This window comes from Tympanuchus pallidicinctus, unplaced genomic scaffold, assembly GCF_026119805.1.
Source record: "Tympanuchus pallidicinctus isolate F22 unplaced genomic scaffold, pur_lepc_1.0 scaffold3, whole genome shotgun sequence".
NCBI classification, from domain to species: Eukaryota; Metazoa; Chordata; class Aves; order Galliformes; family Phasianidae; genus Tympanuchus; species Tympanuchus pallidicinctus.
This window is the reverse complement of record NW_026294747.1, coordinates 275705-509313: the sequence shown is the minus strand read 5'-3', so window position 1 is coordinate 509313 and position 233609 is coordinate 275705. Positions and strand designations below refer to the sequence as shown.

General features: G+C 42.5%; 5 protein-coding genes and 1 long non-coding RNA gene across 16 annotated transcripts; 4 read left to right on the top strand and 2 right to left on the bottom strand.

Moving 5' to 3' along the window:
- Positions 1–24622: 24622 nt before the first annotated feature.
- On the top strand, positions 24623–37414 carry LIN7C (lin-7 homolog C, crumbs cell polarity complex component). 4 transcript variants are annotated; one of them, XM_052692498.1, is made up of 6 exons: positions 24623–24860; positions 25512–25580; positions 29675–29793; positions 30780–30851; positions 31187–31396; positions 33941–37414. In XM_052692498.1, exons 2-6 carry the CDS (start codon positions 25559–25561, stop codon positions 34094–34096), a joined length of 579 nt encoding a protein of 192 aa, XP_052548458.1. In that variant the 5' UTR covers positions 24623–24860; positions 25512–25558; the 3' UTR covers positions 34097–37414. The 4 variants fall into 4 exon arrangements, with proteins under 4 accessions (XP_052548458.1, XP_052548456.1, XP_052548455.1 ...); XM_052692495.1 differs by lacking the exon at positions 24623–24860 and adding an exon at positions 24867–25047 and having other exon boundaries at positions 25521–25580; XM_052692496.1 differs by lacking the exon at positions 25512–25580 and having other exon boundaries at positions 24722–24856.
- Positions 37415–41157: 3743 nt separating this feature from the next.
- Positions 41158–99616, top strand: LGR4 (leucine rich repeat containing G protein-coupled receptor 4). The gene is made up of 18 exons (XM_052692451.1): positions 41158–41632; positions 62174–62245; positions 74024–74095; positions 75359–75430; positions 84392–84607; positions 85210–85281; positions 86342–86410; positions 87010–87081; positions 87168–87239; positions 87890–87958; positions 88218–88289; positions 88894–88959; positions 90150–90221; positions 91124–91195; positions 91481–91606; positions 92961–93082; positions 93689–93763; positions 96689–99616. The coding sequence occupies exons 1-18, from the start codon at positions 41448–41450 to the stop codon at positions 97966–97968; spliced, it is 2856 nt and encodes a 951-aa protein (XP_052548411.1). The 5' UTR covers positions 41158–41447; the 3' UTR covers positions 97969–99616.
- Positions 99617–104002: 4386 nt separating this feature from the next.
- CCDC34 (coiled-coil domain containing 34) lies at positions 104003–174134 on the top strand. 7 transcript variants are annotated; one of them, XR_008208884.1, is made up of 15 exons: positions 104003–104271; positions 106015–106147; positions 107988–108095; positions 117627–117785; positions 118964–119105; positions 120572–120682; positions 123564–123624; positions 124637–124726; positions 147091–147229; positions 149022–149168; positions 151680–151832; positions 157947–157995; positions 164807–164951; positions 168268–168384; positions 171525–174134. XR_008208884.1 is itself a non-coding variant. In XM_052692478.1 (9 exons), the coding sequence occupies exons 1-9, from the start codon at positions 104093–104095 to the stop codon at positions 125512–125514; spliced, it is 1050 nt and encodes a 349-aa protein (XP_052548438.1). In that variant the 5' UTR covers positions 104003–104092; the 3' UTR covers positions 125515–125545. The 7 variants fall into 7 exon arrangements, 2 of the variants coding, with proteins under 2 accessions (XP_052548438.1, XP_052548439.1); XR_008208881.1 differs by having other exon boundaries at positions 151677–151832; XR_008208883.1 differs by having other exon boundaries at positions 151677–151832; positions 173367–174118.
- Positions 174135–185147: 11013 nt separating this feature from the next.
- BBOX1 (gamma-butyrobetaine hydroxylase 1) lies at positions 185148–212394 on the bottom strand. Its single transcript, XM_052692455.1, has 8 exons — positions 212261–212394; positions 208176–208556; positions 207440–207554; positions 195505–195703; positions 191938–192043; positions 189706–189902; positions 188861–189027; positions 185148–187222 (listed from the first exon to the last, which is right to left on the bottom strand). The coding sequence occupies exons 2-8, from the start codon at positions 208524–208526 to the stop codon at positions 187062–187064; spliced, it is 1296 nt and encodes a 431-aa protein (XP_052548415.1). The 5' UTR covers positions 208527–208556; positions 212261–212394; the 3' UTR covers positions 185148–187061.
- Positions 187137–198080, top strand: LOC128085315 (uncharacterized). 2 transcript variants are annotated; one of them, XR_008208886.1, is made up of 5 exons: positions 187137–187254; positions 194462–194600; positions 194707–194913; positions 196028–196175; positions 197081–198080. It is a non-coding gene; the product is annotated as an uncharacterized LOC128085315 (long non-coding RNA). The 2 variants fall into 2 exon arrangements; XR_008208885.1 differs by having other exon boundaries at positions 194462–194913.
- Positions 212395–220949: 8555 nt separating the features above from the next.
- On the bottom strand, positions 220950–222679 carry FIBIN (fin bud initiation factor homolog). Its single transcript, XM_052692500.1, has one exon. The coding sequence runs from the start codon at positions 222586–222588 to the stop codon at positions 221968–221970; it is 621 nt and encodes a 206-aa protein (XP_052548460.1). The 5' UTR covers positions 222589–222679; the 3' UTR covers positions 220950–221967.
- Between the last annotated feature and the right edge of the window lie 10930 nt (positions 222680–233609).

Genomic DNA, 233609 nt, shown 5'->3' with positions numbered 1-233609 from the left:
CATAGCTCATTAGTGAGCTCACTAAAGAGAGATGCTGTATTTGTAAATCCTCTAGGCAAAGTAGCTGGAGCAAAGAGGGGAATGCTGGAAGACGTAACTATTGAGAAATCTGCATAGTGAAAATTAATTAAAAGCTGGGCACAGCTGATTTGAAATATCGTCCCCTGTGAAGAATGTATTTCACGCAGAATTGATACCGCTCCTAGTAGAAACCCTGTCTGCTAGCTTCTGTGAGCTGGCATAGACACCTTCAGAGTAAGTGGTTTCTTCTTAGGGTAAAAGGGCTCCCCTTTGCTAGGAATGTCAAAGTGGAGTCATCCTCACTGTAAAAATAATTTCATATTTTGTATTGGCTGCACGTTTGCTGGGCTGTGAACAAGAAGAGAACATTATGAGGCCGACTTGAGCTCCAAACTTGAGGCATTCCCACCTAAAAATCAGAAACTAAGGAAATCTTACTGAAATGTCCCAAACTTCAGCTGTTCCTTATGCAAACTGGACACTTGTGGTGAGGGAAAAAATTATTTTTTCTGTAGCTAGAATGTTTATGCATATTATAATCCATGGCATTTAGTAACCTGAACATCTCTTGGGTGCTGTTGTTCTCAGCCGTGTTTCTAAACTGCTGCAGGGAGATGGGGCAGCGGTAGCCCAACTCACAAGTGTGTTTGGTGGCAGTAATGAGTGAGCAACATCATCTAGAGCATGGAAAAAAAAAAGGTAGCTAGGACGTAATGGTAATCTAAGGTATCAAAACAAAATAATTCCCTGGTCAAACAAACTGAATTTCCAAAAGAAGTGTTAGCGCATAAACTACGCTAGAAATAAAGCTCCTCATCTCTCCCAGCTAATTATGGGTACAGCTTCAGTTCAGTCGTTCTGACCTGGGATGGTCACAGCTGCACTTGTCACAGTGAGAACGGTTGGATGGCAGGTCTGAGCAGTGCTGTTAGCTCCGAGTAATTGAAATGAGTAGGACTTCCCAGCTTTGTATTTAAAGCAACTCAAAAATGTAACCCCTGCGTTAATAGAAATGGAGAAAGCCCACTTTATATTACCTTTAGGAGCAGGGACTACAGCTGTTGTGTTACAGCACAGACAGGTGGCTTTTGCTCTTCAGCAGCTTTTCCAGCAGAGCCACCTGATGGGGTTTCTCCTCCCATCCCTTCTGCTCGCGTGCTGCTGAGCGCGGCCAAAGGAGCAGCCCTTGCTGTGGGGAGAACTAAGGGACAGCACTGAGAACGGAGGGAGGAACCGTGCCCTGCAGCTGCTCCAGAGCGGATTCCCATCATATGTATGTCAGCTGTCGCTTTCGACATGTGTATAACATGAAAACTGGTAGTTAAGCTGTGCTCCTGTGGCTCTCATTGCTTGACCCAATGCAGACGTGATGGCAGGCTCGGTTCAGTTCGCAGAGTTGGTGGCGGGGGCTTGGTTTTCCTTCATGTCACTTAATTGAAATCTTGCTGTGGTCTGTTTGTGACAGAGGTATATCATGCATGTCAGCAGGCCTAGTGCTGTGTTAAGTAAAGACTTGCAAATGTAAGTTCATGTCTGTGGCCTTGTTCTCTACTATTCACCTTGTGTAACATAAATATTTATTGTATATTTATATAATTTTATGTTTTTTGGAGGAAAAAAACAAACACTGAAATTGGCATTAAAATTTAAAAGCAACCGCGTCGTATTGTAAATATAATTAAGCTATATTTAAGTGTACTGATTAATATATGTTTAACTATAGAGTTTTTTATGTTTTTAAATATATTTTCAATATATATATATATATATATAAAACTTGGGGTTTTTTGGGGGACCATGTGACTCTTTTCTCTAACTGTAAAACAAACTTGAGTTTTACTATAAAGATGTGTGTTCTTTGTTTTAAAACAATTATTTTTACTTTATTTTAGCAATAAAATCTCCCTTGGAGGGCAGATAGCCACCTGTTTCATAGCTGGACAGTTAGCATCGGGAGGGGAGTGCTGGCAAGGATTTGCTTTTCATAAAACATAAGGATGCTCACAAGTGATGTATTTCCATATATTTCTGGCCCGTAGGTCCTCATGAGACTAAAAACCCACGAATGACAAACAGAACTGATTTTATTCAGCTGTAAAACGATGACTGTAATGGAAGTGTGCTGGGGAGTCACTAACATTAATAGCAATGGGTACGTGAGGCCCAAGTCCCGCAGCTACAGGCCAGTCCTAAGCTTGATTTTTAAGTGGTGTCATGTATATTTATATCCACTGCACTGAGCTTATTTATGACCCCCACACAGTACTGAGAGTGGAATGGCTCAGATTTAACATAGCATTTCTAAAAGAATATGCTCTGCTGCAGCTGCCAAGCCTTTGTATATTTAATTATCCCGTAAGCCTAGAAAAATCAATAAATCTTTGTGATGAATAGAAAACCTCCATATAACATAAAGAAGAAAAGAAAAGCAAAACAACTTCTCCTCAGAAATTTCCCAAGAGGTTGGTGCCAGTACCATCTCCACGAGAGCCCAGCAGACAGCGCTTCTGCAGATTATCATTTCTATTAAACACACGGGGACGTGTGCTCCCTGCCTTATTGTTATCCTAGCAGAAACCGACAGAAGCCGTAATAAATAGGCAAACTGCTGCTGGCTGGAATGATGGGGCCGTGTCCCTGGACTCACCGTCCCTGGAGGTGTTCAGAACTGTGGCACTGAGGGGTGGGTCAGGGTTGGGATCTCAGAGGTCTTTTCCAACCTTTGCGGTTGGATTCTGTGGTTCTATGCCATTGATGTGTCGTGCCTCACTGCGGGCCTTCCATGCTGCCAGCCTCTGCCCGAGACAGCAGTGGAGATGGGGGAATACACCGAGTTGTCTTGTTCTACATATATGGCACAGGTAACTAAAGAACAGATGGGCACCCCGAAACCTTTATTTCTACCCAGGAACAGTCTGGTGGGAAGGAAAGAGATAATTCCATAGCTGTTATCACTTGCAGCAAAACTCAAGGCTTTTAAATTACCCAGCCAGAGAAGAGTGGCAAACAGTTAACAGAATATCAAGGCAATATTCAAGTGCAGTGAGAAGGCAAGGATGTGTATTACAGCTTGTCCCAGGTGGATCCAATACACTTTCACAGGTCGCCTCCCCTAATTAAGATACCTTCTGGCAGGGCAATTAAAGCAAGAAAAGGAAGGAATGCACTTATTTGGATGGAGTAGAAGCAGCACTGAGGACTCACCTAAGTTGGTAGAGTTCTGATGCAGGTTGGGGAAGAGTAAGAGACTTATCTATTTAATTTTAAGCACTTGCTACCAAGTAGGGTAGCTAAAGACTGGGATTGACATAAACCAATGGGGTTGAACTGAAAAGTTTTGGGGTTGATTGGTGGGGCTTTTTTTTTTTTTTTTTTTGGTGATTGGTGCACGGTTGGTTTGGATGATCTTAGAGGTCTTTTCCAGCCTTGGTGATTCTATGATAGTCTTTTGAGCTAATCAGGCTCTGAGAGCTGAGGGTATTGCTGCACTAAATATTCCTTTAACTGGCATCTATGCTGAATATTTTAAATTATAATAATAAGGTTTCCAATTAGATTTTTTTTTTTCTGACCTTTAACTAAAGGCCACTCTGCTGGGAAACTCACTTTTGCTCTAACCCCAGCATGTTCCTTAATAGAAGCCTCACTATATTTGGACTCCAGCCTTGGGAATCTGTTATTTTAAAACAATGAGAAGTCAATGTGGCCATGTTTGTGAAACAAAAATAGTGCTGCCACCTTAGCCTTTCTGATTTAGGGAACAGCCCTGCGATGCTACGCTGCTTTCAGTTCTACATTCTGCTTTCAGTGGATGCACACATTTCATGTACAAACTGGTACAGCCCTGATAAAACTACCTCCTACTTTCTTTCCCAGGGCAGCTAGGCAAACACCCAAAAGGGACTACGGAAAGAAAAGCATTTCTTCTAAATGCTTATCGCCAGCAGCTTCCTAAGGAGCTGGCAGCCTTACTCTGTGCCAAGGCCCTGGTGGCAGCCAGATGGTGCAGCTGGAGCACAGGCAGATGGGCACAGCAAACAAGTCCATAGACCACCAGGTTTGTGGCTAGAGTTGGCAGCACGGCTGTGGTGTACACCTCCTCCAAATTAAAGCAGATTCCAGGCATAGCTCTGCATGTCCTTACGGCTTATAACCGTTGCCTGCATGGTGAGTCTAGGAATTAATGAGGGTAGAGTAGTGCAAGCAACTGCTATACATGTTAATCAGCCCTGCCTGCCACTGTAAAATAATACAGTGCATGGGCTGACAACCTGAAGCCTTGCTTGAACTTTCAAGGCAGGAAGTCAGTACGAGGAGATGCTAAAATAATCAGTTTATGGGGCAAGAAACTGTTTAGGGGTCTGCAAGCCATTGCCACGTCACAAATTCACTTTGAGGACCACAGCCTCCTCCGTTGCGTGCTTCCCAACACAGCCAATATCTGCGGTCTCTAAGAACTGGTGCAACACCCCAAACAAAGGCCGTGTCAGGCATTACACATGGCTGTAACTGCAGAACATTATGCTAAAGTATAATTTACAGTTGGGTGCCACCTACGCACCAATGTGTCGGAGCACTTTGGAACAAAGCTGCAAGCCTGGGTATCACTGAATCTTTCCCAGAGTTTACACTCTGCTCTCTTTTAGAGTCATGGAGTTATTAAGGTTGGAAGAGGCCTCTAAGATCAACTAGTCCAACCGTCAGCCCACCGCCACCGTGCCCGCTCACTGAGTCACTTGATGTCACATTAATTCAGTAATTTAGACGTGACAGTTTTTTGTCAGCTGCGGAGTCTGTCTTTGCCCCTGCGAAGGGCCAGGTCTGCAGAACTGAGGGGCTCGAGAACTAGGTAAAGCAGTAGGGAACGACAGCATTGCCACCGGGGCACGGGATGCTCCATTGCCTGTGTGGCTGCAGCTGGGACACGGAGCCTGGCTTGGCCCTGCGGCTGCTGCCACCCCGGGGGCCCTTTGCCAGCTCCTCGCAGGGCTGCATGTGGCCCTTGTGCCTCCCGGGTCGGCCTTTGCACTCCCACACGGAGCAAGTTCGGCTTTCTGGTAAATTAAAGCCAGCCCAGAAGTCTGGTTTGGATTTACATGAATGTACTTGAAATGCAGTTCGCCTCATGGATCCCGCAGGGATAAGAAACCCACAGTGCCTTGGTTTTGCCGCAGACTTGACGCGCAGCCTGGGGCGCATTTGAGCTCCCCGGCTCCGCTTTCCCATTCATTTTGTCTGGTTTGTGTTCTGCTCGCTGGGCGCTCCGATGGAGGCGGAGGTGGGCGGCATACGACGCCATAAAACGTTTTGAAGCTCTGCAGATCTCAGCACGTCACCCAACCCAGGGCTCCGTTCCTTCCACAAACGCGCGTTAACAAATATTTGTCCCTTGATATTAAAATATCTGTGTTATAAATATGTTGCGGTATAAATGGAACCATACGTTAAGGAACTGAACACAAAACGACAAGCTGCGTGAGTCACTGGCGCAGGCACATGCTGTATTGGTTGTCAATGCAAATGTTGGCTTTGCAGGCTGATTTTATTTACCCAAATACACGCACCATGCCCAAACTGGAAATACTCCCACCCACAGGGTATTTAAAGGATGTTCAGAATAACTCCCCTCCTGCAAAACTAGAACTCCCTCTAAGACCAGCGGACCGAGTGCACCGAGGATTGAAATGAAGGAAAATGTGGGTGCCAGACGCCAGTTTTGGCCGCACAAATCAACACTGCATCGTTTCCCCGTGAGGCCCCTCCACCTCGTCTTTCCTTGCACAGGGCTGGGCACATGGTGTGGATACGATCCTGCACGCTGTTGCGTAGGAGTCCTGCTCAGCCAGGGACCAGCACCTTCTGCCTGTTTTTGCTGGGGCCAGACGTAGGAATGCATGCAGGAGGCAGTTCAGAGCGGGTCAATGGGAGTCCAGCACAGGCTCTGCTGGAGGCCCCAGGGCGGTCAGACGTTTGGTTGTGAGTTTGACACGGGGATTTAGACAGGAGCAGCCTCCACTCAGGCTTGTTCGTGCTTGTGCAGTGCCTGGAATGGAGGCACTGTGGCGAGGAGCAGATGTCTCCCTGCACCGCTGTTACGACATCCCCTGAGCTCTGTGTGCAAGCTGCCCGTCCCCACCCTCACCCCCACGCTAGGTGCCATCCCCACTGCATGGTTGTGCAACGATGTTTGCATCGCACCGGTTCTGAAGGTCTGAGATATCTATAGAAACTGGAGTGAGGAAAGAAAGAAAAGAAAAAAGAAAAAGCTGGCTGCTGATAGAAGAGAATTGACATTTCTGGTTCTTCGAGTGCTTGGCAACACGCATCGCTCAAAAACCCAAAGGTGGAATTTCCAATGCGCTGATCACCTGCTGGCTGCTTTCTTCTAACCTGGCTGTGCATCTGCCTTGTGCCCGTGCTGAGCGCTGCGCCACGAGGAATGTGCCTGCATCCCCTCCCATTTTACCCCACCTTCAGCCCCCAGCTGCTCAGCAGCCAAAGACATCAGGATAGCAGTGGCACCAGGAACATTGTTCTCATAAGCCATGAGCACGTGTTGCTTTCACGAGCGCTGTGACCAGATAGGGAAACCTTTTTGGAGAACCTTGACACATGCACAAACAGGATCAATATATCAATATAACAATCAAATGAAATCAATGGTGGAGGCATTGTACAGAAGGTATTATTTATGCTACATCCAGCCACAAAGTGTAAAACCAAGCCTATGGGGTTTAGGTGGTGTGTGTTGTAATTGATGGCTCAATTACAGTGTACCTGAGGCATGACACTGATCTGTTCCATTTTTCTGGTGAGGTCTGTCTCAGTTTCTCACTGATCACCTGAGAATTAATGTCCTGCATAAGCACCGTGGAGCATGGTAGGGCATTGCTTCAGCACTAACAGCATTTTAAGGAAAACTGAGAAACGAAGTGCTTGTTTGTTTTTCCTAATGGATTAGCTGGCCTTCTTAAGAGATGATTTCTCTCTGCTTCTCTCATTTAACTGTGTGGTCGTGTGCGATTCACTGCAGTTTCTCTTTTTTTTTCACTTCCAGCATTTGAGTGTGGTTACTGACCCTTCCTAATTGCTGCCGTAAGGTGTTGAGCAAGGAAGGAGGAAAGCCCTGCTCCCATTTTGGCAACTGTTTGCATATTGCCTAGGTTACCGCTGACTGGAAAGGGAAGAGCTCCCAGCTGCGGCATCCTTGGTCTTCCCCAGCCACGCGATGGGCTGTGAAATGCACAAAATGCAGAGGAAAGCATCAATAAATAACAACACTCCTCTCCGTTTGAGCAGCTGACCCTCCACACTCCTGAATTAGTTGTTCCCAGGACACCAGTGTGGGATACTTGGGCACTGTACGGCTGGTTGGGGGAGCTCACATGGAGCATTAAGAGATTTGCTGAAGTCTCACTGTGAAGCAATGGTGGAATTGGCTACATCTCGTTTCTTTTTCAGCCTGGCCTATCATCTTTAATTTTAAATGAGAAAATTCTCACATCTCTCTTTCCCTGTGTTGCAATGAGGAAATATGGTGCCTGCAAGGAAAGTGTTGCAGGCAATCAGCACCATCCATGGTCTGGAGGCAGTGAAAGCAATGTGGGCTGCTCTGCTGAGTAGGTCAAAGCAATGTTAACCTCCTGGTGCTCATCAGAGGCATGCAGGATCCTCTCCCACCATGTTCAGCCTTGCTGGAAGTCCCCATTGCCAATAGGATGGGAGCCACCAGCCTGAGAGAGAGTTAGAGAACTGGTGGACCTGGTGCCATGGAACTTCTGCACCATGGAGGGCCATGTAACTCAGACTGCGTGTGCTGCCCTATGTGTACCTGCTCCACTTCCAGGGATGCTCTTGCAGTCATCTCTCTCCTGATGCTGAATTAGGGAACCCAAAATGTTCAGTGGGGTCACAGCCCAGGCAGTGTTCTCTCCCATGGTTTCTCACTAGTGGTTATAGGTGCCTGACTCATGGAGTTGACTCTCCTCTTTTTCATTTTGGTGCTCAAGTACTTCTCGTTTACTTCTGGAATTGGCATTTTCTCTGGAGCCATCAGAGCTGGAAACCTTTATTTCCCTAATAAAAGCTGAGATTTTCACATAATAACACAATTCTGGTAACTAGAGCTTTAAGAAAAAGGTCAGATAATGTGACACTTGCAATAAAAGCTCAAGATTTGACAAAGCTGTATTTAGCGCAGTTCCCAGCTGAACGTGGATTTGCTATTATGCGTTCAGTATAAAGCACATTTACATTTATTCCAGGAAAGCTCTAATGCAACCTGCTCCTATTAGCTAAATAAAAAATTAAGTTAATGCTGCCACTTGCTTTTAAATTTACTGAAAGTATCAGAAGAGAAAGAAGGCAGAGAAGATTTCTGTAGATGAGTCGCTATAGAAATATGCAATATTGGCCAAAATGCTGCTCAGTGTTATTCATAGTAGACTTCACTTAATTTGAAGCCACGCTTCCTTGTCTTTTTTTTTTTTTTTTGCTTTAGTCACAGAATTTCTCTTGCTTTATCAGTCAGCATGCATGCATCTTCTCTTCCTGAGAGCTGCTCAGCTGATGCACAGCATGAGCTTTGGGGTCTGGAGGGGAACATGAGCCCAAGGGCCAGCAGGAACTCGTCCTGATTTTGGGAGGCATCCTCTGTCCCTGGGTCCCTCGGCGTGTGCTGGGTGCCTTCCACAGGTGGGATGTCCCACGTCCCTGCTGGGCGTTTGGCGTCGATGCAGGGCTCTTGCGGGAACTCATCACGCTCCCATTTTCCCAGCTTGGTTCTGGCTGGATGTGAGATGCCCACCACCAGCTTCCATGGCCTGAGTGCCACCAGCAAAAGCTTGCAGAGCACGTGATGGCAAAGAAAAGGAACGCAAGTCCTGGCAAGGGACTGTCCTTGGCCCAGCTTGGATTAGGAGACTTTCTGTTCTTCATGATGGATGCTGGGCTTTGGTGTCCATGGCACAGAGTATTGGTGGACATGCGGATTAAAAAGGCTCAGGAATAATCCTTTTTTTTTAGCTAGACTGTAACTTTCACCTCAAAAGACTTTACAAGAGCGCCGATAACTCTTTATCCAGTGAAAGGGATTCTGCTACATGTTCCTTTTGAGAAAAGCAGAGAAATATCTCAAAAATAAGCTGTGCAAATCATATTAAATGTCATAAATGGGAGTGCGAAACCATTTTTGACCAAATTTGTGTGTACTGTATTCACAGAGTCTCTACTGGAAGGATGCTGTGTTCCATTTTCCTTTATTTCACTCCTGAATGAGATCTCATTACTTCTTAAACAGACATCCTTGCTTTTTATCAGCACTGCTGAAACATATGTGATTTCACATATTCTATGTTTACCAAAATGTCTTTAAATGACTGAATCCAGTCCCGCAATAGCCTTTCAGCGTGGGCTTCATTAGGCAGGAATATCACAGGATCTGGCTCGAGCCTCTGCTCCTTCCTTTTTGATTGCTAATTAAGAAGTTTCATGCCATTGATCAAATTGTGATGGTGAAAGGCTGTTTTCCTATATTCTGAGAATGCATGAAGAGGCATTGCTGGTCTGGTGTTCAGGGAAGGAGTGATTAGAGGCTATGCCTAGCATCCAGAGTAGAGTAGCATCTACTGGAAATGAAATGAAATGACAGCTCAGAAATGAGAAGCACAACCCGGTGTTGGAAGTACAGAGGTGTCCGCATCTTCTCCTCAGACGTGAGCTTTCTGCAGCCTGCAGGCAGAGTGACGAGCCGAAAAGCAATCTGAATCTGCTCACACAGCAAAACTCTTCGGCATATTCCTCGGTTGCTTCACAGAGGCACTCAAACGGTGGGACAAACCTGTGCCTGGTCTCGTAGCTAGGGGTACTCACTTCTCCAGCTTTCGCTGAGATCCTCCATGAGCAAGGAGGAGAGGGCTCTGCAGGGAGGTGATGCGCAGCCCGTTTCTGCTGGCATTGTTTCATGTTGTTTCATACAGGTAGCCTGAACCATGCAAAGGAGGGAAGGTACTTTCACTAAGTGGGCTGACATTGATTTTCATATTTTCATAGGTATTAGAGAGGAAAAAGAGCCATTCAATCATCTACTCAGTATAATCAGAGCAGAACTACTCCCTGCTGGACATTTACTGGTGGTTTGTCAACTCTGGTTCAGGAAATTGAGTTGTAGTGTTCAATATAATGGATTCTAAATTTCCATTTAATATCAGTTCTCTTTGGTTTCTGCTTTTACATTAATGCATTGATGCGCTTTATATTGATTGACTTCTCAGTGTAATGAGAACAAAATGCCACTTACCATTTAAGTCATTTAACTCAAACTAGCAAGCTATCAAGCTAGCTCCTCCCAGGAGAAAACCATAATGCCTACAGCACAGCCACCTCCATACAGGAGTGTTGGTAAGACGGATAATTCTACAAATGTTTTCATTTATTTCAAAACAAGGGTAGAGAGCTATACAGCTGAATACAACATCAAAAACTCCTCCGACAGTGAGTTAAATCATCGTGCATTAATTTGTCAGTCCTACTTGCCTTCTGCTTCCTAATGATTCCATGTATCCGATGTGCTTAACTGCTTTTTCGCGGGTAGAGAAACTGTTCAGAATCAGGTGTAGCAGTGCCAGCACAGAGTTAACCTGAGTCTAGGCACTGCTGGGTTGTATCTGCTGTACCACGAGGCTCTGCTGGAGATGGACCGAAGGAAGAACAGCCCCATTGCCCTCCCTCCCCTCATCCATTAAAGCAGATGCTGCTCACAGAGGGTTACTCAGAGATTTCAGTGTCGCAGCAGACATAGCATGAGAACGAATGACAGAAGTAGGTTTTGGCCCTCGTAAATGGGTTGCTGAAAAGATGCCGTGATTACTGCCGTGCTACATTAGCAAAGATATATACTGTTACTTAATATGAAAAATATTACACCCCTGTAGAACCAGGCTGTTACAACCACGTTCTGGATTTTAAACCCCCACCAATCTGTTCCGCAAATGCTGCCAAACTATTACTGCTGGAAGAAAGGCCTGCACTTCAACATCTGTACAGCACAGATGTGGAGCAGTGTGAAGTGTAATCCAAAACTGCCAGAAGGCAATTAAAGTGTTCCTGTTCTTAGTAACACATCACTGGACTTACTTAGAGCATTAATTCTGTATATCGGATAACAGCTTTCCCTGTGTGCTGTGGAAAAGCTGTATTCCTGTGATGCATTCCTTGCACTAGATTTTTATAAGCTGGGCGTAAAGAACTAAAGCAGATGCTGGAGCATTTTCACAGAATTATGCAGTCTTTTTTAATTATGAATCTGTGGGGGAGACAGGAGGAAGAAGCATCCAGATCCTCTCTTCCTCTCTTTTGTGTTCTGTCTGCCATCCTTTACTGTACGACATCTCACCCAGAGTGTGCAAATATTGGCAGAAGCTCAGCTCTTAGGCGATGTTTCTCTGAGGTGTTCTAATCCGGTCTGAACACAGAAAAGCCTCAAGACCACTTCTGAATGTTAACAGATCTGTTCTCATTCTTTGTGCCCCTCCTTTCCCCCCCAAACAAACAAATAAAAAAAATAACAAGGAAAAGTTAATTACAGATAGACTGCTGGAGAATCGAAAGTGCACTTGGAGAAAAAGCGCTGCTGTCAGTGATACTCTGCAGAAGATGGAGAATCGGAGAATTTCCCATGGCTTGAGGCTATTTCCCTGGAAAGGTGTCAAAGACTGAACATGAAGAAGGTGGCTGGGAGCACAGCTAAATCACTCTTCATTTCCAGAACTAATTATTCGAGTTACACATGGCTGCTCTCCAAGGAAAACAAATCTATCCATGCTTTCTCCATCTATTTTATGTCATTCAAGAAGTTGCTTTTGAATCATCCCCCGCAGTCTTATTATTGAACAGAACTGGAAGGGAACATCAGAGCAGTCAGGCAGAAGGGCTGACTCCAGCAACGCATGAGCAGGCGACAAGAAATAAGAACAGAGCAAGGAAATTTTGTATTTCCGCAGCAGCTTCCCTGCAACGACTTTTTGAAATTAGGGAGCTTCAGGAGCTGGTTTGGGCTGAGCCTCCCATTGGCCATGGATGGTGGTTTCGGTAGCATCCTTGGGCAGGCAGTGCCAGGTGTTCTGTGAGCTGCTGTTTGTTGTGCTTTGCTCACTTCTGCATCCTTCTTGCTTTCCCAGTCTTTCAATGGAAGATCAGTGGACATGAGGAAGTATTACTTTTCAGAAAGGGTGGTCAGGCACTGCAATGGATGCCCAGGGAGGTGGTGGAGTCACCGAGCCTGGGGATGTTCAAGGAAAGGCTGGATGTTGTGTTGAGGGACGTGGTTTAGTAGGAGCTATTGGGAATAGGTGAACGGTTGGACTGGGTGAGCTTTTAGGTCTTTTCCAACCTTGGTGATTCTATGATTCTATGATTCTATGAAATACTTGGCTCTGCTCTGCTCCTTGCTTCCAAGATTCGGGGCTCCTCCTTAACCATCCTGTCTCCAAGTGGAAGAGTCTTAGCCTACTGCATTGTCTCTTTCCCATATGCAATCATGCTTGTTGCCACATTTTGACTTCTTTTCCCCAGGAGTGCACGTGCAGTGAGAACATTTCATCATGCCAACAGAGTGACATGAGCAGGATAGCAGAGCAGCAGCGCTGAGAAGCAATCTCAGTGTGTAGTCCTGCCCATCCATCCCTGGGCTCCTTCTTAGATAATGAGGACTTTCTCCTCCCTTTTTTTCATCCCCAACGCCGTTATGAACCTTTTCCATAACCTTCTTTTTGGGTTAGAAACTTATTTTCTTCATTTTTGGTCTAACTTCATTTATACTCATCTTAATCTCAAGTTGCTTTTGATTAGAATGCTACATTGAACCGAGACTTGAATTTTGTTTTGCTTGCTGGTCAAATCCTAGAAAGAAAGGAAGAAAGAAAGAAAGAAGGAGAGAAAGAGAGCCTGCTGTCATGAAAGGACTTCCAAATGTTAATGTTAAATGTTAAGTCTGCAAACTGCTATATCTTTTCTGTTTGATAAGCCAAGTGCCATTTTTCCAATGGCAGGAACACCACTTTCAGCATCGGTGATCTCCTCAGATGACACAGAACTTTTTACATCCATGAGCAAAACTTGAAGCTGCCTTCTCTGAATCTGGTCTAGTATTAGATATGGAAGTTGGTGGCCTTGCCTGTGGTAGGAGAGTTGGAACTTGATGATCCTTGAGGTCCCTTCCAACCCAAGCCATTCTATGATTCTACGAATACACTCGCATTTAGTATTGGTTTTGTACACAAAATCTGCTGCATCGTGGCTTAGCTGTTGCTGTTGTTACTCCAAGGGGAGCCCTGGGGGATAAAAAGCATATTGTGAGAAATTCATTCTCAAGAGTGTTATGTGTGTGAACCGTCACTCTTACATGGGGGAAAACACCAGGAACAGTGCTGAAAATATGTTAGTCAGCTGTCCCCTTGACTTGTTCCCTGCTTCTGGATTGCTGCTTGGGTTTTGGACCTTGCCCCTTGGCTTGCCCACTCAAACACACTGACCGTATTTTTCCTTTAAAAGATAAATAGTTCAGAGAACACTTTGGTAGGCATGATTTTGGGGGCTAAATATAAATAGCTGATTAACCTTTCCATGTAAAAGAAAAATAAATTAATGCTTTATTGACTGTATTTGAAGTAGACAGCATAGAAAAGTCTTTACCACTAAGCTGCTAGGCTCAAGTGACAATTTCCAGTCAAAAGGAGGTATGAGAAAGAAGGAAAATGATCAAGCCATTCGAGACCAAGCAATATCCTGCTGCTTACGTTATGCACCTGGAAATAGGCCGCTTAGGATCCTAATTTGGAACTGGAACTGGTTGGGGGCTATAGATATTCATATGATTTATGTAACTGGTGGTACATTTACTTCTTTCTTTGAATGGAACTGTTTAATTTTGCATGGATGCATCAATATTAATTGAGCCAGAGAGTGCAAGTTACTCTATCCCAGTTAGTTATTTTCTCTCTCTCTCACACACACACCCCCAAAACAAACAAACAAAAAAATCTTGAAATTCTCATAGTTGGCCTCAGCCTGCACTGAAACTGAAGCAAGCATTTAAAGGGGAAAAAACTACAGAAAGACAAAAAGAAACAAACAAAAAAAAAAACAAAGTGTCTTTGGGGGTCTAACATTAAATTCCAGTTTTTCTGACAGAGCCTTGTCGTGTGCAGTCACTTCTAAGTGCACCAGGCTCTTGCTGGGGTGACAGGCAGGTTCTGGATTTACTGCTTTTTCCCTTTCACCCAGAACATCCTTCACACTTAAGCCCCACACAACCTTTTAATCCCTCTCCTTGGCATTTGAAAGATCTTACGTAACCCTGAATAAAAGGTGGTTATGGAACTCCACATAGCACTGCTGGTCTTGTGGGTCATAGCATGGGCTGAGACTTCCCGTGGTTCTGCTCTGCATCAGTTCTAAGGCAAGCATAAAGCAAGCTTTTGCCTTTATGTGATTCCTGTCGAGAAAATGGAGGAAAAATCAGCAAATAACTGCTGCTAATTTGGCAAGACAGTTCATTGGCCAGGTCAACCTCAGTGAGTAGGTTGCATTATAAAGCAAGGGAAACTGAATGAGTTTACATAGGTAGTGTGTCAGGCTGAACACTGCCATATAAAATAGACTGGCACTCTAAAATTGATGCTGCCCTTTAATAGCATGCATTAGTTTTATCAAGGCTGTTCTCTCAGCTGTGGGGGAAAGCAGGGGCAATTGAGCAAACCTAACTGCCCTCCCCCTTCAAATTCAGTGTTACAATTTTAGTTTTCTCGTGCAGCAGAGTACAGAATCCCATTTTATTTCTGGCAGCAGGATGTGGAGGAGAGGCAGTGCGTTTGCACTGCAGAGGACAGGAGCTGGCTGGACTCCTGAATCACAGCAAACTACTGGGAGCACAACAATGAAGGTTACTCACAGCCCTCCATGCATAGCTAATAGAGATGATTTTGTTCTCTCTTCTTTATTTTTTTTTATTGTGCCTTTGGGTCCCTAGATTTGTCATCGTGATACTCATGGCACCCGAGGAAGAGGGATAGAGCCTGGATCTCATCAAGGCTTTTATATGTACAAGTTCATTCAGTGTGTCTGCCAAGGTAATCCTAGGGATGGGATATCTTTAAGCTCCAGATCCATTCAAAGTTCCAGGTCAGATCATCTCCCGATTTGATTGCATTTTTCTTTTCTGCTATGTTTTAAACGAAAGCATTTTGCTATAATTTCTCTCCTGACTTTTAAGTGTGTTTACTCAGCGTACAGAGATTTTCTAGACTTTTCATACAGTTTAATTTCTGTCTTTGCAAGCCAAAAACAGACAACATGACAAGTTTGAAAGTCCACACAGGTCTTTCTGAAGAATAAAAAAGAAAAAAATTGTATTAATTTCAATATACTCCTATCTTCCAAGGTTACTGAAAGTTGTGGCAGCGTGAAAAGCTCTGATGTCATAAAAAGTAGAGTTAAAATGCAGATAGCAGTCCTGAGGATCAATCTCTTGGATGCTCTGGAGCAGGTAATCCCACCACTTGCTATTTTAGAAGCAATGTCAGAACTTCCTTCAGAAATGAGCTAGTCTTCCTTCTAAAGAAATGTTTCTGAGTGGTTTTGAGGTGGATTTTTTTTCTGTTTCATATGCAAAGCTTCTTCAGAATCAGATTTTGTTAACAGCGGAGAGCTCGTTCCTAATTCCTAATTTTACTGCTGTCTAAATTATATCTAATCATTGTCATAGGAAGGTTGCTCTCCATCAAAACCCAGCATGTATTATTCAAAGAAGGTAAATACCTTCTGCCAACTCCTTGTAAGACAGGCTCTCCCCTCCCCTAATCATCCAAGCAGTCTTTCTTCCCATCTGTTACAAATCACCGGTTTTAATGTTTGACAGGTCAAGGGACAGCAGAGGTTGGGTTGTTTTCTTTTTCTCCTAAGGCAGGAGGAATCTGGTTTCCTTGCTGTTACAGACACTCAAACCTCAACTTCTGGCATTAGAATTTGATTTGGCAGCTTGTTAATGCAGAAACTCTTCACGTAGGTGTACCTTAAAAGGTCAGTGTCATACAGAAATATTTTCACTGAATTGCAAGGCTAAAACCCATGGGACAAGCATCACTGAAAGCACAGAACAAACAGGACTTAGGGAACACAGTCCCAGCCTGTAAAAAGTTACCATTCTGGTGAAAGTATTGAAGTTCAAAGGTGCAGAGAAACATGAACATACTTCAGAAGTGCCTGAGTCACCAAATCTTGCTGTCTTGCATCATGACTGTCACGGTTTTATGATGTTTGGTTATCAGTATTCCACATCATAACACCATGGAGTGCGCTGGGAGTCAAAGAGTTAATTCTCCAGGTCTGGGTACCTGTCCCAGAAGAACTACTACATCCTCCAGGGGGCTGTGTGCTGTTCTGTTATCAGTTCTGCTCTGAGGGAAAAGATAAAAGGCCTTTGTAGGCCACCTGATGGCCCTTTTCGATCGTCTGACATAGCATTAGAGTAAGCCCTTCAGCTTGCGGACACTCATTTAATTTGATTTATTAGTTTCAATTCCAATTATATTGTATTATATTGTATTATAATGTGTTATCTTGCATTCTGACATCTTATTTAGTAAATTAGTTTGTTTCTCCTCAGATCGTTGCCACTGTTTTGTTAAGCCCATCTCTCTACCCTTTTCCCCTTTTTCCAGGGCATGGATCCATGGCTCCCTCTGTCCTGCTTGTCACAGAACTGGGCCAAACCAGCCCACAAACCACTGACATTCACCTCTCTTCCTCTGTCATTTATTTGCTTTTGGTTTTACCTGAAGCTCTACATTTCACGAATTTACAAGCTGCCATGGAAATTCACTTTCTCGTAGGCTGAAAATAAGTAGCAAGTCGAATGCACTCATAAACCCCTTTTATTGGCTTCCTACACATATTTAATTTCAGTCTTTGGGTTGAAATGTAGAACACAAGCAAGTGCACTTGAAGAAAGCTAAAACCCCTTGTTAATAAAATACACTCACACAAGCAAATAAATGTTTCAGATTTCATTCTGTACTTCACGCTGAAATACAGCTTGACAAATCAGTGCAAACTGCATTGCTTCTTCTGCTTTTCAGCCATAATAATAACAATAATAACGATAATAATAATGAAATGTCAAATCAGTTGTAATGCTTTATTTCTTGAGCATGGAGAGCGCTCTTATTACCAAATCACAAAATATTTTCCCACATGCATAATGCTCTACCCATACGTGTAACTACAGAGCAGATAGAAGGAAACAGGAAAAGATAGAATAAGACAAATAAGATGCTTCTCCCTTGAGAATGCGATTCTAAATGAAGAATCTGCAATAATTAGCAGGCTTTTATTCTAAGAAACAATTTCAATACAAGTTACGTTGTAAGTTGGGGCCCAAGCCTGCAAACATTAAAGAATATGAGGTTATTTTATGCATGTGAGTAATTCCTCTTGAGAACATTTGCAAGATTAGAAACCAGAGTAACATGATAAAAGTGTATGGGAGGAGATTGTATTACATCTGTACAGGCTGTACCAGTTTGATACTACAAACACAGTCTAGTTAATATTTGTCAAATTCACTTCCTTCTTTAAGATAACAAGCTATATGGATTTTGTTATGTTAAAATATCTGCCCATAGCACTATCAGGCTGGCACCATAGATGGGGGGTAGAAAGACCAGCTAAAGACTCTGTTTTGGGACATGATCAATATATGTCATAGAAGCATAGTCTTTAAGGTCGGAAAAGACCTTCAAGATCACCAAGTCCAACCCCAACCCACCCCCACCATGCCCCAAGTGCCATCTCCATGTTTCTTGAATACCTCCTGTTACAGTGTCTCCACCTCCACCAAGGTCCCTCCCTCTGTCTCCTTGATGTAGCACAACATTTCCAACCACATATCCTTCAGTATAGAGAAAATAACCTCCCAAATACTTTACTGACATGGAGAAAATATAGTAAGGATACAAATGACGCTGCGTACGTGAAGAGGCATCATGCTGTCCTGCCGTCTGGTCAGGTCGGTCCAGTCCTGCTACAATTGCAATTAACAACAAAACTCCTGGAATCAAAGGAACCAAACACTGCTGACACTGCTACTGCAGCAATGGGTAGCACTGAGCTAGAAGCCTGCAGAAAATAGGGTTGCACAGAGCTGCATCTGCAAGTCATCTGGTCCCATACAAGTCTAAAGGAAGATAATTGTAATGCTTTAACATTCAAATATTTTAAAAGGAAGTTTTACATATGTGCTCGAGATGTTTGCTTTTCTGAGTTTAAAAGTGCAGTGATGTGGTGAGGGTTAGAACGGTTCTCAGAGATCATTTCAATTCAGTGATGTTACTGAAAACGCAGTCAACCTCTTGGAACATGCAGTCCTTTCTGTACAGAAGGACTTGGAGCTAGAGAATCTGCTGAGGGCCTCAAATGCTAGATGCATTTCTGTAAGCATGAACAGTTGGACAGTGATTTCAGTGTAGCATTGTTGGCTGCTTGCTTTGTCACAATCAGACTTCTGAAAACGGTACTTACAAAACATGTTTGGTCAAAAGCATTTAATGACTTCAGCAGATGCATACAAGTTTGTACTATACTGGACGTAACGGAACAACTTCAGATCTTAGCAGTCAAACCAGTGTTTTCCAGGTCCCACTGAGATTTCCTCCAAGATGGCTGAGCTAACAGAAATCCTGCACAGGAACAGGACGAGCCAGGGAACATTGGAGTCACTGAGAGACTCAGCACAGAAGCACAACGCAGGGAAAGAGACAAAAGGTGAAATTACATTCCAGTCCAAACACTTAGAAGGGCCTGACCTGCACAGATGCCAATTTGGTGCTGTGACCCTTGCTGATGATAACAGTTCATCTGCTCAGAATAGATGGGAAATAGCAAACTTTGTATTGCCCGATGAAGACCTACAATGCAAGAGCTCATACAACTCCTACGAGCTTTGGATCTTGCTTTTTTTTCCTGTAAAGAAGAAAATCTTTCATACATTCTGTAGGGAAAACAAAAATACTGTAAGTCTGGCCAACTTAGAGTCTGTTCTGTTTTACAAAACATGAAATAATTACATATTACCAGTGACTGTCTAATACATAGTAAAAATATTTTGCTATGATTCCTTTGCAAGTATAATTTTATTATTTTTCATGGTAATTGGGATCTGGAAAGTTTTCCTTAAGTCTCTTTATTAAAGTCTTTGCAGACATTTTTATTACATTTTAGGGGGAAACTATGAACTACTCCCTTACATGTATTCAATAAAAACTGATTCTTGGAATGCACTGTTAATTCCTGCCTGTATGCATGCAGGACACACAGTGAATTTTCATCTTTCTCCCCTTTCCTACTCAGAATGCCTGCCAAGTTACAGTGAGAAGAGGAGCACGCTGCAGAGGCAGAGCTTCTCCTTTTGCCCACCCTCCCACGGGCGGAAGCACACGTTTCTGACAGTGATGAAAGCAGAAGGAGCCTCAGCGTGTTTATTTTCTTGTATCAAAAGGCTATTCTGACAAAGCTATTTTGGGTAGTTTTAGTTCTGGTCTTTTTTTAAAGTACGCTCAAACCTTTAAAGGCTTAAATAACTTTTTATAAAGTAAAATGAGATTTTTCTGTCACCATCTGTTTGCACATCCTTTTTTCTTGTACAATACTTTAAAAGGACATTAAGCGAAGCACTTGAGAGGCAGGTAAGTGTTGCTAACACAATCTTAACTCTAGGACTGCACAGAATAGCACAACTTGACAGCAGTCTCCTCAAAAACATCCCCATCCCATTCAAAGCGTTTCTTCTGAAATTCCCTGACTAGCACAATTTCATTCTCTGAATGACTTCAGTTGTGCACCGAGGAAAATGCAATTGTAGGTCAGCATTCTGCTAGCTTAATGATTATACCATTACCACTTGTGTAGAACTGCTAAATTCTGTCATATAAGTGTTTGAAAGGAACATTTTGTTTTGTATCAAACAACAGAGGGCTCAGAGAGCTGGAGCACCTCTCCTATTAAGAAAGATTGAGGGAGTTGGGCTTGTTCAGTTTATAGAGGAGAAGGGCGCTGATGGAGATGGCAGAGGTGACGGCCAAGCCACTTTCCATCATCTATCAGCGATCCTGGTCAACTGGAAAGGTCCCAGGATTGGAAGCTTGCTAATGTGACTCCCATCTACAAGAATAGTAGTAGTAATCCAGGGAACTACAGGCCTGTCAGCCTGACGTTGGTGCCACGTAAGGTTATGAAGAAGATCATCTTTGAGGGAGATCACACGGCATGTGCAGGACTGAGGGATCAGGTCTAATCAGGTCATGAAAGGCAGGTCCTGCTTAACCAACCTGATCTCCTTCTATGATCAAGTGACCCATCTGATGATGAGGGAGAGGCTGTTGATGTAGTCTACCTAGACTTCAGTAAAGACTTCAACTCTGTCCCCACAGTGTCCCCCTGCACAAGCTGGCAGCCTGTGGCTTGGACAGGCACACTCTTTGCTGGGCAAAGAACTGACTGGATGGTTGGGCCCAGAGAGCGGTGGTGGATGGAGTTAAATGCAGCTGGGGACAGGTCACAAGTGGTGTCCTCCAAGGGTCAGTATCGGGTCCTGTCCTCTCAGTATCATCATCGATCATGAGAGTGTTGAGGGCACCCTCAGTAAGTGGCACTGGCACAAGCTGCCCAAAGAGGGCTATGGATCCCTAGAGGTGTTCAAGGCTGGATGGGACCCTGGGCTGCCTGATGCAGTGGTTGGCAACCATGCCCATGGCAGGAAGTTGGACTTAGACAATCTTTAAGGTCCCTTCCAACCCAAGCCATTCTATGATTTTAAAGAAAAGGAAAAGTGGGAAGAAAAAAAAAAAGACTGTATTTGTTGTTTGTCTGACACAGGTAGACACAAGCCTGCTGTCCTTAAAAAGTAATGGTGCAGGGGTTCCATGCAATGTGAGTTTAAAACAAGATGACCCTTCTCTACCTGTGTGGAGCCTTTAGTAATTTATTTTGTAATGCATTTTAAATTTCAGTGAAAGGAACAATTGCAAGACCAGGGGAAAACAAAACAACGCAAAAACAGGTGTATTTAATTATTTTGGAGTATTAATTTTAATCAGCATTTAGACATGTTATTAAATTCCCAGTTTGACTCTTTCTCCTTTGTCAGCATTATTGTCAGTAAAAAGCGTTTTCATCTACAGAAAAGGCCAGGAGGGGAGAGGAGGATGATAATTACCATTTTTCCATAAATGCAAAATAACAGGCAGAACTTTCCCATACATCTGTTTTTTTCTCCTACATTTGTCAGGAGTGACCAGAAGAATTCTGAGACAGCTCACGTAGTCAAGCTTTATGCGGAAAAAATAATTGGCAGGATGGTTAGGCAGCACTTAGCAAAAAAGCTGGACTCTTTCTAAGTGTTCTTCAACCGATGCGTGAGATAATAATCAAAACGCATTGTCTGCAATAAGGAACAAAGGAAAAATCTCTTCTGTCACACGAAGACAGAAAAAATTGCAAGTATGTGCATGACTGAAAAGGTACCAGGTTCTTCAATATGGATAAGAACCTGAATTTTTGACAGGGAAAACAGCAATCAATCCCAGTGTGTGGCAAACAATGAAACTCACTCTGGACCAGCCAATGAATCAAAGTACAACTGAAATTGCAAATACCAATGCAACTGCCAAAGTTGTAAAGTGATTAAATTCTGTGGTATTAAAGCAATAAAGTTGCTTGAACATGGCAGTCCTGAGGCAAAAGGATGTCTTAAAAACATGAAAATTGAATTTGCACTCTCTTCACTGCCCTGAATCATAAATAGAAGTCATGGTTAATTCCACCTCTCTGGCTTCCAGGGCAGACGTTGTTCCTCGTGGATGACAGAGTGTCTTCAGCAATTTTTAAAGTGTATCCTGCATTCTGATGCAGGATTCTAACCATTTTTTTTTCACTCCACTTTACTATATCACATGATTAACATTTTCCCCTTAGAGGCAGCTGGACATATATACTTCCTACAGCAATTAGTTAGGTAGCTATGTAAGTAAAAACCAAACCAAACCTTTCAATTTGGGCTTGTCTAGAATGTTTGTCTAGAATGTTCAGTTTGGAATGCCTAGAACAGATGGGCTGGCTGTTGGATACAATCTCATAAAAATACTGAGACCTTACTAACTTATAAAGAAAGCTCATCTTCTTATTTGCTTACGGATCAACTTTTTATACACTAAAACCTCTGAACTGAAATAAACTGTACGTTCATTCCAAGTTAGCTCATGCTGGAGATTGATTTCCATTTTCTCTTGGACTGCTAATGCAACTGTTTTCAGTGAGGACTTAAGCTATATCACTTGATTATTGATAATCCCTCAACACTGGTGTCACTGTGTACATAAAAGACTGGCAGGAAGTGCTTGCTCCCAGAGGTTCTACTGACACATAGTATGGAGTACAGCACCATCTTTCATGTGGCATTAAAGTGCAGCTGCTGACACCTAGGCTAATTCATCAATGAAGACAGAAGTAAAGTAACTCTGATACAAGATTTCACAAGCTTGAGCAATGCAGACAGTGGGGTCTAAATTAATCATTTCATGATATTTAGCAAAATACACCGATTGAAGTTTAATGGTTAGATTTTCCATGCTCCTCAGCCACCACTGTGCACTGAGTCATTTGGGAGGTGTACACTCCACTTCTGCGACCTGCTTTTGTTCCAGACACTTAACAAAATAAGGATTTCCTGACTATGACGGCACAAACTGATTATCTTGTTCATATGGAATCTGTCAACATCCACCAATGCTTTTAATCTGTCTTGAGAAAACCATGACTTGCTACAGACTCAGAAGTTCTCTCCTTTTTGGGAGGGTGGGGACGGGAGATAACAAATGTATTTTCGACTCACACAGCAGCTGATTCTTTGATTCAAATACACTTTTCTATTTTCAAAGACAAAAATGCACTAAAATATCTCCATCACAGAAATGTCTAGCTTTGTAACGTAGACCTCACTGCAAAAATACAGCACTATATTAACAGTGCTACTTCAGAAAGGAAAAATTAAGTGGGTATGCATCCTTTTTCCGTATCATCTGTAGCTTTATTTTCCTTCTCTTCTCTGTGGTCCTGCATTGCAATTCCATTCCTTCCACTGGAATAACAAGCCTGTCATTTTTGGTTTCTCCTGAAGACAAAGAAAAGGTGCACATGTGAACTGGTAGCTTTTTTTCATCAGAAAGAATGATCAAATGTCAAATTTATACTGTTTCTCTGATATTTTTCAGTTGGTTGAGTACCATAGGTGTTAAGAGAAAGAAAATAGCAAAAAGAATAAGAGCGTGCTTTGACCCAATTCTTTTGCAAGATTATAACACTGCTATTTTTCCTAAAATAAAAACAGAATTCACGATGTTAAAAAAGATCAAGTTTTCTGGAATAAAAGATAATCAGAGAAAGTTCCATCCTCTCCAGTGTTCCCTGTCTTTCTTGAACTGAGGAGCCCACAAATGAACAAAGCATTCAAGATGCCTCACTGGGGCAGACAAGGATAAATCAGATCATATTCCTGGAGCACTAAGGTTTAAGTGTGACAGTGTTACGAAGCAGACAGTGGGAGTACTGCACAAAATCTGTTTTTCTGATTTTCTTAGACTCATAATGTCATATTTTAAATGGAGAGGTCTGAATGACTTTGTCCAGCTGATTAGTTCTAGAGGAAAGTTAAAGCAAGTGCTCCAATTTCTGAACGTCTGGACAGAAGTCAAGGTAAGATCACACTAAAGATATGTTCAAACCTGTGTTCCTACCAAGGCTATATTTTTGACATATTGCCTAATACTGTAACTTTTTTTTTCTTTTTTCTTTTTTCTTTTTTTTCCAACAGTCCCATCTGTCTGAAGTCAGGGCAGGCTATTTACAATTTCAGTCACTGGTAACAGAATGGCCGTTCCTGCTCCAGTGTGACAGAAACATCTGGGTTTTATTCCAGAAACATTCTGCACTCCCAGCTGCTCAAACACTTTTTCTTGCAGGAAACAAGCCTGTGAGAATTTAATTTTGTTCACCTGCAGAATTCCATTCGTGTGACCTTTCCATTGAAATGCACACACGACATCCTTCAAACTGAGAGGAGCTGGCATTAAAACGGATTGCAGAGGGGAGGGAGTACATCACCATCACATTAGCTGACATTTGGAGGCCTGTCGAGAACCCTTCTCTTGCAGAGCTGCAAGCACCAGGCACAGACTAAATCAAAGCCAAACGGGCCGAGCTAAGCCCGTAGAATAAATTAGTGTATAAATAAACGTGCCGAAGTGGTCTCCTACTCTCTTCCAGAAAAAGCCTGAGTACGTCACTCATCTCCAATGTAACACCGCCGTTCCACGCAGTGTTAGCCCCGCACGTAGACAAGCCCGGTGCCAAACAGACACGCAAACCACACGCTGCACGTTTCCCACGGGCAGAGATGGATTTATGCATCGTTCCGTCTCCAGGGGCACTCGTGGCGCATGAACAGATACGCGCTCCGTAGGCGGCACTTCTTGTGTGTTAACGGGGAGTAGGAGTGGTTGAGCGAGGAAGCACGACAAACATTTGCTATTTCAGTCAAGACTGCTTTATTTATCCCACACCGGCTCGGCCCGCCCGCGGCACTCCTCTCCTCACAGGACGTGGCAGGGGGCGCCACGGCAACGGCGGGGCCGCGCCTCGCTCCTCCTTCCGGCTGGGTCGCGTCACTTCCGGCGAGGCCGCGGCGAAGACAAGATGGCGGCGCTGGGTGAGCCGGTGCGTCTGGAACGAGGCGAGTACGAATTCTGCCGTGGGCTTCGCTTTTCCCTTTTCTCCGCGGATATTCGCTGCTCTCCGATTCCGGCTGCTTCTGCCGCTGCCCCGGTCCCAGGGCCGGACTTCAGCCCGTGGGCCTGAGCCGGCGGCGGGCAGAGGGAGCTCTTCCTCCTTGTGGGGCGGGCAGCGCCGTGCAGCAGATGCTTGGTGAACTTTGCCTCTGTTGTTTGTTGTTTTTTTTCTTTTCGCCCCGTGCGCTAGCTAGGTCTGCTTCTTTGTGGGTTTTATGTTATTTTATTTTACTTTATGTTTTAATCGCGCAGCTGGAGGCATTTTTCTCGGGTTCCAGCCGGTTTCCATGGACGCGCTCGCCCCTGATGCCAGCTCCTTGTTCCTGTCAGGACTGTCAAATTCGTGGCTTTGAGTTGAGTGTGTTAGACTCTGTCTTAGCAGTCGGTCCCGGTTCTGTTTTATAATCAACGAAGGACTTGTGCAGGAGCCTCTCTGTACTTGTTCGAGTTCTCACTGGCTCCGTTGTGCCCTCACAGCCTCGTTTGTGTCGTTAGCGGGGTGTGGCACGTAACTACAGCCACTAGAGAGACGGATAAGGCACAAAGCCTAGTTGTGTACTTTTTCTATAGTGTCTTTTATCTGTGCTGTCTTTTGTCGAGCACTTTTAGGAAACGGTGGTAAACCGCCTAGAGTGTGTTTGAGAAGGATGGCGATTATGTGGAGTGCAGGTAATTGCATGAGCTGAGTGTTTTCTCATTGCCGTCCCCTCTGGGTCTGCTTCTCAGAGTGCCTTGTAGATTTGTAATCATATCTACATCGTCAAGTGCGGCCTATCACAGAACTCAGCTGTTTGTGCCCAGCCCTCCTTCCTGCTCTGCAAGCAGATCACTTGTGATGTGTGAGAGAAGGTCTGTAAGCAGGGACTTACGTAAGAACTTTGCTTCCCACTTTGCTTCCCACTCGGCAGCTCATCAACCCACCCAGCTCCAGAGCTTTTTAATTAGGGCAGCTGCTTTGGCAGTTTAATTAGTTGCTTTTGCTTGGGCTGTAGAGTTAAACCTCAGGCTGCATCTTCCTCCACCTCATTACCCTTCCATTATGCTCTTGCTGTGAAAACAAACAAATGTGTGGAGTTACTTTGGGATCAGTGGAACAAAAGAGCTGTTAGTCTTAATGCTTTTTTTTTTTTTTTTTCTTTTTTAAGTAAAAGCACAGTGTAGTGGGCCTACAAAAGGAAGAGGTTTATTTACAGATTTAAACAACTGCTGGGTAATTGCATGGGGTTGACTGTAGGTAACCTTACATTGAATCATTTTCAGCTCAAAAATGAACACAACTAATGTTGTTGGTGTATAGCATATAAAAAGAGAGATTAGTGTAGAAAATGTGCTGATTTAAAATGGTTACCATATGCTTACCGTCAGGGCAATTGAAAAATTCACCCAGTCTGTTCCTTCTTCCAAGCTTCATCACACAAAACTACTACCCAAATTTGCTGGAGTACAGGGATATAGCAGTGTTGAACATTTACAAATTACTGTTTGTTGGTGATGTGTAGGAAGTCTATGGGTACCTGAGGCTACTTGAATGCAGGCAGCAGAAGTGGTTCCACAGGAGTGTTTGTGAGGATGCTGTTTTCTCTTGTGTTTTGTTCACACACCAAGCCAAGGAGTGGTGGCGTCTCACTGTTGCTGTACTATTATTTTTTTTCCACCATGTTGGACCTGCTCCAGCACCTCCGTGTCCTTTCTGTACTGAGGTGCCCAAAACTGAACACAGCACTCGAGTTGAGGCCTCACCAGTGCCAAGTACAGGGCAGGATGACTTTCCTAGTCCTGCTCACCACACCATTCCTGATACCAGCCAGGATGCCACTGGCCTTCTTGGCCACCTGGGCACACTGCTGGCTCATATTAGCTGGCCATCAGTACACCAAGGTCCCTTTCCCTCAGGCAGCATTGCAGCCACTCCTCCCCAAGCCTGTGGGTTGCGTGGGGTAGTTCTATCCACTCAGGTCTATATAGGCAGAGGGGATTCACCAGGGTGTTCAAATGCAGGCCTACATGACTGCGAGGCTATCTGAGGAATGTGCATTTAAATGCATTTTTCTTTCAAGACTTCAAATTATTATCCTGCAAACACACACACACACACACACACAAAAAAAAAAAAAAAAAAAAAAAAAAAAAAAAAAAAAAAAAAAAAAAAAAAGAAAAGAAAAAGCCCAAAACAAAAACTTGAAGAGCTGATCTAAAAACGCTGTAAAGATTATAAGAAAAATTTTCAATTATGCGGTGGTTAATGATGAGGGTTTTTTTCTATTTTTTTTTAATCTTTAATTGCTTACTTCTGGATTTATCTATATGTTTTTCCTTCTTGAACGTCATAGGAACAGAACTCGTGTCTGGTTTTGGTATGTTGGCTAAACTGTAATGGTAATTCTGTGAGGAGGACAGCTTTCAGCTGATGACGTTCTGAGTGCAGCTCACGAGGAGGCAGGCTGTGTCAACAGGATAATCAGCCATCTTCCTTTTCACAAACAGCTGTAGGAACTGCTTTGGGTTTTTACATCAATAGTTCAGTCCTTTGGTCTGTCAGCAGTTCTAAAAATAAGTAAATGCATATTCTGTGTTAGTTTCACCTAGCAGGAATCCTGTTCACGTCCAACCTGTGTGTATTCTCAGTACCTTCTTGACAAGCTGATTCTGTGCTCTTGGTCTGTGCTTTCTAAAAGACAGCTGATTCCCAAGCTAGCTAATTTTACCTTAGGCTATAAAAGGCTGCACAGTCAAAGAATTCAGCTCTTAGGAGACCCAGGTAGGAAGTACGTGCAGTTTATTGAGAAAACATTGAGGTTATAAAGAAATTGATGAGTGGAGTTCTTGAGTGCTGGTTACTGCAGCTTCTCTTTTCATTAGTAAACTTCGGTCACTTGAATTTCTTACAGTCTTCTAATCAAACTGTTAGATGACTTCATACACATTACAGCTTACCATGATTCGTAGAGCATGGGTTGTGAGAGCTGCTGTGTAGAATCGTGCTCTTCATATGCCTGAAACAGTCTGCAAACATCTGTGAGTATTTGATAGTTGTGTTGTAGTTTACATCCTTAGCAGACTTTTTGTGAATATATGGAGTGTTGTAGGATTGGAACTCCTGCTATTGCCAAAAGATGTGAGCAGCTTCTTCCTTCCATTTGTTTGTTATTCTCCTTCAAGCTGTTCAGTGCCGGACTTCACGAGATTAAAGAGAGTTTGTACTATTGATGCTGAACAGAGGGTTTACTGAGAATACTTATGGATTTACATGATTAAGATAGAAAAATCATCAATCACACCTGCGCTATCTTACAGAATGCTCTCATCTGAAGCGTTGTGTGCGATGGCAGCTGCAGTATTTGGGTGCTGTTCCATGAATGACTGATGTCCAGTGTGCGGTACAAACACTGCTAGTGGCTGAGCAGATCAAGAAGTTCCATCGTACCATCTCTGCCTGGCTGCCAGCTGCCATCAGTGTCTGTGAGATACCTGACTGACACCTCACAGAAGCGGGCAGCGTGAACTGTGGGTTGCCTTCTGTCAGCACACCTTAATTTCAGAGCATGACAGGCTGGATGTTGGTTGCTACAACTTCTCTCTTACATGTTTGTGATCGCGAAGTTTGCGGCTGTTGCTGGTCTGTTTAGTGGCACCGTGGCAGCACAGAAGATGTTCCACGTGAAAGATGATGCCCTGAGGTTAATTATGGAAAAAGGAAAGTTATGCATTTAGGACACGGTCATGTTCCAGACTTCATCATCTTCTGGAATGATCTGTGCCTTGTTGATGTAGTAGATTAATCTCTGCTTCTTTTGCCTTTGTGACAATGAAGGCCATAACATCTATCTGCTTTTCTGAGAGGCCATTCTACTTCTGGTCAAGGACTTCCATGGTTCAGAAGAATGGTCGCTCTAGAAATGCAAGTGAGGAATATTAATCCTTCCTGCTCTTGAAGAGCTGCCTGCAGAAGGTCACATAGCTTCGATGTCATGTTTGATGCCCATCTTGATTGGTACTGGTCTTGAAATCAAGTTCCTCAGATGAGATTTTGGTTTCAGTGACAGTGTGATCTACCAGGAAGTGTTAAAAAAAACCTGGGAAACAATGTTGGGTTTGGGATTCTGATACAGAGCACTCCATAGAGGTGATTGAGGAGATTGGGCTCTTTTTCCTAGCGCTGTGATGAATTAGACACACTGCAGGTGGAGGAAGTAAGAAAGTATTTTCAAACTGATACAAGGTTTAATCAAGTTTTTATGATTCCAGCTGCTGTTTGGCATCCAATTAGTATAATTACATGCCTGAGTTGGCCTTATTTGTAGGGAAAGCATTGGGTGTATTTCTAGTAAACTAGTTTCTGAATGTAAAAGGAGTGTTAGCGTGCTTGACAATACTATAGATGGCTTTAAAAATGTAATAGCCATGCATTACTTATGTCGTGAAGTTTTATGCATACAAAATGTTACTAGTATTTATTATGAAAGAAATATTGCAGCCTGATTTCAAGGAAAAATGAAATTACTTAAAATACAGATGTGGTTGTGGTGCTTCTAGGTATTTAGAGGGCTGCATTGCTGTCTTTGATCTAAACAGTTTGAAAATAAAGTGCTTTATTCTAATATTTTGTTGATACGTGGTGATGTGGAAGAAATGAAACTGTAAGGTGTACACAAGCACACACAGGCTACTGCATTAACTTAGTTTATAAAACAAAAGCCAACAAACCATCAGTAGGGTCTTTTCAGGCATTCCTTATTACAAGTGCTTTATTTTTTTTTCTGTAGATATCTGCAGAGCAATTGAGTTGCTGGAAAAATTACAGAGAAGTGGAGAAGTGCCACCACAGAAACTGCAGGCTTTGCAGAGGGTCCTTCAAAGTGAATTCTGTAATGCTGTGAGGGAGGTAAGTTAACCGTGCAAACAATGAGCTTGCACTAAAAGTGGTACTTTTAAAAAACGTTCAATGCAACAGCACTTTTTTTCTTCATAGAACTGAATTTGACTGAAGTCTTCTGTTAAGCTCCATATTTTTTACAAGTTGAGAAGAAAACAATTTAGGGTAGTGCAGGTGTGTTGTATTAAATAGTGGCTCAGAAACGAATCGTTCCTTGGAGGTTATGATGAGAGTTCTGCCTTGCTGGCAGCTGGTACCTTGTTATCCTGTTGGCTGGTAAGAATGGGCAAAGTATGAATTGCCTCTTCTTTTAAGCCACATTGGCATCATGGCTTTGCACACCTCGTCTTCATTCCGGATGCTCTTTCAGAGATTTGAGATGGTTGAATATGTTCTCCAATTGGTGGTGGTGACGGCGATAACTCCTGCAGAGATGTGCAAGGTCTGTTTGTAGACAGGAAGTCCTCTATGAAGGACTGCATTTGTTGGGTTAGCTATCAGTAACCCACTTAGCATATTAGCATTCTTTTGGCCTTTGTGCTTGCAATAGCCTTTCTTTTCTTTAGCTGTTCAGTCAGTTGTGTCAGGTGAAGGAAAATGCAGATTTTAAGGGGAGGGCTTGATTGTTGGGTGAGCTTTGGAGAGCCGCCCTTGTGTAATTTTTCATACATCCTTATGGAAAAGTCCCAGCTTGAATCAAAGAAGGTGGTCGCCCATACCTGCTGTCAAATGTCATGGTGAGGTCTGCATGTTTTCCACGGAAAAGGATTTGGGTTGAGATCTAGAATGTGTGCTGTTTGTCTGAGCAGTAAAGACACTGAGAGTTATTTCTTCATTGTACAGTAAATTCTTACTTGGCACCATGCATCAGGGATTCGTTTGTTAGAGGTGTTTGTTTGTTTCATTCATGCAATTTTAAGTTGCAACTGATTGTTATGTTACCTAAGCAGGAAAATAACTGTTTTCACCATGCTGAAGTTGTCTTGTCTTTCAAGGTGTATGAACATGTATATGAAACTGTGGATATCAGCAGTAGCCCAGAAGTGAGAGCTAATGCAACAGCCAAGGTAAATGCCAAACTTGAGTAAAATGCAGTAGTTTGTTTACTTTAGTAGCAGAGAAAAGGTGTTTAAACTTCAGAAGTGTACCATCTAGATGTTTGATCAAACAGATAAGCATATGAGGTCATTAAAAGGTATAACAAAACATTATTTTTAAGCTTCTTCCATTTATGCTTTATTCTTTGAGTTCTGAATTTCTTATACTAATGTTGTCTAGGAAATTAATCTGATTTGTCGTAATATTTTAGCACTTTGAGATTAAAAACAATTTTTCAGCCTGCTCACTGTGTCAAGCTAAGGAGTTTATATTCATGTAAATAGGAAGATCTTATTTCCTACAGGCCACTGTAGCTGCATTTGCTGCTAGTGAAGGTCATTCGCATCCCAGAGTGGTTGAACTGCCAAAAACTGAAGAAGGTCTTGGATTCAACATCATGGGAGGCAAAGAACAAAATTCTCCCATCTACATCTCCCGAATCATCCCTGGTGGTATAGCTGATAGGCACGGAGGCCTGAAACGTGGAGACCAGCTTCTTTCTGTGAATGGAGTGGTAGGAATTGATTTTCCGCTTTCTTTAGCAGTAACTACTTGTCTCCACTTGGGGGCATACGTAGAATATACATGGCACAGCTTCAGGGTGTCTTTTGATCCTAGCAAAGTTGCTTCTTTTTGTCCTCTCAAGAGCATCTTTAGGTTTCTGAACCTAATTCTGTGCAGTGACACTTGGTGGATTATGCTTTGGTTATATTTTTCCACTGAAAATGGCACTATTTATATCAAGGTTTCAGATACTGAGAAGCTGTATAAATCTGGTAGGTGTTGTGTTCTGAAATAGTATTAAAGTGCCATTATGGCTTCCTGTTTGATCAAGTTTGACGATGCAGATTTTAACTTAGTTTTCTGCAGCTTTTAAGGTAAGTAGTAAATTGTGATGCATTGTTGTAGACTGAGCAGGAGCTCTTTGACATGGTTATCCCAGTAAGAGCACTACTGCCTGATGAAAGCTGTAGTAAGATGGAAAAACAGGGTGATGTTATCTTTACTTAAGTGCTATAAGCTTCAAAACAAGTATTTATATTTTAAGGAGTACATGTCTGATGTGCCATTGTAGTTATTTATTTTTAAGAGGTATCCTCTTCTGCTGAGTTGCAATACGAGAAGAAAAACAGAACGCCTGGAAAGAGGAGGCTATGGGCAGGCTTTGATTTCCAAGAGCTGCTTGTCAAATGCATATTAATCTCTCAAAATTCTGGATTTATTTATAGAGGCTTCCATCACATGCTTAGAATGCGAATGTTCTCGTAATTACATCTACAAACTCAGCTTTATTTTAATACTGAGAGTTGAAGTAAGCCTTTATGCTCCTTAGCCTGAGTGGGTTTTTTGGCATATGAAAGGAATCGAGACTTGCTGGTTCTTGGTACTCTGGGAGGTGCCTGCTAGCAAAGAGCTCTGTCATGCTTGGCTCCTGACTGTTGCGTGGGAGATGTGAGAGTAATGGTGTCCTTAGTGGTGCAGCTATCCTTGGCCTAGCCTTCCTGTGTGTGAAGGCATCAAGGGACAGGTCAGCTGTCCATAAAGCAGCAGCTGTTTTCACATGAAGGCTTCCTCACCTACAGACTCTCGCAAAGCAGAAACAACACCCCAAAACTCTGATCATTTGACAGTAATCCCAGCTGAGAACGGCTGCTTCTGTGCACATACGCACATAAATATATGTAGCTATTGTAAAAATACAGTGAATGAATAAAACTCTGCAAGAAAACAGGCTCAGAGGAAGAAGCTTTTGATGTTTGCAGATTAATTACTGTCATCTTGGTATGTGATGGACATTCTTGTTAGCAATTATGATTACTTAATACTTAAGAAGTAATTTGCTGCTGCCAGGATGGCAGTGGATGCGTCTTAAAGCACTTCTGGTGGTGGTTTGGGTTGTTTTTTTATTTACTCTTTTCACACTGGGAGATTTTAAGTGTACTGAAGAATTTTCTATGCTTTGGCACGGTTGACACTAAGACTTCACAAACAATCAGTAGTTTTTTTTATTGGAACAACCACCACATCCACTTGAATAACAAACATGAAAACATTCAAATGTATGCGTTGTCTGAGTCTGATGGAAGAGAAATAACTTTGGGTTTGTTTTTTTTTTAACTGTTGTCTTTCTTTCTGTAAGTAACTTTGTAGTAACGGGGAAACCCTCCAATCAACAGGTACATCACCTGCCTTCTAGCTTCTAATAGCACCCGTGGGAGGTAGGCTTGGGGTAGTCCCATTGCTGTGTTTGATGAGTTTGGGAGAAATAGGTTGTGCTGATAAAACGTGTGCCATCTAGGAATGTGTATTTGGATGAAGTTGCTGAAATATTATAATCAGATGAATCTAGTAATAAATCCTGAGAGTCAGTTTAGTGAAGTGTTATTTGTTTTTTAATCTGTTCTGACTTGTTGGGGGAGAGAGCATGGGGCTAGGTGGTTCTTAATGAGTTTACAGGAAGTTAATTTGAGTACCTTGCACTGAAGATAAGACACGTATGGAGTGCTGAGATAAACAATACACTGCCTGTTACGTGTTCTCTTGCAGGTGTCCAGTAGACAGTGATTTGCTTTGTCATAGCTGCCTTTTTGATGTTATCCTATGCTATCTTGCAGTTATCTGTGAGCTCTTGTCCTCAGCTAAGTGCAAGATAATTTGAAGTAGCTTATTAGGCAAATTGAGGACGACAATAAAGTGCATGATTATAGAAGAAAAGCCATCTGGGACTAAAAGACAACGTGTGCTGAAGCTGTTGATTTTTGAGTGTTATTTCAAAGTTGCCTATTCTCCCTGCTTCACTTATCTGATGTAAATGTAGGTAAAGACTTAACATAAGCATAACCAGAAGTTTTGCACTACTCTTCTTACTACTGATTGGTGTATTTATCATCACTCTGTAGTGATTTGCCGGAGAATGAATCCCAAGGTTGGATGATGTTGTTGTGAAGTTTTGAAACTGGAGTATTTTAGTTGACTATATAGACACAGAAAAATGGAACAGGTGTGTTTTCAGTGTGTGTTTTCACTAATATGATCCTTAATGACTTACACTTTGCAGAGCGTCGAAGGTGAACACCATGAAAAAGCAGTAGAGCTACTGAAGGCAGCCCAAGGCAAGGTCAAATTGGTTGTACGATACACACCGAAGGTCCTGGAAGAAATGGAGTCAAGATTTGAAAAAATGAGATCGGCGAAACGCAGGCAGCAAAACTGATGTTGAATGCAATGACTTCAAGAAGATACACGCCCTTCACGTTGTGTGGTTTGGTCAGTGCAGTGCCCGGGGTACATAAGTTACTGTCATTTTCATAGAACTGTAGAGTGAGTGAGGTTGCAAAGGACTCTTGGGGATTACGTAGCCCTGCTTAGAGGATGGTCGGCCAGAGCAGGTTGTTTAGGGCTGTGACAAGTTGGGTCTTGAGCCATCTCCAAGGATGGAAGCTCCACAAAGTTGCTGGGCAGCCTGTTCTAGTGTTTTGATCTCCCTCGTGCTAGAAGATATATGTTTTTCTGTTTAAGTGGAGCTGCTTATATTATAGTTTACGGCTGTTGCCTCTTGTCCTGTCACTGGGTACTGCTGAGAAGAGTCTGCTTTTCCTCTTTTAATTCTTCCGTATCAGGCATTTACACATCTTGTTGAGAACACCCTTGAGCCTTCTCCAGACTAGACAGTCTCAGTTGTCTCAGCCTCTCTCCTTGTTTGTCAGATGCTCCAATCACTGAAATCAACTTTCTGCCCCTCCTCTGGACGTGATCTTGTCTGCCTATGCCTGTCTTGCACTGGGGAACCCAGAGGTGGTCACATCAGTTAGGTTGAGTGGAAGAGAAACATCACTTCCCTTGACTTGCTGCAGACCAGCAGGCCGTTGGCCTTTCTTGCTGCAGTGATACGTTAGTGACTTACAGTCAATTTGGTATGTTTGGCTGCAAGGCTGTTTTCCAGCTGGTCAGCCTTCAGCCATGCTGGTGTAGGTCGTTCCTGTCCAGGTGTAAGACTTGCACTTCCTTTTGCTTTTCAAGCTTCCTGATAGTTCATTTCTGCAGCCTTTCAAGGTTCATTGGAATGGCATGGAGGGAGCGTAGTCTGTTGCCCTGTTATTAATGCATCTGTTAAGCGCTGTGGAGCCCAGTGCTGACCTTGGCACTATGTCAGTAGAGACTTGCTGCCAGCAGGAGTTTTTGCCACCAGTTGCAGCCTTTGGCAGTTCACCCTTCTTTTGAAAGTTTTCCATTTCTTTGCATTTTTCACAGTTTAAAAAAAATGCATCCTTTCAAACTCAGCTAGGGTACCCGAAAAAAAGTGTGTGTGTTGCATCTGTATGCATCTTTTTCGTATTAGACCTCTAAGCATGCAAATAAATTCAAAGGTTTTTCAAATGCATTTAGTAAGACCTGTTTCTACAATTGACATGACTTCTTTCCTATTCTGCTTTTTCATTTAACGTCTTCAGTTTTCTCGCTGAATTATTTTGCAAAGAAAGATTTTTATGTAGCAGTATTTTGGCACTTTTCTTAAGAACATGTTATATATCAACTACAAAAAGTAATCGTGATCAACTGCACAGCTGATAACAGTTACCAGGTTTTATAAAGTGTTGGTGAGTACGTTATTTTTACACTTCTGCTAAATCATAATTTGTTACTCTGGAAATTTTATTACCTCACCTGTAAATAATGTACAATCGGTGTTCTCGTATAACGACTTTACAGATTTATAAGTGTGAGTTATCACAGCAGTCATTCCTGTAACTTACATTGTTTTGTACTGATTTTCAAGCAGTTAAGGGGGCTAACTGCGTTTGCAGTTCTGGGTTGACTATATGTATTTTTATATTCAGAGACTGAAGATATGTTAATGCTTTCAACAGAATTTCAGGCGTTTCCCTGACTTTCTGCTGTTTTAAAAAAAAAGTTCATTTTAATGGTCATAACTCTTGTGGTTTTAGTATGTCTTACTGTAATCATACACGCAGAGTAACTGTACGGGACTTGGAGTAGTTAGTACCAAAATCACGTATGGTTGCATCTGTAAGAGTAAAACATTCTGAGGCTTACATGCCCACTAACCCTGGGGTGAACTTGTTTGGGATTTATCACTGAACTGCTTCCCATTTGAAGAGCTCGCGGTCGTAGAAACGGTAGCATCAACATCACTCTAAAAGTTTATATGGAATGGGGCTGGGATAGTAACAAGAAGCCTCCAGTTTAAGTGCTGCGTGTCTTTGCTCAAGTCTGGTTGATGGTGGCATGCTTTTGGTGTGCCATTTTGTAAAACTTTATCTGGACAGAGGTACTCTTCTTGAAACTACCAGGTTTGATGCTGTACTTGCATACTTGATTTTAAAAGCTTCACTTGTTGGTATATATCTATAATTAACTTGATTGTCTACTGGAGTCTGTTCATTTGTATGGCAGCTATGAGTGCATCCTAATTGAGTATGAGCAGTTTGATTCTTAGAGGCTTAAACTGAAAAGCGCAGTTCTGACCATTTGACTGTTCCCTAGTTTGTTCACGTGGAGCAGTACAGTCTGTTGTGAAATAATCAACTATGTGGAAGAGAGTAAATGGTTAAGGATCTAAAAATGACAGCATGAAGTTTGTGCATTTTCAGTTGATTTGCTGGAGAAGGAAGAATTGTGATCACGACAGGGCGGTGTGAAACGTATTTCCTTTCTGCATGTTTGTAAGCATGGTAAGCCTGCAAATAGAAGCTGGGATTTTAAAGATACTGATAGTTTGAAAATGCAGTATAAATATTTAACAGTTAGATGATCTTGAGCACTGAGTTGCATGGTTTATTATCTGTCATAGGCCTCTATCCAAAGGCCTCATGTCGCTGATAGGACCGTGCTGTCGAATTGTATATTTTTATGGAACAACTAATGTTGAAAATACTGAGACCAAAATCGCTAGGTAGCGCGATCGTGGATGTGTTAATTTAAGTGTAAGATAGTAGATATTTGTTTTAGAGCTATATAAAAATATATATATATAAATATTAAAAGTATGGATACGAGGTAGAAATGTGTTTTTTAGAACCTGTATCTCTTGGCATTACTGAACAAAGCAGTGGTTTCTGTTACTCTGAGGTAACTTCCTTTAGTGTAGCTTGAGCTACTGAATGCAATAGCATTATCGTTCTGAAGTGTAGCATTTGGATACAGCTTGTCATCCACTACAAAATGTGGGCAAGGGTACCTGGGCATATAAATTGTAGCATTTGATAAAAAGCTTTTTAATGGCAATAATGACAAAAAAAAAAAAAAAAAGCAGAAAGCTCATTAACAGTCATGTTTAATACTATGGAAACCTGTAACAGTAAGGAAAGGGTGGATTCAGATTCACCAACAAGCTTAATTTCTTTTACTACTGAGCAGTGCCTGTACTGTGTTAATATGCAGTCCCTACACACTTGATATCTTTGGGTATGCAAACGGTTTAAGAAGAGATATCATTTCTGCAGATCTGCATCTATTGCTGCTGTGAGGAATCTTTGGGTTTTATCAACAGAAAAATAAAAGTTAAATTTCACATGCATTGTTTTTGTGTATTTTTTTTCCTGAGTTTCCATATTTGGTACTTTTTTCATGCAGCTGTAGTTGGGTGTTTATGATCTCTGGGGCGTAGTGTAAACTGTGCGTGTGTGGGCATGCAAAGAAAAACTTCAAATCCAGCTTTTTAGTTTTTCCTGGTTGCTTATGAACCTTCCCTTTTCTGCCCTACGTTTTGTGAATTGTTGGAGAGATGAGAATTAGAATGCTGTAAAGTATACGTAGTATCTTGGGCCTCCTGCATTTTTGAGACCTCCTTAGTTTCAACTGCATGAGCTTACGTGGTGCATATTATTCCGAGTCAGATATTATCTTTTAATTGTTTGAAGCAAGTATCTCTGGTAATGAGATGTTAAATAACTTAATTCCTTGCTTAAAGACCTTGTGAGGTCTTCAAGAAAAATGTGCCTGAAGTTATGAATCGAGATAAAGGTGGGAGAAATGCTTCAGTTTGGAATGCAAAAGGTTTTTTTAAATACAGGTAAGCCAGACTGCAAATTGACAGCGTGCAAGAATCATTTATGTAAGTACATAGAAGATGGGTAACAAAACTGGAAATACAACCACATTTTCAATTTGGTTTTAAAAACGATACATTCGTATTGGAGAAAAACTGAGAAAAGCCTAAAGTTGCTGAGTCTGAAAGGTATCCGAGTGTGTCTGTGTATAAACATAAACTGAGTCGCCTTTTTGTCCTCAACTGCATGCTTGCTTGTAGTGGCATTCACTGATATTTTTTTTTTTGACTCTGGACTGAGCAGATTCAATTTGGTATCTTAGCAGAGACCAATTATGACTCAGTTTTTTGAGTTTATTTCTGTTGCATGAACACAGGATGATGTCTGGTGTCAAAGGAATTGCGCTGGTGCAAGGAAAGGTGTGACCAACTGCTTGAAGTTGCATAGAAGCCAAAGGTGTGGAGCAGACCGAGTTTCTGTGATCCTTTATGTTGTAAAATCTTTATTGGAATCTACTTTAAGAGCTATGTTACTATGCAAGGCGTGTGGGACTTGCTTCAAACAAATCCTGTGTCTGTTTAATTCTGTACCTAGATGTAGTGATAATTGTTTTCCTGTCAGGAACGTCTCTAATTAATGGAGTAATATTGATATATTTTAATATTTGGTCTTGTGGCTTAATATTCAAATGATATGTCCCATTGAGAAAAGATGTTTAAACAGCCATTTGCTCCCTCAGTGGTTCATTTCCTTCAGCCTCTTCCATGGTTTTTGATACTATTCCACTTTCCTGACTAGTTAATGCGAGTTGTTAGCATAGGAGACAAATATGGTTACGTAAGTTACCCAATCTTTAAAAAGTTGGTGGAGTTTTGTCCATCATCTGCCTAAGGATTTAAAGAAGGTGAGTTACTCCATGTTTCTGGAGGCTAAATCCGTGGAACAAAGTGGCAGACTGAGGGGAAGGAACCCACCGACAATAAAACATCTGCCTGAATGCTGGCTTTGACTTTTGTACTTCCAAAGGTAAGTAAAGTCACCTGCACGTGGTTCTTATCACAGCTCTGCTTTTCTGCTGGAGCCGTGCAGTGACAGTGCCACTGTCTGAACAAAATCTGATCTGCGATGGAGACGGGCTGGCTGGCAGCAGTGCAGTCATCACAGCTCTCACCTTCCAGTGGCAGTGAGTAAAGTGCAGAATTTGGTGATTTATTGTGTCAGGTGTATTTCAATAGCATTTGGAAGTTCTATTGTATTTTGCAGTATACAGACGCAGAGCAAATAGTTTGGCTCCAGGGAGCCTCATTCTATTGCTAAGAAATTGTAGGGTTTGTGGCTGAAGAAAGCTGAAGTGAAAATACAGTAGATAAGGTCTCTTTTTTTTCTTCTGATTTCTCCTGTGCTTTCTGTGATTTACTTTGAAGCACTATTTATTTTTTTTTAAATACCTCCAAGAGGCACGAGAGTGAGCGTGCCTCTCACTTGTATTAAAATCCATTATTTTTTGGTGGGTTCATATCCGTCATCTAGTTGAATCAGAGCCTGGAGTAGCCATGCTTTTTTTAATGTGATCTCAAGGGTGCTCCAAGTGGAGTGACTAAGAAATTGGGGCTACACTTTAGCAAAGTACATGTGTAGAATGTATCTGAGCTGCTGCTGGCACTAGATGTGTCACGCTATTTGGCAACTGTGTGGGAACATAGTATCTTTCAGTAAATACAAGAGCATCGTCAGAAGAAATATTGGAGATCATTCAAATTAAAAGAGCAGTTCATCAGTGAGCGGTCCGCTTGTTCTACACCAAAAGTGTATTTGAAGTGTGCCCAGAGCCTTTGGAAAGCATCGGTGTTGGTGCGTGTCAAATGCTGTGTGTGCACCAGGCAGAAGCATCTTGTGATCTTCATTTGGCCTTCGTGATGATCTCAAAACCTGAAGAATTCGTTGCAGCTTTTACGTACCTTTCTATTTTCTAAGTAGAGAGAAGGGTAGAGAATGCATCAGATAAATGTCTCCAAGATTCCCAAGGTGGAGGAAGGTCTGGAGACTTTCTTGTCTGGGTTTGGTTCTGCAGCATACGTTCTACCTGTGCGTGCTGGAGCCAAGCCATGGGATCAGCTCTGCTTGGCAGGGGCTGCAGGTTGGCAGAGGAAACATGAACAACTGACAGGAAAGTGACTGTGTTCACTTGGAGAACAGATCTGTGTCACTTCCAGCTTTTTGGTTTGTTGTGCAAGCGCAGCTACTCTGGCATTAACTTCACACTGTAGAGCAAAATTTGAGTTTCTTTACATCACAAGGCAGAAGGAAACAGTGATGGCAGTGCACTGAATTGGGGTGTGTTTGATAAAGGGCTTCAAAGGGTTTTATTGCTGACTGGTGCCACCGCTGGATTCTGCTCGGCTCCAGGTGGTTCTGTCACTGGAACGTGCCCATGGGCCTCGGGCTTCATTTTGGAGGATGCTTGTTGGAACTGAGGGTTATTTGAGACCTGAGCTTTCAACTGTGATAATTCTGAAGTGCAATTTTTGGTGACGTCTGGTGTTGGATAAAATGTGCCCGTTATCTGCAGCTCCTGCAGCCTTTCTGTGCGGGCAGTGGAGTGAGACAGTGGGCACAGGGTAAGCGCTCAACTGTTCTTTTCCAGATGGAAAAACAATTGCTTTCATTTGTTTTGGTTTGGATGTTGTGTGGATCCGCGTGCAGGACGCGGCTCCTTTTAATGCCCCCCTCTCCAGCGCTGGGTACAAACACAGGGCACAACCAAGAGCTTGAGGACGCGCGTGCTCTTCTTTCCCTTCTTTCTCTCAGAAACGAGAGAGCGGGAAGCTGTGGGCGGGGCGGCGTCACTCCGTGTCGAGGCGTCGACCGCGCCTCCACAGCCCGCGTGGAGATGCGAGGGAGCGGCAGGGCGCGCTCTGACCGCCGGGCGGGCGGGCCGGCAGGTCGCCGGAGGTCCGCTCGGCTCGGCGCCGCCCTCACGGCGGTGTCCCCGGCTCCCGCGCCACCGCCTGAGGCGCCCGGCTCCCGCCGCACCGCGCCGCCGGGGCCGAGCCGTGGGAGGCCGAGTCCCCGCCCCGCTCCTCGCCCGCCTCCGCCCATTGGCCGCGCCCCCGCCTCTTTTTGCATATTCATCGGCCCCGCGCCCTCTTCCCACCAATAGCGGCGGGGGGGCGGCCGCCTCGTTAGCATACGCGCCTGGGCGCTGGGCGCAGAGCTGCTGCAGCCGCCGCCGCCGCTCGCAGCGACTGAGGCCGGGAGGGGTGGGGGGGGGAGCCGGGCTGCGCCGCGCTCCGCTCCGCGTCCGCCCCGCGGTCCGCTGGCCATGGCCGCCCCCGCGCCCTACCTGCGGCGCTGAGGAGCGGCGGGGCGGGGCGGCGACCGGGAGAGCTTTTTGTCCTCCTCCGCGGTGCTAGTTTTTTTTTTTTTAATCATTATTATTTTTTATAATCTTTTTTTAATTATTATTTTAAATCGTCGCTTTTATTTTTATTTTATTGTTATTATTATTTTTTTCTTGCGGCGGGGCCGTGCCGCGTTGCGGTACGGTGCCCGGCGATGCGGTGCCTCGCGTTGCTCGGCCTCGTCGCCTGGGGCCTGGGCAGCTCGGCCGGGCCCAGCGGCGGGGCCTCTCCACCACCGTGCCCGGCCTCCTGCAGCTGCGACGGGGATCGAGGAGTCGATTGCTCCGGCCGGGGGTTGGCCGCGGTGCCGCCGGGGCTCAGCGCCTTCACGCACGCACTGTAAGTGGGGGGCGGAGGGGGGCAGGTGGGAGCGGGGCGCGGCGCCGGCAGCGCAGCGCCTCCGGAGCTCCGCGGCTCCGCTTCACGGTGCGAGGCTCGTTCCGCTGCTGGAGGTGGGGAATCGGAGCTGCTGCTGGGAGAAGCGCTGGGCTGCGCCGGGTTTGGCGGCTTCCCGCGTTGTTGGGTTGTCTCGTGAAATGGAATCGGTGCGTCCGAAGAGCCGGCAGCCGTCGCGGATCGTGCTGACAAAGAGCTTTAACTTGGTGTTGCTGTGCAGGTCAGCTCCCACAGGGCTGCTTCTGAGTGACTGGAACCCGAGCAGGCGCTCCCCAGCTGTGCTGATCGTAAAGGATGCTGTTGGTCCCTGTTTGTTTTTCTTTTTCCCTTATTTACAGCGCAAAAACGGTGTGCCTTCGCGATAGCTGTGCGCTTCAATCAGACTCCTGTAGTAAGGCCGCTGGAAGTTCAGCATACAGAATGCTCAGTAGCAAGCTTCCTATTGCTTCCCATTCCGAACCTGCTCCGGCTGCGCCCAGGAGAGCTGTGCAAAGAAAGAAATAAAATCAAATCGCTCCCTCCAGCTGACACGTCTGTGTCATGGCAAAGCGTCTTAGCGGTGTGTAGAGAAGAAAGCTTTTTGTGCTCCGTGTCTGGCAGCACGGTGATGCTAGGAAATCCCCTTAGTGCTGCTACGGGGCTTGTTGTGATTACAGCCATGGCAGCAGGGTCTGAGCACAGCAGGCTCAGAACAGGTTGGCAAACAGTGCTCTGTGGTAGTGGTGCAAATATATGGCTGCGTTTTGGCACTGGTGATTGAGAGCTGTTGCTGCGAGGCAGCACGTCGGGGGTATTGTGGTATCAGAGCAGCAGCTCTGCTTCTAAATCAGGAGAGACAGGGCTTGAATCAGGAGAGCTGAAGGCAGGCATCTCAGTGTAGGGATTTTGGAAGATAGGTGTGGCAGCATTGGATCTGAGCTGTCTGAAGGTCTGGAGGGGATGGGTTGGATGGAGGAATGTGGAGGGAGTGGGGAGGACACGACCAGGGGTAATTAGTTGATGCTTCTGCTGTGGGCAGCCATTTGTTCCGTATAATTTAGGTAGGTGTTTATGTAGCTCTTAATAACCAGTTGCCCTGTTTTCTGCTTATGAAGGTTGGGATTCTGCTTGGTTGCAACGTAACTGTCACCCAGTGAGCTGATATGCCTGGACAATAATGCTGAGGTGGTGGTGGCTTGGCTTTTGTAGTCAGTGCAGCACATTGCTGAGCCTTGCTCTGACACTTCACACACGTATGCTGGAACGCATTCATCTTCATGGGAAGAAGTCACAGCGGGGCGTGCTCATGGTGCTGCTTTGAGAACTGGAATTTTCGTTTTGGGCTTAATAAGTAAAATAGTGTGAGTGGTCTGCAGGAGACAGAAAGCAGGTAGTTCTGGGTAATGGCTTCAGGGATATCTGAAATGGGCCTGGCTGCTTCCAGGGGCGTGCAGGACAGCCATCTGTCCCACAGTCCTTTTGTGAATTGACCCCACAGTTATCATTTTTGTTTTAAACACTCCGGTTTTACTGTCAGTGTTCCAGAGTTGCCTTCTTTCGTTGCCTCCCAGAACACTGGATCTCATTTACCCACTTTTGCCGCAGGGTTGGGTGTTCAGGATGAAGCAGCCCTCTTATCTGCTGGTCTCTATAACCCTGTGTACCCTACAGTCGGCTCTGAGTGATTCCAGAGCTTCATGGGATGAAGATGTCACACTGAGGAAGGGTCCTATTTGACCCCATTGTCATGCAGGTTGTTCTGGCTGCTGCAGAGAGCTGATTGCCTTCTTTTCAGTTCATAGGCAGTGCAGAAGTACCTCCCCTGTCTCACATTTGAGTTAATTTCCTGCTGTGTTTATGTATAAATGGCAAAATTATATGGTACTGTTTGGATTCAGCACAGTGAGTGTGTTTCTTTTTCTTTTTTTTTTTTTTTTTTGTTTTTTTTGTCCCCTGGCACTTTTATTTGCAGAATGGTACTGAAAGGCAGTGGGTAGACGTGAGCTGTCTTCCTGTAACACCAGGTACCCACCTGCTGTGCTCTGCATCCCCTGGCGTCCAGTCTGCACAGCAAGGACCTGGAGGAGGCTCAGGGGATGCTGTCTAGCAGAGCTGCCACGCGAGAAGAAAGGTTGTCCAGACACAGCCAGGGCTCTGGAAAATGTAGCTTAATTGCTGTCCTCCTGAGGTAGAAAGGCCTTATCTAATGAGAGGTTTGAAGGTTTTACAGTTACTCTGTTCAGTTTTTCACTTGCCTGTGCAACATAGCAGTGATGCGCTGGCAAGTGATAAAAAGCTTATTCTGTCTTCCAGAACCAGGGAATGGAGCTGACCTATTCCTCATTTCTGAAGGGCTGCAGACAGCCCTCTGTCTCTGCTCTGGGTATTCCTCTGGCCCTGGTGCTGTAGGCCCCTGGTTTGCTGGGAACCCTTCCGTGGAATTTGTTGCCGTTTCGAAGCTTGATGCATATTTTTATCCTTTGAATGTTTTCTGTTGGCAGCAAACTTGATGTTTGGCTGCTACCTCTCTTTTCCTTTTCTTCCTCCCAGAAAAAGGCCCGGCGCCCCACCGTAACAGATGATTTGTCAGGTATTTGGTGTTTGTTTTGCACGTTGAGGTCACGTATTTCAGCCATGTGTCATTTCTTCTTGGGTGCTCACTGGCAGGGGCTCGTAAATGTGACTCGGGGAACAGATATCGAGATAAGTCTGTAGCGTGGAAAAAAAAACAACCACCACAACTGGACTTCAGTGCAAGCAGGTTTGTGCTGGTAAATAATTAGCTCTACAGTTCTCGAGAGGAATTTGCTGGTGACTCTCCGCCTGAGATGGAAAATATGGAAGCTGTAGTAGAACGGCTCAAAAACAAAACAAAACCCAAAGAAACTTCCTCCGCAAGGATCTTTATTTGTTTTGTATTCTACATCTAAGCCAGCAATTTTGCAGGACACAAGCTCTTATTTACCCAGAGAAAATTACTGGCCTGGATTTCAGAAGGGTTGAGCACCCTTCCTCCTTTTCAGAGGGAGTGGGAGCTCGGTGAGGGTCTCCCCATGTCTGCTTGTGCTCTTTCCTCCTTTCTGCTGCCCTGGTGCTCATTCCTGAAGCTCATCCTCATGTTGGGAACGGGCATGAGCTCATGTGGTGTTTATGGTCTGGAGAATTTGCAAACAGCTCAGGTTTGCCTGCTGCTTGTTTTGCAAATAAGCGAGGCAGCAAGGTGGCTGCCGGCTGGTTAGCCTCAGCGTTGCTCAGTTAGGAGGACTGAGTTTTTGGGCTGCAGCTTAGTGGGTTTGGGGGTTTTTGGGGATGACAGGAGGTCTGAAATAGCCGGGGAAAGAACTGGAGAAATCTGCATCATCCTAGAAATAGGTGACAGAGGTGGGAGAGGATTGGCAGGATAGGGTAGGACAGAAGAAACCATCCCTACATGGCAAAAAGAAATCCGTCAGTTCAGGCGCTGAGGGTTTAGATGTTAGGAGACCCATGCAAACAGAGCCTTCAGCAGCATTTCCCACGTTAGAAGTCCTGGCTGTCCTCCCTACCTGGTTGGCTCACCATCTGCTGCGGCACTGACCCAGGATTTGGCTATAGGGAAATCCTCTAGGGTAGTATTTCATACCTGCCTTTCAAATACTGCTGCAGTTTTTTTGATAAGATATTTTCTAATTATTGTCTGAACAGAGATTTCAGGTTATGTGGTATTGGTTTTTTTGGCTTCCCTTGGGACCCCCTTTTGGAAACGTGGCTGCGGTTGTTAGCGTTCCCTTTGTGACTCAGAGGCAGCCAGCGGTGGTGGGCGCAGAACTGGGTGCAGTTGTGGACATCAAGGTAGTTTGGTCAGGGTTGGGGCTCTGAGCACCTGCTGGAGCTTTGGGTGTCTGTGCATTGTAGGGCAGTCCCACTAGGTGACCTGTAAAGGTCCCTTCCCACTCATTCAAATGGGATTCAAATGGGGAGCATCTACCATGTGTTGGTGCCCAGAAAGTGTAATTAAATCATGCAGAAATGGCATGTGATCTACCTGGCAAAAGAGCTGACCTTGTTTTTCAAAGTTCTGAGTTAGTGCTGCTGTCAGTGCCTTGTGCTGAAGTAGAAAGTTTGCAGTGCAATCAAGTTGTGCTGTTCATCATACGTATCTCTTACAACCATGATCTCAAAAATAATGGGCAAGACAACTGCAAAACATTTGTCCTATAGAAGGAGGTTTCTTTTGTTTCTCAGGTGATGCCAGTTGGAGGCAGAGCTGGATGTCTGCTGGTATGACACAAGATCATTCCTACGAGGCATTATCAGCTCTCTTGTTGAAATGGGATCCTCAGCGTACCAATAGGTTTTGTTGTTGTTCAAGTCTAATATCGATAATTACACATCTAATTAAACCTCTTGCTTTAAAGTATTGAAGGTGATTTTGTTCGGGATTAAAATAAAAAAAAGAGCCCAAGCTATTATGAGACATAAGAAACTCTTTAAAACTCAGCATCTTATTCCTGCAAGCCCTGGGTTAAGAATGCGGGAGGAGCCTCAAACCACCCATATGTGGTCTGCAGAAGCTGTACAGAAGGTGCTGCCTTCTGGTAAGGAAAGAAGTGCTAATTCTTTTCCTTGAGGAAAAAATGGAAAGAATTTGAGAAGTTGTGAAGGGTGCCCTGAAAAATCAGGTCCTTGCAGCGAACAGCTGTACTCGCAGCATTTTCTTATTCAAATATGAGGACTTTAGTAAGCACTGTACCTCCTCCTTTTCTCTCCCCCGACCAATCCTGGAGGAGTGCTGGGTCTCACATGGACTATCTTCACTCCGAAAGCTTGGAGAAAATGTGTTTGGACTTTTAAATGGTGCACAATTAACAATGAATCATAAATGGATGTGCAATTTCTGAAGTATGCAGGGGAGGCCTAAACCTGTTTAATTTGGCTTAATGATGCTGAAAACATGGTCATGCATTTTATAACCTTGTCCTGTGAAAATGTGTGTTGGGTTTGTTGTTTTTTTTTTTGGGGGGGGGGGGGGAGTTTTCCCATTACCTCCTTGACATGTGCACAGTTGCACATGAATAGCCTGACCCAGTGCCTCAGCGGGGAGAGCGGCATGGCCGTGCTTTCAATAGGGCTGTTACTACAAGGAAAACATATGGGATACTTCAGTCCTGTCTTTGCAGGCAGCACACAGGGTCTGCTCCTTGGCAGAGCTGCTGCGTCCAGCCTTCGCTTGGCTCTCTCTTGTTATAAAAGCTTGCAAGGAGCTATCTTCTTTTTTTATATATAGAATCATAGCGTGGCTTACAGTTGGAAAGGATCTTTAAGATCACGGAGCTTCAACCCCCCTAGCTCAGGGTGCCCAGGGCTCCATGTGCCTGGCATTGGGCACCTCCAAGGCTTGAGTGCCTACAGCTTCTGGGCAGCAGTGCCAGGACCTCAGCACCTTCCAAGTGAGGAATTTCTGCCCAAAGTCTAACCTCAGCCTCCCCACGTGTAGTTTAAAGCCATTCCTCCTTGTCCTGTCGCTATCGGATCATGTAAAAATAATTATTTGATTCTATGATTCTAATTGGAACGCTTAGGTTTAAGAAGGGGGAGGGAAAAAAAAAAAAGTAGTAAAATGGATTTGCTAATATTGACCAAACTGTTAATATTTTACAGAACTAGTGTGGCTCTTGCTAGGAGTAGAAAATCCATGTCTTTTCCAAGGGCAAATCTGCTGGCGCTGTGCTGAGTGTTCAGTGGAGACTAAATTTCTTGAATACCCAGCTTCAAGTGGTGACCTATTCAGAACTGACTTACTCTTGCTCGAAATCTCTTTTCCAGAAGTTTCAAGGAGTTTGTTGATCTGTTTGTTTGTTTTTTACCATCTTTCCCACAAAACCCTGGTCTCCGGGCCAGAAATGTGCAGTTAGGAATTTTAAGTAGGGTTTTGAGGATAATAAACAGCAGTCGTTCATGGCTTCAGCCTCTGCAATTGCGCTGCAAAGCCGACGTTTCCTTTTTAGAATCTCTCCTGAGCAGTCGTGCCAGTAAAATAAATCTGAAGTGTGTTTGGAAGAGAAGACTTTTGTTTAAACAACAGTGTGTCAGAATTCCTGCTTGAGAGTAGGACTGCCCGTACTGTTGCTGTCTCTTCATTCGCACAAGACAATTTTTTTGTGCCCTGGTAATGAATCGATCACATGGCTGGGAAGAATACCGTAATGCACGTTGGGTTGATGCATGTATCTAAATACTCTGGATTTTTGTCTAACTGACTTCATCCCACAGTTCTTTCAGGCAAAGCACATCACTGAGTCTCGGTTGATTTGGTGCCATCAGCAACAGAAAATGGAATGATAACAGGAACGTCAAAAATGTCCTCTTTAATGCCATTATTTGCAGCTCTGAGGGTTCGGTGTCCTGTTGATGTCTGAGGGATGCCATGTGCAAGTTGTGATTGCTTGGGCAGTGTGAAATCATCTTCCTCCGTGAGCTTCAGTTATGCTCGTGGAGAACACGCAGTTAGGAATGTCTACACACTGCTCTCCCCAGCATGAAGTTCCCTGTTTGGTGAGAGTGCAGCTGTACGTTGAGCTTTTTCCCACAACCTTGGAGCAGTAAATATTGCTCCTGACAAAACGTGGTATGTGCTTGCCTATGTGGATCTCTTGAATGGTAAACACCCAAAATTTACTTTCCAAACTCTAGCTGCCTTTTTAAATAAGGCAGCCTTTCTTATTTCTTTCCATCCTGTTAGTGTTGTGGTGTTGAGGGTTACGTGTGTTCTCCAGCTTGCCTGTCTTCAACAGGTATGAGCTGAATATGAATTTCCCTGTCGCTCCCTGAATTGTGAAGGAGTGCATGCTCCATGTGTGCTTTTTGTTTTAAAAGCACTTAGCACCCAGTTAATTTTCAGGGAATGTATGTAGGACATCCAAGAAGCTTCAGCAAATAATAACTGAGTGTTTGTGTAATTAAAAAGGCAAACAAATGCTCTTCTGGTGCTGCCTTGCCAGCAAAAAGGCATTGCTTGTGCCTTAGAAAGGCTCTCTGCCCCAGATATGCAACTCGTGTAGAAGGAGGAGATGCTGTTGCAGCTTCACCATCTTCTCAGGGTTGTGCAAATGACTTTCCTTGGGTTTCTGCACAACAGCCCAAGGCTTCTGAGGAAGGGCTAGGCAAGTAGCTCGTCTCACCTGTTCTCTTCTGTTAAAGCCATTTGAACAAGATGGTTTCCTCCATGTAATGGTGGAAGCACGGTGAGCACCTCCACTGCTGAAAATCTCAGGTGTATTTTAAGCATTTTTTAACTGTTGAAAAGATGCTATCTGTGGAGAGATTAATGAGCAATAAGTAAACTATGTTGGATCTGGGCTTGCAGAATGCAGTTTAGCTGCTCTGGGTTTCAGCACACTCATTTAATTACTGGGTTACTGCGTGCTTTCTCTGGGGGGTGAGAGTGTGTGTGTGTGTGTGTGTGTGTGTGTGTGTGTGTGTGTGTGTGTGTGTGTGTCTAGGGGAAGCGTATGCGTTTATACAGAGTATGAATGCAGTTTGGGGATGCCATGGTTGTGTTGCTGAAACAACCTTGCTGCATTAATTTCCCTTCAAGAGAATTGTGGATAGGCCTTACTGTCGTTTATACTTGATTACTTCATTGTTAACTTCCCCTATGTGATTTAACATGCACAAGCTTAATTATTCTTTTCTGGCCTAGGGAGAGATTTCCTTCCAATAATTACCCTCACTGCCCTTTACCCTTCTGCACGTTAGTCTGTTTGGAGAAACAGCATTGCTCAGTAAGCAATTCCAAACACAGCAGTGCCTGAAACTGTCCTGGAAACATAATTTATACCTTTTACATTTCATGTTAAGCTTCAGTGCGCTGCTAGGTGTATAGAACTACCAAATTTCTCACTTAAATAAAGGCAGTAGGTACTTAGAAGAAAAGCACTGCTCTGCACCTCATTCTCGTGCTGCATGTGAGGTGATTCAGGTAAAAGGAAATATAAATTAGTAAATAACTTCCATTAATTCAGCCATTTCTTTTTACAAGCAACTGCTGTTTAGTCATATACTATTTAAACGTCAAAAGAGCGTGACTCCATATGAGATGAATGTGATGCAGTATTGCCAGACTGATTGCTCCTGTGATAGCAAATAAGTACATATTTAATTTGGTGGAAATTTCTCAGGATTACATCTTTCTGATTTTTTTTTTTTATCATTGGATATTTCTTCCTTAAAATCTTTTTATTTTAAGGCAGTAATAGTTAGAGAAGAATCATTAAGGTAGGGGGGGAAGTGCAGAATTAATTCTAGCAGCTTTGTCTTCTGCAACTTATATTAATCTGTGTGCTAAACAAAATATATCATCTGATATATCAAAGGGATGGGAATGCTGCCTTCTATGCCGTGTAACTGTACACAACTATTTTGTGATAAAAAGTTCAGTTTGTGTTGGATCCCTGGGATAGATGGTGCCTGTATTAGGATAAGTTATTTAACTTTATTATTAATTACAGAGCAAATGCGTTTATAAAATGGACTATCTTCATATATGTGGGAAAGATCAAGTGCTTTGAATGTGACAGTGTTATGTATGACTTTCCATTAAGCTGCCGTTGTTATATCCTGATGGTTGTTTACAGGCAAAACGAGAGAGATGGTATTGGAAAAGTGTGTATAAAGTGTGCGTAGCCGTGTGTTTTTGTGTGGAGGTAGCTGAGGAAACAGAGGATCCCAAGTCCAGTTTTCTTGTTGGTAATCAAAATGCGTGCTGCCAGGAGGGCGCACAGCCAGGCAGGCTGGAAATGCAGGTAGATCACTTAGATTGCCTTCCGTGGGTCTCCTGCTTTTCCATCGCAAGTGCATTAGATGTGTTTATATAAAGAATTGATCTCGTGTACGTGATTAAACTTGACAAGCCTTAATCTCTGTTGCAAAGAGTGTGGGCTAGATAGTTCATGTGGTAGGTCTTTGGTTTTCATGTAAATACTTGTGATGTTGGATTTGCATTAAGTATGCTGTTTTTCTCTTGACGTCTGGTGATAAAAATCTACTTAGGTTTAAATAGTGTAGTCATGTGAGTGCTGAAGAGACTGAAGGAAGAACTTGACCTTTTCAATAAGATTGCTCATAACAAGTGCTTCTTTGGCCTCGTTTATCTATAATGGCAAGCAACAGCTATCAGATTCGATTTTGTCAGAGTTCCTGTGAAAGATTTCATTCAGATTTAAGAATTTTCTTTTGAGAAACTGGAAAACACACTAAGTGTTCTTAGATTCTTGTGTCAGCAATGTTAAGCATTATTCTCTTTCCTTCGTATCAGGGGAGAATCCAGAAGGCCCAGAGCTCTTCTGCTGAATTTGTTTAGCACAACTGTTCCATCTGGGATGTGACTCCTAACCAAGCAAGCTGGGCAGATGCTGTGCCAGCAGGACACCTTGTGTGCTGATGCAGCTCATTCTGCTGGGAACACGGGCACGGAGGAGCAGTCCTCCACCAGCCTGTGCAGCCACTGTGCTGGCAGAGCAGGCCGTGTTATTTTATGCTTTTAGGTCACAGTTGTGAGAGCCATCAGTATTGAGTGCTGGGCCGTGCACTAGTGAGAGACAGGTCTTCCCCTTTGAGTGGCTGGGCCTGGGGCTTTTTTGGGCATGGGAGGGAGGAGTTGAGTCTTGTTTTGCTTTTTTACACTATATTATAACAGTGGCATTTGTTGCTTCTAGTGTAACTTGGGTTCTGTTGTGATAGGACAAGGGGAAGCGGTTTCAAAATAAGAGGGGAGATTTAGGTTGGGCATAAAGAAGCAGTTTTTTTTACAGTAGGGGGTTGTGAGACACTGTCGCAGGTTTCCTAGAGGCAGCGGATGCTCTGTCCTTGGAGACGTGCAAGGTGCTGCAGGACGGAGCTCTGGGCACCTTATGGAGCTGTAGGTGTCCCTGTTTCTTGCAGTTGGGCCAGACAACCTTTAAGGGTTCCTTCTAACTCAAAACGATTGTGTGATTCTGTGTGGTTTGGGAGTTTGTTTTGAAGGGTCTTTTGTCAGGTGCTCTCGTTGGGATATTTGTATTGGCACAGTGTGAGTTTGGATTGTATCTAATAACACCAGACATACCTAGGATGATGCTTTATGTTCGTTTCTGAAATTTAAATTACTTCTTATATATCATCTTGAGAGCAAATTCCTGCTTGATCAACGTTGAAATTCCAGCAAGATCACTGCTGTAACAAGTCCTGGTGGACAGGCTTCCTGAAAATATACACTTGGAGTTCAATAATGCATATATTTCCAATCCCCTTTCTTTTTTTTCTTACCTTGTTGCAGACCTACATCCTATTTCTGTGTAGCAGGAGGAAGCAAGAAAGCTGTGTGACAGCCATTGGGTATTTGTTGGCCATTAATTCGGCCGTCTCGGTGAAGACTCAGAGGGATTTTGGTGCCTAACGTTGGAGGACGGTTCCTGAAAGGCAAGTTGCTTCCTGGGCTGTGTAAATACGGGCACAAGCAGCTGGCTCTTGGGTTAGTGTAAAACAAACAGCAGCCAAGAGGAAGCAGAGAGGCTGCCGTTGCTGAGGCGCAGCCAAAGCCCAGGAGCACCATGTGCTTTCAGGAGGTCCTGCTGGCCTTGTCACGCTGAAGACCTCCACGTGCATTGCAGGCTGACCATTGGAGAGGCCCCTCCAGCCAGCAGAGCCTACCTGAGTGTAGAGAAGTGCGATTTTCAGCCCGTGCTGGGACCGCCAGGGCTGTCTGGCCGTGTCCGTCCGTCTGTCCATCCGTTCCGTCTGTCTGCCCGCCGTGGGGCTGGATGAGCCCCGTGCCCTTCTGGCACATCAATGGCCGACTGCATGCTGTTGGTGTTTTTTACCTTAAAATAGCAAGGAACCTACAGCAAAGAGGGGACACAGCAAACTCCAACTTGTCTTTTATTGCCGATAATATTTAAAAGCTGAAATGTAACAGTATTTCGGTGGTGAATACGTGGAAATTGTGTATACTGCTTAATGTGTTTCAGAAATCCCTGTTACTTTTCTTCCTTAAATACAAGAAAACAGGCGTGTAATGCCTCATTGAAAGGAGCCTGTAGGGGTGCTTTGTGAGGGTCTTAATTAAGGGCTTTGAAAGACTAAACAAAAGGAAAAAGAAAATGCTGCAGGGTTATTGTTATTCCAGCCCATTGGCTCAGCTAGCTGCCCATCCATTGGTGCCTTCTGTCCATTTGGGAGCTGAATGACACTTTTGTTCGTGGTTAACAGAGGTGAAAGAAGCCAATTATTGGCTGTCTTTTCCACAGGGCAGCTGCAGACGGATTTAACTGCGGGCAAATATGGACTTTTCTGCCACAAGGATGGTTGTGATGACAGTTAGTTTTGTGGAATTGTATGAAAGAAAACAGATTTTTTTTATTTTTTTTTCCCCTCCAGTGACTTGTGTAGATGTTTATTGAAAACTACAGTGAATATGCTGGCTTGGAGTAGGACTGCCTAAATGGCTGGGTTCCCTGCGCTAGCAGTGTACTCAGGTTGTGTGACAGAGTAGGATCTTTTTAGTTTCTTTCTTTTTTTTTTTCTTTCCCTTTAAAACAAATTAACTGTAGGGTGTGTATTTTATTTTATTCATTGGTTTGCAGTGTGCGTTAACCCTGTTATGGTCGTCAGACCACGCTTAGCTGCTCTGTGATATAGCTGCAGAATGACATTTGCAGCTAGCAGACAGCCCACAACTGCAAGATTTAGGGACGTCAGGAAGCATCTTTGAGCTGGGAACTTGCAGCCTCCTCTCCCACATCGCCATCAGTTAGTCCAGAATGTTATAATGGCCTTTCCTACACCCTTGTTTTTACTTTCTCCTCCAATATCGTTGTTGGAACCTATGCTTTTAGGTGAATGTGAATGAAAAGGTTTGGCTGATGATGAACTGGGCTTGCAACTGTGTTGATCCTGGAGACCTTTGCTCCGGTTTGGGGCAGTTGTAGATAAAGAAGCCATGTCTCGTTCACAGTTCATCCACTGAGGTTTGTTATGCCAAAATCCATCTTAGTTGCTCAGCAGGCCTGCTGGTGATTGCAGTAGGGTGGCAGTGGGGGCCCCTTCTCTAGCCACCCAAAGTCTGCATTTAGCCATGGTTTATAATGATAGTGTGTGCATGTGTGTATGTATATATATATATTTGTCATCCGTCAGCTGCTTTCAGGGCAGGGCCCCAGCTCTGCCAAGCTGCTGAGAACATGAACTGTGTGTGAGCAGTGCTCTGAAGTTGTTCGTGCAGTGATGGCAGCACACGCAGATGTGCTGGCAGTGAAAGGGCTGACCAGCTGAACCTGTAGCTGATCTCTGAGAGTGTCCTGGCAGGCATTTCGTGTGGCTCTCCTTTAGGTTAGTGTCTAAGGCTCCTTGGGAGGTAAGGGTGGACGTGAATGACTGCTGTATTTTGCTGTGCGCAGTGGACTTGGCCATACGTCTCGGATCAAAAAGAGGAATGTAGCTGAAACCAGCATAACTCAGCATGGTGGAAAGCCTTTAACTCAAATTGGGAATTACTTTCCTGTTAAAATGCTATGCCGTAGCTGACGACTAAGAATTACCAAACCCTACGTTTTGCATCTTAGCAAAAACTGAGTAGCTTGTTTGTCATTAGCCAGCTCGAGATGCCTCAGAAAGTGCCATGTGAAAGCACATTTAGTTCTATAAAGGCAGTTCCAGGTGCTGCCATGAAATCTATTTTGACACTAGAAAGCAGCACTGTGTGCTTTTTGTTTTCCCACAGCATATAGATAATTATAGAGCTGCAGAAAAAGCTTGTTTTTGTTGTTGTTTTTTTTGCCAGAAATAATTTTTAGTTGCATCCAAGTTATGTGTGTTATGCAAGTGAAAAAAATCCCCAAAGGTTGGCACTGTTGTCTATAGGTTTGGTCTGGTTGAAATGTTTATATTTTCTGTTCTGACTTAATCCTATCAGTGACTGTGTTCATACGCTAATTTTGTTTTGCCTTTTTTTGCTTTGGTCTCCTAAAAATGTCGGGCTTACCCAGAGCTCTGAGGCTCGAGTTGCTTTCTAAACATTGGGTGGGACAGACGAGCAGACCAAAATAAACCAGCAGAAAACGAGTAAAATTCAAAATACTTGGAGTTACTGAAGTTGGCTTTTTTGTGCAGCTGAATTTGCAGCCGTTCACGTGCTCCTTAACAGAGCAAAACGATGAAGCGAAAGCAGAAGACTTCCATACGTGTATGCATGTAAAAGGATAGTGCTGCGTTTCTGGTGGTGATTTTAAGTGCTGGGCTCTGTCAGAAACATCCATAGCTGTATCCCCGTCTTCTTGAGAGTTGGTGGTGCCTGGTCGGGGCTGTGGCCAGAGGCTGCCAGCTCCTCCAGCAGCGCTGGGCTGGCACTGTTTGTTGTAGGGCCGTTGCTAGGAGGAGCGGGATGTGCTGCACTGGAGTCCAAAGGGTGAGCCTGGCTCTCTGGGTCCTCGGAGGCGTTGAAGCTGCTTGGAATTGCCCTTGGAGCTGTGCGTGGAGCTCAGCGTGTTGTGGGTGTTTGTGGCTGAGGAGCAGGGGCGTGAGAAGGGAGGTGGGGAGGAAAAAGAAAGCAAGATGGGCTTTACTAAGCTGGTTAGGTTACATAGATTGGTGCTGTCGTTAATACTTCAGCAGCGGTTGCTCACAAAAGCTTTTGATGAGGGGAAAAATGCTTGAGAGTTCCCTCAATAGCTGTGTACATAACATTGACCTTGTCACATGTGTGGAGTGTCTGTATTGGATTTAGCCTTAAATTAAAACTCTGACATGTCCCTAACCTGGGACTGACTTAACTCATGAATGAAAATAGAGATGCATGGGGTTGTAATGTTGATGGTTTACTGTGAAACTCAGATGCCAATACCACCCTGTTTGAGGTGGGCTGCAAGCATGGTGTTAAACTTCATTTACTTAAGGCACGACAAATGTCTTTTTGTCAAACTCTTTAGGGAATTTGGTGTTGATTTTGTTGATGATGTAGCTGTGTGTTGTGTCTTCTTTAGTTGTCAAGTCCTCATTGCCTTCTTTAGTACCTTCCCTCCTTCCTGTAGGGAGGACAGAAAGCAGAAGGGTTATTATTTATATCCAGATGATTGGTCTGATTTTTCTTAATGATCTGATTACAGCATGCTGCCTATAAGCAATTACACAGTGGAACACAAGTCAGCTTTCTTTGTCAGCAAATAGGGTGTAACTGCACCCTGGGGGTGCCATAGGTTGTAGCCTAAAGCATACAACCTGTTGCTGTCTTCTCTTCTCCCCCACGACAAGGCTGCACTGTCAGATTTGTGCGTGGAGGCTTATGGATTGAAAATTCCTTCTGGTCACCTCAGCTGGCTTCTACAGATCATCTCCAGTTTTGCCAGCAAGTGCTGGTTGTTAAGAATAGTTTGGATGCAAGTCTGCACTAAGGCGAGCGCAGAATCCCAGCTGCCTTGGATGTCAATGATGGTCTGTACTTCATGGCTTTTAAGAACTTGGAAGTCAGAGAGTGCTTTGATAGAATCACGTGGAAGCTTCCATGCCCAGAGCTGGGGTGGCAGCGTGACGCGCAAGATCCCGCATGGACCTGGATGTGGAAGGTGCCAGCTCCTGTTCTGCTCCACCAACACTTCTTCACAGCCTCCCGAGGGCCACTTGGTCCCATCCTGTAACAGATACCTGTGGGTGTGTGAAGAGTGTCTCAGCACAGATGTACCCTTAGGCTGTTTGTCTGCTGTGCCTGATGCAGTCACGGCCAGTTTTTGTGCTCGCTCCCCGGGTCAGAGAGTAAGCAAATACCAAAACCTGAATGATGTGTCATTTTACTCTGCTTTAAATAATTTCTACATCTGTAAGGGAAATACTCTTACACCGAAAGGCATTTTGTTTCTCTCTCCAGCTGAAAATAAGCTCTTCCTTCAGCCCCAATCCCACACCAAACCTGTGGCTCTTAAGAAGTGAATGGCGGAGCACAGGAACTCGAGCTGTATTTCAATTCCGGGCTGTGATCCCTTTAGCAATAACTCATTGGAGCTCTCTTGGTTAATTCCACACCATGTGTCAACAGAGACCATTAATCCTACGTGTGATTGCTTAATGGCTGGCCCACTGTGACTCAAATACCAGTCCAAAATAGGTCTTTGCATACAAGTATTGTTCCCTCCAGTATCTTGATGATGGCTTGACTGACACATGAATAGGGTACATTAGAGCTAGTTACTGTGTCTGAAAGAAAGCTAAGACATCATGTTGGAGGAAAAAAACAGGTTGATGTGACATGAGAAGAAGGAAGGACAAATATGGTGGGGAAAGAGGGGAATGTTGCTTCTGTTGCAGGAACAGACCTGTCTGGCATTTTTTAGCCTTTCTGTGGCTGTCAGTGAAAATGTTTTAGGTCCTGCTTCAGCAAAATGCCCAAGGCTGACTGGCATCAACAGAATGCATATGCATTTGAGGTATTTTTCCTGAAGCAGGGCTCCGTGTACCTCATTTCTTAAAGCTGCGGTGTGCCTTGGCCCCCTCTCGAGCCAGGATTTGTGGCTGTTCTGAATGGCAATGGCTCCCTGAGGAAGAATCTTACGTGCTTCATCCACAAGTGAGCATTGCCTAGGAAACTTCTCGAGTGGCTGAATGCTCAGGTGAGCAGCAAACCTTGCAGGCAAGGAGTGTCTGCAGCCAAGTGTTTGTCCAGAGCCAGTCAGGGTGACACGTTGAACCTGAACCGTGCTCCTGGCTTCGTGCTGCAGTGCAAACAAAAGGTGATAAGGTGCAGTGGGTCTGTAGGAAGCAGTGGTGTGTTTGCTGGGTGGGAATGCAGCAGCGTTAATGCCTTGGTCAGGGAAGAGGTTGACTAAGCCTTGAAGTATTTGGATATTTCCTTTCTTACAAGAATGTTTCTTAGAAGTGGAAAAGGAAACATTTGCATAAATTGCATGACTGATATGCTTATTGTGAGTGCAAAATTAAGTTATGCGTCCAGAAAATGTTTCTGGGCTTTTCAAGCACTGGAGGTCTGTGGCCATTTCATGGGCAATAAGACCATATTTAAGATTAATGAGGAATAACATCTATTGTAATTCAAAACACTTGTTCCAAACATTTTTTCTAATTAAAAGAAGTGGTAAATGAAGTCTGGAAGGAGAAAACTGTGCTGGGGCCTGGCAGTAAGAATGGGAGGATATGGGGTAGCTGCCCTGGCCCATTGGTAATTGGGCTGACCCCTACCTAGCCCTCATCAGAAGCTGGGGAATACAAGTTTTAAGCTCAGTGCCAAACACTGGGCCATCTGTGTGCCGTTACTTTATGCTTGTTAACTAATGGCACGGGTCGAGGTGAGCAAACCTTGCAGTGAGAAATGTGTGGTGTTGCCATCCTGGGAGGTGTTCAAGAACCATGAAGATGTGGCACCGAGGGACATGGTCAGCGGGCATGGTAGGGATGGGCTGATGGTTGGACTTGATGATCTTAGTGATCTTTTCCAACCTTAACGATTATATGATTCTATTCTGTTATGTCTAAAAGGTAAGAAATAAATTTTTTAACGTGTCACATCACCATTTTTGAAATTCAGACGCTGCTGCAAGGTCACTTTCCAAGTGTAGGCTTTTCTGTGGGCATCATCTTTCCTTTTCTTGATGTTTGTTTGCCTTGGCATTTGTGATTTTTTAGCTGCTGGGGCTGGCATGCCTGCATATAATAGATCCACATATTGTAGTTGCATTAATGGAATTCACAGTCTGGGCAATTAGTGTTCAGTGTGGTGTCTGTGAAGTAACGCTTCTGGAAAGTAATTGTTAGCTTCTTGTTATCAGGGATATACAGGAAAACAACAACAACAAAAAAAAGCCCGACGTTTTCTCTTTTTAATTGAATGAATTTAATTAAAATTTAACTGCTGACCCTCCAGGCTTTCTGCACTTTCATTACATACCAAATATGATTAAGATGTGGGACACTGTTAATGTAAACTGACTTGCTTTGTCCCCTGAGAGTTTTTATATCTATCCTGAAGGAATTGGCCGAATGGGAAAGTAACTCTGAAGCTGAGGTGGAGTTCAGCTGTTGGTCTCCGCTGCGACTGCCTGCTGGGATATGATTTGGTTGTGTATAAGTTGGTTTTCATCCTGTGAGCACGTTCCTGCAAGGGGTTCAACGCTGAGCCCCGCAGCGCTGCTTGAACCAGCCTGGTTCACTTGGCTCGGCTTCTGCTCCAGCCCGCTGTGTGTCTGTGGAGCTCCTGACCCATCACTGTGGATGCAGCAAGCACTGATGCTGTCCCGGAGGAAAGAATCCAGTACGGAGTGTGCACAGCTCTCCTGTGAGACCTTGTGCAGCCAGAACTGTTCTTCTGTTGTCATGTTTGAATTTTGCTGTTATTTGATTGCTGGTAGAGGTGCGTGACTGGCAGTAACGAGGTCGTAAGAGAAGCACTTTTGGGACTTGCACTGGCTTGTGCCCTCGGAGCATTAGTGTCCTTTTCTGAAGCTTTGTTGGCTGGACTTAACCTGGATTCTGTTCCAAGTGATGACCACTGCCATACAGCTGCGTATCGGACCAGCAGTTCTTTGACTGTCTAAAAAGGGGGACAGGAACCATTATTGTGATTTTCATGTTCCCTGTGGTAATGGACAACGCACTGTTGCTGAGTGTTTTCCAGCACTGTGTTGTATTACATTTTCAGTAATCTGGCTTATTTAATGTTTGAGTTTTTAAAAAATACTAACAACTGTAGCTTTTCCTATTACTACTGAAGCTAGATCAGTGTTACTACCTGGGGAATTTTACATAAGAGTAGGACCTTTTACCTAATTGTTTTTGTACAAGTAGGTGGGAGGGCTTTATTCAAATATAGATAACTCTACTTAAATCATTTTGTAAGTGTTATAATTAAATAGCTCAGTGGCAGAGGGCCCAGAACTTGGAAAAGACTGAATGGAGCCTGCAGTATTACATGCTATTATCTATCAGCAAACAGGTTAAGCTTGCTCAGAGGGAGTATTTTATAGGATTTTAAAGGTGCCTTGTTGAAACACGATCTTCTTTCCTTCAACAAACACTCCTCTCCCTCCTTCCCTTTCTCCTTCTAAGGCTCACAAAAGATAGGTGGAGGGACAAAAAAGTTAGCCACTCGTGAAGCATAGGGGAGCACAGAAGTATTTCAAGTTTATTTTTTAAGCGGCCCATTGTGGCTGGCTTTGGCCGAGGTTTTCCTTTTCAGTCGCTGGCTACTGCGGGTAGATGTCCCTTAGTTCAGGCACTCCAGCACTGTTCTCCTGCTCTGTGCTCATTAGTGGGAGTTGCTGTAGCTTTGCCAGGCGGGAGAAATCAGGCTGTGCTGTACCTGGGAGAATGAAACAATATTGCCCGGTAGGTTTCTGCAAGATGCTTGTGGTTCATCCTTCTTTCTGTTTGCCTTGTCCGGAAAGAAGACTGAAACTTGCAGGGTAGGCCGCAGCTGTTGTCCACGTGCGAGCCTGGTTGATGGCTCAGCCACCCAGCAGTAGTGCTGTCGGAGGGAGAAGCAGGCTGTTTACTGCTGTTAATCTCTTCTGCCTGAAATGGCGAAACTAATTGCAACGATAGGGCCGTGATTCATGCCATCCCCTCCGTGCAGCTTTATGTTGTGCAACGCATTGCCACCTTGGGCTGCTCATTGTTGCAGTTTCGGTGCCAGCTCCGTGCCTGATCACGCCCTGACCTGCCCCAGCCGAAGGTGGTAAGAGAGCAGGGATTTGCGCAGCTCCTCCGTACAGATAAGCCGAGTTAATGGCTAACTGCTGGGAGCTGCAGCTCTGCCTGGCCGCGCCGCCAGCGGCGTTGGGCCCGCAGTGTGGTGTGCTGGGGAGCTCCTATCCCAGCAGCAAGTCTGGGGTGCAAACCCACCGCCTTTAAGATGCGTAGTTGAGCTTCAAATGTACCACTAAGCGTCAGGGTAAGCAGGGTTTTTTAACAGTTGCTCTGCTATTACGTGCAGAGCAGTCCCCAAAGAACAAACCCTAGTGTGCCCCTGCTACCTGTCTGCTGCTGTCGCTTCTGTTTGAGGCAACTTGGTAATAAAACCAGCTTTGCATCAGAGCAGTGGGGTAGGTACACCCTGAACGTTCATATCGTAGTACTGAGTTTGGAATCACGATGCATCTTTTTGTTAGAAATGCAATTTTGCTGAAAATGAGATTAGAGTTTGTGAATATTGACGATGCTTCTCAAATCTTCATTGTTAAGGTGTTCTGATTAGTGCTTATGTCCAGAGAGTCTACTGTGCTGAAATGATAGGTGCTAACGCTTGGAGCTACAGACAAAGCATTCTTTGCTAATTTCGCATCCCAAAGAAAGCTGAAATTACGTAGAATTTGGACGCCAGCCATGCAAGATGTCTACGTGATTTCCATCAACTCTTTTGAGGATTGCCTGGGATGCTTCCGAAGATTGGACCTTTCTGGCTCTAGGAACTTCAGGGATGTTGCTTTCAGATGGATGGGATTGCGTGCTTCTGTCCTAAGAGGCACCGTGTGTTGCATGCAGAGTCCTTGACAAGCTGCAATGTGTCCATCTGTGAAGTGCTTTCCAGTGACAGCAGTACCAAGGAGCATCACTGACTCTCCTTAAACTCACTGAATTTATGCTTAAACAAAGAAGTAGCAAAGTATAAAGTAAGAACTAGTGTTGTTTCCTGAATTGTTATTAGGCAGTTATTAGTTTAATTATCGAGCTGAATTGGTTTTGTGCTACTTCTTATACTGAGTAATGGTTTGCTTTAGGAGGAGATTATCTGTGATGGTTGCATAGATGTGAACTGAGGTGACGGCACCAAGTTTGCCACTTATTCCTCATTTGGAAAGCAGAAAGCTGAACAGGTCTGCATACCTATCATGTAAGCACTTGCTGCTGGCCTGCCTCTGCTCATGGCCTGTGAGTGAAATCTGCTTAAAGCTATTACCTTGAGGACGCCTATAGGTTTAGTAGGAAGGAAAAGGAAAAAAAGGACAGTGGTGGAGCTGGGACATGTTTCTGTTCCAAAAGCTGTTTGTCAGGAGCTGTTTGAGTCCCAATGCATGTCCCAATTTATTTTTGTGTGTTGTTTTTTAAATGAAGGCATTGCGGGGTGAAAATCTGAATGCTGGGTGGCTATAATCTTTAAAGTTTTTTTCTCATATGCTGTGGTTTTAGAGCGGCCTTAACCATGTGTTGAAATTGTGTGCATGTGGAAGTTGGTGAAAATCAGTGCTGGGGATAACAGCACCATATTGACTCTACCATGCATGCGTACCCCGTAGGCTTCTGGTCTTTTTGTTAGCAGAAAACATTTTTATCAACACCTCATGATAAAGGTTTGGTTTGTTTTTTTTTTTTTGCTGGGACTGGAGTCTTAAGTTACTAGCCTTTGAAAATTTGGCTTGAATATTTCTAGAAAGTTATTGGAGTTTGATGCTTGAAAGCTTCTGTTTGTTATCAGACCACCTCCACCACTTTTTTTTCCTAGAGTGTGAAAATCTCTTACCGTTTGCTGACAAATCTCTGTTTCTTCTTCCACAGGGATGTCAGCATGAACAACATCACCAGGCTACCAGAGGATGCGTTCAAGAACTTTCCCTACTTGGAAGAGCTGTAAGTGTTTTTGCACGAGTTCGTTTTGCTACAACATCCTATGGCCGTGTAAAAGTGGAAGGTGGCTGGGGAAACAGCGCTGAGAAAAGTTGTGAACAGAGAAAGCAATTATGCCTCAAAAAGAAATAATAATCCTCTACGTGTTTGGAAACCGGAACAGTAAATGCTACTTACAAGGGACTTTTTACGGTAATTATTTTAATCACGGCTAGAGTGATGACACATCCTAATTACAGTGTTATCCGAAGATGATATGAGAGGTGTGTAATTACCATTGTTTCCGATGGAGCTACAGTATAGCTGTTGCATAACTTCCATAAAATACACGTTGTTTCATTTACTGAGCTGCTTGCTCCCTTTGCCCCTGCAGGCTGCAGAGGCAGTGCTCAGGAGCACATCCTGACCTGCTTCAGAATCTTGAGTTTTGTGGGTCAGGACTTTTTATCGCTCTCCAGCTCCCACAACCCACTTGTGACCTGTCCCTCTCTCACCTTTAGGTTTTATTTAGGTGGTACCTGCACTTCTGAACTTTAACCCCCGTGCTCACATGCCCAGTATTTTGCTGAACCGAAGCGTTCACTGGGTTGTCTTTGCAGCTGCATCACTCCTTAACAGCATAGCACTAAATGGGATTGGGTTTGAGAGCTGTTTTCAGAGTTGATAAATACGGGGAAGGCTTTGACTTAATATTTCAGTTAGTAGTGACAAGTGACTTCTGTCCGCCTCAGTTTCCTGATCTGTAAAGTAGAGTAATGGTTCAACCTCCAATAAAAAGCAGCAGGGAAGGCAAAACCACTTTTTGCTCTTGCATTTTCACTATGCCAAAGTAGTATTTCACATGTCAAAGACTATTTGAAATACAAAATAAGGCTGTCCCCGTTTGTGATTTTGCACAGACTGGAACTGTGAATTTCATGTTAAGAGATTCTGTTTTCGATAAATGCATCTCAGGGAAATAATAGTTCATTTCTCAAGAAGAGACAAACCCTTATGGAGTAGGGAAGCGTTGTTCCAGCTTCTTAAGAAAAGGAAACTGAAACAAAACAAAAAAAAGCCAGTTGTAGAGGGCAGCAGGTTAAACTGATACCGTCAGAAAATGACAGATAAAACCTGGAATCTTCTGACTCTAGTTATCTGTTATAACTGATACATCTGTTCCATCTCAGTGGACCAAAACTATGCAGAAGCTGATAGAGATGGCTGTAAAAAAGCTTGTCTTCCTGAAGGCTTCTCTGTGTGTGTTCCTTCTGCTGAAGCTGCACTGTTGGGTCTAATAAGGAGTTCTACCTTTGCTCGAATTTCGGTCTCTGGTCTGTGCTGACAGTGTAGCAGCTGCATTGGTAATACACTTAAATGTCTCTGTTTCCACTGTGCTTAAGTAGCTCTGGTTTGGTTTTCAGTGCAGTTGTGAATGTCAGCTGAACTGCATTTGTGGTACTTTTCTTCCTGCTTACCAGTTTTGTTTGCTTGCATCTTACTTTAAGCATAGCTTAAATTTATAGTAAATTCTAGTATACCTGGTGGAGAAAGATTTATTTACCAGGATTTCAAATGGTGCATTTGCATGATTGACATGATAAGAGAAAGGCTACTGCATGGCTTGAGTAATCAATTTAAAAAAAAAAAAAATTAGAGGCCTGGGGGAAGCTTGCCTGGCTCTTGTATTGGCCAACACTCCCTATGTGCTTTATAATATGTGCTACTGTATGTATGTATCTTGTTTTGTTAGCCTATATTTGTAGTGCTTTTCTTCCCCAAAACATTTAAGTCATATTTCACACCACATGTAGAAACGGCCAAAAATGCTGTTTTCTCAACTCCATCCCCAAGTTGAGATGAGTGTGGGAGCCTTCGTTTGTTCCCTAGAAGTAATTAAGCAATAAAACATAACTGGTGGGTGTGCATATTGCGTAACTTCCATAAAGCCAGGGGTGTGTCAGGAGGTAAAGAAAAAAGGCAGAGCCTTCAGCCACCATCTGTGTGCTTATAACCTAACTGCTCTGTGCTACACGCACCTCGTTGTCCCCCCGAATTCCGACGTGTCATTCCTCAGGAGGGGAAGAAAAAAGGCTGGCATTAAGCTCAGAGTTCTGCGTGAACACCCAAAAGCTTTGAAAGCTTACCTTCTTATCTGAAATAGCCAGCACCAAACAAGACACGCCTGGGTTTCATTCTGCTGATTCCATTTTCTCTGTGGGACGGGCTACAGAAGTACAGACATTCCTGGTCTTCGGTTTTCCTGGTTGTTTCTAGAACAAACAGTCATACTTCCCGCTGTACAACCACAATTTTCCCTCTGCACTCACAGATGATTTTCAAACTTTCTTCCTGGATTTTGTTTACACTTGAACAGATCCAAATTCTGACTGCCAGGCACTAATAAAACTGCTTTTTCAGCACACAGACCTGGGTGTGAGTCTCAATGCCAAAGAAAGAGAGACAGAGTTAAAGCACAGTGGTGTTGAAATCTGTGCTGAGAGCAACTTTTCCATCTAGAACTTTTCCCAAGAATTACATGCCTACAGCAAATGAGAATCCCACAAACTAATGGGAGCTCAGTGAGTACCACACCACCGAGAACAGCTGTAACTCCGTTCGTGCCGGGGATGAGCCCCAGACACCTTTCTCTTTGTATCATTCCTTAGCCCTGCTGTTTGTCAAATCCTCCAGCCTTGGAAGAATTAGTATTGCAAAACAGTATCACAAAGTTTCATTGAGTGTAAATGGAGCACAATTAAATGTATTATGTGGGAGGTCAAGTCTTGTGTGGTGCACATGTGGAGAAGATTGGATTAAAAATGCATTAGGAGTTCTTTAACATTGGGGCTGTCATTTCCTTTGTGCAGTTTGGTAGTCTCAACAGTCTTCAGAGCATCATTTTCCAAATCCTTTAGTAGCAACTAACAGTGAGGGGAATAGCATAGCAGATGTGTGAAAGCTGGCTGCTTCATTTAAAGATGCCACATCACCAAGGCACTGACTTGGGTGCCTTAAACTTATGCATCTGGTGCTGTTTCCAGGCACAATGGGTTGTCTGAGACATCTCCACAAGCCTGGTAGATCCAACACACCGATGATGGTGACCGATGGCCTTCTGCAGTGGCACTTGGAGGCCAAGTGGAAGGAGACTGCCTTGTGTGATGCTAACTGGCTGTGCTCAGGGCACTGGGTGCCCTACATAGTGTTGTATTTGCAGATACCATCTGAGTTTTTGTGCCATGATGATACCTGAGTACTACTAGCAGAAACAGGCATTCCAGCTAATCTGCAAGCAGCATCAGCCCCTTGGGTTGTGTGCTCCTTGTGCCCCTGCTCACCAGCTTGTGCATGTTGCAGCATAGTGCACTTACCATGTGTTTGTGGGATTCTTGCACTATTTATATATGTTATAAAAATTCTCCATCTCTGTGTAACTGATACCCATCTGGAAGTAATTTGGAAATGACTGAAACAGCAATGGTCAGAGCCAGTGAGGAGCGGACCACCAAGGGCTTTGCCACAGCAGTTAAAGAAGTGTGTTCTCCAAAAAATGTTAACATAAATGTGATACAGCCCTGAACTTGGTATGGAAACTAAAAATCCTTGAAGAATTTGGCTGCAGTTTTCTAACCACACCTTAAAATATTTATAGAAAGCTAGAGGAGGAAAATATAGTTAGATAATGTAGTGTTTTTAGAAAGCAGAAACCATTGCAAATGTGAATTTTTAAGTAGAAGAGCTGGGCTGCACAATGTTTTGGTGCTTTTCTAAACTGTTTTAGTTCCTTGTAACATATAAAATTATCTGAAGTAGCATAAGGGGTTTTGATTGCATGATTTCTATTCACTGCACGGGTGAAATATCAGCTGGATTAATTATAAATGGCTGTCTCTCAGGGAAGCAAGTTGCAGTGATTTTTATTCTTGGCCAGTTTTCTATTTTGACTTCAGAAACTTGCACCACTCAAACAAAGCGAATGTCTCCCTGACTTAATGACCTTTTTGCCTTGTTTTGGTTTCCACCCTTTCAACGTTTTAAAGCCCTCCCTTCTTCTTTGCCCTGGGTAGAGCTTAAACAGTAAGGCATCTGCCCCCTGAAGCTGTCAGCCTTGAAGCAGGGCACTGACCCCCTCTCTGTGAGGGTGAGGAAGATGCTCGCTGCCCTCTGACTCTTGTAGTTCCGAAAAGTGTGCTGCCAGAAAATCATCACTCCTGAAGGCACCGAGAGGCTGCGGTGCTCGATGACCTTGCAGATGTGTGCTGTGCCAAGGTCTGTTTTGTTTCTGCTTTTTTTCATATGACACAAAAGAGTCTGTCTTCTGTGATGGTGTCTTCAGATTGTTATTTTATTGAGGCTTTTATTAGCGGGTGAAAGTGGTTCCAGAGAATTAAAACGACAGAATGGAAGTCTTAATCAATAAAAGGTTTCTCCTTTCTGAAATGCTCATCTGCTTTTTGAGAGGTGAGTAAACAGCCAGAGAGAGAGTGAGCATGCAACTGTAGTTTTTCAGGAAAAGAAAAAGTCCAGCTGAGAACGGAATGACTGTTTATTATATCCGTGCTGATTACAGCACTAAGAGGTCTTTCTTAAACATCTCACTCACCCCCTCCCCCAGCCAGAGTCTCTGATTGTGGCTTTTAATTGACAAAATATATTTTGAGAGTGTAAGGATTAATTAAAATGCATGCTGGCAGTGGAAAACAGAATGTTTTTGCCATAAGGTTGTAATCAGGAAGTATCTGCAAGGGAAATGTCTTGGGTTATTTTTCCTCTTGACTGCAGCTGAAGATGACCACCTGGCTGAGACGTCACAGCTGCTTGCTTTTGTAGTATCTATTTCAGTATGTAATTTAGATGATCCCCTTCCTTCTAATTTCTGCCTCGGCACCGAGCTGCGTTATCCTGAAGGAGGGAGAGGGAGCGTCTGTCTCTTTTATTATGTTGGTTTTGTGAATAAGACACGTCTTGGAGTGAGGCCAAGGCCACCAAGGCTGAGCCGGTAGTTTGGGATGCAGCCTTTTCTCACCTGGCTGCAGAGCGTTGTGTGGAAGGAGGCTTGGTCTTTGGGAAGAGTGCTTTTTGGGATTGCCTGATGGTGTGATTCTTCGCTCTTTTGTAAATACAGCTAAGGGGAAGCTGGAGACATTGGGTCCATCTTGAGTAGGAAAGTAAGAACGAACAGTTTTCTTGATGCCTAGCTGCCATGTGGTCGCCAAGGCTGTGCTGAAGCATCCTCTCGTGACACTGGCTGATATGGCTGGAGTCAACAGGCCATGCTAGACTCCATCCAGCTCCCACTGAATGCACGTGGGACAGGCGGGGAGCTCCCTTCAGCTGCTCCTTTGGCAGGTCAGTCAGCTGGGCCATCCCTTGATGGGATGTCAGAAATAGCTGGCTGGCATGGGGCTGGGAGCTGATGGGCGCTCGGCATCCGTCTGCCAGCTCGGAATATTTGAACAGCTGGAGGAGGCAATTTCTTCAGTTGCTCCCTCCAGCCTGAATTCCAGGAGGTGAAGTTCTAATGAAGAAAATGCGAGGTGTAGGTTTCACATGTGTTAGCAAGTTGGGAGCCTAGGCTTTGACCACCTAGCATACATTAGGAACGTTTGCTGCTTTGTGTGTGCTGGAGCTTTAGAAAGCCTGTCGGCATGTTGTAGCTCGCACCATCAAATTCTAGTCAAGACAAACCTTTAGGCAAAGACTCCCAAGTAGAATTAACCGCAGTCAGTGAAGATGCTTTTAAACATCACCTACCCGGTCTGCGCGAGATGCTAAATGATGTTTAAAAACACGTTGGCCAACCAGTGTTTAATTAATGTTTTCTTATCTATGTGAGCCCTGAATCAGTTTTATTCTGGATTGGTTTCAGTCCTCCTGATGTGACTTAGAAAGTTCTCCTTGTACCAAACAGTTGCGCATCTTTGCTGTCTGAGGGGATGAATTGCAGTAATTCCATTATTTTTAGTAAAATTTCCATTATTTTTAGTGTGTATTTCCATGTAATAACTCTGAAATTCATCGTGGTGGTGTGTAATTATACCAAGACGTGTCAGCTTTAAGTACATTTGAGAGGGACTGAAGCTTTTTTGTTATCTGTCACCTATAGTTGGTGTTCAGCAGGACTTTCACATGCACCCACACAGGAGCTGGCTCAGCTCAGCTGCCCGGAGGCTGAACTTTGCAGGCCTGTCCTACACGTCTGGCTGTATTAAGCTGCCTGAGCACCAGTTTGGGGTTGTCTGAAGGCATAAACTAGGTGAGAAGTTTCTGCAGACCCACTGGCACCTCAGAGGCTCCTCAGGCTGGAGGCCTCCCTTCCCACAGAGACCCCAGAGAATGCCTGAGCTGTTCAGCCCAGCTTTTCCTTTCAGCTTCTGGAACTGAGCGTGAGGGAGAAGACAGGAGTGCAGGGAGCCCCAGGCTCCAGCCCAGGAAAGAATCACGTGTAGCTCTGGTGTTATGGCATGGTAAGAAGACACGATTGCATCACTCTTTCGCCTGCTTTCTTCCCTCCTTCTGAGCGGTTGTTGATTTTGGTATATTTCTGTGAGTGTTGTGAGTGCTGAGGTTCTTACCTAATTAGCATCAGCGGATTTTATCTTTGTGCTGACAGAGTAACCCGTGCTGATGTAAAGTTCTTCTGCACCTCCTTTATAGAGGTAAAATTGTAGATGTTTCTGATAAAATATTTTGGGTTTCTTCAGCTTTTGCAAGTCGTTGGATAACCTGAGTCTTAACCTTTACTCGAAGAACCATCGTGAAAATGACTCCTATTTCTCAAAAGTCTTCATTGTGGAGACGTCTGCAAAACCTGGCTGTTGTATTTACCTGTTACGTGTCTGAAGTGGTTAGAAAACTGGCAGCAGAATTAGTTGCCACACATATGCAAATGTAAGCCACTTCCACGTTTAGCAGCGTCACCCGCTGTGTGTGTGGTCATTCAGATGTCCATGCCTGAAAGTACAGTGAGTGTCAGGGCAGCAGACAGGCTGTGTGGACAGAATAAAGCAGCTTTGAGGATCTACTGTCGTTGGAGTGGATGCCAGTGACTCTAGCTGAAAACTTAGCAGTAGGACTGTGGGCAGGCATTAGACTTCTTTTTTCATCAGTTTAGTTTATCGTTTAAGTCTCTGATCAGGAATGCATTTGGAAAATAAGCCATTACCTTGGAGTACAGTGTGGTTTACAGAGAGCTGTACGTGTTCTCTGAAAGCTTTGGGATGAGAAGCGCCTACTCAGCTTGATGGAGTTGGTGAAGTTTCAGCACTGTTTCTAGTTAAAGACTTTTTAGGCTCCTGATGTGCCTTGGCTTACATGATTGCTATTTTATAAAAAATGGTTGAGATTGTGTAATAATGAAACTACTGCAAGAAAGGGAGAAGGGGATGAATGTGTTTTCTGTTACAGAATAAAGTGTCTGTTTAGTTAGGCTAAATTGGCATGGAGGAATTGGAGTAATCTGTAGGTTATTGATTTCCTTCGCAGCAGTGCAGCAGGCTGCAGCTGACAAAGTCCCAGAAGGGCCATTTGCTTTGCACAGATAACCAAAATGAAATTCAGCAGTGGGGCTCCCATTTACAAGTGTAATGGGCATTGCTCATTACAGTGTCTCCAGTGCTTTTCAGTTGTTGCAAGTTAGAAGGTGGATATAAGATGCTCATTTTCGTCTTTCTTTATCTTAACATTATCTCAGACATTTTATCTGTGTTGTGCTCTTAAGAATACTGAACTCTGTTTCAAAGTGGCCACTTATCTGGAAAAGGTGTGAATAGGTTTGTGTGCGAAGCCTGAAGAACCCTGAAAAATCTGATGGTTGGGACAAGTATATCAGGATGGCAGAACATTAGGAAGGTGGAAGATGGCAAGAAGTAAAGAACTGGCAGAAGTGCAAGAGGGGAAGCAATGGAATATTTCCCTTTAGGATGAAAATAGTTAGAAGTTGGAGAATTAAAAGGAGGTGTTGAGGGAGCAGTGGCAAATGGACTGTGATGTGATGTTGAGTGGGAAGCTTAGGTCTCACCAGAAAGCAGCTGCAGTGGAAATAAAGCATCACGTGATTTTTTTTATGACGTGTAAGGATTGCGTTCTGTGCGAGTCTTCGGGTTTTCTGTTGAGAAGGTAAAACTACAGTGTGTCCATGGAAGAAGAGCCCTCTGTTTTGTCACTGGAGACCAGATTGGCAGGTAGAGTTAGGAGCACGCCACAAAGCAAAACAAAAAAATCCCACACGAAAACAAAAAGCCCACAGCAAAACTTCTCTCTCTCCCCATGTGCAAGTGTGAGGCTTTCAGAAGGACAGAACAAGGCTATTCTTTATCAGTAACCTGAGGATCACCACCATCTGGGGCGAAAGACAAGCAGAGTTTTCCAAGATGTTCATATTGCATCCTACCAAAATGAGAGCGATGGTTTTAATTGTTACAGCCAAAAATGCATCTGTGGGACATCCTTCCTGATCTTGGAGTGACACGGGCAATGAACTTGGCCCTGTTAACATGCAGCAGGGTTGCCGGACTTACTGAAGAACATTTCACACATTTCTTATTTCCACAAAGATTTCACAGTTGTTAATTTCTCAGAAGAAAGAGAATAGTCTTTGTTGCTTTCGGAAGAATTTCAGTGTAAGAAGCTGTGCTTGCTTTGTATTCTGAGAGTGAGATACTGGGAAGATTATTCCCCAGCCAGATTGTGTCCTGACTTCTGTAATAACAACAAGGTGTCCTCTATATCTGAAGATCATTTACTGTGCCCTTAAAATAATGATTAGAGGGTACTGGTCTCCTACCAGAGATGACAGGATAGCAGAAGTATTTTGTCCTCCGTACATCCTCCTCTGATATCCTGCTACTCTGAAATAGATCTTGTCCATCTGAATTTGTCCAAATTTGCAGAAATTTGATCCTATAGAAATACCTTTTTTTTTTTTTCTTCCCCAGTAAGAATAGAAGAGTGCAGTTCTCAACATCACACAGCTCCAAAGAGATTGCCAACTTAGAATAAAGCTACCTAGTGTGCTTCATTAAACTGTGATTCAGTTGTAATGCTGCAACGCAGAACCTCTGAGGTAGCTTGGATGCACTAACGCAGCCCTGGACAGAGGGCTGTCTTTGTAGATTAATCTGTTGTATAGTCCTACACCTTTTGGAGCTAGAGTTCTAAGTGAAAATTGATGTCACTTGGCCAGCGAGCTGTAGATTGACATTCAGCCTTGGTCTCTTAAACTGTTTCTTCTCCAAAGGAAGGGAAGGATGGGTTCTCAGCTCAAAGGTAGGGCTGCCTCCAGGCGTCACTTCGTAGCAGTTTGGAGTTCTTGCTGTGGCGTGGAAGCTTCCAGGCTGGGCCCAAGCAGCATAGTGAGGCCCCACTGCGCTCACTGACCGCATCCCTCAGTGCTGCGTCTCCGCAGCTCTTGAACACCTTGTTATTTGCTCTTTTCTCTCTTGAAAATGCAGCTGGCTATGTGAAAAGCAGCCCAGCCCTGCTGCGCACGGCTGCAGCAGGCACAGGTACATTGCACAAACCAACCCATTGTCCCTGCCTGCTGGAAAGCTGCACCTCAAGCTGCTACGGAGCAGCCGCACTCCCCAAGGCCAGGACACGAATGATAAATGTGTATTTGGCAAACTGATCAGCAAAGCGTTTGCACACTTAGCTAGTTGTATCCTGTTTTCTGGAAGGCTGCCAGCTTTAGGAGAAACGGAAATGTAATGGATTGCAGTTTTTGTTTCTTTTTTTTTGTTTCTTTTTTTTTTTTTTTCTGTTGGTTGGTTGCAAAAGGCTGAATAAACAGGAGTTGCCTTGAGGAAGGCTAAGTCTTGCTGTTTGAAGTCATGCAAGCCTTGCTCAGGCTCCGCTATGTTTAGTTTCCAGTGCTCTGTAAATTGTGTTAGTGGAACTCGGCGAGCGATGCTCCGTAGGGCTGGGGGAGGTTATCCAACTGGCTTTAGTTTAGCTTTTTAAAACAAATCATAATCCTGGGTCTCTTTGGGGAGAGGAAGAAATTACAGCGTCTGCCTGATAAGTCGCACGCCAACTCCTTTTGCTGGGAAGCTCAGCTGAGCTGGAGCTGCTGGGCACAAGTTGGTCAGCACTGCCGCTTTTGGAAGTGGGTGCCAGGCAGTGGGAATTGATCGCTGCTTAAGGGCCAGAGTAGTTCGGTGCTGAAGCCTCAGGTTATTCTTGATTTAAGGATTTCTTTTTCAAGCCTTTAAATACCGTGTTCTGCAGATCACTGAGAAAACACTGGTGTAGAGAACCAGTTCTTCTGTTTCTTTCTGTTTGAGTGATGGGAACCGTTTTCTAAAACCCAACTTTTCTGTGGACAGGGAGCAATCCTCCTTCTAGAAATAAAATCTTCCACTTTTGACAAATGGATTTGATAAATAGAGCTATCATGTTCTCCATTAGGCAGCATTTTATTAAGTCATTAATTCTGCTACAGGCAGATCTGTGTTGGAATCAAATGCTTTGGGCGGTCCCTGATAAAAATGTGTTCACGTGCTTTGTGCTGGCAAGCTTGGCACTTCAGATGTTACTAGTTTGTTCTTTTCCTCTTAGAAATACTGTTTTCCCCTTAGTATAGCTGGCTCACTTCAGCTCCCTGTAACAACAGTGGTGTGTTTTGGTATCCTGTAAAGCACAAATGGGGTTTTTAAATTATCAACGCTGCATCATACGTAGTATTTCCACCAGATGATTTCATTTTACGACCTCTCCCAGTGCTGATTTTGCTTAGCTTGGATGTGAAACCAAGTCTGAAAGCAAATACTTTGGCCGAAATGATGGCATCGTTTGGCAGCTGTGGATTAGCAGGTGTTCTGCATTATTGTCTTCTACCCCTAAAAAAAGAAAAAAACCTCGTGTCACAGCGCTGAGAGCTCAGCAAAGGTTGGACCACACAGTGTCTGCTGCTCAGGATATGGGTGAAATGTTGAAGAGCAAGGAGTGGGGGCTGGGTGGAGCTGTTGGAAAGCAGCCATTGGGGCTGATGTTTCTGCTTTCCTGCTTTGTCTTTTGCAGTGCCTCCTGGATTTATTGCTTCCAATATCACAGTTGTTTTCACAGTTTAGTTTGTTCTGATGTCCAGCAGTCCGAGTTTGAAAGCAGCCACGTTTTGAGACAGCACAAGTATGGCTGAGGATTCTGTTTCCTTCCTCTCTCTTTCCCTCCCCTCAAAACAGGCTTCTTTCCTGAAAAATAAGTCCAAATAACTGGCAAAAAAGGTGATCAAGGTGATGTCTTGATAATGTTGGCAGGCTTCCTGTCAATTGTCAACACCATAAACATTCTGCCTCCATGCGAGTATTGTCTTTGTGCTTGAGACTTTATTACAAACTTTTCCCTGCCCCTCCTTAGCATCTAGCTGGTCTTCCTTCACTGCATAGTTTCTGAAGAAACTGCTGCATAGATTAAAAACACATGGATATCAGAGCATGCTTTTCACCAAAGCAGAGCCAAAAGCCTGAGGGTCACGTTGTTGGTGGGAAGTACGCTTTTCAGACCCAGTGTGCAATAAGAAGATTCTTCATCTTTCTGTAGTGCGTTGTGGTTTTCATGTTGTTTTTTTTTCCCTAGCATGTTTGCAGAAGTTTATCCCTGAGGTTTGAGTGAATTTTGGTTGTAAAAGATATGTAATGACTGAACTACCTGATACAAACTTGGAAGATCAAGCATAGGGCATACTTGGATTCGGAGTGCCTACTTGCTTGCAGGAGTTGTTGCATTGCTGATTTTTCATGTTAGAAGATTGTAGAAGTGCTGTATTTAATGATTGAAATTATTATTACAATTTTTTTCCAGGCGACTGGCTGGCAATGACCTTTCTTTTATCCATCCGAAGGCCTTGTCTGGATTGAAAGAACTCAAAGTTCTGTAAGTAATTGGGTTTTAGAGCTTCGTATGCCTTCTTACTGCACGGCCAGCCCATTTACTGATAGGTTGGATGGAGATTTCTTTTCTTTGCTAAAACAATATTGTTACCCCCCCCAAAAAACGTGCAGTGCTCCTGCTTTAACAGCCTGAACTGTAATTACTGCATCTAATGGGAGCACTTACTTTTCTTTCTGAAGTATAGCATGTAGCAGTAGAATCTTAAGAAGGAAGAAAGCTCATGAAGGGTTTGTAAAGCTTTCTTATTCTCAGCCCCTCGTTCTATTCTGTCAGATACTCAGATTTCTGCTACTTAGAGTCTTAATGATACTGGTTGACCTTTGCATTGTCCACTGAGGGTGATAGAAATCATTTTGATAGTTTGATGTTGCTTTAGGTGAAAAAGACTTATTATTAGGAAGGAAAGTTCTTCTTAAAAATATACAAAAGTTTGACTTGGATGCCCCGTTTCTCATATCGTGGTTTTCCTTCTAAGCTTAAAACATTTGCTTCAGTTTATTTTCCATTGCTAAGGATAAAAGGTTTTCTGCTGTAGCATTTAAGCCATTGGTAGTATTCCCAATTGCTGGCAGGGTAATAGATAGTTAATTAAATAGATATTTAAATAACCCGATGAAGAGGGACTGTGAGATTGTAAAGAAAAAGCATGAACAGACAGCATCAATGAGGATACTACTGATCTGCCACGATGTTTGGGAACAAAATGCCTAGTGTTAAGGCCTTTGAAAGTCTTTCCATTGGGATACTCGGCTCTGGAGGAGCCTGAAATTCTAGCAGCTCTTGAAAAATTAGTTATTAATTAGCAGTTAACTTCCATGTCCAACAGCAGTTACCCTAACAGGCATCCACACCTAATCATACCTAACGTGTGAGATGGCAGTTATTTGCATTCACTTTATATAAAGTACTCATAATGCAGTAGTGTGTTGTCTCACGAGAGGGCTTTTAAAAATACAGCGTAACATAATTCTGCTTGGCTCTAGTTTCATTCTGTACCTTCTTGCTGTTGAGCTCAGAGGTGCTTGGTGGTGAGTGTACTTTTGTAAATTAGATTCTTAATGCTTTGTGTATTGCTGCAGCTTTAAGAAAAAAAAGAGGTTTGTGTGTTTTGTAGCACATGTAGGATGATTTAATAGAAAAATGAATGCGATGATGCCACATTCTCTTGCACGGGTTAGGAATGGACTGTGGGGTATTCTATATAAATATTATTGTACTGCACTGACACACTGGGCATTTTTGCAGAACCCTGCAGAACAACCAGCTGAAGACTGTCCCTAACGAAGCCATCAGAGGATTGAGTGGTTTACAGTCCTTGTAAGTTTTCTCGCTTTGCTTTTATTCTCCAAATTCTACTTTCAGACACCATGCACAAGTTTGCTTTGTTGTTTAAAGTTCTGAAGTGTGATAGTTTGAGCAATAGTGGACCCAGAGTTTCTGATCCTGTGGTTTCAACTGGGGCAAAGCTTTTCTAGCAAAGCTGACAAGGAATTGTATTTGCTGTCTTTGGGGGTGACTTAAACTCTTTCAAAACCCAAACCCAGGTACACGGTTGCTTATATATGTAGAGGTGGTAAAGTATTTATCTTTCTTATACATGTCCTTAGGTGTTTAAGCCATTTTAAAGCATTGTGCAAAAATGAATCGTTCCCAAGTCTTTCGTATCTGGAGGAGGAAGAAGGGTTTCTGGGAAGGAGTGCTGCTTGAGACATGCGTAGTACTGGGTTTACTGGAAGGTGTTGAAATCACTTGGACAGTTAGAAGCACTCAGCCATTACTGCTAGTTGCTCATAAAGTATTTCAGATGTGCTGAAACTATCTCCTGGCTTATTGTATTTCAGGGAGCATCTTAATCAGACCTTAGTAGTTAGTTACAGCTCTCTAGGTGGTAGATGCTTGTCCTCGTGATGGAGGAGCAGAGGGATTTCCAACTTGTTCCTCCTTTCTGCTAACATACAGAGAGAGGGCAGGTTATCTGTTCCCTCTGTGCCAAAGCTCAAGTTTTTGATGAAGATCCTGTCTCTTTGCATTGCGGAGGATTACGGAATAACTTGCAAAGGTGCTTTCTGGAGACAGCAGAAGTTTGATGCAGTCAGATTTGGGGATTCAGGTGTAGGAACGTGGGCTTCCACTTGCAGTAATTCTGCAGATTTCTTTGATGTTCATCTTATTTTACTGCGTGTTCATCTGAGGGCTGCAGTCTGCTTGGGCAGAGGTTATGCATTGTAATAAAGCCCCTCCAGACTACATGGCATGAATAACCCTGTAGTCATTTTGCTAATAAGCAAGAGCTAGAGCACTCCTTCCTTTCTTCCAGCATTTCTGTGATGCCAAAGAAGAAACAACATTAGTAAATATGCAAGTTTCCTAGAAGTAATTCATTTCATTTTCTGAGTATGCTTTTGTCTCTACTTAACTGCAGTAATGTTTGTTCTCTGTTTAAAACTTCAAATCTTAAATGGCCTGTTGCTCATTTGTTAATTTTATTGGCAAATGAGAAATGGTAAAATTAAGGGAAAGACAGCAAGTGTAAAGGTTGAGCCAGCATCTCGTTCTTTCTCTTTCTTTGATAGAGGGGGAAGTTGCATTAATAAGTAGCAAGGTACTTGATTATTCTTTTTCTGAGCAAAACCAGATTGAATTTTCAGAAGTACTGTGAGAAATACAGTGGGCAAACCCAGCCTGGAGGTCATCAAATATCACTGTCAGAAGATCAGAGATTTTTCTTCTCTTGTGGATCCTGCCTTGGGTTGGCTCCCACTCTGTCCCTAAGAGGATAGCTGTCTGCACTACTGGGTCACCACTGTCTGTTAGAATTGGTAGCCATTTGAGGATAATTTGTCTTCTAGAGTGTCATGAGAAATGTAAAGCATATTTACTACACTATCGATAAACTTTGCTTGAATGCATTCCCATCGTTTTCGGAAGCTTCAGGAAAACTTCCAGTTTCTTACATCTCTTGTAAAAATTACAGTGTAGCTCTTCAGATCTCCCTGCTAATGCAGAGGGCAGCATCTGGCAAGGGAATGTTGGTCTGTCCTCTGAATTGGAGTAATCGTGGAAAAATAAATGCCAGCATGCTGCTTTATTGGTTTAAGGGGAAAAAAAAAAAGACAAAGAAAAACACAGTCTTTTTGAAAGAATGTGTCAGAATGGATTTAAGAATCCTGAGCTGCTCTGACTTCATAAAACAAATAACTCACTGCAGAATATATGCTGCTTCTATTTTGTTAATACATAATCCCAATCCAAAACTTGCAAGTTCCAACATTGTTGAACTGACTCTCTTTTGGCAGTTGCCCAGTTTGCTCTGAAGTAGGCTTCAGGGGGATTTTTTCTTGGTGAAGACACAAATTACTCGTTTGTAAAGCTTTAGAGCATATTGATGATGGCTTGGTTTGCAGCTCCTGTAGCACTGCCTCGTTTCTGTCTTGATGCACACAAGTCCTGGCTGCGTAGGAAGGCAGCTGCCTCCTTGTATGTGTGAGTGAGCCCAGTAAACATACCTGGGTCGGAAAGAAGAAGATGGTTACAGGAGCTTCGTGATTTCTGGTGTTTGTGTTACAGCTGGAGAGTAGCCAGCGTGGTTCAGAATACTAAATGACAGCTCTTTATTTTCTGTTTATGTTGGATATCTTCCCAGCTCTGGCCTCCTGAGGAGAGCTAGAATGGAGTTATTCGTTATGAAAGCGAAATTTACCGAAAGGAGGAGTTCTGGTGAGCGGAAATGCTCTTTTTATCATCATTATCATATACCAAATCGGGCAGGATTTGCAATGAAGTGGCATGCTACGTTCTTTAAATCTGGAGATGGTGTTGCTGAGGCGTACTGTCAGTCCAAGGCTGTATGGAGAGCCAGAAGTGGCAAGGCGGCGCGTTCCTGAGGTGATGTGTGCAAGTCCTGGAAGGAGCAGGAGGTGATGGCAGAGAGACCCTTGTTTCAGTGCTGTGGCATAAGGAGCTATTCCATTCTGATAGCTCTTTTTTGTAACGTTGCTTACTCTGGGGTTTAAATCAAGAGGTCTGCACAACAGCTCATTAAGCTACACCACTTCTGTGATTGCTCTCAGTCACTGGGTGACCCAATGGATTTTCAGGTCACAGCACAGAACATTCTGAATGTGATGGATACTGAAACTACCGCGTTAAAAACAAAACACAAGTTTCAGATCATTTAATGGAATCATAGAATCCTTACAGTTGGACTACACAGCCCTCAGAGGTCTCTTCCAACTCCCCTGCAGTGACCAGGGACACCACAGCTAGATCAGATTCCCCGGGGCCTGATCCAACCTCGCCTTGAAAGTCTCCAGGGATGGGGGGAAGTCTCCAGGGATGGAGGAATGCTTCTCCTTGGAAGGGTTCTTACTCATATGCCTGTGTATATAACAAACAACAATTAAAACACAGATCCCTTCTGGAAATATTGCACTAGTATGGTGATTAAAACACACAGCTTCATGTGGTAGTTCACATGGATGACAGCAGTTTTAGTAACGTGGAACACGAGTGCAGTGATGGGTGTCAGAATGGACAACCTGTGAGCGGACCATACCAACGCTTGTCACATAGCAAAAATGCACGGTTCTGTCAGTGTATTCCTTAAAAACAAAATCACAGAATCACCAAGGTTGGAAAAGGCATTCAAGGTCATCCAGTCCAACCATCCACTTGTCACCAATAGCACTCACTGAACCACATCCCTTAAACAAAATCCAACTGTTCCTTGAACACCTCCAGGGTTGGTGACTCCACCGCCTCCCTGGGCAGCCCATTCCAGTGCTTGACCTAAAATAAAGTGGTATGCCTTCTCTTGACAATTTGATATTTCTGGATTACCAAATTTTGAAGGACGGAGGGGCATCTGTAAGGTTAATCTTCGCTGAAAGACTGTAGATGGTACTGATTAACAACAATAAGTAGAAGGAGTCAAAAAGCACTGTTCTGTCTCAGGTGTAGTATTCTCCTTCATGTCTGTTTTCAGTTGATCCAACTTTTAGTGGACCTTCTCTGGAGACTTTCCAGGTTTCTGCTTTGCTGTTATTTAGGTGATAGAAGGAACCTACAAGCAAGATGGTTTTAAGCTGAAGAATGCAACTATCAGCACCAGAACAGGCAAGGGAGAAGCTTGCATGCTCTTTACATTGGTTTTGCAGGAAGAAAACAAAGTATTGCTGAATATGAATGCTTTTATTTTCCTTTACACAGCATTGTGAGTGAAGATCAACTGAATCTTCTGTGTTATTTGCAGCAAACTGTGTTCTCTCTCATTAGTCCCACCTTAAGCATTCCAGTGGGAGAAATGTAGGTGCTGGCAATCAGCACCAGTGATGGCAATAGCTTTGGCATGGATCATTTGTTTCTGAGAGCTGCTGTAAATTTGTCTGGGAATGAAGCAAATCCTTGCACTGCTGTTTGTAATAGGTAAGGTGCAGAGAGCAGCTGCTTTATGAAGTGAGCAAATGAGCCAAGTGTGGTAAAGTGCCCCTGTTAACATGGTAGGTGTATTGCCTTCATTGTAGCACAATTTCCTATAGATCAGGCTTATCAGTACTCAACTTCAAAACCTAAAAATCTACTTCAGGGTTATTTGAGTGATCTCTTTACGGTGTTTGAAGGAGCACTTTAAAGAGCAAAGTTCTTTAATAATTGCCATTGAGCAGAAGTGGTGCTGCACGAGAGTCAGGAGTGATTTCCTTTTTATTAACATCAATATTAGGCTCTTGCTAGTAGCACAAGGCAGTTATGATTTGAGTGGCTGAAATGTGGTGGTGCAAATGGGTGCTGGCGTGGCCAACAGCATCTGCTTGGGAATGGTTGTGGTCCACACATGCTGCCATGTCCCTGTCAGGCCTGGTCTGAATCATAGAATCACACAACAGTTTGGTTGGAAGGGATCCTTAAGATCATGGTGCTCCAGCCCCCTGCTGTAGGCAGGGACACCTCCCTCTAGCCCAGGTTGCTCACAGCCCCATCCAGCCTGGCCTTTCCTGCCCACATAAACACACATGTGTGTTGGTTAGGCTTCAGAGCTTGCATTCATTCCAGTTAAGGTAAGCTGTTAGTTTTACAGCTGCCTTAAAGCAAGGCAAATAGTTTGTAGATCTTTAATTTGTTCTGTTCTTTATCTGCTTAAACAATGCACCACACTTTTGTGGGAGAGCTCCTGCATGTGTCAGCTTCTGCTGTGTTCCTGCTTTTTCTTCTTGCGTAGTTTGAGTTTGTGTGAGGAGAGGACCCAGCAGGTAATAAAAGTAAAGATGACAGCTCAGCAAGTGAGCTCTGAGTTTATAGACTAAAATGGAAAGGTATTCTCACAAGCCGTTGCCTAGAGGGAAGCTGGAATTGGAGTCGCTTCTGAAAGATTAAGGAATTCAAGTATATGCTGCAAGCTCTAATTTAAAGAACGTGGTCTTATCTTTAACACTTTAATGGAAGAGGACAGACTTTGCTAAAGCTCAGTCCAAACAGCAAAAAATACTTATTATACGTAAACTATTAGTGCTAGTGAAGCCTTCCTTGTGCCGCCGGAGAGAAATGTGGCGGTGCTTAGCTGAGTGGTGCTGTTCTGCAGGAGTGGCCTAATGTTCCAGTTGTACTTTTCCCTTGTTCCCTGAAGTGCACCGTTCTGCACCTTTCATGTTAAATGGAAGCACTGCAGCTGTGATTTGCACAGTGAACGCAGTGTAGATAAAGCTTTACCTGGAAGAAAGAATCAATAATAATTATGGTGTGTCCTGTTTGCACTGAAAGGCGTGGAGGAATGCAAAAAAGAAAATGAATGAGACAAAAATGGCTGAATAAGTTAAAGATAAGTCTTGAGGTCTGATAACTGGTAACTGGTATCAAGCAGCAATAAATTATTGTTGTGTGTAATCCTGGTAGTACCCAGCATGGTTCTTCTGATGTTACTGTGTCTATAAATCACAGGGTTTCACTTCAAATCTGTACTCTAGCATTCTGCAAACCTCTGTTGTGATGTCTGCTGGCCTTGGGAAGGTGGGGGCCAGCACAGCCATGTACAGAGCCAGATCTCAGGCTCAATGAGGACTCAGCGATGCAAGCAATTGCAGCGTGCTTAGCTTTGGCTTTAGGGTTTGGCATCCCTAATTGCTTTCACCTCTGTTCAGACATTGTGCTTGTTTAGCTGCCAAGAAGTCATGGAGAGCAAGAAGAGTGCCCTTTTCAGGTTTCTTTTTCTGTTTGTTGGTTTATTTCTGTCTGCTCTTCTTTTTTCTCCCCTAAAATCTGCATGAATAAGTGGAGTTTAGGAAAGAGCACAACGAAAGTGCAACCATAGGCATAGGCAAGTAGTCACAAGGACTGAGAACGTTGCCTGCCTCTCAAGGTACGTTGCTTCTCTTGGAATGAAAAAGAGTTGAAGAGAAGACTCAGATATGTTTATTCCACTGGAAGATCATTCTTTTGATCTTCATGGAGGTGTGTGAATTCAGGAGGGAGAAGAAAGACAGGTAATTTCTAGTTGTTGTTGTTGTTTTTTACTGAAGCAGAGCCCCGAGCCTTTTCTCCTCTACCCCTTTCCTCCTCTTTTTTTTTATTATTATCACCAGACATTAAATTTCTCTGAAATATTGCAGCCTTGATGCAGGCTGAAAGCATTCAAGCACAGTAGTGTACACACCTGTCAGACCATGGGGCAACTGATAAAGGGATGCCAGTGTATGAGCCATAGGAATTAGCTCTTTGAAGTGTAGCTTGAGAGTTGATGGCACCTCACTCATCTTAGGAAACAGCCTTTTGTCTGCAATTTTGTAAATTCCTGTTTATATTGGCATATTTGCTGCTTGATTTCATGCATTTCTTGACTTTTTATTTTATGGAAATTCTGGTGTTGACATGTTTTCCCTAATTGTTGGAAATATTCAAGCCATATACATTGCAAAGCAAGACCCTCTTTCACAGCCCTGGGGATGCTAGATTTCTTGAGACCCTGTGATTGTGCTTTTCTTATTCCTCTGAGTTCACCATATATGTTAAATTTTGGGGGGAGAATAATTAAACTAATGCTGACCACTGTGGTAAACCCAGCATTTTAGCACTGTAATTGTTCAAGGTTGATTTCAGTGCAGTCAGATGTTTCCTTGCAGGGATGTGCAGGGCTGAAATGAGATGTCTCAGTGGGCTGCAGGTGGAGCAGTGTAAAGCGGTGCCTCCCTTCTGCGGACCCCCCCAGCTCCCAGTACAGCCCACTGGGACAGACTGGCTCCCATCCTCTGCTCCTGGGTGCCATGCAGGAGGTGGAGCCCAGAGGCCTGCTTGCTGACATGGGGACAAACATGGAGCAGTCACCTGCTCTGTGCTGCGAGCCCTGGCAGATGGCTGCAGGCAGAAGCCGCTTAAACTGATCCAGCTAGATTTTCAAGAGCATGTCTGATCATGGCTTGAGGAGTTTGCTGAGCGCTTAATATAACTCAACCTGTGCTGTGCTGATCTGTATCACAGTGAGCATTGATGCTAATGGAGTGGATGTGAGTCTGTCTCCCCAGACAGCAGTTGTACACAGTCACTCAAACCAGTTATGCAAGTTGTTTTCTTCCGTGCTGGCTGTGAAGCCTCCATCTTTCAGTGTGGTGCTGACCAAGAGGATGCAGCATCTAGGGCAGAGGACAGGCAAATGTAGTGTGTTGCTGTCAGCCCTACAGACTCCGATCTGTTACCACTTTTTCTTTCTTGTCACCTTGTGGGCTGCCCCTCACCTTTCATGCCTTCCCTTGATGAAGAACAGCTCTTTGTAATGCTGGGTTTTTTTGGTATTTTTTTGCTATCCCTCACAGCTACCCATTTGTCTGCATATATCCTGAAGCCTTCGCTGTGGTTGTTTTTCTGTTTTCATTCCTGGCACATCTGACTACGCAGCACAGTGTTGGCAAACCTGAACCTCCTGATAGCTGTGATTTCCAGTGGTTCTATCCGAGTCCTGGTGCTGCTGCTGTAGAAAGATGAAAAAACAAATAGATTCATAGAATCGTAAAGGTTGGACGAGACCTCTTAAGACCATCACGTCCAGCCTTGAACCCATCCTCACCGTGCCTACTGACCGTTTCCCACATCTCCACATTTCTTGGATGCCTTTAGGGACGGTGACTCTACCCTGGGCAGCCTGTGCCTCACTAACCCTGTAAGAGAAGACATTTTTCCTTAATCCAATCTGAACCTTCCTTGGCTCAAGTTGAGCCATTACCTCTTGTCCTTCAGAGTGCATCACATGAGGACAAGCACATGTGATTCTGCGTAGCAGTTTCAGTGTTCACTACCAAAGCCAGGCATTGGGCAGTATTGCATCTATCCGTTCCCTTGGATGGGGGCTCTCAGCAGGATACCACAAGTAAAACCTCCTATCCCTGGGGCTTCATAGCTGGCCTTAGCTGAGGACATGCATTTCACCACCTTGGTTTCCAGGTGTGGAGTTACTTTTTTTGGATGCTTTGAATTGGGAAGAAGCTGTGAAACCCAATGGTGTAAGTGAGCTGGTTTTGTACTGCAATTGTTTTGTGTGGTTTGCTGTTCTTTTAGAAAGGCTGCCCGGTCATTGCTACTGCTAATAGTTGAGATCAGAGTGAATTTAGGGGAAAATGCAATGGCAAATCCAATAATATGCAACACCAAACAGTGCTGGAGTTCTGTTTTCCATTTCTTGCGCAGCATGATAAGGGAGATCAGCTGCCAGAGTGGAAGAAATGTCTCAGTTTTAGCTGACAGTACACAGTGTTTTATGTGGAAACACCGTTTCTAACTGTGGCTTTGTTTAAACACTGCTTTTAATAATCCTGTTTTCTAAGGTAGTTGCTTGAGGTGTACAGAAGTACCCAGAGCGATGCATAGCAGCGTGCGATGCTATTGACAGCATAGCTCCAGGGGTAATCAGTTCAAAGCAGGAACTGCCTCTAGTTTCGGATACAATGTCGAGTTGCCATTTTAAAGGCTTGTTCTAGTGAGGTACTTAGGGGAGCAGGAGGGTTGGTGGGGAGGAGGTTTCTCCGGTTTCCAGTTCACTGGGTTAAGCCAACTGTGAGCATAAAAATTGGTTAAAATGTTTTAATAGAAGCGTTGGAGAAGAAGTTGTTATGAAGCTTTGTGTTACGAAAGAGTATTCACGTGTCACTTCAGTAAACACTCCAACTTCTTGGCATTAAATAATTTCACTATAATGTGTTCAAGGTAACAGAAACGTTTGCAAGTAATAAGACTTCAAAATACTTTTTAACTTACTTGTCCTTCTGGCACTTTACTGTGCCAACTCTCTCCGCTCTCATCTAGGCGTTTGGATGCTAACCACATCACAGCTGTTCCCAAGGACAGCTTTGAGGGGCTGGTGCAGTTGCGTCACCTTTGGTTGGATGACAACAGCTTGACAGAAGTTCCCATCCATCCGCTGAGCAACCTCCCCTCCCTGCAGGCGTTGACGCTGGCCCTTAACAAAATAACGCACATTCCTGACTACGCGTTCACAAACCTCTCAAGTCTTGTTGTTCTGTGAGTATTTGTAGCTGTGCTGGATGGCTCACTTAGATTTCCCCCACTTAGATGGCCCCAAAGATGGTGTTTGCTTTGTTTTAGTTCAGTTCCCAAATATACTAGTCAGTCTGCTCAAATTTTCTCCTAAACAGAAACTCCAAAGTGCAACAAATGTGTAGTGGGATTGCTGTGTGCTTTCATCTCATTTTAGTAATGGATGTTTCAAACGTGTGGCTGTCAGAAAATGGTTCCAAATATAAAGGAATATAAAATACGAAGAAAATATTACCTGCCACAGATCCTGTTTCTATCTAGTCTTAAATATTTCCAGAGATAAATATTAAAATTCTTTTTATCTATACATTGAAATCATATTTTATCATGCTTCTGGATAGCGAGTAAAGGTCTCAAAGAGGTTGTCTTGACTGCAGGCAGTCCATTCTGTTCCCATACAGGAGTGACTTATTTCTTGAAGTGAAAGGCATTCTTCTGCATAATCCATCCCATGTAATGTTTTTTCTAAGCCATTAAACTATTTCGATTTCACAGAATTGTCTGCTATTGATGAGTTCATATGAAGTCATTCACTTGTTTTCATTTTTTGCTTTGTTCTTTGTTAGACATCTTCATAACAATAAAATAAAAACAATAGGAAAACACTGTTTTGATGGTTTGGACAACCTTGAAACCTTGTAAGTATGCTTCTTAAAGCAATTCTTTGGTGATTCAGTGTGATTTATCTCGTTGCAGCCTACTCAAGGGTACTTCACTGTTGCAGTGAAGATTTTGCAAATAAGGCATGTGTGCAGCACAACACACAACTCCCACACTTGTGTTCATCTCAGGTTTCGGAAGTGAAGGCTAATATCAGTGCAGTGCTCCACCAAAAGTAATTAGCTTTGTTGAGAAGCAGGTAAATATTAGCCTGGGTGAAATGTCACGCTGGATGGCGTGGCTCTTAATGTTCCTAGCACTGATCCAGCTGGTGTGTCTTTGCACAGCACTCCACGGACTCAGGCGTATGTATCAGAAGTGTTTGAGTGGCCCTGTATGTGATAAGGGACAAATATTTGTTTCTCAGATTTGCTGTGGGATTAAACTTATTTAAAATAGGCTGTCAAATCCATTGTGTGACAGCAGGAAGTTCCTCAGTGGGCTGTTTTTTCTGCTGCTCCTTTCTTACTGCTATGTGGGCACTGCTGGAAACTGTCTTGCAAATGTCCTGGCAGCTCCTAAATGACTGATACGCACTGTTCCAGTGTGATGGCATTTACCTGTGCTTCTCTTCAATACTTCCAATTGATTTTGTTGCAGGAGATCTGCTGTTGCCTACTGGCTTACTTACTGTTTCTTTTAGGAAACCTGGAATCAAAGATTTTGGAGTAAATGTTTGAAGAGCAATCGCGTGTGTCAACGTTCCGTTGTTGTTATTTTGAAATCTTAGTTCATTGTTTGGCACGTCAATCTGAAGGAAAATACTGAGCTTTGCTGTGAACAAATGTCATTTGACTTAGCATGAATAATCCTGGGCAATCTTTAGTAACTTATGAAGTTAATTAGCTGATTCTAAGGCGTGTAATAGATGAGAAGACCGAAACTAAGTTAAAAATCAAGTTATTCTGCAGTGTAGTTGGAGATGTTTTGAAAACTTTTCACTTTCATTGAGTTGTCTTAAACAAAAATGATTTTAACAGTTCATAACCATGATTAAATATCTTTTTTTTTTGAACTTTCCTGCTTTGTTTCCTCTAGGGACTTAAATTATAATAACATGGTGGAATTCCCCGAAGCCATAAAAGCACTCCCAAATCTAAAAGAGCTGTGAGTATTGCCCGTTACTCCTTTTTACCTGTTTTTCTCTCTCCTTTTCATAAATAAAAAAAAGAAGTTTCCAGGTTTAAGAATACTCATCTGATTATGCAGCAGCCTCAATCAGATCGAGTTATGCTAAGTGATGCTGTAATTAAAGGAAAATGTAATCTGCAACTACAGAGGGAGCCTGCTGAAAATGATTTTGGAGTTATATAACCAAGGAATTTATTCGGGAGTACCATTAGCATAGATCTTAATCTGGAGCTGGTTTTGGCCTCCAGTAGCAGAATTATGTATGCACTGATTGTGCATATCTTCCTTGTCCCCTCCTCTAACAGAGAAGCAAACGAGAGAAAGCATAAGATCATGTTTTGGACAGAATAATTTCTTCCTAGTGAATCTCTTTCAGTTCAGCAGATGTGCCATAGACAAAAATCATGCCTTCAGACTTGCTGCTACGGTTTTACGTAGTCGTATTTAACTACTATCCTAATTTTGGCAGGGCTGGGAATTGCATAGGTGTAGTGTGTCTACAGAGAAGATGACTGTTGGTTGAATCTACTGGCAATATCTTTCTAAATGTAGGTTTTCTTTCCTGTCATCTTTAGGGCATTTCACAGTAACTATATTTCCGTAATTCCTGATGGTGCATTTGCAGGAAACCCCCTCCTAAGAACGATGTAAGTAATTTTCATGCATCTATTTGTAGTCTGTAGCAAACAACGACTGCAAGAGCAGTGATTGAAACATGCTTTTCATTTCCCAGACATTTGTATGATAATCCTTTGTCTTTTGTGGGGAACTCAGCGTTTCAGAATCTGTCAGATCTGCATTCCCTGTAAGTATCATCTCAACTGAATAGTCCAATACGTGAATATAAAATGCTATAGCTAGAAAAACAGATTAGCAGAATTTCCTGGCTGCCTCTAGCTCTTTCTGTACAACTTTTTTAGCAGTTAGCTGTGACAAACGTTGTTGTTGTTGTTGCTGTTGTTAGGAATGTGCAGAAGCTCTGGTAAATATGTTTTACAACTCCTTTTTTTTTCATCTTCGTTACCTTGCATAAGACGTAACCTCAGGCCAAATGCTCAGGTTCTTACTTAAATAAACTCCAATATGGTTTTGAACAGAGGTGTACATTGTGAGGATGTTTTGCAGGTCAGTGCATGCATGCTCTCAAATGATGTCAGGTATGGGGGTGACAAGCAACAAAATGGAGTGCGATGTCAGTCTTTGAAACTGCAAACTACCTGAGAGTTTACGCCCTTTTTGTAGGTGTTATTTGCTTCCTAATCTGATGAGTTCCAGTTTTTTCTAAGTAGATCATTAGTAAAAGAAGCACTTAGAAGAGTAGCTCAATGTATAAAATTCAAACAGTGATAGGGATGTTAGAATGCCTACTAAGTGAAAATATCTACCCGATAGCAGGACTGTGTCGTAATTCATTTGCGTGATAGCTGACAGCTAATTTTTGTGGGAACTTTTTAGGGTCATTCGGGGTGCCAGCATGGTGCAGTGGTTTCCTAATCTGACAGGAACCGTTAATCTGGAGAGTTTGTAAGTATCTTCTGAGGAAGCAATTTCCTTTTTTTAAATTAGTTTTGGTTTTGCCTGATTTGAAATGATTGAAATGTGATCTAGGGGATCTAGAGAGCAACTTGGGTATATGTTCTCTGCTTGTCAATAAATGTCTTAATGCCTTAATCCAGCACCTGACAGCTACAAACACATCCCAGCTCTGCTCCTGGGTAGGCTTCTTATGTTATCAATCAATACAGATGTTTATATATGGTGATGTTTATTTTTTTTTTAATAGAACTCTAACGGGGACCAAGATAAACAGTATTCCTGTTAATTTATGCCAAGAGCAAAAGATGCTGCGAACTTTGTAAGTGTACTCATTTTGCTCCTGTTTTCATTTGGATGATAATTTTTGATGTAGAGAACGTAGAGCTAATTTAAAGTATTGTTCAGGTATTGTTATAAAGGCAATACTGTCATAAAGGCACTAAAAAATTAGTAAGGATACATTTAGAATGAGTGCAAAAGAGCAAACTAGAAAACGAAACCATTTGGGAGTAGGCGAAGCCATGTTTACAAAGGATACCCAAGAAGATTTAGAATAAAACCCATTCCTGAAAAAGAGAGAAGAAGAGTGTCTTTTGTTTTATAGAAGATGAGTTGAGTTAGAGGATGATGATGTGGGACTTACCTTTCGCAAGGTATTTAAATGTTGTTTGCAAGTTTCTCGTGTTTTTTTTTACTGCTGAGTTTTGTGGACAATTCTGGGAGGAAGCAGCACCAAATTTGCACTGGATTTCTCACTGCATACTCTCTGTCCACTTAAATCTAAAAGTGATCTTATATTACAGCTCTCAGAATTCAGGGAGCTTGCACAGTATGGTTTTTTGCTACGCATACATGCAGTGGTGAGATGTTTCAGGTAGAGCTGAGTTAAACTAAGCATCCTCTTTCCATTTCCTGTTTTGAAGGGACTTGTCTTATAACAATATAAAGGACCTCCCAAGTTTTACGGGCTGCCACTCCTTGGAAGAAATGTGAGTAGAAATACACAGTGCTTATCTTTATTACCTCTTTAGTACCCCGAGTCCTGATCTCCAGAAATGTTTTCGCTGTGCTTTTGATCATAAGTACACTTCCAAGTTTAAGGCCATGTGGCTGAGTCATTTGAAGGCTGCTGGGCAGAAAATTCCAGCAGCTCAGGTTTTATTGTTCCTGTAGCACAAAAAAGAGTGAAGGACGCATGAATCTTGAGTTTTGTAGAAGTATTGCTGTATGCACAAATGTAATGAGCACTGAGTGTTTTCCTTCCTGCCTTGTATTTCTTCCATACTTCAGTTACCTTCAACCAACAGCCTGTGCTCAGGTAAATTACGTTTTCCTGTAGTTCCTGTGAGGTGCGTTCTCCGTCTCAAAACCTGTGTTTGTTCTTCCTTATTTCATTGGTATAAAGCTTCTGAAGTTTTATTTCAAGACCCTATGCATTTTTTTCAGCTACCAGTGTTGTTGCTTCTCCTTAAACCTCCCTTGCTCTCTACTTTCTTAACACTTAATGAGATTGGGGATAATAGGCTTTTCACAGGTCTTTGCTACTCTACTCTGACAACTTTGGGCTCACTGTACCTGTTTTTTGCTGAAAAACATCTGGCGAAGCATCTTCAGAGCTCATGGTGTGTGAGGAAAGCCTGTTACTCTCCAACAAAGGCACCGTTGATGTAATCCTTGTTAGAACATGTTGCTGTATACACAAGGGAGACCAAGGGAGTGTGTCGGAAAGCGACATCGAGGGCAAATGTGCTGGAAATGTAATTTGCCCGTTAGTTCTTGAAGCACTTCTCAGCATTTTCCTTTCATAAATCTCTGTATTGAGAATTGAAAGTGCACCCAGGATTAAAGTGTCCTACAGATTCCTTGAAGGGTTAAGTAGATTTGTGTTAAATCTCAGTGACTCTCGATAGCTTGTCGAGTACTATGTTTTGCTTGGGAATAATTCTGTTCACACTCAGCAATCTCCTTTAAATTATAAGATCTGTGAATTGAGATTGAGTAACGGTGCCACAAGGGAGCATCATATTTATACTATTGTAGCTAATGTGAAATGTAGTTTGTGTAAGGGGAAACTGGAACACACTTTGCCCCTGGGAAGGCTACCTTTTATTAGCAGCCATCAAGCTATCCCTCGGTTTGAAGTTAGGCTGTTTGCCAATAAAGTTTTGTTTCTTCACAGTTCCTTACAGCATAATCAGATCCATGAAGTCACAGATGATACCTTTCAAGGACTGTCCTCCCTTCGTGTGCTGTAAGTGTACATGGACACATACTGAATAAAACAAAATAATCTTGACTCCGGTGTAAACTGACATTGGGTTTGGTGTTGTGAATCTTATGTCAGAAGGCCAACTATGCTGCATCCTGAGGTGAAGCAAACAATATGCAATTGATTCTATATTAGCAGCTGCCGATTTTACACTCTATTTTGCTTTTGTAGACATTCACATGTATGTGTATCTAAAGAGAAGTTTTTTGCTCGTCTACTGTTTTGCATTAAATGCTGTTTATCGAAGCGTCTATCTGTTTTCCTTGGGAGGAGCAGACCAGTAGTCAAAATTATCCCCTGCCTTCCTGTGTCTAGCTGTATGAAGATTACATAGAAACAGTGAAGTTAGCAGGGAAAGAAATTTCAGAAGTTGACAGGGGTTTTGAAAGGAATATCTTAACATAAATCATAGCGATCCAGCAGGAGCTGCATCTGGATTTTGAAATCCAAGAAAGGAGATGCCCTTCTCTTTATTCTGTTCCCCTTACCTCTTCTCTCCTGCCCTGCTGCAGGTGTGGCTGTCACCAAAGTGATCTTCCTGGCACCTTCAGCCTGGGAATAGGTGACGCCAAAGCCTGCCTCTGCCTTGGTGGTGCTGGCTGAGCTGCCGAGGCCGAGGAAGAAAGGGGAAAAGGGAGTTCTAGTGGGATACAGTTGCTGCCTTGGGAATGGGGTGAAGCTGGTTACGGCTGCCTGTCCTAGAGGTTCCCCACTGCACCTGTCTGACCAGGGGGAGGAGGGAAGTGGGAGCGCTGTTTGGCCTTTCTATCAGAGGTACAATGGATGTGTCATTATGTATAACGGATGTACTTTTCCTCTGAACAGTGGTTGTTGCAAAGGCTAAATGAAACTGCTAAAATAATCATAGTTGGCTTTCATTGCAGCGACCTCAGTAGAAATCGAATTCATAAGATCCACAAGGAAGCTTTCACCACCATTGGAGCTATTGTTAATCTGTAAGTAGGCAATTCTGTACAGTAACTTCCTCTATCTGTCGTTAAATTGCAGAGATAGTAAATGCTTTTAGCTTAAAACTGGCACGTGTCCATCATACATTTCATCTCCTGGATCATGAAGGCTCTTGCTAGCTGAATGTATGCAGGCTGTACTCGTACACAACGAGGCATACTCTGAAGTGCCTGCAGCACTGAGAGTCGTTTTCCAGACCACAGCTTTGCTGTGAGACCTTAGAGGCTTCAAACTTACATCGTTGTAACGCTGTCTTAATATTCACATTTCAGAGACCTAAGTTTCAATGAACTCACCTCAGTTCCAACAGAAGGATTGAGTGGATTGAACCAACTTAAACTTGCAGGAAATCCTGAGCTGAAAGAAGCTTTGGCGGCGAAGAACTTTGCAAAGCTTCGGTACGTGGGTTAATAGCACTGCAGTACCTCACTTACTTCCTCACTTACTTAGTAGCAAGCAATTTGACAATAAATGAAGCCAACTTAGATAATATGACAAATGATCAGGCCCTTCAGCAAGTCCTGTAGTGCCTCAGTGTTGGCATCCCGACTGTTCTGGTAGAAATGCCACTTGCAGGCTATTTTCCTGGAACCTGTTGTATTTTTCCTCCGCCACTTTTCAGGCAGATGCAATCATCTGGCTTTATAGCGGTGTTTTGGATAGATTCCATTTGTTACTGAGCTGAGCACATCTGTCTTTCAGCGTGTGGAAAATGGGAATGGGCTTGCAGGTGCCTGATTCCATAATCACCACACGTATCTGCAGCATGTGCTGTTTATTATTGGAGGTGAATGATGAGAGTAATCGTTCAAAGGGAAACCTGTTACTGATTTCAATAGGTGGTGGATCAGGAGGTGGTGAACTGCTTTCCTTTTTGAAAGATCTTTGTACATTGGTATTTCAGTCTTCATGAAGCAGTTAAAAATGGCTTCCTATCCAGAAAGAAAAAAAAAAAAGGAGATGAAGATATGTTAATTTGCGTAAGAGAAGCAGAGGATTCACTGTCACTCTTAGAATTAGGCCTCAGCAGTGCCATGGAAACAACAGATCAGCTTTTCGCTTGTGCTCTGTGTTTGAGAACTAATTCACTGTGGGAGCCTTCAGACCGTTTTTCCTCCTAAATATTTACAAGAACATAGTTGCTGAACGATGGTGCAGATAGTTGATACTGTAGCCCTGAGTCACAAAACTTTTGTTGCTTTTGGTCTGCTATTATCTAACTGTTTACATGGACTTTTAAAATCTCTGAATGCAGGTGTACCACGTTTCTACCGGGATTAATAGCCTGTACCATTTCTGGCAGGCATGCAGAAAGACAATAGCAAAAACAATTTTATGTTTTCTTTTTAAAGAAAAAAATGCATTTATAACATCTTGATCGTTTAGGAATTAACTTTCTTATGAAACAGTTCTGTATAAATTAACTTGATTAATTTGCAGTTTTAATTTGTACAGTAACACCACAAGCATTGATCAGAAAGGAGGAAAAAGGTGATTGAAGGGAGCAAAACATCATAGAATTGTCTTAGTACTTCTTGTTGCAGGCAAGGCTTGGATGCATCACCAGTCCTTTATCTTGTGAAAAAAATTCATCAAAAGTGCTTACAGCTGATCCAATTTGAATTTTTTTTTCTTAATGACCATGACAAAAATCTTAGTTGTAACAGTAAGTGTGCCCCTTAATACTTATAATAGTGATAAAACTCAAAGTGGCATCAGCTTACAGTCTTCGTTGTTTTGCCTGTATTTCAGGTCTCTGTCTGTACCGTATGCTTACCAGTGCTGTGCGTTTTGGGGCTGTGATTCTTACTTAAACTCAAATGCTGAAGATTCTGGTCAACAAGATCAAGATGCCACGGGGGATCGTGAAAAGGGTAAGTGCACTTCTCCTAATGAGGAACATGCAGGACCAAGTAACAGTGCATGCTGTCTGTGAATAAGCAAATGTGGAAAACTGGCTCTGAAAGCACTGAGCAACTGCTTGCAGATAGATGGGTGCCACGTTCTTTCTAAAACTGTGAAGTGGATTTATCTGATAGCGTGAGATGTGCCCGTTTGTTTGTTTTCTTCTGGTCAAAACTGTATTAAACTGCCAAGATTGTTTCTGTCATTCTGTACCAGAGCAGGAATGCTCTCATGATTTCAGTATTTCAGCCCTCGTGTTCAGAAAGCTTGTCCTTGCACTGTCTAGTTCAAGGCCAGTAGATCTTTTCCCTGGTGATGAAAGATGTTTCTTTGTTACAAAGCACTGTGAGCAGCTACAATAGGCAGTAGTAACTTAAACTGCTGCAGCAGTTTCTGCACTGTGTGTTCGTCCTTATGGGGCAAACCAGAAGTGCTCCACTTGTTACAGGCTTGAAAGCTGGCAAAGTGTTTGGTCTTTGATCTTTCAAAGCTGTGTTTCTGTCCTAGGCAGCTTCATTACATTTTGGTTTTTTTCTTTCTACAACTAACGTGTTTTTCATTTTGCTTGGATATAGCTGATGCAGATGGTCTAAGAAACGAGGAAAATGCGGAGCTGGGTCAGGCTATTATTCACTGTACACCAGCAACAGGTAAATCTAATAAAGTGCTTTAGCCACATATTGAACTTCATGCACGGTGTTATGCAGACAGCTGTCTGCACAAGTACACTTCTTTCCTCATTCACTCCACATAGAGAAGGTTAAATTCTATAGCACTTGGGAAACTTCATTTGATGCTAATGTTATTTTAGATGTGCAGTCACAAAGATCTGGCTCAGCTTTAGACACAGCACTGTATGGGAGAACTACATTACCAAATAACTGAAGTTAGTTTCCATAAGCAGAACATACCAGACTGTGATACTTACATTTGGAGCATGCTGTGTTTAATGCAGTGCTCCCTCATTCTGTATCTCTTGTCAATGAAGTATCTGCGGAGCAGATGCTATGAATGCTCATGTTTCAGCAAGAAGTCAGCCTGTGCTTTTAAAAGCTTAAACTGTTGTCATTGGGGTTTAAACTAAGCCTGACGATGTTCTCTTAGCCCCTCCGTGGCAGCACTGACAGCAAGAGGGTTGTTGCAAGTAGCTGGAGTAACATCTTAAACTGCTGTGGATATTGGTACAGTAAGTGCCCTTATTGGGCGTACCAGAGCTCCAGTTTGGGCTTGAATGGCTCACGAGTGTTGAAAGTCTTTGATCTTGTAGACAAATATTTCTGGGCAGTTTCATTGCTGCCATTCTGCTTATCTGCCTTCCACTGTGCGTTTCCACACACGGCTCCGCTCAGCTCCTAAATTGCTGGCTGTGGTGCCTCCTACTTCCTCACCCTTGCCATGAGCTGTTGAGAGAAACTTTCACACATCTTGTATCCTCCTGTTTGCATGGATAGGAGAACATAGATCAGGGGAGAAGTATGCTTCCAGTGAAGCTGATTCAACAGAAGTTTTCCAAGTTTTATTCTTTTTTTCCTAGACTGGTATTTTAACATCTACTGTGAAAACTTACCTGTTAGCCCTTCATCTTTTGAGATAGTTCTAGCTTTAGTGTACAGAATATTACAAAGATTGCCAGATTACAGTTTAAAAAAAAATAAAAAAAAAAAAAGTGGTCCGAAAGTGAAATACACTACTAACATAACTGTGTGCTATCTGAGAACTAATTTGCTGCTTATGTGCTTTGAGCTCCTGTTTGCAGAATGAGAGTTCAGATGATGCGTTACACAGGTTTAATCTTTAAAGCCTTTTTGCCCATACCAGAGATGCTGTAGCTCTACAAGGAACTAAAAGCTTGTTTTACGAGTTCACAATTTGCCTTGTTTTTCACCAGTCCCTCCCATGCTAACAACTTATTTTCCCTGCTCTGCTGTTGTCTGGTCACAAGTAGGACACTCCACCCACCACCTAAATTCTGAATCATTGCTCAGCCCGTAGATCCACTTTCCACTTTGCTTAATGGCAGGAATGGATTTTTGAACTCAAGCAGCAAAATTCACTCTCCCTGGCACAGATTTTCCCATTGGGTTTGGAATGTTCTTGTTCTTTGCCTAAAGATGCACCATGATGCAGCAATTAGAGAACAGACTTCAAATTGATTTTGGAAGCACAGCTCGCGTTTTAAAATTTCTTAGATAGGAAGTTGTTTTTATTTTTAAGAATATTCAGTTTAGATCCCTTGAGGACCTCCTGCTCAGGAATACCTGCAGAAAGAAAGGGAGAAGAGGGAGGGGGATTTACTGCTTGTTCTGCTGGTCTGATAATCCAATTAGCAGCATTATTTTGTTTCTCAGAAATTAAGCTTGCTCATTCAAACGAGCAAAAAAGATTCTTTCCTGTCTTGTCACCTCAGTTATTTCTGCAAATTGCCTGAGGCTTTGGGAGATGTTTGTGCTGATGTTGAAGCTTTCTTTGCAGCCAGCATTAGGATTGGGTTTTGCTTACCTTTCACTTGCCTAAAAAGAGGGTGGGAGCTGCGTGGGGCCAGGACCCAGGGCTCTGGATGCACAGCTCAGGAGCTGTTTTGCCAGCCTGGTTTGGCGGTGGGGTTTGGTGGCTTTTTGCTTTGCCTTCAGCCCACAGAGGGCCTGACTGCATGGAGTGATCCCTCGGTATTGTGTTCAGGACAATTAGCGGAGCCTAATGCGGATAAAGGAGATGTTAAATTCTTCTAATTGTTACATAAAATCAGTGGGATTTCCCTATGGAATAAATAGCAATTAGAAGGATTAGAAGGGTAAGCAGAAAGAGTGACCTTTTTGCTGGTCTTGCCTCATATTACTTTGCTTGTTAGACATTGTTATTTAAACTTTTCTTCTTTTACCACTTAGCTCTTCATCTCAGTGGCAAAAGAAGAAGAAAATCTCTTTTTTCGTATATGGCTTTCCAAGCTCACAAAGCTCTCCTGAAAGACAGAGTTGGGGAGAGGACTCATGGTGAATTCCTGTCCCTGTTAAAGCTGATAAATTGAATTTGTTGGCTGTTTTACACGTATTTCCTTGTGATCAGAAGCATCTCCAAAAGGCATGTTTGTAAAGTGTGTTTTCGGAGAGCATGTTAATTAAAAAAAGAAATCCTTGCCCCTTATAAGATGGTTTTGAACTTTTGATTTTGTACAGTTGCCAGCTTTTTCATAAAGTATGAAATCTCAAGAAAAAACAAAACAAAACAAAAAAAACCCCTACAATAATGAAGTATGTAGGGGACACTAATAAAAGCTATTTTGAGGAGCTAAAAGGTAGTTAAGTGTGTTTACCAAGTTTGTTTATTTAAAGTATTCCCGAGTGACCATTCATCGCAGTAATTACTATTTCAGGCATAATTAATTAGTAAATAGCTTCAGCAGAACAGCTTACTTTCAAGTGAGTGTTTGGCAGTTCAGCTGGGTACTCTATTCATCAATTAATGAACGAGTAGCACTCTTGGAAGACATTTGAAGATCTTGCTTATTACCGCACATTTTTTGGGTTTTTTCCCCCCTAAATTTGTTGTCCTTCTGTTTTTGTTTGTTTTTTTTGTAGGTGCTTTTAAGCCTTGTGAATACTTGCTGGGAAGCTGGATGATTCGACTTACTGTCTGGTTTATTTTTTTGGTTGCTTTGTTCTTCAACCTACTTGTCATGTTAACAGTATTTGCATCTTGTGCTCCATTGCCATCTTCCAAACTGTTTATAGGTCTGATTTCCATCTCTAACTTATTTATGGGAGTCTATACTGGTATTTTAACTTTCTTGGATGCTATCTCTTGGGGAAGATTTGCTGAATTTGGCATATGGTGGGAGACAGGCAGCGGTTGCAGAGTCACTGGCTTCCTTGCGGTATTTTCATCAGAAAGCGCCATTTTTTTCCTGATGTTGGCGGCTGTTGAACGGAGCTTCTCTGCAAAGGAAATCATTAAAAAGGGGAAAAGCAATCACCAAAAACAGTTTCAGATTGCAGCAGTTCTTGCTTTCCTGTGTGCTGTGGTAGCAGGATGCTTACCACTTTTCCATAAAGCAAAGTATTCGGCGTCGCCCCTTTGCTTGCCCTTCCCCACTGGAGAGACGCCGTCCCTGGGCTTCACAGTAACTTTAGTGCTTCTGAATTCGTTGGCATTTTTGCTGATGGCTGTTATCTACACTAAACTGTACTGCAACTTGGAAAAAGAGGACCTCTCAGAAAACTCGCAGTCCAGCATGATTAAGCACGTGGCGTGGCTCATCTTCACAAACTGCATCTTTTTCTGCCCCGTCGCCTTTTTCTCGTTTGCGCCGCTGATCACTGCGATTTCTATCAGCCCTGAGATCATGAAGTCTGTTACCTTGATATTTTTCCCCTTACCCGCGTGCCTGAACCCGGTCCTGTACGTCTTCTTCAACCCAAAGTTCAAGGAGGACTGGAAGCTGCTCAGGCGCCAGGTGAGCAGGAAGAGCGGAGCGGTGGCCATTGCTGTCAGCGCTCAGGGAGGATGCGCCACGCAGGACTTTTACTATGACTGCGGCGTGTACACGCACCTGCAGGGCGGCAGCATCGCCGTGTGCGAGTGCTGCGAGTCGCTCCTCCTGTCCAAGCCCGTGCCATGCAAACACTTGATCAAATCCCACAGCTGCCCCACGCTGGCGGTGGTGTCTTGCCAAAGGCCGGATGGCTACTGGTCGGACTGCGGCACCCAGTCGGCCCACTCTGACTACGCCGACGAAGACGATTCCTTCGTGTCAGACAGCTCAGACCAAGTGCAGGCCTGCGGCCGGGCCTGCTTCTACCAAAGCCGAGGCTTCCCTCTGGTTCGCTACGCCTACAACATACCGAGAATCAAAGACTGAGAGGCTCGGCCGCCGGCTGTCCCGACGAGGAGCCGCCACGCTTCACAGACCGTTGCCTCTTTCAGCCTCTGCGAGCAGGAAGCACTTTTGTAATCATTCTTTAGTGTCATTTCTAAAAGAAGGGAAGTGGGCAGTCATTTCTTGAGCCATACATTTAAAAAGAATTAAACGAATAAATAAATTGCCCTGACTGTAAATAATTGGTCGACCGAATTTGTTACCCGATGTTTTTACTCTGTCCAAGCAATAGCGGTTCCTTTTATACCGGTTTTACACGCTGATGATCTGTTTCCACGTTGTACTCCAGTTGTGTTTTACTTCTGCTGTCGATAAGTTCTGATGTGTTGTTTTTCTTTCTGCCAAAGCACAATATAAAGGACAGCCGTTAATATTAAAGACATTATTTTTAAATGTGACTTTTCTATAATTAAGCGACAACTTTTCTTGCTAGCTTTGTATTCAGCATCGAATCTCAGGATGAATTTTACTGCAGGGCCAAAAAAGGGATTAGTTCTCCCACGCATAACTGTGAGAGCAATATGGGAATACCATTTTTGTTTTGTATTTCAAGCCAACGTTCAGACTTTTTCTTTTTAAAAAAGGTTGTTGTAATAAAAACGCTTGTAATCCGCAATGTCTGCAGGGAATGCAATAAGAATATTGACAGCTGTCAGGAGTAATAGGGCCGAAGATGTTTTTCAGTGACGATGCATTACTTCAGGTGAACCACAGCCATCTTCTTCAGTATTACGCAGTAGGGTCACGCTGTTGGAAGGAGCTTGGATGCATCAGGCACTGTGTTAGCAGTGCTGCCAGTGTACGCAGCTTGTGGGTTGGTTAAAAAAACAAAAGTCTGGCTCATGTTCTGCAGTCTGTTGAGTGCTAGTGCTTACCAGTGATGTCAGTGTGAGCGGTTGTAGATTATAGCACGTGGGGAGGAAGCAGAAAGCAATATTCTTTGCAATAGAAGAACAGTGAGTGTCGGTCAGCGCGTTACTTTTAAACCGTTTGTGTCCTGAGATCCAAATGATTTAAGTGATCCCAATGTATCTGCATTTAGTTTGAAATCTTGCTATCTGATCGATATGAAATGATGGATGCACAATTAAGTAGTTATGTTGTTTGAACAAATAAATCAGGAGCGAATTTACTGCCATCCCAGTTACTCTGGAAACAGTCTTCTTACGATTTAAAGCTAGATTGCAGTTTTTGAGAATTAACCTGTATATACTGTTCATACAATGAATTTTTATCTTTGTATTGTAAATTATTTGATAGAACACATGATGGGAAATGTGGCTTCACTTCATTTTGTTAATTAAAGCTACCTCCTAAACAATAGTGGCTGCCAGTAGCAGAATGTTTAAAATGTGGTTTATATACTTTTTGCATTGTAAATAGACGTGGTTGTATATTGTCACTGTAATAAAAACAGAATCCTTGTATATCAAAATCATGTAGTTTGTACAAAATATGGGAGGATTATTTACTGTATGCTGTTAATTTTGTAAGCCAAAATATTCACGTGTAAAAACAGGAGAAAACCAATCCAGAACTGTTAGTTCTTATATTTATACTCATGAATATTACATCTGCAATTAGCATGGAATGTTACACTGAAAGCAAATAAAGGGTACATGAACATTGATGGTTATTTATCTGTTTTTCCAAAGCTGAAAATGGTGCACAGGCACAAAACTGCAGACAGCAACCAGCAGAATTAATGTGGTTTGGGGCAGGAAAAGGCAGCAAAATAAGAAAGTTGCCAGTTTACTGTGGATTCAGTGGATTCACCGCTTCTGATTAATGCAGCCTCTTGGTCTGCAGAAGGTTAAAACTTTGAGAGAAGTCCTTACATTTTTGCAAAGCAGTCTCTTTAGAATAGACATTATGTATTGCGTTCAAGCTTTTAATACGGCTTGGAAGATGGTACAGATGCTGACTGTTTTTGTGGCATTTCCATTGTTTGAAACCATGATTTTGGAAGAGGTGGTTTATTACCCGGTCCCTCCGTTGGTCGGCTACTCGCAGGTGACAATAATATTTTGGAAAACAAAAACAAATTTCAGATGCCATTTTATAACCAGTAGGAAGGAAATCTGGCTATCGAGCTCCAAAAAGCCAGCTGAATTTTCCACAGTGCTCTTGAGTAAGGATGTGCGTTGTCTTCTGTTTTACAAAATGAGCCTTCGCTGAGATGCTTTTGAAATGGTCCAATGTTCTTCATTTGGAGTTGCAGTATTTCATGATGCAGCACTAATGTTGGTTGAGTTGTGCTGTTATCTTTTAACGCAGTCAGTCCAGCGTCTTGCAACATGCTCAGGTTTTAACAGCTGGTAGAGGAGAAGGAATGCAGGCCGTAGCTACTCAAATCAATTCATTGAGAAGCAGTGCTGCAGAACTTGCCTGTCTGGGTCGCCAAATGCCCAGCACCTGTGGACAATCAGTTGGGGAGAATGCAGAGAAATCCAGCCACCAGGTACTTAATCCCTCCTTTGTCACACATCCTTGTTGGAATTCACAGAAACCCTAAGCATCTGTTGTACTGGACTCCAGCACCAGGTGTAGCAGGGCAAAAAGAATTTGCTGTTGACTTTAAACAAATGAAAGCTTTTCAGTAAAGAAAGGATTCGCTTTTTCTTCCTTTTCCTGATGTCCTGAGCAAGGAGCTTTCTGCAGTGGTGCAGAGGGAAAAGCCAAATATTCCACGCCTTCTCCCTGTTAAGTAGTTTATGGACAGCTGACAACTTGCTCTAAGAAAGTATTCAGGTGAGATCCCTTTATCTGAAATTACGTAAATAATTTATTCACTTGACAACTGCTGGGTTTAATTCCCTTCTGACCTCTTCCATCAAGGTAGAAATTCCTGAGTTTAATCACAAATTTACTCAGAAATCTCAGAGTTGTACCAGGACACTTTAAACTTTGATTGTAATTTTTAAGCCTTTGGTATTAATTTACAGGATAATGTTTTTAATTAAAAGCACAATGTACAGTTTATTTCATACATACTCTCAATTTAATAACTTCTAATTACATAGATGCTTTTGATCTCTTATTGCTAGTAGAATAAGTTTATTTTTAGCTGGAGATTTTTAATATTACCTTTCATATACTCTGCAGTAGAATCTGAGCTATTTACTCTCAAGCTAGTAATTGAATATGATTCAGAAAGTAAGGGAACTAATGAAAGGTGGAATGGGATAATACATGATAAATGACTGTGTTTTATCTACTGCTTGTTGTGCAGGGAGGATGAACGGGCACGTTCCATATTGTTACAGTAGTGGCACTGCAGTAGGAAAAAAAAATCTTTATTTAGGTTTTATTTGAGAGTACTAGTTAATGGTGAATGTGGCTGTATTTACTATGAGGAAATTGTTCAGATTTGAGGGTAACAACTTACGAGTTTTACCATTGGTTTCCAGTAACAAAAGGATGCATAGCTCACTAGTGTCTTCTGCCAATGTGAGTCCCAGAGTAAGCGAATAAATCTGCTAAAAACTGAAGTTTTAAATGAGGGCTGAGGTAAAGATTTTGCATAAGTAGCTCAAAAAATGAAGGCTGTTCAACAGTAGTAGTGCTATGATCTCCAACCAGTACAAAAACAGATGCATTTTGATTACATAGAAGCTGAAATCCAGCCAACTGAGTGGAGCAGGAATCATGCTATTGCATTGTAAAGCTGGGTTTTCACTGTAGATTTGTTTCATAGGATTCTTGCACATTCCCTTGAAGAGAGAAGCTCATTCTCAAGGCTGCGGTCCTTGAAAAAGAGATGGCTCTGTATTTGCAATGAACAGAAAGCCTGAACTGGGACCAGTAGTGGGAATGGCATTCTGCAAAGGTGAGAATGGGCTGGAAAATGAAGGAAAACTGGAGCAATCCGAGACCACTTGAATTAAGCAGAACTACAGATACAGGCATAAAAATACTGGTGCACAGGCAGAGAGCGCTTGGTCAGCTCTGACTGTAAGTGTGGAGCTAAGTAGCTTTGTGAGGCACCACTTTTCTCCACGTCACAAAGTGCAAAGGCTCAGACTTCTTAACCTGAACTACGTTTATTCCGATTATTTTGTGTCTTTTCAGTTGGCAAGTAAAATGTAGACATACATTCTTCGTGGGCGTCTGGTTGGTTGGTGTCAGCTAACTAAAGGTATGTAGCCTATGCCTTAGTTTGTTCCTTCATTTAGTTCACTTATTTTTTAGCTGGATTGTTTTATCTTCTTTCTGTGTTCCTGAATGCACATGTGGAACTAGACGTGACTTCTGAGAGCAATCTCGTTTGATTCTTCTTGTTAAATCTGATTAGTGTTAATTAAATTCAACCGAAAGGTTCCTTACGTTCTCTGAGGCTGAGCTGATCAGATTACAGTTAAATTTCAAAAAATGTTTCAGAGGAGTTGTTGGCAAATTTCACATTTCATAGAGTTTTCAAATTGCGGTAGCTAATAATTCATAGTAGCTTATTTAGGTCTAGAATTGGCTTCATTTCTGTTTACAGAGATTTACAGGTGTTTCGTCACCTGTAAAATTAGCTTCTCTGCACCATTTTCTATGGAAAATGGTTTTTCAAGTAGTGCGGATGACAGTTAGGAATTACATAAGCACATTGTTAGGATCATTTGGAAGTTCAGGCGTGTCATGGAACAGAACCAACTTGTAGGTCCATGAGTATGGGTTTACTCTGAATTTATCTCCCTCTTGCTATATAGCTTAAAGCACGCAGTCTGTGATGGTGTAAATTTGGTTAGCTCTGAAAGACTGAGCTTAGGTTTGTGTTGCTTCTGAGGTGAGCACTTTTGGCAGCACTTTTCACAACAGTAACAGCTGTAGGGGCATGCGGGTGTGTGCACACGTGTGTGTATACATGTGGATGCTTACATATGTATTCATTCTCTACATCGTTTGTGGCAACCTTTGTTCTTCGTCATGTCAGCTTGGGTTAAGGCTTTAGTAATGACCATATTTAATTATTGCCACGGCAGATGGATTTTATCATAGAATCATAGAATGGCCTGGGTTGAAAGGGACCTCAGAGATCATCTAGTTTCAAACCCCCTGCTGTGTGCAGGTCGCCAACCAGCAGCCCAGGCTGCCCAGAGCCACATCCAGCCTGGCCTTCAATGCCTGCAGGGATGGGGCATCCACAGCCTCCTTGGGCAACCTGTGCCAGTGCCTCACCGCCCTCTGTGTCAAAAACTTCCTCCTAATATCCAACCTAAATCTCCCGTCTCACTTACCATTCCCCCTTGTCCTGTCATTACCAACAGCCATTCCCCCTCCTGTTTATATGCTCCCTTCAAGTACTGGAAGGCCACAGTGAGGTCTCCTCGGAGCCTTCTCCAAGCTGAATTTCTGCTGTTTCAGTAACTGTAATTGCCCAGAAAATGAATTGTCTTTCGTAAGATATACTGAAATTATCTTGGTCTGTAGCTTGTTGACATACTTGACGTTTTCATGCCTGTCACAATGTGAAGCTTTGCTCATGCTGTTTGCTTAGCAGGGCATCAAACAACTTTAGTTTAGTATGTGCAGGGACACGTGCTGTACGGATATAGGTACAGGTCGTTTGGATGTTGCAAAGCTTGACAGGTTGCATACTGTACTTGGTGTTGTATGATCTGAAAAGCAAGCCAACAAAATGCTTGTAACTTCACTCAGCGTGATGCTTGGTTTCTAGTGATACTTTTGTCTCCAGTGCTTGAATCGTTTTGTTACTCTGACTGGTGTCACCAGTTGTTTATTAGAGACTGTAGCTAATGAGACTTGAACCTATTGGGTGATCAGCTCCATGATCTACTTATAAGTGCTTAGAGTTCCTTCAACACCAAGAATATGGATTTGCTGCTTCGTGATGCAGTCAGTGCTACAGGGCTGCTTAGATCACAGTCTGCCGCGGTTTTTGCGCGCTTCTACCCGCTCGAGTGGAGGGGATTGTCCCCTCAGCTCTGCCTTGTGAGGCCCCATCTGAGCGCTGTCTCCACAACGCGCATGCGCGGGGCGGTGCCGCTTGCCGGTCTCCATGGCGGCGGCGCGGTGGCCGCCGGGAGCTCCGCTGTGGTGGAGCCTTGCGGTGCTGCGCGGGAGCGTGTAAGAGCTCCCCTCCGAGCCGTCGGCCGCCATGAGGAGGGCCGCGCCGCCGCCGTCCTTCAGCAGCTCGGAGGGCGAAGAGCCGCTCAGCCCTTCCAGCTGCTCCTTCCTCTCTTCCCGGCGCGGCTTCCGCGAGGAAGAGGAGGAGGAGGAGGAGGAGGAGAGGCCCGGTTCGCTCTCGAATACGGCCTCCCGTTGGGGAGTGAGCAGGTCGGTGGGGCGGGGGAAGGAGAGCTCGTCTCTGAGATGAGCAGTGAGGGAAGGCGGGACGCTGAGCTTCGCCTTGTTTCTTGAAAGAAGAGCTAAACATCCAAGAGAAATCTGGAGAACAGTGAGAAACCTCGGGTTGAAGCAGCCTGTCAGCCTGCTTGCAGTCTTTCCTCTTCTTTTACACCTTTTAAGGTGAAGGAGGGAAAATTTAGATTGGATGCCAGGATAGTTTTTTACAGAGAGAGCGGAACAGGCCTGGTCCAGTTCTGGATCTCACAGCTGGCAGCTCTGCCTGTGGCAGGGGGTTGGAGCTTGGTGATCCTTGGTGATCCTTCTAACCCAAGTCATTCTATGGCTCTCTGATCCTAATGGGTGCCCATCAGATGTTCCTCTAGTAGCTACCCCGTGTAACTGCCAAGATTGCAGGTATGATAATAACAGCCATTTCTTACACAGCCACTCCTCCACTGTATCTCAAAGAGTTGGTGTGTGGTGGTGGTCTCTTGAAACTACGTAAATGTCTGCCTCCGGCTAACTTGTAACATGGGGAAATTAGCATTTGTAGAAGAGAAGAGCTGAAATTGAGGCCTTGTGTAATGGTCATAATTTCAGTATGGATCAGTATTATGTCAGGTGGTGTGACTTCAGTGACTGTATGTGGATTCTGCTCATCAAACTTCAGTACTGGGCCAAACTCATCTAAACCAATTTAAGATACTTGTATTTAAATACAAATGTATGCTTGAGAGTGCACTACTTTATCGAGTCTGTTATTTTAATTACTCTGATGAAGTCTATGAATATGCTGGCGTCCTAGCAGGGGATGCTACGAAATTCAGGTTTTGTGTGGATCATAACACATCACAGCAGGTGGTCAGCTCTGTGCAAGGAGTTCTACGCCTGCAATGCTCTTCTCTGCAGGTTGTCTATGTGTGTTCTGTGTGCAAGACTTTGTATATGTTTTATTTTTAAACGTATGCATAGAAGATTAATTTCAGGAGCATTATGTAATATGCTTGTTTGGGTGCCTCTTTCATAGCTTAAGTTAAGCAAGCAGAGTTGCTCCCTGTAGTGAAGTGTGTAGGTAGGTGTTTCTGGAGTGCATGTGTTCATATAAAATATTAATGTGAAGTCTGATCTCATTGTTTTGTTGCTAAGAAAAAATTCTTGTAAGAGAGGGAAGAGCTTAAAGAAATCTTCTGGCATGTTTTCAATTAAAGCCTACTGTACTCTCTTGCTTAGGAGGGAGTACAGGTACAGAATATTGTAAAATATATTTCTGGCCTGGAGGTAGGATGGCTGCATTACTCATGAGTAAAGTTATGAGTGAGTTATGCAAAGTGTTCTGCTAAATGTCTTACCTTGTATAATATCACTAAGTGTGCACAAGCCATATTTTTTAAGGTGTATTTCCTTTGAGCCTTGCAGTGACAGAAATGCTTCCATGTTTCTGATGTTGGGTTTGATTAGTTCATAGAAGGTAACGTTTGAACCTCTTCCACAGTATGGAACAGAAAGAAAAGTCACAAGCTAGAACTTGGTAACTAGAATGCAAGGGGGATGGTGGGGAACACAAGAAGAATGCTGTTTACCATCCTGGAGGTTACTACACAAGTGGAAGAATAATGTAATTTTTGCTACAATAGAGAGAAATGTGGATTTTTTGAGACAACGAAACTGGATGGACTTTCAGTCAAAGTTCTGACAGATAACGTTCCTGTACGTTTCTCATCTTTTGCTCAGGAAGGATGATGACTCTGAAATAACAGAAGCAAATGAGCGCTCGCCTTTGAAAGATCATCTTTCACCATGGGAAGAATGGTTCATTGGAAAAGAGAAGGAACTACGTGCCCACTTACAAGCTAGAGCTGCAGAGGTGAATGTATCTTAGCTTGACATAAAATCTAGTAGCAAATAGCAAGCATCAAATGCCAGGATTTTATTTTCTGTTGGTTTTAGAAAAACTAGCCATGACAGGATGTGTGCTGGGTGTAAGCACTGCATGCTGCTTGGTTGTACATGAGGCACAGCGTTGTTTCCCACTCAGTGGGTAATTGCACAACTGCTTGGTGTCGTTTCCCAGGCTGTGCTGCTCTATCCCAGGATTTCTTTCCCTCCTTCCATCTTTTGTCCCGCTTGCAAACCAGCAGTTCTTGAATGCTGAGACTGGGGCAGAAGTAAGTGAGAGCGCCCTATCTTTTTGTGATTAATATATTTGTTGTTGCTGTTGATTGAATGATACTATTGTTGAAAGTCAAATTGGAAGAACTGGGTAGTGGTTAGAATAATCGCATCAAAGGTAGATATTTTCTCACTTAAGTTACTGATTTACTGTTTGACCTTGAACAGCAGCCTCACTTTTCTGTGATTCATTTAACCTGTAAAGTGTATGTAACATATATGGGTTGCCTCAGGCTCTTTCTGTAACTCCCAACACTGGAAGGTCTTAAAACAGTGTTTTAGAGGTCAGCGTAACACCAAAATAACACTGAACTTGAGCAACATTTTCTGATCTCTTCGTATTGTCTACACGTTTCACATCTTTCCTTTTAGATTCTAGTTTGGCAACTGTCCCCCTGTTTTGATTTCTAAGCATGAAAAAAAAAAGCCATTCTGCTGTCGTACAGCAAATAGGTTTGTTTGAGGACTTCTCATATGGTCTTGATGTATTACATTATCTTCATCATGATTTTTCTTTATTGATTCATTTCCTCAGAGAGTCATAAGTAATTGTGTATTTACTGTGTCTTACAAAGATGATATACTTCAGAATTTCTTCTGTTGCATTTAAAATACGGATCTTATCCTGAAACTCGGTGAAATCCTTAAAAATTTTGATTTCTTTAAACTTGGGCTTAAGCCCTAATGTTCCTATAGTTTTCATATTAAATGTCACAGATCAATACATCGCTTAGCTTTGATGCCTTCCTAAATACAGAGTAGTAAATCATCTAAATTTAAAGTATTGCAGAAAAGTAGTAATACCACTAGAGATCCCATTGAGTGATGTTTAAATGAGCCAAGGAACGATTTCTGTTGAAGTAATTCTGAGCCCAACAAAAATATCTGTTTCCAGTTCAAAGAATCACAGAATGGCCAGGGTTGGAAGGGACCTCAAGCATTACGAATCTCCAACCCTCCCCTGCCACACACAGGGCCACCAACCTCCCCATTTCACAGCAGCCCAGGCTGCCCAGGGCCCCATCCAACCTGGCCTTGAACACCTCCAGGGATGGACGGGGCATCACAGCCTCTCTGAGCAGCTGTTCCAGCACCTCACCACTCTCATAGCAAAGAACTTCCCCCCGACATCCAACCTCAATCTTTCCTCCCTCAACTTCAAACCATTTCCCCTTGTCCTGCAGTTATCAACCCTTTCCAAGAGCTGACTCCCCTCCTGTTTGTAGGCTCTCTTTAGGTACTGAAAGGCTGCAATGAGGTCACCCTGCAGCCTTCTTTTCTCCAGGCTGAACAAGCCCAGCTCCCTCAGCCTGCCTTCGTACTGTAGAAGTTCTACATTTCCATTGGTTATATTTCATAATGTTTCTGTGTTAACTGTCATTCATTTTTTGCAAAATCTTGAAGTGTTTCAAATGTAATGCTTAATAATAATTTTTTTTTCTTAACTTCAGCACTGTTTCCAGTATTGAGCATGCTGGTGTACGTGGTCATGACATGTTAAAGATGTGTGCTTTTTTTTTTTTTTTTTTGATTAGGAGATGAATATACAACTTGAGAAAATGAAGGAAAAGGAAGAATTTGAGAGAAGGAAAAGGACAGCTGAAAAGAAGCTCAGAGAATGGATGGAAAAAAAAAGAGAAGAGGTAAATTATATGTCATCTGCCAGTATGCTGGCACATGTTGTGCTTGAGTAAACCTGACTGCCGTTTATTTAGACTGTTTGGACAGCCATGTTTTTAGTTTGCTGAAAGAAAGTCTGTTTCAACTGAAAATTACAAAAACATGCTCACACAGTTAACCAATTTTCCAAGACTGATTTTTTTTTTGTAATCTTTTTTTCCCAAAGACATTTGTTTTCTGAATAGTCAGGTAACTGATAGCTGTCTCACATCTTGTGTAGCAGCCTGGGGTTCTGATCTTTGGTGTACCCTAAGCTTTCTGGCTTCCTAGGTTCAACGCCTTAGCATATTGATTATAGTCTCCAACTTAACTGCAGTGCCTTGTACACCAAACAGAGCCAGGAAAAGGATTCGGTTAAATACCATTGTGGACAGGAAAATAGTATGGTGGAGTTGAGAGAGATAATTGAGGTGTGAGGCCAGATTCAGGATATTATCGGTAGCCCACAGCTTGCAACAGGGAATTTCTTCATTTATAAAGTCATTTCACAATGGGATCAGGCAATCCTTTTCAGCTCTCTGGAGAGGATGCCAGAATCCCATGTCAGAAGCAGCCAGAATCCTGATCTCAAGAGGACACTGTACAGCTCTCTGTAATACAAACACTGTGTGTCCTGAGTGGTAAAAATAGAAAAGTTGGGGAGATTTGGTTTTGTTTAGCCCCTGGTAATTCATGGGCATATTTGCTCACTGCCTTATGGTCTGTAGCAATTCCAATTTCTTACTGTTCCGTACTGCTGGTTCTCAGTAAAATCAGAGGAAAGTTTCCCAACAGCAGTGCTTTGGCTAGGTATCAAGGCCTAATTTAGTCTAGGACCCCTAGAAAAACTTGTGTTTGAACCTAGCTCCCTAATTTCTCCTAGCTGCATTGCTGACTGGATGATTAGCATAACCTTGAACCACAGCAATCCTGAGTTAAGCATTTGCTGTGATGAGGAAGGGGACCTTCCTTACTGAAGTATTCAGCAAAAAGCATAGGATTGATCATTCAGCACGGTGACATTTTCCCCTTCTAAAACAGAAATTAACAGCTTCCTGCAACTATTCATTGGCTTGAACGAGTGTGATTACGTGTTAAAATGGTTCACTTCACAGCTCAGAACTGAATATTCCCTTTGGGTGTCTATCTCAGTCAGCTTCTGTACATCTCCACCTCTTTATGTCCTCCCTGTAACTTTGTGGGTTTACTGGTTAACTCCTTCCTTTCTGTTGGCAGTGGGATGAGCAGGTCTTTTTGATGGCAGCATCAGCTCAGAGAACAGCAGGGGGGAAGAAAGTATTTGTGTTTGGACTTGTACGTGTTATGTTTTGGAAGCTTATGGTCATTCTTAGGCCACGTCCCAAGCACTTACCAATAGTAATCTGTTTTTCATTTCAATCAGATGATTCATTGGCTTGTCTTTTCTGTAAACCACTCTCAAAGCAAGAAAAAACTGATTTTGAAGGCTTAGCTTTCTCTAGAGTTTTAACATTTCTGCAGCATATTCCTCCGCAGTGCAAGTCTTCACAAGATTGCCTGTGGATAACACTTACTGAATGATAAGCATGTCAATTCAGTGGCTAAATCTGTGTTTGTGACAGATTTCATGTGAAGTTTAAGGTTGGATTCATGAACACTTGCTATGATTTTTCTCAGAAAATATAATTGCATGTGCAAAAGGTCTCTATTTCCTCCTGTTAGTGTGAGAAGGTGCTCCTTGAGGACAAAACTCAGTTTTCTTCACTAAAATAACTACTAAGCACTCACCCTGTTTGTATCCTGTTGGTGATTCTCACCTCTTTGTAGAGAATGCAGAAAGTGCTTCGCAGGAGATGATCCTCTCAGGGATGTTACCTTTGTGATCTCTGCGAATCTGAATCCTTCCCCTTTGCTGAGTTCTGTACTGATGAAGGCAGTGAGGGATGCTTGAGTGTACGTGAAACTTTTCCCTTCATCTTGAGCACAAAGTCTTTCAGCAGCCCCAGGACGCTGCTGGAAAAATCTTTACAAGGCAGATCCATGGCAGAATATTTGTGTGGGCCTGGAAGAATTCTGCTCTTTTTCTATGTATCAAGCCAGTAGCACTTGGTTACGTGGCAGTGTCAGTTGTAGGGCTCTGACTGTTCCATAGAGTCCATTAGCTTCAAGTTAGGAAGAAGTACTTGAGGACAGTATTTATTTAATGTCATCACATGTGATGTGAGATTTGCATGCTTCCAGTCGCTTTGCATACCTAATTTTTGAAAATCAGGGTGTGGTCACCTTTTAATAAACTTGGGTGCAGGTAAGTTTTTGTGATTTCAAAGGTTGAGAGTGAACTGTCAGAGAACATTCTAAGCTGTGAAACGTGTATGGAAATACAAAGGAATTTTGCAGCTCACGAGGAAGGAGAAACAGTAAAAATCAGCTGGCAGGTGCTATTGTGGTTCTAATAATGCCTTCAAAATTTACAAATCACTGAGATACTAGACCTCTGCTGGGCAAAAGTAATTTTACTTTGTCTCTGAAGGTTGAGTCATTTGTGGGCAGACAGTAAATTGTCTGGTTTGTTCTGTTTCAGATGTAATAGAGCTCTGTGTTACAAGTCACAGCAATATTGGTCAAAATATTTTAACTCTGAAGGTATCTCCAGGCATGGATTTAGATTCCAGAAGAAAATTTGAAACCAACACTCAAATCTTTTTCTTCATTACTGTTAGGTTTACGGATAAAAAATGAGCTGTGTATGATTACAAGTGCTGGAAAAGCAAAGCTGTCCAACGTCACGTTTTCATTGTTAAAGTAGCCTTATTTTGAAATGGATTTGACTGGTGCACAGAACTGCACTTTGAGCAAAGCCATTAGAATGTATCTTAATGTTTCTGATACGTTCAAATGATTGCTTGATTGCTAATTGCTGTCGTTAGACTCCTGTTCAGTAACAAGCTCCTTGCAGACAACTTACAGCTGAACTGTGAAGTTTAAAAATAAAGGAATTGACATCCTCCAATCCCGCGGTCATCGTAGGTCTAAAGTTTGAATAGACGTTGAAAACTAACTGCTGGCTCATTCCTTTAGGTTAGAATCAGTGGCTGTGAAAGCTTGTTTTCTTCATGTCTGTTCATTCTCATGCATTTTTTTTTTTTTTTTGACTTCACTCTCAGAATCTTGTCTCTCATGGTTGAGGAGCAGTACACAGAACTCATTGGTTTATAAAACCTTTGTCCTTCCAGGCTCCCTTTCTTCTTTACTCTACATCCTCTTCCAGATATTTCTGAAAAGAGCTGAGGATGGTTTTGATTATGGACTTCTGAACCATCTCACACTAAATGTTCTTCATGTAAACAGGGTCCCAGCCTCTCCTGTTAGAATTCTAAGCATAATCTGGGTTTAAGGTTTCAAGACTGCTGTGCTTACAAGTCCATATGTGAAGAACCCCAGTTACACAGACCAAATCCTGTTGTTCTGCCCTATTTGTTGAATAGGAAGCTTGTAGTTAACAGTAGCAAAGTTTCTTCTTTACCTAACTGTTGATCCACAGATGTGAATCTCTTTGTTTCCTATCAATAGCTGTGGGATTGAATGCTTAAATTAGGTACATTTAAGTAGTGATATAGTGATTAATTGCTATCAAATCAGAGTACCAGCTGCTTTGAGAAATGCATCGTGGATGCACGGACTGTGAAACATCTGTAAAAATAATGTGACCATTTAATTCCTTAGAGTGTTATGTTATAAATTCCTTATAGAAACCTCTTGTGAATTCATGCAGGATAAAGTAGTTAGATTAAAGGTAAGGACTGACAACAGCAGTTTTTCATTAAACACTTAAATTGACACGGATGCAGTTCTTTTCACTGTCTACACTCTATTTAATGTGTTTTCCAATTCTGTGAAATCCACCTTTATTAGCTGCTGAACTACTTCATTTTTATAATGTTGGTAGAATATAAACTTAGAAATATCAAGATAAATCAGTTTGTGTATGTACTTAGGTTTATGTGTAGGAACTTCCATTATTTACTGTTGGCTAGCCCTGGTAGGCAGCCAAGCACCACACAGCTGTTCTCTCACTTTCCTCTTTATCTTCCAGTGCAACAGCAAGATGGGGAAGAGAGCTGGAAGAGTGATAGCAAGAAAGCTCAGGAGTTGAGATAAAAAGTGTTTAATAGGTGTAAAGCAAAAGCTTCATGTGCAAGCAAAGCAAAATCAGGAATTAATTTACTGCTTTCTAAGTGCAGGCAGACATCTAGCCATTGCCAGGAAAGCAGGGCTTCGTTGTGCCTAAAGGTTATTTAGAAAACAAACGCTGTAATTCTAAATTACTCCCTCTCCTGCTCCTTCCTCCTAGCTTTCACTGCTGAGCATGACATCATGTAATATGGAACATCACTTTGGTCAGTTTGGGTCAACTGTCCTGGCTGCATCTCCTCCCAGCTTTGTGAGAACCCCCGGCCTTCTTGCTGGTTGGACAGCATGAGAAACAGAAAGCCTTGAGACTGTTCAGTCTTATAGAAAATGCTGGTGTGTTACCAACATTGTGTTGGTCACAAATCCAAGACAGAACCATATAAGCCACTATGAAGAAAATTTAATGCCAGCCCAAACCTGTATGTGTATGTAATACACATTTGTAAGAGGAACTGGAATCTCAAAAGCAGAATGTTTGCATCCAAACAGCTGTAATTCTCTAACTCATCTTGTTAATATCCTTTAACTTGCATGTAATACATTGTTATATGAATGTGGTATCCAGCAAAGCTGAGAGAGTAAGGAGTAAAATTACACACCTTGCACTGAAATACAAAAGAATCTGCTCCCAACATTAATTTGACTAACATCTCAAATGTGTTGTGTCGTTGATAAGAGAACAAGACATTGCAAAAAAGATGTTACTCTTAGAATTTTTATGGCCAGATTTTTTATTCCTCTTTGATTTCTTTCAGCAAGACTTCCTTACTTGCTGAAAATCACCACCATCATGTGAAAAATTACAGGATGGGAGAATTTGCTGTTGCTGGTTTTTCATTGAAAAAAACATCTTTTTATCATTTATTTTGCTTTTGGCTGACGGTCCTTTTAAGGAAGAAGCAGTAGGAAATATGGAAATAGGAACCATCATGCAATGAAATAATGAATGGCAATATTCTTGGAGACAACTTCTCTTTCTTGATATGCTGTATGATTCCTTACAGAAGAGAGACTCGCATCACAACCCTTTTTCCAAAGACTGCTGAATGCTTGTTACCTCTCACCATTGTTAACACAGCATACGGACTGTTCAGCAGTTCCAGCATGACTTTCAAGCTAGAAAGTCGTGCTCGTGCTGCCTTTCTTCCAGTTAATGAATATTTCATTATATTTATGAGGGAGTGATATTTCTAAGCATCTAAACCCGGAATATGGAATACATTACAGAATAGTTTTTTTGTTTTTAATACAGTGTTTGATGTCTCTTCACATTGCATTTATCTTTGAGGTTGTGCAAGGCCAATCTATATAACTTTAGATTGTACCCGAATCTTATTTGTGTAAGGCTTACTTTTAGATTTCTGTAGTAGAATGAACCAATTTCTCACATTTAGTGTCAAAATTAATTGTGGGTAGTCTTGAGAGCTTGAATTCAGAGTGACAGATGATTAAAATGAGAGTAATTGTGTTTTGTGGCAGCTTTCGCGGAGTCTGCGTTCTTCTGAAGACCTTGAGAATATTCATGGACCACATACACTAAGACTTTCTGCTTGCCACTTGTTCAAATACCCACATGGTGATTCTTTACAGAAACACAGTTCAGGAGAACGATGCTCTGTCTTAGAACTCTCTGACTTCTAGACCGTAGTCAAGTCCACATTGACTGTGTGGACATTGTTTAAGCCTGCCTGTTGGTAGTGCTGTGTCACTGACTTCCTTTCTCTCCTCTTGTGTTTTTTTTGCTTGCCAGTTCTGGAGAGGTTACAGACGTATTTATGTGAGCCAGGGTTGGTGACTGAGCTGTGTAATAGGATTAAATTGAAAAGATAATAACAATTGGCTGAATGACCCCTGTTTCTGAAGTTGTTAAATGCAACTGACATTCCAGATTACTGTGGAGTAATGCAAGGAAATTTGCAGATATGTTCTGATGCTGACAGTGTGGTCTTTTCCTATATTCCATCAATCGTTCAGTATCAAATGATGCTGGAATACAGAAACAAAGATGTCAGAACTGTGCAATAGAGTCATCGGGCACGTCTGAAAGGAAAAACACGTCATATTGGTGGAGTAGAAAACAGGAGAACAGTTGCTGTGAGAAGGATCTAAAAAAATTGAAACAGCATAAATTTCTGGAAATCTGTCTATTTAGAAAATCATGACATGGGTTGGAAGGGACCTTTAAGGATTGCCCCCCCTGCCATGAGACTGTATACAGAAAATGCAGAATATAAAGCAGCTCTGCAGTTGATCCTTTTTTGCAGCCTCTCGGTCAATTATTAATATGAAAATACAGGAGTGTATGTTTTATTAATTTTCTTCCAGCTGGAATGTTGTCTCTGTTTCAGTGTAATTGGGCTCATTTTCTGCCTTAGAAATTCTTTTTGGCAGAAGGCAGTAAGTAAGGCTAAGTGAAGTGTGATGCCTCATGACATTTAAAATTTCTTTGACAAGTCTCAACATATACATAGGTCTGATTTTTTATTTTTTTTTTTTCTTGAAAGCTTAGTAGTTCTGCTGCTGGTTTGATAGTGACTCAGTAAGGCACACACTGCCCACTGAGTCACCAGGACTGCTTTGTGCCACGGCTGGGTTTGTTCTGCTGCGGGGTTTCCAAGTACTGACCCAGCCCAGTCTTTATTAGGTTCCAAGACCTGATAGGATCGCAGCCCATAGCAGTGAACCTTCAGGCCAGATTTGTATCCTTTCTGCTTAATAATGTGATTGGGTGGAGTGGCAGGAGAACAGGCTCTTCCTGCAATAAGTAATGGGATGTTTTACAATCAATACCTTAACTTATGTAACATGTGTAATCATATTCTAGAGTACATGTCAACTGGCTGGTGGTTTAGTGAATAATAGGTATGTCTGTTTGGAGCACAAGATCAAAGAGAATTTTTTCTTATATCAACACCACACATAAGCAAATTATATAATTTCCCCTCCCCTGACGTATGTGGAAGCAGTGTGAAGGACGGATTGAAGGACATCGTGTGCATTAACATGCACATTCCTTGCCTTTTCGATAGACTTGGATAAGAACAAGAAGTGAGAATGGGGGGAAGCTAGGAAGGCTGGAGTTGACAGGAGCTCGACGCAAACCACATTATTATAGCAGCTGGGAATGTGATGTAAACCACCTTTCTGAAGGAGTTGTTTTGTGCTAGAGAGAAAAAGGAAGCGCTTCTGATTTATTTGCAGAATAATTTCTGGGCAGCTGTGGAGTCTGCAATTCTGTAGGGGCCCCTCCCAGTCCTTGCAATTCCTTATTGGAAGTAAAACTTCAGCAATAGCTTTGGCTTTCATGGTCGTATGCATGGCATGTTGTTGTTCACATAGGGACTTACTTAACTTTGGGGCAGCACAAATAGTAGCTAATACAGTCCCCCACAAAATCCTTCTTTCTAAATTGAAAATATATGGATTTTGTGGGCGGGCTGTTCAGTGAATGAGGAACTGGTTGGAAGATTATACCCAGAGAGCAGTGGTCCGTGACTCAACGTCTGGATGGGTATCATTGACAAATGGTGTCCCTTAGGGGTCAGAACTGGGACTGATGCTCTTTAACATATTTCTCAATGAATGTCCACTGGTATCATGTGCACCCTCAGCAAATTTGTGGATGACACCGAGCTGTGTGTTGTGGTCTACGCTCTTGAGGAATGAGATGCCATCCATTCCTCATCCAGAGAGACCTAGACAGGCAGAGCAGTGGGCCCAGGTGTAGCTCATGACGTACAGCAAAGCCTAGTATTGGGTCCTGCATCTGGGTCATGGCAACCCCACTATCAGTACAAGCTGAGGCATGGAAGGATAGAGCACAGCCCTACCAAAAAAGACCTGGGGGTACTGGTGGATGGGAAGCTGGTCTCAAGGCAGCAGTATGGCCTCAAAGCTCAGAAAGCCAACTGTATCCTACGCTGCATCAAAAGCAGGACGAGGGAGCCAGTCCTGCCCATCACTCTGCCTGTTGTCATTGCAGTTCTGTGACAGAGGGCACAGGCCCAAAGAGAAACAGCAACCAGCAAAGTGTTAACCATTTATGGCAGGGCAGGGCACTGCTGGGCTGGAGCCTCAGGAGAGAAAGGGTGGGGGGGCAAGGAAGGGTAAGGAAATAGTAGGGCTGGTGCTGTTCAGCCTGGAGAAGAGAAGGCTCTGGACAGTCATGGGAGAGGATTTTCAATATCTAAAGTGGGGCTGTGAGAAAGGAGGAGCTGGACTCTTTAGCAAGGTCTGTTGTGATAGGACAAGGGAAAATAGTTTCAAACTAAATGAGGGGAGAAGTGGATTTGATATAAGAAAAAGGTTTTTACAGTAAGGGTATGGAGGCACTGGAACAGGTTGCTTGGAGAGGTGAAGGATGCCCCATCATTGTGGGCATTCAGGGTCAGTCTGGAGGGGGCTCTGAGCACCTGATGGAGCTATAGGTCCCCCTGTTTATTGCAGGGGAGTTGGACTGGATGACTTTAAAGGCCTCTTCCAATTCAGAACGATTGTATGATTCTGGCTAAGCTCATTTAAAGTATTGTAATTAAGAATTCATTATCTAAGAAGCTTCCCTACCCTCCTAAAAGCTTTTTTATTCAGCAGTTCTTTTCTATGAATGCAAAATTGTTGATCTCAAATCTTCTGTTTCTCCTCCATGTCGCATGTATAGTTTGTCTAGTATAGATTTCTGTGTGTGTGTGCAGATTCTCCAGAGCTAAGTGAGCTAAGATGTGGTAGTACTGAACCAGTAGAATCCCAGGCATTTCAGAAAGGCTACAGGGTAGAGCGGTGAGGGGTACTCATGTCTTCATGTCTAACATGGTACATGTTAGTCTTCATGTGACTATGCTTCCTTCAGTATGTACTCGTTAGCTTAGAGAATGGCTCTCAACATGCTGTGTGCCGTTATATTCACATACTTGGGAAAGACACAGAAGTGATAAACCTCTGTGTATCTTATCTGACAGAGCTCACGTGCGTGGCAGTGACTCAGAAGGGTGCAGACTGACTTCCATTTAGAACCGTGGTTTGCTCTCATTTAATTGAAAAGCAGACTTCTTAATCTACAACATGCTCATCAAGAATTGCAGCATAGATTTCTTTTCCAGAAATACTGAAAAGCATTGGAAGTCTTTTAAAAAAGATGTCTAAATAAATAATCATCAGAGTAAGCATAATAGTGCAGAGAGCCTGAAAGGAAATTTTTATCATGTCTTGTTCTAGCGATGAGTGGGTTTTGTTTTCAGGGTTGGGATAATTTTATTTGTAATTACGTAATAGAAGCATTCCTTGAAATAACTGCCCATCGAAATCTATTGCATTATTAACATTCTTCCTCTTTGATCTATTTCGTCTAGGAAAAGAGGGAAAGAGAACGAAAACTGAGCAAAGAAATGGCAGAGAAAGCCACAAAGGAACTAGAAAAAATGCAGTTACAAGAAAAGGCCGAAGTGAAGTATAATGAATGGTTAAAGAAGAAGAGAGCTGAAGAGTCAGAAAAGAGGAAGAAAGAGAAGGTATTTGTCAGTTAATTATGTATTTGAATGGCTTTACCTAACATATTAAGTGTAGTGCTTGATTAAATTAATTGGAATTTATCAGATGGAGCGATGTATGTTAAGAATAGTTTCAAAAGTTATACTGTTGATGCGTTGAAGTGTGGCCAGCAAAGGAAGATGCACATTAAATGCATATTTGTTACTAGTTCTATTGCAAAGCCAAGCAAAGCCTCTGCAATGGTGATGTGAGAAGAAAAACAGAAATAGGAACCACAAACTGTATCTCTATTTCTCAACCCCAGCAGAAAATAGGCATCCTTCTAGTCATTTTTCTCTCACCACCACTACTATCTTGATTGTTAAACGTGTTTCAAATTAGAAGTATTTTTCTCTCTATTTCTCTATACCAGTCTGATGCTGGGAGTCCTAATTTTAATGTTAACTCAGATTGAATAATTAACCTGCCATTTATTTTTATAGTGTGTTCTAGAAGACCCCTTACATGTTGCAAGCTTCCTAAAACACAGACATTGGGGTCCTAGGGCAAATTACATATAGATGTTACATACTGGTAATGCTTGTGCCTGAAAATGAGTGGGCAACTACAGCTATTATGCTTAAAGTTGATTGATTGTAATTAAATTTAAATAATGGTTCAGTTTTATTTTTCTATTGAATTTGTATTACACGACTGTTAAGTGTTAGGGGGATTGTGGTTAGAAGAATTTGTCCATGTTCCTGCTGTAATTGTAGCTGTCGTTCTTAATGTGCAAAAAAGATTCGTATTTCTTAAGTGTATATACTAATTCCTTTGGATTATCTTTAAAAATAGCCTAAGTTGTTTCAGACCAATTTAGAGGCCTCAAGGACTTAATTTTGTAGACTTTCTTAATTTCTCATATAACTGGAAGACACTTAACTGTTCTGTACTGGTTGTGTTCATGTCCTGTTTAAACCAATTCTGTGTCTCTGTTGGGTGTCTAAAAAGCACAACACAAGGAACTTGAAACCAAAGTAAACGGGAGTCTTAAGAGAGATTTAAACCAATATTCATTCCCTTTACTCCTCTCTTTGTTAATGTAAATTCGTGTAAGTCATGCTCACAGTATCAATTCAACTTGATGTAAATCCAATTGCAGTGCCTGTAAAAACATACCAACATGCTTTGTAGGCATCTTACGTTATTCTGTTTTCAGGAAAAAGAAAAAGAAAGGCAGGCTGAGCTGCAAAAGAAGAAAGAGAGAGCAGAGAAGATCTTTAATGAATGGCTACGTAATGCTAGAAATAAACCACGCCCTGTATTAAATGGTTATGGCTTTCCACATGGGAAGTCTGCAGGTTTGTACTCTTACCGTGCATATGCAATGACTTTAGGAGGAAAAGAATGCTACTTGAGAATGATGTGGTATACCAAATTATAATTGATTTTGATCTTGTTAAGTTCCTTATCAGGCTAATTACTGGTTCCTGTGAAGCATATCAGCTGTGATGACGTTGTTGTAAAATTAGTATTTGTGTGTCAGGAAACGTGTGCCCTCTTGTTGCACCAGAATCCGTGTTAGAAAAGGGGCAGTTTTTGAGATGCAGAGATTAATAAAGGTCTGGCAGTTCTGCTTGAAAAGGGTTACGTGGGATGTAACTTCAATGCTGAGTGACAGTTTCCATTTAGCTTTGCAATTGCCTCACACCTCCTCACATCTGCTGTCATATTCTTTTTTCACTCTGAGGGGAAGTGTGAAGGAGAATGCTGATGATGGTGTGGAGATTTGAGAGTCTTAATTATTATGTTTTGTTTGTAATTCTACGTGATACAAAAGCTGAAGAGCAGTAAGAAGTAGTATTTTGTATTACATTTCAGTTGATTAGATGTCCTTTAAAAAAAAAAATAGACTATACTTTCTTCTTTATTTTTTCATAGAATCAAATCATTATTATTATTTGTGTTTGTGACAGAAAGTATTATAGGACCTAGATCCTAGATTTTGAATGCTTAAGAAAATCCATGTAGCAGATGAGCAACCAGTTGCTCTTTTGCTTACATCTGCTTGTAGATGGTGATACGCTTCGCTTTCATGTTTTGCATTTGTAGCTCATTACTTCCTGACAGCTGCAAACACTTAAGTATTTCATTTTTTTTAAGAAGTATTTCTATGCTCAGTAGTGTTCCTGCAACAGAATGTGTCATAGACTTTGTTTTACTCAACCTCGTGATGTGTGCACTGGAATTTCACTACAGACAAGTGACTGACAGAACAACGTGTTCCTTCTGCAGTGTTTTAGGCTTTCTTACACTGGTCTAAGTCCCCGAGGCTAATAATTGCAAACAATTAATTAAATTGTGGGAAACTTACATGTTTTTCTCCTCGGTAAAATGAAGAGTTGTAGTTAAGCAAAGATGGAAAAAATATGTATATTTTATATATGTGGTGACAGGAAGTAATATTTATAAATGCTTTGAAGTGATGTGATGTGGCCAGTTCACACACACATGCATCTTTTAAGCATACAAAAGGCTGAGCATTTTGAATGTTGCATAGAATTCAACCTGCTTTTTTTTTTTTTAATACGGATGAGGAATACACCAGTCATTGGTGATAGGGAGTGGAAGATTTATCACTTTGAATCATTTGAATTGTCACATGCATTTACTGTATTCCTCTGAAGACATTGTTCTGTCTTACCCTAGGTGATTATTAGAACTGCACGCATTATAAAGCCCATTGAGTACATACTAATTTTAAGTTACTTAAAACTTACTTAAGTTACTTAATAACTTTAAGTTATTTATTTTCTAAACATTTTAGGGCGTCCTGTTGGGAGTTCATATCCAGCTCCAGCATATTGCAACCCCATTCCTTGGAAACCAGTACACATTCCTCCTCCAAAGGAAGAAGGTGCTCTTACCATGAAGAACAGTAAGAGATCTGTATCTTGTCGGTCACATAAGTTTTCACCTACAGTAATATATAAACCCAAGAACAACCTTTGCGTACAATCCTCTCATAGAAAGTAGTTACAGCACAGAAAGCAAAGTCTTTCTTATGAGCTTGAGAGCTGGAACATAAGTATAAAGTTATACGTACAAACTTGTCTCCTTTTTTTGTTGTTGTTGTGACCAGGTTTTGTGTTTGAAGGTGACTGACTGATCACATTGTTAAGGGCTTTTGTGTATTGATTTCAATGTGTTTTTCTTTTTTTAAAGTGGCATTTAGCAATTTTAATGGAACTGTACTTCAATATCAATAAAGCATACGGGATTGTTGCTGTCCTCATTTTTTTTGTCATTGAAAGGCTTATTTTGTGCAGTTGATTATGACTTTGGGCAACAGTATAACTGCGTTATTTTAGCAATTCTAATTATAACAAACTTTGAAACAGTTACTGGCTTTATTACAAGAAACTTGAGGCCTCTGTGCAGCTACAGAACAGTGATGACATTGGGACCACAGAAATATATTCCAAAAGCTTACATTGCTGGAGCACTGCAATGGATTGACCTTGAGGACGGAAAGGATGGGCCAACAAGGAGGGAGCTGCAGCAACAACTCATGAAGCTTTACCTAAGGACTGATGATTAGCCAGATGAGACCTTATGAGTTAGGATTAAAGGGAGACCAAGGTGTGTGGATCCTGCTGTGGACATCTGTTACAGACTTCAGCCACCATGAAATCTGCTGGAAGGGCAATACAGCAGAGAAAAAGTGACTAAGGGAGCTTCTGGAGGGTATGGATGACTTCCTCACCCAGTTGACAAAGAGAAGCTCGTTTACAGGAGTCTAGGTTGAAAGAAATCTCCCAAGATCATCTGACCGAGCCCCCTCTTGAAAGAGAGCCTTGAAATGCATTATCAGATGTCCTGTCAATCTCAATCTTGTAAATTTTCAGTGGGTAAGACTCCACCACTTCTCTGGGCAACTTTTTCCTGATGTTTAGTTGTTCTCTTGGTGATTTCTTTTTCTTACATGCAGATGCAAGTTACTCTGGAGCAACCTGTGTCCATTCTCTCTCCTTGTTACCATGTGGTGAAGAGATTATCTTCTCTGTGGCTATCTTTTAGATGTTGGAATATAGATTAAATTTCCACTGAGCCTTCTCTTTGCGAGGCTGAGTGAGCACTGTTTCTTCAAATATTCTTCATATGCCACCTTCCAAGTCTCTAACTATGATACATGAAACAATTGGGAAGTAAAAAGTGCAGGAGTTATATAGACTTGATAATCAAACAAAAAGAGTGAAATCTGTTGAAGTCACAGTCTTTGTTGTTTTGATCTTCATATTTGGAGGAGAAAAAAAGAAAAAGCCCTAACCTGCTGTACCTAATAACATTCTTATCCTTTTATAAAATCTAACTGCTTTTTTTATTTAGTCTTGCCTAGTTTTGCTTTGCCTTTTAAGCACTCCATAATTGGACAGTTGGCACTGCAAATGGTGACTGCAATCCAGTCTGAGCACTGTGGGATTTTCTTAAATTTCACTGTCTTCCTGGAAAAGGATTATTGTTCGTGATTTGCTGTTTCAACTGAATGCATAGAAGTTCATTGGGACCCGATGGGTCAAATTAGACAAATTAGAAAGCTGGGAAATCATCAACAGCATGAAGGGTCCAATTCTTCAGCTGAGAAGGGACAGCCTTGGTTATACATACAAACTTATGAGGAGTGCCTGAAGTCCCTTAGTTTGTTCAGCTCAGAGAAGAGGAGGTTGAAGGGAGACATCATAGCCTACAGCTTCTTCGACAGAGGCCGGATCTGACCTCCCCTCTCTGATGACCTACAATAGAACCCAAGGGAATGGCGTGGATTAGGTTGGACATCAGGAAAAGGTTCTTCACTGAGAGAGTGATAAGGGTGCTGGAACAGCCTCTTTGGAGAAGTGGTTGTAGCATTGAGCTTGGCAGAATTCATGAAGCAGCTGGACAGCACACTTAGACATACAGTCTGATTTTTGGGTGGTCTTGTGTGGAGGCAGGAGTTGGACTCAATGATCCTTACGGATCCCTTCTCTCTTGGGATATTCTGTTATTCTATGAACATACTTAAGAGCACATGGATCATGACGTACCAATTTTGATAACTGAATAGACAATGAGAACCTTTGTGTTTCTTAGAAATGTTTCTCACTGGATCTCTGAGCTTGGTGTCTGCCTAAAGTTATCTGTGTAACTGAGAATAATGACCTTCTGTTAGCGCATAGTGTAAGGACGTGATGCTCTTCTGAGAAATGGCAAGCTTCAAGCAGTCAGAGTTGTAGATTAGAGTGCAATTATCCTTGCGTAGAGAAAGCTTCTATTGTGAAGGAGATGGAGGTTCTGCAGCCAGCAGCCCTGTATGTTTAGTTCTCAGTGACATAGTACAAAAATGGGAATCAGGTAAGCCTGATTCACCACTGGTAAAAACTCAGACTTTGTTCAATAGACCGGTATCTAAGAGCTTCAACTGCTTCTGTGTAGGCTTGTATTTTAACACCATGCCATGTGTTAATGAATATATAGATTGGTTCAGCATGTGGGTGCATGGGATGATCTAATGCGTTTCACTTCGACTGTCTCTTAAGATATTTAGTCCGTGGTGGGTCTGTTCATTTTTTCCTGTCACAATGTCTGAATAAAATATTCATGAATATATAATATACAGTATAGGTGATCGTTATATTAGTTATTGAATGTCTGCTAAGAGTTCATGAGTTTCTGCAGTCTAGTATTTGTCATAGAGCAAACAGTTAAAAATACATGTATAAATAGAAATTAGTCCTTTTATGCTGTATTTATTTACCAAGTTATTTTCCTATTTTTTCTAGTCTCTAAGCGAAACAAAGACTCCTCATGCAGCTATCAAGAAAGGCAGCAAGATCTCAGAAGGTCACTTCCATTACCTACTACAGTGTTCCCTTAATCTTGTTTGTAGGTGACTGTCATATTCTTAAGTACGTAAAACTGCAGGTTGCTTTTTCTAAGGCAAAAAATTAAGCTTAATTGTTCATGCACTCCTGTGTATCTATTTAACTTGACTATAAAAAGAGAAATTTGGACACCACAAAATATGTGGAGTGTCATAATTCTGTAAATCAGGAGTATAGGGGCTTTGCAGAAATCTCTGTAATATCATCAGGATGTTGAACTCTGTCTAGCTTTCTCTATAAGCATCTATGCTGAGTGGGTTATGAAACCAGTGGATGAGTGTATTAGTTGTCAGTCTTTTGAGCTGACCTTCCCATGTGGAGATTTGTGAATAAGAAGTTGGGCAATATTGTAAGCTATCTGATGTTTATCAGTGCTCAGATGAAGAGATAGCATTTTACCATGACGTAAATAATGAATTTTAGATTAATTGATGAAGATTTCTTAGGACACTGATTTAGAGAAGCTCTGCATTATCATGCTAATATCTTCTGTGGCAATCTTTCTGAAATAGCAGATGGTCACCAGTACCAGTGAAATAATGTTGTAACAACTAACGATAGCATCTATTTGATGTCAAGTGGCCTGTCATGAATATAGGCGTTGGCAGTATTTGTAACAGGTTTTGTTAACAGATTTTGACAGCATCTCTGACTATTCTGCTGTAACACATAGTTGACAAGCATTCTCTTGGCTTGTATAGTAACGGATAGCTACTTAAAAGAACTTTCTAGACTGAATTAAAGAGAGTGGACCTTCAGGATTTCATGTCCTCACCCAAGTAGAAGAGTCTTAAACACATATTTGGTTCAGGAATATGGATATATTAGGAATAACTGAAGCCTGGTAGTTTTCTTTCAGATGACTCGGTCAAAATAATTCAGCTGAATACTTATTGGAATTCTAGTTTAGAGATTTTAGAAAATACTAATAAATATCTAAAGCTGTTGTTCTTTTTCTTTCTCATCCTTAGGTGGTATTATTTTTTCTCCGCCCATTTTTCTCTGGAAAGGTTTGTCCTGCCTTCAAATAAAACATGCTGTTTCATTCAGGAGAGAGATCTGTAAGTGGACTTGTAGCACCCAAAATACCAACTTTAAAATGAGACCCTTGCTGTACCTCATCCATAGCATCATAAATACTATTCTGTCCTAATTAGATTACAAATAAGGCTAAGGCAAGATAGCTCATGAATGTACATATTGGCTTTGATTCAGTCAACATGACGTTTTTGCTGAGCAAGGAAGAGAAGTATTGTTTGGATTTTTTCCAGCAGTTTATCAACCACAAAGCCAAATGTCCTGGCCTTGTACCCTGATTTAAGACTGTATCCTACAGAAGGCTGTAAGTTCGTGCTGTGGTGGCAGGTAATTAGTTTATCCCTTTCTCAGGCATTAGAAAGATAAGATCTTAACACTTTGAAGCTTTAAGCAGCATTCTGTATTCTCTTAAATTCTCTCCCAGATTTCTCAACTTATGAAATTTCACAGTAAAAGTTGCAGGATCTGTAATTGCTCATTAGAAACAGCCCCAGATCTTTTATGTTGGTGTGCATGCCACTGAAATAACAGGAGTCTCGAGCTTGCCTTATTTTCATTCACTCGTTTTTTGTGGATCTTTTGTTTCTAAGACTTCATTGACCACTTCCAAATCTATGTGTCCTAGGATGCACAATCGTTTCTCACCTCAGCCTCTTAGTAACAAATAGAATAGCACATTCAGCCTTACTGTGGAGGATTGTATCTCCTACAAGACTTGTCTGTTTTTTGAAAATTGCTGTGTAGGTGCTCCATAAAACAGCGTGACTTCCTAGTAATTGACAGTGGATCCCCAGAGATGTTTCAGGGCTGAAAGTCTACAGGCAGTAAAGTGGATCAAAGGAAGACAGAGGAAAAAAATATGGTTAGTAAGAGATCACTATTATTGTAGAAAGCATTGTCTTCTTAGAAAATAGTCCCATTAATGTGACATAATAAAAGTTCCAACATGCTGTTGGAATTCTTGTTACTAATTCTGGTGGGTAGCTGGAGTTTGATATTAACCAGATAATGCTTCAAATTCTAATAATGACTTTGCAAGTGTCATGTTTAATTCTAAGATTGATTTCTTAATTTGCTGTTTTGGAATCCAGTTGCAAGAGCAGTCAGTGCTCCTGTTATCTTTTTCACAGGAAGATTTCTGTGAGGAAATATGGAAGTTTCTGTGCTTTGTTGTTGTGGTCAAAAGGTGAGTGTTCCAGACTCTTGTCCCTTGGGCAACACAATGAACTTTGTTTAAACTCAGTAATGAAAAGGAAATCTGAGCACCCTGATCTAGTAAAGCTTATAAACACTTGATTAACTTGAAAGGTGCTTAAGAGATCATTGATAAAGCAGGGCTGAAGCTGTCGTGCATTCTGTTTCATATGTAAGGTTATGCCCTTGATTTACAATGAGTTATAGCAATTTCTAAAGCTAGTTATGGGCATAAAATATTGCAAAATTACAAGAGCTTTTTTTTTTTGTAGTATCCAAAAACTTAATTGTTTGCTTGGTCTAACTTTTGGACGTTGTGTTGAGGGGGAGGTGGTTTAGTGAGAACTGTTGGTGATGGGTGGATGGTTGGACTGGATGATCTTGTAGGTCTTTCCCAAGCTTGGTGTTTCTGTGATTCTGTGAACTTAGTGAATCAAGCAGAGGCTGCAAATATTTAATTCAGAGTAAAATCCTCACTTATGGAAAATTGGCCAGCTGGTGATTAAAAAAATTGAGATACTTGTAGCTCTTCATGGCAAAATCTACTGACTTTTGCAGTGATTAAATTCAGTGATGGGTTTGATGGTTAATAATATTGTTACACAGATTTATTGTGCTGAAGTCAGAGCTGCATTGATTTTAATGTTACTAGCACCAAATGTGATAAGTCATTAACCCAGCCAGAAAAATGTTTTAGTGGGTGCTTTTGTGTATGGATTCAGTGGAAAATGGGTCTTTGACTTCCACGGGTAATTCGTTTAAATAGCGTAGGGTTATGAGTTTTGGCATTAAGGCAGCAAGTTTATCATAAGTAATGCAGCAGTGTGAAAAGTTAAAATAGGCTCAATTTTCTTCTCTGTAGCTGGAGCTCCACTCCTCTTTATATGTTTTTACCGTTGCTGGGGCAGGATGTTCTCTATACATTGTTGTACCTCAGCAGTGGCACTCAACCCTCAGTACTCCCTTAAAAGAAAACAGGAAGGAGAATTTGGTGTGGCAACCTTTCTGTAGGTCTATGGATCTGTCATTTTCAGAATTTGAGAAGGCACTTGATGTTGGACTGCATTGCAAGACTTGAGCTTAACCTGTGGGCTATGAATGCAGGTTGGCAGGAGGACATTTCACTGAGCAGAGTTGACTTTCTTTTCACATCTATATAAGCCTATAACTTTGTTTTATAGTGCTGCACACATATGAATGTGCAGGCATGAAATCCATAAGCTGTTTTAGTTAAGAAGATGGTCGGGATGAAAACAAACCTCTTCAGTTTTCCCTTTACTTGACACACGTGCATCCACTGTTATATGAATTACTGAAAGCTATGTAGCGAAGTACCTTAAATAAAAGCAGATGGCTGTTATGCTATTGTTCAAAGAGACCTCCAAAGATGCCAATATGAGAAATCCACACTTCAGCCTTCACTGGGAAAATTCTGGTTGAATTATGTAGGACAGATCCTAGGAAATTCATGTGCTATTGCCTTTTATTTCCACTGTTCAGAAATGATTTTGCTCTCAGTAAGGACGTCAGCTCACAGCATATTGATTTAGGCCATGATAAATGTAGAAGGATGGGTGAGGTTTACAAAAGCCTTCTGTACTAGGTGTAACTTCCAGGAAACAAAAATCCAAGTGAGGCTTCAGTTGTGAAAGGGCAGAGTATGGTAACCATGCTGCACTACTTGTTTCATATGGCATAAATGTGTACTTGTTGTCTGATTGGAGCAAACAAATTGTCATGCTTGTCCGTCTTTCTTTCTGTGCCACCCTACCCATGGTTTGTCAGGGTTATATCAAAATGATCCCAAGTCTGGATGGCAACAGCTTTAATGACCATCGTCACTAGAATCTAGGCAGTCTGATGTGCATTAAATTAAGGGCCAAAGCTGCTGCACTGATTTGCTAGCATTTAGCTAGCACTTGCCCATGATGTTTCAGGCTATCCTAGCTGGCATTAACAATGTGAAAATTCCTATTTTTCTTGTGTGAATCTCAACCTCACCTTGCTTTTCAGAATTTAGCACTATTTCTTGTTCCCATTAGGCTGGAAAATGACTGAGTTGTAATGGTTTAATGGTACTGAAATAATCTGTATAGGGAAAGTGAGTAATACAGTCCCAACAAATTCAGCAAGGGAAGTAACTCTGATGCTAGTTTAATCTGCTAGTGAAACAGAAGATATGGGAATCGTAGTCCATTCTTAAACACTGACTGTGGATCTATTTTTGCTTCACTGTTGTGGTTAAGATGATTGACTTTGATAATTGCTAAGATTATATGTAATCTCCTGAATGCAGTGGGTGTGCTGGTCAAGTTTCATGGGATTCCAACACAAACCTTTTGGGGGAAAAAAAAGCAAACACCTTCCTATTTTTTCTTGTTATTTCAGGTGGTCTGGGTGTGCTGCTCGTGCATAAAACTGTTAGGGTTTTTCTGAGACTGCTTCAAAGGTATAAGATTTCAGGATTAAAATGTTTAAATAGAATCATGCTTCAACATTAGGGCTTTTAATACTATTGAAGAGCAGAATCACACCTCCAAATTTAAACATAAACCTGTGATATTTTTGAAGTATATCCTGTGTAACTGTTCCAATGTTTGATACACTCGGATAAAATATTTATCTATTTTATGGCTAGTTATACATTTGAATGGTGTTCTGTCATTTGTTTATTGTCCTTACTAATAAATTCACAGCATTTGACCTCCTTCAGCTATTGCTACTGAAAATAGCTATTGCTATTTTTTTTAAATGAAAATAACTTACAAATAGTAATAAAGATTCTAAAGCTGCTGGCTTGGAAGATAGGATGTGTGAATTTCAGTCTCTGATCCATGAACTTTTACTTGTCTATGCTTACTGAAATATTTCCAGCAGAAAGGATTGAACATCTCCAGGTAATATATTCTCATTTGGTCACTGGGCCACTCACCTGAATGTACAAGGGAGAAATTAATGAAAATCACCGATACTCTTAGTAATTGTTGCCTATTAGAAATAATGTGGTTTGGTTTTGTCAGGAGGTTAGGGGAAAATCTGTCTTTTAATCATCCTATGTTCTATTTATAGCAAACAATACAAACTGTTTTATGTCAAAATTTTGGTGATGAGTGAGCAGTATTTTGCACTTTTTATCCTGGTCTTAGTGTGAATACAATTTGAATGATGATTTGAATGATGCCTTGGGGAGATGTTTGGGTTAGGAAAATACAGCTCCTTTATTGATGCCAGAAAGCTAATTATTCTTATCACCCTGTTCCTTAGCTGCAGTTGAGATTTGGCTGCGCACAGGTGCTTGGCAGAGTAGGACTGCATGGATGTCCAGTCCTGTTTGTGCACTGCAAATGTTATTTCCCTGTGTGATGAATGCACAGGCTAGCTGGGAAGAGCTATTAGCATTTTTGCTTTAATTGTGATATGAGTATTGCAATAGTGTGCTACTTCTTCCTTTTAATTGTGCACACATTCAGTGTTAAATTATGTCTAGCTTCTCTATTATAAGAGCTTGTAATCTAAACTTTCTAGACAAAATCACTGGCAAACAAAAGACGTGCTTCACAAGTTAATGATAAAATCTACAAAATGTATCCAGGGCTTGGTTTGTTTTCCTCTTCCTTATAACGCTGTGAAATACTTCTGTTCTTTTTTATCTTGGGACTTTTTAAAGGGTAGAAACACATATGAAACTATTTTTATTTGCATAAGGATTTCAAGTTCAATTCTTTGGAGTCTTATATATCATGTGTATTCTTATATATATGAAAAACATCTGGCTAAGTTTTAGTGTCACTTCGACTTCTTAAAGAGGAAGTAAAATGAATAATCATATGCTTTTTAATCACGATCTCAAAACATAATTCTTGTCTAGCTCAGTAAGTTTGTGGAGTTCCAAAGTAAACTCTTTAATTAACACTGAGACAGCGTAGTGGGTAAGAACACTGTCAAGATGAAATCAAAGAATTTTATTTAAACCTGCTGAGTTATACATCTAGCTCTGCCTCCAACTCTGTGTTAGATCTAAGAGAAGCAAAGTAATTTCTTCCTGCCAATGTTAGAACATCTGAAAGCTAGCAGCATTCGTAAATTAGCACTTTGGTTGCCATGAAAAAACACACATGAAATGGGTGTAGTAGGCCCAGTTACACAGAATAGCTGAATGAGAAGAGAGAATTTGAATTGTCTTTTAGTTTGTTTTTTTTTTGTAATGGCTAGCATATACAGGACTGCTTTTAATTGCACTGATGATCTGCTGCTATAAGAGACACCGTCTCAAGCAGATACAATTAAATGCTGTCTAGAAGCCTGATCACTGTATGTTTTCCGCCACGTTTAGTTTTGTTTCCATCTTCACTGCCACAGTATTGTTTTTGATGATGAGTTTAAAAGTCGTGCTCTGGTAAGCAGCTAAATGTACTTTGGCACTATGCATTTTTTTTTTTTCAAAAGCTAAAAAACTAAAAGCTTTCTGTAGGATATAAACAAAAATCAAAGAATGTCTGGAATTAAAAAGCCAAAAAATGCCTGCCAGAAAATCAAATAAAAATGTTTGGCAATAGAGGAAATTCTAACTGATTATAAATCTGATACCGTGCTCTTAATTAGCACTTACATCTTTGGAACACAGATTGCTTATACACTTTTTCTTCTCTCTTATCAATTAGAAAACCTGGCAGTTTTTCTGCGTGTGAAGTCCAGTCCATTTCTCTTGTATAGTTTTTTAGAAAAAAAACACCAAAAATAAACAAACACGAAACCTTGACTCCCTGCAGCCTGAGGTGTAATTTGGAATCCAGCTTTTTGGAAGGACAAGTTTTTCCCGTTGCTGGAGAAGGTAGTGAGTCTATGTCTTTTATTTTAAACAAAACATTATTTGCAACGTGAAGAATTGGTTGCATTGCAGTGTGCTTTCAAGTACACTGCAAGTACACTTTCAAGTACACATCTTAAGTGCTATTTTTTTCCTTAGCTGAGCAACTTTTGGTATGCCTGAAGGAAAGCGAATTTTGACGAACTCCTGATCACTTTAAATTGGGTTTACCTTTCCTCAAGTTTACTTTGAATATTGAGGGAAAGGAAAACCAAAAATCGAATGGATTAGGTTTCATCTCCCCTAACTTGAGAAACCTACAATGTAAACTTCTCTGACTGTTCTTTTGTATCAGTGAATAGATACTGTATGCTCAGGATGCAGTTACGTGTGTCCTAGGAAAACAAATTGCACTCTAAAAGTTCATGCTTCTTTCACATGAATACTGTCTCTGATGATGATATCTGCAGTGTAGGTCTCTGCTGCTTGGTCAGGTTTACCTTCAGCCATTTTTGTACACAACTTCTGCAGCATTAGCTGTCTCAAAATGAACTATCTGCCATTGTTGCTACTGTCACAGCTCTTTTTTTGAGACTTATACTTGGTATTTTTTCATTACAATCTTGGGTTGAATGATAATTAAAAAAAAAAAAAAAAAAAAAGAAAAAAAAAAAAAAAACCCAACCCCCTCCAAATACTATTAAAACAGAAGAAGCAGTGTTGTGAATTGCAAGTTAATCCTCCATTGATTTCCTGATGATCAGCTCATTCTCTTTGCACTCTTGGGTGCAGAACCATACTGGTCAATCTAGATAAAATTACTCTTTGCTTGGGTTCCAGTTATTCCTAAACAAGCAAAAACAGCACAGCAGTTTTTCAGTGCAGAGCCTCACATTTAAGTTGCACCTGTGTATTGGGTTTTAAATATACTGTGTCCGATCAGAAGCTTAATTTGCTCTGTAATATGGCGAAAGGCAAGATACAGGCTTTAAAAATATAAAACGTGTATTTTGTATATATGCTTGTGCAGGTTTCTGGTGGGACAGTCAGATGCTCAGTCCAGCATCACTCGGAGCAGGGCACAAATGAATCATGGATAAATGTATAGTATGGGTTCTGCATCTGATGTGTAGCAGCATCTCAGGTTGCAAGAAAATCACTCCAAGTAGGGAAAGCAAAAAAAAAAAAAAAGCTTCTATTTTTATTTACTTTGCAAAAGTGAACACCCTGCAAGTTGCAAGATGAATCTGGAAGATTTTTGTGAGGAAACATATAGAAGACTTAATGAAGCTTGTAAGTTGTTAAAATGGTGAGATGATGATATGCGTAGGTACTCTGTGTATGCTTTAGTCATGATACGTTTTTTCACACATTACAATTTTTAATAAGGGGCTTTATCCTGTTGGCCTTGTTTTTAATGAATTTTATTTGCTAACCTCAGTTGAGTCTGGTCTGTCACAATGAATGTCACTCACAGATCCTTCTAGGTAGCTCAGATACCCACTTTCTAGTGCTTTCCAGCAACTGAGAGAAAACTTTGTATGAGTTGAAATAAAATCCTTAAAATTCCAAGCATGCTGCTGCAAGTGAAATGATTGGAAATTTCTGTGAAACGTTGGTGTAGTAGCTTGTGGCCGGATTTTGAGTATGTGAAAAGTAATTTGCTATTTAGCCATCTAGCCACAATAAAATCATAATCAGTTGGGAAGAAGAAGCTCTCATAGACGCCCTCAAAACATCACAAAAAGCACTCACACAGAATGGTGTCTGACATGGGAAAGTGTGTGGAGCAAAGGTGTGTCACTGAATTCCTCCACGCAGTAAACATTGCACCCAGCGTTGATTGAAGCTTGCTGAATGTTTCCAGAGAGAAAACAGCGGATGTGAGCGCAGTGCTGTGGCGCGTTTCAGCAGTGTTGACAGTGATGTGACGTTCTGGCTGGTCTTACAACCATCACACCATGAAAACAAATGCCTCTGGATCAGCTCACCCATAGGTTATGACCAGCACATACGCCCTCTTTTAATGGAAAGGTTACTTTTTGAATCTGACAACAGTTCTGTTTATCCTAAGCAAGCTCATCTTCATGGAAGGTTTGCAGTAGTTGTCAGTTATTAACTCAGATGAGAATCAATATTGCTGCTCCCATGAACTTTTGTTTTTCGGAATATGGAAATGTTCAGCTTGATTTAGATAAATAATAATTTTTAAAAGTTTGCAACCTAATAATTCCAAGAAAATATCAGTTGATGAGTGCAGTAGGCAAAAGCCAAGGGGTTTGACTCTAAAACCATTTTCAGTATATTCTGTTCAGATGGAAGTGTTGATAGAAGTGAGTGGGATTTTTCTTTCATCTAGTTGAACTGTAAGTCCTAATGAATCTCTAGATCCTTTTTTGTTGTTGGAAGTTCCTTCTCTTCAATTGCTTTGAAAAACAAATATTTCATCTTGAGGACGCAGCACGGTGCATGCCTTGCAGGCATTCCTTGGTGTAGCTGGCTGCTTAACTCCATAATCATTTTCTTTCTCTCTTACTTCTCCAAGTAAGTCTTGGTATCACATGCAGCTTATAGAAAGGCAAAGGAATACAAAGTCCTAACTTCCGGACCAGCATAAAGGGAGGGCCATGGCAAATAATGCAGTCAGTTATGAGACACAAGCTAGTTTGTTTGTCACAGTCTTAAAAATGTACAGTCATGGATTTTCTTTTCATTCATTCAGGAAGGTAGTTTGCTGCTTACAGGCATTGCATTTGAAGTTTTGTGTTGATGTAGGTGCTTTCCAAAAGTTTTTCTAAACTGGACTAAGGATAAAATTCATCAACATTGCACGAGCTTCCTTTCATTAATACATAAATTGCAGTCTGAGTGTTTTAATTTAACAAAAACAGGCAAAGTGTTGTTACTTAGATTGTCAGATGCTTGATTTTCACACCATGCTAGGAATATGTTTTGTTTAATGGGTCTGCATTATTGTGAATTTTTAGTTCACAAGAAACCGACGTAGGCAAAATCATTAGGAAGCATCACTGCTATTTGTTGCTCTCCAGCACTTATGAAAATACCAGATAAATAGAGGAAAAGTTGCAAAATCATCCTGCTTTCTTGACTTAAGAAAGGGATTTATCAGTCAGGAATTTAAGATTATTTTTAGAAGGAGAGGACAGTATAAAGAAGAGCTAAGATGACTTTCTGGAATCAGAAACCAAAACTTTTGAAATCCTGTGTAGATAACAATTCAAAGTTCTGGAGTAAGACCTCTTTGTTTGCTTGTGCTGCTTTGGAGGAAGCTGTAAATTAACCCTCAATGTTAAGAATTAAAATTGTTGAGAATTGAGTACAGCTTTTGTGCCGCCGCGTATTGTACCTCATTAAGATTCAAAAGGGAGCAAATGATGCAGCACGAGGGAGCTCAGTAATTTTTGAAGCTTAGAATGTTAGTGTCAGTTCAGTTTCCTTTTCCTGTTTGTACAAGTGTTTGAGAATAGCTTGGTAGTTTGAAGGGGTGGGAGAGGAGGCAGATGTCGCAAGGATGTTTTTGTAAAGATCAAGATCATCCTTCATATCGTAGGACTGGGCAGATGTCAGGGCTGAAGGATTTCTGTTTTGATCATATGAAATAATTGGACTTTTAATCATCATGAATTTCAGAAGGAAGGCATTGCAGCCTGCAATTATTATTTCCCCTGCAAAGTCATGTCTGCATCTTGTGGTGCTATCCTGAAAACGTTATGAGTGCTGTCAGCAGAAGATCAAGTACAAAGACATGGTATGGTGGAGCAGTATGTTGGTACTCCATGTCCTTGCCAGCTTACTGTAAGTCATAGGCATCCTTGTCAAAGCCCTGATTAGTTCTGGGTATTCTTCTATTGCAGCTGTAACCAGCTGAAAAAAAAAAGAAACGAATGTTCTTCACTTTTGATACCAAAACCCCCAAACTGTGCTCACATCCACTCTCTTGTCTCCAGAAACATTCAGCAAGCACTGGTGACTGTCAGTGGCTGCAGTTTTTCTGCGTGGAGGATGCACACCTTTGCTTCGTATGTACTTCCATGTCCAATGCCATTTTGTCAGACTGCCCCTCTGCTGCCACCTGTCACATGACAACAAAATGTAATGGAGTATTGGTAGGAAGGTTCAACTTCTACTGCCATATCACCAACATTTCACCTCTGATGCGTGGAGCCATTGGAATAAAATAGGAGACATTAGTTTTGAAGCAGCCCTCGCATTTTTACTTCCTCTCTAAGAGTTCTGTTGGAAAGGTCTCAGTGTTTGTGTTCAGTGATTCTGGTCAGATGAAAGTTTGGTTTCTGCCCAGCAGTATTTCTAGCAGGACTTCACCTACGGGCTGGAGGAAATAGTAAAGTATGATCCTATGCCAAAATGAGCTGTTCGTAACAGCTCATCCTTTGGCTGCACTGCCCTATCTGTTTGTGTATGATGAATGATTCCATTTTTATTATTGAGTTCTTCATACATTAAGAAACATTTTACTGATTTTTTTTTTTTATTCCCCTCTATAGTCTGGCTGTCACATCTCTTTCAACACTTTCTTGACTGTCAAAACTGTTTATTTCAGTTAATATATCAATTAGAATATAGCAAATTGCATGGTTTTCGGCTCTTTTACCTATTTACATGCCCATCTCTTCCAGGGTCTTTGGTAGCTTCTGCTGTGAGAGGGCTATATGCATGCATATACAGATATGCATGTACTCAAGACCAAGGTGGAAGGGAAGATAAAACTGTATTTTTCTTGTTATTCATATGAAACTTTTTAAATGAAGTAAAAATATGCACAAAAAGGAAGTGTTGTCTATATTTCTGCCAGCAGCAGCAGGGCTTCTGATTAAATCAGGTTTCATTGTACATGTGTGGCATAGACGCTGTAGAATTAACACTGCAGTAGTTTTCTTGTTTGAAGTTACTGTTCATTGAGGCATCGCCGTTTCTTTATCTTCACAAAGATAACTGTTTCTCATCACTAAGCCTCCTGATGGCATTATGATCTGAACACTTCAGATGTATACAAAGGGCTGTGGTTTTTTTTCTGTCCTCAGTAACATTATAGATTATGGGTAGATTATAAGGATCACACACGTTTCTATGGATCTAATCCAAGTGTAATTGATGGATGTATCACTTGATTAAGGGCTGGGTGCACATCGAAACAGGCTGGCAACTTCCCTGTAAAAAATTTGTTGAAGTTGTGTTGTCTGTAAACTTTGATTTGAAATTGTAGAATTGCTAGATTTGAGCCAGCCAAATAACCCTGTATTTGGAGCAGAAAATCTGCTAGACTACCTGCCTTTTTTTTGAGGTGGGAGCATGGTAGAAGACAGAGGTAGTGTCTACAGCCATTGAAACTGCCTCCTTCAATGTTTTTTGACCATACAAGCTAGTAAAGTTCAACTGTGACCTTGTTTAAGCTTATTCCAAGAGTGAAGTCATTTCTGGCATGCAAAGCAAGTCGTTGAAGCTTTAAAATCATGGCTCTATAAACTGTGTTCTTCTGCATTACAAATAAACTATTAGTAAGCACCATTTAAGACATGAATTTGGGCTGTTTTGCTTCAACCCGTATGTACAGTTCAGAAGGTCAGGCATTACCGCAGTGTCTCTCCTGTTATTTTAGGGCTCTCGTGTTATGGTTGGCCCTGATCACTTGGCATTTGGTTTCAGTTAGTTTTTCCATGGGTTTGGTTTTTTTAGAATAGACACATAGGAAGAAAAATCCAGCAAGTTGCAAAGTTCACAAAGGCCTGAGGACTGTGATCACTTTTAGATGCTAGCAGTTGAAAGGAGATAAGCATCTCAGCTTAAGGGCTGCGACTGTTTAACCTAAATATAGTGAACTGAAGTTATGGAGAAAGCAAAATTTGTTGTGGGTTGTGGGGTAAGGAGAGGCAAAAGGAAAATAGAGGCAGTTGGTATTGTAGTAGCTGTGGATTGCTTTCCTACTTGTGCCATTTTTTGTTCAGTTGCTCTAAATACAGAGGTAAACATGCGAAAGTGGAGAAACGGTGCTCTTCGTGGCAGTATAGTTCAGTAATGAGCTCAATAAATAATAAGAAGAGTGGAAGAGGGATTTCCTTCAGGTTAAAATGCTGACCCCTTGATCCCCAGCTGTGGCTCATCATTTAAACTGGCGTTTTTCTTGTCGCTGTGGTTTTTACTGTAAGATGTTGTTTTTAACCTCTGTGTGAAGACCTGTGCAGCAAATGTAGGCAGCCTTTGTTTAAAGAATGCCTGGGGGTAAAGTGAAAATTCCAAGGACTATATTTCAAAATGCATGTGGCTGTTTAAATGATCAAATTCTTGTATTAAAAGGAGTTTGTGTATCCTATGTTGCCTCAGGGTTTATAGACTTGCCATCTAATTCATGTGGTAAGATTTTCAAAACTGGGAACTGCTTAATACTAAAGAAAACGTTACTCTCCTTCCTAAGACTGCTTTTGAATATTGAATGAAATACATTAATGCCAGCATGAAAGAGGTGCATTTTCTGTAGCTGTGCAGTGGTAGAGACTGGCTGCTTGTGTATAAATACTAGTAGGCATGAAGGAATGTGTATTTGTGTCTTTTCAGTCATAAAGAAGTTTTAGATGCATGTAAATCCAGAGAATGCACAACTGTGTAAGAAACTGGTGGAGGTGGAATCCTGGAAGATAGAGTTTAGTTAATCTTTTTGGACTCTGCAAACAGTCTGCTGTCACAGAAATTTGATGCTGGAGCCCTACCAGGACTGTGCCCAGAGGTCAGTGAAAGACAAGGAAACCTAAATAGAAAGTACAGATTAAGCTGGTAAGAAGAATCTACATCTCCCACTATTTTCTACACCTGAAAGAGTGTTTATAGCTCATGCTGATTTATGGCTCATTAGCTAATTTTGATAGGTTTTGGTATAGTCAAATTTCTTTAAACACGTGTGACAGTATCAAGGCTTGGGGTTTGGGTTTGTTTCAAATTTCAGGTCTTTTATGACTCTTATTCTAATCCAAATCAAAACTGTTTCAACACTGCACGATTTTGATAATGTAGGTTTATCATATTCATAGCAATTTGAGTGTATGAAGACTGAGATGTACAATACTAGTAGCGCGGCATCTTTTTGAAGACATCTTATGTCTTCCATCTTTTTTCCCAGCGCTTGCATGACCACACAGTTAAACATAACTTCTGTTCCAGACAAAAGCGCAGCAAGGATAAAATAATGTCCACTAAAACACTCCTGGCTTCTCTCATTGCAATATCACACTGAGATTAAAGATAGAAAATTTCATGTTCTTGTGGAATAGAGTGATTTATTCTCAGTTTCTACTGAAAGTAAAAACAATTGTGAAGTGTTTCCTATCAGTGTTAAGGAACGTGTATATTAGTCTAGCTGTGTACGAGAAAGAGATGGTTAAGGTTACTGCTTCTGCTTGCTGTGGAAAGATCACAAATGTCACTGATAGAAGATATGGTCTGTAACACCTGCGTGAAGTTGAGAGGTTCACTGTACTTTGGATGAAGGATCCTGTTAAAATCAACGCTTTTGCTTTTTACAATCCCATACATTTTCCAGCTGCCCATGCATCTTACGTGCCTGCTCATTCCTTGTATACTCCTCAGCCCTGCTACCTCCAACATTAAGTAGCCCTGCCACCCAATGTTTACTCTTTTACTTGTATCACTGGGGAGTCCATGGACCCTGAATGTTTGTAAGTTGCATAGATCCTCACTTGTTCACTGCACACAGATTGTCAAATCAATATAAGCAACATATGCTACTATCGCAGTACTATCACAGTATAAAAGCGTAAAATGTTTGAAGGATAGTGTCTAACCCCTGTACATGCTAATCCTTGTGATTTGGAATACTTTGCTTGATTTTAAACCAATTTCTGAGTGAAGATGAATTTCTAATGTGCACAAGTTTCTCTTAATCTTTTGCTGATTTTCTTTAATGTTGTAAAGCATGCTGTTGAGCAATACAAAGTACAGTTTGAATGAGGAATGTTGTCTCAAGACAGTGTTTATTATATATGTTCAAGGAGTGTGACAAGAGACCTAGATCATCTCTTGCTTCTAGCTAACTGGACTTGGGTGACTACCAGAGGAAATTACTCAGTGAAAATCACAATCATAGTCCAGCAGACAACTGCTGTGGCAGTGGAGAAGTACTGCCATAAACCAAATGCAGCACTGCATAATGAACTGTAGCTGCTTTATCTGAATAATGCTGGCTGACTCTACAGTAATGTGAGGATTCAAACTGGGAACATAAGTATTTCCTTGCAAAGGAAAGTAAGAACCAAGCCTCCAGAAAGAAACAAGAATGTCTTTTAAAGTTATTTTCTATTTCTACCTAGCGTTGCTTAGTTCAACAAGGTTGGCTTACTTGACTGAGGCCCCATTAAAGTGTACTTTACTCGGTGTCACCTAGAGTTTAAGAAGTTCAGGAAGACAGCAGAAATATTTTTGTGTGCTTTCAGCAGGCCTCTGCAGGGCCTCAGCAGTAAGGGAGCTATTGTGTGCAAAGGGCTCGATCTGTTGGATGGAGCCCATTAACCTGGGAGGGGAAAAGGGAGCATTGCAGTTAATGGCAGGAAATCTACTATTTATTATCAGTCAAAACATAAAAATACATGTAAATCTCCAGAGAGAACAAGAATGTAAATGCAGCATCGCATTCATTAAAAAGTATCTATGCCCAACTTCTTTCCTGCTTAGCAATATGAAGTGCTAAGACCCTCTCTCATGCTTTCTCCCATGTTTTTTGCTAACTTGCATGACTTTCAAGTAATTTTTCCTCTTTCCTTGTGGTTCTTTTTTACTTCAGTAAATCTCCACCAAATATTGGACACAAAAAAGCAGGAGAAAAGAAATACCACAGCCTTCAATTTCTGGAAAAATATCTGTATATGCAACTAATTTCCTTAAACTGAAGTTTAAGGGAAGTGAAGTGGGTTGAAACTGAATGAAAACATTATGGCTAAATATAATTGGCCAGATGATGAATTAGGTCTAAGCTTCTGAATTATTGGGATTTGGTTAGGCCTGCTATGGTATTGGGTAGGAAACAGCACCACAGAGTAAGTATGGCAGCTGCCATGCCAGGCCTTAACAGAGCTCTGTGCTAGAAATTGTCATGGGAATGAGGCTGTTGTTTCATTCTTTTATCTTTTTATGTATCGCTGGCTACTGCCAGTCAGAAATCTTCTGACGAGATGAATCCATTTGCTGAACTGGAATTGTTGCCAGGAAAGATTCAACAATCTAGCTGAGTTTTTTGATATTCCTATTCTGCTATTTCTCTCTCTTTCTCTCTGTTTTTTTCTTTTAGAAATTCAGCGTTGAAATGCAGCTTTTGCTCAGATAAAGGAGATGAAAATCTGAAGGAAATATTCCGAAAGGGTGGAAAGCAAAACTGTTCTCTCACGCCTATCTGTTCTTCTGCATGTGATTTGTCTGTGGACATCTTCCCTTCCAAATTTTCAGCTCCTTTTATAGTGAGGAAAAATATTTGAATTCTTAAATGCTCACAGGTTAGAGAAACTGTTTCCCTCGCTGCTTCCCCTGTAACTGTGGAGTCCTTGTTTGGGGACTGATAGCACTGGGATGACAGCCAGGACCGACACAATTCAGTGGGGCTCCAGCTGGTAGCAATGCTAACAAAGGAGGTACTCTGAGATGCTTTTGTTTTACTATCATCAATGTCCCATTGTTTGCCAGGATAATTGCCCAGTTAATCCTGACTGGTCGGATAATCATATAAAGCTGATGTCCAGTGTAAACAGGAGACAGTATTCTTTCTTTATCTTTGCCAGGCATTATATTCCCTAAGTTTCTAGCAACCTCACCGGATTGGCCTTCCATTGTTTACTACCAGGCAATTTAGGGTGACAAATTAACATCAGGGACATGGGATCAAATCCTAATCTCCCTTACTATTCAGGTAAAGTTTGTGGTTTTAGGGCCTAATTTTACTAGATCTAAGGATTAGGTCTAATTAGATTGTGTTCTGTATTTGTAGCCACCCAGAGTTGGCATTGCTAACTTTGAAACAAATGCTTTCAGAAGTTCATGTATTAAGAAGCCTTTTTCTCAGCTCTAATAATAATGTTCTAGCATCTTTTTATACCCACAGTAGAGAGGGCACTCCCTGAGTAGTAACAGCATTTGCTACATAAAAATCTAATTATTACTTTGGCAAATCCTTTAGAAAGTTACATGCTTTACTTGGCTTAACAACATTTGTATGCCCATCAGCTAACTAATTACAGTTATGAGAACCAAATCAAGTAAGTGTTTTATAGTACCGAAAAATCGTGTTTACTTTACCTCCTCTTTTTTCCCTTGAGATTTAGGATCAGGATTTTCTTTGTGTCCCTATGTTCTTCCTAGCCTTGCTTGCTTCCAGGTAATTGTGCTGGAAACACTTCTGGAAATTAGGTTCTGTATAGTAATATTTCAGTACTGGGCCTGTTAGTCTCAGACAGCAGATCCCTGCGTACTCTGATTAAGGCACTTTTAATGGGCACAAGGCCATAGATGCTCTCCTTACTCCAGTTCTCTCACTATGGTTTTTCTGGTGGTAGGTGGAGTTAAGACAATGGTGGAAGTGCCAGAAACATTCCCTACTATAGCCTAGGGGAGCTATTTTAATGTGCCTGCTTTTCCCACTTAAGTTAATGAGAAAGGCATGTTACAGAAGGCATGAAGGAAAGGCATTCAAAGAGGAAACTTCCTAAATGACCTGGTATTTTAGGAGAGACTTTTTGAGAAATGTATCTGTCTTCAAACACCCTCTGCTTTTCCTTCCAGATAACATCTTGTCCACAAAGAGAGCACAACTATTTTTACGTTTATTAGATTCAATTTTGGTTAACTATGTTATCACCTGTTTTGTCTGGATTTCTAGCTGGAAGGTCAACGTGATGCATGAAACAGTTTCATTTATTTGTTCCTGTAAATCTTCCTGCTACCTTGTAACCATGACAATTTAGATTCCTTGAGTCATTGTACAAAATTTCAAAAGTATGTTCAGGAAAATCAGTGAATGCACTTTGTCTCATGCATCTCTTGGAGGGTTTGGCCTTATGTGAGAGAGAGCTTTTGAAATTTGTGCCACCAAAATACATGGAGATTGCCTTTTGTCATTTGGCTGTATTCTAAGTCGCTGTCAGGAAGATGTAGACTGTGTAGACTGCTGTTTGATAACTTTCTGGAATAAGAGGGACTTTGGAAAAAATAAATGGTTTTTTGTGGCTTTTTTTGTTGGTTTTTGGGTTTTTTTTTGCTTTTGGGAGGCAGGTTTCCCTAGATCTAGCTGCTCTTTCAAAGTCTCTTAAGGCATATAGTTCTAGTTTTCTCTTAGAACCCATGCTGACATTTAAAGCAGCTCTTCTGCAATAAAAGACTTTGGCAAGTTTTCATCAAATCAACTTCACAACTCTACTGAAACTCTGCCTGTAAGGCTGATTTGTATTGGACTGGCTTGGTTCTCTTTTTGTGTTTGGCTTTTCTGAATTGTGACCTTCCCCACACCATGGAAGCTGCATTTCCAAGGAGTGGCAAGAACACGGAAACCCAAGGCATAGGCTGGCCCAAGGGTCCCAGCTGAAGCAGTAACAGAACTAGGAGTCTTGAAAACTCTCATAGCCACTGAATAGTTCTGAAATAAGGTTTCTTCGAAGTGTATTAGTCTGTAGACCTGCAGGAACGCAGGAGCAAAGCTACGTGTACAGCTTTGTACAGCAAGAGTTTTGTTGTTACTGTGAAATTGTATTTCTCAACGTGGATGTACTTTATCAGATTTCAGGGAAATTTCCCCCCTTCCAACACCCCCCCCCGCCCCCCCCCAAAAAAACAAAAAAAAACCACACAAGCATTTTGACCCAATCCAAAATTAAGCGAGTTTTCTTTTCTTTTTTCTTTTTTGTGAACTAGGATTTTTCAGTGAAGTGAAAGTCTTGAATGTTACAGATTTACAGCAATAACTAAGTGGGGCAAAAAGATTATTACTTGCACTTAAATTTTTGAAGTAGAATTTGCAATGCTAGCGTGCATCTCATTCAGATCTGTGAACAACTGAAATATGTGGAACTCTTTTGTTTTTTATGTTCTATTACTGTAACTTCTGAGAAGAATATGCAGTAAATTAAGGCTATCCATTTCACAGTATCTGCTGCTGTGAGATTTCTTGGTGTTCCCTCTCTGCTTTGTCCTTTCTGTTACTGTGCTTGTTCTGGGAAGTAGCGGTGTGCTCTGTACAAGCTCAGCATCAGTCCAAAGACATTAGCGCTGACGATGCTGTATCTGCAAGCCTTCCCCAAAATGAATGCAATTGTCATGACATTCTGGGAGAGAACAAACAATTTCTGCTTAGTCAGATCCTAGGCTCTTATTTAGGGCTCCTTGAGGAAAGCAAAGGTACCTGCAATGGGCAGTGAACCAGCAGCTGTGCTGAACAATGTGCTGAGCAATGTCCAGCTCTTTCTGCTGGTACATTAGGTCTAAATTTCCATCTCCTAGTACTGTTCACACCTCCACAGCACAGATACAAACAAGCTTTGCCATTTTTTTCCCATGGATAGCTTTCAGAGTTGGCCCAGAATTATACCTCCTAGAACATGCGATGGGGAGCCTCATAATAAAGCTAGGTAGCATTTGACTGTGATTTGCCAGTAGAATAACTGCTCTGTCCTGCTCTGCAGGTGCAGTAGGAATTTTTGTCTGCTGACTGCTGATGGAATTATTTTCTAGATGCAACTGTGTAATGCTTGTTTTCCGTGCTGATTTTCTTGGGCTCAAGCCTTTAGCTAGAAGTCAGACAACAAATGTATGACAGGAAGGAAGGACCTGTTAGGGCAGTGATGTAATTGCACACAGAAGAGGTAGGTTCAAATTCTGGCTCAGCTGCAGGTTTCCGATGTGACCTTGCAAAAACATCCCAGTGCATCAGTTGCCATAGCAAAACAAAGATATGATTTCCTTTCTTCCACTGGCTGTCTTACATACAAACTTTTGAGGACAAGCTTTATTACTTACAGTGTTACAGAACTGGGACAATTAGCTGCCTCTGTGTTACCACCAATACTTAAAAGTGAAACAGGCAGTCTTGTTCTGCAGCAATGGCAGCCCTGCAGTGCTGTCCAGGGAATACTGATCAGAAGCACATGTGGTGTTTGAAAAGCATTTTATCACTCATTACTAATTCCCTAGTTCATCCAGCCTTCCAGTTATCCTCATGTAAAGAAAGAGGCGGTGCCAAAAGCCGAGGAGCAAAGCTGTAGCTTCTTCCCTTCACTTCTTGAGTGGGGCACAAAGAGAAATAGCAGCTGCTCTGCGCGTTGTGGCACTTTATACCTAAGTTCCCCTTGTGAGTTTTGCCCCTCCAGAGTGGAAATGGAGGAAGCTGGGCCAGTGTGCAGCGTGCTGACCTGCCTCTCTCTGGAGGATCAGCCACATGCTGATCAGCCACAGCATCAGCCGCGTGCAGGGGGTAATCTGCAAGACTGGGTGAGGAATAGGATCAGCTCCCTGTGATATTGCCTCAGTGCTGCTTTGAGCTTCAGCTCTGCATGCCATTCCCCATGAGGTAGGTGTCAGAGTCTGTAATGTTTTCAGCTGCTGCAGGAAGGCATCCTTAAAAATATCATCATGTGTTTATCTGGAAAGAGCTTTAAAAACAGCACATTATGAGCAAGTCTTCTCAGTCATTGGACTCAGATGGTGGAAAATGGACAATGACCCACTAGTCCAGATAAGCAGCTCTAGACCGGTATGGAATGGAAATATCTTGCACTCCAAGGAAACTATGTAGGAATAATTTGGCTTGAGAAAGATGTTTGTGGCATGTGCCCTGGGAGCTGTGCAAAGGCACCGCTGTTGTGCTGCTTACTTCTGTGAAAGGCTGCCAGGGTCTCTGAAACTTCTGTGGTGTGTACTGCAAACCTTGGAGAGATTGCCTGTGGCTAGAGAGCAGAAAGGGAGTAGTTACGTTGGTGTGGTGATGCCTTAGCAAATACATTGCACTGTAAACAAGCCCTAGGTTAGCTGGGCTGGTATCAGACTGCTGTCTCCTAATGGCATGGTAGGATGCTAGCAGAACAGTAATTCACAGGGAGGAGTGCTGTCTACAAAATTACAATGTCTCCATTTTAAGCTCCTGGTATGTTTCTGGAGGTTTTTGTCAGCCAAATATTGGCACAATATTGTTTACCCTAGCTGAAAAGACCACAGCTCGTAGTGATTGTAGGCCATTACGGCAGTAGCAAAAGGGAATGTTTCAGGCACATTTGGGGACTTAAAGAAATATACTGACTAAGGAGGCAACACTTTGATGAGGTTCCAAGAGGAGCATATAAAAGGCCTTTTTGATTAAAATGCAGTTTTAATCAGTTCTAATCTGTTTTAAACAGTTCTGCAGTAAGATGTGTGTGTTTGGGAGGATGCTTACTGATAAAGATCTCTTTTGCCCCCTCACCTATGAAATTGTCACATCAGTGACATCCACTTACAACTCTTGTCCATTTTCAATCCTTGTCCTCTTTTTTTTTTTCTCCTTGTTTCCTGTCCCTTCCTGCTTCACGCTCTATATTCATCACCGCTTTGTTCATTTTTTATTCTCTCTTCTTAAGTGCAGGGGGATTCTTTCCACTCTGGCCATTTGAATCTAGCTGTAAGTGGGTATGCCCACATAATGGAGGAGCAGTCCGGAGTGTTTGGTGTGCTGTCAGTGTTTGTGTTAATTAGGATTTCTTAAAGGTTGTTGAAGTTCAGTTCGGTGCCTGAACATTGGTGACTTATTTATAGTTTCCAATTGGTAAAGTTCACGGAGCTCTGTAAAGTCATTTTGTTAAAGCATTTTGCTGAACCACACGGGCTCCACGCCAAACAAACTTGCCACGGTCAGATTCTTTAGATCTTAGAGCTGTGGTTGTCAAAAGTGCCAAAAAAACAAGTGCTCAAGGCCAGACTTTTGAAAGTTTGTTTAGTCATCTAACCATCTCTGAAGTGGGAGTTTGTCCTCAGTTCTTGTTGCAGCACAGTTGAGTTTAGATAGTGAGAGGAATTTGATTTTGTCACCCATCCGTGGGAAGACGCTTTTCAGCTCTGACTGTGTTTTGCTACAGGGTAAAATGTATGGCTTTTTCTTATGAAGAAAGTTATCAGTCAACACTAGATCAGTGGTAATTTTATTAGCTTCAGAACCCCATCCAGTCTTATTTGGAAGAATCTGCTTTATTTTCTATCTGCACATCTGTGTAGCAGCTGCAGTTGCACAGTTCCCAGGGGCTCAGTCTAATTTGTAGAATTACAGGGGTTGTGCCTGGCTATAGAAAAGGTCTATTAGTGTTGCTGATGTTGAAAATTTAAGCCTGATGCATTCCACATGTTTGTTTTGTTTGATTAGACTATTTCTGGGCCCGTGGAAAAAATTAATTTTAAACCACTGTAACTATTGTATTGTCTGATTCCTGATGAAGGATTTCAGGGGGTCACTGTTTCATACCATCTCCTCTGAGATTCTAACAACAGTGTCAGGTGAACTGTGAACTCAGCTGAATTGTCTCTTTTTCACCTTCTCAAGCACACACAGAAATCAATTTCTCCATTCCTGGAAAGTAGCCACTCTCACAGAAATAGCAGTTGATAGAAGAGGTGTGTACAAAGCACACAAAGAACAGTTTCATCCAAATCAAACCACTAAGATCATTTTGCACAGCGGAGTGAAGTTGACCTGATTTGAATGTGGTCAGAACACTCAGCACAAGACTTCACTACAATATTTACAGGATTCCAACAACAGCCCGTTCCCCATGGCGAAGAGAGACATGAGGCTGTGTTCTTAGACAACAGCAGATCAGCAGTTCTGCAAGTGAAAAGCACTGGAAAAAATAACACTTCAATTTCTGAACCTTTGGACAATGTATCTGTTGTCTGGAACTGACCAGGGCTTCTTGCCAGACTGAAACCTCATAGAGGAAAGTGCCACCTACTGTGCAACCACATCCTGCCGTACATCTTCTCTGCCTTCTGTCTACACACTGCTCATCAGCTCAAACAAAAGCTGACAGCTTTGACACTTTCTGTGCTTGAAGGAGCACTGAAGATGAATTACCAAGTGGGAACCACGTTGCCCTTCGGCATGAGCTGGGGGTGTCCTCGTGGAAAATGAACTGGAGGTGGATGTGAGAGGGGTTTAAATATTATTTAGCTGATTTTGGATTTGCTACTGGAAAGAAATTGTAGCACTTCTTGTCATGCTGACTGTATGAATTCTAATTTGTCAAACTAAGACAATTATTTCAATTTAGATTTGCTTCTGATTAGTCTGTATTCATCTCAGTTGTTATGAAACATTCACAGTGCCTTCTTTCACTTCTGCTGCAGGGCTGGGTTTGCTGGAAGAAGCCAGATGATGGTTACATGGTAATGCAGTTTGCATCACAGAAGTCCTATCATACTGGAAAATACAGTCATGGAGACATTTGGCAGACCACAGAAATGCGATTGAGGCAGACTTCAGGAGGTACTGTGAGAGCTCACTGGAAAGTAATCCAAAGGAAAGATTTTAACACGTACAAGTATTCTGAGTGGTAATATCTCTGCAGGAAGAATCTCAATATTTTATTTGTTCTTCCTTCCTTTACTTGAATAGCTAAAAGAATATATCCTATTTATCCCAGAATCAGTCTTAAGGCTGCCAAACTGCTGTCTTTGGAGATAGGTTTTTGAACTGAAAATTTGTAAGGAGGCGGCCATCTCAAGAGAATGGTTGTTTTGGTCCTTGTGTTCCACAGTTGAGATGGATTACACAAGATACAAGCGCATCATAGCCACCCTTATCATCTAGATTCTCCTGAAACAATTGAACAAACTCCTGTAATCTCCAGTGCAGCCAAGAATTTGCCCTCACTTGAGGTCTTGAAGCCCTCTTGCTCTTTCTGTCCTTCGCATATGCCCTCACTTTCTCCCTCACCCTAAATTCTCCAGTCTATGCTTATGGGCTTACTACATCCATCCCAAAAATGCAGCCATTCCTGTTCAGCAGCTTGCAGCAGTGTTACATAAACAAATTAAGAGAAACATGGGAATAGAGTATCAAATATCATAGGTGACTTTAGAACTTTTTTTTAAAACATATTTTGACATTTCAAATTGCAACATACTGTCTTTGCATGTACTCTTTCTTCAAACCCATGGTTTTGTTTTGGACAAACAGATAGTGCTGTAAGAATTGTTTGAGTGCTTGCAAATACATGTTGGGAGGTGCAGCTTGAAGCTTATCACAACAGAAGCAAGCACACACAATGGTTTCAAACGTCTTTCACCTATAGTTAAGAGTGATTTTGTCATTGATTTAAGTAACAAAAATATTGAGGCCAGTGAAATGAAGATGACTAATCACATTTACTGTTCTTTGTTTACCTTTCATTCATTATCTCATTATCTATTCTTTAACTATCATCTCACTATTTAATATTCCTTTAGCTAAATATGTGCAAACAAAGTATATTTTTGGATGCTGGATAACTATCTGTTTGCTCTGACAACTTAGATAGTTTGCCTTTCAGAGAGGCTGCCATGATATTGTGCAAAGTCTTCTCATTTGCTGCACCATTCTGGTTACCTCTTCAGCCATGTTCTCTGCTCCAGCTTTCACATCTGAATTTCTGTGTAATGTCCAAATTAAGTCAACTCCGTCACTCTGTGGAGGACTTCAAGCTGAAAGGAAAAGATTAATGGTCATTTAATAACCTGTGGAGAAGACACTACTTTAGTTGTCTTCATTGTTTAACATTAGCTGATATATGTGCAACAGAAAAAAACGAAGTAAGGGGAACAAACTCAACCGAGTCAGGAGATGTTTGGAAATTCAGATGCGTTTTTGGTTTAGTGAAAGCCTGAAAAAGGTAACAGATGTATGGGAAACATGAAAATGTGTGGGCTAAAGCAAAGTGAGACTCCATTACTCAGCTTTACTAAAATACATTGGTAGAACATGAAGCCCTACTTTTGTGGTCTGAAAAACAGATGAACTTTGGATATCTCAGTTCATGTCTGTAAGCATAGGTACTTGAAGGAAGTGAGGCTACGCCAGTATGTCTCAGTTAAAGTCTGTCCCCCTGTACCTGTCTAGGTCAAATCCAAGTTTCTGAAAAGGTGTGCTTTTCAACGAGTAAACCCTTGTTGCCATTCATTAGAATGAATCCAATTGTTAATGCAGTGTAAATTTTTGTCAATTATTGTGTTGCTAGTAAAATTGCTTGGCTTTTACCTTCACCTGTTGTCTTTATCTTTTCTTTTTTCCTTGTCAACAGCCAACTAAAGAAGTGGAAGGCTTCTATTAAGCTGGTACTCCTGCAGAACTCAGCTTCTGAAATGGACTGTTTGAAAGGCTGAAAGTGGATACTCTTTTGTGAGAGTGGCATTGTGCCAGCCCTCCAACTCTGCACGTTCGTGAGATGGTTGGTTATGAAAAGTACCGTCACTCTTAGGCATACAGCATAAATAAAAGGTAAGGAAGGGTTGCTGCTTGGTTTTCTGCCAAGTTTGTTTCCATTAAGAAGTACTAGAATCTGAATTTCTGCATTTTCTGTTGTTGCTATTGTTTTTTTTTAAATTGTTTTATATTTATTTTTTGAGCATGTAACTGTAGGACAATCCATAAAATTTCACTGTGTGAAAAACTGCTCAGGGAATTCTAACACACTCTACCAGATCACTACATCAGCGTGCCAGGGAATGAATGGAGAATGTTTACATTTAAGGTAAACACTGATGACATTAGGAAATATTACTTAAAAAACTAGGCACATTGTTTTAGCTTCGTGTCCTCTTGAGCTGAAAGTAGTTGAAGAAATTAGAAAGTTATTACTGAATGGAGGAATATAGTATTCTGGGGTGGAAACTGACATGCATTTAATTTGTTTTAATACTGGATGAAGAGATTGCTTCTTTTAGTGACTGCTAAGTTCAGATGTGGAGTTCAGTTTTTATATAAGTGGGCTCCAGAAAAATGCTAATAGTTTGAAAGAAACATAGGCAGAAGAAATACATTTTGTTTAGCAGCACAGAAGGGTCACCCTTTTGTGAATGCAAAGATGAGTCTGAATGAAAGGGAAAGGGGTAGATGATTTTAGCAGAAGATCCTCCAGCTCTCCACTGTGTGTGGCCTAAAACAGTCCCTGTCATTGGGAAGCAGGGGGCTCACAAAACCCCTCAGACTTTATCTCCAAGTTGTCCCTGAGAGATTTTGTCTTCACCAGGTATGTAAAGAGCCCTGGGTTCGTTCCTGAAAATAGCAACCTCTCGATCAGTGCACATGATGTGTTTGCAAATTGCTATGAAACCATCAAACATTTGCTGGGATAAGTATGCAAACGTCCGTGGCAAATCTCCATAATTGCTGGAACTTTCCTTCTCCTGTAATTCGTAGCAAATCTTGAAAGATTCCCAGATTTTCCTACGTTGCTATTTTTATTTTGAATGGGAAAAGTGGAAAGTGTTTATGAACAGTACCAGATGTAGACACCTTTTGTGTAAAATTACTCTCTGCTCTTCTAATAGCGCACAGCGATGACTTCATGCTGTACATTGGCATCATTGTATGGTCTGCATTCACAAGCATGTTGTGAAATTGATTCGAAACCAAATGCTGGTATTTAATATGCAAGAAAATACCACGTTTAGCTGCCTACAGACTGCATTTTTAAAATAATGATTGCCATGCCATGCCAGCCATGTTCACTTCCAAAATTCAAGATGAGTTGCAAATTTTCCTAAGCCTATTTTTTCCTAAGCCTATTCCTAAGCAGTTCTTGGCTCTTCAAGAAGTAGCATTATAAAGGAATTCAAGTAGCTCGTTATAAAGATCAGTTTGGCAAATCAAATAAAAATGTTTAATTTAATTTTGAGTAATTTTCAAGATGTTTGGGAAGCCAGCAGTAACTAAGAATGTTGTGCATAGCAACTTCAGCTGGCTGCATCGCACAAGCAGAATTTTGGGGATGGTTCCTCCCCAGTTGGTGTGGAATAGGAAGTGGGATCCAGAGTATGATCCCCAGCCCCTTACAGTGGCTGGTGTGTAAGTCTTTCTCTAGAGAAAGACCAGTCAAAAGCAAAAAGCATATAAAAAGCATCTCCTTAATGATATCTGAATACAAGGGCTCTCCAAATTACCAGTAAACCAATAAGAAAAAAAATAACAGCATCTGAAACAATCTTCCATCAGAAGAGGGGTGGCCAGCAGGGACAGGATTGTCCCTCTTTGCTCTTGTGAGGCCCCAGCTGCAGTACTGCATCCAGGTCTGGAGCCCCCAGCACGAGAAAGATAGAGAGCTGTTGGAGAGGGTCCAGAGGAGAGCCACAAAGATGATCAGAGCACCTCCCCTGTGAGGAAAAATTGAGGGAACTGGGCTTGTTCAGCCTGGAGAAGAGAAGGCTCCAGGGAGACCTCATTGTAGCTTTTCAGTACTTGAAGGGAGTGTGTAAACAGGAAGGGGAACGGCTGTTTACGAGGGTGGATAGTGATAGGACAAGGGGGAATGGTTTTAAACTGAGACAGGGGAGGTTTGGGTTGATTATTAGGAGGACGTTTTTCACTCAGAGGGTGGTGAGGCACTGGCACAGGTTGCCCAAGGAGGCTGTGGATGCCCCATCCCTGCAGGCATTCGAGGCCAGGCTGGATGTGGCTCTGGGCAGCCTGGGCTGCTGGTTGGCGACCTGCACACAGCAGGGGTTGGAACTGATGAGCGTTGTGCTTCTTTGCAACCAGGCCATTCTGTGATCTTATCTGTCACATTGGCTTATGAGGGTTCCAATGATTTAAATGATCTTGAAAATCTGTTTCAAGATAAATCTAGTGCAGCTTAGTTAATGTTGCAATTTTAGTAACAGGTAAGCTAATGAAAGAATGGTAATAACACAGGACTAAAGAACTAACGATACTTTTTTTTTTTTTTTTCTTAACAAAGGAGCTCCTGAACCAGAGATGACAACTGATTGACTAGTGGCATCCTTTTTGGACCCACTCACCAGCCAGTAACGCCAGAAAGCTGTCTGAATACCTGTTTCTTGCTTGCTGTGGAGATGTGATGAAGATGCACTCCACCTCAGCTCTCTGAGATTAGGTGCGCATGAATAGAAGCATTGATGTTTTTTCCATGCTAGTTTATGCTTTGTTGGTATCAGTGGTATGGTGCTGTGGGCTCAGGGCTTGCTGCATTTGAAATTGGAAGAAGTGATTCCCAGGAAAAAAAAAACAATTTCCTTAGGACAAGATCTGTGTCCTCACATACATGGCTTTTCAGCCAACACCTGCTCAGTCACGCATTTCCTATGAGCTTTGTTTTGCTTAGCAGAGGTATCTCCCACATGAGCAAGCTCAGTGAGCTGTGATATGGTATGATATCAGAACAACCATGTTCTATTGTCAAAACCAACAACTGATGTTGGAAATTATTTTGCCACTGATGAAGGGAATTAGACACATAAAAAACCATCATTCAGTTTTGAGGGGCATAATCAAACCAGGGGAATGGAGCAGATTCCAGTTAGTACCTGGCCACTGTAATGCTTCTAAATTCTGTTGTGCAACTTTTGTTTGCATAAACTGTACAACATGACTTATTTGCTCTAATCAGCATAGGACTTTGTGGGTGTATAGGTCTACATGAACTCAAAGCGTTTGGCATTCTTCTACTAGCCAGATAACATCTCTGACAAGGAGGGCAGTGTTTGAAGGGAAAAAAAAAAAAAAAAAAGAGTCTGTTTAAATTGAGGATCACCAGGACTGGAGAGATGGAGTGCAGGCACTTCAGAGGTCTGGACAGGTTTCATCAATCAGGAGACTGCACATCACCATGCAAAAAAGAGACTTGGACTCCTGAAGTTTTTTGGTCGTGTATTAGAAAGAACAATATGGTAAGCCCTGTGACAGACATGGAATATTTTTCCTGAGCACCAGATTAATTCAGTGTTTGTGCAAGTAAAGCTTCCTAGGCATCGCAAATGCTGCAACCTATTTGTAAAGTACTGGCAAAAGGTTTTCAAAGCACTTAAAATTATTCAAGCATACCAGCTTCTGCAATAACAAGTTGTTTCCATCTACAATTGCTATGTGCAGTTAAGCTGAAGACTAAGTGAGGTTTTCCATGTCTGTAAAGGTTTATAGTTCTACTTCTTTATTTTAACATAATTTTATACAACAAATAGTGTGTGCACTGTGTATATGAGGAAATGAAAGCAATTACTATTTTAATAAACATTCAGCAGAATGTGATTACTTCAGCCCACCTGCAGGTGGTATTTAATCTGTAATGCAAGTAGTTACAAAGATACTGTAATCACCCACAGGAAAAGGCAAACAAACAAAAACATGGCAGGAAATGCCTATTTCTGATTAAGCCCATGGAACTGAGATTAGCCAAAGCAAGCTGTGTGACATAACAGGAATGGAAAGAGCTGATGTTAGCCTCAGGAAAGCTAGTGGAGTTTGTAAGTTCATTTGGATTCAATATGTTTTTTGTTATTAACTCAGCCCAGGATTCTCAGTGGTATGAAAAGTAAATTCCTAATTACAGATGTGATTAGATGCTGTACTCCCTCTCTTACTAACCTTGACTTCAGTGAAGTCAGGATTTCATCCTTTGGACAGTGTCTGCCTCCCAGAAATAGAGCCATTTTACTCAAACCAGGTCTTGTCTGCCCTCCTGTTTTCTATCCGTAGTATTCCAACTTTGAAAACCTTTTAGGTGAGACTCTAATAGCTTGTGCAGCACCCTCTAAAATAAGTAACTGTATGGTACCATACAAATTGAGAAATGCTGCTGCATAGCTGTTCTGTAGCATTTCTTGGATTAAAGAAGGAACACAACACCATCTGCAAAGGTAACCTCCACATTTCTTCAGAACTTGCATTTGCATCTCACTACATAGATTTACAATTGTACCCAACATACTGCTTAATGATGGCATTTATATTTGGGAATGTGTGATTAACTTCTCTTGTGTCATAAAATAGTATTTCTAGGGCAATCTGAGCCACATTCATAGCCAACAAAAGCCTTACTTTACTCTTCCTCTGTGATTTTGTTTCTTCTTTAAATCATATGTTGTGATTTCCGTATCTTTTCACTGCAGTGCTGCTGGAGTTTAGAATAAGTATTTATGCACTATTCTGTTCTTACAAAAAGTCTGCAATTAATTTTCATCCAGTCAAACTTTATGCATGCCCCAAAATAAACACTGAAGTTGTAATGGGAGCTAGATGTGATCTACCCTTTCTTATTCAAAACTATATAGTTTCAGTATGATTTTAAGGCATAAAACAAAGATAATGCTTCTCATTCTGAATGGTAGTTTCTGCCTCAAAGTCTGTGATTACTTTCATTTATTGGTACTCTACCTGGAAGCATTGCTGTCTTGCTCATGAAGCAATACAGAGCACCTCCTCAAACTTCCAGACCTAACTATCATTGTTGTCATGTTTTCCTTAGAGTTTATGTCTGCTTTTAATTCATGCTGCCTTTACTTTCAGTAGCTTTTGGAGACAATAGTTCAACTAGAAATCTTCCTTGTGTATTTATATGCAGAGGGAGATGGCTCTGTTTGTGTGAGCGGATAAAACAGTGCTGGGGAGAGTGCTGCTCAGGAATGATGCCAGGAAAAAAGCCAAGTTTTTCTGAATCACAGAAGGCCTGACAACAGGCTCAAGAGGTTTAGGGAGGCAGCCTATTTTTCCTGCATTTTCTCTCTCATGACTTCTTAAAGCCACTGCACCAGAAATGCTGTTCAGAACCCGAAGTGCCAAGCCAGTGGACTGTAAGTGGCAAAATGTTTCACTGTATGTCTTGTAGCACAGAGGTAAGACGTAGATTCATGGTAGATCCCTGCATGTCACCATCAGGATCTGTGAGCCACTGACCAATGTATAACATCTGTATCGTTTAATCTGACACAACAATAAACACAGGCTTGGAAAAAAGTGTAAAATACGTGCATCATAGTAGCTGACAAATATTCCACACAGAACAAATTTTGCTCTTTGCAAGACTCTTTATGCATCTAGATATTTATTCTTGGTATACCCCAAACGCTCCTGACTTCCAAGCAGGAATTTCAGCTGTTGTAGAGTCACAGATTTCCCTTCGGTTGCTATATGTTGAGAAGGTGAATGAAGACTCTGCAATACACAGCCGTTCTGTTCAAAGTGCCAAGCAGGGCAACAGGCCAGTCTGGACGCTTGCTGACTCTTCCTGCAGCTTTCCACAATGTCTGACTAAGATGGCTTTCTGTTTAGTACCTGCTGCTGTCAAGCTTTCTGCTCAACAATCCTTCTATAAGCAATGTTTCTACAGTCAAAATGCTTGCTTAAAAGAGTTAAGACTGAAGAGTTGACTTAGAAAAGAAAACATTTCTTGCTTCATGCTGGATCTCTCCCCTTGCCTCTTTCCTCAGCTCTGACTGTTAAGGAGGAAGAATTTTACAAGAAAAGAGAAAGCAGGTTTTAGTTGGTTTAGTTAGCAAGCAGTAAGGGGTTAAAACTTAGTAGCATATATTCGTTGGGAAAAAAATATAGGGAGGAGGATTGTGGTACCTGATTTGTTTATTTTTCTAGCTGAGGTTTTTTCCTCTGAAGACGCCAGCTTGCTGGAGCAGGACTCCATATACAGAAGGTTCATTTACAGTGGCAGGCAAGCAGCTGTGCTCTCAGCTCTATTTAGTTTATGTTGTGATTGATGACTTGAGTGGGAGATGTGAAGAGTGAATTAACAGCTTTAGTAAAAACACATTGTTTGTCTTCCCATTGACTTTCCACTTCATGTCACCTTGTCTGTTTTGTCTTTGGAGGACTCCTTTCCTTCCTTTTTTTCATTTTCTTAATTTATACTTTTTCTTCACCACACATATTAGTTCTCTGAAGAAGTTATTACGCTCACCCCTGTTGGTGAAAAACTCACACTTGAAAGGAAAGAAGCCTTTGAACATCCAGCTGTAGAAGAGAGTTTTAGAAAAGAATTACAGTAGGGCGCGTTTGAAGGGTGGTTAGGATAGGAGCCTGCAATCTGGGAGATTTTCCTCTTTTGTTGGCATTTTGTGATGCCTTACGACTGTAAAGGAACCAGTGTCACTCTCCCACAGAAAAAGTCCAAGTGATTTGGTTTATTTCTTTTTCTTTCCTCCTAGTGCCCGAGTGTACGCTGTGCAACGCTACTCTGAGCATATAAAAGTGAATTGTGTGTGATTTATAGAAGCTGTGAGCTTTTGTCTTCTCATTGTTTAAAAATGCTGAATGCCAAGGAAATGGAACTAAATGGGATCTCAACAGACTGTTTAATTTCTACCTCAATACAAGGCCAGACAACTCATTCTTGAGATCTCACAGATGTTCTTCTGCTCATTCTTAGACATCTACAATGATGAACTCTCTCCAGTCAACGTATGCTTGACTTCTACTATCCCAAACTTGAGAATATTTGATGTTATTAATTCTTGAGTGTTCTGTCATGAAATTTAATCCACCTTGATTTCATACTTCATGTATCTTGAGAGTAGGTTTCCTGTCCTTTCTGCAATATCTTTTTGTTTAGTATTCTGCCTGGCTTATATGTTCCTTTCTGCAGGCTAAGCATTCCATGCCCAGGCTTTCAGCCAGTTCCAGTACCTCCTCTTCTTTCTTGAAATGCAGCACCCTAAAATTAGACGTTATGCCCCGTCTAAGTAGACTGAAAACGAGACTTCCAGGCTGACTATACATCCCATTGTGACATAAACTTTTTTCAGAGGATGACCCGCTGACTCAAGCTGGCAGCACTACTGCATCCCTTTATGCAAACCTACCATCCAGCCATTAGCTGTCAGATATTCTAATGGCTGATTATCCATTCCTGTGTACTTGTCATTATGGAACAGCATTCTCTTCTTTACAGACCAGTTCTATTACTTGTGTAGAATCAAGTTTGGTCTCCAGTGTATTGATTCTCCCCTTATCTTCATGTCATTTATCAATTAATAGCCTCACTCCCAATTCTCCTGACTATTAGCTGCCTAGTCCTGGTCATTCATATGGTTGCAGTAAAAATCCTGTGGCATCCTTGGGAGAATCCTAGCTTCCATTTACATTAAGCATAGATAAGTATTTGATTAGTGTTCTCTTTTCTAACCAGCTTTGTACCTGACCTTTTGCATTTTAATCCAGGCAGCCATCAGTGTGATTGTAAGAAAATACCAAAAGCTTTACTAATGCAAACTTTTGTGTTATCTATGCCTCTGCATAATCATAAGACTTGATACAATATAATAGAGAAAAAGCTAGAATGGCAGTACATTACTTTCTCTTAACTTGGGTTCACTCTAACTGCCACTTTTATTCTCAGTGTTTACACATAGATTAGTTAATTATTACATGCCAGTATTTTTTTCAATGATTGAAATATGCTGTCAAGCCTGAAAATTCTCAGCTGTTCTATTTCTGCTCCTCTGTATGTATGATCACCATTTTCTCCCTTCTGCAGTCTTCTGGCATGCTATTAGTCCTCCATAGTTTTCATCGGATAAGCAATTGCTGGGGGGCTTTCACCAGTCTTCCTCAGGTTTTTGTATATGTTAGCCTGACTTGAACGTATTTAACCTACCTAAGTGCTCTCTAACTTCTCCTTCCCTTGTTCTTCAGTATTAACTAAAATTGCATGTAATTGTGATTCACCTTCTGAATTTTAATGGATAAAAAGCTTTAATGACTTTGGTTTTAATACTGTTCGTCAATAGATTCTTACTGGCTTAATGGACAAGCTGGGTCAGGCTGGGTATTAGAAAACATTTCTGTACTGTGAGGGTGGTCAGACACTGGAAACAGGCTTCCTTGCAAGGTGGTTGGTGCCCTGTACCTGTCAGAGTTCAAGAGGCATTCAGGTAATGCCCTCAATAACATGCTGTAACTTTTGGTTAGCCCTGAAGTGGCCATGTGGTTGGACTTAGAGATTTTTGTAGGGCCCTTGCAACTAAGCTATTCCATTCTATATTTAATATGACATCAGGAGCTGGTTTCTAGGGACCTTCTGCAGCCTTAGGGTAGGGAAAATACTATTTTTTTTCTTAATAGTCATAAAAAAAAAAAAAAAAAGAGAGAATTTGTAACATTTCTTGTATAACATGGGAATATAGCAAAATATGTGTGGACCAGCACAATACCTGGGAAGTCAGTGTATAACTGGCACGATATCTGCATATTGCTCTTTTTCCAGGCCCCTTTACAAGCTGATGGTGGATCACTGTGTCAAACTGCATTACTTGGTAAGTCTACTTCCAATTTGGAAGTCTGATGGGATTCAACTCCCCAGTCAGATTTACACTGAAGCACAGATGGGCTCTGGTCGTTTATTTTTCACTGGGCAGACGTCTAGATGCAGTACAGAAGCCTAAAAAGACAAGAACTGAAGTGAATCACATCCTTTGCTGCCAGGCACAAGGGTGTATCTGAGACTTCAACAAATGAAACAGTGGTTAAATTTATTACTGCCTACTGGGATTTTGGTGTCAGTTTAATAATGAAGCATTGAACTAAATAGAAACAACCAGTAATACCTGTGAGGGGGAAAATAACATGGCCACTGAATTTTCCTGTTAGCAACGTGACTGCTCTTCTGTTTTATTGCAACATTTTTGTTCCAGTCAAGGGGTTTGCCTCTACATGCACATGAAATAAGGCTGCCAAGAGAGGGAACACAACTTTAGGACTTGAACAGAGATAATAGTATGAGAGTATAAAAGCCTAAACTGTCATTGAAATACACACATTAAGAATAAAGTAGTTTTCATTTTAATGATAAATCTCACGTGAATCAAGAGCCAATTTAATTTGGAATTATGGTGCTTTCATTTTCAGATTGATTGAGGTAAGGCAAAAAGGTATTTGATGATGAAGTTGTGGACCTTGCTATGTTCAATTTTTAAGAAGCAGAATAGATAATTTAGGAAGTTTTACGTATTTATTTTCCTGTTTCCAGCATAGAAGAGTATGTGAAAATGAAAAAGACTTTATTGGCAAAGCAGTAGTGATCTTTCTTCCCACTACTGATCAAAGCCGTGTGAATTGATTTTGCAAATTCGACACTGAAAAATGAACAATTGTTCCTAACAGATGCTCTGTCTCAGCAGGGAAACTAGTGAAACTTTTTCTGTTGAAAATGAAGTTGGAGTTCGAGTAATATGTAAGTTGCATAAAACTTGTATGTTTTGAAATATAATTATTATAAAACTAATTAGTAATTATTGTTTGTCTTTCGAGAATAAAGAAGAGGGCTAGGTGCTGTACAAACACATGACGTCTGCACAGATACTATCACAGAATCACAGGCTGAATGCATTTTGAAAGATCAGGGTTTATCATGCTGCCCCAAGGCAGATTAACTAACCCAGTGTTATTTCTGAGAGATGTTTGCATCAGTTGTTCTTAAAGGTCTCCAAAGGTGGATGCTTCACAGCTTCCAAGGGCAATTTATTCTGGTGCTTTACCACCCTTCCTGTTAGAGAATTTTTTCCCGTAATGTTTGAACATAAATTTCTGTTATTGCAATTTAAACTTTTTATTTCTTTTCCTAACCAGCAAAGATATTTGAAAGATTATTTGCTCCATCTTGCAATAGCCTTGAACTCTGTTATTTTACTCCTCCCTTCCTCAGCCTGCTTTTTCTTTTTGGCTACGTGACAGCAATTAATTCAGGCCTTTCATGTAGGGTGGCTGTTCTGGGCCTCTGGTCTCCCTCTCTTGCCTTACTCAGGAGTCTTTCTGGTGCTTCAGCTTCCCTGAAATGTACCCAAAGTGAGAAGCCAGTTCTTCAGCTAAGGCATTGCTGGCACATGAAGGACTCCTGCACACTTGCATGTTCTGCTCCAGCTTGCATCCTAGTGAGGTGTTCGTATTTTTCAGATGACGTGGCTGATTCGTGCTCAGCTGGTGGTCCCTTACAACTTCCAAGACCTGTTATGAAAAAGAAGGTCTCTTATTTTCACAACAGGTCTAACCCTAGCTCATTGCTCTCTGTTGTGAATCTGTGTAGTCGGTTAATCTGACCTAAGTGCTGTCCTTCTGTTTTTTCCAAGAGAGACTTACAGTGCGTTTTAGAGCTAGACAGAGGCTTGAGGTATGGAAGAAAAAAATAGCTTAGACAAGATCACACAGGGAGCTTGGGAAAGAGCCAGGAATCCTTTCTGACTGACCTCCAGAGGCCTCATCTGCTGAGTCTCCTCCCTGGTGTAAGTGGAAAATCATTGAGTTGAGCACTGAAATTATGGCAAGCTCTAATATATTTTCATTCTGACTCATTTTCACTCATTGCTGTATTTATGGCCTTTACTAATAAGTGCCAACAAGATGAATGTTTGCCAGCCATCTATCAGAGTCTTCTGTGCGTTCGTTCGACACATGGCATTATCTATAACTATACACTAAAACCAAAAGTTGCTAATACTTCATCATGCAAGCATTATATGAATTAGCAGCTTTTGCAGGCAGACAGGCTGCTAGCCTGTCAGATAGCAGCAACTTTTATTTTGTGTTCTCCAGAGATTAATAGCCCTTCTACTCTTTTTCTTGACAAGAAGAACAGGCAGGCGTGGTACAGCTAGCCAGCAGTATTCATCATGCTGCCCTCCAGCTTTATATTGACAAAAAGAGAAGGCGACAGGGAATGCCATGAAATCACTGAACTGCTTCTTCTGAAAGAAAGCCAGTTAGGTATAGGTTTTAAAAGCAATTTCCCCAGCGATGTTTCTGTGGGAGTTGTTGGTATTAAGCACTCTAGAATAACGAGTTATTTGACTAAGTTCTCTAAAGGGAACAAATCGTAGAATCACATGATGGCTTAGGTTGCAAGGAACTTCAAAGATCATCTATGGGAGGCTATAAGGAAGAAGGGGACAGGCTCTTTAGCAGGGCCTGTTCTGATTGGTCAGGGGAAATGGTTTTATACTAAAAGAGAGGAGTTTTGGATTGGATTTGGAAAAGGTTTTTTACAATAGAGGTGATGAAACAATGGAACAGGTTGCCTGGGTTATGGAGGATGGCTTGAATGTCCTTGGAGACATTCAAGTCAGGCTGGACAGGGATCTGGGCACTGTAATCTAGCTGTAGGTGCCCGTGTTCATTGCAGGAGAGTTGGGCTAGATTACCTTTAATGGTCCCTTCCAACTCAAACGATTCTTTGATTATCTACCACAGCATCCCTGTCATGGACAGAATTGCCAACCACTAGAGCAGGTTGACCAGGGCCCAACACAACCTGGACTTGAATGCCTCCAAGGATGGCATCCACATCTTCTCTGGGCAGCCTCTGCCAGTGCCTCACCCTCTGAGTAGAGAATTTTCACCTAACATTTCGCCTAACTCTTCCTCCCATCTTTTAGTATAAAGTCATTCCGGTCTCCCTGGCGTCTCTTCTTCTCCAAGATAAACAAGCCCAGCTCCCTCAGCCTTCCTTTATGAGAGCTGCTCCAGCCCTCTGATCATCCTCATGGTTCTCCTCTGGACTAACTCTAACAGCTGCAATTCTTTCCTGTGTTGGGAGCCTCAGACCTGGATGCAATACTCCAGATGGGGACTTACAAAGGCTCAGTAGTGGGGGACAGTCTGCTCCCTCACCCTGTTGTGCTGCCCAGAATGCTGTTGGCCTTCTGAGCTGCAGGAGCACACTGCTGCCTCATGTCTTTTCAAATGAGATGGAGAGTGGCTCCACAAGCGTGTCAGCCAGCTCCTTCAGAGCCTTGGATGCATGTTGTCTGGCCCCATAGACTTGTACATATTTAGTCTCATGAGGTGGTCTCTGACTTGCTCTGCTCTCAGAGAGAGAGGCATTTTGCTCCCCTGGCCCCCACCTAGAGGTTCAGGGATGTGAGAGGTGTGAGAAGTCTGATGGGCAGTCAAGACTGAGGCAAAGAATTTGTTGCGTATCTCAGCCTTCTCCATGTCAATTATAACCAGTTCTCCTTTTGCATTTATCAGAGGGGCTGCACTCTCCTTTGCCTATCTCTTCTGACCAGTGTACCTGTAGAACCCATTCTTGTTCCATTTCACATCCCTTGTTAAGTTCAGTTCCATCTGTGTCTTGGCTTACCTAATCCCATCTCTGCACATCCAGACAGCATTCCTGTGTTCTTCTCAGGCCACATGTCTCTGCTTTCACTGCCTCTGCATTTTCTTCTTTTCCCTCAGTTTGACCAGCAGGTCCTTGCTCAGCTATGCTGATTTCCTGCCTCTTCTGCTTGATTTCTTATGCAAAGTCTCTTAGGAGAACTGAATGATTACCTAAATCTGAATTACTGAGTGATCTTAAGAAGTAGTGTTTCAAGCAGAAGCTGGCAACAAGAAAGAATGTTGATATGACAACAGATGAGGTGGGCATAAAGCAGCATTACAGTCTGCTGAGTAGGACACATCAGATTGTGAAGTTTTATTGTCTTCGGTGCTGTGGTTTGAAATGTTTAGCTTGACTCTGACACTAGCGATTAGAAACATGCTGTTTGTTATTAAAAGAACCAAGAACTGTATTCTGCTCTGGTTTTCAAAATGTGCCCATCATTGTGGTCACCAACTTCTTTAATCATTTGTGGTTTTTTTCCAGCACAATATTTTTAAAAAATATTTTTCTGATGTTCTCTGCAAAGTTACAACTGATTCAAGTTATACCTTCTGTTGAGTTCCTGCTGTCTTCTTCCAGACTACATGGGTGTCAAGTTCCCAATGTTTTATTTGGTTTCTGAGCTGGAAAAGAGTTTCCCTGCAAGTAAACCAGTATTTTAAATGCTATAAGGGTTGCATATTGCCTTTGGGGTAAGTGTGCTTTTTTGGTTCAGCTACAGACGAATGCCTGTGTATGGAAACTGTTGAGTCACGGCCTGAACCACTGATTGAGCACCTGGGGAAAGGACCTGATCAGCCCTGGGAGCACAGGTGAAGGCAATTGTGTGACCAGAAGGGGTGGAGCCTGGCTGCGCTTCTCTTACACCCCATTTAAGGGCTGACTGCCCCTGGGGAAGGAGCTCTTTCCGGAGATCCCTCCCCTGCAAACCTGGAATCTTCTGATATGAGCATCTTCCCTTCCTTTATATCACGCCAATCCTTTGTCATCACACCTCTGGTGAAACACCATTTCCCATCATATCCATCTGTCCAATTGCTGTAGGCCTGCCTTAGGATTAGAGTGAGGGTAAAAAATGGCCAAGCAGGCACTTCTCGGTTTCGTTTCTTCTAGGCTGAGGTGAGACTTAGCCTGGACTCGCTTTATGTGTGCATGTTTCTTTTTTGGATGCTTAGAAAATCCTTGGCACTCTACATGTAGTTGGGTAAACGAGTAAATCTATCCCTGCATCAGAAAGCTGTTTCATTCTTCCAATAAAAATTAACACAACTTAGTGCTGAGTTAATCCTAACTACCCATCAAAATTATTGCTAGAGATTATGCTCTATCTTAACTCAAATACTGATCTGGAAAATTCTGGTCAAAGACATTCAGCTCACTGTTGAGACACTGTTAAACTGACACGGAAGGCTGAGTACTCTTAAGCTATCCATTCTTAGACAGAAGCCTGGTAGAAATGTGCCACCTATGTTTTAGTAAAGCACATCACTGTGGCTGGTCTTGTTGGAGGTCATCCAGCGGTGTGTGTTTTGGTCACCTTTGTCTGTTGCTAAATTGCTTCTGTGCCTTTTGACTCAAGAGCTCTCACCATCCTCTTATCCAAGGAAGGAGCAAAGGGATGTCCGTTTAAATGATTTCTATGCCACTTAATGGTGTTTATGTGTTGTCACTGTGTTTTGCAGCTCATGTAGAGTACATTAATTTATTACCCCGCTGTGCTCATGTGATTTACCCTTACAGTCACCAGGAAAAATCCCCTTGACTTGAGAGATCTCATGATATGGCTCACTGGATAATGAAAGTTATTCCAGAAATAATTTCTCAGCAGTTCTTGATGTTCCTGATTTTCAGTATTGCTGTAAAACTTGGGCATAAAGGAACCAGAACTGCTAACTGCAGCGTGCCTTTCTAATTAACTATTTTTCAGATCCTATTTAATTCCTTCCTAGTTGAGCCCTAGACAGTAATCTCAGCACTAGAAAATAATCATTTTTTTCAATTAGAGGCCCTTTTTAGGAAAAATAAGTACCCTGCAATTTTGTACTTAGAGTCTGCTGGAGGGTGCAAATAAGTGAATTTAGACTGCTTTATACTCAATAATGCTGTCATAATCTTTGATAACTCAAGATTTCCTGTTAAAATCACTATGGAGCTAATGAGAGGCGTGTTTTTGTGTCAGCCTATCTGCTTGTCAGTGAAGAGGAAATTAAGCTTTTTGTCAGTTTGCCATTTTCTAGTTTATCCTTGGCACTGGCAATTGGTGTACGCACAGCAGATAAACCCTCTGCATCCTCTTCACTGCCATGTCTCCAGGCTGCATGTGCCCCACACTGTTGGAGCATCTCAATCCTCTTTGTCTTCTCACTCTTCAGTATTGACGTGGATCATACGCCAGGCTCAGAAATGAAGTCCAGATTGCTAACACTGTTGTGCTTGATGCCCTGTCCCTGGAGGTGGGGCTGGATAAGGCCCTGGCAGCCTGATCCAGCTGTGGTGTCCCTGTTCATTGCAGGGAAATTGGATGATGCTATGATTCTATGATTCTAACTACAGGACTATATATGTTGTTGTTTGTAGAGACTGGCCTGGGTCAGTGCACAGCCACTAGTGAACTATGGAATTGCCCTGGAAATATCCCTTTAACAGTGTTATTTTAACCCTAAGAAAGTTACCTGCACATTCAGACTGAGATCCTTTTTCCTGAGTTTTTCTTTGTTCTTTTCTTTTTTTTTTTTTTTTAAATTTCTGAGACAAAGAAAGAAATTTCAAATGCTGCCTCACTTGGCCAATTCCTAAGCTGCAGAGAAAACATGCACCTGACTTTAAGAATATTAAAATAAACACGAGTTAAAAAAAAAAAAAGTTCTGCAGTTCTTTTGATGCAAGCTAATCATTACCACGTTCTCTATGGAAATGCCTATGAACTGCTGACTTGTCTAATCTTTTTTCCTCTCTCCTCTCGTTAACAGAGCACACTGATCTTGTGAGGAAGCCAGGACATCATCCTGGAGGCTGCAGCTTGTGGTCTGTGAGACCCTGAGATTTTGGACCTCCTCCTGGGGCCCCTTCTCTCCTAAGGAGCATAAGCCCAGCAGCTCTGCAGGGGAAATCAAGGTATGGTGCTGTTTGCTTCATGGGGAGGCAGTGAAGCGTGGCCTACTTCTAATTCTCTGTTACTTTCCTCCTAAAGCAGAGGGGTATCTAGGTAACCCTGCCTACTTATGCAGGCAGAAATAGCAGAGGAGTTTAGAGGCCAGGCTGCTCAGGTGGGCTGAGGCATGGATTAGCACTGGAACTGGCTGCTTTAGCAGTGCTGATTGTCTTGCAGACTTGGTACTGCAGTCATACTGTAGCATTATTATGCTGCCCATTGATTGTATGTGAGTGTATGTTTGTGTGTAAAGGGTTAAGAGAAAATTCCTTGGAAAGAAATTAGTGTTAAGGAGCTTCCTAGATTCAGCTCTGAGCTGCTGCTGTAAGATCTCACAGTTAGAAGTGTGGAAGCTAGCTAAATCTGCTAAAAATTCTGCTATCTTTACCAGAGGTCCAGTGAGACCTCCTAATCTTGAGAGCCTGCCATCACCCTGTGATTATATCTTACGTACTTGGCTGCTCCTGCGTGGAAGAAATTCCTCCTCTTAGCTTTGGGCTCAGCTCAGATGCCAGTTCTCATAGGGGCTAAATTTATATTTGGGTTTGAACGTACATGCAGTAGGAAACTCCACCTGTCCATAACACCTTCATATCTACATGAGGTGAGAAGGACAGGGCTCTTTCCTTTTTTACCTGCTATTAGCTTTGGGGCTGTGACCAGCTCTGGCTGTGCATTCATTTGAGAAGTGTATCCCAGCCATTTGTTATGTTCTTGGCTCTCACTCTGTGGCTTGCAGTAAACTCTCAACAGGACCGACTGTGCGATCCAGCCATACTGCTTAAAGGATGATAGTAAAGCCCCATAGAACTAATCTGTTGTTACTGCCATGATATGGTAGGGGTAGTTTTCCAGTGTGCAAGAACTACCAAATATTTCTGACTGCAACATCAGCAGCACAGAGCTGACACAGAGACACAAAATCATACTTGGTGAGGGCTTTGAAAGACGTCAGTGCCAGCGAGTAGGAAGGGTGCAGGGAGAGCAATAAGGAAAAAAATACTAGTGAAAGAATAGAGAAGGTTGTTTCCACCTTGAATGAAACTGGTAATTATGAGCAGCAAAGTGGTGCTGCTGAGAAGATCATTTGCACCTCCTGGTGGCGAATGAAATCTTGAAACGTGTCAAGATCAGACGTGCCAACAATATTCACCTATGATGCTCTGTTCGCCCTAATGAGGCAGCAGCAAATTCCTGAAATCTGCTGTGGAGGAAAGAAAAATAGGTACAAAAACAATGCAACACACTGAATACTTAGAGCTTTTCACATCACTTCTGAATTAAAAACAGATCCATGGAGAATATTGTTCTTGAAAGCTAAATTTCCAGAGAAACCATCTCAGTACTCAAATTTTCAGTGCATATATTTCACAGGAGCAGTGACAAAATTGGGAAGAAGACTGTAAATGTGCAGTACAATAGCAAGTGTGTATTCTCTACTGTTTCACCCATGGTGAAAACATCTGGGAAATAAATGTTGGTGGCTTTAGAAAATAGTACTGACAGCCTTACCATCAACAATCCAGGCTTGTTGTTCAGCTCTCTGATTAGCTGCAGGCTTCCTGTGCCTTTCGGGCTCCTGTGACTGCCTGTCATTAGCAAGGTGCCGTTGTAATAAATATCAAATAAGATAATGAGCACCTATGGAGCCCAAATATCTCTAAAAACTTGTAGGAGTATCTATTTGTATTTCTGTGGGACACAACTCTTGGGACATCACGGTCCTTGTGAACACAGGTGCTGATCTAAGCTCCACCTCATACACAGTGTTGTTTTATAGGTATGTCTTTCATGTATGCACAAGGTCTTAAATCACTAAAAAAAAAAAAGGGTGAGGTAGGCATGACAAGATCTTGCATCTTATCTAATCCTGCATGGAGAGTGTTGACAGAGTGGAGTACAATACACACATAGCATTGGTCAGGGCCTTGGGAATGTCTTCAGTACTCAGGAGAAGCCTGTTTAACTTTTGAGCAATGGATGGACACCTGAACTGAAATTCTAACTTAATGTGCTGCCAGTTGGGCTTCACTGAACATTGCAGTAAGCAAGCAAAGATGCCTGGTGGTTTAGATCAGACTGGAGCATGCGTTTTTCTTTAAGCCTGATAGCAACCCCTGGTCTGTGCAGGTTAGGAACTGAGATATCTCTAGCAAGCAGTATTCCAAGCCTTTGTGCCTGATTTCCCTGGATGCTGGCTGCCCTGACAACTAACAGCACTGCCACCATTCCTCAGGTCATGTGCATAGCAAGTATGTGTGTTCCCTGGAGAGTACTGGCAGAGCTGTTTAGTACTTAGCAAGTAGAATGTATATGTAATTGTATACACTGGGAAATACATACAGAAACTTAGGTGTCATGTTCTGCTAACTGAAACTCTTGAATATGTAACAGCCAATTGTTGTTACAACAAATTGGTCAGCCTTGATTTGGCCAAGGTACTGATACTAACCTGCAGCCCGTGCTCACAGCCTTGAGAAGGGCTGCTTTCTGCACCATTCTGTTAATGGAGCACTCTAAATAAAGGATTTGTCTACACTGCACAATTAACAGTAAGGTGGATGGCAGCCTTAAATGCAGCATATGCTGAAAACATATCTCTGTGCAGGTTACCTAGCAGGGGAATTTCATTGCAAGGTTTCTTCAGCTAAAAATCAGTTTTTCTGTGCTCACAGCTAATAATCAGATTTGTCACTTAATAACAATAAGCACACGTGTTTAGCATCAGCTGACATGCTCTTCTCTGAAATCTTACAAGCCAATTATGATTATAATGAACAATGGAGGCTGGCTGATGTTTTGCAGTCTATTTAGAATTACTGTTATGCTCTAATGTTTTCATTTTGTTTTTGTTTTTAAGCAGATTGCACAGGCCAAAGGGAAACAAGAGGAGTTCATTTCTATAATTGCTAATTGTTCACAGTACACCATACTGAAAAATGAGCAAGCTCCATAGGAGGTCAATCTACTTCCCCTGTTTTAAATAATCAGTTCATTGGAATTTGCTACTCAGGATCTGAATTAGGAGATTCTATAAGAGAAGTCTCTCAGTGAGATGAACAGCTGGATATAAGAGGAGCATAGAAGGAAGGAGAGAACTTACTAAGTTGAGAAGTTTTATTCTAGGAGTTGAATGAGTCAAAAATAAGTCATGCTGTTGTGAAAAAAAGATGGAGTGCAGTCTTGAATACCAAAATGCACCAAGAGGAATGTAGCTTGCTTGATGTAAACACTGAGATATATCAAATATGTATATGTCACCTTTCTGCTGATTTTCAGCATTGGAAAACCATCAGTTGGACTCCTCTGGTGTTGCAGTTGAAGATGTGGACTGGTTGCAAAGAATCCAACGAGAAGCATGGAGTATAGTAAGAGGTCTCAAATATGACCAAAGAGGTAAGAAGGGCTGATCAGGTGGCGTGGTTCAGCTTTCAAAAGAGAAGACAGAAGATGACACAGGGATAATCCTTAAATGTGCAGAAAGTAGAATCAAGCTACCTTCAGTATCCTGAATGCAGGGGGACAGAAATAGCCTTTCCTAAAAGTTATGTGACAGAATGTTGTGATCTTGCTCTACAGGAAGAAAGGTGCAGGTTAAACAATAGGAAAAAGCTTTCTAACAGGATAAGAAGATGCTGGTTGTTCTGTCTTCGGAGTCTAACAAAAATGTTAGACAAACATCTGTCATGAGTGATACAGGTATAGATAATTCTGCCTGGGGCAGGGGTATAAACCAGGTGACCTGGTGAGGTATTTTCTTTCTCTATTTTTTGTGATTCTGTACTGAGGCTGCCCTCATTTATTCATATTTGGATCAGAGCCATTCGTCTAGCCTGAGATTCACATTCCAGGATGGGATTTTAAACAAAAGCTTTGAGAGATGGGATTGGGGTGCCTACCTCCTGTTGACTATTTTTGAGAATCCCAGCCTGTAAAACTATTCTTCATCCAGACAAGATAATTTTCTATATGTTGACATTTAAATCCTCTGACTAAATCTGTGTTTCCCTGAAATGTTTCTGCCTGTTCCAACAAGCCCTTCTATGCTAAACTGTTATTTTTTGGGATCAATCAGGCTGAGAACATTCAACGTATCAAGCCTGGTATAAAAATGGGTGGTCAGAATGTGAGCTAGTCAACAGCAGCATTTGTATTTCTTTTTTAAATACAAAAGGGATCATTTCCACATCTCAGAATAACCCAGATATCTCAGAGAACAATACTCTGACCCAACAAGCATTACAGCTCTGTGGGAAATAGAGGTTTGGCAAACAGTGATCTAGCACAAAAATGGAACAAAACAGATTTTAAATGAATAAAGTAAACAGCACTGACTCTTCCTCATAAGTCTGTTCTGCTTCCTCTGTCCTTTCTGTTGCATGCACTTCACTATTGGGTAGTGCAGCTGTTGTTTTTTTTCTTCCCATTGGTACTTGTCATCTGCTCTGTGGTTGCTCCACTCATTTCTCTGAAGAATCTTTCTTTTTATTTCCTTTTTTTTTTCTTGTTCTCTTGCATCAAGAGCAAGGAGCAAATCAGGTTGTGAATAGGAAGTCAAGCAATTTCACTTGTGTGTGAGCCAAAGAACTCCACAAGTGAAAGATGCCTGTCCTCTGGTGTAACAGCTGAGGGATTAGGGGCATTATCCAACAAGCCAGAACTCAGTGTGCTACTTCTTAATCTAAGGTGCTTAAATTCACATTACTGAGAAGTATACCTTCCAGTCAGGGAGCAGGGAAGGAGTAGACTTGCTCCTCCTGAAACCAGGTTGCACTTCAGAGAGGGCTTGCCTATAGCAGAAAAGGAAACTGGTGGAAGGAGATATCTGCTGCCTCGTGAGGGAAGGATTTCAAAGAGGGAGGAGGGTACCTGCTTGCATCTCGGACATTGAAGCACTCTCCAGGGAACACACAACTGAATCCTTTCAGACCACAGAGGGCCTGCAGTTTCGGTTTTCCACAACTCAAAGGATTATGAGAATCAGCAGCCTGTTTTCTGAAAGCAACATTTTAAAAGAAAAGAAAAAAAACAAACAAGGAATCGTTGTGTACAGACCATAGGCTCTTCAGCTGTTCTGTAGAAAGCTGTTCTGTAAAAAGCTGTTCTGAGCTTGTGATGGTCTGGGTCTCGAGGCATCCCATCTTCTCAGCTGGGTCTCAAGCATCCCAGGCTGAGAACCAGGCTGAGAAGTCACATAGGATTATCTCAGGGACATTTCTTCCTTTTGCATTTCCTGCTTCCTAGCTTAGTGCCCTACACATTCCCCCTCCCCTTTGCCTGTTTAGTGGGCTGGCTGCCAGGAATTTAATTGCCACTCCCTTTCTGGATTGACCAGGCAGGTGAACTTTGGGGAGTGCCTTAAGACCACACAGCTAGCAATTATGATTTGCTAAGATCTACCACGCTGAAGTCCCTCTGTCAGTTTGTTCCCAAATCATCACTTGCAGGGCTCTTTGCAATTCTTTCGGGCTAGTTTGCTTGCTTTTGCTCTAGGCTTTCCAGGCCTCTCTGTGCTGTAAATTCTTCCCTGTCCTCTTCTATCGTGCTATACTCCTTGTTTGCAACAGCTTCCCACTTCCTTATCAGCTATTATTCCAGCTTCTTAAGCTCTCTTTTTCCAGTTAGTGATTTTATTTTCATATATTCCCTGTGGAATGTGCTGGGAAAACACACACTTTCAAACTCTGAGATTCACTTATTGACACCCTTACAGCATTTAGGCACCCTGTGTCTTGTCTTCCACTCGTGGGGCATGTGGGTAATGCCTCTGTTGCTCTTTCAGGGCTTGGGACAAAGCAGTCCTACATCCCTTGCCTGTGGGTTCCCTCAGGCCTGAGATGTGTGCTTGCTGTTCACCTGCTTGGTTTTCCCTTATGCCTCTGCATGGTGTCAGTGGCCCAGGCAGCTCTTGGGAAGCTGTGTAGGTGTGTTGGTTTGTGTGATTGTCAGGCTGCGTTTGACTGCAGCAGGGCAAACTGATATAATTACCTGAGCACAGCTGGTCTCCCTAAACATATGAGTTGGCTTACGAACCTGGCCTGCTGCCCATCAATTATGAGCAAAAACCCCACTGGCTGTTTTGGGCTGTTGGGGTGGTGCTTTGAAAGTAGCTGCAGAGGTCTTTCTGAATCCTACTTCCTGGTCTTGCTCCAGCTTGTCCTACACCATTTGTACAGACTCCCTTAGCACTGCTGTCCTATGCCAGCCCCCTGCCCTTCCTTCAGCACTAGCCTCGTCTAACCTTTAACACAGTCAGATCCTGCACAGGCACCCAACTACTGATGGCATCATTAAGCTCTCCTGATCTTCATGACAGATCTTCATTCTGAAGAGTGAACTTGCACCAAAATATATTTTGGAAAATGTGCTCTTTCTCTGCCAGCAGTGTAGAGGCAGAGCCCACTGAGAGCTGTGATTGCCTTCATCCTTGAAGCACTCAGTACTGACATCAGTGGTATGATCTAAGATAAAGTTGGCATGAAAAATGTTTGCCTGTCTTTTCAAATTCTGGGGGTTTGGTCTGTTTTTCATTACAGCTGCAGTGTGTGGCCTTGACACAGCCACTCCTGCCTCTCCAGGAGAGGGAGAGGGGCATCTGCCAGCACCTCCAAAGGGCTGCCACGTCAACCTGCCTGTGAGGCCTCTGGAGCCCAACTGAAGGACTGCTGGGCTGTGAGCAAGCTCTTCAGTGCTTTCTATGAAGATCTCTTGATGTTAAGACTGGAAAAGTGACTGCAAAATCTCCACAAGATGATTCAAGCCTTGAAGCCAAGGTCACAGTCTCATCCTGGAGCATCACTGGAAAGCTGCACTTAAAAGAGAGGTCCTGGAGATCCAGGTCTCATTCCTTTAGCCTCAGTTCTCATGAATGAAATGTCTGTTCAACTTACCACTAAAAATTTGATATTATGCAGGATGGAGATTTAAAAAAAAACTCTCTTTCCATTTTTTTAATTTGAATTCATTCAAATCAGCATTTTCAAAATGTTTTGAATTTTCAGGGCAACATGTTCTGCTTTCCCTAAGAAACTCTTATTTGTTGAATATCATGATATTTATGAAGGATCTCACTCACTCAAAACTTGCTGTTTAAATCCTTCTTTTGAATGTTTTTTCCTCTATACAGCTGGGCATGCAAACTAGATGAGGTCAAACGTTTGAGTTTGCTTCGATTCTGCTGTCTGGACTTTTGTGGATGTTTGCCTGAATCAAACTGTAAGCAATTCCAAAAAAGCATCTGACTCTGTGAAGCATAGTGTGCCTTCATCTGCTTCTTGACCCACAGTCTGTCAGAATATGGCTGCTTTCTCAGTTTTTGTTGGGTGTCTTCCAGCCCTACTGTATTTTCCATTTCACCTCCTTTATTAGTGTGACTAAGCACCTCTTGAGGGTTACTCTGACATGGTTGGTTTGCTTGAGTTGATAATTTCTGGGAGTTATACAGCTGGACTTGTGCTTTTAAGTTTCCCATTACCCCATAATTTTTTATTTTTTATTTTTTTATTTTTTTGCCTTGGAATGGCTCAAGGAAATGCACGCAAACTCAAATCTGCATGTGGTTTTACTTGGAAGGCTTAATGAGAGATGATGACCTATGTGTTTCTAGCCTGTTTCTACAACAAGAAAGTTATTTTGAATTCTGTACAGCACTTCTCTCACATATTCAAAGATGAAGATATTGAGCAGCTACTTTTTCAGCTAGAAAACAGTGCATCTGAGCAGTTGCAGAACATTGTATTGACAAACTTTCTTCTTCTTGCTCACCACATTCTCTTTTTACGAAGGAATGACCTCGGCCCCAAAAGTTAGTCCCATATTTCCCTCTGGCCTTTCAAGGCATGTTACAAATCATCCTTTGATGATTTGATGCAGCCTTTATGATTTTTGCTAACAATTAAACTCCACAAAATTAATGTGTTGGCTTTTATGGACAGTATCCGGGTTGAAGAGCAAGGCAGGCTACAAAGAGAAGGGAAAACCCAAGAGTTGAGGCAGGTGACTGTGGGAAGTATGGCTCTGCTGCCTCAGCATGGGCTGGGTGCTTCAGGCATGACGAGCTTTGATCCTGGGCTCTCGTGGTTGCCTGGCTTTGCTCACATGCCGATGTCAGTAGGATTACAAGAGACGTTAAATGGGGTGAGTGTTTGCTGTATTGCACCTTTGCTCTGTACCCACTGCTGGGGAGCACATGAACAATGTGGCTGTGGGCAGCTGGAGTCACTGCTCTGAGTCATGCCACTCAGTGGACTTGAGTTAGCATCTCACTAGAAGACATTTTAGTTGAAAATAAAATGAAGTCAAGCACAGGAATCTAGTGTCTCATCTCTCCTATGTGCTAGGACCACCTGCCTCTAACTAAACATGTCTGTTCCACACAGCTGCAGTTTGTAATCACGTTTCTTAAGGGCACCTGGTACTGGTGCCCTGGTGCACCGCCTCTTCCTGTCTTCAGCCAGCTCTCAGCACTGCTGCCGGGGAGATCCGAGCCTTCTGTCTTCGGTAAGAAATTTCAGTTTCTTTACTGGCATTGAGGGTGGGAGTTCTAAGTAATTGCTCAATGTGTTTCTTAATTGATCCGGTTTGTGGTATACTATGAAAATTTGCTGACTTGTTTTGGTTTTCAACCTGCAAAAGACTCTTGGAGAGCTTGCCTGTTCCTGTTAGAGTTGTTGGAGAAAGGTCCTGTCTGTTTAAAGTCAGCATTAGGTACTTGTTGGCTTCAGTATTGAATCAAGGAAGCTCCTTGTGAGGTGTGAGGAGGTTATCTGCCTGACCTGGGATCATGCAGTGGGGGTAGAAAGCAGTGAATGCTTACGTGACCTTTATTACAGAAGCAAATCCTTACACAGCCGTTTCCTTTCTCTGAGCTGTTGCAGATTGTGGGCATGCACAGATCAAAATGTTGTAGGTGATGTAATTCTGTGATTGCTGAGAGTATACCTAGCAAGGCTGGTGGAAAGGAGCTGTGGGACAGGTGCTACAGAGCGGCTGATAATCAGCTGCGCCAAAGAACTGCACTCATGTGACACACGTATCAAATTTCTTCCACCTTTAAAGTGCAGTTTTGGGTGTAAGAAAATGTGAGAAACCTGGCTAAAAGCTCTGTGATGATCTGTATTAATGATCTCCCTTTTGCACTGCTTTTTTTTTATTATTATTTTTTTTAAACTGGGTTGTATAGCACCCTGGAATGCAACCTCCAAACAGTAGGACAGAACTTAATGGTAAAAAAAAAAAAACAACAAATGTCCAGGTGATCTCGTTTGCAAAAGCAGAACTTTGAATCTTGAGTACAAATAGTGTCAAAGTGAGTATAGTCAATAAGTATTTCAGAAGATGTTTCCTCAATACGGTTTCATAATGGCTTAAAGACTACAAAGGTCTCTGTAGCTTTCCTTATAGCAGTCTGAAAAGGGTGCAACCACTGCAGGGATCCAATGAGGTGTGAACCCAGAGATGGTTTGTAATGTGTTTATCAGACTCTCCTTTCCTTCCTTAACCTCTGACCTTCGAAAGCACTGATTGCAAGTCCTGCTGAGATACAGCAACCTTGCTGGATAAAAGAAGAAAGCACCAGGGATGTTAAAAAACGCGCTTTCTGTTGTCACCACCTTGTTTTCCAAAGGTGTGTGATGATGGTCAAGGAGCAAGTGTTGAAAGCACCATAAGGAATTTTTCTAAGGAGAAGCTAAGCATGAGAATAAGGGGGATGTGTCTGAAGATCGGTTTTGCTTGGCATATGCTAACGCTGTGTTCTTAGGATGGAAGTTGGAGATGATTTTCTGGCTAGTTATAGATGTGAGGAAATACAGTGCTATTTTCTGTCCTATGCTTTAGGTAGAAAGTGTTGGTTTTTTGTTTTTTGTTTTTTTTTCTGTGGGCAAATTCAGCCTTTATTTTGTGTCAGCGAATACAGTGTTAAAATATAAAACATTGCTGTTATGTTAAGCTGGAAAAAATATTTACCTCCCAAATCTCTATTCTTCCAAAGAGGCGTCTTTGTAGCTTTCTCTCTCCTTGTTTTTATTTTACTATTATTACTTGCTGGTTTTTGTTTTGGTTTGGTTTTGCTTTGTTTTGTTTTCCCTCTTTCTTTTTTCTTTTTCTTTCCACCCATCCTCACTCTCCCCTTCATGTTTGTGAATACGGTCATCTTCCATTTCTGCACATCAGTTCTGCCCCACTGTGCTGGGGCAGTGGACCTCCAGAAACTGGCTTGGAATCATGAGTGTCTGTCTGCAACTGGATGCAATTGAAATCCAACATTTACTTGTTTGGGAGATGCTGCTTTCTGATTTTATAAGCTTTTATAAGCTTTTGTAAGCTCTCCATCTTGCAGTAGGCTGCTTGCCCCATGTCAGGAATGAATAGCATGCGGTCTTCACGCTGCATTTAGCCTCCTCCATGCACAGGAGTAAGAGTCCAAATATCTTATACCTTATCTGATGTATTTGTCCCTCACTTGTCACCGTGTCAGTTGTCAGCACTGCTGGTCCTGCTCATGTTTGGTGAACTCCTGACTTTTTGCTTATTTGACCTCTCAGCAAATATGAGGCTTTTGTAGAGTTTCAAATATTTGGGAACTGAAACAGAAGAAACATTCAGCTCCTGCGTGCCATCTGTAGAAATTACTTTCATTTTTTTTCTTAAGCAAAAGGTTTTTTAACGCTATGCAAAATTGAATCCAAGCGTATATGTAAGCTCTTGGACAGACAACCCAAGGAAACTCGGGATAGTGATTTCATGGGATTGAGTTGGTTAGATTGTGTTCTCTTGATGTAAGTACTGAGTTTACATCTGGCTGTGAATCGATAGTTCCCTTGATTTGGAGGTGAACATGTATTATTGTCTTTTGGGAGTAGCAGGCCAAATCTGCAGCTCTGAGGTACTGTGTTCTCCTCCAGGTCAGCATAAACTCTCTGTTTAGCAACCACTGGTTCATCACTTATTAACCAGTACATCTCAGATGAAGATTTTCAATCTTTTGTTCCAGGTTGCTCAGCCAAATTCTTGTGTTTGGCCCAGCTCCTTCATGTAAGTGCATTGTGTTCCATTCAGAATGCCAGCTTCTAGGACTGCTTTTGCAAAGGAAACACTTTAAGGTTATTTCTAACTGTTCTAAGGTCTACAGCAGCATTCAGGTTAGTTAGGTTATTGTTGGTATTGACTGTTGGCATCCAGGGCTATGAAGCATACTTTAAACGTTTAAATGCAGTACTACATACAGTGCATTTAGTAGACAGGGAGAGGGAATAAACTTGTTAGGCTCTTATTAGGGATAGACAAAATGCAAGAATGTAGGGTTAAAATGTACTGGGCAACTGCTAGAGAAATTTCTTTCACCATACGTACCCACTGTATGTATATACGAACCTAAATAAGTCTTATTAACGGGTAGTCAGTCACTTAATTATTTCACTTTTAATCAATACCAGCAAGTGTGTTTATTATTCACACATCCAGGTCTCCCTGTTATCACGCCAAACTCTTGTGAAATATTGATAAACTAGCAAAATGTATCTGATTTCTGAAGATTCCCCATTTCTCAGCGATGATAGTAGGTGACTCCTTCCTTCCTGGGTACCACATAACCAAATGTGCTAAATGTCTTTTAGAGAAAAAGTTTCTCCTTCTGTTTAATCTCAACCTCCTCTGGTACAACCTGTGGCCATTTCCTTGGGTCCTGTTTGTTGCCTGGGAGAAGAGGCCAAACCCCTCCTCATCACAGCCTCCCTTCAGGAAGCTGTACAGTGCAATGAGGTCTCCTGAAAGCTACAATATATAATTACTGCCACCCAAGTAAGATGTAATATATGTTGCTGAAATTTACAGGACAAGTCATTCTGTGCTGTAGTAACCTCCCAGGTACAGTTTTGTGCTGTGGTGACAAGCAGGTATCATGTGTGTAATGAATGCCTGCACAGAACTTGTCTGTGCCTGTACTGCTGGCTCTTCTCTCCCTGATGATGAAGTTGCCTAAAGACAGGAGGGTTGTACATGGTTAACTTATGTACAATTCATAGTCAACCTGTGGGCTTCTCACAGGTGGGGAATGGGACGCATAAGTAGGAGGAAGCATAAGCTCAGCTCTCTTTGTGCAAGCTCTTGTGCTTTGTGCCTTCCAGTTGAGCCCAGTGTTTTGCAAGCTGCAGCCCTTGATTCTAACAGAGACTGGAGCTGAGCTAATGCCACGTTTATGCCATACACAGCTGAGCCTTCTCACCTGCACTCAGAACCTGAAGATAACACAAACTGTTTGTTTTTAGAGGCTCACCTCAATATTTCAATGTGTTATTCTGCAGCGAGGAGAAAAAGGAGGTTTGTGCTCAAGTCCAAGTACAGTTTTCTAAATTTTTTCAGCAGTTGAAAGAACGGCTGGTTATAGCTTGTAAGCCCATTTAAACACGAACTTTAGTAAATGAATAAATGAATAAATAAAATACACTAGGCAATATGCCAAGCAGAGAAGTGTCTTCTAAAAAAAATCTTGCCCATAGGGGTAATAAACTCTCCCAGGAGGTTGAATGTTGGTGCAGAGGGCTGTCACTTGATGCCAACACAATTTGCCAGTGATCTGGTGCTGACATGCCAGTTCTGTATCTCTGACTGATGTGCAAGCACCTTCCCTCTCTGTATGCTCTGTGTGAATGCCACTGGGTGTGTTTACAGCTGGTTCCTCCTAGCCCCATCTCGTACATTGCACAAACCCTCACCTTGGAAACTGGAAGCCTTTCCAAATCTTGGGATGCAGAGGTGCAGCCGAACTGATGCACAGCTGCCAGTGTGTGCAGCCTCGAGATGCTGACAACCTGCTGTCCATGCAATACCTTGTCTTAAGATTTCTTACTCATCTTAATTTTCCTCTGCTGCCGGCCAGCTGCTCTGAGGAAGTTGTGCAAGGGAAATGATCGCCCTCCAGTGGTGTTAAATAGGAGAATAGATCGGTTTTGTTTGTTTGCTGTAACTGGCAGAAATGGTGCATACACAGCTCACGCCATAGATGTGAGTTAGTATTTAAAAGGGGGTTATAAACAGGAGGGGAATCAACTTTTCACAAGGGTAGGCAGTGATAGGATGAGGGGGAATGGTTTTAAGGAGGGAATGTTTGGATGTCAGGGGGTAGTTCTTTACAGAGAGAACAGTAAGGTACTGGAACAGGCTGCTCAGAGAGGCTGTGGATGTTCTGTCCCTGAAGGTGTTCAAGATCAGTTTGGAAGGGCCCTGGGCAACCTGATCTACTGCCAGATCTGGAGGGTGGTGGCCCTACCTGTGGCAGGGGACTGGACCTCAATCATCATCCTTGGGGTCCCTTCCTACCCAAATCATTCTATGATTCTGTGTGCCCACTGACAGTGTGGTGTTTGTGGGTATCCTCACCCCTGCTCTAGGTGCACCATGGAGCTTTCCCTCCCATCTCTTGCCCTAATCCAAATGGCTCTGCTTGTTTTTTCTTTCTGGATGCCTGTACCTTGTGCATGGTCAGGTCAGTGCCCAGAATGCGCAGCTTTTAGAGGCAGGGTAATGAAGCTCACTTGTTGGTGTGCGCTCTTGAGGTGTGCACACTCTTGGCTTTCTGCTGTGCATGCAGTCTGCATGGATTGAAGCCTGTTTCTCCTTTTCCTGAGAGATGCCTTATTTTCTACACCAGGAGTCCTAGAATATAAATGTAGCTCCATGCATGTCCAATGAAATTTTGAAATGCCTGGCTTTCCAAGTGCCCCAAACTGACTGACACCCTCTTCTGGGAATTGTCCAATGTAGTCTTGGGCTAATAGCTACAGCTGTATGGTTGTTTGTTTTTTTTTCAGCTTTTAGCATTTATCTCACTCCCTAAACATTACTGATGATATCTGTGTAGGAATTTTGTGAGTTTTAAGAAGTTCCTTGACAGATTTTTCCTGCAAATCCATTCAGCTATGTTAACTTGTTGTTGTTGTTGTTAAATGCAAATAGGCATTATACCTCCAGAGAATCATGCTCCTGCATGCCATCTTTATGTACATGGATGTGGCTGTCTAACCCCGTTGTTTGTTAGTGTTTTCTTGCATGTTGTCACTTTTCTGGGGGTTCACTTAGTGTTTCATCTGCTCCTAGCACGGAGCAATAGCCTGAAAGTAAAGAACTGGCATGAAGGACTGAATCCTGCCCATTGGATTTCAGACCGTAGTTGCCCCAGAACTTAATCTTCATATTACTGTAAGCATCATTAAAAACAAAACTAAGCACTGCATTATTTTTCTACCATGTGGAACGCCACCCTTACAAATATTCTGACAGTACTCACTGGGAAAGGCTCAATACTGATCTGTGCGTTGTCTTCAGCTGCCCATTTTGCTGTGCTCCTCTGGCTCTGTACTCCACTGTTCTGCTGTAGGAAGAGGGTGGTCTTGACCAACCTTTTCAGTTGTCTTTGATAATATCACCTGGTTAACTGCAATGCTTGTAGTGAGACTTCCTTCAAAACAAAAGAATGATAGCCTGGGCTCTGAAATACAGAGGCCTTTTTGGAAAGCAGCCACCAGGCTACGTGTACAAAGTAGCTACCAGTATGTATTGGAGAAGTAATTTGTACTTTAAATGACACTGGATGTTGATACTCCTTTTCCAGAAAGAGTTCCTAGGTTGATCATAGTTTGGTGATGGCCCAGGAAAGAGTGAGATCAGAAACTGGTGCAAGCACTGGAGCCAGACATGTGGGTCTATTGTAAGCCATGTCTGCTTAGTACAAATGTTGTAGCATTTCTCACACTGCCTTGGCAGCCTCTGTGTAACATCCACATATGAGTTTAGTATTTAAACGTGCATAGTTCAAGGGGATTGCACTCCATAAATCTGTAGGAAAGAGACTAACAGTGTTCGTGTTGTTTACAGCACTGTGTGCTGATGTCTCCTTTCCTTCCTGATTTTGGCAGATCACTGATCTGACACTTCACTTTGCTCACCAAGGAAATAAAAGAAAGGCTTCTTTAAACTTCATTTTTGGAAACGTAGTTACCTATTGGATCAAAGGGGAAAAAAATGTTGAAAAATCATTTTTTCCTGTTATTTTCTTCAGGGCTAGTATTATGAACGCATGTAGCACATGCACACAAATACATGTGTGAATGAACATTATATCATCAGCGATTCAATAGCATAAGTGGTTCTCACTTAAAGAAAAACTTTGTTTTCTGCTTTCTTCACATTGGTTCCCAAAGGCAATCTGTGCCTCAATCCAAATGGTGTTTGCCTGTCGTTGAAGGCTGTCACTTTAGAGGCTGTAAGCAAAACTGATCTTCCTGGGATGCTGTGACAGGGCTGATGTCACGTTTATAGGTTGCAGCTGAGTGTTCTCAGATTTCAGGCGTGAGTTGGAACAGCATGTTTGTTCTGCACAACTCAAACACTGCAAATGTCCAGAAAGTAATTCCTGTTGAGTTTTCTATTGAAGACTCATGTCCTCAAACTTCATCAGGCAATACTGCTGTGTGTGTGTATGGATGGGGTGCTGGACTGAGGGGAGAATGTGAGCCTGTGTTGGCACAGCTGTGTTGGGAGGCAAAGCGCGTGCTGCTGAGAACTGATTAGCAGGAGAAGTGGAGCTGGGCACCTCTGTGCATTTGCCCAAATGAATGTGTTCAAACTGCAGATGTGAGGCCTCCCAGGAGGACCTGCTGGAATTCTTGCCCTATTTGGTCCCAATAACCCTGCTCTTGCTTTTGGGTGGAGGTGTGACATAAGAGTTCAGGCAGTGATGTCTCTGGGGTGGCTCTGTTTTCCTGGGGAGTATGGACATGGCAGCTGCTGTGCTTCCTTCCAGCCTGATTAGAACCAAGGGGTGACAAGGAGAAATGTTCCTGTTTGGCTTTGTTTAAATGGCTGCCTTATGTAGTTGCTACACTCAGTGCAGGACCTTTTGGCCATTATGTGGTGCTTCCTTTTCCTCTGGAAGGGCAGATAGCCATTGCTTGAACAGCACATATAGTTGCTGCAGCTGCACTTGTGTTCCTTGCAGAGGTGGTGAGTGAAGTCTAATGGAGTGAGTCCTATCACAGAATGGCCAGGGTTGGAAGGGACCTCAAGGATCATGAATCTTCAGCCCCCCTGCCACATGCAGGGCCACCAGCCTCCATGTTTTATGCCTCTCTGTGTATCTTGCTGGCTTCAAGACCATGCTGGTAAACCCTGATGCCAAAGGTTGTATTGACCCAGAAAGGAGCTGGAATATATTCAACCTCCTCTACACTCAGCTCACTGATGCTTTTGAATTAATAGGGCGGCTGCTACAAAGCTGAGTTGTTAGCCCAGGATCTTTCATTCTAAGTTGAATGTCCATTCTTAACACATTGATGTCCATCTCTTGCACAGTTATGCGTTTTATGATCTTTTCCTTGCCCTTTCCTGCAGTGTTAGAGCCCTTGTACAAGTCCTTGGGTCAACTTCCACATACAAGAGCACGCAGGGGAGGTCAGGTGGTGAGAGGAAGCCTTGCTTTTTCAGATCTCTCTCGTTCTTAGTTCTTTTTTTTTTATTTTCTTTATTATTCTGAAATGTTCCCTGTGACAGAAGAGAATCCATGAGCTCATGACCCTCCTATATTCATCTCCCATTTCTGAGAGTGCTTTCTCCCCTCCAGGAGAAGCTGTGAGGAATGTGTTTATGAGCAGGGATGGTTGTGAATGGCAACAGAATGTCTGAGGTCATCCTTTCTCCTCTCCTAAACAAGAGCCTAAAAATAGAGCCAAAGCTGCTTGCTGAACAACTCGGAATACAGCACCCTTTGGCTGTGTAAAAGATGACTGGAGCTCTGCCTTTGTTCAGAATCCTTTCAGATGTATAGGCTGTATGGAAATACCGGGAAGGAAAGGCGTGCTTTCAGGGACTGCTGATTCTTCACCTTACTCTGGAAAAATAAACCCATGGGAAAAAGGAGGCTGTGAGTCTATTTACTTGTAGGAGACATTTGGTCTGATAGGGAGTGTCAGTTACAGAGCCAGACTTGCCCTACGTGCTGTTTCATCTCCAGATCTGGCTGAAGATCAGATCCATTAGCCAGCCTGCAACCCTGGCTGAGCCTCCTGAAGAAGGTCTTTTAAAAAGAGGGCTCTGGAGAAGCTTGTGACGGTGTTTACTTAATGCTTAATGCGCGCTTAGGCGATTTCTCAGATTGGGTCTGTATTTTGGAAACCCCGCATCTGCCACTGTTTGCGTGCACTGGGTCACCAGCACCTTTTTTTGGGTGCCCTTTATGGAAGTATTGCATGGCTGAGGGCAGAAGAACATCAAGATGAGTGCCTGGAGCAGGAAGTGAATGGTCTAGTGAGCTCCAGGAAATCAAGGGCTGCAAAAGTTGCATTAAGGTTCAGGGCATGGTGTCACCACCTACGGACCCAACCCCTCTGTGCTTCATGCTTAAGAATTATCTTAGTGTGAAACACTATTTCTACCCATACTCAGACTGAGAGGTGTGTCAAATGGGAAAAGTAGAAAAAATGGCTATTGAGATCTTGGCACCCAACCCAAACAGTGCATAATATTAATGGGAGTCTTTGCTCCCATTAATTAATGGGAGTTTTGGCTCCAGTGGCTTTGAGATTGGCCCGATGCAGAGGATGTTCAAGGAGCACTGATTCTCTTTTTTCATTTGCATGGTCTCACTCACGGCCTCTGCAGTAGGTACTGCAGGTTTGTCCTGAGCTGGGTTTCCCTGGGGCAAGGGATGTTGGTGCTAATTTGCTTAAGAACTTGTGATGAAATGGATCTTTGGCCTTTGCTGTTAGTTTCCATTCTCCTATGTGACCACATCACGCAACAATAATGATACGAAAAGGAATAGAAAATGTCAGGGCAGATCACTGATCTGGGGATGTTAGTATGAAGTGAAAAAGTTCCAGGGAGCTTTTCAGTTCATTGACACAGCAGTGATAAATCATCCTTCAAGTGCTTTTCCAGAGCAGATGTGGCTGTAAAATGCAGAAGGCATTGTGGAGCAGGACTCCTGAGCCACTGCACCCAGGACAGTGCTGCGGTCAGCAGACATCTGGCTGGGCTGTCAGCAAAAAGGCAGTATGTTTTTCCTGTTGTGTTGGTTCACTTTATTTATCTGATAGAGATGAAACTCCTCTGAATCTCATCTTCCCCTTGGCTGTTGTGCTTTGCAGCTGGGTGCTGCCTATCCTGTACACGACAGCAGGGATGCTGAATAGACCAAAGGCTGCAGCGGTGGGGTCAGTGGTCTGCTTCTAGAAGGGAGAGAATGAGGCAGGGCTGGAACATGGCCTTCAGTCTCAGGAGAATTTAAGGAAGATAAATCTTCCATTAGAATCGTAGAAACATAGAATGGTTTGGGTTGGAAAAGAACTTTAGGATCATTTATTTCCAACCGCCTACTATAGGCAGGGAGACCTCCCTCGAGACCGGGTAGCTCAAAAGAGAGAATTAGGAGAAATGAACTTAGCTTGAGTTAGGTTGTGGGTTGCAACCAAGAAAGGAAGCAGCCCACCTGTCTCCCTCTAGCCAGGATAAGACTGTTTTCACCAGTGGTACCCATTCTCACTAGGCTTTAGTGGATGTCTTGCCAGATCTTGATCTCATTACAGTTCCACAACTGTTGTCTGAATTTCCAAACAGTTTCTGATACCCTTGGCTCCAGCTCAACCATAGGAGTAAACTTGTACATTAGTTTTTGACCTCCACGTAGCTTCTGTACAAAGAAGGTGGCTTTGTGCTTCAGCATACATTTATATCATGGCTGCTATGAAGCTGCAAATGCTGAGGCCAGTGAAAGAAATTCTATTAGGTGAAAATCTGCTAGGCTGCCTAAATCCTACAAAGTGGGAAAGAAGCTGTTCCTACAGGAGGTGTAGCTGCAGCGGATGTGGGGATATTTGGGGCTACCTCTCTGCTTCAAAAATAATAGATCAGAAATGCAAAAAAAGAAAAACCAGTAAATCCTTAGCTCTGGAAATGGAGCAGAGAGGATGTGGCTCTTTAAGCAACTTGTTATGAAAAAAGCAAATGATGCTCTTTATGTCAATAACCATGCAAATAACGTGGATAGAATTTGTATGTAAAGTATATTATCAAAAAAATGCAGTGGGTTGCATGGTGCTGGACACAGAGATGGTGTGGAGTGAGCAATGTGAGTCAATGAGAAGCTGCAAATGCAGTTCACAAAACTGCCTGTGTTTCCTTCCAGGGTTCCTATAAGGGAGCTGCAGGAAGAGAGGCCTTGTGGCTGGTCCTCTGGCATCAACTATTTCCTTTTCTAGAGTTTAACAAACGTTATGTAGAAACAGGGTTTCTTATGAGCAGTTGCCATTTATTTTCCTTTTGGCGGAGTGGCGTTGAAAAGGGGAGACTCCTTTGGCATCTTGGTCTTTCCCATCTGCTTTTGAGCACCTGAAGTACATAACAAGGTGGGGGGGGGGAGGGGGGAGATCTTCAGTAACCTTAAAATGTATGTAGAAAAGATATTTATTGATTCAGCTTCTACTGAAAGCAATTTTAAGTTTACAGCATGAAACTTTCAAATATGGACTTGTTCAAAGCTGACAGCTTTGAGAACATGTAGTGTAGAATAAAAACTCACTTGCCTTAGGAAGAACTTGAGACAAGATCACTAATGGCTTTCTCTGATTTGTGTCAGAGAGAAACACAGTTTGGATTAAACATGCATTTTCCAAGGTACTGCACATGATGAAACCCTGCATTGAATTTGCTGTGAATTCATGGGAATGTGAAGCCCAAGCAGCAGTATGTGCTGTATGCTGTGGGCTGGAACAAATGCTTGAGAAACTGAGCGTGTTTTACAGCATGGGAGAACCAGCTGCAAAGTGAGTGGTGTTTTTATGAGAACAGCTTAGCAGACCAGGTACCAGTGCAGTCATTCAGAGATCTACTAGGCAGATAGTTATAAAAACACTCTCTTTTCCCAACCAACATGACTGCAGCACATGGATTTTGGTTAAAAGTTGTGATGTAGCAGCTGAAGGTGGTGAGTAGAAGGTTTGCAGTTAAACCCTCGAGTTTTGATTCTACATCACTTTGTGTGGGTGGTTGGACCCCTTCCCAGGTCAACGAGATGTATAAAGGACAACATATCTCAGGAATAAATTATGAATGTTGTGTGAGATTGTAGCAGGATGTACCTCAATGACAAATATCCCAGTAGTGCAAAGTTAGATCCACAGAGACTTGATTCTTTTATTTTACAGCTGTTCAAAGTTATGGGTTTACATGTATTTTAAATGTCAGGGAGGAGCTGGAATGATCCAGATCTAATTGTGTTCACAAACAGTTGTAAATAATGATTTAGTATCTGTGTGCAAGATGCTGTGGTGAGATTACACATCAGCCCAAAACAATAATCAGTTCCTTAATAGCTTCTAATAATCAGACATTTGAATAAAACGGGTTTTAGAAAAGTACAGAATAAAAGCAGAAAATCTTCAGCAGAAAATCATCTTTATTAATCCCAAGATGTCTTGCTAAAATGCTATGAATTGAAATTCTCACTAAATTGTTCTAAGCAAAATATCACAGTTAGAGCACAGCACTGCTGGTATTTCATAGAATATAGGTGTAAACCTTCCCCCCTTCTCATAGCAAGGACAACAAATACTTTCATCTTCTTTCCACAGTTAACTATTAAAGGACACACTGGGAAATCAAATAACTGCTAAAAGCTCATTTTGTTATGCATCATGTTACTGCCCCTTCAAAACCTGACAAAAGCATTTCACTATTTACTATTTATTTGGGACTGGCTCTAAACGCCCAGTGGCTGAATGGAGCACATCTAGTAGTGGAGGGTATTGATTATGTCTGACTCTCTGCATCCTGTTAACTGCAGTGGGAAGGACAGTAAAGAATGAACTCAGTGGATGTATTGTTGGATATGGATACAGATAGGTAAGGAAATACATATTTTAAACGCTTCCCTTTCATTTTGGCATCTGAACACGGCAGGAAATGCAGTGGCGCAGAGCTGTAGCTCACCTGCTACGTACTGCTCCAATGGCAGTGATTTTTGCATGGTGTGATCTCTAGTTGGAATGATACTGAGAGGGAGATATCCATCCCTGGAGGGGTTTAAGGCCCAGATAGATGGACGCTGGGCAGTCTGATCATCTAGCGCTTCATCTGCTGACCCGCAGCCCTGCTTGTGGCAGAGGCATCAAAACTTAATGATCCCTTCCAACCCAAGCCATTCTATGATCCTGCAGACCACCTCTGCCAAAGGTTGGGTTTGGTGTAACAAAACTGGACCTGAGTACAGCTGCAGCTTGTCTGTTAGGTGCTGAGTCAGCAGCTGCCTCCCAAGTGTTCTAATTCCAGGCTGTGCAGTGGAAGTAGCATTCCTCTTCCTGACTTTACTATATCAGCCCTGAAGATTTTGATTTTATCTACGCACAGCATCTGATGTGATGCTGGCCCTGCTTCTGACCTCTACACAGAGATTTTTCTGTTCCTAGTGCAGTTGAAAAATAATTCAATGCATTCTCTGAGAGCTCTGTAATAAAAGTTCCTTGTGGCTGTGACTGTCACATGCACAACAAATATACAGATTACAGCACTTGTTGAATGACTTGTATTGAAGTGTGGTTCCGTTTAGAAGGGTCACTTTAGACAAATAACTCCAAAGCAGAGGTTGTTTATTTTAGTAATGAATTCAGTTATGATTTGTACAATGAAGGACACTTTTTTTTGAAAATGGTTGGTAGTTCATGACAAACCTTTAATAAGCAAAGCTTCTGAACTCTTTCTTGACATCCCTTTGAGCTTTCTAGGGAGGCAGGTGTATTAGTGGAGGGGACTTAAGGCAGCCACAAGCTGACAACCTTTATTTGCTTTTTAAACTGTGTGGAAAAAATGGCTTTAAACTCAGTGAGGTAGTGATTCACTCTTAAATTACCTGACCAGATACAGTCCTTATGTTGTGCTGAGTGACAGCTTTCTTAGCAGCTAATGGAAATCAGTAACAGATTCAGATATTCACCTTGTTAGTTTCTCAAATAAAATACACTGGGTTTTTTCCTTTTTTTTTTTGATCCTAGGTAATCTAGTTTTGCTTGCTCTAGTCAGCAGGAAACTCAGTCCCTATTGAGGACCCTCTTTCGGAGGAGCCGGAGCCTGGACATGACCACATCCCAGTCTGCGTAGGCGCCCTCGAGGTGACGTGTCACTTCAGAGCCTGAGTGGTAGCTCCTGCGGCCGTGCAGCACTCGCCAGTTATCAAACGTTATGATGTCTCCTGCAAAGAGATTGCACAGCCTCTGACATCTGGTAAGTTATATTCCTTCAAGCAGACAACATTGAGGGACACCTCGATCAACAGCTAGGGAGCGATCATTTCAAAGAAGGGGCAGGTCCCTCTCCAACTCTACTGCTTTTCTTCTGCCTGCCCACGAGACCGGCCAGTAGAAAAGAAACCAGCTGGGATATCTTAGACAACACGATTAGACAAGTTTCCTTATAAGAAGGCCTTGTTTAGAAAAGAACTTCTGCCAATAAAAGAATTCACATTTTTCTTCCCAGACGCTGGGATGCGTGGACAAATAGAATCTGCCAGAACTGTGCAAGATAGACCAGGGTAATGTACAACACATACCTTTTATGCTAACTTTCCACCTCATTTATCTATGTGGTTATTGTTTGGAAAAGTTCTTCTGAGGTGATGCTAGGTACAGAGATCAACAGAAAGCCTGCAGCTGGGGCTTAGCCCAGTGCATTATGTAGCCCCAGGGGTATGTAGGCTTGCCACAGCTCAGAGGCACAATTAAGTTAAGTGTTAGGGGATCCACACTCCAAAGAAAAGCACCTCCTGAACAGAAGCACAACTGCAAATCCATGGGAAGGGCAGAAGGGATGAAAGGCATAAGGTGACTTTCTTTTGATCAGTCTGGAAGTACTTATACAATATGCATCCTGCATTACTATCCCTGTTAAAAGAGAGGAAGCGAGGAACTGGCATAACTAAGGCCAGCTTGCCAGTTCAATTTTTCTCCCTTGTGTGCTACCATTATGATAAAATCTCTAATTAACTAACCTCATACTTTTTCTTTCCTCCTCTCCCTCCCTCTCCCACTATTTTACAGCATTAATTGATGGTCCTTTGAAGTACTTTGTTTTACCATTTATTATGTGATCTTATACATTATTTTCTTGTGTGTTCAGAATAGGTAATAATTAGTTTCCTCACAGATATTTTAAAGCAAGTAGCATCACAGTGTGCAAGGCAGTCAGATACACTAACCAGTTTACTTCTGTGACACCTTGTGAGAGACTGTACATATCTTTATTTTATAGCTGGAGAATAAAGGATCTGAGATTCAGGCCAAGCTAGTTAAAAATCTGCTGACTTTTAAGGAACGTTTGTGCAGTTATATGTTCAGAACATAGCTCTGTACTCAGGCATTCGGTGTCTGCGCACAGCAGACAGCTGAATTCCCTGCTGTGCGGTCGGTCTCCCTTAGCATTGTGCATCTGTGATTTCTGAGCTGTTCTGCAGCAGTTCTAAAGGTGCCCCTCTAGCAGCGTGGAGCGCTGTGCATCAAATGGAGCAGAGGGATGAGGATGTGGTGAATTGGGATGGCCAACAGCTGTGCAAGCTTCAGGTGCTACTGTTGTGACATGCTTCCTACATGGCATGAGTTGTCACTGTCACAAGAAGATAGACCACACTGCCCATCAGTAACTGTGGCTTATGGTTTGGTTTTTTTTTCATAGTGAAGCAACAGCAGGAGAAACTATGTAAGGATACAGCAGTGAAATGAAACAGGTGAGGGCTGAAATTTCCTCTCTGTGCCAGGGTAGAGCTAACAGTGCTAGAATGTTTTGACGTGTCAGGAAAAATGTGAAAAATCACTGCAAAGAGAAACAACTTACTGACCTGGTTTCAGCTTGAAAGTAAACTTGTGTTCTGTGCTGTTTAGTAAGTCATTGAATTCCTTTAGAGCTGCATAAAATGGCCTCACTTCTTCAGCTGGTATGTCAAACACTGTGTCTCTTGTTGCATTATTGAAATTGATGCGAACTGGTTGGCCTCTGTAATCCACACTGCAAAACAGATGAGGAAAGGAACAGAAACCTTTTGACGTGTCTAATGGATGACTGAACTCTCCTGTTGAAGTTTCAGTGTTGTTCTACAACTAAATTCAATTCTATGTCAAAGGACAAGTTCTTTTCCTTCATTCAAGATGATTATTAGGTAGGAAGTTGATAATCAATCCTAACGAGGGAAAGGGGTCATCAGAAAAAAATGCAACCAGTCTCCACAAAAATCAGTATTTGGTACATATTAATCACAGAGCCAAAGTTTTAAAATTCAGAGAAAGTTGAATTTGATCTTTTTATAGTGTGTAGTTTCTTAGTCTGAATGCTTCAAATGAGGACCTCTCTTTGGCATGGTACAGATGTGCAGACACACAGCACGGACTGCAGTTCAGTAACAAGCCCATCTGCTGTGGCACCATGCCTTGAAGTTGCCCTAATGCCCATGAGTTCATGCTAGTGCTGTAAGGGACACTGAATAAGGAAAACTAGGCTGTAGTGAGACAAAGGGAAGAAAAATAGCATGCTGGCCAAAAAAATAAAGCCACAAATGTAACCCCAGCCCAGTGAAGCCACCATTTCCCCACGAGGTGGCAGGAGCAGACCTGCCAACACATGTTCCTCCATATGTACATCAACAACTTTAGTTTCCAAAGTAATTGTGTGAGAATGGAGGCCACTTACTCTATGATCCTTTGTTTTCCCTGCACAGCAAAATCACAGTAGTCAACCCCAACGTCCGTGTAGTCTACAGCAGTAGAGGTCAGGATCTGATAAGCTTGAGGATTTTGGTGCTTCAGCTTGTTAGCTGCATGAAATCCATCTACAATTTCACTCTCGCCTCCTGTGGCTGTTTGTTTAATGCAGTGGAGAAGCTGAACCTGTAATGAATTAAGATTTCATTTCAAGAATTAGCTTCTGTATTTAACAGTCCATTAGCATCAGTCTCCTCATATCGGTGTGGTTTTTTCCAAGCAAAACACTAAGTTTCAACTCCTCTAGCTTCATAGCACTCTGCAACCATTATCATGTAAGCAGAAAATTGAAGTACTCTAATTGCATCCCCTTTGAGAGATCTTCTAACCCTTGCAGCCTGTTATTATTTTCTGCAAGTCTGTGCTGTCAGTTCTTTCTCTCAAACTGCTTTTTGCTGCATTCTCCCTCCTTATCGCTCCAAAGAGGATTAGTTTGCTCCTGCATTGTGAGTTATCTGTTCACATAGGGGGAAAGGTGGCTTACTGATGGCTTACCGATGGCAACAGGCCTGGTATCTGTAGTAAAATAGGATCGAGGAAGCTTAATTGCACTTCATAGTGAAATTGCCAAGGAGTAGGATGGAACAGGAACTCCCTGGGATGCTGACAAGTCAAGCATCATGCAAAGCACATTAAGCTTGGCCAAACTAGACAATACACATCTGTCATGCAAACACAGCTACCCTTAAAAATGCTAAAAGCTAACAATGGCCACAGTTCACCACCATGGAAGGGAAATATTTCTGAGACAGCGGAGAAAAAATAAGAAACACTGGGGAGAGAGAAGCAGAGAACAGTTTGCCACAGTCTACTGCAGTGCTGCACCCACAGCCCTTGAGAGAAGGATCAAGCAGCTGCTGCTGCAGGAGGGGACTCCACCAGCATAAAGCAGAAGGAAGCAGCTCTGCCCAAGACTGGCAGACAGCCATTCCTCCTCTAATCTTCATTGGCTTGCAAAGGCTACAAATAACTTATCCACACAATGCAGCAGCTTCCTACCCTACTGTCCCACTGCCTTTGGATTCTATGTCTTGTGAGCATATTTGCATGAAAAAAGGTTTTGCCCTTTTACTCATGTTTGGTAGCAGTGAGAGCCTTGGCACACACGAGACACTGAGCTAATTCACATCTGTGCTCAATTAACAAAGTAGTGTTGTAGGGGAACTGTTGAGTCATGGCCTGAGCCACTGATTGAGCACCTGGGGAAAGGACCTGGTCAGCCCTGGAGCACAGGTGAAGGCAATTCAGTTGTGTGACCAGGAGAGGAGCCTGGCTCCATCTCTCTTAGGACCTCATTTAGGGGCTGACTGCTACTGGGGCAGGATCTCTTTCTGGACATCCCTCCTTGGTGAAGCTTTCCCCTGTCATTCTAGAATCTTCTGATACAGCTAAGCAACCTTCTTCCCTTCCCTTATAGCAGCTCTCTATTGTTCCAGTCCTTTTATCATCTCACCTTTGTTGTAACACTTTTCCCATTCTATTGATCTGTCCACTTGCTACAACTGTTCTATTCTTAATCTTAGTATTATGTTAATAAAGAGCATCTTAAATAGGCAATGTTAACCTGGCATTTATATGTGGATAAACCACGCTGACTTTTTAGTTACTGAAAAAAATGATATGAAGTAATCTTGACGAATAAGAAGGGGAAGCAGTAGGTACAGATGCAAACCTTTGCAGGATTAACTTGTTCCTTTGCACACGTTTCTATTACTTTTCAGTTCTCTGAGGAAGTGGATCAGGCTCTGCTGTGACAGGGCTGGGGTGACCACCTATTTCCTGCAGTGGTTCAGCTTTACAGAGTGCTCCTTCATGAAAGGAACGTGCAGGCGTTGTGGTGAGGGCTGTGGTTTAGTGAGAACTATTGGTGATAGGTGGACAGTTGGACTGAATGAGCCTGTAAGTCTTTTCCAACCTTGGTGTTTCTGTGATTCTGTGAAAGGGTGAAAACTTGTCTAACCTCAGCCAGTTTGCAGAAGGCAATACAGTATCTTAATCGTTCTTCTCCCAGTTGCTTCTCCTCTTGTCCTAAGATGCCACAATGTGGCTGCAGCATCTAAACACCCGACTGCTTTGTTACAATGAACAGTATCAAAAGCACATACCGGACCTTCGTGCTTTCCCCCTTTGCATTGTGAAGAAGCTGGTAGGTTCACCTTACCCCAGGTGGGTGCTGCAGGACAGGGTAGTCGGTGTGAAAGCACAGCTTCCCTGTTGTGTAAGCCACATTGTTGGCATCTGCTTTGTCCTGCACTTGCCAAGTTGGCCTGTACAATGAAAGGGCAAAGAGCAAACATGTTGAGCAGTCAGCTAGTGCAAGGTGAAGTGTGAAATCAGAGTAGAGGAGAGTTACTGCGTCTTTGAACATTCAAAATGATATGAAATTATCGCATGTTAGGATTATACAGAGCACATATTATCACATGAATCACATGTTAGGACTGTACAGAGCACATGCCTGAAGGCAGCCCTCAACAAAAGCATAGCATAGATCCCTGTCTATATATGTCACCATAAGCAGGCTGTGGCATCACAAGAGCATAAATTACTTAAAAGAAAAATATAAAACTCATTTTATTTCCTACTTTAACTACTGTACACCAAATATACTATTTGTAGTGTGCTCAAGTCTTACTTCTTAATATTTAAAACAGAGGCTAAAGAACATGGAGACCAAAATCATTTTATATAGTCCACAGATGCTTTTTGTTCATTGCAGGGGAGTTGGACTAGATGACTTTGGTCTCTTCCAATTCAAACAATTCTGCAATTCTACATAGGATTGCTGGAATGAGAATCATTTACAAGTCACTGCGACACCACCTTATGAGGGAAGTCAGAGCTGTCCTGCTGCTATGCTTGGTAGGGAGCTGGTCCCCAAGAACCTCTCCACGTGTGGAGCTGCTGTCAAAGCTCATCACTGTCTGCAGCCAGCCATGGTTAAAAAGAGAAAGCAGTGCAAATAGGGAGCCGGCTGTTAAGCGTGGAAAATAATCAGTTTCACTTTGTCAGGGTATCAACGGCTCTGAAGCATGAACTCAGCCACGGGGAGAGCCAGCAAGTGCAGGATAAGTGAAGGAAAAAAAACACAGGTAGTGTTAGGAAGCTCTCACCCTCAGAGAGAGGAGAGCAGTTGGAATGGTTTATGACTTAGAAATCACGGTTAAATTTCAACCTCAATTGCTCATACTGTTTGACTGAGCAGGAAATTTGGCACCAGGCAGGTGTAGCAATTTTTTTTTGGCATTAAGAGGCAATGTGAGCTCAGTCTCTCTGAGCAGAGAACAAGTGTGCCTGGCACTTCTTTAGTTTTGCAGTAGGAACTGAAGCCACATGTAAATTGTCTGGCCTCGCACTGTATTAAAAACTGAGATCTCATTCACAAAAGGTTTGGGACTTGCATCCTTCTATGGCAGCCGGAGCCCTCTGGGAGGGGTAAAGTGGGGCTGCCCAGAGAAGCTGTGACTGCCCCATCCCTGGGGGTGCTCCAGACCAGCAGGATGGGGCAGCCTGCTCAGGTGAGTGGGAAGCAGCCTGTGGCAGGGGGTTGGATCTGGATGGCCTTTAAGGGCCATTCCAACCCAAGCCTTTCTGTGATTCTGATGACACTAGGGCAGCATGTACCAAGCAGACACCTAGATGTGAAAAAAGGGATAGATCTGCTACTGTTACGTTCCAGTAAGCATACATGGCCCTACAGAGGTATGTTTTATTTGCCAAGCTGGACCAATCCAAAAGTCATCCCTTTCCTTTACAGTATTTGTTATGTCTTGCATTTGGGCACTGGTGAAATAGCAAGGGGATTAGCAACGGTTATTTCATTACAGTTCTAAAATTCTCTTTTTAGAACTGTCTGCCAGTAATCTATGAACTTTTTTAGAGAGGACGAGACATAAAATGGCTCTAAGCCTGTTGTTAAGGCTGGAAGCTCAGGAGAGTTTCTGCTACTGCGAGCAATGTCTGAGAACAGCACAGCTGGGTACAGCACTAACTGCCTGAAAATTAAACAGGTTAACTTAGGAGAAAAGATACCATAGGTAAAGTCTTCTCTCTTCTATTTTAGTAGTATTTTAAGAGTGGATTCAAGATATACATGGCAAAAATTAAGCAACTGCTTTCTTATAAAACACTTGAAAAAAGCCAGCACCGCTACCCCCCAAAAATAAGCCAAAGTAATTAGAAGAACTAAAAGAACTATTTTTTAAAAGACTTTATAAAAAGCATGGTCTGAAGAGTCACTTAAAGCCCATTTCATGAGCACCGTGTGTGCCAAGGTGTGTGTAAGCCCACTGTGAGGAGGAGATGTGGCTAACAGTTCTGCAGCAAAATAGGGAGTGACTCTTGAGAAGGGTTAACGCTTTGCAGCCCAACTTTCTGGTTACGGTCTTTGTGATTAACAGCGGGAAAATAAGGTGTAGTCAACACCAACAGAGAATTTGATTTAAACAGTGAAAGCAGCTCTAACTGTTATTTGTCCAAATGGTGTGGACTGGTGTCCAGTTTCCACCTTGGCCTGAAACAAGGGGAAGTATTTAGTAAACACTGCTATTTATAATCATATTTGGTGAGAATCGGTGAGGCACGTCTAACTTTATGAAAGAGATGTAGAACAAACAAACAACCAAACCCTCCAACTGATGATACAAGTAAATCTGAATCTTTTGTTGGCTTAACTTTCTTACTAGGATCACATCAGAACAGAAACAGCAAGAAGTACCACTTTCATCATGGCACAAGCTGTCAAGACCTGTGGTGGGCTGCCAAGCAAAGAAGTGCCTGACATCAGGAATGCTTTTAAAAGCAGAACATGTTAACTAGCACTAGGTGAGGTTTCCAAGTCAAGCAGGAAGTTCTGTTCCCATTGGTTTTAGTAGGATTGACATGACTGTATCCCAGCTAACACTGAAATCTACTTTTCTTTCTGGCCCAGTAAGTAGAAAGGGGGAAGAAAAAAGCCTCCGACTGCATGAAGGGGAAAGAAAATCTCCCCGTCTGAGCTGAAGCCTGGATGGAATGTGGTCCTTCTGGCAAAGGCTGACTTTTTATATTTCTACTTCTTTCTGCTTTAAGCCATTTAGTCAATGGAAGAGACACTGGCTGTTGCCCACATAGTTTACCTGGTCATTTTCTGAATGAGGTAGGTGCAAGTGAAGGACAAGTCTTATATATATATATTTTTATAGGGGAGAAGGGAGCTTTCTAGCTGAAAGCTCTAAATATTCTGGTTTTGGGGTCTATTCAGGCACAAGAAATAACTGTGCTTTAGTATCTATTATCCCAGGAGCATACATGGCTGGGATCTGTGCCCAGAGGGGCATGGGACATGCAGTGGAACTGGGTTCTGGATTTCAACCAGCCTGCATTTTACCTCTCCTCCTCAGTGTGTTGTCCGTTCCTGGACAACACATTAACTGAAGTTAAGATGAGAACCTGCTCCAGAAATCTCACCAAGGAAGGGGTAACCTAGGCCAAGCTGCAGAGTCCACTGTTGTTTGTGGATACAGCAATTTGGAAGAGGCCTTCTGCGTAGCCTCATGGGGTACACAGTGCTGCCTTGTGGATCTGCTTGTGGCTTTTCAATAAGAATTGTCCTTGCATCTGCAGGCAAGGAAAAATTAATCCTGTTTTAATAAATTAACCCATAAGAGAGGTCCAGCAAGCTGAATTCAAATGCTCTGGAAGTAATTACATAGCTGGCAAAGCAAGGTGATTAAAAATCCCAACTCACCCATAAAAAGTGAGACGCAGGAAACCAATCCTGTGGCCAAGCTTCACCAACTCTCCCTGCCTTGCAGCAGCTCCTGTTAGCAGCACAACTCCCATCTTCTTCAGGGTGCGCAGCCACTTGTAGGCACTCTCATCATTGTACATGATTTCTTCAAAAGGCATTTTGGGAAGCTGTAGGTCTGAGCCCCAGTGCTGATGTTCTGAAAAGGAAGGAATAAGGAAGCAACCGATCAGCTGTTTTAGCATCAGAGCACAGAACAGTCCAAACGTGAAGTTAAAGAGGTTTTTATGCATTTGTGGAAATGCCCTTAGTCAACCTGCAGGGACCTGAACCCCAATCCCTAAGTTTTTCTAGACAAAAAAATAATCTTTATGATAAAGTGCAAGAAAACTTTGCAGTAAAGAAACAGATTTAAAACAGAAGTTTGCAGCGCAATACAGCAGAAGACGTACATCAGTGTAACAGCTTAGAAGCTGAGAAACTACATCAGATGCATCAGTGACTAACCAATTTTCTTTTGTAGGTTTGTCTCCACAAAAGCACATCCAGCCAGATGAAATCCTGCAGGATGGTGTCATTCATCTTTTTCTTATTTGGAGTGCACTGATGCTATTTCAGATGAGTGCCAAAAACAGCCCAAGACTATTTACAAATCCAAGGGATGCCAGGAGGTAAGGAAACCAATGTAAGGAAAGACTGAGTAATGAGCAGGAAGTTGGGTTCCACCCATTCTCAAACAGCATTCCTGAGAGCTGAATGAGTTTTAGCGGGGGGGGGGTTGGACTTGATGATCTCATGAGTTCTCTTCCAACCCCTGCAATTCCATGATCCAAAATTCTTCCTTCAGTATAACTGAGTTTTTAATATTATGCCTAAAATACTCTCTGTTCAATCAAACTGTATGAACGCAATCTTGATGTGGATTACTGTGTTTGAAACTGCATCTAGAAAAGGAAAATCTGTTTGCAAGAGTCATAGAATCATTTTTCATTGGAGAAGGCCTTTAAGATCATTCAGTCCCACTGTCTACCTATCACTATCATTGCCCTCTAAAACATGTCCCTAAGTACTACATCTCCCTAAGTGGAGATGCCAAGACAGGGGTCTTCCATCTATCCCAAGATCTTAGGTGTGAGGGGCAGAAGGAATTCCTACCACTAGTTCTAATGGGTAGCCTCCCTCCTGCATGGAGCAGGCTGCTTCAGCCTGTCTCAGTGCTGGAGGCACTCAGCTCCACCGGTGTGCCCCATGCTTACGGTTTCTTCACTTGCACTTCAAGTAGCTCTTCCTTCCCTGCCTCCTTTCTGCTGTAGGACAGAAACTCCATTCCTTCCACTTTGGTACTCCAAACTTCAGACAACACAATGACTACGAGTCAATCATCTTACCCCATAAACAGTGAGTAGCCCAAGAGCCTCTTTAAGCTCTCCTGCACAGTTGCACCTCCTTGTGAGTAAAGATGCCTCTCAAAGTTATGCCTATGCAGAGAATCCTTACACCTTGATGTCAAGACACCTTGATACAGGTCCTCAGTAAATGACTAATAACCTGTTCTGTCTTTTTTTTTTTTTTTTAGCTTTGCTAATATCACATCTTGGATTGATTGTGACAAAAACTGCTGACCGATTCTGGGACTAGGAGAGGATCCAGCCACACTTAGGCTCCTTACCCCTGTGGTCCAAGGAGTTTAGGAAGCAAAGGGATCCATTCTGAACCTTGTGACTCAACAGGAGGGCCCTGTATGTGTTTAACCTACCCTCTATGCAGAACATCACGCGTATCCAGCCATCTTGTTAACGTTGTGATTTAACAGCATCTTATGTCAGTAAACATATTCCTGTTCTTCTATGAACAAAGAGCATAGTGCATTTGTTTCCATCTGCCACGCCTCAACAGGAAATGCTCAGGATTGCTTCTCCAGGACACATATAAGAGAATGTTGGACACCTTCCCAAGATGATGATGATTAGAAGTAGCATTTACTTTTTCCCTTGTGCAATCACCCTGTCCTTTAAGAGACACAGATACTCGCTGTTGGGACTGAACGGTCACCCAGCAGGACCAGGTTGCTGTAGCTGTTCCCTATTGCTCCTAAAAAGAGGAAGCAAATTAACCAAGCGTAACCATGGAGTATGGCTAAGCACTTTGTAGATCTGTAACAATTGCAGTAGCAAAAGGCACTTGATAAACCAGCAAGGCATAAACACACAGAGAATGGGCAAGCAGGAAGTCACAGATGGCTGCATGCTTGATGTACAGGAAGCAGGAACAAAAAGTAAACTCAGCAAGAGTGCAACAAGAGCAAATGAAGGGTCCTCCTCAAGAGAAGAAGAAAACACCAACACAGAGTGAAGAAAAACAAAGGAAGAACGGTGCACCACACCACTGGTTTCCCACCTCAAGCAACACACAAAGTCCTGTACCTTGGAAGCTGTGCAAGCCACAGAGTATCAACGCTCCTCTATTTTATACTCACAGATACTCTAGGATGAGTTTGTTGTGGACCACTTGTGTTCTGATGTGATGTATACAGTTAATAAATGTCAATCCTGTGAAGTGTTACTTTAAAACTTAAAGCTGTGCTGATGTCTTTGGAACAATTGCTGAATCTGGGATTGCTCCATGGAAGGAGCAGTGTGCATACACACAGTTGTACCATGTACACTTGGGACGTCTCTTTCCAAACCAGTTCAGCATCTCCCCAGCCTGCTGATTAAGTTGAGAGGTGCTGAGGGTACAGGGTGGATACCAGGAGGGTGAGGGGCAGCATGGTGATCTAGGGGGGACTGCAGAGGGTGGCTTTGAAATAGGGCTACTGAGATCCTGCCAAACAGAAAGGGAAAAGACAGGAAATTAATCGTGGTGCCCAAAGCACATCTTCTCACCAGGACACTTTCTGGAGTCTGGCAGTTGTTTAAGCTGTTAACTTTAATTAAATTTGTCTGTGCTACTGGCACAGGGCACTGAAATCCACAACTGAGCATCATGTTTTGTACTTAGCTACTGGTGATTTTCTCCCCCAGTTGAAACGATTGAGGAGAACGTCCCCGAGTACTGCACAGCGTGTGCCACAGAGCCACCCTGCTCTTCTGCTTGTCTGCTTCTTCACTCAGAGTTTGAAACAGCCACGTGAAATGGCTGCCTGCACACCTGAAAGACAGCTGCTGTGTAGACTCACTCATGATTTCTTTCTTTCTCCCCCAGCCTCTTTTTTTCCCCCCTCTTAATGATCAGAATTAGCGTACATACCGTGCTGAAATGCAGCCAGTGCGATCCGCATTGCTACACGCTGCACGTGCCTTCGCTGGCCGCTAGATGGACCTGGCCTGCTGCAGGTCCTGATGCTGCTTTTGTGGTCACACTGCTCTGAATTCTAATGCACAGACATTAACAATAACTGTCACTGGACAGCAAACACACATTGCTCAGCAACCTTCATAAACGCCCCAGGATGGCACAATGTTCTCTTTGATTCTGTCTGATGGCTGCAGTGTTGGAGTTGTCCTGGCTTGGCTGCTTAGAGGAGCGAAGGCACTGCAGTGAGGGAGATGTCCCAGATTCTTTTGTAGAAACTGCAGTTCTTACATCTTCTATTTCTTTTGTGGCTTATTAATAATTGTGGAAGTTGACTGCAAAATGAGGCAATGAGGTGAGATCTGTTAGCTCAACTGGCAACACAGTGGCAGCCACAGACACCAAACACCCCTCAGACAGACCCACCTGGCTACATGCTTGAGGTGACTGTGGGCACAGATGTCAGTGCAGGCTGATTTCTTTCTCTCCTGTGCAAAACATCTATTTCAGACTGTCCCCATGCTCTTTTCTTATTGATTTCACAGACTAGAATCACAGAACGGTTTGAGTTGGAAGGGACCCTTAAAGGCCACCTGGCCCGACTCCCCTGTAGTGAACAGGGATACCTACAGCTCCATCAGGTGCTCAGAGCCCCATCCAGCTGGACCTTGAGTGTCTCCAAGGATGAGGCATCCACCACATCTCTGGGCAAATTTCCATTTCTAAGTCTCATAAACTGTCCAGTCCCTTGGTTTGTACGCACAAACACACACGTCCTTCAAACCAAAGATGTTGCACAGCAATGGGTGAACAGGACAAAGATGCTCTCTTACTTTTTGTTTCACAGAGATCTTGCCTATTTTATTACAAAACTTTCTAGAGACTAGTTTAATGGCAAGTACTCTCTTAAATCAGAGCCCTGCTCTTACAACTAAGACATTATTGATTTCCCTCGCTTAGTTTGAAGCTGATAATTCATTAGAGATTGCACAACCAAACACAAATAGATTTTCAAATATTAACAACATAATGGTTTTAAATCCCCAGCCAGCTTACTTGACACTTTTGCCAACATCCACTTACGCTGACTGATCATCAGTCAGAAATGATACCACAGAAAAACGCAGACTGCATCCTTTATAACCTCCCCCCATCCCTGTTTGCTGTCCAGCTCCTTTGGCAGACAGAACTGGTAACAACCACTACAAACCCTACGAGCAGCCTGCAGCATGGGAGCTCTGGGGGATTTCACCTGGTCACGGAGGGAGATCCTGCACTGCAAAGAAATGGAACAGGGCATTTTGCAAGGTGCTCATAAAAACGTGAACCGCGGGGCAACAGCTGCAAAGTCTGCAAATTTCCAACCGCTCCTATTCCCTACTGCTCTGGCTAGAGATCATCCAAGAAACAGCCCGTGTACCAGATATAAGCTGCTCACATGGGCCATCAGTTGTGCTCCGTCCCGTGTTTCAAAGAGGCTGCAGTACGACTGACAAGCTGCTGAACCTCACAACGTGCTCACAAAATGAAGTGCAATCCCTGAGGAGCCATACAGCCCCAGCTCACTGCATGCCTCAGCAGAGCACTCCGCAGCTGTCCGATCACTGCCCCACTGTGCTTCGCTCAATACACGCCTTCTCACACAGTTTGGAGGATTGGGAAAAAATGAAATATAAATGCTTTCCTTTTTCCCCTATTAAAGTTTGTGCAGTTTAAATAGCTGTTGGTACGCCGTGCAAACAGCCAAGAATAACATCTGAGACAAATTTACCTTTCCGTGCTCGTGCAGGTAAACTGAGTTTCAACTTTTCCTTTCTGGTCTTTCCTGCTGTACCTAATCTTCCTTACATAAAAGAAGGATATTATTATCAGGGAATATGCCAAAAGATTTCCCCTCACTTTGGAGAACAAACACATGCAGATGGAATTTAACTGCAGCTCCAAGTGCTGCAGGCATCTCTGCATACAGGAACTGCAGTGTGCTCCCCTTGAAGTCCCCATGCTCACCGTGTTGCTGGAAGTTCCACCTCATGGTAGCACACTCCTTTTGCAGCCAGCAGACATGGGTTCGAGTTCACGTTTTAAATCCTACCTCACATTTCAGAAAAGAAAGACTCTAAGATCCCTGCCCCGCAGCGGGCTGTTACTGCAGCCAAAAGCTGACTATTTCAGCTACTGCAGGAGTAAGCTCTCCCCGTGGACATTTCCTCCCACTGTATTGTGCAACGACGCCGTGCTAAAAATGCCAGAAGCTGAAAACGCATTGTGTACAGCTCCAAGTTTTACTAATCCTTGGGAAATGTATGGAACGCAGCAGCAGCTGGTATCTGAGACAAAAAAATAACCTAGTGCAAAGTTAGGATTACAAATATTCCCTTACTTCATGACTTCACGATCTTTGATTCAACTTGAAACTTTCAGCACTTTATCTGAACTCCAATTGTTGCCTATTCTGAGAGGAATTAAACAAATATTTTCATACATGTACACATGCATTTTTTCACAGCACATGCATGCAAACCACAAGCCTGGCAAACGTGTTTTTCTTCCCTTTTCTTTCTCTTTTCCTTATTTTCTTAAATTCTTAGATGTTTCTAGACCACAGATCATTTACAGAGCTTTCCAAGGCAGCATGTTGCCTCTGTAGCTTTTTTTAATGCACGGTGCCCATGCAGGTACAGTGCTCTGGAAGCTTTGCTCCATCAAACGGAGCAGAATGGCTCCTTCATCTCTGGTACAGGTCAGAGTTCTCTTTGGACTCCACTGACTTTGAGCCAGTCTGTTGGCATGGGTAAAACCAACCCACTCAAAGCCTACCTTGATTTATCACCTAATCTCAAAGAGAAATCATTACAGATACTCTGGTTATTCTTCAAATGGGCCACATTTCCTTAGCATGTTTGTGATAATTTCACGTGCATGTATCAAATGCTTCACTCTAAGAATACGATTACTGCTTTTAATGCTAAATACGTAAAGAAAATTAGGAAAATAATCAAAGCAAGAACAAACTCACGCATTTAGAGCATAAACCAAACTAATGCCCTTGCAGGACCGCATAAAAAATTTCACCAAAGCTAGAAAAGACTTCAAGTCTTGTATCCAAGTCATTGATGAGAACACTAAAGACAGCTGGCCCTGAAAAGGAGCTCTGTGGAACCCCATTACTGACTGGCTGCCAGCCTGATGTAACACCATTTCCTACAAACCTTTGTGCTCACCTCATCAACCAGTCGTTCACCCATCACGTTACATTTCTGTCTAGCTGGATGCTGGAAATGTTGTTCAGAAAAACACTGAGAGAAACAGTTTTGCTGAAATCCAAAACGATTTCCAGTGGTTTCCACTGGTCAACGAGTTCGGTAATCTTGTCAAAAAAGGAGATTATAATCATTCGTAGCAGAGAGTTTTGTACAGCCTTATTAATCTTCATTTTACATGCTAGTTACTGCGATGGGTTCTTTTTGTTTCTTTTATTTTCACAGAAGTCTTAGGCCTTTATTAAAATATAGCGACACCAGGTTTAATCCTTCCTGTAACTGCTGTAGACCCAGTGCTAATTTCTAACACTTCTTTCTGACACAAGCATGGACTAACTTTAAATGATGTTCATTTCCATGAAAAATAGTAAAGACCTTCCTCTCGTGATTGGCCCCAGAAACCTCACAGCCACTTGAGTAAAATAGTAAGGCCTGATGCAGGGGGAAGTTCTTTGCTATGAGAGTGGTGAGGTGCTGGAACAGCTGCCCAGAGAGGCTGTGGATGCTCCATCCATCCCTGGAGGTGTTCAAGGCCAGGTTGGATGGGGCCCTGGGCAGCCTGGTTTAGCATTAAATGTGGAGGCTGGTGGCCCTGCGTGTGGCAGGGGGTTGGAGATTCATGATCCTTGAGGTCCCTTCCAACCCTGGCCATTCTGTGATTCTGAGCACCTGATTGAGCTGTGGATGTCTCTGTTCACTGCAAAGTTGGAGTTTAGACAGGCTTTAAAGGTCTCTTCTGACCCAAATGATTCTTTGATTCTAATTCCAGGAGGAGGAGGAGAGAGAAACAGTAGGTTGACACTAAAAGCAGCGACATTGTGAAGACCTCCTTCCTCATCAGACCCACACAGAAGGATGATGTGTTGTCAAATATTTACAACTTTACAGATTAGCAGGTCTATAATTCTTTGGGAAAGGGAGAGGAAAACTCAAGAAAACAAAAAACAATCCCATGATGCAAAGATATTCATGTTCTTCTACTTAAAAAAGAGCATTTGCCACTACTTCCTGGTGGAACTGATCCCACTCACATTTCTTATTATTTTATCATGTCAGCACAGCATACTTTTTTCCCCACTCTGTAAGTACAGTTAATATAGTTTCCATTGTATTCCAGCAGAAATTTAAGAACATAAGCTCTTAAAAACTAAGGAGTAAGACAGACAGCAGTGAGCCATTAGCATTCTGACAGCCTTAGTTCTCACTTGCAAAGCACTGCTGCTGTTGCCATATCAAAAATCCCCATGTTTACAACTGCAGCTGAATAATTCACATAGGATAAAAGCAAAGGTCCTGCAGAATTATTTCATTTTTATTGACCAACTGCACTGTAACTAAGAAAACCCCACACCTATGTGCTTTTCAAAGCGTGAAGAACGAACTGCTGTTGAGACAATTAGTCACCACGTCTTCCAACTTCAGAATAGCAATTTTGGGGAAATGAAAAAAAGAATCCCATTTCTTGATCATTCCGATCAGCCATAAAGGCTCTAAATGAGAAGTCTCCACAAAAAGAGATTATAGCCTTTGCTCAGTTTCTGCAGACAGCACGCATGCATCAACAAACACCTGGCATTACTCAGCATTTCAGTTGTGACATGGTAAGTACCAACTGGCAAGCTTAGAACCTTTTAATGGAGAATAATAAATTCATGTGCTTGCTTTTCAGTTTAAAACAGCTAAAATGTTTTTTGAATGTACCCTAAGAGTAGCTGGATAGGAAAATCTGCAACTTTCTGGAGATTTAAACTACTGAATTAAGTCAGTTATTCTGCCCCTTCATTTTAGACCCACAATGTCTACTAATGGAAACAAAACAAATGATATGAAATTACTTGGAGATGTGTGGCATAATGCCTTCAAAAATACATTCTCTTTTTTTATGAACAGGAAGAACTGAGTGGAGAGGTAATCTCTTCAGGGGAGGTTCAGGATGGACATGAGGAAACATTTCTTCTCTTAAAGAGCGGTGAGGCACTGGCACAGCGGATTGGTGGAGTCACCGTCCCTGGAGGTGTCCAAGGAACTAAAGGACATGGAGTCGTGGCACTGACAGATGTGGTCAGTGGGCACGGGCTGGGGTTGGACCAGACCATCTCAGTGGTCTTTCCCAACCTTAATGATTCTGTCTATAATGAGCTTCCTCAAAAGACCATATACCTGACTGGGGGGGAAGATGTGACTGAGCGAGTCAGCACACAGCTTAACAGACTCCTTGATAGATCTTATCACTGTGGAGCTCTGAGAGACTGGAATGTAAGACAAAGAGCAAAGGGAGTCAGAGGATAAACAGGAGGCTCTCCTGTATGCGCTGTTAATCCTGTCACAATTGAGAAACCTTTCCTCCTTTATCACCGTTGTTTGGGAGCAGTTAGGGCCAATTAACTGCTACAGGAACCTTACTGCTTGTAAGTGGATGGTATGTAAGATGTATGCGAACACAATAAAGAGATCTATTCTGATGTTACAAGAAACTGAGAGAGCTCTCCAACTCGACTGATACCTGACCAAAATGCGTCTCAGAAACAACTGGGAGGAGAGTTTCTAAGAACAGCTGGTTACTATTAGAATAAACTTCATGTGAAAATTTTGTTTTGTTTTGTTTTCCCAGGGAAGGAAGAAATGGCATTAGCTATTGGAGTGGATCCACAATGAAACTGAACGGCAGGAAAAAGAAAAAAAAAAAAGATTGCACTGGCACAACTGCCAGCATCTGCAACAAAACCCAAATCCTTTAGGAAAGCAGACATCACCGTTTCAGAAAATGCATTTTATATTTGTCTGATTAGCATAGGCACCACTGACAGATGCACATAAGGTACAGGTCTGTGTGTGTACGTGTCTGTATTTCAGTGGCGTTGCAAGCTCCAAGACCTAACCACAGGTGACGCACAGGCTTGCCTAGAGGCTGTTGTATTTGTGCTTCTCAAAATGTGCTAGCAATTACAGCTCTGAAATTGACAAAGCCACAAATGACCAAAGCAAAGCAACTAAGAACCAGCTGACATATTGAAATTAAAATTCTGGAAGGTTGCACTGTTACTAGCCACACAGCAAAACGAAGGACTGAAAAACAAAGCACAGACAAGTGCACAACCTCTGGTTTTGACTGCTTGTGCCAGGACACTGCTTCCTCCAGCAAATCAGTTATTGAGGAGGAAAAAAGGGAGCAGCAGCCTTGACAATGTCAGCAATGAAGGTTAACCACTAACTAGAGCAGTCTGTTGAGCCTGCTCTTGTATTGGTTGAACCAGCACACAGGGCTGCCATTTCAGATCACTGTCTGTAATGCTATACTGCTAGGACATGATCAACTACTTAAGAGCATGTCATTTGCAGTGCTGTAGCTGCAGGGACCAGAAGGAAGCTGATTTTCAGCTTACCCCAGTACACACGAGAAGCTGGTCTCAAATAGCCAGCAAGCAAATTCACATGTCTTAGAAATGCAGCCTTCCTTGCAAATGAAACCTGAGAAATGCTGGAAGGAGCAACCTGTCATAAGGAGTCAGATCTTTCCCAGAATTATGAAGAAGAGCACAGTGGCACTACTAAGCAAGGCCAAAGTTAATGTGGTTACTTTATGTAACTTCTGCAAACATATTTCCTCAGATCACCAAATTTGCAAAGCAGTGTCCAAAGAACAAAAGTATCTTTACTGTACATTTTTCTGGACCGCTGCAGTAAAGAAAAGCTGTAGCAAAAGGGAGAAGCCTCCAAAAGAAGCGTGGCATTAAGATCCTGAAATTAATCCCAGTGTACAATGTGGCAAGCCATGTCCAGTTAGGTTTTGTAACACATGCAAAAAGAAGCATTGCATCTGAAATACTGCAATCTTGGTTACTGATACATTTGATGATAACAAGACATCTGGACCAATTTTTCTGAGCATCTGAGCATGAATTAGAGAATTGGAGCAACATTTGACTTAAACATTCCCCCCAAAACGCTACAGAATGTCTCGCTAGCTTCCACAGCATCTTCACTTCTCCAAAAAACAACTCAGAACCTGAGAAATCAAGTCTAGCAGTTTCCCTGTACTGGGTTTGCATCTTCATCACGCTCACTCTGGGAACATGCCCAAGCCTCCAACTTAGTAACCAGCGTCATTTATTCTTGCCAAGGCAAAAATAGACATCAACTTTTATATCAATCACCAGGGGAAAAAAGTTCCACTCTGGAACTAGTAAACAACTGTTACATGATCTACTGAAATGAATGGAGATATCACTCATCAGCAGAAGCCTAACGCACGTTACAAAAGGTTGAATCTAAATAACTGACTTTTGTTCAGGAGAGCCTGGAGCCAAGGAAGATGTGACCTGCAGAAGCCAGGTCCCTAACTGCCCAACAGAGCTCAAGAAGCAGATGGTACTTATGGTTTTGCATTTTTGCATTTATGGTCTTTCAAGAAAAAATAAAAATCATTTTCTTTTGTTAGAAAAAAAGAAAATAACAAAAACAAGACAACACTCACAAAAAAAAAAAAAAAAAAAAAAAAAAAAAAAAAAAAAAAAGACCATAAACAAATTGGCCTTTCACTGAGGAAACCAAAAGCTGGATCTGATTTCTCACCATCAGTCTGCCTCTTCTTTCCTTTACTAGAATAAAACCTTATTTCAACAGATAAACTCTTAGCTCTGAATACTTTTCCACAGCTTTCTGCAGCAGCAGAACTCACAGGAACACCATCAAGGTGAACTGCAGAAACCTGGCAAGTTGTCACACATTTCACACTCCCTGTATGAAAGACTGCTGAAGAAAGAAGAAATGAGGATGTGCATCGTGGCAAACCTACTGATTTCATAACCATTCATTCCGAAGGGTGAGTGATGTGTAACCACAGCTCGTACTGCCTGTACTACACTGCCAGTTGCACAAAACTCTTCATTTCCAAGAGGCCGCCTGCTACACAGGAGGCAGAGCAAACACAACCAGAACTTCAGCACAAGGCACTGGTAAGCTACACGGTTACTTTTTAACCAAAAGCCATGGAAAGGAGAAAAATATTTCAGTTACAACTTGCTTGCAATTTGAAACAACACACACTGGCCTTATCACACAGACCAACACTGCTCCACAGGACTCATTTTTGAGACCTCCAAACCTTATCAGCAAGGAAACAGCTTTTAGGAAAGCGAACACGGCGCAAGCAGCAGAACGTCTCCCTTCCTGCAAGTGGGCTGGGATAGAGCAGAGCTGTTGGCCCACAGTCCAGAGATCAGAAGAGGTGAAAAAGCAAACGTGATCCCAGAAACTCTTCCTGCTTCAGCTGGATAGGCTTGGCCTTCACACTTTGACTCTCTATCTAGATAGGGTCTGCAGCGCCAGACCATGCGTGTTTGAAAGGTGTTTGAAAGGACAAATGTGGGTTTGATTCCTACCTGGTAAAAATAAATCTTCTCGCATTTCTGCTCTGGCTGCTTCAGAGAAGCATCGTTTTTTCAGCCACTCAGCTTCATATTCGCTTGTGTGTTCATCAGGCCACGTGATAGATATCTTGGGAAATAAAAAGAAACACAATGTTAAGGAAAAAAAAACAACCAGAAATTACAGAAATTGGAATATTTAAATCAGTAATATCACAGCTAAGGCTTCCACGTAATGTAGCTGCAAACAATTAATGAAAATCCAACCTGAACAGCATCCAAATTCCGATGCCTTTTATAGATGTTTATTTTCACATGAGCACATGACCTAATTTGCTATTTTCTGTGGGCTGCTGTCACTGCGTGTACTTTGCCTACCAGAAACTGGGAATCACAGAAGCTGGCACAGAACGCTTCACTACAGCTCAGAAGACCAAATCTGCCTTTCAAAAACAGGCCAAGAGAGACGTATGAAAAAAACAAATGTTAAGAGATCAACTGTTCAAAAGTTTTGAAACTTTTTTCCTTTTCAAGAAAATAGATGTATAAAGCCAAAATGACATACAGAGTTGCTACGTGTGTCAGAAAACATTAAAATTTACAGAAGGGTTGTTTCGTTTTGCTTAATAACCTCCCCTTGTCAAGAACAAACGCTAATGCAGATGGAGAGAGACAGAAGCTGGGCCAGTGCTGAATGTTGGGTTATACTTTCTACGGTATCCTTTCTATGGATTAAGATCATCATCCTTACCTTTCTCCTGTCTGTCAGAGTGACTTCCTTGGCCACGATGTCAACATCCAGGTCCTCGAAGAGCAGCTTGCGGGCCTTGGCAGAGTGCAGGAAGCAGTGTGGGCACTGGCAGTTGTCCCGCAGCCAGACGCAGGGGTAGCAGCTCTCACTTCCATCCTCCCACTGCACACGGACGAGGTGCTCCGCATCTGGAGCCTCCACTTTCCGTATCCCCGCACTCATGTGGCCCGCGTGGGTCCTCCGTGCTGTCCCCCACCAGCAGCACTGCAGGTTTGCAGCCCCAGCAAGCAGGCGCCGGGTCACGGGGTGGACTTTGGTCCCCAGAATGACACGAGCTGCCAGCCTCCACATGCTGACCTTGGTCGGGTGGCGGCGGTGTTCCTGCAGTACCACAGAGAGCAGATTATTATTTAGGGAGCACCTGTAACAGAAGGAGCACATTAAGGCGACTCTCCCCATTTCTTTCTAGCTAAATATTTAGGAATACTCATCATCGCGTTGATGGCTTTTGGGACACAGAGGATATATCTGGGACACAGAGGATATATTCAGACCTGTTGTCCAAAAACCCCTGCGTTTAGCAGAGCTTTGGCCGGATTCCCCAATTTGTTCATCCTTGTTCCTGCGGCCATTGGATACTTACAGCATAAAGGTCCCTTTGTAAGGCACTCTGAGACAAGTTCCACAAACCAAACATACGTACTACTGCTGAGCTACTGAGGTTTCCACTAGCTTAGAGCTGAGTAATTCAAATCAACTGCACGCCGTGCTGACGAAAGATGACGCATCCAAATCTTACATCAGAAAAGTTCTGGTTTAACACTTTCCTTGGGCTCCTGGCAAATCAGTGAGTAATCACATTTGTTTTTAACTGGAAGTTCAGCCGTTTCAAAGTTTGTATATCTACTCTTAATTTGTTCAGTGTTTTGTTGTTTTTTTTTTTTTCCCTGTTGTTTTGGTTCTTGCACAAATATTGATGTCTGGTTGCAACCAAGGCCTTCCCTCTGTCCTTACACAGGGAATATCTCTTTAGATTCAGTATCTTTACACACTGAGATCTAGAAGAGGATCAAAAGGATTCCGACTAGCATAGTTAGAACAATGCTGTATAGGACCCTATGGTCTCCTTTTATTTTTATTTCATTTGATTGAGTACAGCAAAGCACAAAATTGATTTCTGCTTCCTTTTCTTTGGGCACAGCAGTCCCAGAAGAATTGCATTTATTACCAACTTTCAGTTGCAATTCAATCCAAGGAACAGCTTTGTGCACACAGACTCTAACCTCTTTTATCCAAAAACGGATTTGTAACCAGACTGAATATATATTTCCTTCTCCCATATGTACGTATATAAAACACACACGCATCCATATGTAAATGCAGATACTGCTTTAGTAACTGCTTGGGATAAGACTGTGAGAACAGGATTTCATTTTGAAGTTGAAGGCTACCAGGAAGCTCTTCTGGCTTACCTGAGGTGAGGAAATTCTGAGAACAAGATATTTTTCATTATGTGAAACATCCATGTAATGAGTTCTGCACCTAGTTCATTCACAATGTATTTCATACACGCATGACACCCAGAACAGTTCTCTCATGTCAGTTCACAAAGCTTGCCAAATAATTTAAGTATCATGTGCATGCTTAGTGTCAAACCTGACAACCCACTAAATTGCTTTAATCATTGGAAGCTCAATGTAAAAAATAGTTAAGCCTTTAATTTCTACATGCCTTTCAAGGAAGACTCATCATCAAGTCTAAAATACTATAATAAGCTTGACAGGTTCAAAGGGTATCCAAGTTTCTAGTATTCTACCATTCAGATAAGAAATCTAAACTTGTTTCTAAAAAACTCCTTAGGAAAAAAAAATAGAAAATGATGTTGGATTTATTTTATTTTTTAATGACAAGGAACAAAGGTGGGTTTATTGTCTACCTGTCACGGAAGTTGCTTAACTGCTATTTGTTCTCCTGGCAATGGATATCTCACAAAACACATCTCAAGCACAGTTCTAAGTCGGTGACATATAGTTTTGTAAATGCTCTGGAATGAAGGTCAACCTTAAAAAAAAACAGATGCAACCAATCCTGCCAGACACAATTTCTAGTTAAAACAAGAGTAATAAAACTTCTGGAAGGTATGGAGGTGAGATACACATGATTTATGTTACACTGGGGAAAGCTATAAGTCAAATGGGAATTCCCAGTTTTGCTTGGATGCAAGAAATGAGAACAGCCAGGTTCATCTTGCCTAACTTTAGACATGTACCGCAGTCACCCCATCTGAACATCGCGGGCATCACCCATAAATAATGCACTCATTTAGATCCCAGCTCAACTGACCTATTTAGAGACCCGCTTTAGGATGAGGAGAATTGAACTCTTATTTCTCTCCACCGACTAAAGAGAGAACCTCTGCAATTAGCTCTGATGTGGATGTTACAGTGCCCACGTTCACACGCATCAACACGTTTCATGGCAGTGATCTCATGATTAGCTGCTGCTCCTGTTCACAGACCGCTGCTGCTGCTGCGCAGAACCCACTGCACGCAGTGCGGATGGTAGCAGCCCTATCTTTAGTGCCACGCAGAGAAAGCCTGAGTTGCTGCCATTGGTACCCCCATCCCAAGTGACTTCAGCTTTTGGCATCATCACTCTAATCTATTCTGAATCACAAAGTACTCTTTTGAAATACTTCCAGTCCTGGCAACCAGACTTGAGCAGCCAGCCACTGCACCCAAATGGAGGGGAGGCTCTCTTTCACTGGCAACAGCAGAAGCCTTCAACACATTTAGGTTAGGAAACAACTTCACTGCGTACTTTGTGGCTTCTTTAGTATGCAGATCTACATTGCCCATTGTTACTCTGCCCCAAGACTTTGGGCCTATCCAGATCTTTGCTTTATGCCTATTTATTGAAAATAGAGCAGTGGATCCTGCATGACACCGCTGTTAGCTGGGAGGCTTCAGGGCCATTTGGCTGCCAGCTACACAACAGAATGCCATGAAAATTATTATAGCAAAAAGATTTCCCTAGTGCTGGAAATACTCCTAAAAACTTCAGCAGTGTTTGCATTACATTTCTGTTTCTGCCTTCAGTGTAAAGCAATTGTTTGGGTTGGCCACCTATCGAGAGAAATCCCATAACAACAAAAAGCCTGCTTATGGTTTTCCTTGAGTTTATAACATAACATAGTGTCACTATTAGTATCACACAGTCATAACATAGTGTCACTATTAAAATGAAAACCCAGACGACAACGCTTAAAAACACCTGCTCCAGCATGCCCTCTTGGTGTTCATTTTCTCAGACGTGCAAATTAAACAAATACATAAGTCTAGTTTTTGTCCCACACTGCTTCACAGAAAAATATACTCCCCTCAGTAGCTCCCACCCACGGTTAATGATCTCACACCAGTAACAGCTGAGCTACACAGCTGTTTTCTCAGTAGCTAAGGCACAGTGCTAAGTGCTGGATAAATACAACTTTATGTCTTAAAAGCCTTGAGCTCAAGGCACAAAGCAAGCTGCAGGTAAACAAACCCAAATGCCTGTGCTGGTGATTCCAGGCCAGAAATGGGAAAAGCACACCTCGTATTCTAGGAGGCTATCGATGATGCTTAACGGACCCAAACTCCCACCGTATAGATTGTGCTAATGAGTTAGTTTAAGTGCTATTTTTTTTTCAATTTATTGACAATTGTTCAGAGGCTTTAAAGGGTAAAAAAAAAAAAAAGCCAATCTGATGCTAATGCAGGCTGAACTACAAGCTAAGGAGCTCCTATCCCCTGCACCGCCAGGCGGACGATCGCCACGTGGTGCCGTTTCACACCGCGCTAAACGAGAAGCAGCGCTTCGCCTGAAGTCGTTTATCAGTGTGCCCCGACCGCGGCCAGAGGAGCAATTAATAACCGCGAAACAGCAATTAATAACCGAGAAACACAGAGCGAGCGCCCTGCACCTCAGCTCCCTGCACTGCCGTCCCCTGCCTAGGAGGCACCAACGTAGCGCTCTCTCCACTCTCACCACGCGGAACGCACAAAAGCAAAGCGGCAGGCGCGCACCGTAAAGGAAAGCAAACCTACGTTTACATGCTGCACACGGAGAGTCAAGCAGAGATGCAGCTCGCACGGCTTCCCATCGGCGAAGCGGCTCCCGGCAACGCTCCGCCTTCCAGCCCAGGCGGCCCGCAGGCCCAGCGCCCCCCCGGCCTTGCGTAGAGCCCGGCCCCGGCTTCCCCTGCCCGCGGCGGGGCGCTGCCGGCCGACCGCTCCGGGGGCGGGGAACGGAGGCTCGGGGCCAGGCTGCGCCTCAGAGCCAGGTGGCTCACTAGAGGGGGGAGGCGTTGTTGGCGTGCTGCAGGTGGAGCTGCGCGTGCTTATTAACGGTGCCGGTGATTTCAGTGTCGAATGTTGTGAGCAGCGAGCTCCGGGCAAACGAGCTTCTTGGGAAAGAGCGGTAGCGTGCAGTCCTTGCTAGGTGCTGAACATCTCCTTGCCTGGCAAAACAGGGAATGTTGTGTTTGTCTGAATTGTGTGTGGAAGGGAGGCAGGCTCTGAGAGACAGAAGCAGGATCACATCTAGGAAAGCAGTGAAAGGACCTCAAAATCATGCAGTTCCAACCCCGACCACTCACCAGATCAGGCTTTCTAGTGTCCCATCCAGCCCAGCCTTGAGCACTTCTGGGATATCCTCCCTGGGCAGCATGTGCTAGTGCCTCAACCCTACCTGCCCCTCACTGAAAAACTTCCTCCTGACATTTATTCTAAATTTCCCTTCCTTTAATGCCATTCCCACTTGTCCTATCACCATCAGACTGTGTAAAAAGTTGTTTTCCCTTCTGCTTAAAACGTCCCTTTCAATATTTGAAGGCTTTAATGAGGTCTCTCCAGAGTCTTCCCTTCACCACACTGAACAAGCCCAACTCCCTTAGCCTGTCTTTGTTGGAGAAGTGCTCCAGCCCTCTGATCATCTCTGTGGCCCTCCTCTGGACCCACACCAAGAGCTCCACGTCCTTCCTGTGCTGGGGACAGTACTCCAGATGGAACTTCACCAGGGCAGACAATCCCCTCCCCCTCTCTGCTTTCACCCCTCTGTTGATGCAGCCCAGGATACGGCTGGCCTTCCAAGATGCAAGAGCACACTGCTGGCTGTGTCCAGCTTTTTGTCCAGCAAACCCCTCCCAAATTCTTCTCCTCAGGGCTGCTCTCAAGCAGTTCTTCTCCCAGTTTGTACTCCTATCTAGCATTGCCCCACTCCAAGTGCAACACCTTGCACTTGGCTTTGTGGAACGTCATGATGGACCAACCTTTGGAGTTTGCCGAGTCCCCTTTGGATAGTGTGTGTTTCTTCCTTCTGTCATACAAACTGCACTGCTCAGCTTGGTTGGTGTCTGCAAACTTGTTGAGGGTGCACTCTCACCTACTGGCTTTCTGGTGGAGCTTTGCAGGCTGGTACGAAGTTATCATCTGGTACTGGACTGGGATCCATGCATTCTTCACTGCGCATGAACTGGTGACATGACTGAACTTATATATTAAAAAAAAAAAAAAAAAGAAGAAAAAAAGAAAGAAAAAAAAGGGAAAAGCTGTAGTTTCTTGTGTAATAGGTAATGCCTTGTGATGGACACTGAGGTACATATTCCCACGGGTACTCGGCGTCCATACTGTGCTCTGCAGAGCACCTAGAAAAGCCCTGCTGTCTCCATATAATCAGTGCAGGAAAACCTTTGACATAAGCTCTGGCAGAGCAGCACTTTTCACAGGCAGCAAAACATTCACGAAGATGAAGAGCTGGCTAGTTGGATGGAAATAAGCACACACACAAGTGAAAGTATTAAATGACTGTTTAGAGACTGTCTCTCCAAGTGTTCTGGCAATTAAAAAGGCTGAGGCTTATGTCTGCAACTTATAGGAAATTAAATATTTGTGTTGGTAGTTATCATTCAACATCTTCAATAAAGAAGTCTTCATGTGCCAAAGCAGCACTGTAATGCACTGTTGGATTGCATTCCTTTACTTTAAGGCAGCTGTCGTAGGATTTATTTGCTTTAAAATTAGTGCCCAAATCTATTTTCCATTTTTCTTTCACGTTCTTGCCCCTTTTATTTTATTTTATTTTTTACTTTTTTACAATTTAAATTAGGTTATTTGAATCCAGGAGCTTGAGAATGTGGAACGTGAAATGATTTTTAAGATTTGCCACATTGGATGTCTTGGACTTCATTAAAACGGAACAAACAAACAAACAAAAACCCCCAAGAAGTCCATACTCTGCAAATTTTATAAATGTCATGACGAAGAGTATGTGTTTCTTTCTCAGTGTCAGTCACCAATCTGCAAGCACACGCACTTAGCAACAGCATCCTGCCTGTGCTGAACGTAGGCTGTAGCTTGAGAAGCCATGGCTTTTAATTTCCTGACTCTCGTGCTGCTGACCTTGCCACCTATTTCAGTAATGCTATGTATCTCAAGTGTTTTTTCTTCTTTGTTACCTCTTATAAGCAGCGTGCATTCTGTTAAATGCAAACTGCCTGATACAAAGCATTTTATATTTTGTATGTTTATAATGAATTTCTCTTACTTAGCAACAGGACAAGGATTTCAAATCAAGTTTTGTAACAAGCAAGATCTGTCATCAACATAAAGTAAGCATTCAAGTGTACATATGTATCTATGCCCATCAAGCTCCAAAAGAAAAAAAAAAAAAATAAAAGAAGAAATATTATTTAAAATTTAGGAAGAATGATGATTTTTTTTTAAGATAGAAGGGGAATGTTTTGTGATGTTATAAACATAATGAGAGGCTGTGAGAACTGTACTGGTCACAAGTCTCATTCTGTAACAGGAACACTCCAAGGTGTTTGCAAGACCGGGCCTCTATTTTTATAAGGAGTGTTACATAATGTGTAAGTGGAAAAGTATCCTATCCAAGTGGAAATTAAAACAAACTGCCTTCAGGATTACATAATAACTCAGCAAAATATGATTCATTAGTGCTGTGTTTTTATTTGCTGAATACAAAACAAGAAATGTTAACAGAAGCATGTCAGAAGTTCTGTGCAGTGAAAATCTGGAGCTTATTTATTTTGAGGTGCATTTACGTGTCTTTTTGCTATCACAATGTCATTTTACAGAATCCTGTTGTGCAAGATTAGTTAACTTATTCCCTTTGGACTTCACTCTGTCTCCATTGTTCACATGGGGAGCTATGATACAGTGGGGGTAATCTGGGGGTTTCTGTATGACTAATAGTCTGTGCACTCACTGCCAGATAAATTTAAGGTTGGCAGCAATGGGCACTGCCAAACTCAAAGCCATAGGCAAAAGCACAAAAGCATAAAAAGCAGAATGTCCATAGAAAGCAAACTGATTTTTGTCCAATAAATACGTTACCTTGCCACAGCAGTAAGAGTCGACCAGTATTCCCAGTTGAGTGAAGCTTGCACAGAATAATGGTGGTTCTCTGGTCCTGCCAGCTTCAGCTCTGCACACGTGCTGAAGAGATAGAAACAACATGCAGCAGGCCTGTGATGTAATGGGAGATCTTCAGGAGCTGGAAGACAACAGAGGAAAAGCCCCAGAGGGATGTGAAAAGGAGCAGCAGTGGCAGCCTGGAGCAGTGCAGCAGCCTGAAGGAATCAGTTACTCTCTGAAGTAACTCGGTGCTACAGGGCAGGCTGAAATGTGGCTTAGAAATGTACAAGAGCTCACATTAAATTCAGTAAGACTACATAAGTAAATAAACACCACTCAGCCTGCACATGGCTGTGGAAGCAGACACAAAGGTAAAGCCATTAGGGTAGGAAATATAAATCAGTATATACGTAGCACAGGGGGATGCTTGGCCTTTTGAAATCCCTAACTGCCACCAAAAGAAAGATGTCAGAAGCAAAAACTGGGCACAAATTAGCTTCTAGGGTAAATGAGCAGAGGGTGAACTTGAGCTCATTCAGGGCAGGTTTATCCCTTTGCACTCACGTTTGTGCATGTAAAGAACATGGAGGAAATCACCATCACAGAAGGAAAAGTGCATCTTAGACTCTGATGAGTGAGACAAAGCATTTTTAGGAGATTAGGTCAGACTGGACAAGCACAGGTCAGCACTGGTAGTGGTAGGTGACAGGGACAGGGGTGAGGGGCCAGGATGGCCATCGTTGCTAAGAAGGTAGAAGCGTCTCAAACTTATTTATGCAGTTTGTCTGCCCCTGGTTTCACTCATCGTGGTCCTGTCTGTTTGGGGTGCCTGCATTTCTGGGGACAGGCACAGCACATTCACCCTGACTCTAATTTGAAACACAGAAAAGCAGTCCTTTGGGTGCAGTGATCCTGAACTGAGTGCGTGGAGCGAACATTGTGTGTTGTAGGGGAAAGCTTCATTCTCCTTCCTTGGGAAAGAACAAAAAAAATTCTCAACATCTTGTTCACTCTGACTGGGTTTACTCTTAAGATAGAAGCTATAAAAGGTATTATTTAAAATTACCAACCTTACAGTGTCCTGACTTGTGTCCTGTCCCAAGTGCAAATTAGATTATGCTTTGTTGTGCCTTTAGAATCAAGAGTCGAAAAGCTTTGTAAATACTTTGTAAGAAAGCATCCAAATAGGAAAATAATATTCACATTGCTCTGGACTTTAATACAAATCACAGTTTTGTCACATCAGATTAGAAACAAACTCATGTCCACAAAGAAAAGATCTTAAGAGAAGATGGCTGTTCTTGATTTACCAAAGAGCTGTCAACACAAGAAGCGTACGGGCAGGATTTCTTTCATCACTGTTTCCCAGGTAAAGGCACAATAAGACAAATAGCTGAGAATGTAAGACCAGAATCTTATTCAATCTTATTCAATGGCCCGCTGAAGTAATTCTCCTGGACCCAGCCCTAAACTAAAAATTCAGGTCACATTATTTTTGCAAAGAATTCATAAGTAGACAGGGGGAAAAAAAAAACCAAACCATTTTGCAATTTGGACAGTCTCTATATAGTAAGGCCTCCATTGTTTACAGTACAACTGATTTATGGTGGTAACTGCTCTTGCAGTGAAATGTTTGCAGCATGGAAAAAGTATGGAAAGTATGATGGAAGTACACAGCTTTTTCAGTCATCCTGCACTTGCCAGTGACTATTGCTGGATAACAAATCTTTCCCTAACCCAAGCTTCTCCAAGGACTTCTCTTTTCCCCAAAGAAAGCTCAGATGTGAACAACTGCTGTTCCACAGGCAGCCTCTGAGTATTTAAAAGAGGTATGCACGCAGCCTGAGCAAGGCTGTCATCCGAGAAAATACAATATGCTTGGCTTTGTCTTTTCTTATGAAGGAATGTTCATGGTATGTTGGAGACAGTCAACGATACCTCCCCAAGGTAAGGCAGTTCTCGAGGATGAATGACTCCACAAGCCATGAATGACTCTTTCCAAGCCACATCATTAAAAACGTAATGATTATGGAGACCATATGTTTTTCTTGTTACAGAACCAGTCTTTAAATGCTGTCTTTTCCAATTGTAAACTGATCTTACAGGCAGGATGACAACTTTATGAAGAAAATAAAATAATCACAGAGTTACAGTCTTTTTTATACATACATATTCTAGGAAAAGCCTTTTTTTTTTTTTAAGGACATGGAGTTAGATCAGTATTTTTGCCAGTTTCATATACTACAGGAACAAAACACAAATCCATAATTTTTTCAAATTTTGGCTAGCCAAAAAGCAAAGAGGGACTGAACTCCTCATTTGGTTGTAAATAAAAATACATCTTAGCAGACAGAAAAATGTCAGATAGCCTTCTAACATGCAGGACTATTTTAAGAGTAACAGTTGGCAAATACATTTCACTAAACAAAACCGAGAACTCCTTTATCAGCAGCGAAATGACTGTGCTAAGCACAGGGGAGCATCATTTGAAGTGTTGTGCAGCTCATCTCAATAAACCACACCACCAACAGCAACAAGCACATCCAGTAGGATTTCTCCATTCTTCCCAAAGTAAGATTTTTCAAGGCAAGACTTTAACCAGAGCTGATGCTGTGCCTGTTGCTTCTTTTGTCTGAAGCAAGTATATTTTTTTGCTTCCAAGGTATCTGTGTCCTCTGCAGCCATGCACATGACAGCATACAGGGGCAGCAATTTAATTTCAGAATATTCAGCCATTCAGGTTGGCACACGTGGGATCCTTGAGAGGCTTACCAAGTTTTTGAAACCATCCCTCGCCTACTCCCTTTCTCAGAATGGCCCTGCGTAGGTCAGCCTGGCAAACTTAAGTTTGAAGTTTCAGCTTAGCCATGGTTTATAGCACCATTCTGAATTCCCAGCCATTGAGTTGTCACAAATATGGTTGTTTCCAACTGCTGCCATCTGCAAGCAAAGCCTTTTCTTTCCCTACTTTTATTGGTGCTCAGGCGAGAAAGTGGCTTGCTCCACAATTAGACTTTGAGTTTCTTCAGCTCAGCATGTATCTGTAGGCAGGAGACTGGCTACAACTGAGCAGTGACTGCATAAGTAAGCTGCCTGGAGAGGAGCAGAATCTTGTCTTTTAATGACTGGCTTTGACTCTTAATGAGCTGAATCCCTGGCTGGATGTCAAAGACAACTGAAGTTCTACGTAAGTGAGCTCTCTATAACTTGCCCTCTGTTCTATTTGCATTGCTTGATTTTTTTTCAGCAAGCATCATCATCTGCTCTTCAATACCATCGTCACTTCAATAAATTCAGGAAGAATCATACATATTTCTAAATGTCCAGAACTCTATAAGAAAGACCAAGTTAATTTCAGTTCTAGTGTAAAAAAAAGCTAAAAAGCCCAAACTTGATGCTATAAACACAACAGGTGGAGCTGTTGGGTCAGAATAGCTGCTACAACTGGTCTTGTAAGGCTCCCCAGGTAAAAATATGGAATGAGTTTTCAGTGATAAGAAGGCCTTTACTATTTGAAATACATCACATAAAACCAATGGATCTCTTCTAACGAATTAAATTTTATCAGGTTAAAAAACAAAAACAACAAACAAAACACCACAAAAGCAGCAAAACTGATAGGATTACAAAGTGGATTACAATAGCTTTTAGGATCTATTTTGAATGTAAAACTTTAAACTGCTGGATATCAGTGTGCAGCCAGTTCATGCAGGCCTGTTGCAGCACAGCTTATCAGACTGCAGATGTCTAAAGGACAATCAGTTACACAAGCTCTGGTCCAAAACTGATGCACTTTTAATGAACAGTCCTATTTACTTTTGCTTAGATAAGACAAACTGACGTTAACCAGACTGAAATGCATTTAAATATCTTGAAATACTTTTGTACTGGCTTCACAAAATCCACATAAAATTCACCCTTTTTATTAAGCGTGTAAATTTACACACAGCCCAAACTCGGATTCACGCCATTTCTTCTTAAAACAGAACGTTCAAAGCTTTCTGTAGAAGAGTGAAATTCTGGTTGTCTCAATTTCAAATACAAAAAATATTTACATTTTGCCAAGACATAAATTGACAGGGAGATCTGTCAATATGTTCATGCTTGTCCTAAGAAACATCAGCCTGGATTTTAAAGAACAACAGTTTGGCTTTGTTAGATGGCAGCTTGCAGAGCTGACGGAGTTATTCTGTATATCTCCAGGTACTTCATGTAATCTCCTGCCTTGAAAGTAACCGCTCTGCAAATATTTACCACTCTCAGTATTCTGCACACTGTGGAATAGCTTGAGATTGACCAAGGGATTGCTATTGCAAACAGAACAGCCAAGCTGCTTGAAGTGTATTGAAGAAATTGCGCTTTACGCTACTACTATTTTTCTAGTAATATGTGAATGCCATCCTGACTAAAAAAAACACTGGCATGATTTGCCACTATGACTTCTTTACTGATGCTTTATAATTCACGTTATAAGCAGAGCCTCAAAGAGTAAGCATAGACTAAAACACATGATTTCTTTTGCAAAGATTTGGCTACGGCAGGGTTTTATGAAGAATCTGGGCAGAAAGGGAAAAGCATGACAAATTTGGCATGTACTTCTGAAAGGGTAGGATCCAGAGAGAATGGGGAGATGCCCTCAGAAACTGTCAGAGTGTTTCCTCATTGTGCAGTCACTGGTCCATCCCAAAACGCTTTATGCTTTGTTGTGGTAGGGAGCACACTAGATTAAGTGATGGCCCTCTGTGCTCCCGTGTTTTTCTGTCTGGCCTTAGTGGCAAGGAAAGTATGACAAATAAACAATTTTTTTCACAGCTAGAACCTGTCACACTTTCTCCCTTGAAAGCATCCATGAAAATAACGCTGGGTAGTTCCACTGGACTCAACCAATGCAATGTTTCAATGTTTCCAGATCTTCAAAGACACTAAGAGTCTAAAGGCGCATAGACACCCTATAATATCCTGCTTGGACACCGCTACGTCTCCCTACCTTTGAGATAAATGGGACGGCCCCCAGGCCCTGTAAGCACATACCTCTGTGAGACATCTCCCAATGCCTTTGATGCTCAGGTGACTTACACTGACCCCCAGCAGCTCCGAGGGGCTCAGCCAGCCGGATGGTCTGCAGGCCAGCGTAGAACTGAATGGGGGTAGAGGCAGCGGGATCAGACCTCAAACGCTCAAAAAGCAGCTTCCCTTTCATTGCTGTGTGGTTGCTAGTTTCATACACTGGCTTTTTAAAAAGGCTTACAAAATCCAAAAAGAGCCCTATGCGCTCTTCGGTATCGTTATTATAGAATCATTAAGGTTGGAAAAGACCACTGCAATAACATAGTTCCTTTTAATGAAACTTGCTTACCTCTTGAGTCTGTAAACTTTTATTTGTTTGCACTAAAAAGCGAGTTATTTAGTTTGGCAGGATCTACATGCTCACAGTCACATTTTTTTTTTCTTTTTTTTTGCTGAGAGGCACATTACACCAGCATGTTTTAAGTCAAGAGCGTCTCAAGCAGAAGGGTACAAGAACAGCGTGCCTTAACACGGTTTTCAAACGTTTATTAAAACAACACAAACTTCTCTCATCCAAGCAGCGATGCTGCCTGCACTGTCTGTAATCCAGTAGCCACATTACCCCAAGTTGAAGATTACATAGCAAGGAGTGTGAGAACCCAAACAATCCTCCCCCTCCTCCCCACCAGGCACTTCTGCTATTGTCCAGGAGCACGAATAGGTTTATTAATAGCTTAGCTAGCAAAAGTACAAAGGCACCAATGGGAAACGTCGCTACACTGGAACAGACCAAAACCTTCTGTCTGCTTTAGAAACATGCTCTGAGAAACCAGGCTCTGAATTTGGGACCTGAAACTGCAATCACCGCTAGGGCTCCTTCTTCTTGCTATAAAACCGGCATTCCTGGGATCTGACATCAGCCTTTTTGGCTGGCTCTGGGGCTCCAATTGCTTAGAGCCACCGATAAGCAAAGCCGCGAGGAGCACAGACCCTGCCAGAATAAGATCCCGGCTATCCCGAATGCAGATGAAGTCGCAGTTTGGAGTTACGCAGCAGAACAATGCTTTACATGAGTACAATACATGCCGTTACACAAGGTTAGGAGTTAACAGAGGGTTCGCCCCGAACGACAGTAACAACGGGAGGAGTCTGCGCTCCTGCTGCACACGCGGGTGTCACGGCGAGCCGAGAGCCGACGCTGGAAGAGGAGAACGCTCCGTCCGTTGCACGCTACGATACGGGGCAACTTTTTAGACGTACCTCCACCCTTCTACTCAACACAAACCTGCCGTTCACTCGGGAGGTCCTATACAATAAATACGCGTTTTCGGGGCGGCCGGGGGGGGTATCCTGGGCTGCAGGCTGCGGGCTCAGGCCCGCAGATAGTCGTTCTTCAGGCGGCTGAGGCGGGCGCCGTGGCTGCGCACGGTGAGGGCCAGCAGGTCGTGCTTGTCCCGCAGCCCGCTGGAGATGGCACGGGTCTCGCGGAGCAGGGCGCGGGCGTGCAGCAGCAGCCCCAGGAAGCTGTCGCCCAAGCGGGCTTCCTCGCGGCCGCCCTGCTCCTGGCCCTGCCGGAATTTGCCCTCCAGCTCGCTCAGCGAGCGGTCCGAACTGGAGTAGGCGTCGCTGATCTGGGCGGACTCGCGGCGCAGGTAGGTGCTGTAGCTCTCCTCCCCGTCCAGGTCGTAGGAGATGCTCTTGCCGATGCCCTCCAGCACCCGACCCGCGTCCTCCACCTGCCGGCCCAGTACCGTCAGCTCCTCCCGCAGGCTCAGCCCTTCGCCCGCTGCCGCCGCGCCGCACCGCCGCTGCTCGCTCACCCTGAAGAGCAGCTGGCAGCGCTCGGGGTCGTCGTTCTCCTCGTAGTCCCCGTCGGGGACGAAGTAGTGATGCAGGGTGCCGTTGGACATCTCGGGGTACAGCGGACCCTCGAAGTACCCGAGGCACAGGCTGCACAGGCAGCCGAACCACAGCAGGCGCAGCGCCGGCATGCTGCGTGCAGCCTAGGGCCGGCCGGCGCCGCGCAGCCCCCGCCCCATGGGCGCCCCGCGGGGCCGCCCGAAACGCCGCTGCGGGCCGGGAGCCCGGCCGGAGCTCTGCGCTCGGCTCACGCCGCGCCGCCCTTAAAAGCCGCGCCGAGAGCGGAGGTAGCGGCCCCGGCACCGCGCGGGACGGGCCGGCCTCCGGGCATCGCCCCGCCGGCGTGTCGGGCCGCCCCCCGCCTCCCGCCCGGCCTCCCTCCCTTCCTCCGGGCTGTTCTGCGAGACGACCTCAGCCGTGCGTGCCTTGGAAAAGAGCGGGTGCTGCGCGTCCCGCCGCGCTTTGTGAATTTCGAAGCGTTTCGTGAAACTTTTCCGCGTGCATCCAGGATGCAGCTGGATTGCAGCACGGTAGAACCTCGTGCATAGCGAGTATGGACACCGGGTCTCCTCACATCTTAGTTCGTGGAAGCAGTCATCAGACTGCAGAGATCACACCAGCCAAAGCAGGCAGGCAGAGTTCAGATTCCCGCTGCTGTCCATGAAGGCTTTGCATGCAAAAATATGTACACCTCGTTATTAATAAACATTTATGCCTCTTAAATATAAATATTTCAGCTATCATCCAGTGCTTTCTGCGTGCTGTATAAACTGGGATGGTTGTGACTTATTCATTGGGAAACTGTTCCAAGCTCTCTAAACATGGCTCTGCCTAAACGTCTTAGCTCTTCTTGGTCTCATTTATGACTGTGCCATGCAGACTAGGAGAGTTTCACTCGGAATTAAGCAAGAGCTGAGATACCAAGCAGAAAATACTGGGCTTGGATCTCTCTGGACAGAGAACCCTTTCTATCCCTGCTGGATGGCCTTACTGCTGTGGTCAGGCTGCAGGACTCTGGCTTTGTTTTTACAGAATCACAGAATGGCCAGGGTTGGAAGGGATGCAGGGCCACCAACCTCCCCATTTAATAGCAGCCCAGGCTGCCCAGGGCCCCATCCAACCTGGCCTTGAACACCTCCAGGGACGGATGGAGCATCCACAGCCTCTCTGGGCAGCTGTTCCAGCACCTCACCACTCTCTCTCTAAAGAACTTCCCCCTGACATCCAACCTCAATCTTCCCTCCCTCAACTGCAAACCATTTCCCCTTGTCCTGCTGTTATCTACACTTTCAAAGAGTTGATTCCCCTCCTGTTTGTAGGCTCCCTTTAGGTATCGAAAGGCTGCAATGAGGTCACCCCGCAGCCTTCTTTTCTCCAGGCTGAATAAGCTGAAGAAGCGTTAGACCTTTTATAGAAAACTGAAGCACAAAAGCTCAGCCTAATCCAACCTATTTATATTAGCATTTTCTGAGCTTAATTGCAAATCTAAAATGTTTCCAAACATGTGGAATGTTTGTGTTTAGACAGCTGGTCTGGCTTGGGCTTCAGCAGAGCAAAGGAAGCTGCTTGGACTCCACAGACACAGCGCACCTCTAGGTGTATGGGCACATGGCCTCAATGGACCTGGGTCATGAGCGGATGTTCAGAGCAGTGAACACCACTCAGCTCCCACTCTGCTTCCTCTGGGCTGGGTTTTGGTTGCTGACTCATTGGTTTAATTTTTGTTCTTTTTTCTGTGTTTGTCAGTCGTATAATAGTCTGTAAACGCTCTCAAGACACTGCTTGGGACAGTGATAGTTACGGGTTATCATTAAGGCTATGCTCATCACAGGGACTTGCACCCTCTGCAGCTTTGCATTTGACACCAAACTGCATGGTGCAGATGACACAACAGGAGGGACAGACGCCATCCAGAAAGACCTGAACACACTTGAAAAGTGGGCACATGGGAACATAACGAGGTCCAGTAAGGCCAAGTGAAAGGTTTGTACTTGAATCGAGCCAATCTCAGATGTGAATATAGAGTGAGAGAAGAACTCCTTGAGAGCAGCCCTGCAGAGAAGCACTTGGGGGTCTTGATAGACAAAAAGCTGGACATGAGCCAGCAGTGTGCTTTTGCAGCTTGGAAGGCCAGCAGTATCCTGGGCTGCATCAACAGAGGGATGGCAGCAGTGAAAGGGAAGTGATTGCCCTCCTCTGTTCTGCCCTCGTGAGGTTCCATCTGGAGTACTGCATCCAGGCCTGGAACCCCCAGTGTAAGAAGGATGCAGAGCTGTTGGAGTGAGTCCAGAGGAGTGACACAATGATGAATGACAGGCTGGAACAGCTCTTCTATGAGGAAAGATTGAAAGAATTGGGCATATTCAGCTTGGAAAAGAGCAGGCTCCAGAGAGACCTCATTGTGGTCTTCCAATACGTGAAGGGAGCTTAAAGGCAGCAGACAGACCAACTTTTTATACAGTCTGATAGTGATAGAACAAAGGGGAGTAGCTTTAAACTGAAAAGAGGGGATGTTCAGATTAGACATTAGGAAGAAATTCTTTTCTGTGAGGGTGGTGAGGCAGTGACACAGGCTACCCATGATCCTACGACTTTTCTTCAGTATACTCTGTTCTATCCTAAAGGGCCTTTCCCTGTCCTTAAGCACATTAGTATGCTCTCAGGAACCCACACCACCTAACCCATTGGGAGGCAGGCACTGCAAACAGAACCTGCAGGCAGTGCCAAAGGCCAGCTGCATGGAAATGCTGTGACAGTGGGTTTCAAGCCTCATTCCTCTCTAGATGCGCTTGAAGAAAGTAGTTGGGAACTGCAGTCCTGGAGTAAGAGGTTAGAGCACCCTGTTTCAACAAAACTGCAGGACAAGGGGAAATTGTTTGAAGTTGAGGGAGGGAAGATTGAGGTTGAATGTCAGGGGGAAGTTCTTTGCTATGAGAGTGGTGAGGTGCTGGAACAGCTGCCCAGAGAGGCTGTGATGCCCCGTCCATCCCTGGAGGTGTTCAAGGCCAGGTTGGATGGGGCCCTGGGCAGCCTGGGCTGGTATTAAACGGGGAGGTTGGTGGCCCTGCATGTGGCAGGGGGTTGGAGATTCATGGAGATTCCTTGAGGTCCCTTCCAAGCTTGGCCATTCTGTGATTCTGTGTTTCTGTGATTCTTCAGCTGAGCTTGCTTGGCATTTGTCCTCAGTCCATGTTTGCCAACAGAGGCTCTTTCAAATAATTTTATTCCCAAAATGCTCTTGTTTCACCCAATATTTTACTTGGTTCCCCACTCCGTGCCACCCACAGCACTGTATCTGCACAGGTTTCCTGATGGCTGCCAGCTGACTGGTTTGGCTGGCACTGCGCTGTGGTGGGCTCCCCTCTTGACATCTCTTCATGGAAGGACCACACTGTAAATCTCTCATCTCAGCTTTGTCAGCATAGTTCTGTTCCTCAGTGCCCTGACAGATGAAAACTTCAGCCTTAGCAAATTCTTTTACTCTCTCTCCTCATATATTAAGAGACCAAGAAGTGTCTGCTGCTCCCTGCCATTGCTGTTTGCAATCCAACATGAATTATCCACGTGTATTTAAATTTTCTACCCAACTAATCTTGCCTTAAGTAACCCACCTCAAATGTCTCTGCTGCTGGAAGATGGCTGCAGCTTGAGATCTGCAGCTCTAGTGACGCAGTGGGCAAAGCTTTGGTAAGAGTTAGGGCTTGCTGAAGGATGTGAGAGCCTGATTTAAGGCAATACCTATATAGGCCAGTATTACAACGTGACAGAATCCTGAATTTTTACTGAGAACATAGGTAATCATCAAGCAAAGGAAAAGATACAGGCTTAAGCTGACAGAGCAATACTTTTTGGCCATCATCTCTCCAAAATCACATTTAAGAATCAGTTCTCTTTACACTGAGACAATCTGATACGAATTCTTTCAATTTGTTTGTAAAATATTGTGCATATAAGTGAAAATCAGATTTTTTTTTTTTTTTGAAAGATACTGAAAGGGACATTTGCTTTTATGTAACAAGACAAGAGATGAAGTGTCAGGTATTTTCATCACAGCCAACGTCAGTAGCAGCACTATAGCAGAGTCTGAAACAACAACATAAAAATCAGAGTCGGTGCAGAGCTCTTAAAAGTAGTCATTAGTATTATCTGTGAGGCACAGAAGGCAGTAAAACAGGAGGAGGACAGAATGGTTTTTTTTACTGGAATACAGGAGAGGAGAGGGCAGTTTAATCCTGAATGGCACGTCTTCTACTAGGAGCCCGTATGGCTAGTTCTATGAGGTCAGAGATTTGGTGAGTTTTTGGGATGCAGCCAGGAAACAGCTGTTCCTTGTGGCATGCTCCCATGAAGGCATTGATGGCGGTCCTGGCACTGTCAACAGTCCTACTGACTGCATGGCGACAGTGCTTTACCTAATGTGTCTGCTTAAGAATATGAAAATTGCTTCTGCATAAAATCACAGAATCACAGAAACTCCAAGGTTGCAAAAGACCTTCAAAGTCATCCAGTCCAACCATGCACCCGTCACCAATAGCTCTCACTAAACCACATCCCTCAACACAACGTCCAAACGTTCCTTGAACACCTCCAGGGTTGCTGACTCCACCGCCTCCCTGGGCATCCATTCCGGTGCCTGACCACTCTTTCAGAAAATCAGTAAATGAGGAAAAAAATATTGGAAATACAAATGAAGAAGGATATTGACACTGTCTTTTTACAAATACTTGGCACAGTGCTCTGGTAAAGCCGTTGCTTTTCCACTGAGCAGCATTAGGTTTATAATAATACGAAGAACAGCAGCATTTATTCTGCTTAAAAAGTTTTCCTGTTAATGCAACAGCACCAAAATCAGGCTCCAGAAATTGCCAATGAACTGAAGGCAAATAAGTAGTGCTGTGCTCAGCGCCGGGTGATGCCTGCAAAATCTTTTTCTTCAAGCAATGCTTCATCGTTCATTTTAAACTTGCTATTTGGATGTAAGTAGTCAGTAATTTAGAGAGCAGGTATATGTTATATGGTCCTAAAGGCCCCACAGGCTTTAGGGTATAAATGCTGTTTGCTGACTACTGCCTTCTGTTTTCCCACTGCGAACAGTATATATACAGCTTTGTATGAAAGATACCTTGTTTAAACATGAGACTAACAAGTATGTGAGTGTAAAGTCTAATTGTAGGGTGCAGTACCAAGCATCAAGTTAGGTGTCAATATTAGCTTATGTATTTATCCCCCACCACTCATGTTCTTTGTCAGTTACCACGAGTGTTCTTGCATATTCTATGCATCACCTAAAGCTCTTCTCTGTTGTTTTTTTTATAAATTTACCCCAAAGTTACTGCAAAAATATAATCAGGACTAATGATAATTTTTCAGGATGGAACCTGCGAATCATGTCTGGAGAACACGTTTGGATGAATAAGATACCAATAGAAATACTGGGAAAATTGATTTTAGGAGCAGTAGATTTCTGCCAAAGTTACGTAAGACAAGATCAAGAATAGGCTTTGTACTTAGATATTTTATCTACATCTGAAGCACATGGAACAATATTATTCTGACACAATATTTTTAATAGTTTTCAGTGGTCTGGCAATATCCAGCTGTTATAAAACTAAGTAGTAATTGTTTTTAGCATGAATAATGCCCTAGTCAGAGTTTACTAAATTGTGTTCAATATGTATGCTTTTCTGAAGTGAAAGGTATATAATTTTGTTTGATTTATTAGTAGCTGGCTGGTTTATAAATACACGCTAACTTTACTAGTTACTTACAAGAGGAGATGTTGAAAATATTGCCAGACCAAGTGAATGCCTGACAACTTAAACATGACTAAAAATATTGGTTCTTACCACTTGGCTGTGCAACAGTTAAAGCAGTCATCACTATTTCATTCTGCTCTTGAAGGTCCATCATTAACAGTTGAGGGATATGAGCAGGGAATGCATGTCAGAGTAATGCCAGTTTTTCATAGGAATATTAGGAACATAAGAGTACGACTAGAAAATCTGCAGAAAAGATTAGATTTGTAACATATAGCTTTTATAAAACACTTCATCCAGTATGAATTTGGAATGCGACACAAGCTAAGCGAGAATATGCTGAAGCATAAGCTGTGCTGAACATCCCAATACCAGCAAGGGACTACACTGAAATCTTAAGAAGTAAACTTAATTCCAAGCTGAACAGGAGATTTCTCACATACAACTAAGTAAAGAAAACAGCTCTTTTGGCAACTTAAGAACTTACGAATTTTGATAACCTGTAGATTCTAGGCTGTTCAGGGAGTCACCATCCTTGGAGGTGTTCAAGAACTGTGGCAATGTGGCACTGAGAGACATGGTCACTGGGAATGGGTTGTGGTTGGGCTTGGTGACCTTAGTGGTGTTTTCCAACCTTTATGATTCTATGGTATTTCAGGGTCAAACCATATTTATGACCGGGTACGTAGTCCTTTGTGCCCTACTTGGATAAGCAATAAATTGAGTTAAAAAACAATTTTTTATGAGCAGAGTTTGGTTTGAGGCTGAATGTGAGTACAGCAAATAAAAGGGGTCTGCCAGGCTGCTTGTCTTGAAAGAATATGCAATCAGTACTGAATCTGCCTCAGCTTCAGCCAGTAATAAAATGAGTTCAACGTTGGCAGAAAAAAGGCAGAGAAAAACATTTTACACATCCTGTCTCTATAGTACATAAATATACCTCGGTTAAAGAGGAGAGCTGTGGATGTACTGGGGTTAGTTTTGGGGAGTGCTGCATCTGGATGCCTCGTGGGAAGGGGAAAGGATTAAAAGAGAAATGGAGTCAAAAGCTATCGGTATCATACTAGTGCAGTTTCCTCCTGCTGTTGAAAAACTCCAAACTCCACAAGGGATATCTCTGCTATTGCTTCAGTACGGTTCCCGAAGTGGAAATAATAACACTTCCTCAGTGGAAATGAAAACACTTTGGAAGCATCACTGTTGGCCAGAACATGGAGAAGTTTTCCCAGTACTGTAAAAGTGGTTTGTTACTGAGTCAGCATGTTCAAACGTTGATTTGGTTTTCATTGCTTTCCGTGTTCCTTTTTGTGCTGTATGTGAAAGCGAAAAGGCTGTATGTGTATTGTATATACTTTGCAAATGTTATGGAAACATGGTTCACTCGTTAGGATTGATAATATATTCTTGTTCCTAACATGTCAGGAGAAAAAATTAAGTGCTTTTTAGGATTTAAAGAAATACTTCTTTCTTTTCTCTCTCTCACAAATAGAAAAAGCACAAAACCTGCAATGTTCTGCTCCAGCAGGCTTGGAGAAGAATTTGAATAAAAGCTTTGGAAGAAATCTGAGGGGAGTCTGGTGGGGAAATGCTGCTGCAGTTTCAAACGGGATAAATCCATGGATACAGTTGGTGAGGATTTGCAGTTCTATGATCATTCATTTGATCTAGGATCTCAAAACATCTAAGCTTCCAGAAAGCTGAATTTCACCGGTCCTGATTTCTAGGTCAGTTTCCTGACCATTTGAGCAGATTTTACACTGTGTAATCTCAAGCTTTGCCACCTTCAGGAGGGTGGCATTTTCTGATCCATACACACAGGCCTATCAAGATTGGGATTAATTCCTGCAGAAATGGACAAACTCGATACTGATTAGTTGTCAAGTTTCCTCTTCTCACCACTGCTTTAAAGTCCGTGGTGGTGAGTTTAGAGCTTGAACCTACATGTTCAACCTAACCAACCACACGGAACCCACAAGAGTTCAGCTTTCCATGTCTTGCTGCCTGTTTCAAACAGAAACATTTATGGTACTATCATTTCTCCAAATATACCTGAGAGATGGGAAAAGATGAACAAATGCAGCATTTGACTGACATAATCTCCTCTCCCATGCCCTTCCCAATGTGGCAAATAAAGAATGAAACGAAACAATGCTTCCATAGTGAATTTCACTCGTATTCCCAGACCTGGTTTTAAGAAGTTGGAAAAGGTCCATATTTTATCCTAGCACATTTGTGCAGATTTTTATTTAGGTGTTTTTAACAGTGCATTAAATTTAAAACTAGACTTTGTATTCGAGCAGCCTAAGACCAAACATATGGTTTCAATTGAAATATACCAAAATCTCCTTGTTAAAAAAAAAAGAAAGAAAAAAGAAAGAAAAAAATCATTCCCTTTAACAAACATCCTTATAAAATTCTACTTGAAGAAGCAGGTGAAGGGATACTATTTACAGCCAGCTCTGTATTTATTTTTGTGCAGTCAGGGTTGACTGTTCCACAGGTTTTTAATGACTTAGTGCACACAGAGCACTCATTCAGCAATCCTAACACTGCGTTATTCTCCCTATGCCTGAGGTCTGTGCAGAATATTGATAGGGAATTTGTACCTCCTCCTACAATTTATGACTTTTATGCAGAACAGCATAGCTTAGGACCTGGCATTTGAGATGACTTGTGGCCTTATGAGCCCTTCAGCACGGGCGACAAAGAGGCATCCTGATAAATCCTACCCCAGCACTGTTGTTTGCTGAGACCACCTCAAACCAAAACGCACAGCTCTACGGGAATGCTGTGCGTCTACTTCCAGGTTTATGGTCAAGAAGAAAGGCATGTGATTAGTTTGAATGGAAAGAAGCTGGGTGGAATAAAGTTTGTGGGTTCACTAAGGTTTACGAAATATTACGTCTCTTCCAGCCCGGTTGCCTCAGATGAGAAAACCTTGGCCCTACTACAGGCGTGCAGACTGAACACCACATTTAGTCTCACAAATTGATCCTTTCTGGTGCTGTAGCCCCATTGCATGGAATGAATGCAATGGAAGTTAGTGCTTTACAGAGGGCAGATTTGGAGGTGTTTAAAAAGCTTTGTGGACTTTTAAGAAAGTTCAACCAAACCAAACCAATTGCTGGGACAACTGTTTGAATTGATAATTTAGAGGGTAATACTGGAGACTGAGAGCTGCTTGGAAGATGGAGCAGGAAAACCCATCCTCTGCGAGAGTAACTAGTGTGCCAGACACCTCTGCAGGTTAAATGGCTGTAGTGTGCTCTGTTTGCTTTGGGCTAGCAGCATTTGCAGCAGGAGTGTGTCTGAAACACGCCTTGCCTCTCCTACCCCTCCACGTGCAATGGAAAGAAAAATCTGCAGAATTAGGTGCTGCAGTTGGCAGCACAATGGCTGGCCAGAGAGGAATAGCAGGAGTGTGTGGCCTCTTAGAATCACAGAATCATTAAGGCTGGAAAAGACCTCTAAGATAAGACCTCTGTAATACAGCCTGCACCATGTTTTCCCAAAAACAGGCACGTTCAGAGGCACACATACTACCTACAGGCAATGCACATTCTCCTTTCTGGCTCCCTCTTGTATGTTATGTTACGTCATACTAGCTATCACACCCCAAGTATGTTCTGGCCCCTGTATCATAAATTTTGGTGGAAGGTGGGATTTCACCCTCGGTTTCAAAACTGCTAAATCACTAATTCTCTACTTACTCTGCCTTCTCAAAATATATTTTGCAGGTTATGCTCCTGCAGTAGTACAGCACTGCACTTAACGCACTCCCTTTTTGTAGAAAGTCTGCACCTAAGAAAATGGCAAGGGATGGACAACCATGTTTTTTCAACCTCTTGGAATACGAATTTGATGAAGGGGTAGCTCACTACAAGCAAAAATGCTTGGAATAGCAGCAAAGATTTCTTTGAGTAATTAAACCATGTAGGTTCTACCATTCTGAGGTTGCATCTAAGACCACCAGTTCTGTGGAAGTCATTTAAATCATATTAATTGCACTTCAGAAAGTCTGTCTTATTTCACTTGTCAGCATTATTTCCCTTCTTTTTTTTTCTGAAAGGGATCATTATAAAAAATGTGAGCATACCTCCAAGCTTGGTATCGGGACGTTTGCTGCTGTTTCTTTTACTACACAGACAAAAAAAAAAAAAAAAAAAAAAAAAGGAGTCCAAAGATGCCTCAGCATGAATGGAGAAAATGACCTCGGTAACCAAGGAAACAGAAAGGAGTATGGAGTACTGTATTTTCTAAAAATATTTTCTCTGCCTCTTGCTGAAGGTGATGAGAACTTTACTTGTATCTTCAATGGGACAGAGTCAAAAATGAGTCCTGGAAATATTTTACTCTAGGATAACTAGTCTGACTGTTAAAGACAGACATAAGAAAGGCACTGGTCATCAAAACGCAGCCCAGGAAGTTCAGTCTGTCACACGTGGTCCCTGGCAGGTGAGGCTCATTGCTGAAACCCTGCTCAGCATGAAGCTGCTGCCACCACACATGTAGATAAGGTTTGCTGCTAGTAGAGAACATTGAGAAATAATAGGAAATAATAAGGGTGGTGAGGCACTGGCACAGGTTTTCTAGAGAGCTGGTGGATGCTCCATCCCTGGAGACACTCAGGGTCAGGCACTCAAAGTCAGGCTGGACAGGGCTCTGAGCACCCTGAGCCATAGGCGTCCCTGGTAATCTCAGGGAAGTCAGACCAGATGAGCTTTAAGGTTCCCTCCTAACTCAAACAATTCTATGATTCTATGAAATGAGCGGAGTGGTTATTCTTTTCCCTTCCCCCTTTCCTTTTATCTAAGGTAAAAGAGTGGCTCTCAGCAAGAGTGGGATGAGATTCGCTAATTTTACAGTCTTTTATTTTATTCTCAGAATTGCTGGGTCTTTTTCTCCCTAAACAACAGAGAATATGGAGATGTTGCTCCAGAATGGAAATCCACTCACTTGCTTTCCTCAAATTACTGTCTTGTGATTCTCCTTAATGACAAGCTTTGCTCTGGAACAGCTAAGCATATGCTTGTAGGCAGAGGAAGGATCTCAGTTTCATGGAACTCACAGTTTAGGTGTAACTGCATATCAGTGATTCCTCTAGGATATGAGTTAACAAAGATCTAATCATCCTGTTGCTGCTGTATTGTTCTTGGACACACGTTCTTCCTAGACAGCAGTGGGAAGCTGTCTTGAGGTTGCTTTTATAGTCTGTAAACAGGGTGGATCTCTCTGCGATCCCGAGTGCTGTCCGAAATGAAATGTCTCATTGCATTTGGAAAAGATGGACACGGTGGTATGAACTAAGTGATTTCTGAGAACTGGGAGGTGCCAGGAGAGAAGCACATCAGCCGAAAGAAAAAACACTCCCTGCCATCAGAAGTTCCATGAGACGT

Coding starts and splice junctions, on each gene's coding strand:
- LIN7C (XM_052692495.1), top strand. Junction 30,852..31,186: donor GAGCTAATGCAACAGCCAAG/GTAAATGCCAAA, acceptor TATTTCCTACAG/GCCACTGTAGCTGCATTTGC. Junction 31,397..33,940: donor TTCTTTCTGTGAATGGAGTG/GTAGGAATTGAT, acceptor TACACTTTGCAG/AGCGTCGAAGGTGAACACCA.
- LGR4 (XM_052692451.1), top strand. CDS start 41,448: ATGCGGTGCCTCGCGTTGCTCGGCCTCGTCGCCTGGGGCCTGGGCAGC. Junction 41,633..62,173: donor AGCGCCTTCACGCACGCACT/GTAAGTGGGGGG, acceptor CTTCTTCCACAG/GGATGTCAGCATGAACAACA. Junction 91,196..91,480: donor ATTGGAGCTATTGTTAATCT/GTAAGTAGGCAA, acceptor TTCACATTTCAG/AGACCTAAGTTTCAATGAAC.
- CCDC34 (XM_052692478.1), top strand. CDS start 104,093: ATGAGGAGGGCCGCGCCGCCGCCGTCCTTCAGCAGCTCGGAGGGCGAA. Junction 119,106..120,571: donor TCCACATGGGAAGTCTGCAG/GTTTGTACTCTT, acceptor TAAACATTTTAG/GGCGTCCTGTTGGGAGTTCA. Junction 124,727..125,447: donor TTCATTCAGGAGAGAGATCT/GTAAGTGGACTT, acceptor ATTGCTGTGTAG/GTGCTCCATAAAACAGCGTG.
- BBOX1 (XM_052692455.1), bottom strand. CDS start 208,526: ATGTGGAGGCTGGCAGCTCGTGTCATTCTGGGGACCAAAGTCCACCCC. Junction 192,044..195,504: donor CTGCGTCTCACTTTTTATGG/GTGAGTTGGGAT, acceptor TTCATTGTACAG/GCCAACTTGGCAAGTGCAGG. Junction 189,903..191,937: donor TCCTGCAGCACCCACCTGGG/GTAAGGTGAACC, acceptor AATTCATTACAG/GTTCAGCTTCTCCACTGCAT.
- FIBIN (XM_052692500.1), bottom strand. CDS start 222,588: ATGCCGGCGCTGCGCCTGCTGTGGTTCGGCTGCCTGTGCAGCCTGTGC.